General features: G+C 41.6%; 1 protein-coding gene, 1 long non-coding RNA gene and 1 pseudogene across 14 annotated transcripts; all 3 read right to left on the bottom strand.

Annotated features, from left to right (window-relative positions):
• Positions 1-18,853: 18,853 nt before the first annotated feature.
• BTRC (beta-transducin repeat containing E3 ubiquitin protein ligase) lies at positions 18,854-194,579 on the bottom strand. Of its 12 annotated transcripts, none has more exons than XM_061403184.1 (16): positions 194,425-194,579; positions 189,398-189,505; positions 137,564-137,671; positions 100,426-100,503; positions 82,529-82,618; positions 47,153-47,384; positions 41,393-41,579; positions 36,416-36,512; positions 35,631-35,768; positions 35,036-35,154; positions 33,111-33,360; positions 32,506-32,624; positions 31,169-31,279; positions 29,688-29,766; positions 25,365-25,557; positions 18,854-23,473 (listed from the first exon to the last, which is right to left on the bottom strand). In XM_061403184.1, exons 1-15 carry the CDS (start codon positions 194,470-194,472, stop codon positions 25,396-25,398), a joined length of 1,926 nt encoding a protein of 641 aa, XP_061259168.1. In that variant the 5' UTR covers positions 194,473-194,579; the 3' UTR covers positions 18,854-23,473; positions 25,365-25,395. The 12 variants fall into 12 exon arrangements, with proteins under 12 accessions (XP_061259168.1, XP_061259170.1, XP_061259178.1 ...); XM_061403186.1 differs by lacking the exon at positions 194,425-194,579 and adding an exon at positions 194,039-194,173; XM_061403194.1 differs by lacking the exons at positions 189,398-189,505; positions 194,425-194,579 and adding exons at positions 118,657-118,718; positions 194,039-194,171.
• Positions 47,391-82,518, bottom strand: LOC133239313 (large ribosomal subunit protein uL6-like; annotated as a pseudogene).
• Positions 194,580-226,352: 31,773 nt separating the features above from the next.
• On the bottom strand, positions 226,353-242,494 carry LOC133239308 (uncharacterized). 2 transcript variants are annotated; one of them, XR_009733791.1, is made up of 5 exons: positions 242,337-242,494; positions 237,799-237,885; positions 229,278-229,426; positions 227,763-227,923; positions 226,353-227,174 (listed from the first exon to the last, which is right to left on the bottom strand). It is a non-coding gene; the product is annotated as an uncharacterized LOC133239308 (long non-coding RNA). The 2 variants fall into 2 exon arrangements; XR_009733790.1 differs by lacking the exon at positions 226,353-227,174 and having other exon boundaries at positions 227,636-227,923; positions 242,337-242,493.
• Between the last annotated feature and the right edge of the window lie 14,104 nt (positions 242,495-256,598).

Genomic DNA, 256,598 nt, shown 5'->3' with positions numbered 1-256,598 from the left:
CCTTCAAACCATGCAGATTCCTGGTCCTACATCCTGGCAAGGGCAACAGGAAATCATGGGTTAAAAAGAGTACCCACCCCCTCCAGAGAGACCCACCCTCAGGGCAGTGTCCTCTGGGCTTCTCAGGGACACTGGAGCCCGGGAGAATATCTAATGCAGGGACTCTGGTCCTGAGAAAGGCTGCCCAGTTAGGCAGAGGGGGAAGTTCTCTGAGTCCAAACTAAAAAAAGGGTACGACCAGCCACTTGAGAGCCTGAAATGGATTCCTGGGCAGACTTTCAACTCAGTGCCCCATCCTGCTGGAAGGGAGACTGGATTGTGGAGCCCTGGTGGGAACCGAGATACTGTCTTACAACTGAGCACCCCAAAACCACCACCCACTTACCACCTGGTCCTAATGAGGAGGAAGGGCCCCACGGGCCTGCTTCCTGCCTCCAGCTCAGCTCATCATTGCTCTCTCCCTGAGCTTCAGTGGTCTCTGGCCAGACCACAGGTGTGGTTGGCAGGGTAACAGTCTCCCAAACTTATCCACAGTTTATTCTCTGGAACCTGTGAATATATTACCCTACTTGGTAAGAAAGGGATGTTGCAGATTTAATTAAGAATTTTGAAATGAGGAGATCAGCCAATAGGCCCAATCTAATCATGAGTCCTTAAAAGTGGAGAACTTTCCTGGCTAAGATTAGAGAGCTGTGATGAAGGAAGGAAGGTCAGAGAGATGTGATGTTTCTGCCTTTAAAGATAAACGGGGCTACCAGCCATGGAATGTGGGCAGCCTCTAGAAACCGGAAGAGGCAAGGAAACAGATCCTACTCTAGAGCCTCCATAACAGAACGCAGCCCTGCCAACACCTCAGTTTTATCCTGGGGAGACCTGTGTCAGACTGCTAAACAATAGAACTTGGTGGTGTGTTAAGCCATCGGGTGTGTGGAAATTCGTTACTGCAGTGATAGAGGACCAGTACACAGAGTGTGTCTTGTTCTTTCCCTGTACAAAGTGAGTGAAGGGATGGTGGGTATGAGCAGGCCCTGCTGTGAGGTAGAGGAGGTCCCTGGAAGTGCAGTAGGGTGTGGGGAAGGGGAGGGGCCTCCCCCCATGCCTGGAGTAGGGGAAAGGCAGGTGGTAGGCAAAGCTGGGGGCCCAGTCCTCATGGACGGGCTGCCCTGTGCTCAGTCTGAGGCTCCCAGTTTCCCTCTGACACTTTGAGCCCAAGGCACAATCCTCTCTCAGCTGCTTGGCCCCAACCCTGCCAACCTGGGAGCCTCATCTTTTCCTGACTTCCCTTGTAGCTCAGTTGGTAAAGAATCTGCCTGCAGTGCAGGAGACCCAGGTTCGATTCCTCGGTTGGGAAGATCCCCAGGAGAAGGAAATGACAACCCACTCCAGTATTCTTGCCTGGGAAATCCCATGGAAATCCCATGGACAGAGGAGCTTGGGGGGCTACAATCCATGGGATTGCAAGAGTCAGACACAACTTAGCAACTAAACCACAACCATCTTTTCCCAAGGCCTGGGTTGATAACATTGCCACTGAAAGGGGAACAAGACCAGGGCATACTTTCCTCCTGGGTTCTGGCTGTTCCTCATGAAGCAAATGTGGGCACAGGGCCAAGGTTTCCCAGGCCTAGAGTGGACATGGCGAGGAGGGCAGGCCCAGCTATGTCCTGTCCTCCAGGAGTAAAGGAATGGGAAACCCAGGCCCTTGGTCCTGCTTCACCACAGGGGAGTTATGAGTTCATGTCCCTTTGAACAGAATGGGATGCCTCTTGCCCAGACGAGGGACGACAGCTTGGAGAAGACGTTGGCCTTACTCCCTCTCCACTCCCCCAACAGGAGAGCCCCTTTCCAGGCCCTCCCCACACGGCAGCTACAGCTGTTGGGGGACCTGCTGCCCCAGACCTAGGAGGGGCTCAGCCTCCAGACCTTTAGCCCTCTGTTAGCTCTGCCCTTTAGTCCGGACTCCAGCCAGACAGTTTTCCAGAACACCTGAGCAGCCCTGCTTCTGAGCTCTGGGACTGGGGGACCCTCAGGCCTGAAGTCCCCAAACTGGCCTGAGACTCTGGGCCTCGCCCCTATTGTCTGAACCAGGGGTGCCAGCCTTGGTCCCCTAAGTGGGGGTAAGTACAGAAGCTGAGCTCCAGTGAAAAGCCTAGAGGGAACATCCTGAAAGACATCCCAGAGGTAAGGAGAGGACCCAGTGGTGGAGGGACTTTGGGCAGGGCTCTGGCACCAGGCCATGGGGGGTGCTTGAGTGACTGTGGAACCTCTGTCTGACCCTTCACTCTGCTGGACTTGGGGGCCTGGTGCTGATGGAGCGGGCAAATGGCCCCAGACATCGTGTTCCTCCAGCAGCAAGACACCCTGAGCCCTACCGCCCTCACCCACCGGGCTCTGTCTGGTTCCCTCAGCAAGGCTGCCACTGTGCCCTTGTCTAACTGCGGGGCCATTTGCCTGTGTGCCTAAAGTACATCGCTGGGCCCGTGTTTGGGTGCTGCAGGCTCATGACTCTACATTTGCACATGTGTGTGGACAAGCTGGGTGTGTGTCAGTGTATCCACCAATCTCAACCTCGGTGTGCATGCCCCAGGGTCCTTAAAGGCTCTGGGCAGGGCTTGGGGCTGGATTGGGGGTCCCCAGAGTCCCTGTGGTGCTGGGTAGGGACTGCAGAAGGTGGTGGAGGCCCGATGGGCTCTGGACTCTGAGTTCTTGTGTCCTGGAGGCGGCCGCAGGGCGGGCCGCCTGCGTCAGCCTTGAGCGGCCATCAATAGCACGCGGTTAATTAATTTGATGGGAACAGCAGGGACCGCCGTTTGCATTTAGTGAAGTTCCAGGAACTTCCAACCTCATCTTCATAATTGGCCTCATAAATTGTAAGAAAGAGAGAGATCAGCAAAGCGGGAGGGAGGAGGGGCCGCTCGTCTGTCCTTATTTAATTTTATTGCTGAAATTCATCTTTTTAGCCTCCTCCAGAATCGGCTCTCCCTGCCGGATTTGCCTAATCATGATAAATTAATATTCATTTCCCCGCCTCTTACCCAGCTCCTGCGCTTGGATAGAGTTGGGGTGGGTCTCCTTCCAGCCCCTCCACCACGCCTTGGTGGGAGCCTGAGAAAAGAGGGGCTGTGTTACTACAAGGGGTGGAGGGTGTGGGGAATGTGGGATGATTGATTGGGCTCCTAGAGGACACACTCCTGAGACCCCAGACCCATCCCTGGGCAAGAATACTCCAGAGGGTCTGGGATGCTGGGATCAACTACCCCTGCCCAGCAGGGTCTGGGCGGGAGGGGCAGGAAGAGGCCATGAAGGCATTTTGGAGACCCAGAGGCTGAGACTGGGAGCAGTTAGGATGGATCTGGGAGGTGGATTCTGAAGGTCGGCACCAGGTGAGAGGTGGGGGGAAGGGACCTGGTCTTTGCCCCTCTTCTCCATCAACTAGGTGTAGGCTACCTTGCCCTGTGCAGACTCCAGGGGGGACCCACTCTAGTCTGTGGGGCTTCACAGACACCCATAGTCTCTGGCCAACAGAAGTGGCTACTTCCCAACAGCCCAGCCCAGCTAGGTGGCTGGGCCTCTTACACTGGGCACCTTGGCTCTGCTGTGTGTGCGTGTTAGTTGCTCAGCCGTGTCTGACTCTTTGTAACCCCATGGTCTGTCTGTAGCCCACCAGGCTCCTCTGCCCATAGAATTCTCCAGGCAAGAATATTGGACTGTGGTTAGCCATTCCCTTCTCCAGGGGATCTTACCAGCCCAGGGATCGAACCCAGGTCTCCTGTCGTGTGGCTGTACTGCTTTTCCCAGTAAGGCCCTTTCGCAGACCTGCAGGAGTGTTTCTGGAAGGGTTAGGCAAATCCTGAGCAGTGGGGCCCCTGAAGTCCAAAGGGGCAGATGCTCTGTCTTCTTGCCTCATAATCAGTATGTGAGATATGGGAGGGATTTAGATTTTATCCACCACCTTACCCCATTTTACAGATGAGGAAACTGGACCGAAAAGAGGAGGTTACTGACCCAAGGTCTCACAGAAGTTGGGGCAGGGGGCTGTTTCTATCCCATCTTGGAAGATGGGTGTGGTGGGTAGGATTCTCTGAAAAACCCCAGTGACTTTTGCCCTTGTGCAACCGTCTCCCTTTTGAGTGGGAGTAGAGGCTTCAACTCTGAGGAGGTGCTACTCCTGCAGTTTCGCTACCTCATATGGCAAATGGAAGACTATATGGGTGGGTCTGGTCTAATAATGTGAACCCTTTAAAAGGAGTTTTATTAAGCTATTAGCAGAAGGGGTAAAGAGATTCAAAGCATGAAGGCTCAGCATGCCTCTGCTGGCTCTGAAGATAGAAGGGGACTTGTACAAAGAGCAGGGAGCAGCCCTCAGCTGATACATAGCAAGGAAATGGGGACCTCAGTCCTACAACCATAAGAAGCCAAATTCTGTCAACAAAGAGAATGAGTGTGGAAGCTGATCTTTCCCAGAGCTTCCAGATAAGAGCTCAGCCTGGTTAATACCGTGATTTAGGTCTTGCGGAACCCTAATCAGAGAATTCAGCTGAGCCTGCCTGGACTTCTGGTCTACAGGATTCTGAAATAACGGGTCTTGTTTTTAGGGGCTAAGTTTGTGATTTGTCATCACTTTTGTGCAGCAATAGAAACCTAATATGCAGGGCTTAGGGGAAGGGTATCTTACGAGGGCCCTACGATGGGTGAGGGAGATGAAGTTGGGGGAGGTCTGAGGCTCTATCCTAAAGCTACTTCCCTCTGCACCAGCATTCCGACAGGGCAACAATTGACTGAAGCTGCCACCTAGTTCCAAAGTTCTCATAACTCCCTGTTGTTTCACTTGGGACCAAACCCTCATAAGCATTGAAATTTGTGAGTCCTTCCAGGTGGAGTCTGGACCCCTGTGTAATGAGGAGTAGCAAGTTCACCTCACAGGAATGGGTCCTCCTGTGAGGAGAACAGGAAGAGCCTCTATGGAATTGGTTCGGGCAGAGGCTTCTAGGATGTGGGTAGGGGCCAGCTGGTAATTTAATGCACTTTCAAACCAGAGTTCCTCTTCCCCCGAAACCAGTTTTCAAAAAGTATCTATTCATGTGTCCTAGGTGGGTGCTGGCAAAAGATGGTTTTGATTCCCACTGGAAGATCCCAGCATCAGTGGATTTTGAGGAAGACCAATTGACATTTTGAAAGTTATGGAAAGTCTCCAGCGAGGAGCCCTGGGTTAGCTGCACCATATTTCCGGGGTTATTCCAGCAGCATTTATTGATTAACTCTGAGCCTGGCCAGTCCACCCTTAACCCAGCCCTGCTTGTGGACTTCCCAATAGCTTCCCAATAGCCATATTGTACTTGTATTATCTCCATTTGGCAGATGAGGAAAGAGAGGCCCAGAGAGATTCATTCACTTGTGCTAACTCACACAGCATTGAGAACAGCTGGGTTTCATCTCAGATCTCTGTGATCCAGGGAGCCCAGCTGGTTTTCCTGGCTCCCGCTCTGGAAAAAGGTCTAGCCCAGTTCTAACTGGACTGTCTGCTAGCTTCTCTCCCTCCTTCTCCCACATGCCCAAGGAGAGAGTCCTGAGCTTTTCAGAGTCTGTGGAGGTTCCTGATGCTTATATTGAAGGACACAGTCCCTAGCCCTGAGAACTGGAGTTTTTGACTTTTTAAAAGGTATCTATTTATTTGGCTGTGTCAGGTCTTAGCTGTCGCACGCAGAATCTTTAGTTTGTGGGATCTTTTATTAATAATTGCAGCGTGAGGAATCCTTAGTTGCAGCACGTGGAATCTAGTTCTCTGACCAAGAATTGAACCCGGGGCCCCCTGCACTGGGAACATGGAGTCCAAGCCACTTGACCACTAGGAAAGCCCTGAGAACTGGAGTTTTGAATCAGCAAAGGCCCACTTGTCCTGAGATGGGACCCCTCCCCCACAACATCCCACCTCCCTTAGGGAATTAGTAGTATGAAGACACTGACTCTCAAACTCCTGCCCTGCTAGAGGTGAGGGTCCTGGCTCTATAGCTCCCATCTATCCCTACATGCCCGGCCTATCCCCCTCACCCCCCAACACCGGACCCCTCCCTCATAGCTCCACACATTGGTGACTTATTCCCACATGACTCTAGGCAGGGCTTGACAGGGGCCCAGCCTGGCTTGAGAATCTCCTCCTCTCTGCTCCAGGCTTCCTCTGTGGAATTCTCTCTCTTCACTATGACCATGGGCTCTGCTCTCCTGGAGAACTTCGGGGCCACTGTGGCAAGGGCCTCCCTACCTGCCAGGCCAGACACCCCACTGGAAAGTATCACTCCCTGTCCTGCCCCTCTTCCTTGAAACTGCCTAATGGGGAGAAAGCCCAGGATCCTGAGGCTCTGGCTCCACGAGAGAGGGACCCAGAGGTCACGCCCTCTACAGTTCCACTCTGTGCCAGGAAACAGTCCCGGATTCCCACCTCTGGGGCCAAGGACTGCAGGCCCCACCTCAGAGCTTCTGCGAATTAAGGTCCCCCGACTTTGAGGGCCTCCCCCGCGCTCCCCCACCGAAGTACCTTTGGAAGTTGCAGGGCCAAGTGGAGGAGGGCTCCAGAGAAATGCCCTGAAGGAGCCCCATCTGTTGCCCCGTGAGGTATAGACTCGGACTTCAGATGCCCCTCCAGAGCCTGGCTCCACAGCAAGAGAAACGCTCTCTCCGCTCCAAGCTTCAAGTTCTATCTTGCTGGTGGCCCTCACTCCCTTCACTCCTCTGGATCTGACACACAGGCCTCTCTGGGATCTGGAATGGGAGCTGCTGCTCCGAAGCAGAGGATGGCGAGATAGAGGAGTGCTCCATGGCGCCTCCTAGTGGGCGGGGGCGTCACCGCGAACGGGTATCTGGCCGGGGGCGGGGTTTGGACAGGGTGGGGCTGGCGCCGCCGCCAGGTGTGTTGGGCTGAGGATGGAGCGGGTATAGAGGCCGACAGGCGCTCTTCCCGGAAGGCGCCAGCAGAGGGCGCGCGAGGACCGGTCAAGAGGCCCGGCACTTGCGAAGGCCTGGGATGGGGGTGTGGTAGACAAGGCTGCAGGTGCCCTGGAGGAACCGCCCAGGGGCTTCTCTCCGACTCCCCCGGGTGGGAGCTGGGGCTGGAAGTGTCCGGACTGCGCGGCCCTTCGCTCCTCAGGCAGAGGTGGCCGATGGGGATGTGGCCTAGAGTGGGTGGGTAGACCTTCCCTATTACCGGGCAAGGGAGTAGGGTCTGTAGATTCAGGACTGGTGACCTTGATGCTGAATCTGGTAGGACCCCCTTCCTCAGACACCTCAGGTCGAAATTCTGTGCCTCAGTTTCCTCCTGCGCGAGCTCTGTCCTTGTTCCCGGAAGCTCTAAACTGGGGCACCAGGTGGGGTGACCCAATGAAAGGAAATTAGTATGCCCCAGTTCCCGCCCCCCACCTCTTCCCGTTTATTACCCTGACCTCGCCAACCTTGAGCCCAGAGCTTGGGGGAAGTAGAAAAAGATGGGAGAGGAGAAGAGTGAGTGATGGAAGAAGTGACACTGTAAAAGCAAATGGAAGGGGAGGATGGAGGAAGAGGAAGGGGAGGAAGAAGGGAAGGAGGAGGGCGTGGGTCGGTGGGTGGGTACGAAGAGGGGCTTAGCCCTCTTAGCGGAAGCTCTCCCGAGACGGGCTAACTGCGCCTGCTCTCAGCTGTGATGAGGCCTGAGCTCTCCGCTGCATCCCGGAACCATCGCTCTGCCAGTTGCCCGCCTCCAGCCTCCATGATTTATAGCTGGGCCAGGCCGGGCGACCTTGGATGGATAACTAATGAGGGGTCAATAACGCTACAGAAAAAGTGAACTGGTAAGGGAGGAGGAAGGAGGCCCATTAGCCGCCGCATCTCTTTCCTCCCAGCATCTTCTCTCTAAATCCCTGGGCCTCTCATTCAGGCCCCTCACTGGGAGGGTTTCCCTAGGGACTCTTGATGGGGTCTGAGAGGCGATGGTTAACATAGCTGAAATAGGCCAGGTGGACCAGGACATACTGGAGAGACCCAAAGTGCCTCACATGAGGGAGAGGAAGTCTGGAAATGCCCCCTGCCCCCATTCGGTGGCCCAGAGACAGTCACATATTAAGGAGCCAAAGTTAGTGGGTAGGGTTCCTGTGGGGCAGAAGACAGGGCACCCTGGGAAAAAAAACAGAGAGTAACCCCAGCACCCTCCACTCCCCCTCAGCCATCTGCATCTGGCTCTCTCAGTTCATCTGTATCTCAGGAAACACATTCTGCTGCTCTGCATCCAAGTTACCCAGTGTCAGAATGTTTACCTTAGCCGTCAAGGGCACCTCCTGTTTGGCCTCATTTGGCATTGGGCCCTGAAAATTATATAGCCAGTCTTGGAGCTAGGGATCTCTCAGGTTGATAGAGTAAGACAGAGGAGCAGGTGGGGGAAGAAGGCAATGAGTTTGGGGGATCAGGGAGTATATGAGAGTCTGGATGTGGAGTCAGGGGTTGAGAAGATGGGTAGTGTCTCCCTCCCTGGGGTGGGAGTTAGTGCCTTGCATATAGGAAGGTGGGTTGTGGGAGGTAGAGCCTGAGTCTCAGCATCTCCATCATCTGGCTCCTACTGAGAGGAGACCAAAACATCCTTCTTCCAGTCTGCCAATTCCCCTCCCCCTATTCAAGGTCACCTGGGTCATCCTCTGGATCCCCAGTCCATTTTTAGCACCACAGGGAACCGGAGTTGGGGGGAAGGAAGCAGCTCTCTCAGTACCTGGCCTAATTGAATGTATCTCCCTTAATTATCTGTCAGCATCGAGGTGCTGGCCTAAGCGCTTTTTCACCTTATAGTCCCATTTTGTGGATGAAGAGTTAAAGCTCAGAGAGAGGAGCAGTCAGCCAAGGGAGGAGCTGAAACTTGAATTCAGATCCTCTGGCTCCAAATCAGAGCCCTTCCCTGCCCATCATCTCAGGGTCCTAGGCTCACCATTAACTCCTGCCCAGCTCAGTCTGCAAAGAAGACATCCAGTGAGGGACCCCTGGAACAAGGGCACTCTTTCCCCGAAGTAGACATAGGGTGACAGAAAAACCCTGGAGGAAATACAGGGCAGTGGTAACGGGGTAGGGCACTATGTTAGGGCTTGATTGTAACCTCCCCCCATGGTGGGGGACCAGATGCCCAGTGCACATATGTGGACTTGCATGTGCTCATTCACACATGTATTCACTTATTCTTGCAACAAACAGGTATTGAGTGGCAATCATTTTCCGTGCCCTGGGGATATGGAAGCAACACTGGGGATCTTATATTCCAGCTGCTGCTGCCAAGTCGCTTCAGTCGTGTCTGACTCTTAGCGACCCTATGGACTGCAGCCTACCAGGCTCCTCCATCCATGGGATTTTCCGGGCAACAGTACTGGAGTGGGGTGCCATTGCCTTCATCAAGCGGGTATAAAAGTGTGTTTCAGGAGGTACGCCTATGGCATGCGGCAGTGTGTAGACTCACTGCTGAGTAGAAACAAGCATGGGCAGAGGCATATGCAAGGCACTAACTCCCACCCCAGGGAGGGAGACATTACCCATCATCTCAACCCCTGACTCCACATCCAGACTCTCATATACTCCCTGATCCCCCAAACTCACTCACTGCTGTCTTCCCCCAACCTGCTCTTTCTGCCTTACTTGATCAACCCGAGAGATCCCTAGCTCCAAGACTGGCTATATAATTTTCAGGGCCCAAAGCCAAATGAAACTTCAGGCTCCTTATTATAAAAATATAAAGAATTTCAAGACAGAGCATTAAACCAAGCACACAGGGCTCTTCCAAATGCACAGCCCCATGGGCTGGCCCATGTCACACACCTAGGAAGACAGCCTTGCCTGGTACCTCTCATTCTCTTACTTCCCCACTCCTTGACGTCCTGGTCCTCTCCTTTTTTATGTCAGCAATTAGCTCAAGCCTCCTGGGTCTTTCAGGTGGTACTGTCACAGCCTCTTCCCTGCTCCAGCCTCTTTATAACCCCAGCGGTTCTGGGAAGTTTCATTCCTACCACGCTCACTCACTCACTGGGCCCCAAACAATCCCTACACTTTCCGGTTTCCATGCTTTTTCCCCCAAAATTCAATTCCTTTGGAAAATTTATTCTTTTATTCACCTCTTCTGGGAAGACTTTCTGATTTTCCTGGAGGAGATCTCACACTTGGAAATTTCACATCACAAACAATGTTCTTGGGTCAAAACACAAATCATCTTCTGCCTTTGCTCACAGCCGTTTGTCTGCCACGCCTAGTAGACTTAAAATTCTAGAAGCCAAGGATGGTGTCATATTTGTCATTGTAATTCCACAGCACCTTGCTGACGCTAGCGTGGTAGGGGCTCAGTTAACATTTGTTGATGCAGCTGTGGGCATCTTTGGCACGTGGGTATGCTTGGAGTTATTGAATTGTGTGCACAGTGTAAGGGTTTATGTCAATGCATGAGCGTTTCTGCTTCTGTGTATGCATATTTTCATATCTATCCACGTGGAGGCATGTTAGCTGCATACGTGTGCACAGACATAGTGGTTTCTGTCATTGCGTACATGAACTGCTGGTGCACGGGTCTGCATGGCTGTATGTACGTGGATTTGTGTTAGTGGGTGCACTTGGTTCTGGGTGGCAGACGTCTGCCCATGCACAGCATGAAGGCCATGACGTGGAGGCTGTGCCTAGACAGGAGCTGCAGGTGTACAGTGCAAGGACGCAGGCGGCTGGCGCGTGTGCAGACCATGTGTGTGCACAGCTGCGTGTCCTGGCCGCGGGCAGGCCGGACACCCCGTGCACCGCTTGCTTCCGCCGAGTGAGCCGCTTTGTTCTTCCGCCGCAGGCAGCCTCGTGGGCTCCCGGCTCGGGCAGCCTGGGCCTGGGCTTCTCGGCCCGTCGTGATTGGCGGCCCAGCGGGCCGCTCGACTCCCTCCCGGGCGGGCGGAGCCGGATCGGCTCCCGTTACCGGCGAAGGCGGGTAGGGGTGGGGTGGGGGGGGCGCTAGGCCATCCATCTTCTGTTATTACAGCGTAATGGGGCTGCTCCGGCGCCCGCCCATTTGTCATCGGCCTCGTTCGCTGATAACGGGCATTTGTCATCACTTTCCTCTGAGCCAATGTCATCAGCGCCGCTGACAGGCAGGGATGGGCGGGGGGGAGGAGGTGGGTCGCGAACAGGAGCACAGGCGCGCACACGTGCATGTGGGCCTGCTGGACACACACTCCTGCACATACACACAGGCACACCGAACCTGGGGAGACACATGTCCCTGTGTGTGGATTGAGGCTCCCTGGAGACGGACACACAGGCAGACACACGCTCAGAACAGCCTCATCTGTCAAGCAGATACTCCCAGCTGGAGATCCTCTTCCCCACTTGAGGAGGCGAGTGCTGAGGGGAGGGGCTGGTGTTCGTGGTTAATGGCAGCTCGAGTGCAGGTGGCCCTCTGCCAGCTCCCTGCGTGCACACGTGTGAAAGGAGCCACCAACATTTATCGAGCCCCCACAGGCTCTACAGGCTTACATGTGACTGTGCGTCCCAGTGGCAGAGTGTAGAGCGCAGGGAAAGCCAAATGGTCACACTCAGGCCTCCCAGGCCTCTCAGACACGGGACCTTGAGCAAGTCAGCAGGGCTGAGTGGTGGGGTCATGGGGTGGTAAGGGTGGTGAGTAGTGGGGTGATGAGTAGTGATCCCCACCATGCCTGCCTCCCAACCTTCCAGAGACAGTGTAGCCTGGGAATCTCCCTTCCACTCCTGACCCTACTCAGGCTCTGAGCCTAGGATGATCTGAAGCAAGAGGGACTCAGGAAAGACTTCAGAAAGAACTTCCTGCCTGGAAAGAGTATGAAGCAATTTGGGGTAGGGATGGCACTAGTAGCCAAGAGGGGAACTTGGAAGAAAGAGAAGATCCCTTGTTAGTGGAGTGTCCTGAGCCCCTTGGGCTGAGCGAGGTACCAGCCCCCCCGGGGCATGCATGACATGTCTTCCTGATGTTGCTTTCCAGCACATTCACTTCAGATGGCAAAGGGGACTCCGGTAGCCCTTATTATGGAGGAAGATCCCCCCAGCCCCACCCCGCTCAATCTGTTTATGGCTATCTGGCACTTATTAGGTGCTCAATAAATAACTGTTGAATGAATAAATGATTGATGACAGGGTGTGTGGAGGAGGGACAGGGTGGGTCTTTCTAGTCCCTCCCTGAATGGCCATCAGCCACTGATGGCCCAGATCTCTTGTCCTCCCCCAACTCCCTTCCTTCCTCCTTTGTAGTCCCCCAAATTCCTCTTCTCCCCCAGCCTCTCCCTCCTGGGCTGAGGGGGGATGGGTGGGGGAAGGTCCCCTGGCAGAGCAGGGCTCGCTTGTTCCTTGTAAATGAAGACCATAATTAACATTAAATTAAGGTAATACAAATGAAGGCAACATAGAGGCTGACAAGATGAGCGTTTGGGGAGGCAGTGGGGAGAAGTGATTCATATTTTTAATTTACTGTACGGATGGGCCGTGTGGCTGGGGAGCGGGCGGCTTGCATGGAGGGGGTGTCGCCCCGCGATGTTTGCTGGGCTCTGAGCGAGCACACAATGACTATTAAACTCAACTGTCCATATAATGGGACAGATTTGACATGACGCCCACCAGAGCACCAGGAGCTTGGCCGGCCAGGCTGTAAATCCTGTCCACACAGCACCCGCCTGCCCACCTGCCCAGCTAGTCCATTTGGTCTAGGACTAGGGTAGGGTAGGCATAATCCCCAAGGGGTCCATGAAGAGCCTTGGACTTCGGAAATGGGGGGCAACAAGAGGGTCCAGGCTTTTTGCCGCAGCTGAGCTCAGGATTGGGGGCCTTTGGAAGGTCAGGTCTCACACATGTAAGGGTGAGACGGGTCCTGGTCAGTGCAGGACCTCGGTACCAAGATAAGGAACTCTGTGACCCCACGTGTGGTGTGTTCTAGGAGTTGAAGACACTGGTGTCCCATTCCAAAGAGGGGACTGTCATCTTCATCATCATCACAGCTCCCACTTACCAAGGACTTGCTCTACACCAGACCCCACTTGTGACCCATTAAACTGAGTCCTCACAATGAGCCTAGGAGGAAGCTATTATCATCCCCATTTGCAGATGGGGAAACTGAAGCTAAAAGATAGGGAGTAGCTTGGTCACAGAGCTTGTAAGGGTATAGTGATCCACCCCGCTTCCATGCCCCAGGGCCTGGGGTGACCCCTTGATCCTATAAACTCTGTACATGAAATGAAGGGCCAGCACCCCAGGTGGCCTTCACACACTGGACCCTGAAGGCTTAGACACAAAGTTCTCTAGGGAACTTGGTGTATGTGTGTGTGTGCATGTACAGGCATGCGTGTGTACATCCTCGCTCCCTCCCTCCAATCTAAGAAAGGTGCCAACAAATCCGAGGCAGGCAGGGAGGGATCCCTGCTTACTCACTCTGCAATTGGAGCCGAAAGATGCTCATCCCTGGGATGAGAGACGCAAGTGTAATTTAGGTTTTGATATTATGAAAGTCTTGCTGCTCTAAAACAGCAGGGCACTCGGTGCCTCATTAATAAAGGATAAACTTGGAGTCTATTTACAAGGCGCTTTTTGGGGTTATTTACTCTCCAATATACATATGTAATGTTGCGCATACTTACCGCTAGGTACGGCTCATCCTTTCAGCCTGGGCCTTGGAGTCACCCTGGGGAAGGTGGGCCCGGTAGGGTGGAGAGGGTCACTGGGGAAGAGGGAATGCAGAGGAGGTGAGCCCTGGAAGTGGGGAAGCTCTGTGGGAGATGACAGGGCCCCAAGGGGGGATCATAGAATTTTAGAGCCAAAAGGTAGAAGGGATAGAGGCCCCACCCTAGCTGTCTCCCATTTCCACCTTTCTGAAGCGCAGTTCCCTTAAAGATTAGGTACAGGCTAAGCTCCCCTGCTGGGCCTGCAGTCTCAGCCTCTCTGGCTATCAGGCTCTGAAAGGAGGTCAGCCAGTTCCTATCAGTATGCATGTCCTGTGAAACTACCGGGCACCTAATCTTACACCAGCCTCCTCACAGCCCTGCCCACCCCCGCCATTGTGCCCAACAGTGCCTGGAATGGGCAAGGCCTTCCTCAAACCAAGATGGAGGCGACCTCCCAGCTCCCAGTGCCGTTAGCCTGCCACAGTCAAGAGGGGTTCCCCTCAGCTGCTCAGCCCCTACCTTTCCCTGCAGCTGCCACCACCTTATCCCGGGCTCTTCACTTTACATGCAGTGTCTCTGGGAATCCGCAGACATCACACGAGGTAGGTACCACTCTCATATCTGTTCTATAAATGAGGAAACTGAGACTTAAGTGAGGAGACTCACCCCATGTCACACAGTCAGTCAGGAGGTGCCAAGCTGGGATTTGAACCCACATGAGGGTCTTACCCATAAGGCTTCCTAGAGGGTCCTGGGCCTTCACTGTCCATCCTGGCCCCTCTGCTCACCAAGGACTCCCACCAGCCCATGGCCTCCAGTGAGGAGCTCTGAGCCCCACCCTCTCAGAGCACATCTCCCTTCACTGATGGACCTGTTCATTCACTGAACACTGTCATGGAACAGCCACCACATGCGGATTTGGACCTGGGCCTGCAGCCTGAGTGGGTGCAAGTGTATGGGAGTGGAGATCTTGCCAGAGACCCTGGTTAATGCACCGGGAGCTTGGAGTTAGGGCCGCCCACTCAGACGTCCTACACTTAAAGTTGTGAGATTTTCTGTGCTTGTCAGCTCCTTGGATGAGGAGTGTGTGGCTCAGGGCCCAGCTTGGGGTGGTGATGGTGGCATGTGTGTGTATGGGGGCAACATTGGCCTGCCCACCCTCCCCCTCCCCCAGCCACTTTGGGCCAAGGAGACATCTGGTGGTCCCTAGGAGAGGGCAGGTTCTTGTGCATCCTTCTCGGCCCCAGCACTGGGGGAGAGCTGACCTGGAGGGTGCTGGACAGAGGGAGGAAGGCAAGCAGGAGGATCTGATCCATCATTGTTGGTGAACAATGAGCCATCATCACCCTAATTAAAGATGTAATTACAGCAAATACATTCTGGGCTGAGAATGAATGACGGATAACAGGAAGGCACCTTGTAGGCATCAGTGAGATGATGCTCTCTAAAGTTCCCACTCAGAGCTGGGGAACCCAGCATCCGGTCACAGGGCGCCTTGGTGCCTCCCAATAGGATGGTGACAGACAGGCGCTGGGCCTGTGGGGGCAGCAAAGGGCCAGGGCCTGAGGCTTTGCTGGAGGAAAGGGTGGGAAGGAGGCAGGGAGGCCAGAGTAAGAAGGATGGGCTGTTGTGTCTGTGTCAGGTGGGGGAGCAGGGCCAGTAGAGTAGGTATCTCTGTGACTATATCACCAGAGCACAAGGCAAGGTTTCATAATACAACTGCTTTGGGAGTAACCAGGCTCCTGTGAAGGCCAGGACTGACTGACCTTTGGCCATAGAGGGTGAGTATAAGGGCCAGGCTGAGGTAGCTCAGTCTGCAGAGGGTAACCATAGCAGGCGTCTGGTGGAGATACGGACTTTTAGGCCTGGCTCAGGCTCCAGGGATTGGGATTGTCCTGAGCGCTGGTTTGTCTTTACCTGGGGATTAGGGTACATGGCAGGGCACCGACCACGTGAAGGGAAGAGAGACGGACCCTTCCCACCACCCTGGCTTCTGCTGCTCCCGCCTTCAGCAGGAAAGGCTCTCAGCCACCCCCATCCCTGTCCTGGACCCCCTCAAAGGTTGTGGGCGTTGGTTGTTCAGGGAGGCCTGAGCTTGGGACATCTTCCTCTACTTGAGATCTGAGCATCTGGATTCCAAGGACTGTTTGCCAGGGGCCCCCACCTCCACTTACCTTCAGAGACTAGGAAACCCTGAGCACAGCGTCAGGTCACTCTGAGGCCAGCCTGAGCTGTGATAATTCCAGGGCCAAGGCAAGAAGGCGAGCCTGGATGGGGAGCTTGGTGGCCTTAGCCTCTTGGCTTCATCTGCCATGGTGGCCTCTGGTGGTCCCTCAGGGTGTATGGGATGACCCCAGGGGAGAGAGGGCTGGGTGAGGGGCGGTGGGGAGCCCAGGCAGGCAGGCAGAGGGGAGGGAGGGAAGGCTACTGACAGCAGAACAAATGCTTGTAATTTTATAACCAATCTCAGTGTGTCCATGGGGGGCCGTTTGTGCCTCCACTCAGGACCAATCAGCCTGACAGAGCTATGAGTCTGCCTGAGTGAATGTGAGCAGCTCCCCTCCACCCCCAGCACCACTTACTGCAATCTCATTACCCACCCAGCCCAAGACCAGCCAGAGCTGAGGTGCTGCAACGGAAGAAGACTCAGCCCACGCTGAAGACGACCCAGGCCAGAACCAGGGCTGGGCTTGTGGCCAGGAGGGCAGCATGGGCACACCTTAGAGACTCAGGGACTCAGATGGAGGAGGCAAGGAGATGGGCCCAAAAAACGATAAACATTAAGCACCCTGGTTGCTAGGCATGCTGGATACAGGTAGGACACAAACCCCTGCCCTCAAGAGGCTTGTGGTCTGCTAGGGGCCAACAGAAAGGTTGCAGAGGGATGGGCCCTTGGGAAGGCAGAGGAAATAAATGTGATTGGAGGTGAGGAGGGGCAGAGCCCCCGAGCTGAGCTGGAGGGGTGGGAAGGAGAGGGTAAGAAATGCAGGGAGAATGAACCAGAGAAACCTCTGGAGTACATTTAGAGCCTGGGCAGGGAGATACAGGGCATGGGAGAGAAACACCCAACAGGGGAGAGAGGAGGGTGACCAGGGAAGGGCTGGCTGGCCAGTGGTGGATATTAAAGGATGGCCTTGCTGGATATCTGGCTCTGGGGATGGCTATGTGCCCATTAGTCTCTCTAATTGTCAAAAATCTAATTTAGTGTCTGAAGCCCGGGCAGGCCTGGGGTTAAATGGAAGGAGGCAGGCCCAGCCATAAATCTGCCCTCCCAGCTGAGGGTCGTGCTAATTCTGCAGTTAAGTGAGGGGGTGAGGAGGGCAGCAAGATGGGACAGGGAAGGTCCTGGCTAGGGGGTAACTCTGACCCTGCACACCAGCCCCTAGGTGCTAAGTCATAGCCAGGCCCTCCTCCTTTACTGGAGGAAGGAGACTTTCCTGGCACTGAGCAGGGCCAGGCAGGGTTAAGTGTCTCAGACCAGGAGTCTCAGGGTCTGCATGGCTAGGCTGGAAAAATCCTCAGCCCCTCTTCCTGGACCCACTCTGGGTCTAAGTGGGCTCAGCACTTGCAAAGTGATAGGAAGGTCACATTTCCTAGCCACCTGCTGAGACTTTGGTGAGGAAGAGGGCATAGAGAGTCACACCATGTGACCAAGTTAGCAGTAGTCTTGAGTGATGGGGACCCACGGGCCACTCCTCAGTGGGGAGAACAAACACAATCTGTGGGCTTCTCCTTTCTTGGGCCCTGACTCCAAAGCACCAAAGGAGGTACACAGGCACGTGGGGACTGGGACAGCCTCCCCTACCCAAGGCCTATTTGGCCTGAGGCAGGGGAGGGCTCTTCACCTGGGCTTGGTAATGACCTCACTCCCCTCAGAGCCACTAATTGAAAGCAAAGGGTGTGGCGGGCGCAGCGGGAGAGGCTGGGGGAGAGGCTGGGGGACCGAGAGGGTTCCCTGAGAGGCTCTGCTTCCGTCGGGGTGGGGAGGAAAAACGATTTCTCCTGGCTTCTGCTTTCGTCTCACCAGGCACCCACCCGGCCTCTCCTGCTGCTAACAAAGTACCTTTAATTAGCAGCCTAATAAAACGCTCTTAATTGGCAAGAGCCAATCAGGATGAAGAGAGGTCTCCTCTCTAGTCATTGCTGATGGTGGCAGAGCTTTACGTTTTGAAGGGGAGAGGGAGTCCAGACCCAGCACTGCTTTAGGAAACTGTGATTTCAGGGTGTTTTCCAAAGTGTGCCCTTGACCCGTCTTCCTGTGGGGAATGATCTGACACTGGCTTTCAGGGTGAGACCCATAATCCTCGAGGCCCAGCCTCTGCCTAATTCTGGGCTCAGAAGTCCAGCCTACAAGCGACCACTGAGCCAATGCCAGTGGCCCCAGTGGTCTCTGCTGACTCCTCCCCTTCTCTCTTCACCCTCAGGGAGGAGACTCCAGTGTGGTCTCGGCAGTGTGGAGAGCCCCTTTTCTTGTTCCTCACATTCCTCATCTGCACAATGTCAAGGTGCACTGATGCTCTGTTCTAGCTCCTGACGTGCTCCTGTTCTAGCAAGGATAGTTCGGCACCAGGGTCCTGTCATCTAACAGCCGGAGAAGGCTGTAATGACCGCAGCTGTCAATCCAGGGACCACAAGCCAGGGAGCCTGGTCAGGCAGGAAGGATCACAACTAAGAGCCCATAGACAGCAAACAAGGATGGGTTAATTTTGCCAAGGTTCTTGCTTGTGACACCAGAAGGGAGGGGTCTAGTTGCAACCTGGTACCCACTCCCCTAGGTTTGATTCAAGCAGGGAAGAAGGGTGAGTTTCCTCCCTTCATTTTTATAGCTTGTTGGAATCTCTCTGGAAATTAGTCCCAAATGTGAGCTCTCCCATCTCAAAATTGATCAAATGGGATGCAGGGGATACCCAAGTCTTTTCACCTGATAAGGAGGCAGAAGAAAACTTAAGCTCTGGGCTCAGGTTGGTTGGGCAAGGCTATGGTGACCAGTTCCCAAATTAGACATCACCTTGGCTTTAATTCAACATGGAACACTTAATTGTATGCCTGGGTCCCCACATTTACTCATATCATTTGGCCCTGACTCTTCTCAATGTTGTTTTTTCATATCAGATTTTCTTTAAAAGGTCTCTGTTTACTCCCTCAATTTCTATATTGAAAAAGTCATTGTCCTCTTGATGTTGGGGTAAAGAGACAAGACACCCAAAAAATTCACTTTAATCTTATATTTGTAATTAAGTTACCTTTTTTTTCTGAACAGTTAAAAAAAAACACACTATATTATCATGATTCTAGGTTGTGAACATATCGGTACATTGACTACACATCACCATGACATAATCACAAAAGTCAAAGCAGTCGGTACTGAAGAGTCTAGAGAACAAAGGCTGAGCAAAAGCTCTCAGGGAGGCTCCCACTTGTTGCCAGGCCTGCCCCACAGCTGGAGTCAAGTGAACATCCCTCAGAACAGTCTGCATTGGGCTTGAGTGATCACTGATTTGGGAAAGTGTTAGTGTCCTTGGTACCCAGAGATCTAACCTTGTATTTTTTTTTCCCCCATCAACGTTCAAGAAAGGGAAAGGGACAGAGGGGAGGTGATGCTTTATAATGCTGTTTACTGCACTGACCTTTGAACACACAACCACAGAACCAATCGGAAGCTAAGGGTGGGCTGGAGAGATGCTGGCAGATGTCATCCACCTCCAGGAAACTTTAGATCATAGGTACTCAATTTCCAACAGAAGAGGTTTCTGGATATCAATGCATTAAGTTCCACCTGAAATCAGGTAGCCATAATCACACTTTTTTGGTTTCTCTCCTCAATTTCAAGGATTCTGAAGTCACAAATGAACTACAGGTAAAAATAACAAGAAGCAAAACTCAGCTTTATTCTACTAAGAGACGGCTGTCTTTTTGGCACAGATTATGTTGAGTCTATGGATAATGGAAGGGGCTTGTGGTCTGTCAGCGATCAGCTGTGTGGATCAAGTCTGGGGAGATGAACTCAGCCTGCAGGTTCGGGTACATTTGATAGAAGTGAGGGTTACTCTAGAAGGGAAGAGAGGAAGGCAAAGAAAAGCAAGGGCACCCTTTCATGTTCTCCAGATCGTGGGAAGTCTGTTGAACTCAGAGAAATGGAGGAGGAGATCAGAAATGTGGATTAAAGTCATATGGCAAACCTGATCATCAGACAGGTAGTGGGCATCTAAACAGCCCCTTTTACACCTGAAGTACCTTGGATTCCTCCAGAACCAAGTTTGCAGCCTAGCCTCTCTGGCCTGCACTATTCTAGGCAGGAAGGTGTTACCATGTAAGATGCCAAGAAGGCCAGCAGTACCAAAGTGTATAATTCTAGGGAAGAAAACGTTGCCCTAGTTATTAATATTCTATCTCCCCGACCACTCCACCCAAAGCCCTGAATTTCCACATATGACCAAGTGCTAAGTAACCACAGCTGTTCAGACCAGTGGGTACCAGGAAATGGAAGAGTGCATATTTTCTTCTCTTCAACTTTTGGTTTTACAAAATAAAAATAAAAAGGATTTTTCTTACTCAAGCAGAAAACAGAATGATTTAGGGGTCCCAGGATCCTTCCCCAAAACAAGTTATGAGGGCCAGACTTTATTACTTGTCAGTAGAATTCCAGAGAGTCTGTCTCTGAAATTTCTGGTAAAGAGTCGTTGGAAAGAATTTTGCCAAGAGACAAGTGTAAAAGGCCTCCCATTCACAATTCATGTCCACTTTCACACTGCACATAGGGAAGTAAAAGGATGTTCTCAGCAGTGGAAATACACACACGTAGCAAGGCATGCTGGTTTTGTCCAAGAAGCCCCAGTGTGAACAGAGAACTCACAAGTGCCCATAGAGCAACCGGGTACAGGGGCATGCACATGCTCCTCACCTGCTTTTGAACACGATTCCTCTATCTTTATGAAATGTTTCTGGCAGGCCCACAATGGAATTTTATTGAGAAGAGACTAATCTACAATGGGGAAGAGCCCAGAGACACCTTCACTTCCTTTTCTACCATTTCTTTGGAGGTGTTAAGACTTCTTTGTTTCTCTTTTCTTTTTAGAAAGGTCAAACTTTACATTTATTCTAGCCCAGTTGGGGATTAGTGATAATCAATTCCCACTGAAATCATGCAGAGATGGTAAGTGGGATTTACCTTCTCTGGAAATGAACTTCTACTTACCTGATTATTTCTTCTACAATGAACTGGTAAATGACCCCCAGAGCTGAGAAATGTGACTGACTCAAGTTTTTCAGACCACTTAACTCCATTCCCATTTCCAACAGGAGCAGAGGACAACTTGCAGAATATCCTTGATGGAGCTGATGGGCTTCAGACTGCAGGGTCCACTCTTGATCTCATTTATGATGTACTGGACAAGCTCTCAAAATGGTCTTAGAAACAACATAGCTTACACTGAACCTCTAGGGGCGAGCAAAACCCCGGGCACCAATGACTATTCCGCAGTTCCACTTCTGAATAGCAGCATATAAGAGAAGGGCTGGTAAAGTTATGGCTACTGGACAATATTTTGAAACAGTTCAAAATCCATTGCCTCTTTAGTGCCTGACCTGGGTGTTTTTCAGGGTGGTCAACCCTCTGCCTCATCTATAGAAAATCCTTAACCAATCAAAATCCATTAAGTCAAGACAATAGACAAGGAACCCTGATAGTGGCTAAATAGAAGACATTTCTCTAGCATGTGGGTAGTTGGTAAGGGTATTATACTCAGAAAATATTTCCCTGGCAATGACATATCATTACATTGGAAAATATTTTCTCTCTTTAACCTGTTACTAAAAGCTTAAAAGCACTCATAAAGCAGGAAAGGACAAATGCATATGCACAGTCTGCCTCTCACTACACAAAAACATTCAGTCTGAGCACATTTTGGAAAGAGGATTCCTTCTGGCAAAGCAGAGGGAAGAGTGAGGATGGCTTTCTCTCTCCCCACCTCCCTTGCTGAACTAAAGTGGCCTGGCTTTGAGGTCACCTGCTACAGGCTCCCACTGAAATTTTACACCAGCTGGTTAAGAGAGGCTTTTCTTTTACTCAACTGCGTTGATTAGTATGGAAACAATGGGCCTGTCAACTCAGCTTCCAAGGGACCCTTGAGACTGCCCTGGGCCTTGCGGCTACTGATGGGTGTGTCTGTGTCCCATGAGATGGCTGGTGCAGGCCCACTCCTGACCTGGAAAACAAGTGGGGCACACGTGGATAGTACTCCCTGTGCTCCCAGGTTGGGGCACACATGCCCTCACCTGAAGCTCCTACTGGTCAGCCTTGGCCCTTGCTGAAGTTCATTTGTTTATGTTGCTCACCAACCGCCAGAGAAATTTTATTGGCTGGGGAGAGTGGAGAGTAAAATAAGGCCAGGAGGAGGAAGAAAAATAAAGAGAAGGCAGTTTCTGCACCATTAATAAACCCTGTATGCCAAACTTCACCCTGATTCTCTCTCTCTGGCAGCTTTGCCTTTTATATATACCAGGTTTGGAAAAGCAGAAGGAAAGTTCTGCAGTGCAAGGCTGAGATGATTAGCTTGGTTTTTGAGGGACGATATTTACTGGCCTAAGTGAAAAAGACATCACCTTTTAGTCCTGACCACCTGGTAAGCTAGTCTGACCATGGTCTTGGCAAAGAGACAGGTGCTTTGGGTACTCGCAGGCCCTGATGAAGAAATCAGAGACGCGAACCATTATGCAAAGTACCGAGCAACTGGCTCCGGCCATTTCAGTTCTTTCTGTAGGCTGAGCCTTAGCAGTGATTTAAGATGAAGTACAATGCTTTTTATTACACATCTAATTGTTAATGAGAGGAAATGCAATCAGCAACTCCTTTCCACACTCTACATGGAATCCAGGAGACTGCTGAGTCCAGAAAAGATGTGGCCATTGATGGAGCCCAGGAAATTTCTGCCGCCTCCCTTCTGGGGGTAGGGGTGGGCTGTGTAACAAGGGGAAGAGAGAAGAGTTGCAAATATGATGAGTCCCATGTTTGAGAATCCATTGCTGCCACAAAGGGTCACTTGCGGCCAAAGCCTAGGTTTGAAATTTTGACTGAAGAGCATTTTAACTCTTCTAAGTATTGCATTTCCTCATTTGCCTCATGATAACTGAGGATACTTTCTTCATACTTTTTCTTCTCAGGTGGAGCAGAGAAACATGTTGAAGGCGAGTGGGGCAGCAAGGGGCAAGAGGGACAGAAACAGAGAAAGAGATGGAAGGAAAGAGGCCCAGATCTTCCAGGGCATATATTCTTGTTTTCTTTCTTTCTTGCCCCAGAGGCTAAACAGACAGTTGCCTCCTCCTAAGCACAGTGGGGCTGGGGCAGGTCCTGCTGGGTGCTGGGCATGCCTGCAGTTTACAGGGAGACACTGGGTGCTGTCTGGCTTGAAGCTGCGTTTCCTGTCCCCTAGAAGTGGCTCTCTCCCAGTAGGCTACACAGGGAAACTAGTTCTTCTGCTTAACAGCAAAGCAAGAGAGATTCTGGCAAAACACTAAATATATTTATAAGTCATCTTTGTCTGGAACCAAATGAGGAAAAAACAGGTGTGGAGGGGAGAGGAGGAGGGGAGGTGAGGTTTAAAAGTTCCAATCATTCACAAAAGATAAAAGACATCTTCTGATAGCAGCATGGAAGCAGTCAGCTGTGCTGAGTAGACCATCCTGGGTCGACTGCAGACCAACTGTGTCCCAATAGGAGTCTTAAAGCCCCGCTCCTCGGCTAGTCCGGGGAAAGTGGGTGGTGGTTTGATTGTTACTGTTGTTGCTCATCCTGGTATTGGCAGATATGTTAAATACCGCAACTTTAATGAGTCCTGTGTGAAAACAGAGCACAGAGTCATTAGTCCCTTTTCCTGTATTTCTCACTTTCTCTAAGAGAATATTAAAATAGCTGTCAATTGGGAGAAAGGCTCAGAGGTCCTTCCTAATACCTGCTCTCTGTCCATGCCACACAGGAGTTTCTGTCAAAGGCTACATGGCCTGTTTGGGGGCTCAGCAGGGCTCACTGACATGCTTAGGACTCTAAGTGCTCATGCAGAGTGACTCTGATGTCTAGAGATTAACAATGACTATGGTGGGTGTAGCACTGAGCTTTCACCTGATTCTTATAATGGTAGAGCAGGTGAGGACAGCTCTGAGTTTCATACTGCCATGAAAGCAGTATGCCACTGAAAAAAAGTGAGGGAGTAGGGGGAGGCTCTCTGGCTGCTTGGCTGGAGGGCACTGGTAGTGTAGATGAGGGGAGAGCCTGAGTGTTAGATGTGTGCTCCAGAAGAGCCCCTGGTACCGTCAAGGACAGGTGTGTAGGTAGTGATTGGAAATGTGGCCTAGAGATTAAGGCAGAGGTTGGGACTACACATACAAATTGGAGATGAGAGCTGAAGCTTTGGGGAGAGATAAGGAAGCCAAAGAAAGGAACTCAGATAAGGAAGAAAAGCCTGAGACAGACTCTTAGTGGATGTCTAAGTTTCAGGAGTGAGACAAAGAAGAAAATGTAAACAATCAGAGAGCCAAAATGCCATTGAAATCTGAGGAGGACAACATTTTGGCAAAAGGAGGGGATACCTATATGACAATTTCAATATTGATACTAATTAATGGTTACTTTTTTTTTATTGAGGGTCTGTTATGTGCTAGGCGCTGTGCTAAGCACTAAGATTTCTACGCATAACGTTTGATTCTCACAACAGCTCTGCGTCGTAGGTATTACAATTCTCAAGGAAACTAAGGCTCGGGGAAGTTGTTTGCCCAAGGGCACATGGCTAGGATTCTCACCAAGCCTGTCTCTGTGCCTTGGCTGAGGAAGCAGCACATCCTCTGTGAGAGAAGTGAGTGCTGAAGCTTGCCCAACAACACCCTATTCAGAAGAACCACTGCAGAAAGATACGCAGAAGAGTGTACTGAATGTGTGCTCCTGCCACAAGAACAGAGGCAAGTATAGGAAATGAGAAATCACAATAATGGCAATATTTCCCAGTAGCTAGTACAGTTTTTCCAAACTAGTGTTGACCTATATCTGATCTGCTCAGGACCATCAGGTATGATCTGAGTATCCCAGAGATATAGGTTAAGATGAATATTAGGATCTTCTTCTGCCCTAGAGACAGGATGGAGATTTGAGTGGGAGGGTATCGGAGTTCTCACCAACTCGAGCTACTTCCAAGGTCAAAAAACAGTTGGAGGGGGCAGGGAATGCAGATAAGGGGGACAGAGAAAAGCTACCTTTTATAATCAAATGATACTGATAAGAGCTATGAGAAGGCAGCCTTGTGTGCTATTTTGCCAAGAGATTTTTTTCTTTCCAACATCAGATTATCTACTTGGGTTAAAGGGTCTCCATTTTTAGGTACTAGTTTGATCTGGGAATTACAAAGCCACAGGCTTTGGGGTCAATACTCTTAGTTTTGAAACTGATTTAAATCTCATTTCCTTAACAATCCGACTAGGTGACTGAGGCAGGAATATTAGTTCTACTACACAAGGATCATCGAGACCTAGCTCAAGAATTATCTAAGGACTGAGGCTGGTCACCTCAGTCAAGGGCAGCATCCAGGGTGCAGCCCAGCCCTGTCTCGTGGTGTCAGTTTCTGTATCACAGGACTTGGAGTTATAAAGGGCATGAGAAGGCTCCATGAACTCACAATACCTTACCGCCAGTGTTCCATCGCTTACCCTCAGTGCTATGTACACAATTCTTTTTCATACCTGGGTGAGTCTGAGGTCAGTGTATGAGTATTTATCTGGAGATATAGGTGTATGTTCGAGAAGGGGAGCGGGGGGGTTCAGCTTGGGCAGCTGGATCATTTAGGAAGTCCCAGATGAGGATTGTGTCATCATGTGAACTACTGACAATCTGGAATTCATCAAACTGGAGTCGGAAAACTCTTCCAGAATGCTCCTAAAGAAGCAGAAACAGAACTTTTGAACTATTCAAAATCAAAAGAACACAAATTCAGCAACATGTCAAAAGGACTCTATGGAAAGGCTAAAGCTGATAGTCTTCTTGACCATTTCAAGAATACAGATAAAAATCTTAATCTGGATTAAAGGCAGGATATAAAAGCCAAATAATGGGTAGTTGATTTCATATACAGTCAAAGTAATATTCCCCGGAGCTGACACATGTCAAACAGTACACGAGTTTCTCATTGCTAACTCTCCTAGACTTAGCCTCAATGAGAACATTCCTCAGCACCTCTCAGGCTTTATCCTCTTCTATGTATCTTTAGGATTCTATTACAATCATAGGCCAAGGGCTGATGAGCAATAAGCAGTACTGTGCTGGTATATCTTTATCAATTAACTATCCCCAATTTGTAAAAGCATTTCCACATTTTATAGTTTAAAATTTTCTATCCTAGCCAATTTCAAGCTATCCATCTGAGTTCAACCAGCTTGCAGAATTCATGAAAATCTAACAACTGGTTCTAAAAAGCAGGTATAAACCTGTTTCACTTAAATAATGTCAAGTTTCATCTATGTTGTAGTGTGTGACAGCATTTCCTTTCTTTTAAGCCTGGATAATATTCTATTCTATTCTATTCTCTCTCTCTCTCTCTCTCTCTCTCTATATATATATATATATATACATACACACACACACAGGAACTGGGCTTCCCTGGTGGCTCAAATAGTAAAGAATCTGCCTGCAATGCAAGAGACCCAGGTTCGATCCCTGGGTTGGGAAGATCCCCTGCAGAAGGGAATGGCTACCCACTCCAGTATTCCTGCCTGGAGAAGCCCATGGACAGAGGAGCCTGGTGAGCTATATAGTCCATGGGGTCACAAAGAGTCGGACACGACTGAGCCACTAAGCATACATACACATACTGTTTTCCATTGAGGCTGCACTATTTTACATTCTTTACAAGATGTAAATGAGCTCATTAGATACATGATCATCTGTGTTCATAAGACATATTGGTAGACATATCTGTAGTTTTCTTATCTTTGTTTGGTTTCAGGATTAGTGTAATGCCAGCCTCACATAATTAGGTAGGAAATATTCACACCGCTTTTATCTTCTGGAGGAAAGGATAGAGCATTGGTATAATTTCTTCCTTAAACATTTGGTAGAATTCATCAGTGAGCCCATATGGGCTTGGTGCTTCCTGTTTTGGACAGTTATTAATTATTTATTCTATTTCTTTAATAAGGTTAGGTCTATTCAGAATGTTTATTTCTTCCTAAGTTGTGGAATATTGTATCTTTCAAGGGATTGGTCCATTTCATCTGGGTTATCAGTTTGGAAGGCACAGAATTGTTCATAGCATTCCTTTATTATAATCCTTTTAATGTCTATGGGATCTGTACAGTTTAATATTCAAAACTCAATGTATTCAAAAACATAACAATTAACAGAATAAAGGTGAAAACCACACTGACCAACTTGACAGATGCAGGTAAGAGCATTTAACTAAACCCTATCCACTCCTAATAAAAGCTCTCTATTCTAGGAACTGAAAGGAATCTCCTAATCCTAGCTAACATGTATCTATATAAAATGGTAAAAGACCAATAAGGATATCCATTCTTACCAACTGTTTTGAGCACTGTACTGATGGTCAGTACAACAAAATAAAAAAGAAAAATGAAAAGTATGCAGATTGGAAAAGAAGTGTATCTATATATCTTGCAATGAACAATCCAGAAATGAAAAATCTTAAATATAATTTATAATAGCATTAAAAATAAGAAATACTTATGGATAAATATGACAGAAGACATATAAAATCTTTACATTGAAAGCTATAAAACATTGCTGAGAAATTTAAAAAGGCCTAAATAAGTGGTCTTTATTTAGAAGAAGATTCAGTGTTGTTAAGGGAAGGAGGGATTACTATGTAATTGTGGGCATGAGGATATAGTCACTCTTTGGTTGGCATGATGTCGCTGTTTTGTATATATGTCAAAATTTATTAAGTTGCATTTTACTTTAAATATGTCCATGTTATTGTATGTCAATTATATCACAATTAATCTATTAAAAAAACCAGACAATTCAATAAATAAATGAGGATGAGATTTGAAGACACTTCAAAAGAAGATAAGCACAGGAAACGATGTTCTATACCATTAGGTATCACAGAAATTCAAATTAAAACTACATACCTACCCAAGTAGCTGTAATGTTTTTAAAAACAGATAAAACCAAGTCCTGTCAGGGATGTGGAAAAATAGGTCATTCACACATTGTTAGTGGAAATGTGAAATGGGTTTACATTTGCAAACTCCCCAAGTGCTACTTTGGGAAATAGCTTGGTAGTTCCTTTTAAATTTCAATGTATATTCAGAAATCATACTTCTAGGTATTCACCCAAGAGAAATGAAAGAAAAAAATGTACACACAAAAGCCTATATTGGGATGTTTTCAGTATCACAAAGACTGAAAACATTCCAAAAATGTCCTTAAACTGGTAAATGAAGAAAGAAACTGGTTCATCTACACAAGGGAATACCACTCAGCAATAAAAAGGAACAAAGTATTAGCACATGCAACAATGTGAATCAATCTCAAAAGAAGTGAAAAAAAAAAAAGAAAAATGCAAAAAGCTACATAAATATGGGCTTCCCTGGTAGCTCAGCAGGAAAGAATCCACCTGCCAATGTAGGAGACATGGGTTTGATCCCTGGTCTAGGAGATCCTACCTGCGGTGGAGCTACTAAGCCTGTGTGCTGCAACCACTGAGTCTGTGCCCTAGGGCCTGGGATCCGCAACTACTGAGCCTGCGCATGGCGACTACTGAAGCCCACCTGCCTAGAGTCCATGCTCCACACAAGAGAATCCACAGCAATGAGAAGCCTGAGCACCGCAACTGGAGAGCAGCCCCACTCGCTGCAACTAGAGAAAAAGCCCACGCAGCAGTGAAGACCCAGCACAGCCAAGATTAAATATAAATAGAAGTTTTTTCAAAAGCTACATTAATATAATTTTATATGACACTTATAAAACAGCAAAACTACAGGGACAGTAGCTAGGGGTTGAGGAGAGGGGATTAATATGAAGGGGTATCATTTTTAAGGTGATGAAACTGTTCTATATCTTGAGTGTGGGGTTTACAAAACTGCAAATTTCTATGCAAAATATATAGAAGTACATGAAAAAAAGGAACAAATTTTCCTGTATGTAAATTATAGTTCAAAAATCAAATGAGTGAACATATACATTAAAAAAACCGTGTGTGAAACATGCAGGTAAAACAGGTCTAGAGCTAAAAGAATGAGCTTTACATCCAACAAGGAAGACAAAAGTACAGCTCTCTTCTCCAGAGCAGAGGCTGCCTAAAGTGCTGAGAGGCAGGATTCAGGATAGGCTTCAAATCCTTGCTCTCATCTTTTCCTGAGTTGTGCAGAAGATTCTGTCCTCCATGATACCCCACCTACCTTTCTGTCATGGAAGCAGCTTTCAAACCTTTGGGCCATTTTCTGATCTGGGCCTTTGGCTAACACCATGATAAAGAATTTGGTGCTTTCGAGATGACATTCTTCCTTCTAAGTCATGTCTTTCCCCAAATGTCAAGATGTTTGGGCCACGGGGTATAACAGAATAAAAGAGACAGGATTCGAATTGCTGGAGGCAGCATTCCTTAAATAGGAAGTGAACTCAGGGGCGGAGCAGGGGGTTCATGCAGGCTCCCGTGGCACTTTTTGCAGGCACAGGTGTGCAGGTCCTCAGATTCTGGACAGGTTCCAATTTGAGTCATTATGTTCTCTCTCCCCAAGTACCCCCTACTGTTTCTAGTGGATACAGAATTCTTATTCACTTCCTGTACTAAACTGTTGTGTAGAGTTGCTGTGCAGCTGTTGAACAGCTGCCACATTCTTCTCCATATACAGTCTCTAAAGCACTTTTGGATGAAAGGCAGCTATATAAACATATTTTATTGTCAAGTACTGGTTGCCTTTCCACTTAGTAGTAGACTTTGTGAGGTTCTAACTATCAAATCCAGATCTGTATTCCACAGCACATCAATGTTAATTTCTTCCCCTTCCTGCTCCTCAAACCCCTCTAAACAATAAGGCTCTTACCACAAGGGTCCGTAGACAAAGAGTTCCTGCAGGCGCACGAGGGTCCAAGGCAGCTACAAGATCCCACACTTTAATTTTTCTAAAGATCAAAAAGGGGACCAAAATCTTAGTAAAAAGCAAAATTAAGGGGACACAAGAAAAATAGCAAGAAGTCACGGTAATAAATATATATGGTGTAGATAGTTTTATGATAAATGCAGCTCACAAGATATATAAAAACGTTTTTGATTTGGAGACTCAGTTCATGTATTCATCCTTGGGTAGAGGTTATTAGTCTTAAAAGGGGAAAATGTATGTGATTAACCTAAAAACAAGAAATAGGTTAGCTTTAAACAAACTGAAGAGAGTGAACAGTGAAGTCACACCATACGTTGGGGTCAAAAGGGGTTCTTATATATTAGAACTCTTAATGGTAGATGAGATCACTTAGACCTAGAAACCTGTAACTCTGAGGCATTTTTTTTTCTGGTCAATTCTGACAGTGGCGCAGGTCACACATATCAGAGGACTGGGGTCCATGTAAGACTCTGAGTTTATATAAACAATATTTAAATAAGAAAAGTTTAGCCCTTCTATGAATCAACTGTATGTCCTGTCTCCTCAAGGTAGGTAACAGACAAAACCCAAGAAAAGGGTACAGATCAAAACCAGGGCAGTAAGAAAAATACAACCTTGGACTTAGCTGAAACATGTCGTCATACCCCCAACAACTTCCCAAGGGTCTGACAGTGATGGGTGACTCAAAGCAGAGGAAATGGGTCTGTTAACACTTACTGCTGCTTGAGTTGTCTTAATGAATCAAGTACAGCCAGCTCGTAAACTAAGAAAAAGTTGTAAGTTAGTTTCTCATATTTTTAAAAAGTGGCCAATATTTGAACTATGGCCTTCCCGTCCTCCACATCAGGCACCCTGATGAGAAGAAATGGCAGAGAGAATTTCATAAGCGAGTTCACTCTTGTAAGAATATACGATGTGCTTATTAGCGTCACTGGATGTGGGATCCATCCACAACATGAACGGAGTCTGTAACCACTGGAAAGCAGACTGAAGGAAAGTAAGATTATTTAACACACTGTGACTGAAATGCCAACAGTGAAGACAAGACCCTCCCATACTAAGCCCCCTCCAAAGATACTATCCTCCAACATTTCAATTTTATTAACAAGTCACTATTTTATATCCATATCCTGATATACTAGGGTTTATCCAGTTCTCTGCTTTATAGGGAAAAAATAAATATATGAACAAAAATCCAAAATACTAATGAAAATCATGAGCAAACAAGTATAATTAAATGACTGGAAGATTATTTGGAAAAGGGTGAACAAAAGAGATGTGAATATATGGATTAGACACAAGAATACTGTATCAGATTCTTTCTGTGATATCTATAATCTTATGGAGACAAGGAAAAGCTATGTTTAACATTCTAAGGCAGGGGGGATTAAGAGAACTTTTAAAAACCCTGTCAGCACGCTCACCCATCATAGGCTCCACTGACTATCCTCTTGTTATCAAATCGAATACAGCGCACCAATTCCTCATGGCCTTCTAACACTCGTAAGCATGCACCACATTCTATGTCCCATAATCTGAAAGAGAACATTGAGTTGAGTGAATTTCCATGCATTCTTTTCTAAGCTTGGAATGTTATAACATGTATCATATGTCTTTTAAAATATCCAAAATATAAAAACCAATCAACACTCATATACAAATGTATTACTTTCAGTGTAATTTATTTACTTTCTGCCATATAAGCAGAAAAATGTACGATTTAAGTTCAAATATGTTGTGAATATTTTTAAAGCATCAAGCTTCATATAAACCTGTAATCAGGGTCACCAAGGAATATAAAAGATGAATTTAATGTACACAGTTGCCTAAGAAGGAAAGGGCCAAGCCAAGAAACATAATGTTTTCGGAAACCACAATTGAGTAAGAATGAGATGCAGGAACGGTGACATCCTGCTCTCACAAAATATGTGTACCTCTGTCACTGAGGACACCCTCAGCTTTCACCCCACTGTTCCGGACAGTTTTCTCATATAATAGAAATGCAAAGTAAGTTCTCAAACATTTTTATATACTAATTTGAATTATGTATGCCTTCTGACTAATCCACATGATTTCTAGGAATGCTAATCTTAGATATGACAATATCTGTCTGTCGTTATTTCAATGGCTTTTTCATTCCTTTAGTACTTGCTTTGAAGGAGGGGAGAGGGTTGATAAATCTTTCAAATTCTATGCATTTGTGCATCATTCATTTTCATGAAGGGAAAACACAACAAAAAGTACTTCAATTTATGGATTCTTCATAATTTGTTCATAATTTCAAAGACTGGTAGCTCCCTGGCCCATTATGTAATGCTAAAAAACCCAAAATTGTACAACTTTGTACAAAATTGTACTACTAGAGTAGGGGAACAAATCTTTTTTCTTTTTTTTAAAACACTGGCAAAGAGAAAAGCCCTTTAGCTATTTATTAGCACTTATCAACTGCAGACAGGAGAAATTTAGGGAAGAGCCTTCAACCTCCATTTTTATTTCTCTCGCTCACTTCCTCATTCAAGCAGTTCATTTTAAATAGGTCTATCTGGTGATAAAACTATTACAGGAAGGAAACACATCAACAAAAGACTTTGCTGTGCTGTCTCTCTGCTTGGGGCAAACTTTTAACCTGTAAGAAGCCACAGAAAACTAAAAAATGTTTTATTATAAACAGAACACAGTCGACAATTCGTTTGGTCTGTGCACAAACAATAAACGGCAGGATAACAGTGATCCCTTCTGGGCAAGGGCACCTGCTGCTCACCTGATTGTGTTGTCAGATGAGCCACTCACGACCAGCCTGTCTCTGTACTGCAAACAGGCAATTCCACGTTTGTGTCCGTTTAAGGTCCGTACAAATTCACAAGTACTTGTGTTCCACACCTGAAACAGAAATGGCATTGGCTGTTGATTTGGTGCTTTTATTAGTAAAATCTATGGCAACTGCAGTTTTAGGGAAGCAGGAAATGGGACTGAACTAGTAGGGGAAATTCAACGTCTTAAACCAATCCAAATCAAACCCCAAATGACAAGTTTAATTCACAGTAATATAGGGCTAATTTATAGCTGGTTGCTATCATATGAGAAATCCTCAGATTGATGTACTCTTATGGGGTTAGTCTCGCCTTGCAGACAAATCTTGAACCTAAAATTACCCCTGCCTTTTTCATACTCACCATTATTTACAGGAATAAAAACCTAACCCAAATTGTCACATGATCTATCTCATTCATTACATAAACTAGTATCTGATTTAAATAAATATTAAGTATTCTACAGTGAGGGTTAAATATAAAATTGTCCTTGAGAAGATATCCGTATGAACTCCCCTATTCTAAGGTGGGGACTTACTGAAAAATGCCTCATTACCTTTATAGTCCTATCCCCAGATGCAGAAACGATGTACTTATCATCAAAGTCTACAACATTGACTGCAGCTCGGTGTCCGACAAGCACCCTGCGGAGGGTGATGTCAGTTGGGGAGGCCATATCCCATACTGCAATGGAACGGTCTTTGGAGCAGGTCACCATCATGCCATTATTGAAACGCAAGTGCAGAACTGCTTCACAATGGTGAATCAATGTGTTCAGCATTTCACCTGTATTTACATCCCACACCCTGGAACAAAAATATTACGGTTATCTGAGATTGTGGTGAAATTCATGCTACAATCTATTTTAAGTACTGGATTACCTCACTGCCCACCCCTTCCACCCTATTTCTCACAGTTAATGGTATACCTTACTCTCCTTTTGTAGCTCTAAAGTTGAGCTGAGGTAAAGTCTACTGATGGGCCATGGGGAAGTGGTAGTTAGAGGACTGGACTGGGAAAGCGGGAAGAGGAAGGGGATGGGATACTGCCAGTATGCCATCCTTAAGACACAGAACTTGAAATCTGGGCTAGTTGCAGGGTGCTGAAATGAGGGTGCAGCGACCATCACCAGCAAATTGGTCCCAAACTGCAAGATTATCATAAACCTTCTGACATTTAATCTGATACATTTTAAACCGGTGGGAATTTTGCTAATAACTGCAGCGTTGGTGGTCCCACAGATAGCCCTCGGGTCCTAGAACTGATTCAGGCCAAGAATTTTCTGTAATAGACTGACTTAGTACTGTGGATTTGAGCTTGATGATCTTGGGCCTTAGTATTCACCACACAGATCAAGGCGTAAAATTACCTAGACTCTAAACATAAGGCCTGATTTCTGTGCTCTGAATGAGTGTAGGGATCAAGACCAGCCACCCCAATATAAATACGGGCTTCACAGCAGAGTGCAGGACCCTTAGATAGCTTGAGAAATTTTTGTGAAGGTGTCTTTTACTTTCATCACTCATTTTGTATACTTACTTTGTTTTTTTACAACATATTTTATTTTTTTCCAATTTAACCCTCTCTCTTTAAAAATAATTTTTTCCCTTGTCCAATAAACGATATTAGCCTCTACAATCTTTAAGCTTCCTTGAGGCACTCCACAAGCACCAATAAATGTTAAATGCTGATAACTCTATGAACTGAATTTGCTATGTCTTTAAGTCAAAAGACAAGAAAACACGAATAGCCTTTTCTATTCACAGAGGATAATTCGGAATGGTAAACATTTAACTTCAGAGAATCTAACAATGCAGTTAACTGCTTTTTTTCTCCCTATTTTTTTAAAGTTACTTTTGATGCATTATGTTTGCTAAATCCTTTAGCTCAAGGCAAAATTCCTAACAGAGGTTTCCAGCAGTTCTGCTGGTACCCAGAACTCAAGCTACACTGGACTCCAGCAGCATAATGGCTGTGTCATCAAATCACTAACGCCTCTGGAAATTGAAGGCCCCTCCCAGAGTGAAGCTTGCAATTAAAAACTGCAGGGACAGCAGGGGAGGGGCTGGCAAGAGAAAGTATTGCTCACCTGTACACATTTTAAAGGAGATAATGCATGCCTGTACTACAGTTATAACCACCTGAAAGGAAGGCTTCATTCCATTCATGTCATTCCCCTGTGAGGTAGTTTTTGTAAAAAATGCAAAGTTTACCAAGTTTCTATAATACATAATTCCCCCAAACTAAAACAGAATATGTAGTTTCTTAAATGTACAAAAATGTAAACTTACCATAACCATTCCTAAATCAAGTCTTCCAGTTCTAGACTGACACAGTGATGGGGGGAGCTGATTGCTTATTCTTCTTTGGTTATGAAGTTTCATAATTGTGTTCATGCAGATACAAACAAAATCACTATCTAAGGCAGAACAGAGTGAATCTGATATTTCAGAGTTCAAAAGATCATTTGAAAGTTTCTACCTGACCGTGGAATCCGACGACCCAGTTATGATCACTCTCTCGTCATACTGGAGACACAGGACAGAACCTGTGTGGCCTGTGAGAATCCGCTTGCATTCCAGTGTGCTTTTATCCCAGATCTAGGATGGCAAACAAGATCCTTTTGATCACCATGATAATGGGGTGGTGCAGAGACTTGCAGGCCCTATTATGTATTTGATTCCCCCAAAGAATCAAAGCCCAGAGTAGTGTGGAATGCACTCTTTTCTGCAGGTAGAGCTAAACACTTCTACATATGTGGCTTCAGTATAATGCAGACTTGATCCTTTTCATTCAGGAACAGGGTTGGCCTATAATTATGTGAGGGCCCAAAAGAGTAACAGCCCATTCAGTGCACTTCAAGGAGAGAATTTAACCCTAGCACTATCCATATGTATGAGCTTCTGGGGAGAAGCAGGCATTTTTCTCTTAAGGAAATGATTTTGGCTTTCGGACTAGAAACAATCTAAAACTTTCACTTTCTGGAAATATCGTTTAGAGTTTTTGCTTTGGGTTGCTTTACACTGTGGTCATCCTTACCCCTTCAGCTACCTCCCCATAACTGAAGAGACCTCACCTTGATTGTGTTGTCTCGAAGGCCGCTTACTATCTTCTGATCATCATACTGTAAACAGTAAACTCCTTTGCTTGTTTCACTTCGGCAGTGGATTCTCTGTAAGCTATGTCTTCCACATCTCCAATTAGATTCTATTGTCTGAGAAGAAGGAATGGTAAAGAAGTAGTAATTAGGAAAGGACTAGAACTAAACTCTTTTCTGATTTTCATGGCAACCAATGACAAATGCTCAGTGCTTTACTGGATATACAGAACTTAAGGCATTTTTAAAAAAAGCTTCTATTTAATGTTTTAAAACATTTTTTCATTTGCAAAGTAATTAAAGATTTATTTCCTAGAACTCTCCTGTATGTAACTCGTTCGACTAAATAATAAACCTTCTGGAGAGAGACTGTTCACCAACAGAGGAGAAGCTATGAACCACATGAGGTTACCTACTCAGTGCTCATCTTACATCTGAGGTGGCATTTCTACCAGTGAACTTCCACAGAGACTCAATTCAGAAGATATTTGAATAATGGTTTATAAGTGCAACTTTTAAACATTTCCACTTCTGTTATCATATTTTCTCTCTTACCTATTTATCTATCAATAAACAATTTTCAAAAGCTTTAAATTTCTTTGCCTGGTTATTTACTATATTTTACCTACCCTATTCACTTGTAAAGAAATTGATTTTTAACCCACATCAATAAACCCTAATGGATTTGTTCTAACAATGCTGTTACTGAAGAATGTTGATGATTCTCTAGTATTTGGCAAATACCCAAATATACAGATTCTTACCTCAATGTCTTGTATAATTTTAGGATAAAGTGCTCTATAAAAAGAGTTGGGAGGCGCATTTCCATCAGGAGGTTTGTTTTTGAACAAATACTGTCCCCTAAAAAATAACAAATATTTCTCAGTAAAAATCATATCCAACCCCCCCCCAATACATTTACAAGGAACCTCCTATTTCTTCAAAGCATTTTCACAATTACCATTCCATATAATCTCCATAACTAGCCTAGAGAAGTGCGAAGTTAAACCTGATTTCAGGAGCAACTTCCTGAAAGTTGCTCCCATGTTAACGAGCAACTTTCTGGGCTAAACGAATTCTGCCAACACTGATTTGCTTTTGAGTAAAACATGATGATTTCTAGTGTAGGACATCAAAGTGTCAGGCCTTCAGGAATATTATGTCAATAGACAAATGGAATGTGTATAGTCACAATTCTGACTAACTGACTAACAGACCTCTGCAGAGACAGACTTATTGGCCTTACCTTATGAAAATTTTGTTAGTGGTGATAACTACAAACTCTGAACTAGGCACATGCCCCACAGACTTCCCTTCATTGAGTAAAGCTGTGCCAGTGTAGTGGAGCCTAGCATTGTGGGCAGCAGGAATGGCTCTGTCACAGAGTTAACTTTTACCAGTCTCCAGTTATATGTGGAAAGGTGTATTGGCGACTCAGGCACCCAGGCTGCTGGTATGTTTTAAAAGGAGCAATTTCAACAGAAAACAAAGGGATCACAGGAGTGTCCAGCAGCAAGTACGAAAGCAGAAAAAAAAAAATAAAAGAAATGCCTGACAGCACTGTGCTGTCAAATCTAAGGCATAAAATCGACTTTCACAGGTGTGTTCCTGGCTATGTACATACATACATGGATTTTATTGCCTTTCCTTGACTCCAGTGAGCAACATTTGTTAGGATCTCCTTCCTTATGACAGCACATCTCTGGAATACTCATATCCCAAGCTAGATCTTTACTACAAAAAAAAAATCAGTAAATGGCAATCACTTCCTGCTGGGTAAAAAATTTAATTCCTCATCCTGAAGTTAAGAACCCACCAAACACGGTGTGGAAGCTAGTAAACCCCACTATGGGTGTACTAACTGCTGTTCTCACTGGCACTGTGCCTTGCAAAGTGGAGACAGGCAGAAATGCCTCTGAGTGTAATCCTGGCACCAGAGAAATCATGTTTTCTCTGGGCCAGTCATCCACGCCTCCCTCTATAGCTCCATTACAATATAATTAATTGTTCAATGTCTCCAGGAGCACTTCTCCCCTGCCCTCTTCCTATTATACACCTTGAAAATTAGTTGAGAAAATTTCCTATCAGGAAGGTAGCTGGCTCTGACTTCTGTGTTGATACAGAAAGGGAAATCCACAGCAGAGAGGCTAAAATAACTGTCTTTTTAAAGGGACTATAATAGGAGCAAGAAGCATGATACACCAACACAAAGAAAGGGACAAACAAGACACATTTGGAAATAATTCGGGCTTAAAGATACAGTTTTCTAAACAATAATTATTCTATAAATACATTGTAGGCAAACAAATTTTCAATGAAGAGGTCCTAAATCTGGTTATTAGGGAACTCCTTGGTGGTCTAGTGGTTAGGACTCAGTGCTTCCACTGCCAGAGGCCCAGGTTCAATCCCTGGACAGGGAACTAAGATCCCATAAGCCACCATAGCAAGGCCCCCCCGCTCCCCCAAAAGATCTGGTTAATAATTAAATTTAATAGTTTCAATGTTGACATCCTTTAATGAGGTTAGGAATAACTAGATTCATTTGGCAGGTGAAGAAATCAAATGTCAGGGAAGCTAAGCAACTTGTCCAAGGTCACACAGCTAGGGAGAAGACCTAGGGTTTGAATCTAAGTCTGACTTCAGAGGTCACACTCTTAACTACTGTATTGTCTTTCAAAGCTCACCATTCCTCATTCTTATCCTCTTTTTAACCTCTGGCAATTGCACACAGGGACCCCAGGATTTTTTTTTCATATACAATGAAACTATCTCTACATTCTAAGGAAAGAGAAATCATGTAAACCTCTGATCTCATTTTCTATCCCACAGTATTTATCTTGCCATGCTAAAGCATCTGAATTTCTTCAAGTTAAAGGTGCTACAAAAAAGGATGGCTAAGTGTTGAAAACTGGTTTTTCAGTCTGTATCTATTTTATAAGTCAAAACCTTTCACGATGGAAGCTCTCTGACAACAGGGACCACTTCTATGTGAAATGCCTAGTACTTTTAAGAGTGTGAGGACATGATAAATGCTAAATATTAAATTCAGAATGTTATCATAAAATGTGATCTGCTGATTAAGAAAATGGACTTATCCCAAGTGGTCTTTTATTACACTTTAAGAGTTACCATTACTAAGCGGAGAGAGCATCTTCAGTATTATTCAAGAGAGAAAATAAGAGTTCATGTCCTAGGGGCAGACTGTCAAATTCATCTAGATATAAAATACAACTGTAGAGTGGAAATTAAACTCAAAGCTTTTTTAGAAAACTGTATTTATTTATTTTTGGTTGAAGGAAATGGAAGAAGTTCTCAAAGACAGCATTTGGGGAGAGGCAGTATAACAGAAAGGCTTTATTGACAAAGGAGACTTAGTAAGACAACTTGCAAGAGAAAAATGAAAAAGTGATTACAGACTATTCTTTTCTAAAGTGAGGAAGAACTACTAACACAGGAAGAAAGGCAACACGTAAACATAAGCAGCCACATACTGTCAAGGGGATAATAAAGGCAGTCTTCATGGGGTGAACAAATATTTGAAATCTCAGGGATCTGTATCAAGCTAAGGTGATATATATGGCCAAAGACAAAGGAATACAGTCAGAACTCTAAAGGATACTCAAAAGAGCAGGAATGGGTTTCTGTAGTTGAAGAAATAGGAGAGAGAGTGATAATTAGTGCTGATCCTAAATTATTTCTCAGCTATACCTTCACATACCCTTTTAAAAGGCCAAGAAGCCACCTGTTCGATGATCTTTTTTTTTTCTTCTGTGTAACTAATACAAGAGATCTTTAACCCTCTTTAAGGATTTAAACCCTCTTTTAGGGTTTAATTAACCCTAAGCATAATTCTGGAGCCTTTTATCTTTGGTATTTTCATACATATCTGTCAAGATTTGCCCATCTACTTCTTACTCTCCCTGCCTTCAAAAAGAGACTGTAAAGTCCCAACATCTGATAAAGGTTTATTGTCATTTACAGTCCAAATGGGAACAAAGTACATTTTAACAGGGAACAAAACCTTTATAAGCTATGAGAATGCATCTCTACAAGTGAAATTTTGGGTCAGGAGTTATTTGGAGAAGATTTTCTTTTCTTTTCCTCCCCCCCCCGAAGGGTAGAGGAATATTCCTAGCTGCCCTAAAATTTTCCCAAGCAAGCAACTGCCTCCTCTATTTCTAAGGCTAGTCCTAACATGCTTAAGAAAATGATGGACTTTGAATTCCATATATCTATATAATCTTTTACTTTATTATACAATATAGTTTATTTCCAAAGTATGAAATAAGTTATCAAAGATCAGGTTTCCATTCTTCCATACAGTGAAATTAGTGAAAGTAAGGGAAACATACTTGGAAGAAGAAATAATAATATATTTTCATTTATGCAATTTTTTATAGCCAAAAATTCCCTGGTATTTGCTTCCTAATTTAACTGAATTTGGGAGAAATTTTAAAGACCTTCTAATAGCCAGAATAACAGAAATCTCTTGAATTACTTGGTATAATATTTGGAGGTCATTATATTTATTGTACATTAATGAATTTAAAAGATGCAAAAAAAGGGAGCCAACTATGCTTTTATGAAAAATTGTTAAGAAAAGCTGATCCTCCATTCTTAACTGTTCTGTATCTCTTCATGATCCAAGAAAAATGATTCATGAAATTAATTGCTCAGGATATCACTGAGCATACACATGCCTGCTGGTGCATCACTATCAACTAAAATATTTAATATGTCACCACCTTTATTTTATTTATGAAGTATTCACACCCAACTTTTTAAAAATGACATTATAGAGAATCATCCAAGAGAAAATTATATATAGAAGACCTCTTCCAGATGTTCTAAAGAAATGGTACCATTACATTAAAAGAATAAGAACAAAACTGGTGAATTCTGTTGCTCTCAGGCTGGTAACTACATAACGTCTTACAGGATTTAGGATTAAGCAGTAAAAAAATCTTGAGAAAATTTAAGAGTCTTAAAAAGAAACAATGATTTATACTAAATTCCAATTTCTTCTCTTTCTGAAGGCTTGAGTTCTTATTCTAGTTGGGCATAAAAATAATTTTGATTAAAAAGTTGATAGAACACCACAGGCTAAGGCTAAAGACAAAAAAATCTGAAAAAGAAAATAGTCAAAGAGGAGGGCTGGTAGTATTTTTTTTTAATCGTTGTTTGCAAAGCAGCATTAACACATTATTATATCACTTATGCAAGGAGATCCAACCAGTCCATTCTGAAGGAGATCAGCCCTGGGATTTCTTTGGAAGGAATGATGCTAAAGCTGAAACTCCAGTACTTTGGCCACCTCATGCGAAGAGGTGACTCATTGGAAAAGACTCTGATGCTGGGAGGGATTGGGGGCAGGAGGAGAAGGGGACGACAGAGGATGAGATGGCTGGATGGCATCACTGACTCGATGGACGTGACTCTGAGTGAACTCTGGGAGTTGGTGATGGACAGGGAGGCCTGACGTGCTGAGATTCATGGGGTCGCAAAGAGTCGGACACGACTGAGCAACTGAACTGAACTGAACTGGTATCACTTATGAGTGAGTGGTCAGAAGAAAAACTGCCAAGTACATGAACAACTATTTAACACTTTTTGCTATAAAAGAGCAAAATTAGTGTATCAAAAGATAAGTGGTCTTGCTGGTTCCCAATAATACTGCATTCCAGAGAGTGAAAGGCCAGATCCTGCAGCTCTCTAAAGAGTTAGAATGTTAAAAGGCTCACCAGCCTCTTCGTTCTGCCAGGCCTCTCCACAGAGAATCTGTCCTGACCATTCTTTCAATGAGCTTCTTCCATAACATGCCATCAGACGTCACTCGGTACCATTCTTTGCACACAAGTTCAGCAGCACATAGTGATCTGGCATCCAAGTATGACAGGATGTTCTCAGCAATGTGATCTAAACCCCGAGCTTTTGGTGGGGAGAGGAGGCAAAGAAAAAAAAAAAAAGACATGGATGGTGGTGAATGATTTTTTTTTAAACAGAAAGTCCTTTAAACAGGAACAGCATTTATTCCACTATGAAGGCACATCACTGTCCCTAGTGTGGTCCAGTTTCTTTTTCAAACAGACTTGGCTAAAATGAGTGTCAATAATTTTTCTATAAGGTTACAGAAATGAACAGTATTTTCCATCTTCCTTTAGATAAGGAAGTGAAAACTAACAACCAGCAAACCCCCCAAGACATTAAAAATAAAAGGATTCCAGAAAACAATTCACATCTATCTATATGGATTTCAGCACTAGGGGATGTTCTATGGATGGCATCTCAAACTCTGTGATTCAGACCCCCCCATCTCTACCCCAATTCTTTATATTAGGTCCATTTCTCATTCTGTTTCTATTACTGCTGCAGTTCCAAAGCTGTTCGGTAAAAGAAATATCCTTTAAATGTACTGTGGGAGAGGCACTAAGTCAGAATGTTCTGGACTATAGAATTCTGGGCATGCAGAAAGGAGAGAAAAAGAAAATATAGGTTGGTATAGGAACATCCCAAGAGGAATGACTGAGAGGTATATTCAAGTTCGAGTTTAATTTCAGATGTTTAAAAAAGTATATTTGAGAACAGTTGTGGCTATAAAGCCTAAATGACAGTTGGCCAAAAATGAAAAAAAACAAAACAAAACAAACCCCAGACCAATAGACAACTTAGAATTTCAGAGACTATTTTTGTAGGATATACAGAGAAAAACAGGGTAAGTAGATCTTGGATTGTGTAAACTAGGTGGGCTTCCCAATTAAAATTCTCTATCACCCAAATCTGTACTGGGGCCTCAGAGGAACAGATCCCATAAAATAGGATGTTCATATTAACAGACCTTTTGGCTGCTGTTCTAATTCACAGTGAGACAAAAAATATTCAAAGTCATTTCTCTTTACAGGTAACGTATCAGAGATTTGCTAAAGACTTAAATAGTGCAGAAAGATTCCTTGATACTCTGATTACCTTAGGCACAAACTTAACAAGCAAGAGAGATAATATCACATTTCATTTTGTTTCTTTCCCCTGAATCATACAAAGATACATTTGGACGCCATTAGCAACAATCTAAATGTGCTTAAACATTATTTTAATTATAAAAATTATATGGATGTCAGTCACATTCTTCAACAGATTTGGAAAAGAAAGCATTAAATGGATCTTGTTTGGCTGGCATCACATGTTCATATTTAAGCACAAGCAGATGGAGGCATTCATCACCTAATTCTTATTAAAGAAACATGACTATAAGCCAATTAAAGATATAATAATTAGTTTGTCATACAAAGTACAGTAATGGTTCAATTTCTCCATCTTTATACTGAACTTTCTATACTATCAGAAGTTCCCAAAATGCATTCCTGTGTTTTTAGTGGCTAGCATCAAATTGCTCCTGATCTTTCACTATGTCCCTATAATAAGTCTTTGGAAGTAATTTCACCTAACACTCCAAACAAACCCATTACATTAATGGATTACAGGCATTTTTTGAAGTAGTTTGGTTTACTAAATGTAGCCAGATGGTGTAGGTTCATAAGTTAAAGTGGCCATAAAGCATTAGACTGATGATTTAGTATCTTATAAAGTGGTCAGCAGATATACATCAGAGATCAGTATTAGGCAAAGAATACACAAGTCTAATCATCTCCTGTTCAATTCTTAGTGGTATATGCTAGAGATTGTAACATGTCTCAGTGATTGGGGAGAGCACAATAATGAGGTACACACAGATTGCACAAAGAAAACTGCTTGCCTATGGCTAAAATAAAATCCAATGAGTGAAGAATGGGCAGAAATCTATTCTATTTAACAAAAGATGTAAGTACAAATTCAGCTTAAAAATGTTTATTTCAAAGATATAAATAGGCATTTCTTTTGTTTTAAAGGGCAATTTAAATTCCAATTTTGGAAAAACAAATTTTTAAAAAGATATAATTGGCAAAGATTAAAAAAAGTGGTAAAATGCTTTGAGGGAGGGTTTAAGTTGGTATAGTTTTCTTAGAGGACAGTTTAGCACATGTATTAGAAGCCTTAAAAATGTTCGTAATTCTTTAACACAGGAATCCCACTTGTGGTATTTTTTTTCCTAGGATGCCCAAAAGATGAATAACAATGTCCACTGCTGCTGCTGCTAAGTCGCGTCAGTCCTGTCTAACTCTGTGCGACCCCACAGATGGCAGCCCACCAGGCTCCTCTGTCCCTGGGATTCTCCAGGCAAGAATACCACCACAGCATAGTTTATAATGGAAAAAACATTTTAAACTACCTAAATGCTCCAAAATCAGATTGATTATATTCTTTGCAGCCAAAGATGGAGACTGTATAGAGCAGTCTCCATACAGTCAGCAAAAACAAGACCAGGAGCTGACTGTGGCTCAGATCATGAACGCCTTATTGCCAAATTCAGACTGAAAATGAAGAAAGTGGAGAAAACCACTAGACCATTCAGGTATGATCTAAATCAGATCCCTTATGACTATACAGTGGAAGTGAGAAATAGATTTAAGGGACTAGATCTGATAGACAGAGTGCCTGATGAACTATGGACGGAGGTTCGTGACACTGTACAGGAGACAGGAATCAAGACCATTCCCAATAAAAAGAAATGCAAAAAAGCAAAATGGCTGTCTGAGGAGGCCTTACAAATAGCTGTGAAAAGAAGAGAAGCAAAAAGCAAGGGAGAAAAGGAAAGATATACCCATTTGAATGGAGAGTTGCAAAGAATAGCAAGGAGAGATAAGAAAGCCTTCCTCAGTGATCAATGCAAAGAAATAGAGGAAAACAACAGAATGGGAAAGACTAGATATCTCTTCAAGAAAGTTAGAGATGCCAAGGGAACACTGTATGCTCAATAAAGAACAGAAATGGTAGGGACCTAAAAGAAGCAGAAGATATTAAGAAGAGGTGGCAAGAATAAAAAGAACTGTACAAAAAAGATCTTCATGACCCGGATAATCATGATGGTGTGATCACTCACCTAGAGCCAGACATCCTGGAATGTGAAGTCAAGTGGGCCTTAGAAAGCATCACTATGAACAAAGCTAATGGAGGTGATGGAATTCCAGTTGAGCTATTTCAAATCCTGAAAGATGATGCTGTGAAAGTGCTGCACTCAATATGCCAGCAAATTTGGAAAACTCAGCAGTGGCCACAGGACTGGAAAAGGTCAATTTTCATTCCAATCCCAAAGAATGCTCAAACTACCGCACAATTGCACTCATCTCACACGCTAGTAAAGTAACGCTCAAAATTCTCCAAGCCAGGCTTCAGCAATACGTGAACCGTGAAATTCCAGATGTTCAAGCTGGTTTTAGAAAAGGCAGACGAACCAGAGATCAAATTGCCAACATCCGCTGGATCATGGAAAAAGCAAGAGAGTTCCAGAAAAACATCTATTTCTGCTTTATTGACTATGCCAAAGCCTTCGACTGTGTGGATCACTATAAACTGTGGAAAATTCTGAAAGAGATGGGAATACCAGACCACCTGACCTGCCTCTTGAGAAATCTGTATGCAGGTCAGGAAGTAACAGAACTGGACATGGAACAACACACTGGTTCCAAATTGGAAAAGGAGTATTTCAAGGCTGTACATTGTCACCCTGCTTATTTAACTTCTATGCAGAGTACATCATGAGAAACGCTGGGCTGGATGAAGCACAAGATGGAATCAAGATTGCCGGGAGAAATATCAATAACCTCAGATATGCAGATGACACCACTCTTATGGCAGAAAGTGAAGAAGAACTAAAAAGCCTCTTGATGAAAGTGAAATAGGAGAGTGAAAAAGTTGGCTTAAAGCTCAACATTCAGAAAACTAGGATCAGGGCATCCGGTCCCATCATTTCATGGCAAATAGATGGGGAAACAGTGGTAACAGTAGCTGACTTTATTTTTCTGGGCTCCAAAATCACTGCAGATGGTGACTGCAGCCATGAAACTAAAAGATGCTTACTCCTTGGAAGGAAAGTTATGACCAACCTACACAGCATATTAAAAAGTAGAGACATTACTTTGCCAACAAAGGTCCATCTAGTCAAGGCTATGGTTTTTCCCGTGGTCATGTCTGGATGTGAAAGTTGGACTATAAAGAAAGCTGAGTGCAGAAGAATGATGCATTTGAACTGTGGTGTTGGAGAAGACTCTTGAGAGTCCCTTGGACTGCAAGGAGATCCAACCAGTCCATCCTAAAGGAGACCAGTCCTGGGTGTTCATTGGAAGGACTGATGTTGAAGCTGATACGCCAATACTTTGGCCACCTGATGCAAAGAGCTGACTCACTGGAAAAGACCCTGATGCTGGGAAGGATTGAGGGCAGAAGAAGGGGACGACAGAGGATGAGATGGTTGGATGGCATCACCAACTCAACGGACATGGGTTTGGGCGGACTCTGGGAGTTGGTGGCGTGCTGCAGTTCATGGGGTCGCAAAGAGTTGGACACGACTGAGTGACTGAACTGAACTGTTCAATAAAGGGTTTAAATATGTGTTTCAACCATCATAAATAATATACAATACTATAAAAAATTGTTTTTTAAAAGAACCAACACTTAGGAAAACACATTAAGAGGATATAGTAAGAATAAAAATGTTGCAAACACTTATGAGGGAAATATATACACCTAGGAAAAATATTAAGAACACACTAGTAGTTCTCTCTGAATGGCAGGGTTCTGGAAAATGTTTTTACATTTTGAACATTTTTGAATTTTATAAATTTCTGGTAAGTGCTACAATCAGGAAACTACTGAAAAAAAAAAGATAGACTATATTTTAGAAATTCACTCATTTTTGTACTACTTTTTAAAAAAACCAGACTTTTAACATGGGTGAGAATCTTGTATTTTCCTGATACATCATTTTCCCCAAATACTGATGCCTACGGAGTATCCCAAATCACCATTAAGCATTCAGTGAAACAACCACAGCACTCTCAAAAGTGTGTGTGTGTGTGTGTGTGTGTATGCACAAATACATTTTAAAAAACATACAATAAAAATATGCAATAGTTTATAACAGCTATTTAGTTACTGAGCAGTGAGATTGTAAAGCCTGGAATTTACATACTTAATATCACAACAAGGCTCCTGAGATACACTTCTTTCTAAAATATTCAATAAAAAATGCTTCTTATTCATTCATGCAAAGTAAATATTCTATTGATAAATTCCCAAAGAAATTCAAATATGTTAACATACCTTAAAACTAAGACACTATAAAAGACACATCTCAAACCAGATAACACCTCAGAAAAGATGTTATTTAAACCTACATGTGAGTAAAAATAGGGTGAATAGAGACAGGGAGAAGAGAGGGGGAAAAGGAGTCTCTTTACAGACTTGGATTTTTTTGTACTTATATCCCAAGAAGGTATGATTAAAATAGTTCATAAAAATAAAGCCAACAAAGATTTTTTAAAGAGAAACAGAACTGAAGATTCAGTATGATTACTAGTGTAACATATCTTTCAGGCAAATTAACGCCTTACAAACACCTGTACACATACCTGGCAGAGCAGTTATGAAATCCCTCTGCAACATAGGTTTAAGATATGAGTTTATGTGCCCATGTTGGTAATGACACATTTGGGATATAAGATGTTCCACAAATTCCACTTGATCGGATTCTGACCACTGCTCAAAATATTTGACACACAGTTCCTTTTCCTTCTCATAGCTTGCTGAGAGTTTCCGTTGCTTGGGCACAATCATACTGGAAGTGCCATTGGCAAGTTTTGTCTGCAGAAGAGGTGGATTGAAAGAAACATATAACAGTCAGTATTGAAATAAGGGAAATTATATGATTTTCCAGTCTGGCATGCTATGTTATGTATGTCTGTTTGATGGAGCTCACTCTGTTATTTTATTAGTAACTGGATGTTTGCAAACAGCAATTATATGGAAAAAGCCACAGAAATAACCACAGTAAATTGGTAAATCAGGAATACTGTTGGATGACAAGGCATCCATTTCCAAAAGTTCATAGGAAAACATTATTTGGAGATATATAGATGAAAACCAATGAAAGCATGTTATGACTAGCAAGCAAAAAAGCTAATTTGCTTATCTTGTATATACCCGTTACTGTGCATTTATACAATTACTTACTCACAACTTATTTTTTAATAGTTAAGTAAGAAATCCTCCATGCAAAGAAAAGCCAATGAATAATTTGAGACCCAGGTACCTTTAGAGATAAAGCTTAAATAACATCAATACTCAACATACCCTTTTCTTCTCCCCACTCCTCCCAAATCCTGTTGTCATCAAAATTATATGCCATAAAGTCTTTAATATTAACTGGTTCATTCAATAAATATTAGTTGAGCATCTATAATGTTCTAAACATTGTCCCAGGTGCTAGGAATACAACACTTAACAAAAATAACATAGTTTCTACCACCAGTTATTCACAATACAGTAGGTATAGCAAGCTAAAAACATTACCATACAAATAATGAAGAAAAATAACACAGGATAAAGGGATAGAAAAGATAATGCCATTTTGACAGGCAAAGAAATTCTTCTCTGTTATTCAAACCAACATGTAGGTACTGCTGTGATTTAATTAAGGTCCCAAATTAGGACCTTAAGAGGGAGATTACCCCAGTGGGCGTGACCTAATGATATCAGTCCTTTAAAAGCACTTTTTTTTCCCCCCCCAATTGGTTGCAGAAGAGAAGGGGACCACCAGGCTAGGAATTTGATCACCCTTAGGGGCTGAGAGCATCTCCCAGCAGACAGCCAACAAGAAAATGGTGACCTCAATCCTACAAAGGCAAGGAGCTGAATTTGCCAACAACAACCTGAGATTTCTTTCCCTAAATGAGAACTCAGCTCAGACCAACACATTGATTTCCGCCTTGTGATATTCTGAGCAGAGAACCCAGTCTTGCTATATCAGATTTCTGACCTAGAGAACAGTGAGCTAATGAACAGGTATTATTTTAAATTGTTAAGTTTGTGGTAATTTGTTATGTAGCACTTAAAAAAACCACAATGTAACAATTTGGTCACAAAGGACTCCATTCCTCCCTGAACATGAATTCTGTTTCTACCCCCATCAAGAAATAGTTTGTCCCAGCCTTTGAATCTGGGCTTTGACTAAAAGAATGCGGAGAAAGTAACATTCTGGGACTTCTAGGCTTAGGCAACTTCTGCTTACTCTGCCTTAGACCCTTGAGCCACTATGTAAAAACTGAGGCTACTTTCCTGGAGACGATGAGAAGCTATGCAGGAAGAGATCACATGGAGAAGCGCCTAGAAGCCTGAGCATTTTATGATCTGAAACCTTTTAAAAGGATCATTGCTATGTGGAGAACAGGCTGTAGAGGACATGAATTGAAATCAGGAGACTAATTAATTACCTGGCTACGTCACAGTAGTCCACGGAAGAGACAACAATCTTTTGGACTAAGTGGTAGCTATAGATGTGGTGAGAAATAATTGGGATTCAATGTATATTTTGAAGGCAGAGTCAAGTGAATTTGCTGATCAACTGGATATATAGGGTATGAGGTTGGGGTGGGGGGAGAGACAAAGATTATATTCAAGTTTGAAGCTGGGGAACACTAGGAGAAGATTCAGAAATCAACTGAAAATTTTGCTACTCTAAAGAAAGTTGATTTTCTTTAGAAGATAACCACAAAGTGGCAGGTACAGCTAGGTACTTATACTTTTCAAACTAACTTGATGGATCTTTGGCATATTTGTCTGAAGAAGTCCCAATGTGGCAAGAAGACCTGAGTTACTAGGGAGTTCTTGCCATATTGAATATGCCATCAAACTGTACCAAATTTGGAGAATCAACTTCTGCTATTAAAGGCACAGGTTTGGTTTAATTTCTACAGGTTAACTCCTACACGTAGGCCTCTCTACAAATGATTCCCAATACATAGCTGAAAGTATATTTCCTTTTTTGGGGGGTCTAGATTATATTACTGATATATTTTAATAAACCACAAAGAACCACCACAGATTCTAGAAGCTGTCTGTCTGTGCTTAAATAAACATCTCCTGTAGCATCTGTTTTATTTTTAAATTTATTTATTTTTAAAAAAAAACTTTTTTTTTTTAATTGGGATACAGCCAGTTGACAATATTGTGATAGTTCAGTTGAAAGTATATTTTCAAGAATGGCATTAGCAGGATTTCCCCAGTGGTTAAGTGGTTAAGACTCCACATTCCCAATGCAAGGGGCCCAGGTTCAATCCCTGGTCAGGGAACTAGATACGACATGTTGCAACCAAGAGTTCCCATGCCGCAACTAAAGATGCTATACACTGCAACAAAGATTGAAGATCTCTGAGTGCCACAACTAAGGCCCAGCCCAGCCAAATAAATAGAAAAATGTCTTTTTAAAAAAGGAATGGCATGAGCCATTCTATTTATACAGAAGGAACAGACACTATGAACAGCAAGCCCTGGTGTAGACAGAGCTGGATGTTTTCTAGCATAAATACCATTTTTATCTATGATATAAGACCAAAAATGATTAATAACAACCTTGTTGGACACAGGCATTGGGGGACTTCTGGGCTGTTTTGTGTAGGCTATTTGTTTGCATCTCAGAAAAGGAAAACTTGACCAAACACCACTTCTCATTCCAACAACCAAAACTTCTCATCATCTTTTATATATTTGTCTTTTAAAGGAAGAAATAGACTGGAGTTGGATGCCAGAGTATTGTATCCTGGATAAAGATCAGAAATGTCAGTCACAGAGAACAATAATCAAAAAGGTAATGAAAGTGTTCTATTTATACTGTAAACAAATCAGATATTACTAAAATAAGGGGATTCAGGCTTTGATCAGTGGCTATTAGACTATTAACAGATAAAAGTGCTGAAGGATTTCACAAGTTGATTATCCCACTGCAGGAGTTAAAGTTCAGTCAAGACTTTCTCATATTTTCAATGATTCAATCATAAACAGGAGATAAAACACTATTAGAAATGAACCATAAACCAAGAGTTCATGTATTTGCAAACTGTCCACTGGTAATACACTCCAGTCACCGCCCCTCAAAACAGAGTATTTCATTGCAGGCAGGCATATACCTTAGATCCATCATCACTTCAAATGAGTTACCCTTTACCACTACACCATACCACATTGTTTTAAGAGCACTGGCCTTAGAGTAGAAAGACGTGGCTTCAATTTAGCTCCTCAATTACCAGTTATGTGACATAGAGTAAATAACTTGATTTTTTCTCTGAGTCTCTGTTTCACTCATCTGTAAAGTGGGGCTAATTACAGAATCTATTCCATTGGGATTTTGTGAAGTTCAAAATCATCTACGAAAAGTAAGCTTAGTTCACCACATGGCACAGAGTAAAGTGCTCAGTAAATCGACACTCTTCATGAATTTATGACACTGCTGGACTTATGCTTTCTCTTTTTTGAAAATATATCATTCTATTTCACTGGGTAGTATATCTTTTCTATTTTAATTTTCAGTGAAGTATAATATATAATATACATAGAAGTACATAACCTTAAGTGTATAGCTTGATGAATTTCCACAAGGTGAGCATACTGTGTAACTAGTGCCTTGGTCACAAACTCTGCCTTGTGCTCCTTTTTTCAAGTCACTAGCCCCTCTAAGGGTAGCCACTATACTAATTTCATTAACATATATACATATTTTTAAAAACTGCCTATACAATTTATAGTAGCATTAAAAAATGTGTAATTCTCAGGAATAAATCTGACAACATACGTGTTGCTGCTGCTGTTGTTCAGTCGCTCAGTTGTGTCCAATTCTTTGCAACCCCATGAACTGGAGCATGCCAAGCTTCCCTGTCCTTCACTATCTCCTGGAGTTTGCTCAAACTCATGTCGCAAAGAGTCAGACATGACTGAGCGACTGAACTGAACTGAATGTCCATTGAATCCATGATGCCATCCAACCATCTCATCCTCTGTTGTCCCCTTCTCCTCCTGCCTTCAACATATCCCAGCATAAGGGTCTTTTCCAATGAGTCGGCTCTTTGCATCAGCTTCAGCATGGGTCCTTCCAATGAATATTCAGGGTTGATTCCTTTAGGACTGACTGGTTTGATCTCCTTGCTGTCCAAGGGACTCTCAAGAGTCTTCTCCAACACCACAGTTTAAAAGCATCAATTTTTCAGTGCTCTGCCTTCTTTATAGTCCAACTCTCACATCTGTACATGACTACTGGAAAAACCATAACTTTGACGATATGGACCTTTGTCAGCAAAGTAATGTCTCTGTTTTTTAATACACTGTCTACGTTTCTCACAGCTTTTCTTCCAAGGAGCAAGCATCTTCTAATTTCATAGTTGCAATCACTGTCCTCAGTGATTTTGAAGCCCAAGAAAGTAAAAGTCTGTCACTATTTCCATTGTTTTCCCATCTATTTGCCAGAAAGTGATGGGACTGGATGCCAGTTTTCTGAATGTTGAGTTTTAAGCCTGCTTTTTCACTCTCCTTTTTCACCTGCATCAAGAGGCTCTTTAGGTCCTCTTCGCTTTCTGCCATTAGGGTGGTGTCATCTGCATATCTGAAGTTATTGCTATTTCTCCCATCAATCTTGATTCTACCTTGAGCTTCACCCAGGCTGGCATTTCGCATGATGTACTCTGCATATAAGTTAAATAAGTAGGGTGACAATATACAGCCTTGATGTCCTCTTTTCCCAATTTGGAACCAGTCAGTTGTTCCATGTCTGGTTCTAACTCTTTTTTTTTCTTTTTCCAAATCAAGAGTTTTTATTGCCTCTTTAAAATATCACAACTGAGTCCACAGAACCATTTGCCATCTTTGTGGTTTCTGCAGCAGGATCACTGAGATCTTATTCATCAGCCTGCTGAACTGTTCCTTTTTCAGAAACATAGACACCATCCAAAATTTTTCTGATATCCTTGTTTTTAACTGTGGTGGCTTGCTGAATCAAAGCAGCTGAATTTGACACAAATGCAATGTCATTTCCTTCAAGAATCAACTCATCTTTCTGGGCTTGAGATACTGAATAGGCAACCCCTGATCTCATTCAAACCCTGCGTATGTATTTTTCACCCCCAAAATTTTGGATTTCCAAAAGAGAACCATTCTCCTGAACAACAACATCGATGGGGAAGTGGGCATACACTGACCTCATCTTGTAACGGAAGCCCAGTGTAACACCTTGATCATGTTCTGTACGTGACTACAGATTGTGCGAACAGTGGCCAGTTCCTTTCTGTTTCCCCACCATTTGTCAACATGGAGCCTCTTCTTTTTCTTTCCAAGGAGACTGAGTTCTACATTGATGTGATTGAAGTCCCCCTGCAGCGTGCCTCTGGGGCCCTTCACAATAATTGTCCGTCCCTTCAAGGTAATGTCGACATTTTCTGGGATGTCAACAGTCTGCTTGCTGAGAATGGTCTTCATTCTCACAGTTGACGTGGCAAAGACTGGTTCTAACTCTTGCTTCTTGACCTCTATACAGGTTTCTCAGAAGGCAGGTAAGGTGGTCTGGTATCCCCATCTCTTTAAGAATTTTCCACAGTTTGTTGTGATCCATACAGTCAAAGGCTTTAGCGTAGTAAAAGAAGCAGATGTTTTTCTGGAATTCCCTTGCTTTTTCTATTATCCAACAAATGTTGGAAAGTTGATCTCTGGTTCCTCTGCCTTTTCTAAATCCAGCTTGAATCTGGAAGTTTTTGGTTCACATATTGTTGAAGCCTAGCTTGAAGAATTTTCAGCATGACATTGCAAGCATGTGAAATGAGAGCACCTGTGTGATAATGCCACACAATTCTCTGCCAACATTCTTTGGCAATGCCCTTCTTTGGGATTGGAATGAAAATTGACTTTTTCCAGTCCTGTGACCACTCCTGAGTTTTCCAAAGTTGTTGACATATTAAGTACAACACTTCAACAGCATCATCTTTTAGGATCTTAAATAGCTCAACTAGAATTCTGTCACCTCCACTAGCTTTGCTCATAGTAATGCTTCCCACAGCCCACTTGACTTCACAATCCAGGATGTCCAGTTCTAGGTAAGTGACCACACATCTGTGGTTACCTGGGCCATTAAGACCTTTTCTGTATAGTTCTGTGTATTCTTACCACCTCTTCTTCATGTCTTCTGCTTCTGTTAGGTCCTTACCATTTCTATCTTTATCATGCCCATTCTTGCATGAAATGCTCCCTTGATACCTCCAATTTTCTCAAAGCGATCTATAGTCTTTCCTATTCTACTGTTTTCCTCTATTTCTTTGCATTATTCATTTAAGAAGTCCTTCTTATCTCTCCCTGCTACTCTCTGGAACTCTGCATTCAGTTGAGTGTATCTTTCCCTTTCTCCCTTGCCTTTTACTTCTCTACTTTCCTCAGCTATTTGTAAAGCCTCCTGAGACAACCACTTTGCTTTCTTGCACTTCTTTTTGTCTGGGATAGTTTTGGTCACTGCCTCCCGTACAATATTATGAACCTTCGTCCACAGTTCTTCAGGCACTCTACCACATCTAATCCCATGAATCTATTCGTCACCTCCACTGTATAATCATAAAGGATTTAATTTAGCTCATACCTGAAAGGCTTAGTGGTTTTCCCTACTTCCTTCAATTTAAGCCTGAATTCTGCAGTAAGGAGCTCATGATCTGAGTCACAGTCAGCTCCAGGTATTGTTTTTGCTGACTGTATAGAGCTTCTCCATCTTCTGCTGCAAAGAATATAATCATTCTGATTTTGGTACTGACTCTGATTTTGCTACTGACTCTACGGATGTCCACGTGTACAGGCATCCCTTGTGTTGTTGGAAAAGGGTATTTGCCTAACCAGTTTGTTCTCTTAACAAAACTCTGTTGGCCTTTGCCCTGCTTCATTTTGTACTCCAAGGCCTAACTTGCCTGTTACTCTGGGTATCTCTTGACTTCCTACTTTTACATTCCAATCCCCTGGGATCAAAAGGAAATCTTATTGTGTGTGTGTGTGTTAGTTCTAGACAGTGTTCTATGTCTTCATAGAATCAGTCAGCTTCAGTTTCTTTAGCATCAGTGGCTGGGACTGATAGACTTAAGGATTACTATAATGTTGAATGGTTTGTCTTGGAAACAACTCTGAGATCATTCTGTCGCTTTTGTGGCTGCACCCAAGTACTGCATTTCAGACTCTCTTGTTGACTATGAGGGTTAGTTAGTTAGTTAAGTCGCTCAGTCGTGTCCGACTCTTTGCGACCCCATGGACTGTAGCCCACCAGGCTCCTCCGTCCATGGGATTCTCCAGGCAAGAATACTGGAGTGGGTTGCCATTTCCTTCTGCAGGGAATCTTCCCAACCCAGGGATCGAACCCAGGTCTCCCACATGAGAGGCAGACGCTTTAACCTCTGAGCCACCAGGGAAGCCCATGAGGGTTACTCCATTTCTTCTAAAAGATCCTTGCCCACAGTAATAAATATACTGGTCATCTGAATTAAATCTGCCCATTCCCATCCATTATAGTTCAGTTTAATTCAGTTCAGTTGCTCAGTTGTGTCCGACTCTCTGTGACCCCATGGACTACAGCACACCAGGCTTCCCTGTCTGTCACCAGCTCCCAGAGCTTGCTCAAACCCATGTCCATTGAGTCGGTGATGCCATCCAACCATCTCATCCTCTGCTGTCCCCTCCTCCTCCTGCCTTCAATCTTTCCCAGCATCAGGGTCTTTTCTAATGAGTCAGCTCTTTGCATCAGGTGGCCAAAGTATTGAAGCTTCAGCTTCAGCATCAATCCTTTCAATTAATATTCAGGACTGATTTCCTTCAGTATTGACTAGTTTGATGTCCTTGCAGTCCAAGGGACTCTCAAGAGTCTTCTCCAAAACCACAGTTCAAAAGCATCAATTCTTCGGCATTCAGCTTTCATTATAGTTCACTGATTCCTAAAGATGTCAGTGTTCAATCTTGCCATCTCCTGCTTGACCACGGCCAATTTACCTTGATTCATGGACCTAACATTCCAGGTTCCTTTGCAATATTGCTCTTTACAGCATCGGACTTTACTTTTACCACCAGATACATCTACCATCAGATACATCCACAACTGAGCATCATTTCTATTTTCATCCAGCCACTTCATTCTTTTTGGAACTATTAATAATTGCCCTCTGCTCTTCCCCAGTAACATATTGGACACCTTTCCTGGGGGGCTCATCTTTTGGTGTCATATCTTTTTGCCTTTTTGTGCTGCCCATGGGGTTCTCCAGGCAAGAATACTGGAGTGGGGTTGCCATTTCCTCCTCCAGAGGACCATGTTTTGTCAGAACTCTTCACTCTGACCCATCAGTCTCGGGTGTCCCTGCGTGGCGTGGCTCGTAGTTTCACTGAGTTACACAAGCCCCTTCATCAGGACAAGGCTGTGATCCATGAAGGGGACAAAGGAACAGTACTCAATGATAAAAGGAGCAAACTACAGATATACCAAATGACAAGGATGTATCTCAAAAACATGCTGAATGAAAGAAATCAGACACAAAAAGAGTATATACTTTACATTTCTACTTATATGAAACTCTAGGATTAACAAACCTAATTTATAATGATAAAAACAGAACAGTGGTTGCTTGGGACTGGATTTGGGGATGGGATTGACTGGGTAACGGCACCAGTAAAGTTTTGAATGGAATGAAAATGTTCCATAGATTGACTGTTACACAGGTGTATACATTCACCAAAATTCATCAAACTGATTATTTAATATGAAAATAGACTTTTAAAACTTCTAAGTATAGGGTATTCCTAAGGATAAATGCCATTGTAATATTAACTTAATTCATAATGAAGGTATTATATTTGTAGAGAATTCTGGAGATACAGGCCTTTGTTATCAAGCCTCCTCTCTCTCTATCACTCTCCCTTACAGATTTTTCTACTAATGCCTAAAGTAAATGCAGCAAAATTTCAATTTGGGAACCTCAGAAAATCCACAAGGGTACAGTGAAAAAGTTCAATTATTAAAAAATCAAAAGGTTGTATATTAGAGTGGGAGAGAGGGTAATGGTTACTTGTGGCAATAGAATTGATTTGGCTTTCCCAGCAAAAGCCTGATGACTCAACCACTACTGTTCAAATGTCTAAGAAAGCTGACAAACAATCTCAGTTTAATGGTAATACTAACTTTCTGCCAACCCTGCACATCTCCTGTTCTGCTATTCTGTTCACAATGAACAGTTATCTCCAAAAGAAAGAAAGAAAGAAGCTGTCAGGTGACAAGCACACAAAATGAAAGGACTTAAGTATTTATACGACTGTTCTCAGCTTAGTCCTCAAAGGCCAAGGGCTAACATTTTCTTCCCTGAAAATATATTAAAGCATCACTTTCAAAATTACCATGAATTTCTCTGAAGCTTCTGCCTGGGCCAGGAAGGAAAAATACACACTTGCAGATACCAACTAGCCTAACCACTGCCTTGGCAACATTAAGTGTGCTGACTTTGCTAACTGCACTGGGTGTGTGCTGGAAGATACAGCAGACTGGCTGAACTTAATGGTAAGATGACAGATGTTTTTAGTTTGCATGTAAACTAAACTGCTTTAATCACAAGGGAGGGTGTATATTAAGTAGAGAAAAGAAAATGTTTCAGATATAGGACAACATTTGGAATTGTGGGTACAAGGACTAGATAAAGAGAATAACATTGACGACTAGAGAGATGCAAATGATATTTAAGGATTCTGTTTGGTCTTCAGAAGGACTCCAAGGACAGACTCTGGTATTGAAACCCTGGGAACCCTGGGTGGAGGGGTGGGTGGAGTGAGGGAGGGATATAATGATTAAGATGATGAATGAATGAATATAAGTATAAAGTGGGCAACAGTTGTGCTTGGGTTCAGGCTATAGCCTAAGAGGGACAGGACAAGAATTTTGACTAAGGCTGGAACTTCAGAGTTATCAATCAATCAACAACCTTTAAAAAAACAAAAACAAAAACAGAAAATGTTTAAAATTTATTGCTTTACACTTAAAACATAAAGAACAGAATGCCGTAAATAATGGGGAAGAAAAAGATAAAACTACAACACACCAAACACAAAGATTGAGGAAGGAAAGTCAGTTTTGGGTGGGGTAGCCAGTTCGTGGTAGATCAGGAGCCTACAGCGACAGAGATGGTGGTTGAAGAGCCTGTTTTGCCCCCAGGGGTGGTGAATTCTGACCTGGCTCTGGGTCTCCTGCAGGAGCAGCTGGGTTTTCCCTGCCCGAGTGGGAAATCATCGTCTGCCCAGTGGGTCTCCTGCCGGGGCTTCAGGCTCTGCCCCAGTGGGCTCCAGGCCCTCCAGCTGACTCAGGGGAAGGCTGACACAGTGTTCCACGTGGGAGCAGATGTGTTATGCTCTCTGTGAGCCCAGGACAGGACCCTGAGGAGAAGCCTGGGTGGTGTCCCGGCCCAACGCCTTTCCTGTTCACCTCTGGGCCCTGATTCTGGGGAACCCTCAGCGGCCACATTCAACAGGAGCCTGTGCTGGCCCTCGGTGGCAGTATGGTGCATGGGCCCCTCACTTGGGCAGATGGATCGGGTGTCCCCATCAAGCAGCTCCTCACAGATCTCTGGGCTGGGGCTCTGCAATGACAGTGTAGCAGCTGGCCCTGCCCGGAGGCATCAGAGCCCTGCCAGGCCATCATCTTATCACTGCCTCTTCTGTCCACTTGACCTTTTGCTCTCAGGTCAGGTACAGACCTGTGTCTGCTCAGATATGCACCCAGGAGGTAAGATATACATCTGAAGGGCTTGGGATAAACCTTAGGTAGAAGGGCACTGCCTGGGCTCTCTACATCCCACCCAGCCAGCTTGAACTGGGATGTGGACATAATCGGCCCACCAGACTTCTTATCAGTCTGCTCTTACTTGAGGCAGACCCATCCCACATAAACCCCTACCACATATACAGGGAGAGGACACAGATCTACCCTGGTGGGATCATAGTGATGGCTTGGCCTAGGCTGGCCTGCCCTGAGCCACCCTGTGTTATCTAATTTTTACTGGGGTATAGTTGATTTATAATGTTGTATCAGTTTCAAGTGTATACCAAAGTGAATCTGCTATACATACACACACACACACACACTCACTTTTTTTTAGATTTTTTTCCCCACATATTCCCCATATATTACAGAGTACCGACTAGAGTTCCCTGTGCTATATGGTTAGGTCCTTATTAGTAATCTATTTTATATATAGTAGTATGCATGTATCGATCCCAATCTTGCAATTTATCTCTTTCCTCCTTTACCCCCCAATAACCGTAATTTAAACAACCATTTATTGGGTGACTGGTCTGTGCTGGGCACTTTTCTAGGTGCTAGCAAAACCAGTGAACAGGTAGACAAAATTTTTCTTTACTTTCTCTGGCAAGAAGTAGAGGGAGAATATGTAATACATATTTTAATCTTGAAACCAGTTAGTATTGTGAAGAAAACAAAACAAAGTAACAAAAAATACCCTAACTGAGGTGTTTATGCAATGACACTGAAGTAGGTAATGTCTGAACTGTGATTTGAAAGATGAGAGTCAAATCTTACGAAGATATAGGGAAAAAACCTTCCAGACAGAAGGAAGAACAAGTCAATGGTGTGTTCAGATGAAAGAAAGAAAGGCAGCTGGTATGGATGGGACAAACTGAATGAGGGAGAAAGTGGTGGGAAATGAGGTTAGTGAGGTGACCTGGGGCCAGATCATGTAAGGACTTCTGGGTCACAGGTAAGGAGTTTGGACTTCTTGTTAAGTGTAAAGGAGAGCCCCTGGCAGTTTTGAGGTAGTTAAATATGGCATCATCTTTAGAAATACACTTGGAGAAGGCAATGGCAACCCACTCCAGTACTCTTGCCTGGAAAATCCCACGGGCAGAGGAGCCTGGTAGGCTGCAGTTCATGGGGTTGCTAAGAGTTGGACGTGACTGAGCGACTTCACTTTCACTTTTCACTTTAACGCATTGGAGAAGGAAATGGCAACCCACTCCAGTATTCTTGCCTGGAGAATCCCAGAGACGGAGGAGCCTGGTGGGCTGCCGTCTATGGGGTCGCAGAGAGTCGGACACGACTGAAGCGACTTAGCAGCAGCAGGTACCACACAGAGAAGGGGGCGGGGCATCTGGGGCAGTGAGGAGAGACTAAGAAGAGCAAGTTGAAAGCAGAGGAAGGAAGACCAATTAGAGCTGATAACATAATCAAGGCAAGAAGCAGTCATGGCTAAGGTTAGAAAAGGCAGATTAGGAAGTGCTTAGAAGAAAGCTATTTTACCCTTACAAGAGAGGAAGAAGGAGAAAAGCCCTGTTGAGAATTATAAATCTGGGTTATAATACACATTTACTTCAGTATAGTGATTTACTTCTTCAGTAGGGCCAATCCTTCAAATATTTAATCTGGTACATCAACCTGGATAGGAACAAAACCAGGGTTCTTGCTCCTTGTGGGCAGAAGAAACAAGATAAAAATAAAATAAATTCAAGAGTTTTGCAGGGGATGGTGGAGAGCGGGGGAGGATTTTTTTTTTTTTTAAAGGTCTATACTATTCTCTATTGGCTATTGCCAGGCTTTAGTTAATAAGGATATAAAAACATTGGTTTAAAGTTCTTTTTCTTATTGTTTTCCCTTGATTTCTCTGTAAAAACAGCTCTTAAAAAAGTCAACACTGTCTTGGTTAAATTAAGAGGAAATGATATTGTCTACATTTTGATTAGAACTGAAAGAATAAGTAAGTATACCTAAGGATGGAGATGGTGACAACACAGAGATCCAGAACAGTTCTAGAATTTACAAAGAGCTAGGGTAGAAAACAGAAAGGGACCCTTAGAAGGCTCAGTAGAGCTCTCTGGCACTTGAGCATCTTTTAACAAAGAGTTTCAAGTGAAACGGAGAGAATCTGGCCATAAATTGAACATGCAGAGTAAAAGATAATGAATGCTCAAAAGTAGAACCATCACTTTGAACATTTCCACTTAAAAAAAAAAATCTCTATAACTTTCAGTGACCAAAGAAGTAGTCTACTATCTTTTGGGGCAAGGGGTAAGAGTGCAAATGAAAAGAAAATGGTGACTATAGGTACAGAATGGGACAAACATTTCAGCAGGAGTAAACATCACATTTCTCAGTAGGATTATTGCATTAATATTTTAACAGCTTCTACTAAATATGATTACATATTGGGTGAACTCATAACTATGTCAGATCTGATTAGTGAACATGGAAGACAGGAAGGGGCAGATTTGTCAGCAGAAGGAAGTTCACATTATGAATTTGACTGGTTTCTAATAACCAACAAGAAAAGCTTGCAATCACTCCAATTCTTTTAAATAAAACTCACCAGAAAATGAACTCACAAATGCCCCAGTATAAACGATTAAAGACTGGACACTTAGCAGTCTTTTTTTTCCCTATTAATTATAGGAAAAGCCATATAAAAAAATCTACCAAAACCACAACAAAGCCATTTTTATTATTTCTGGATTTCCGAGGAAGTTAAAGGGATAGGATAGTCACTTAACATCTTTAGGTTTCAAACAGGGGCTCTTGTTTCTGCAGTGGGTTCTCTCATGGAACTTCATAGCTTCCAGGGTGATAGGTTCTTTTGTTCTAAACCAAGAAGCTCACAGCAGTTTAATTTACTGCTGCATTATTATAGCTACTAACTACGCACACCTCCAAGGCTGGTAAACCCACTGATGTAGATAGTGCCACCTTAAAAGGATTTTTGGATGGGTCTTAGTGATGAGGGGGAAAAAAGGACATAATGTTTAATTATAAGAAATGATTGAAATAGGCACAGACATACCCCGGGTGCCTCTGCACTGCAGCAAGCTCTAAACTTGTTATCGTTAATGGTTTAAATTTCACTGTGCTAATCATTTCAGGACACAAGCCTTTCTTGATAATCTAATGAATTATTCCAACATCCTTCAGCAAAAAAAAAAAAAAAACCTCCATGACAGCACTAATTACAAGACGTTTTCCCAGTGCTTATGTAAAATATGACAGAGCAGCAGCTTAGGGAATTGCAGAAAACTGCTTCTAATTTCCACTGAGAAACTGACAAACACCTCTCTTTCATCTCTCCCAGCTCTCAAGTAAGATTTAACTTTCTCATTTAGTTAATTACCGAGTGAGGATCATCATTTCCCCGGATCGGAGCGGCACAGAGCCTTTATCGTGTTAACTTGTGAACTTGATCGATGGCTGCTGCTAAAACTTAATAACTTCACCCCCTGGCAAATTGTAAGATAAATATAATAGGAGAAACTCTGACAGTAAAAACCTGCCAGAAATGAGCGCTGTGTTTATGTTTCTTCGCAGGCAGCAAAAAAAAAAAAAAAAAACCCACAACAACCGACAGCTTATTACTGGTTGCGTGTTACTTATATTTAAAAGACTCCAGGCAGTTAACTTTCTACATACTGTTAAAACTTTGCTCACAAGATGGGGAAAAATGAGAAAAAGCCCCAGTGATGCAGACTTGGGGAAATGAGGGAAGAAGAAAAAAATAGGGAGAAGGGCAAAGCAAGGGAATATACTGTGTAAAATCTTTTAAAATGTCATGTTTATCATATAAAATGTTCAACCAGCACAAATAGGCATAAAATTCTTAAAAAATAATAAAACACTATATGAACTATATCTAGGAGCAAAGCGAGAGAATTTCATTCACTCAAATTTTTTCAATGACCATAAGTCCATGCCTGAAGAATCCAATTAACTGTAGAATTCCTAGATCTCTTCTCAAAAACCCCTGCAGCTAGAAAACCATTTACTAAATACACCATTTAACCCTTTCTGAAACAAGTACACTATAGCTAGGAAATGCATAACTCTGTCTAGAGCACTTCATCTAGTCTTATTCACCTTCCATACCTCAGCTAGCCAATTGAGAAGCAAACAGTCTGGATTTTTTTTTCCCCTTTTGGTCCAGTTTGAATTTGAATTTGGAATTTTAACATTTAACTGAGCAAATTGGTACCATGGCCTAGTACAGTATGAATTTTAAGCCTTTTATAACCAACAGTAGCAAGGAAAATAGACAAGGTATAACAATGAGGTATAACAATAATAGAATACCTGCTCATGAATGTCAGTCCCCTCTATCCCTCAAGACTGAAAACAAATCTGTATGTAAATTGCTAAGTCTATTATACTGACCACCCTCACATTACAAAAATATTACCAATAAAACAAAATATGAACTAAATTCTGGGAAAAGTAGAGAAAGGCACAAAAGGTCTTATAGAACTTATGAGTTTAAGCCTAACTTGTGAGATAGTTTTTAAAATCCATTATCTGATACGTTATCGCCAAGAGTTGAAGGCTACATGCTGCAATCAAGGGGCCACCATTTTGAAAGTTGAAAGGAAGACTGACATTAAAACGGCAAATTCACATTCAGCAGAGGATCAAATTTGATTCCTTTTTTTTTTTTTTGGTTTTTACTTTCTTTAAATAAGGATTATTGGGGTCAAGCAAAGAAAGACTGATTTTTTTTTAAAAAACAGCATTTATAACAACTTTAGAAAATATGAAAAATACAGAAGCACAGAGAACATAAAAACTGCCTATAGTTTCCATCATCAACAAATAAACAATATGCACATTTTGGTGGGTATGTATCTTTTCAGTCTAAAAAATTATTAGTGCATTATTTGATTGAGAGAGTGTTTCTATGTCACCTAGAGAACTCTTTGTCTATAACATCAAATCAATCAGAGTAGGCAAAATTTATCTCCTTTGCTGAACACCTCAGAGAAGTCAAGATCTGATCCCATAAGATAAAGAATTGTAGTGACTACAAGTGTGGGAAGCAGGGGAGAGGAGAAAGAGGAGGCGAGAGGAGGGAGGGGTGAGGAGGAGTGAGAAGGATGGGGAAGGGTGAGAAGAAAGGGAAGGGAAGGAGGGAGACGAGCAAGCAAGGAAGAGAGGAAAGGTGAGAAAGGAGAGGAATGAAAGTGACTGGGGATGGGTAGAGAGTGGGTAGGAGAGAGGAAAGAAAAGGAAAGGTTAGGCATGGGTAGGAAGAAATGGCTAAGGGGAAAGAGATGAGGGGCTAGGGAAGATGGAGGGAGAGATGGAAGGTAGGGATGAGATGAAGAGAGATGAGGGGAAAAGGAATGAATATAACTAAATGCAAAAGGGGCCTAGCATTACCAAGTTCACCTGCCCTAAGAAAAACAATATGTCTATCAGGCAAAAAGGTCCTCTCCCACACAATAAAAATCAAGAGGCAGAGGGGATGAAAAACTATTTTTCTAAACCGCTACTTAATGTTTCAGGCAGAGTAATAAAGTTTAACTGTCTGGAATCTTGTTGCTCTTTCTGTAAACTTCCTCAGATAGAGGCTGCTTATCTGGATGTTAAATAATGTTAATAGTACCAAAACAAAATTTCTGTGATGGAGAAAGTTTTAACTAAGAGTCTTCTCCCTGACTTTCCCCTCATATCCTCCCTTTATTTTAGCATCAGAAAGCTAAGTTCTACCAATAAATAACAGGGAATGACAGAGGCACTGGCTGCCAGAGAGAAACACAGAAACACACTTAAAATGCAATTAAAAAGGACACAGGGAAATACAGTTAATTTAAAATAAAGAAGAAAAAACTATCCTCCTCCTCTTTGTGCACTAATCCTTACATTTTTTTTGTCCAATAAAAAGGTCTCAATGACTTGGTAAAACTTGCTCCTGAAGAAAGCCTTTGAGAAGCTACATCTAAAACCTGGATTAAGAAAATACAAGGCTTTTGGGGATAGGATCTCAAGAAGCCAACTCAGCTTTCTAGAAGAAATTCAACTCCTTCCAAATGCTTGTTAATGCATGTTAAATGCAGCAAGAAATAATCCTATGAGGCAGCAGCACAGGCCTCTCTTAGCTGCAGTGAATGAAGTAAATGACTTGTAACTTCTGGAAGTCTTGGTTATCTGCAGGTAAAACTTTAATAACCCTTGGAGCATCAAGGGACAAAAGACATTTCTCTCTGGAATACGTGGGTAATTGTCTTCTTAATTTATCCAGAAAAAGCTTAGTTTGGATGTAGCATCTGCTTTTTTTTTTTTTTTAAGCAGAGGTGATCAAAATAACTTGCTCAAATTCACAGAAGTTATTAGATTTCAGATCAGACTGCAAAATGCAGTTGTTAAGTGTATAGTTTTTCTAAACTGATATTTTGGACCTGCTCTTACCAATAAGAATGCTACTATCACTACACTGATGCTTTGTCTGTAAGTACTCTAACTTTAATCCACTATTTTCTAAGATTAGTTTCAATATTTTTATGTAAAAAAATACATAAAATATAACTGTAAAAATTCAAGAATGAGAGTAAAATTGAACTTACAATGAGTGACATTTAACAATTGGAGAAGACTGGAAAGAGCAAAGGAAAGACTTCGAAATATGTTTCATGATATGAAATAAAAGACATTTGAACATTTGACTTTTTTTTTCATTTTCAATCTTTCAGAGCAATTGCCAAAACATACTCCCACAACACTCAAATCTAGTGAGGGAAAAACAATAAGGAAGTTATTAGCATGGTAACAAGATTCTCAACACAGTACCCTAATTTTGAAAATCCACTTTTCTGATTTTTACAGTAAATACAGGATGATTCCTCCAATCTGTAAAGTATAGAGTACATTTTGCTTCCTTCAGACTTTGTACTTCATTTTAGTTATCAGCAAAGGCAGGGCAGAAACCAGATTGAAATTCCAGCTGTCATCAGCATTCACCCTCCTTTTCTTTCAAAAATTAGCAGAAAAACAATTACTCTGTGATTTTGTCTGAAGGTTATTTATATTTCTCCCACATGGGCACTATTTTTATGGTGTTTCATGGGCCAGAGACTGCAGACTTTTGGTGTTCTGGAGAAAATACTGAATCTTGAGTGTCCCAAAAAATTTTCTTTTTCTAAATGGAACAACCCTCTACCAGGAATTTTGTGTTTGTTTACTAAGAGTGAAGGTGGGATGAGAAAATGAAAATCAGGAAGATAGTTACTTCCATCTGTTTACGAGCTTGTTTAAGAAATAGAACTGTGGTCTTTTCTTCGCAGAACTTGGCTTTTCTTAAAGGATGAAACAGTTTCTGTAAAGACACTTCCTGGTTTACTACCCAGTTTTTCACTTCACCTAGGTGTGGCTTAAGCTCACATGTAGCACCATAAATATGAAAACAACTTTTTACAGTGAAGTTTTCCTATGAGCCAAATACACTCTACTTCCATTTTCTGTTTAAGGAATAAACAGAGGCTTTGGAAATTTCATGCTTTGGAAACAAACCACTACAAAAAGTTCTCTTATAGTTGAGTCACATGTAAACAGCTCTACAGCAAAAGTTAGACAGCACGGTGGCCTAGTCCCATCACTAATTAGCTATGTAATCTTGGCTAAGTCTCTACTATTTTGGATCTCCTCTATAAAATGAGTGGGTGGATGGAATAATCTGAGGCTCAGTCTGGCTTTTATATTTTGAGTTTATGGTTCAGTTCCATGTAAATTAAAATAGAGCTGAGGGAATACATTTACAAAGAGAATCATTCTTCACATTTTCTTACTAGAAAACGAACATATTAGAGTTTAAGAAAACACACCTCAAGCAAAAAGAAGTATTTTTCATAATATTATTCGGTCAAGCAATATATTCCAAAATCCCAAGAGTAAGTCAAATTTTCCTGCAACAATTGAGCTTTTAATGCAAAGAAATGCTATCATTCTGACTGTAACTGTTACACAGGTAACATTACTATTCTTTTACTTTACTTAACCATAGTTAAGAATTTAAAACTTTATGGTATAACTTTTCTCAGGGCTGACACAGATCTGAAGACTTAATGATACCGTGACACTTTGTGTCTCAATGTGCCTCACTTCTTTCATAATTTACTCTCGTATTTCCCCATCCATCTTCCTCTATGCTGCTGCTAAGTCGCTTCAGTTGTGTCCGACTCTGTGCGACCCCACAGACGGCAGCCCTCCAGGCTCCTCTGTCCCTGGGATTCTCCAGGCAAGAACACTGGAGCGGGTTGCCATTTCCTTCTCCACTGCATGCATGCATGCTGAGTTGCTTCAGTTGTGTCCGACTCTGTGCGACCCCATGGACAGCAGCTCACCAGGCTCCTCTGATCCCGGGATTCTCCAGGCAAGAATAGTGGAATGGGTTGCCATTTCCTTCTCCATCTTCCTCTATAGTTCCCGGTATTTACGGTGTTCAAGAAAATTGTAAATAAATAAATGTATCTATTAAAAATTCCTTTATTTCACAAGGAGATAAAATAGTTTATCAATTTAATATATCAATTTGTCTTATTTAGGGCCAAATCAAAATAGTAGGGCTACATGAAGAGTCTGCAAATAGATATGAAAAAATTACTGGGATCCTCTTAATGCTTTCTATCCAGATTATAGTGGTCATGATCTGATGGCTGCTGCTCTCTGCTGGTTTAATTTTCACCCTTATAGCCCACAGCCAGTTCTATCTTAGAGACCTTTTTCTGTTGGATTCCAAAGGCCATCAAGTGTCCTCAAGGACAAAGTGATATATTAGCTACTGTAATAAAGGAGACTATGTATAAAACACTAAGTACAGGGTCTGGTACATAAACGCCTAATAAAGGTAATCATTATCATTTGCTGGTATGTAGAAACCATCTCAGCAATTCAGCCTGTATCAGGACCCGCCCATTAAACTTTCAAAGTAAAATTTTAACTGAAACTCCATACCAAATTCCCCAGGAAAGGGAAATATGAATAAGAATATTTTAAAATATGCTAACTTGTCTGGCCACCATTAGCTGATGTGATTGGGGATAGAACTGTGAAGAAAAAAAAGAAAATTTAAGATGTGATTAGACTGTAAGAACAGCTCAAAGGCTCTGGGTGAGAAAACTACAACTTAGGGAATTTTTGTGTGTACTGAGTTATCTCATTTAAACAAATATATTGAGGACTTCCTATGTGTAAGTGCCTAACGGAACTCTCATTAACTGCTGGAGAGAATATAAATTGGTACCACCAGTCAGGAAATTCTAATTTCCCTACTAGTGACACATGCAACAGAATACATGTATTCATTGCACATACTGACCAAAAGATATACACCAAAAAATTTTGTAGTTATCAAAATCTGAATGGACATATATATTTGGTATATTTACATAATGACATACTACACATCAATGAAAATAAATAAATTACAGCTATATGCAATAATATGATTCTCAAAAACATTATGTTGAGGGAAGTAAGTTAGATAGCAAAGAATATACACTGTATGATTCCATTCACACAAAGCTCAAAGCCAGGCAAAACTAACACATGATGTTAAGCAGTGAGGAGAATGGCTAGCCTTGGGAGGGGAATGACAAAGAAGGCAGGAGTGGGTTTCTGGTATGGGTTTTTTCCTTTCCTCCTCCTTTTTTTAATCTTGCTAGTGGTTACACAGATACATTCACTTTGTGAAAATTAGCTGAGCCAAACTCAGGGTCTCCTGAATACTGTATTGGAAACAGCTTATTGTATTCATAAAAAGAGAAATAAGAGTGGATAAAGTCCTGTTTGGTTACAGATACATAGTCCTAACCCTTATTTTCTGATGTAAAGGAAACAGGGAGTTCTATAAAAAAGATTTAAAATTTTGCCATGGCACAGCTTTAGCCTCTATTTTCACTTACGACCCTTTGGCCACATACAGACAACTGTTCCCATATGCCACTACTCTGAACAAGGTTAGAGCTCCCTCTAGCACTTTTAACTAAGTAAACATCACAGGCCCTTACAGAGCTGACACAGTTTGGTGCTGCCCACGGTTAAATGCAATATGGCGATTTTTATTTTTAATTTGCTTTAATTGTTGCTACAGTATGAATAATTAATAGGCTGCCTAAGCCAGTTTTGTAAAGTTCACAATACAGAAAGCCAGGAGAGAAATATCTACTTAGAAAGGAGGCTTAAAAATGGTTATAACTGCTATAATATTAGAGAATTTGGAGCATTTATTCATAATTTGTGGCAACATTTATGTCTCACCAACAAAGAAGCATGCTACCAAGCACTTCCTACTAAAAAATTCTTCTAATTTTCATCAATTTTTCTCTTCATGGCTTCACAACCATTGTATGTATAGTACCAAATAAGAGCAAAGTAGGTCAGTGTTAGGAGAACCTTGCTCTTCAGTGGAGGAGAAGAGGAAGGTTTGGCTGTAAACACTTAACCTAGTTCCATCCATTCTAAAACAAGTATTTATTAGCATTAAATAACCCCCTGGACAATAGAGGCTATTCAAATTAGCCTGTATTCTTTTCCCATGCTTGTAAATTCCCTTCTCCACTGAGACCTTAACCAATGGAAATTATGTTATCAATGTTTCCACTCAGGAATGTCTGTTTCATGTTTGGATATGCCAGAAAGTATAATTTAGTTATGATGTTGCAATCCTACACATTTCAGGAGGAATTTGAGCAGTCTCTGAAAGTTCAATGATTATAATACACACCATCTGGGAATGTAGCCAGAAATAAAAGGGGCTTCGTTTTTCATTGTTGGATTTTAAATCTTCCCCTCCCTGAAAGAAACACTGCTTATCAACACTCTGGTTAAAATTAATACACATATAAAACCAGTTAATAAGTTCCTTGAATCAAGGACAGAGAATTAAAAAGAAGAGAATATAAAGAATTAGAGTAAACTCATTTTAGCCAAGACTATTATGTGTTATTCATTATTTTGCATACTAAAGTTAAGAAATAACATTTTTGAGCTATAATAAATAAATATTTCCTAGCAACCTTTTTTTAGCATACAGATCCCTCAAAAAGTATGTCTAAAGTCATAGGAAACTTTAGCAATTTCCAAGGGAAATTTTTATCATTTTTTTGGTTAGCATTTTAAATGGAGATTAATACAAGTCAGTACGACTTCCTCTCTCATGCTCTGGTTACACACAAGCACTGCTCTGCCAAAGACAATAGTGCGGCATGGATGTCAGCACTGGATCTTTCCTGCACATACCACCACAAAGCCACGATGCCAAGTTACCACTTACTTTGGTTTTGCATCATGTCTGCTGGTCACATAACACGGCCACATTCACTCCAAGGGCAGCTCAAACTAGAGGTGAAATATTATCTGAAAACAGTGATTCATTAAGCTACTGAGAGCTTCAATCATGAGTTGTGTTTTTCCTAAGATAGGATCCACTACTGCTTCTCTTTTAATTCACCTAGTATCTGCTGGGAGCCATGTATCATGAACTAGAACAAGAATGACAGATCTAAATTAACACAACAGAAAAGCTATTTGATGCTGCCTCCTGGTTTCTGTGCTTCACTCTCTTTCGTGGCATCCAAAGGCTTCAGAACCCTGGCATTAATTAAGCCACAGTTTTATTACACACAATCAAAAGCCTGAAAAGAAAAGCTCAGATAGTAAGAGGAGATTACAAGGTTCACTTAATAGTTTTATTTTTTTTGTGGTTGCTAATTGATGTATTTTAAATTTTTATCTCATATGGAATGCTGAAAAGGAAAGTATCAGTACTGTAAGTGTTAAGAGAACACAAACCTAAAATGTATTACCGTATCATGATTTTACAGAACCAATTTGCATAGTTGTGTTTTCCAAATCATGGCTACTTGTTAATAAATTGCTAATACTTAGTAGGCACCACAGAGAACTTTTTAGAAAATCCCCACGCATTTGCTTCATCTGGCCTAATTTCTATGTACTAAAACGCTAAACACAGTGACTGAAAACACACAGATATGGGGTCAGATAGTCTGGGTTCAAATTCTAGTTTTGCAACATATCTTGGGCAAATTGCTTAATACCGCTCAGTTATAGTTAATCTGTATATAAAATGGGGTTGTGTATGCTTAATGAGATCGTCATCTGGATTTGAGTTAGAGTGTATATAAAACCCTTAACCCTTAGTGTCTGGCACATCGTAAACATTCAATAAACAATGGTGCAAAAGGCTGTCAAATCTGACGACATAATATCTGGATTTTAATACTTTAAATAATATATATCAGACTCAACAAATATAAGTTGAGAATCTACCTTCCGCAAGTTAAAATTAGTTCTACTCAAACTCTACACTGATGGCAATTGATTTTTGCATACAATTTGCCTTTTATAGGTAACTTCTACCATATATTTTCAACCGAGGAGAAGCAGAGTAAAAGCCCTAAAATTCAAACTTCTAAAGTTTCAAGAGAACTAAATAATAGCATTAATTGGAAACCAAGAGTAGCCTAAATAGCTGACTAAAAGATTATTTGCATAAGCAAACAATTATATATAGAATGAATAAACAAGGTCCTTCCATATAGCACAAGGAACTATATTCAGTATCCTGTGATAACCATAATGGAAAAGAATATGAAAAAGAATGTATATTTATGTATAACTGGATCACTTTGCTATCGAGCAGAAATGAACACAAACTTGTAAATAAACTGTACTTCAATAAAACAAATTTAAAATATTAGTTATATAAAGCTCTCACTTGGATCTACTTTTATTGCATGTTCTCATGTTATAATGTTGAGAAAGTGGCTCCTACAGTGTACAAGCTAGATGTATTCAAATTTACATTTCTCAGTACTCAAATCTTTGAAAAACATCCCATATCCTTTTATTATTGCAAATGGAATCTACTATAATCTGTAATATGATGTCTACACCTATTCCTTATCAAAATGTAAAACATAATAAATAGTTGTATTTCTTGGACTTATATTCAGAACCTACCTCTTCTCTAGAATTACCTAGAGGAAAAAGAAAATTCCTTCAACCTATCAAATTTAAAGTAAAAAAAACAAAAACCAAAAACCACTATACTAATCCTACCAAAAAAAAAGCCCCAAACCCACACATATTAAGATTCAAGGAAACTGTTTTTAAGTTCCCTAATCCATCAGGTTTTAAGTATGCCAACTATAAGAATAAGAAAAAATACACAAACTGGAAATGAACCTCACACATAGATGTAAATAAAGCCACTCTTTAGGTTGCCCATTAATCCACAAGTGGCATATTCATCTTATTTACAGTATTATACCCCCTGCCATGATATTCCATTACAGAGTCACGCTACACACTCCATAGTTAACACTGTAGGAACCATCTCTCTTTAAACACGGTTTTCTCTCTATATTTCCCTTTAGGCTTGCTCCCAAGTTTTGTTTCTTCCTTCTTTTAATCTTTACAATTAAATTTCTTATGTTACTAGATATTCCAAGAAAATGTGGATAAAGTTAAAGAAGTGCTGTCCGAGGTATAAAACATAATTAAATTTATGTTCATTCTTCTAAAAGTATTTCAACATTTCTGTTTATCATGGCCCTAGTGCTCCACATGACCAAGTGCTTCTTATATACATTTATATGTCAATCTTAATATCAAAAACTTCTATCCTTTCCATCAGAGAACACCTAGGGAGATTTTATATACACATACACACACAGAATAATAGTCACGTTTGTTTGCTTTTTGCTTCATTTGCTTTTGATGAACCTGTTTCTTAATTACTCACTGTCCCAAGCCTCCTCTTTACTGTCTGAAACATACAAGAGATTCAAAGTCCAACTATTAATTCATATACCCTCATCCTGTCTTTATAATCACCCAACTGTCTAAAAGCATGCATGCTTACAAAAAAAAAAATTTACTGAAGTATAATTACACAAAGCCTGGCTTTGAAGGGACATTTTTTTTCTAAAACTGATTAAACTAATTACCAAGTTTAACCAGGAAAAATAAGTTCTTGGTGTAAAAGGACTGCCAATATATGTTTACACTGTAAATCCTGACGCAGAGATTTGGATGAGATTTGTATTCCAAAACAACTTCTATTGATAAAACAATTACTAAGGTAAGGTTACCACCTTCAACTGATTGTATCGGACTCATACTAAGGTTACCACACCGATACTAAGTCCAATGACATGAGCTCATCTTCAGTCCTTTAAAGACCAGTATTTATAAGGTAGGTGATTATTACTGAGTAATAAGCATTTACATTTGCATAGAGTAGTACAAAAGTAAAAATATCTTCATTCTGAAGATATAAGAAAAAGAAAATGTATCTTTAAAAACTCCTTATGTAGGGATAAATCCCAAACTAATAACTGAGGGTGATGAGGAATTTAGAAAAGCTTATCGTAGCATCAGAGATACAACTGGTTCCATACATAAGAATTTTAAATAAGGGTGTATCAGGTGAGCTCCAAAGGACTAGACTAATGAAATTTTCTCTAAAGCAAACCCTACTGATGAGATTTGGGATTAGTAGAATTTAAGGTGACTTGGCAACTCTCTCTCTGTAAGGAAATTAAAAGAGAGTTTCTTGGTCATTCAGTCAGTTAGAAATTTCTGTTATTACCAGTATAAACAAACAAAACAAGATGCTCTCCAAAAAAAAAATCTATTTTAACACTGATCTTAAATAAATCTTACTGGAAAAGAGCTCTAACAACAAGAACAAATATGGCAAGATCATTAGGTCAGATGGAATTCCACAATTGTAGGAAAATGGAAAAATACAATTTAATTTTTGTAGAAACTTAGTACAGTCATTTAAATTCATAGCTCATTTGCCTTACAAGAAACTGAAGTCATGACACAAGAATAAAATTTTGCATGTATGAATACTGAGCTCATGAGTACTGGAAGGTTCAAAAGGAGAGCTCGAGTTTCACAAGCTTTATAAGTGATCTATTTACACCATATGACTAAGAACATACTTATTCATGGAGAGCTTATGAACCTAAGGCTTCTGGAACTGTCAAACTAGGAGAAAGGAGAATGAAAAGCCACAAAAATCCATAAAAACTATAATAAAAATCTCTCTTCTAGATTAAGGAATGCAGAAAAGTTATCACGCAAAATTCTAACAAGTGGGCTGGACATGAGTCTGGGTGAACTCCGGGAGTTGGTGATGGACAGGGAGGCCTGCCGTGCTGCGATTCATGGGGTCGCAAAGAGTCGGACAGGACTGAGCGACTGAACTGAACTGAACTGAACTGATACAGAGTAGCAAAGATCTCTTAGACAGTGAAGGGGGGAAGTTCTAAAGACTATTTAAATATTAAGCAACTAATCCTAAAATACTGATACATTTAAGTCTTACTGAATATGTTCAGGAATAGCTCATTATTGGTTAAAAAAATAAAACAAAAAATCAAGTTTCTGACAGAATTGCAAGAGCAGTACTGAAGATTTTTAGAGGGGGAAAGAAGGTAGGGAGATGGGTACTAGGAGGAAGTGAAGGGCCTTGTTTCATGAGTTTTGCAAAGAAGTAGAATATCAGGGACTCATTCTGCAAGTACAGTATTATAGGGCTGCGATAATGAATTTCCATTAGTTATATATATATTTTTAAAAGTCCTATTAACTACGTCCTAAAAAAAATTGTTTACACCTAACCTGAATATTTCATACTATAGGCTCTTTTCTGTAAATTCTATACTCAGACGGGTACCTGTTAACTTGTTAACTAGTTTTTACGTATTATTACTTTAAATAAATCCCTAAAACAACTGACTATTACTATCAAGAAAACAAATTTATGTATCTTTGGGAGATATCTGGATTCATCTATATCGACTATATTACTTGCTTTTTACAGTAAACCACTAAACTTAAGATACAAATTCTAAAATACTGCAAATCCTGGTTGCCTTGTTTATTTTCCCAAAGTCAAAGCCTGCCAAAGGCGCCAAGAAAATGGGCGCTGATTTGGTAGAGAAAATCTGGCTCATTAATGTCTTCTGTAGTCTTATACCATATTTCCTAATATTTCAGGGATGATTAGCAAGGTTACTATTTTAGTAAAAGTGAGAATTAAGTGGATGAACTAGCCTTTAGTTTCAGTTACTACCTGGATTTTTTTCTCCCTCTTCCTCTTATAAACACCATTCATTGATATTCAATTCTCAATTATATACATTGAAGTAACACAGTCCCCTACACGAAGATGTCAATGGCATAGTGAAAAAAACCAAATAGTGAATTTCCTAATAAACAGAATCAGGAAAGGAATAAAATTTAAACATTCCATAGCTTACACCTGGATAAGGGTCCTCTCATAAACAATTAAAAATGACAAGTCCTCTAAATCAGAAAACCCATATGCTACTTGCAAAGAAAACTCTATATTGGAGGGGTGGAATGTTGGGAGGCTGACGAGGTAGACCTTTTAAGTTTTAATTTCTCTGGTTACTTGATTTTTTTAAAAAAAAATCAAAGGTTAAAAGCCAGAGTGAAATGCCAGAGAAAGTGTACTGGTAATCAAAGTTCTCAACGACCCCTGATAGAATTACCATCTATAAATCATTAATATAGCAACCATATTTGTGACAATACTTTGGAAAGTAGGCAGCCTTTTCGTTCTTTCTTGGAGTTGAAGTAAAATTGGCATATACTATTATATTAGTTTCACATGTATAGGTAGTATTTCTTTAAGTTTGTAAACCAGCTCTAGAGTAGAAACACAACACCTCTATATACTGCAACAAATGTGTGATGTAAAACCCAAAGTTTTTTTTTCATTTCTTCTTCAGGAATTGTGCCTGGCACTGTGAAGCTGTGGTGTTGCCTTCATCACTCCCTCGGTTTCCAGTCTTGCTAATTAAAAGGTTGATCACAGAACAATGCTCTTCTCATTAATTTCAGTGTTCCGATTGGGCAGGATCCCTGCTTACCCCACCTGATCTTTTCACACTGCTGAAGTTAATGTGACAGGAACCCGAAGATGGATTACCTGCTGCCATATTGCCCATCGCCTCCAATCAGGAGCTATCTGTGTAAACTGATTGTTCTAATTTGCTCTCATTATTTTTACAATATCAGGAGAAAATAACGCACACAGCTCACTGTCAAAGCCATGAAAATCAGCCATTAGTTAAACTCAGACACTGAGTGGCTTTATTAGAGGCACTGCAGTTTATTGATGTAGCTCCATTCAAACACGGCAGCATTTGCTTCACTAGAAGGAAGTGTTTATACTGAAAGTAAATATTTATTGTAATAATACCCACAGCAACATGATATTTTGAAGAATCCTGTACTTATTTCATAAGCTTGGTTTTGACACAAATTAACAACAGTGAAGAGTTGGGCTGGCACAAGAAAGTAGATAACATTTAATACACACACAGTATGAAAATCTATTAACTCGAATATGTGAGCACTCTTCACCCTCCTATACCCTGTATAATAAGAAACTCTATTCTGTGACTACAAATGCTCATCAATCAATAAATAATAGAGCTTCTACTTTGCACAACACAACAACAAATATTTTTCTAAAACAGTAATTTTATCACTTAGGAATCAAAATGATTTCTATAATGATCATCCAGGTATAGGTCTAAACAATAAAAACTATTCTTACACAATGTAAGTGTTCAACAAGAAAGATTACTAATCCTAGTATCACAGAAATTCACAATATATTTCAGAATTAGAAAATAAGAAGCATAATAAAGCCAGCTAAGCAAACAATTATCTGTGTTTTAAACCCTTCATTAAGAGATGTTTCTTAAAGCAGAAGACAGAATTCTGTACAAAGGTTTGATAGTCAGTGAGATAATATCTTTAAAAGATTTGTCCTGGACATAAAGAAAATATATTTTCTGTTGTAAAGAAAATGCTAAACTCTAGAAGAAAATATATTTTAATTTGGCATTTCTAGGCTTGCCTAGCTAAGAACATTTTGTAAAAATGTTATCTAAATGCTGCCTGAAAGGCATTTGGTGGGGGGAGGTGCTAGAGAAGGAGCGTTTAAATAACAGAAACTGATGCCTTTTAAATAAAGGAATTTAATCCACACATTCTACCCCCCTCTCCCCCATTTAGTATTAGAAGGAAACATGGCCTCCTCCTGTTTTCTTTCTATACCAAGATTCCTAGGTAATGTGAAGGCAGGAGTATGCCCTTCTTGCTGCTCCCCTTTTAATGGCCACTTTTCTTTTTCTAAGAAGCGTGTGCCATGCTTTTCTCCTTAAAATTCCTGCACTAAAAGACTGCACCATACTGCACTCCGCAAAACGTGCTGATGGCGCCAATTACAAGCCCCCAGCCGAACGCTCCAGCCCCCACCATTCGGGCAGATTTATGCGGACTCTTGCCGACGTTATTACAAGTCAGAGTTTATTGGGAAATTGTTACATTATGCGGAGTGTCTAACAAATTGCTTATGCTGCTATAATTGGATTACAACAGCCGCTTGCTCCCACCGGTAAGATTAGGCAAGTAGGACTCCTGCCGATCTCTGAGCGTTAGCAGTAATTTTATTTGCCTTGCCTCTCTCTTTCCTAACAACATGCCTCTCTCCCTGCCAGCTGTCTGCTGAAAAGGCACAGGCTTGTTCCTTGGCCCTAACAATGCAATTACAGCCCCGCAGATCGCACTGTTTGTGCATTAAGTACAGAGCCAAAACGAGGCGAATTGATCGTTTGACTTTTGGAGAAGCCATGTGATCTCTCGGTGCGGGTGATCTGACATGCATCAGCAGGCAATACTGCAGTCAGTTCTTGATGAAAAACTTCCTTCCTTCCTCCTGCTCTCTCCCAACCTTTCCTTCTTCACTGAGGGAGACACTGACTGGGCTCATCTCATGCTAATCTAGATCAACCCACAAAGACAAACTCAATCTTATTAGCACCCTGGCTAGATAGAAATGTGAATACGTTCTAGCATCTTGAAGTGCCTCAGTCAGATATATCAGTGGTTCCCAACAGTTGAGCCACTGCTGCTATCTAAAAAATGGTTCATAAACAATTCACTGAAGGGAAAAAGTTTACAGAAACACTCTACTTCAAAAGAACTACAGAAAGCTTAAGTTCTGGCAAACAAAACTGCCTTGGAAAAGCTCTGTTGTAAGTTCTGTCTATTCAAGGAGCCATCAAGAAATCGGCTCTTGAAACCCCTATCCTGCTTTTCTCTGCAGCTCTGCTCTGCTGAAGATGCTGGTGGCCGATGTGCAGAATCAACGCCTCTGAGTTCAGGCTTAAAAACAATCAGGCTGATCCACAGTCAGGGCAAAGTTTAACATATTTTGTTGACAGCTTTCAGTTTCTTTTTCTTGTGTGTGTAACAATGAGTCCAGGTAGCAAGTAGCTACTGTTACTCTAGACCATAATGCATGAAGATTCTCACTGGGGTCTTGACTTTTTTTCTTAATTAACTTTCTTGAAATGGTTGAAAATGACTTAGAATTTTACCAATTTTAATACAGATCAGGATTCCTGTTTACAGTTTCTCCTCCAGTGGCATATGCTACTTAGGATTCCTAAAGCTGATTACACAGCAAATGCGCAGTCAATCTGCTGATCCATTTTGGTGCCCTCTGTTTGTATTCTTAAATATCATGCACATCTAGAAGGTTACATATTCTCATATCTTTAGTCAGACCAAATACACACACTCTTTATCTATAATGAGGGTCCTTGATATCATTATTACTTCAAAGTGAGCTTGGAAAAGTCACTGTACTAGTATTTCTCAGCACTTCTCTGTCACCCCCATTAGCATTCATTAAGTTCATATAAATATTTAAAGACAAAAAAATATTGCTTCTGAACATAATTCCTGCCTCTTTAAAACAGCAATGAGCCTAATGTGTAATGCTTATCCTTTACTTTATAATACTTCACTTATATGTATATCTTATACTTTTTCCAATCACATCAGCCTCAGTGATATGGTTAAATCTTAATATATTCTCCACAAAGCTACTCTTTAGACCCAACAGAGGAGCTTGTGCATAGAACAAACCATCTGACATGCTACTTGTGGAACAGTATATTAAAGAAGCCTGTTAACATGTAGTTTAAAACTCAAAAGAAACTCTGAACAGCTGAAATGCCTTATAAATAGCACAGACCCAGAGGAAGTGCAAACGTCTGCATTGTGAATTGTAGATCTTAATTACCGACAATGGCTGGTACAGCAAGTAGCACAGAAAAAAAGTGAAACAGTTGCACTGTTCATGGTTGGCAATAATTCTTCAGGAAAATATTTACTATCAATCAGTTATGAGAAAAGGGACTCGGTGCTCGTAAAACAGCACGTTGCTTCTCATACCAGGACCATTTTGCTTCAGCATAATCTGAATTTAAACAGCTTGTTTCCTGCGGATATAATTTTGGAAATAAATAAAACAAGTCTTCTATCAAAATCTGGAGTGAGTGGAAAGGAACATCACATTTTTCTGTCTCAGTCAGTTGCAAAAAGATTATTAGTCTGAAGTAAAAACAGTAACAAGAAACAACAACTACTATAATACAGAACACATCTACAAAGGACTGTGAAAGGGTTTATTTTCTAAATACAAAGAGGCAGAACTTCTCTGACCTAGGCAGAAATCTAGGCAGATGGTTCAAAACAATTCAGTTTTAACTGTATGTGTGTGTGGAAGGGTGTATTATGGAAAAGCCTGAAACCAAAAAATTTCAATAATTAAATAAAGTCAATAAAAAGATAAAAATTAATGCTCTTTATTTTTCCAGTCAGCTTTCTTTACCAATTAAAAAACACCACAAAGGCTGACAATTAGGTACAACATGATTATTGATTTTAAAGACTAAGTTGGCAGTCAATAATGACTGTCCATTTAAAGCTACAATAAATACAGAGCTTATCATGTTCCAAACACAAATCTCATGAACTACAGGGCTATAATTAGTAAGAAGGAAGGCTATGGAAGAAATAAAAAACATCTCAATGCCTCCAAATATTACTTGGATTGTTATACTATGAAATGTCTCTTTCCCCATTTTTATCTTAAAATATTTTCTTAAGACTCATTCTTAAGAGATTCAAAGATTATGATTAACCCAAAGTAGCTGTAGTTTGCCTTACAACTTTACTTTCTTGTATTCTAAAGAAGACTAAGGGTCTCTTTTCATAGACCTATTATAAAACATGTATTTTAAGATAGCCCTGGCAAAGAAGAGTCGCATACATAGGTTAGGTTAGGGGTCCAAAACTAACAGTATTGCTATATTTAAAGGGACTAACTGGTATTAATATCTTCTCTAAAACTCATATAAACAGTATTCAATAATATCTTAGACTTCAATTACCATCTCCACCCAAACCAAAGTCACTCCTATCAGAATTAGTTGTTTTGAACTAGAGGACAAAAATGGTTAATATCACTGTGTTATAGCTGCTCTCCATGGAGATGACTGGACATTCAAGGCCACTGTGGAGCACAGTCTGAATCAATAATAGATACCAGTACCAAGTTAAAAACCACAGCCATATGAAGTACAGCAGGTGAAACTATCCAGTTAAGGGCTAAAGGTGAAGAGCATGAAATAGGGACAAGCTTACAGACCTACAAAAATAATGGTAACTCATTATTTTTCAAAGGGCAAGCAATAAATGAGGCCAAGAGCAGCAGCACAGAATCATGAGATACACATAATATATGTAAATAAAAAAGGGAAAACTCTTTTCCTATTTCCATGTTATTGCACCTCACTGGAAACTACTGCAAGAAAGAAATTTTTTCAGCTACATGTTTTTATTTGCCTTGACCAACTGATTATTTGGTTCAAATCTGAAGCAATGAAACAAAAGATGAAGATGTGTGTCAATAAAAGGAACCAGAAAGTTAAGTGGGTTCCATCAGGAAATAAAGAAATCATTATTAAACCAGTATATTTAAGGAGATGATGAAAGGATATAGGTGGCAGAATAATGTTAAGAACAAGCAAGAATGGGATGAGAGGGTCACCATCTGGGAGCAACAAAAACAGACTGATGAGAAGCAATGAGCAAACTTATTTCCTCACCCAAGAGCATAGAAGAAATTATGCCATTGTGCCTATATGCACCACTGAAGTAGAGGATAGGAGTGGTGGGGGGGGGGAAACCATCATACAGACATACACCAACATAACTATGTAGCTTAGAGATCCCGGCTTACAAAGTAGTGAGAAAACAAAAGGAACAGATGCTCACTTGGCCAGCTCTCAATGAAACTCATTAAAATCATCACCCTGTCCTTGGATCATTGCTCATGCTAAGATTTTACCTTGTTTAGCCAGAAGTCACCCAGTTGTGATGAAAACTGAAAACACCATGGCCCAAAGATAAAAAGATTATTTTCAAAGGCCCAAATTATTGGTCCCCCATCTCAATGTACAAATGCTGGATATAAAACAGGGTCAATCAGCACTTGATGGCTGTGACTATATGACCAAAAAAATAAATATGTTAAACCGTAATATTCAGATTTTGAGGTAAATCATTAAGATGTTCTAATTTATGAACTTAACTGATTAATTCTACCTATTTCACCATAATTTTTAATAAATTTTGACATTTCTCTATGGATCATTCTCAAAGGTTATATTTTGTATGATATATTTCCAGTTGATAAAGTAGGTCCTTTACCAACTGAAACTACTTCATGTTTTAAGAAATAAAACAAAATAAAAAATATTGCCATCCTTCAAGTTTTATAGCAAAGAATGCAGACACATGATACAAAGCCTGGCTCTAATAATAACAGTAACAGACAGCCTGAATGCGTAACACAATAGATTAAACTAGTTAAAGTTGGGAGTGTTGTAAAAGTGACAAATTCCTGAATAGTTATAAAAGGCAGTAATTTTGCAGATATACAGAGTAAAAGTCTGGAAACAGGGCCCATATGGGAATTTCACTTAACTTCTGGAATAAGCAAAATGGTTGATACCTAAATTTAGGTCAAAGTTCCTGAGTAATTAGAGATGGAAAACTTGAGGCAAAGTTGTTACAATTATTAGATTGTAAGATCTCTAATACCTAAGATTATTTTTTGTATCTAGTCTATTGATACAGCAAACATTTATACATGAGAAACAAGTGGTTCCATATGCATGATTAAACATACTTGTCCAGTCAGATCAAGACCTCCAAAGCAATATATTTATCAATAGCTACTCAATAAATATTAATAGTCAAATAAAATAACTAGATTTTCTATAGTATATTTCACAATCCTACAAAGGTATACTCTATACTCAATTACATTTTAAAACCACCAATGGACTTATGAAAATAATTGTATTTTTTTAAACACAAATCTTTTTTTTTTTTCTGGCCAAAGGTCCATCTAGTCAAAGCTATGGTTTTTCCAGTATTCATGCATGGATGTGAGAGGTGGACTATAAAGAAAGTTCAGTGCTGAAGAATTGATGCTTTTGAACTGTGGTGTTGGAGAAGACTCTTGAAAGTCCCTTGACTGCAAGGAGATCCAACCAGTCCATCCTAAAGGAGATCAGTCCTAGGTGTTCATTGGAAGGACTGATGCTGAAGCTGAAACTCCAATACTTTGCCCACCCGATGTGAAGAGCTGACTCATTTGAAAAGACCCTGATGATGGAAAAGACTGAAGGCAGGAGAAGGGGACGACAGAGGAGGAGATGGCTGGATGGCATCACTGACTTGATGGACGTGAGTTTGAGTGAGCTGCGGGAGTTGGTGACAGACAGGGAGGCCTGGTGTGCTGCAGTCCATGGGGTCTCAAAGAGTTGGACATGACTGAGTGACTAAACTGAACTGAACTGACACACAGAATGTTTAGTTCCCCAACTAGGGATCGAACCTGTGCCCCTTCAGTTGAAGCTTGGAGTCTTAAACACTGGACTGCTAGGGATATCCCACACAAATCTTATTTGTAATAAACCGTAATTAGTGTCAAGCAACAAATGTGAATTAGACTAAAGTGTGACCAGAGAACACAATCAAAAAATTCTGCTGCGACTGAAGAGATAGAAACTCCAACTTGCAATCTGCTTTGAACATAATGATGCCTGCTGTATTCTTTTTAACAATTCTATAATACTCTTTAGTTACTGAGTAAAGATATCTATAGATAAACCATTGTTATGATGTGACATAACATATATTAATGTGTAATATTACTTACTTTGGCCACACAATTTTCAGTCTTCATAGCAGTGCTTGCTAGACATACTGTCTCTTGATTTAAGCAGAGTCTGGCACAGCTGTTGTATGTCTGCAAAGAGAATTTTTTTGAAATAAGTTTAGGTACTGAAATACTGTCATGCAGTTTTCAAATTCTGCCCCATTTCTAAAAATCAACACACAAATAGATCCTATGTGTAAATTCTACATTTATGGGAGCTGAGGGACAAGGCAGACATGGGGAAGAAAGCGACAGCCCAAAAGTGCCACTGATGTGCCATGAACAAGTGTGTAAGCAGTAGTGACTTCACCGTATATATGAAAGGTAGAGGTGTCAACTATTCAGAATGGGCAAAGGACTTGAACAGAGATTGTGCTGTGCTTAGTCAGACCCCCATGGACTGTAGCCTACCAGGCTCCTCTGTCCATGGGGATTCTCCAGGCTAGAATACTAGAGTGGGTTGCCATGCCCCCTCCAGGGGATCTTCCCAACCCAGAGATCAAACCCGGGTCTCCTGCATTGCAAGCAGATTCTTTACCATGTGAACCACCAGGGAAGCAAAATAGAGATTATCTGAGAAGATATACATATGGTTAAAAAGCACATGAAACGATGCTCAACATGACTGATCATGAGAGGAATGCAAATCAAAACTACAATATGTTACCACCTTATATCCATTAGGATAGTTACTAATAACAAAACAAAACCAGAAAACAAGTGTTAGTGAAAATGTGGAGAAACTGGAACCCCTGTGCACTGTTAGTGGGAATGCAAAATGGTACAGCCAAGGTGGAAAAAAAAAAAACAACAATACAGTAGCGATTCCTCAAAAAATTAAAAACAGAATTACCATATGATCCAGTAATTACAATTCTGGGTATATGAAGAACTGAAAGTGGAGTCTTTATGAGATATTTGTACACCCACATTCATGGCAGCATTATCCACAATAGCTAATATCCACAAATGTCCACTAACAGATAAATGCATAAGCAAAATGTGGTACATACATATAGTGGAACAGTATTCAGTCTTAAAAAGAAATTCTGACATACACTATAACATGGATGAAACCTAAGGACAGTATGCTATGTGAAATAACCCAGTCACAAAAAGACAAATACTGCATGATTCCACTTAGTCAAAATCATAGAGACAGAAAGTAAAATAGTGGTTTCAACTAGCTGGGAGGAGGGAATAAGGAGTTACTGTTTAGTGAGTACAGCATTTCAGTTTTACAAGATGTTAAAAGTTATGAGGATGGGTGGTGCTGGCTATTATACAACAATGTGAATGTATTTAATACCGTGAACTGCATATTTAAAACTAATTAAAGTGGTAAATGTTACATGTAGTTTACCATAATTAAAAAAAAGCAAAAACGTTGGTTAGCAAAGCTTCAATAGTACATGAACCGAAAACTTTCAGATGTTCAAGCTGGACTTAGAAAAGGCAGAGGAACCAGAGATCAAATTGCCAACATCCGTTGGGTCATAGAAAAAAACAAGAGAGTTCCAGAAAGACATCTACTTCTGCTTTATTGACTATGCCAAAGCTTTTGACTATGTGGATCATAACAAACTGTGGAATATTCTTAAAAGAGGTGGGAATACCAGACCATCTTACCTGTCTCCTGAGAAATTTGTATGCAGGTCAAGAAGCAAGTTAGAACTGGACATGGAATGATGGACTGGTTCCAAATAGGGAAAGGAGTATGTCAAGACTGTATATTGTTACCCTGCTTATTTAACTTATATGCAGAATACACCATGTGAAATGCCGGGCTGGATGAAGCACAAGCTGGAATCAAGATTGCCGGGAGAAATATCAATAACCTCAGAAATGCAGATGACACCACCTTTATGGCAGAAACCAAAGAGGAACTGAAGAGCCTCTTGATGAAAATGATAGAGGAAAGTGAAAAAAACTGGCTTAAAATTCAACATTCAAAAAATGAAGATCATGGCATCTGGTCCCATCACATCATGGCAAATAGATGGGGAAACAACGGAAACAGTGAGAGACCTTTTTTCTTGGGCTCCAAAATCACTGCAGATGGTGACTGCAGCCATGAAATTAAAAGACGCTTGCCCCTTGGAAGAAAAGCTATGACCAACCTAGACAGCATATTAAAAAGCAGAGACATTACTTTGCTGACAAAGGTCCGTCTGGTCAAAGCTATGGTTTTTCCAGTAGTCATGTATGGATGTGAGAATTGGACCATAAAGAAGGCTGAGCACCAAAGAACTGATGCTTTTGAACTGTGGTGATGGAAAGGATTTTTGAGAGTCCCCTGGACTGCAGGGAGATCCAACCAGTTCATCCTAAAGGAAATTAGTCCTGAGTATTCATTGGAAGGACTGATGTTGAAGCTGAAACTCCAATACTTTAGCCACCTGATGCAAAGAACTGACTCATTGGAAAAGACCCTGATGCTGGGAAAGATTGAAGGCAGGAAAAGAAGAAGACGACAGAGGATGAGATGGTTGGATGGCATCACTGATTCAATGAACATTAGTTTGAGCAAGCTCCGGGAGTTGGTGATGGACAGGGAGGTCTGGCATGCTGCAGTCCATGGGGTCGAAAAGAGTTGGACAGGACTGAGCAACTGAATTGAACTGATACTTTATTGTAATACAACTGGCCAATATATTGATTAAAATGTTTCCTTCTAGTCTTATGTTTTTACTGAAAGTACAAGTCACAGCTCTCAAACATTAGTGCCCATGGGAATCATCTGGAGGACTTCTTAAAATACAGATTGCCGGGTCCCATCCCCGGAGCTTCTGAGAACTTGCATTTTTAACAAGTCCCCAGCTGATGTTAACGTTACTGGTCTAAGAATACTCTTTGAGAACTCTTGATATACACATATGTGTTGAAATTAAAGAGAAAAGTCTTAAGACACAGGTGATCTCATAACCAATAATAAGAAAATATCAATTTTCTAAAATTCTAGATTTATAGAACAGTTGCAAAATAGATATGAGTTCCTGTACAGCCTTTCCCAGCTTCCCTTTACATTGAAGACTTACACAACCAGAGAATATTTATCAAAATAAACCAATTAACCTTGGTACAATACAAAGTTAAGAACTTACTTGACTTTCACCAGTTTTTCCACTAACATTCTTCTTCCGTTCAGGATCTAATTCAAGATCCCATATTGCATTTAGTTGCCAGGTATCCTTAGTCTCCTCTAATCTGTGACAATTTCCCCGTCTTTGTTTATCTTTCATGATTCTGACACTGCTGAAGAGTACTGATTAATCTATAGAATGTCCCTCAGTTTGGGCTTGTCTCATGTTTCCTCAAGATCAGACTGAGGTTGTACATTATTGGGAAGGATACCATAGAGGTGAGGTACTGTTCTCAATGCACCAAACTGCTGAGTATTCAGAAATACTGATGTTAACCTTGACCATTTGCCTAAGATTGTGTCTAACAAGATTCTCTATCATTAGCTTAACATTTTTCGTCTAGAAATTACTAAATATACTGAGGAAAATATTTTAAGACTATGCAAATATTTTGCTTCAATTTTTGCTGCTTCAATTTTTGCATACTAATATTAGCATATTGTTAGATCTTGCCTATGGTCATTTTTACTGTTGCGTCCTAATGGTGTTCTCTTTCCTTCTACATTAATTAATTGTGATTCTTCTGAAGGGAGAGCTATGAGTTCTTCCGTTTATCTGCTTATTCATTTATGTACTTATTTATATTTGCAATGGACACAGATATTTTAAATAATTCATTTTTGGTCAACTATCATTCTTTGGAAAAGAGCAGATAGATAAGAATAAAATTTAAGAAAATAGAGAAAATGACATTATAAATTTGAGTTTCCATTTAAACAAGTTAAATTTTTAAAAATTTATCCACTTAATTGTTTTATTCTTATATTATTTAAGTTGAAATTATTTCAAACACATATTTTAAAAGAATAAACTGGATCATTTGACATTAGTGTACAGGCACTATTGGCACATGTACATCTGGACTCAGGGTTCAGTACTTTTTCACAATTGCTAATACCACAAACTATTCATGTACAGACAGTACAATTTTTAAACTGTGTTCTTAAGACATTTATGAAGCAATTGGTATATACTAAATAAAATAAAACTTTAAGCCAAAGAGTACTAGTTCCAATAATGGCAGAGATGTTTGTTTGTATTAAATTAACTCTTCTCAGATAACAATTATAAACCATGGAAAAAATATTAAAAAAAAAAAAAAACAAAAAACAAAAGCACTACAGGTTCACCAAAAGTAGGCGGAAATTGGGGGAAGAACAGGACTGAGAAAGAGGAGAATCACACTTAGTAAGATCCATGTTTACGTGCTTTTTCCATGAGGATACTCACTAGGCTATTTGATGCAGGATGGCTAAAACTTCAATTAGAAAGACAGTCTATTGGCTTGGGGAGTTCAGGGCAGCCGCAGTAGCTCGAAATTGAGAAGAAAAATAGAAAACAGAAAGAGCCAGTCCTTCCTCTGGCAGGGAGGAAGCATCAAAACATGCATATAAATTTCTCTCAAATCTACGGCTAACCTTCAAATTACTTACACGAATGAGAGACTCCAAATATTCCAAAATAAAGTAATAGCTAGAAGACTGAAAGATATGAAAAGAGATTCCAGCTGCTGCCCATGAGGAGACACAGGGTTTTGAATTTGAGTTTAGAGGAGCTTCATAAGCATATCAAACTTTCTAATGAAAGCTTAGAAAGACCCTGCATTAAGACTAAAGAGTAAGTCTTGAGGACTAAGGGATAATGCCTCAGGACTAAGGGCAAAACCAAAACACACCTGCCCTAACAAACATAAAACCAGACTCTATGAAGTCACAGTGATCAGCCAGTAAGATAAACAGAGGAAGATAAAAGAAACCAGAGTCTCCACAATGTATTGTTTATAATGTCCGGTAAACAATAAAAACTACTAGACATGAGAAGAAAAGGGAGCCATAGTAAAGAGAAAAAGAAATCAACAGAAAATGACCACGAGATGATCTAGTGATGGGAATCAGTTCATAAAGGTTCTACAGAAGCTATAACAAATATGTTCAACAACTTAAGGAAAAATACAATCACAGTGAGTAAACAGATGGAAATTTTCACCATTAAAATAAAATAAAATAAGCCAAACAAATTCTAGAATGGATGAATATGTTACCTGAAATTAAAAATTTACTGGATGAGCTTAAAAGCAGGTTGGAGATGGCACAAAAAAAGGCCAATGAACTTAAAAAACAGATCAACTGAAATAATGTGAAGCATAGAAAGGGTAAAAGAAAAAAAAGAACAGAGTCTCAGTCACCTGTGGGGCAATTTTCAATGATCTAGTATCATGGAATTGGAGACCCAGAAGAGAGGCAAAAATGGGGCACAGAAAGTTATAAAAATAGTGACCAACTATTTCTCAAATTTTGGTGAAAACCATTGGCTTGCTACTATAAGAACAGTAAACCCCAAAAGATTAAATACAAAAACCCCTAAATATCAGAAAATAAAACCTAGGTCCAAGACAGTCAAAACTGCTGAAAATCAGTAACAAAAACAAAACCTTAAAAGCAGCCAAAGAAAAAGGGGATGCCATATATATGGGAGCAACAATGTAAATAATGGCAGATTTTTCACCCAAAACAGTGAAGTCTAGAAGACAAAGGAATAAATTTTTTTTTTTTTTTTGCAGGGGGTGCTGCACCTCGTGGCAGGGATTGAACTGAACCCTTGGCAGTGAAAGTGCCAAGTGCTAACCACTGGACCACCAGGGAGCTCCCAAGGAACAGGATTTTTTAAAGTGCTAAGAGGAAAAAACTCAAACCGGGTTTCTTATCATTAAAGGAGAATTACAAATATGAAAAGGGAAAAACCTAAAACAAACCCTGTTGACACTGTATTGGAACTGGAGCTATCAATGTGAACTCATGGTTTTCAAAATATATAATACAGATATAAAATAAAAGTTAACATTTAAATCCTGGCTTCTAAATACAATTCTGCACTACAAGGAGCCATAGCTCCCTGGAGAAATGGTTGATTCCTGGAATGGACAGAATAAATACAAAACAAACCTGGAAATACTCAGGAAACGATGGACATATATCATAGGGGCACAGATGCCAGCCTAAATGGGCTCTCATTTGACAAAATGGTTGAGTATTAAAATAAAAGATATTAATAGATTACAATCTGTTGAATAAAATAGGATACATTTCTTGAAAGATACAAATGACCAAAACTGACAGAATAAGAAACAGAAAATCTAGACAGTTCTATAGGGGCTTCCCAGGTGGCTCACTGGTAAAGACTCTGCCTACCAATGCAGGAGACGCAGTTCAATCCCTGGGTCAGGAAGATCCCCTGGGGAAGGAAATGGCAACCTACTCCAGTCACAAACAGAGGAACCTAGTGGGCTATGGGGTTGTAAAAGAGTTGGACATGACTTAGCGACTAAATTAACAACAGACAGCTCTATAACTATTAAGGAAGTTGAAATTATTAGAAACTATTACACATAAATGGCTTCCCTGGTGGCTCAGGCAGTAAAGAATCAGCCTGCAATGTGGGAGTCCTGGGTTTGATTCCTGGCTTGGGAAGATCCCGAGGAGGAGGGCATGGCAACCCATTCCAGCATTCTTACCTGGAGAATCCCCATGGACATAGGAGCCTGACAGACTGTAGTCCATGGTGTTGCAAAGAGCTGGACATGACTGAGCAATTAAGCACAGTACATTACACATAAAATTAAAAAAAAAAATCTTCCCACAAAGAAAACTTCTGGGCCAGACAGTGTTACTGGTGAATTCTATTAAACAGTAAGGAAGAAGAACATCACAACAAAGATATCAGAAAAAAAACCAAAAACAAACTACAAACTAATATCCCTTATGGACAGAGACACAAAACTTCTTAACAAAGTCAACTGATGTCATTCTCCATATTAACAGAATGGGAGGTGCATTTAACAAAATTAAACACCAATTTATAATTAAAAAAAAAATACCTCAGCAAGCTAGAAATAAATGGGAACTTCTTCAATCCCATAAAGGGCATGTAAAAAATTTCAACTAACATCATTCTTAGTGGTGAAAGACTATTTAAAACTCTCTCACGCCTGGGAACAAAGCAAAGATGTCCTTTACCACATCTATTCGACATTATATGGAGGCCTTAGCAATTCAAATAAAGAAAAAAGAAACAAAAGGCAAGTTGGAAAAGAAAAAAATTCTCTTTATTCATAAATGATAGGAAACAAAGACAACTGTTAAAAACCAACTGCATTTATATACTCTAACAACAATCAGAGAATGAGAAAAGTTTATAATAGCACTGAAAAACATTAAATACTTAGGAATAAATCTAACAAACTACATACACAAAATGTACACTGAAAACCGAAAAAAAAAGGCTTAGAAAAATTTTAAAAGACAAATGGAGATACAGGCCATGTCTGCACACTGGAAGACTCTTATTATTGAGCAGTTAATTCTATGCAAATAGATATTTGAGTTTCAAAAAAAATCCAAATCAACACCCCACAGACTTCTTTTTAATAGAAATTCTAACGATTCTAAAATTTATATAGAAGTGTAAAGTAACTATAGCCAAAACCATATTAAAAATAAAAATGTGGAGGACTCACACTACCTGATTCCAACAAAGCTACAATAATCAAGACAGTGCAGAGTTCAGTGCAAGGACAGACACCTCTAAAAAAACAGAAGACCTTGAACTCATCTTCTGTGTCAAGCAGGGACATGAAGTAGGAGTTGGTCAGGGCCTCAGCCACTGATACCCTTTGCTCTGCATACAGCAGCAAGCAGCCTCCTTTCCAGGAGGTTCAGAAATAGACTACATTTGTTCAGCCAACTGATTTCTGACAAAGGCACCCATGTAATTCAATGGAGGAAAGGAAAGTCTTTTCAGCAATGGTTCCAAAACAAGTGAATAAAAAAAGTATGGGGATTGTACAACACAGGGAATATAGCCAAAATTTTATAGTAAGTATAAATGTAGTATAACCTTTAAAAACTGTGAATCACTATACTGTACACCTGTAACTTATTATAGTATGGTATGAAATACATCAACTATATTTTAATAAAAATATAAATAATAATTAAACAAATAAATACTAAAATCACTAGCCAAGCAAACAAATCAGAAAGTAAGTACACTACAATGTTAATAATAAACTGAAGGAAGAAATAAACTATCTTAATAATTTTCAGTCCAAAAAAAGTATGGGAAAATAATGAGCCTCAAACTTTATCTCACAGCACACTTAAGAATTAATTTGAAATGGGCCAGAATTTAAGGTAAAAGCTAAATTTTATAAAGCTTCTGGAGTAAATTCTAGAAGGTACGGGTTAACTGACTGAACTTCATTCAAAAATCAGAAACTTCTCATCAAAAACACACCATGAATAAACAGGCAAGATACAGATTGTGAGAAGATATTCAGAACACATATCTGACAAAGGTCTGTTATCTAGAACTAAGATAGACAAAAAAGATCTTCATGACCCAGATAATCACGATGGTTTGAACCTAGAGCCAGACATCCTGGAATGCGAAGTCAAGTGGGCCTAAGAAGCATCACTACAAACAAAGCTAGTGGAGGTGATGGAATTCCAGTTGAACTATTTCAAATCCTAAAAGATGATGCTGTGAAAATGCAGCACTCAATATGCCAGCAAATTTGGAAAACTCAGCAGTGTCCACAGGACTGGAAAAGGTCAGTTTTCACTCCAATCCCAAAGAAAGGCAATGCCAAAGAATGCTCAACTGCTACTGCTGCTAAGTCGCTTCAGTCGTGTGCAACTCTGTGCGACCCCATAGATGGCAGCCCACCAGACTCCTGTCCCTGGGATTCTCCAGGCAAGAATACTGGAGTGGGTTGCCATTTCCTTCTCCAATGCGTGAAAGTGAAAGCGAAGTCACTCAGTCATGTCCAACTCTTCGCGACCCCGTAGACTGTAACCTAACCAAGCTCCTCCATCCATGGGACTTCCCAGGCAAGAGTACTGGAGTGGGTTGCCATTGCCTTTTCTGAAGAATGCTCAAACTACAGCACAATAGCACTCATCTCACACGCTAGCAAAGTAATGCTCAAAATTCTCCAAGCTAGGCTTCAACAGTACGTGAACCGTGAACTTTCAGGTGTTCAAGCTGGTTTTAGAAAGGGCAGAGGAACCAGAGATCAAATTGCCAACATCCGCTGGATCATCGAAAAAGCAAGAGAATTCCAGAAAAACATCTATTTCTGCTTTATTGACTATGCCAAAGCTTTTGACTGTGTGGATCACCATAAACTGTGGAAAATTCTTAAAGAGATGGGAATATCAGACTACCTGACCTGCCTCTTGAGAAACCTATACGCAGATCAGGAAGCAAATTAGAACTGGACACGGAACAAGAGACTGGCTCCAAATCAGGAAAGGAGTATGTCAAGGCTGTATATTGTCACCCTGCTTATTTAACTTATATGCAGAGTACATCATGAGAAACACTGGGCTGGATGAAGCACAAGCTGGAATCAAGACTGCAGGGAGAAACATCAATAACCTCAGATATGCAGATGACACCACCCTTATGGCAGAAAGCGAAGAACTAAAGAGCCTCTTGATAAAAGTGAAAGAGGAGAGTGAAAAAGCTGGCTTAAAGCTCAATATTCAGAAAACTAAGATCATGGCATCTGGTCCCATCACATCATGGCAAATAGATGGGGAAATGATGCAAACAGTGACAGATTTTACTCTTGGGGGGTCCAAAATCACTGCAGATGGTGACTGCAGCCATGAAATTAAAAGATGCTTACTCCTTGGAAGGAAAGTTATGACCAACCTAGATGGCATATTAAAAAGCAGAGACATTACTTTGCCAACAAAGGTCCATCTAGTTAAGGTTATGGTTTTTCCAGTAGTCACGTATAGATGTGAGAGTTGGACTATAAAGAAAGCTGAGCACTGAAGAACTGATGCTTTTGAACTGTGGTGTTGGATAAGACTCTTGAGAGTCCCTGACTGCAAGAAGATCCAACCAGACCATCCTAAAGGAAATCATTCCTGAATATTCATTGGAAGGATTGATGTTGAAGCTGAAACTCCAATATTTTGGCCACCTGATGCGAAGAACTGACTCATTGGAAAAGACCCTGATTCTGGGAAAGTTTGAAGGCGGAGGAGAAGGGGACGACAGAGGATGAGATGGTTGGATGGCATCACCCACTCAATCAATGGACATGAGTTTGAGCAAGCTCTGGGAGTTGGTGATGGACAGGGAGGCCTGGTGTGCTGCAGTCCGTGGGGTCGCAAAGAGTCAGACACAACTGAGCAACTGAAGACAGACAATGCAATTTGTTTAATGCAAAAAAACCCCCAGATACTTAAGAAAATATATTAATAGCCAATAAATACATGAAAAAGTATTTAACACATGCTCACCAAAAAAACTTAAAGGACATTCATAACAACTTCATTTTAAAAAAATGAAAATAGCTCAAGTGTCTATCAAACGAAGAAAACAAAGTGTAGTATATTTATTCAATGGAATATATTGTACAGTAAAAGAGAATGAACAACTGGATAAACACAGCAGTATAGTGAATCTCATAAACATTATGCTGAGTGAGAGTGAGACCCCAACATGTATGATTCTATTACACACAATTCAAGCAAGGTGAAACTAATCTATGACAGGAAGCTGATCAATGTTTGATTCATTGTGGACAGGGAAACTGGTTGGAAAGGAGAATGAGGGAACTTTCTTGGGTAATGAAAATGTCCTATAGCTTGATTGGGGTGGTGGTTACATAGTTGAAAAGATGTCAAAAATTCAGTGACTTATGCAATTAATATATATGTAATTCTCTGTATGACATCTTTATTTCAATGAAAATATAAAAGTATGCAGTTAACATTTCGGGGATAAAGCACTAGAGGTTTGAACAGTTAATAAAAATGTTATTTTATTTTTCTGAAGAAAAAAAAAAAAAGTCATGGCAGGTAGAAAACGAATTTTTCTCCAAAATTTTTTTACCCTCAGAAATGAGTATAATACAACTCAGGGGAACATTAGTTAGATTCAGGAACTTGTAGGAGTTTCCAGAGTAGGGATGTGCATGCATGCTAAGTCGCTTCAGTCATGTCTTACTCTATGCGACCGTATGGATTGTAGCCTGAGAGATTCCTTTGTCCATGGGATTCTCCAGGCAAGAATACTGGAATCTTCCTACTTCAGGGAATCTTCCCGACCCAGGGATTGAACCCATGTCTCTTAAGTCTCCTTCACTGGCAGGCAGGTTCTTTACCACTAGCGCGACCTGGGAAGCCCAAGGATATATACAGGTTTTTATTTTTTAGACATTTCATCTGTAAAATGGGTATATGATCTTCTTTTTCTCCAAAGGAAGTCACCTAGATTAGTAAACTAAAACTGGTCAGAGTCCTTAGATCAGTATGAAACAAAAAGGCCAAAGAATCAAATATTTTACTTTCAGTATTTTACTATTGTAAGACTCCTTTCAGCTAAAACAAACTAGTGAGTATAACAGCCACAAGCAAGATAGGTTCTATCTCCACACAACATCTGAAAAGGTAGCTTCATTGCTAAACCAGAGGCAGAGAGCTTTGCGTTGGAGTACTTTAATACGTTTTTATATAGCATATAAAGCACATAAGCATAAACCAGTAAGATGCCTTGCTGAAAACTACCTGCTTTGTAAAAGCAGGCTGTAATTCTGAACAAGTTTTCAATTTTCACACTGCTGCTAGGGTAAAACATTTTAAAGAGTTTAATTTTTTACAATGGATTCAATGACATAGGATTATCTAACAAAGTAATGGCTAATCAATAGAAGGTTTAGTTGTCAGGTGAAACATATAACACACTAAAAGGGATTGATTGCCAGACTTCTCCTTATTTACTAGAAGGTATATATTTAAAATGACACAAACTTGTTACCAGGCTGCATTTTTTTTAACCTTGCAAAAAGCTGCTTAAGAAATCTGTTCAGCAGCCCTATAGCAAAACAAGATATACTATAATGAAAATGGCTAGTGACTGGGGGGTGGGAAGGAGTATACAGGGACCTTCAGATATATATATATATAGAAATATATATATATATATAGGACAGAGAAAGCAAACTAAAAGCAACATCTAGGAAAGGTGAAACTGAGCTTTAAAAATGCCACAATGATGCTATCAAATCTCATTCAATAGATGCAAAGCTGTATCTGATCTCATTCCATGTTGCTCTTATGGTAGATTTTTTTTTAAGGACTCATGCAACTGGGTACAATAGCCCCTCCTACCTTTTTAATGGTACATCCAGATTAAGCACTGAACACAAAATAAATTGGGCCCATATGGACTTCAACCAGCATATAAACTGTTTCCTTTATAATTTATTCACAGTATCTTATGTCTCTATATGAAAATATACTTTTTATGGTCATTGCAACCCAGGAGTTCAATAATATTTTTTCTACTAAGTCAGTGATTACACAATTTATCAAAGAATGATTACACTGAAATAAAAATAAAACAAAATGCCAACCCCCTATACGGTCTTCCTTCCTCAAAGTAATTTTAAGACTGCTGATTATTAAATTGCTTCTTTTTGAAAACGGGTTTTTGTAGCAAGACACAAATTGCAAAAGCCATGTTTAAAAAACAAAAAAGTTATTAGACTCTAAAGGATTCAGCCAAAGTGGGAAGTTAAATAAACAAATCACTTCATCAGACTTGGAAAGATGACTTTTGTCTTACTTAAGAGACCTACATTAATTACCTTTAAGGTCTTTTACACGGACTATTTAAAAGAAGTACAATTTATTTATTTATTTCAAATGAGGTGCTTCTTCTGAAGTATTAAATAATGTCTACAAATGCAAAAGCATTTTTATAAATAGGTAATTAAAACAGATGACTAAAATTAAGTCAAGCTGCAAAACATTACCCAGGATGCACTATGTTTTTGTGTTGTTTTTTTTTAATAAACATCTCAGGCAATTTTTTTCCATCCGAAGCCCAAAGCACTTCAGGAGAAAAAAAAGAAGTAGGAATTTCATAGGGGAAAAAACATACATATATAATGAAATAATGCCAAACCCCAAACTAAAGTATTTACAAGATAGTCCCTGAAGCACAGTTTGTCATATTGCAATTACACCTTGCCTACTGCCAAGCCAAAGTGCTTACTATTTCCACTAGGGGGAGAAATATCTTAACACAAAACAAAGGCAGATATGGAATGGGTTTTCTTGAGCAATTATCAGAACAAAGCTCCCTTGGCTGTGTGTACCTTCTAATTACTCAATACAATTAAAATGACTAACCTAAAACAAATAGGAAAAAAAACCTGCCAGACTGATATGGGGGACTTCATTAAACCTTTCCCCCTCATCAATCAAATCAGAAAGAAGGGAATGCCATTACATATTATACAAACACTACAGAGCTATTAAAGGAAGTAAATTCAGTGAGTTTCTCTCTCTTTTTTTTAATAAAGGAAGTGGCTCTCTTGAAAAAGAAATGTCGTGGTATTTACCCATCTGGATGCTGCTTGAAAACAAATTGTCCTCCTAAGAGCAGAAATACAGTATGTTTTCTCTCAGTTCACTGGCTTATGAATGACTTTTTGTTGTTGTTTTGTTCAAACACATGATAATGTCATTTTCTGTGTCAGTGATGTGCTTGTTCCTCCTACTCATCCAACTGTATAAAGGAGCTATGCCAATCAGACCTCCATGCTTACACTGGATTGTTTGAAGTTCTTTACCGCTGGTTTCTGTGCATCTACTCCAAGTTAATGTTTAGAACAGCATAGGAATTTAGGGGAGGGGTGGGGTGGTAGGAAAGGAAAACAGCTACTTATTCCTTCTAAAAGGCTTATGCAGTTCCTTTTATAAGGCCCAGTCATTAACAGAAAATGACAACAGAGTCATTTTTCTTCAGCTGACAATTGCGACATTTTTCCAGCAGCATGCAAGGTGTTGAAAACCTGGCAGCTGTTACCTCCTGGGATGAAGATACTTTTTTATCCTCCCTTGACAGTTTAACTCAGTGGGTCAGCACCTTTAAAGACTGCAAAGTATCCTTGAAGAGGATGGAAGCTTGAATTACTGCTCCCTCCCTAATCAATGTAAACCCTCACTGCAGGTGAAGCCTCCATCTATAGAGGTGCATGGGGGAGGAAAATGTAATGCCCTGAGCCAGATGGTTTTTATCTTGTTTTTAAAGAATAAAGGAACAAGCTAACAAGGGAGACAGCTACTTTGTTAGCTTCTTGGCCTCTCTCATGGCTTTGCATCCCCAGGGTTCCAGCTACACAAGAGAAAGAATACCGAAAAACGTAAACACTTAAAGAAATATAACTAGAGGGCTGGCATCATGCTGCTTTCAAAGAGTTGAGACGGCTCTACTCAATGCTTTATTTATCACTACCCACGTTCTCAGGATGGTAAGTGGACACATACACAAAAGGAATGGGGGATGGGGGAGGGATTAGACCGAGGTCACAATTTACTCAATTACAGAGAAAGGCAGGGTTGACAGATCCTATTAGCACCAATGTGAAGCTAAGAAGGAGTATGCATGTTGTAAGGCTATGTTTTCAAAAAGTAATGAGTACTTTCATGTATCCTCTCAGGCCTTTGCCCTTGTTTGCAGATATGAGTACTATGAACACAGTTGCTATGGTTTTCTGGGCTTCACATTCTAGGAATAAAAGTAAAAAGAAAATTGTAGCTACTCTGTACAACTTTTAAATAAAAGTTTACACTTAAAAATAACAAGAGATCAGAAGATTATTCAGAAATTTAGAAAATTAAAAGAATAATTACATCCCCCCACCCACCCCCCCACCTCCCAACTCTACTGCCTTCTGATGTTGGATATAAAATGGAAAAGCAGGTATACAAAACAACTTGGTGACACAGGGAGTAATGTCTTCTGACTTTCTCTTTCAATATTTTTTCTGCTAATGTCTTTCTCAAGTCTTAGAATTACGGTTATGGTAACCTCATAATACAAGTCAGGGAGTGTTCTTTTCTACTCTGTTTTCTATTTTGGTGTTATTTATTCCTTAAATGTTTGATAGAGTTCACCAGAAAACTATGTGGGCCTTTTGATAATTCAGTTTTTTCAACAGACATAGGGCTCTTCAAATTTTGTTTCACCTTGTTTTGGTATCAGTAAGTTGTGTTTTTCAAGGAATTGGTCCATATCATCAAAGATGCCAAATTTTTGGTATAAAGCTATTTATAATATTCCCTTTTACCTTTTTAATTTAAGAACTGTAGTGATAATACTTCTTTCAGTTCCTCTAACAGTTAAATAACTCTAAATTAACAGGCGTGTTCATATCCTATCAACAATGATTAAACTATACTTTAGAATATATAAGCTCTAAAATTAGTTTAAAACAACACTAAATTTATTAGAACATAACAGTATTTTAAAATCAGTGGTTAAAGAGTGGTAAACCCCATTAGAAATAGTATGCAAAAGAATGTCAAGTTAAGGGACTAGGCCACATGATGCAAATCCTACTTATATAGACCTGAGGTAAAAGGCAGCTCTGACATCTTTTTATCTATATAACTTGACTAAAGGTGGGGTAGGGAGAGCAAATGGCATTTCATTATTGTCCTATGCATGGAGAAAAGAGGGTGTTTAAACAGCTTCTATACTATACCCTACATTACAAAACTCGGTGATGGGGTAATCAAGTTCAGAGTAGTCCTGGACAGCTGCCCTGTGACCCGCTTGTATTGACCCCTGTTATTCATCACTCATCCCTAAGATTGAGAGGGCAAGCTCCTAGGGAGTGACCACCACAATAGACAGACACAAGCCAACAGTAATCTGGTTCCAGCAAAAAACCAGATGGCACTGCAATAAATTTACAAATCTGCATTCATGGGGCTGTTAAAACACCCAGAAGCTAAAAGACTCTGAGGGCCCCAGGAGGATCTCTTACTTCCCCATTTCTAAAGGCCATTTCTCTTTCCAAGAACAGAGTTCATGCTCTTCACAAAGAGAACAGAGATAAAACCCTTTACAAAGAAAGAAGGGGGGAAAGCCTCATGACCTAATTAATCTCCAGAGCTTGGATCTCAACACTGAATGACATATATTAGAAAAATAATTTTGGAGTACTAGGAGGATAAAAACAAACCTAAAAAACGGTTGTTAAATTAAAGCAGATGGGGTAAAGAGAACCTGCTAAAAAAGCAATGAAAAAAAAATTAATTTTTTTTCAAACACTGCACAAAACAGATCTTGCAAGTAGAAAATGATTCAATAATGTATGCATTTATTTTTTAAATGAATCAGATTAGTCCCATGTGTGACCTGCTGGTCCATCTGTATGTGCTGGACTTAATAGGCACGATTCTCTCTCTTGCTTCAGTTTGAAGTATGAGAGAGATAAATTTAGTTTAATTTTCAACAGATCAGCCTATCCATTTTCCAAATGGACCATCTGGATCAGCCTATTAAAATTAATTTATAACTTTGCAGAGTGAAAATTCGTTTGTTAGCTTAAATAAAGTTGCCAAAACTTTTTGTCATGTCATTGTTTTCTGACAGTTGTTTCTGTATAGTGGGCAGAGTGTTTCCACTTCCAAATTTATCTTATTCAGTTTCATCCTATATACTTAGATTTACAGATCAGGTGTTTATCTCCAAGAGTTAACGCTCTAACTAAACAATATCAATGCTTGATGATCATCTGGCTATTTACCAAGGCTTCCTGAACTGATTCAATTCTACTTACAATTATTTTTATAAAAAAATTTTGCATCCAAAATTGTTTTAACATAAATAAAAGAACGATGTGTCACGATTTCAAATACTTTTCCCCTAAATTTACATTGTCTACAGATTAGAGGTAGAGGGCTGAAGTAAAAATGCTTTGGCAACACTGAGATCTTTCAAATCACTGACTTGCTAATTAAACAAGTCATCAAATCTTTCTCGGCCTCCATTTTCTTCATCTATAAACTGGAAATCGTATCTAGCAACTTTACACGGTTCTTGTGAGGGTTAAGTAAAATTAAGTATCAGGTTCACAGTGGGCACGCAACAAATATTCAATCTCTTCTTTTTCTTAGAATAATGCCATAGATGCAAGTAAATTAAAACTATTTTTACTACTGCTGGTGCTCATCTACTCCAATTTTATATTTAAAATAAATATTTGTGCATACCTATTCTTTGGCAACACTATAAGAACTTGTTTTTGCTGCCAGTGGGAGATGGAAGATGTTAGAGGTTGCTACAGGCAGTGAGAAGAACCTATTTTTTGACCAAATGTTTTTTAACATTTTAGTTTTTAAAAACAGAGCACCACAGAATTGAACTTTCAAAGAATGTATTACCTTTGAGGAGTCGGGGCACTGTGGTGAGTAAAAATTATTTTAAAGTTGTCATTAATATTGTCCTTTACTTCCAGAAAAAGCAAACAAATTTGCTCAGACTTTAGGAGCTAACTTAATTACCGGTAGATCCCTTTTGGTTTTTATTATTTTTTAGCGTATGAAGAATCTTAATAAAAAAGTAAGGTTTAAACTATCTACTATCTGCATTTAAGATACATTTCAAGTTATTTTTCCCTGAATAAGAAAACTTTCCTTTGATTTTGTTTTCACTATGTGTAAACAAATGACTGCCCTGTACTTGTACAACTAGGATATTTTTTAAATGACTGGGAAAACAATGTTAACTGATTGAAATTGATGGCTTGAGAGCCAGACCAACTTCAGAGTATTCTTAATTTAAGCTCCAGTACTTAACAAATGGCAAATTGAGGGTTTCCTGTCTTTTGTTTTGTTGTTGGTAGCTTTTTATTTTAAGTAAGACTGAATTTCATACCTGTCTAAGTGAATTCTTCTCTGGTATTATCTTCCTAGGGGGTTCGCCATTATTACAGTCTTCTCTCTCTGAGGAATTCTGTGAAAGAAAGTAAGCTTTAATTCAGTTCTCATTATCTTCAATCTTATTCTGTGGGAGTAAACTGAATTACATTTCTAATTCTGTAAGCTAGAATACCGTGTATATTTATGTATTTGTTCATATGAAGATTTATATACATATAGACATACACTTATGTAAAGGAAAACATATGCCCATGTATATAAATAAATGTATGTAGGGACCTAGGTGGGAAAGTATTTCATCTATATTTAAGCACTGCCCAGCAGATCATATTCATTATAAGTCTAGTTTATCGTTCTTTAGAAATGCAGGTTGGCACTGGACACAAAAAAGCTCCAGAGGGTAAAGCATCTGCCTGCAATCCCGGAGACCTGGGTTTTATCCCTGGGTCAGGAAGACTCCCTGGAAAAGGAAATGGCAACCCACTCTAGTACTCTTGTCTGGAAAATTCCATGGACGGAGAAGCCTGGTAGGCTACAGTCCATGGGGTTGCAAAGAGTCGGACACGACTGGGTGACTTCACTCATACTTAGCTGGTAACAACTTAAGCCAGGATTACTGCCTCCTCTTAATTAGTTTTAAACCATAGTAAAGTTTGATTGATCCAAGTTCTCAAAGTCAGATCCTAGAAAAAATTTAGTTATTTCTCTTCCTCTCTTCTCAGATTTGATTTTATTAAAAATAGTGCTTAGTTAGCTCAAAGCAATAAAATTTAATCAGGGTTTAACAGTTAAAATCCACTCTTGCCACTATAAACTCAAATAGCAGTTAGAAGACCCTAAAATGCCAATGAGATGTTTAATACTTAAAAAGAGGGAAATAGATGCACGATACTGATACTGGATGCTTGGGGCTGGCGCACTGGGATGACCTAGAGGGAGGGTATGGGGAGAGAGGAGGGAGGAGGGTTCAGGATGGGGAACACAGGTATACGTGTGGCAGATTCATTTCGATATTTGGCAAAACTAATACAATATTGTAAAGTTTAAAAATAAAATTAAAAAAAATTTTTTTATTTAGTTCAAAGTATTTAAAAAAAAAAGAGGGAAATACTAATTCAGTTAGAAGCAAGTTCAGAGTTCTAAATATCAACAGAGTAAAAAGGCAACCCATAAAATGGGGGGAAGATTGCAAATTATTTATCTGATAAGGAATTAACATCCAGAATATAGACAGATGTTGTAAAAACTCAACAACAAAAAACAGAACCACCTGATTCAAAAGTGGATGAAGGACTTGAATAGACATTTACCCAAGAATATATACAAATGGTCAACAAGCACATGAAAGGATGTTCAGTATCACTACTCATTTCATAAATGAACAGCAAAACTACAAGGTACCATACATTCATTAGGTAGGCTACTATCAAAAACAAACAAGCAAAAAAACAGGTATTGATGAGGCTGTTGAAAAACTGGAACTTTTGTGCATCTCTGGGGGGAATGTAAAATGGTATATCTGCTATGGGAAACATTATGGTTTCTCAAAGAATTAAAAAAGGAATTACTACATGATCCAACAATTCCATCTCTGAGTACATACTCAAAAGAACTGAAAGGGGAGTTTTAAAGAGATATTTGTACATCTGTGTTTGTGGCAGCATTATCCACAACAGCTAAAACATGGAAGCAATGCAAGTGTATGCTAATGGATGAATGGTTAAGTAAAATGCAGTATATACTTACAATGGAATAATATTCAGCCTTAAAAAGGAAGGAAATTCTGACACATATCACAAAATTGTTGAATCTTTAAGACATTATACTAAGTGAAATAAGCTAGTCATAAAAAGATAAATACAGTATGATTCCACTGACATAACACACTTAAGAGTATTCAAAATCATACATACAGAAGATACAATGTTGGTTACCAGGGCTATGAGAAGGAAGGAATGAGGAATTATTGTTCAATGGGTAGAGTTTCAGTTTAACCAGATGAAAAGAGTTACGGAGATGAATGGGGGTGATGGTTGCACAACATTATGAATGTATTTAATATCACTGAACTCTATACTTTTAAAATGGTTAAGATGATAAATTTTATGTGTATTTTACCACATTAAAAAACAACTGAAAAAAATCTGGTAATCAACACATGTAAATCACTATCTGCAAGGCAAAATACAGAAAACTGAAATACACACTATTTGGGCTCTATTTTCCACAATTACATGTATGAGTGTGTGCTAAGTCACTTCAGTCATGTCTGACTGTTTGTGACCCTGTGGACATAGCCCGCCTGGCTCCTCTGTCCATGGGATTCTCCAGACAAGAATACTGGAGTGGGTTGCCATACTCTCATCCAGTTACGTGTGTAATGTTAGTATTTTAGAAAGTGCAGCTGATTTACTCATTATATTACATATATTCATCATATTCTAACTGAGGAGTTACTTTCAGATCCAAAAATTATATCCAACATGAGTTTATCTGAAAAATTTCATACAAGTATGAAATTGAATACAGGATCATAATGGTGTTTTAAACTTAGATAGTATACATTTTTTGCATTTTGTATCAAGAAGCCCTCTATGGCTAACATCTGTGTGCCTTCTGTGTCACACCTTGATAGGCCAGCACACTAAGGTGTTCCTTCTGGCCAGAAATCTCTCATGAGGTTTAACTTGATATTTTACATTTGTAATGATCACTTTACATTAAAGGTCCCTAAAATCAATACAAAGAAAAAGAAAAAAAATGTTATGTTACAAGCTAGGGATAGAGGCTCAATAACTTCAGAATTCTAACTGCTTTTACTCTCCTATACAAATGAACTGTATTCAATTAAGCCAGTATTCAATTTTAAACTTATAATCTGTTAAGTAATTACTTCCCAGTCCATGAAGTTACACACCCTCCTTTAAATAAAATACCATTTCAGATAACCTAAACCTGTTTAATTCAACGTAAGGTCCTATATTTAAAATTAATTTTTTTTAAATGTCATCATAATAAAGTTGGAAGCTTAATTACTTTCTGGTGAAAGTCTGTTATACTGAAGACATTATAAATCACATTTTTACTCTACAGGTGCTTTGGATGAAACAAAATTGATGGCAAACTCTCTACACTAAATTACATAGCAAAAAAACCTGTGATCTTAACCTAATACGATGAGTCAGTTCAGTTCAGTTGCTCAGTTGTGTCCGACTCTCTGAGACCCCACAGACTGCAGGACGCCAGGCTTCCCTGTCCATCAGTGAAGCCATCCAACCATCTCATCCTTTGTTGTCCCCTTTTCCTCCTGCCTTCAATCTTTCCCAGCACCCGGGTTTTTTCCAAGGAGTCAGTTCTTCCAATCAGGTGGCCAAAGTATTGGAGCTTCAGCTTCAGCATAGTCCTTCCAATGGATATTCAGGACTGATTTCCTTTAGGATTGACTGGTTGGATCTCCTTGCAGGCCAAGGGACTCCCAAGAGTACTGTCCAACACCACAGTTCAAAAGCATCAATTCTTCAGTGCTCAGTGGCTATCTAGCCCAAATCAGCAATTTTCTTCCTCCTGACCCTCTATTTTTTTCTGATTTAGATGGGAAACTATTGAGTGAGCATTATAAGAATGTCTAAGGTATTAAAAGATAAAGGGAGCTAAAGGATGATTACTACCTTAGAGCAGAACACAGAGCTGAAGAGGAGCTCCTTTCCCTTCTCCATTCAATCAGGGCAAAGGATATACATATTATTTATTTTGTTGTCTAAAAAAAAAGGTAACTTTAACATTAACAAGCAAGAAAAGGAGAAAAACACTGTTACAGCTAGTTCTTTTTTACATAGTTTAATAACCCAACATTTTTTGCTCTTTTTCCCGACTTCTTTTAATCATTTTTTACTTTTACTAGACCATCCACCATGAGAAAACAAATCAATTGAATTCAATCAATTCAAAAAATTCAATTATGTTGTTGCTTAAAACAGAGGTAGTGACATTAAATAGTCATGTTATCAGGAGCAAGGAGTAAGGTACCCTCCTCAAAGTGAAGAGGAGAGCCAGAAAGCCAGTGAATAAGAAATTAATAGCTCTACAGTCTTGAGGATGGCCGGGAATGATTAAACAGCCAACATACCTGATAAGTCACTTTGGTGGTTCTCAAAGACTGTGCTCTCCAACACCACCCAGTTCAGTAGCACAGTTATTCCTTGTATCTTTAACTATGATGCATTCCAATAAGCAATATTCACAACTGCCCTTGGTCATATCAAGCTAAATTATGTCCAATTCTAAATTATGTCCAAGTGTAAATTATGTCCAATCAAGCTAAATTAAGTTCTACTTATGGGTAACTAAAAGATGTGGGTAAGACTCATGATACAAATTCAGTTCAGTTCAGTTCAGTCGCTCAGTCGTGTCCGACTCTGTGACCCCATGAATCGCAGCACGCCAGGCCTCCCTGTCCATCACCAACTCCCGGAGTTTACCCAGACTCGATGATGCCATCCAGCCATCTCATCCTCTGTCGTCCCCTTCTCCTCCTGCCCCCAATCCCTCTCAGCATCAGGGTTTTTTCCAATGAGTCAACTCTTTGCATGAGGTGGCCAAAGTATTGGAGTTTCAGCTTCAGCATCAGCCCTTCCAATGAACACCCAGGACTGATCTCCTTTAGGATAGACTGGTTGAATCTCCTTGCAGTCCAAGGGACTCTCAAGAGTCTTCTCCAACACCACAGTTCAAAAGCATAATTCTTCAGTGTTTAGCTTTCTTCACAGTCCAACTCTCACCTTGCCCAAAACATATAACCTCAATCTGCTCATGAGAAACAACAGACTAGCCGGAATTGAGGGAAATCTTAGAAAATTTCTAGTCTGTACCTAACAAAAAAGCGTCAAGGTCATAAAATACAAAGAGAGACTAAGAAACTGTTACAGGTTAAAGAAAACTAAACAGACAAAACTGAATGCAGCCTGTGATCTGAAGTTATTTGGTGGGGGGAGGAGCTGAAACAAAATTGATGGTAAACTCCTCTGCACTGAATTATATAGTGAAAAATAAGTGATCTGAGCCTAACGGGGTAAGGACTATCGAGCCCATATCCACAATTTTCTTCTCCACCCTTTACTTCATCTGTTCTTGATAGGCAATTATTGAGTGGGCATTATGATATAAGGTTTGTATAAAGAACAATATCAGAATTATTGGAAAAATTTGAAACAAGTCTATAGATGAACTAATAACATCATATCAATGTTAATTTCCTGACTGTTTCTCTACTTTTAAAATTAACATGTGGAAAAACAAATTTTTGGGGGGGTATAGTTCTATTGAGTTTTGAGAAAACCATAAAGTTATATAACCACTACCACAATCAAGATGTAAAGCAGTTACATTACCTTCCAAAATTCCCCTTGATAGAGTAAACTCCTTTCCCTAGGGATCACTGATTTATTTTTTGTCTCAATAATTCTGTCTTTTCTAAGGCGTCATACAATGAATCATATAGTATGTAACCGTTTGAGTCTGTCTTCTCATCTAACATAAAAAATACATTCATTTGTGAGATTCATTTGTGTTCTTTCGTATTTCAGCAGTTCTTTCCTTTTTATTGGCAAGTAGTAGCACTGTATGGATGTACCAAAGTCTATTTATACACTCAACTTCCTGACTTCGACAGTCTGTACTGGGGTTTTTTTTTTTTTTTTTAAACTGAAGTATAGTTGATTTACAGTGTTTCAGGTATACAGCAAAGTGATTCAGCTATACATTTATATTTACTCTTTTTCAGATTCTTTTCCATTACAAGTTATTATAAGATATTAACTATAGTTCCTTGTGCTATATAGTAGGTCCTTATGTTTATCTATTGTATATACGGTAGTAGTGTTAATCCCAAATTCCAAATTTACCCCTCCCCCTTTCCCCTTTGGTAACCCTAGGTTAGGTTTGTTTTCTATGTCTGTGAGTTTATTTTTGTCTTGTAAATAAGTTCATTTGTGTCATTTGTACTGTGGTTATTTAAAAGAATGTCCTTGGTCTTAGAAACATACAATGAAAATATTTAGGGGTAAAAGGACATGTGTCTGCAACTAACTTTAAAAGAGCTCAGAAAAAGTAATAAATAAATTGATGTTAATATATAAATGTGCATGCTAAGTTGTTTCAGTCGCGTTTGACTCTTTGGAACCCTATGGACTGTAGCCTGCCAAGTTCCTCTGTCCATGGGATTTAGCAGGCAAGAATACTGGAGTGAGCTGCCATGCCGTCGTCCAGGGGATCTTCCCAACTCAGGGGTTGAACCTGCACCTCCTGCATTGCAGGCAAATTCTTTGCCACTGAGCCATCGGGAAGCCCGTTAATATATATGTGTATGCCTGCAATGGACTGCAAGGAGATCCAACCAGTCCATCCTAAAGGAGATCAGTCCTGGGTGTTCATTGGAAGGACTGATGCTGAAGGTGAAACTCCAATACTTTGGCCACCTGATGCAGAGAGCTGACTCATTTGAAAAGATCCTGATGTTTGGAAAGATTGAAGGCAGGAGGAGAAGGGGATGACAGAAGAGGAGATGGATGGCATCACCAACACAATGGACATGGGTTTGGGTGGACTCCGGGAGTTGGTGATAGACAGGGAGGCCTGGCTTGCTGAGGTTCATGGAGTCACAAAGAGTCAGACACGACTGAGCGACTGAACTGAACTGATTGCCTGAAATGTGGGAGACCTGGGTTCAATCCCTAGGTTGGGAAGATCCACTGGAGAAGGGGTTACCCACTCCAGTATGCCTGGAAAATTTCATGGACTGTATAGACCATGGGGTCGCAAAGAGTCAGACACGACTGAGTGACTTTCACTTTACTTCACTTTATGTATAAACAGAGATCAAGCAAATGTGTTGACATATGGAGAATCTATGTAGAGTATAAGGGGATTTTATTTATTTATTTTTACTATTCTTTTAACTTTCTGTACATCTGAAATTATGTCAAAATAAAAATTAACCAAACAGATGAAATCCAGAAGAAAATATGTTAATAAATGGAAAAACAGAAGTCAGATAAATGAAAAATAAACTGAGGGAAAAAATTCCTTCAATAAAAATAAAAGTTGTATTTTACCACTTAAGCTTGAGCCAACTAGAAAAACCTGACTGCTCAAAACAACTCATTCACAACACTCAGATGGAACATTTCGTTATAGTAAATTATTTGCAGAATGTATGTGTAGTCCTGGAGTAACAATAGTGTATAAATATTAGCATTAAAATATTTCTACTACATAACTTGTTACCTTTTATATTAACTTGAATATTTATGCCTTAACCCAGCATTCACTAGTTTAGAATTTTTAAGGGCAGAATAAAAGCCTCACTGACAACTTTGAATTTAACTTCAAACTGGAAGCATTAGAGTTATAACAGCTGCAGACAAGCAGACTTAGTAACAGAAAGGGTAGGTAAAACAGACTTGGTAGGTAAAAGTCAAATGAAATACTACTAAAGCTCATGTGTTAGATCTCAGGGATGTTATGTATTTTGGATAAAATGTTTCCAGAAGTAACCCGGAGGTGAATAAAAAAGAAAAAAGGAATCACATTAAAAAAAAACTGTCTCAAAATCAACATATCCAAATTTAAAGCACTCTTTACCATCCTCACCCATTTTAGGCTAGCTCTTTCCTTCTCAACTTTCTATCCCAGACTTAAATCCTCAGAGTCAATTTTACTCATCCCTCCCATCCCCACCTTTTCTTTTTTTTTCTTTAAATAGATTGAAGCCAATTTTAGGTCTTCAATTTTTCCTTTGAGTCATGTATTTTAATAGATCTAACCTTAGTTTTGCATTTTACTCTAATCTAGACCACCAATACCTCTTATCAGTGTTACTACTGTTGAGATCGTCTTCTGGCCTCCTTGCCTAAATCTGTATCTGCTCCATTTCATATACTACTGTCGGAATCATTGTTCTAAAAAGACTACTCCTCTGCTAAAAACCTTTTATGACTCTCTGTCATCTACAGGATAAATCCAAACTTCTTAGTACAGATAGCATCCACAATTAGGCCAATTTCCATTAAAGTCTCCTGCACCATTTACATGTTATTTAGCATTCTTCAAAATAAGAAAAGCACTCAAATTAGCACTTTACTTCTATTTGGAAACACTGTTTTATTTCTCTGTTTTATCTCCATATGAACAAGCTTCCACCCCAGCCTTGCAGTGTAGGTTTCTTCGGGGCAGGGCCAGTTGCTTTTCCCCCTTCACTTTCCAGTAGTTGTTGTTCAGCTGCTAAGTCATATCTGACTCTTAGTGACTCCGTGGACTGTGAAGCATGTCAGGTTCCCCTGTCCTTCATTATCTCCCGGAATTTGCTCAGATTCATGTCTGTTGAGTCAGTGATGCTAGTCTAACCATCTCATCCTCTGCCACCCTCTTCTCCTTTGCCTTCAATCTTTCCCACAAAGCTTGAGAGCATAATATGAGTTTTTAAATGTTTATTAGATTGAGTACTATTGCCAGATTAATCTTTCTTAATCACCACTAATTTTTTCTTCAAAAATGTATAGTGGCTCTTTGTTTCCATGAAATCAAATATAAAGTTCTAGGCCTGGTTTTCAAGATCTTCCAGAATTTTCTGCTACATTATATCAAGTTATTTCCCTCAACGTACTTTTTTTTTTCTGCCCTAGTTAAGCAAGTCTCTTCATAGTCTCATAAACATGATTTGGTCTTGAAATTTCCAAGCTAGAAGGATCTTTATTAACGCTAGTCTAGAATTATAAACACAATTACTTAATCAATTCAAGTCCTATCCATTCTTAAAATGAGTTTCAACTTCTTCTCCTCTAAGAAAGTATACAACTATTCCATCTTATCTTACTGGAAATTTCTTAACATTTTTATTTGGTCCACACAGTTTGGCACTTAAATAGATGAATGTTTGTATCTACTCTCAAGTACCCAATAAGACTGAAAGCTTACTGGACAGTCTTTGTGGTTCCCTCTACCTCCCAACACATTACATAATATACAGATAATAAGGTCTTAATAAATAACTGAAACCCTATACCCACACCATCCAGATAGCTTTAAAAATGGTTTCCACAGCAGAGAAACTTCAAAGTGAAAGCCAACTACAGTCTTATCATTCTATCAATTTAATGCCAGTATAATTTACAGGAGGAGACTGTAAGCCCCTGCTCTAAATAAAGTTTTATTGAAACTTGCTGCTGCTGCTGCTGCTGCTAAGTCACTTTAGTCGTGTCTGACTCTGTGCGACCCCACAGACGGCAGCCCACCAGGCTCCCCGTCCCTGGGATTCTCCAGGCAAGAACACTGGAGTGGGTTGCTTTTTCCTTCTCCAATGCATGAAAGTGAAAAGTCAAAGTGAAGTCGTTCAGTCGTGTCTGACTCTTAGCGACCCCATGGACTGCAGCTTACCAGACTCCTCCATCCATGGGATTTTCCAGGCAAGAGTTCTGGGGTGGGGTGCCACTGCCTTCTCTGTTATTGAAACTAAGCCATCCTCATTTATTACCATTTATCTGTGGCTGCTTTTACACTGCAGTGGCAGAGGTGGGTGGTCAGGACAGAGATCCTATGGACTACAAAACCTCAAATGTTTATTATCTGGTCCTTTACAAATAAAGTTTGCCAACCCTTCATTAAGAAGGAAAAGTTCTTTGGTTGGTAAAGTATTCCTAGCTTTTCAGAGGTTTATGGATGGAGCAATATTCTCCACTACCTAGTAAGTGGCTTATTTACTGTTTTCAGTTATCTATTCGAACACACAACTCCTGATGACATGGATAATTAAGAGTTGATTATATAATCAAATAAAAAACTAAACTAATTTACACAGTGATGAAAAGTCAAGCCACTCATAATGACTCATAATAATCTTTGAGTAAGCATCTTGCTCAAGGTTGGATGGTGCAACAGCCTAAGCCTGTTTGAAAAGACATCTGCTATAAATAAAATAACCAGCTCTAAAACTAGAAGTAATGTTTTCCACCTATGCCACAACTCTTCACTGGGAGAATTAAATGGTCTCTGTAGCCAGGAAAAATTGTATCATTTTAGCAAAGCAGGCAAATTGTGGTGAATTAAAACTCTGATTTTGAATCAGTTGTTTATCATTATATAAAATGACAACCCATGTAAAGAGAAAAATCTTGAGGCCAATTTCTATAGCTAGTTGCAAACATCATATTATACATGGGCTTGATCTGTAAATCAGTAATTGGATTCATATTTTTCTCATTACCTTATTATATGATTTGGAGCTAATTATAACCTCCAAAAATATATACGACCTGCAATTTTCAAAAATAGGAACAATTATTATTCTGCAAGTTTAAAAGGTGAGTTAGTTACACGGATAAAAATCTTTCAAACTATTCAATGAAAGGTGACAAAAAAGGTGTGTCTGGGGGTGGGGGGAGTAGTGTGTATACTGTGTGTTAAAACAAATTTTAATTAATTCTTCTAGGATACAATGGAGAAAACTTAGGTCAAGTTCAGAAGTTGAAGAATACTATTCTAGGATCAGTTTTAGGGAGGGCCTCAAGTGTCCTCATAAGATAATATTCTCTGGCATGTTCTCACGCACATTGCTTCTCCAGCATGTTTATCATTTGACATATTCTATTAAACCACAGCCACCTCAAAGCCTCCCTATATTGCTCAACTTCAACAAGATCCACCAGTTAAAGTTTCCCAGAAGTGATATTTTCTAGTAATACACCAATCCAAGCACAGTATTAGGAACTGGATGGAATGGAAAGCACTCTCGGGGGCAACCAAACACAGAACTTCCATTAGTACCACCTTACTCCCTGTGACAAAAGTCCAAAAGACACCAAGTAGGTTTTCCCCTCTGCTACACTGTCCAACACTAATTATAAAACACAGATGCAGCCTTTCTCAAAATGCAAAGGGATTGTGTATATTTGCAAAGAACAACTATTTTTTTATGCTTCCAAATTCTTAATCCTGTTTGGAGCTGTCAGTGGGGGTTAATGGAAGCCTTGGATAGGAGAATTCCAATCTGGTTGGCAGATGGATAGGTTGGTTATAGCTGCATAACTATGTCTTGCCTGCAGGCACAATTCAAAACACTGTTAAAGCAATATAAAGTCTCTGTCAAGCTGAACCATTTGGATCAGTGGCAAGGAGAAATAATAATAAAAAAGAAGTTCATTTCTGGGCCTTGTGCATTTATGCTACTATGCAGAAACTGATTAATTGTCATCGTGTGCTGGTCTTCTATACCTCAGATTTCTACTTCTGGAGTAGATTTTGCATGCTAATATAATCATTCTCCCTCTTGAGACATTAGCAAATAATCAAATGAAAAACAGGATCATAATTTACTGAGATTCGAGCAATTCTCTATGCAAATTTGACTTGTTATTGCTGCTGCCTCGTTAATCTGAATGCCTTTGACAAACTCCTTTGATTTATGAACTCGTGACAACTCCAATGTGTATATATTTTGCTAGATTGACATTATCATTAAGAGTGGGTGGACTGAGCTCACATGAATGGCTGATTTTATTCGCTGGTGTCTGCTGCTCAACAGCTGAGCATCTCCTCCTCACAAAGCCCCTGAGCGTCAGGCTCTTCCCATCTTCCCATCCATTCATCATCTCGATGTTAATTGGCCCAGGCTTTAAGCAAATTTTCAACACGATTTAAAGGCACGATGACACTGATTACTGACCCTCTGCCATACGGTGCCTATTGATTAACCTGACAGAGATGATGAGCTTGAGGGAGACTAGGTGTGCGGGTACCTCAAGGGGAAAAATATATTGTCTATGCAGGCAAACACTTGTCATTACCTCACAAGCTAGAATTTGCACAGCTCACATTCTTAAAACACACTACTGCTTCAACACCTACAGCTAACGCAAAAAGTGCTTTCTGTATTCAGATGTTACAGATATGTCATGTCAAAGCACATGACACATTCAGTATTTAGAAGAACTCCTCAGATAGATGGCTGCCTTTCAACCAATTATGCTTGTGCTGGCTGATATATGTATTTTAGGTAAAATGCAAAGAAAGGGCCGGGTAGCCTGGCAATGCTGTATCATATGAGAAATGAATTAGAACAGGGAAACAAACTAGGTTCTTGAAAACAGATAGATAGAGGAAGGAGAAAAGGAAGGAGTAAACTGTCTGCGGCCATTCCACCACTACTACAATAAGCTGCCATTCTATCGCTGTTACAATGTAAGGTACTCTTAAAAAGGAAGAGAATAACCACCTGATTTTACAAATTTTATTTTCCGTTCTTTAAATACTGCTACCTGATTCCAACCATCAAACAATCTCTGGCACAGAAATTACCAAGAACTGAATATTTTAAAATAAAACTATATAATATTTAAGTCTAATAAACATACCCCTTAAATTCTTGCTTGCCCATTTTCAACAATTGCTGCACAAACTGCTGTACTTAGGGAAAGTGTGCAGGATTATTTCAAGTTAAGCTTCATGAGAAAACTAAATGCTTCATTATTTGAGAAAAATATTAAAGTTCATAATTAATAGTTACTGAGCACACACATTAAAAACCAAAAAAGATCTGTTTAAAGATACACAAATTTACAAAAGCAAAGTCATGCCACACTATCAGGGACCAGACAAAAACCATCTTTAAGATAGGGAAAGTTCTTATTTAAAACAAAGCTAACAAAATATGTTGCCTCTGGCCACACACATCACCTTGTTTACTTACGAGTCCTGGAGGGACAGCCAATATATAATTTTAAACACGGAGATTTTGGAGCAGTTCTAACAGTTATTTCAAAGCTAAAATAATAGAAAACTGAACAACAGCCCGGCTGTAGTCCTATTACAGTGACATGGGCTGTTAATGTAAGAGATCAAATGTTTTTCAAGTCAAACAGCATTGGTGCCTGTTATACTGGAACATGCAGCTTTTACTCCCTAAAAGCCTGCCTCCTGCTCTTTTAAGATAAACAAGCTCAACTAAGCACTGAGATACTCTGATAAGAAGGATGGAAGAGAGAACTGCACCAGGGAGTGACAAGGCAAGGAGATGAAGGAGCAGAGCTGCTTTTGTTAACTTTCAAGTTACAGAATGTATCATAATACAGCATTTTAATATTTCACCATTAAAAGAATAGCTAGTATAGGAGGAGAGGTTTCTATCAATAAATGAGAAACAGGAAAAAAAAAAACCAGAACAGTCCTGTTTTGTGAACAGGAGAGATATTACACAGCTGTCTGAACACATTCAGCTTTGTGACTTCTTAATCAAAGGTTTGAACGTTAACTTAGCAATAACTATGAGTACTATATAAAAGAGTCTGTAATTATGTTAATATGCTCCACATCAGAAGCAATAGTCCATTTAAACTCTAAAGGATTTTTTGACTCTAAAGGCCTGATTTAAAAACAAACAGAAAAACTTCATACCTTGCCTTTTCAAGTGATTTTTTTATACTTTATTCTGCTTAACATGCAGTCATCAAACCACATCTATTTCTAACAATGCGGCTTAATATTTTTAAAATCCCAATAGGCTTGCTAAGGGTGCATTTATATACTACTGCAACCAAGATGACTATCATTTGTTCAGAAAAAAATGAGTTTCATGCATATGTTTTTACTGTTTAAAACACAATGAAAAGGTACAAAGTAGCTAAACAAGTACAGTAAAATGAATAAAAATTCAGCAGGGGTATTTGGCATAGAAAGGCATATAATAATAATAATAATAATAATAAAAAACAACCCCACCTATCATGGTGAACAAAAGTATAAACAGTTTAATTTACTTCTCTTACTTTTAAATCTACATGAATCTGAAAGAATTTTTTTTCCTTTTCAAGATAGAACCTTTATGCTTATATGTTTAGGACAGATACTTTCATGCCACAATTTTCTTTGCTGCCATATTTACACAACATTTCATCCAGAGACCCTATGCATATACTTTTGTGTGAATTAAGAGGCAAACATTTGCTTCTACTAATAAGGACATCTGGTTATTTTTGTAACTCAAGGACATCTGCATTCCGCAGATCTTTCTGATTTCTCAAAATGGGATTGAGAACTATAGAACCCTTACGATGTATGCCAAAATCCCTCTCTCTGCAAAGTTATTTCTGTCATTCCTGTTCCTGAGTTTTTTTCCTGCTAAATGACTTTCATCACCTTGGATGTCTTCCCTGCTTTAGTATATTCTCATTTTATTACAATTCAACAATACTGTAAAACAAATTTAGGGCTCCTTTAAAGTTGATAAACTGTAATATCCCCAAATGTCTATCCATTTTGGAGTGAAAATAAAACCATCCCAAGTAAATAAGTAAATCTGTGGAAACCACAATGGGCTAGGTTAAGATTTATATTTAGGTGTATATTTCTATTGTGCATTGTCCCTTATTTAATCACTCTTTTTTCCCTTATTATTAAGAAATTATTATTATGTGGGTTTGTTATGTTGTGGGCTTTTCCACTAATTATACGAATGAATGTTCAGGTCTTTAAAATTACAAATATCATCTCCACTCATTGACTTATATAGATTTTTGGTTTCCAACGGTGAATAACATGGTTCAGCACAGGTCCTGAAGGGTATGCCTTAAAGAACAGAAACTAACCAATAAGAAATCAAACATCACATTTTGCTTTATAGCCCTTGCTTTCCTTTTAAAATGCCAAGTAGACAAACTATACTCCTTATTCGGATACTTGAGTTTAAGCTCTAACTTTTGTTTTAACTGTAAATTCTGCTTTTCATTTTCTGCTCATCTCCATTACAGGAATATATATATACACACACACATATATTAATATATAATGAGGAAAAATGTTTTTAAACAGGAAAAAACTAATATAATTTACAACAACTACCTTCGTACAGGTCTTTAGCCAGACACCAAGGCAGTATTGGTCTAAAGGATTTAAAATTTAAGTGAGAAGGCTTCTATTTCTGAAGGGTCAAAGGTTATAAACATCAATTCATGTCTCAGTTTTTTATTTGTTAATATTACCAAACAACAAAATAAAAAGCTGATTAACCTGGAGTGAGTACATGATAAATTTGGGAAGATAGCAAATTTTACTACCCCAGGGACAAACACATATATATATTGTTGAATTGTTATTGTTAGTGTTGTTGTTTTAAACAATGCTCTTTGATGTCTAACAAAATTTTAAAGATTTTTCTTTTTCTCCAATAGAAAACTATTCCTATAACAATGCAAATGTTCTCTATTTAAAGGATATGGTTATATGTTATTCCAACAAAATTATTTTCTCTTAAGCCTACGGAATGTTAGAGAATGGGGGAAAAAAAAAAAAAGTCAGAAACATTCATCTAAATGTTCCAGAATTATTCTGTCTTGGATCAGCATCTAAATTTTAAAAATCAGATAATCACTTAAGCATGATTTTTTTTAATTGAAGAGCAGTTGACTTACAATGTTGTTAGTCTCACAGTACAGCAAAGTTCTTCAGATACAGCTATAGATATATAAATACACACATATAAATGTATAGATATATATTCTCAGATTATTTTCCATATAGTTTATTATAAGGTATTAGATATAGTTCCCTGTGCTATATACAGTAGATCCTTGTCATTTATCTATTTTATATATAGTAGTGTGTATCTGTTGATCCTGAACTCCCAATTTATCACCACCACCCTTTCCCTTTTGGTAACCATGAGTTTCTTTCTATATCAGTAAGTCTACTTTTGTTTCACAAATAAGCTCATTTGTATCTTTTTTTTTTTTTTTTAGATTTCACATAGAAGCACGATTATTTAATTGAATAAATAATGATTAACCGATTCAGACCAGGCTAATTTAATCAATGGTCTCTTAAATCTGTTATTAGTATTGTCAATGGTATTTTGTCGAGCTATGGAATGAAAAAATCACCAGAACTTCGGAGTTTTGTAATGAATAATTGATTTGACAAATACTAAACATTAGTTTTAATACTGCAGTACTTGTTCTTGTAGTACAGAACCAGTACTACTCTGTAAACCATCATATTCTGTATACTGAATACCATCATAGCCAACTTTGGTATTAAAGTTTGCTTGCCACAATTGCCCTTTGTGGAAACCAATGTAACTCGTGCTCCTGCAGACAAGGAAGGAACAACAGACTTCAAAACCAGCTGCTGATCACTGACTGCAATACAAAGAATATTCTGGGCAGTGATTGGTAAAGAAAGCACAGCTATTTCTAAATCCCGGTAGCTCCCAGAATCTCTTTTCCTTTTGAGTGGTATAGTCTGCAAGCACTGACTGGTGGGTCATTCGACCCATGGGGGCCTGGAAAGGTTTCAGGAATAACAGAGGTCATGTAATTGCCAAAAGAGCATTAGCTACTCAATCATAATGGATAATTAAATGACCTACATGATTCCTGAAATAGCTGTTCTATATTTGGTCTATTACTTGTGTCCCTTAAGATAAGCTACTCGTCTGGTCTGTCTTGACCTGCAAAAGTCCAAACTGCGCCTGAAAACTAGCTGCATGCTTCTGTTGCTCAGTAAATCCCACCCCCCACCGCCAAGTAGTCATGCCCCAGACTATGCTTTCAAGAGGACACATACACACACAAAAATCAATCTTGTATCCTTCTCCCTATTGTGCTCTCTGGAATACAAATGACTAAAGCAAAGAAAAAAATTAGTAAATTCCTGGCTTAGATCTTCAGGGGATAGAAAGAGGATACATAAGAACTACAAAGAAGGAAAGTCATGATAAAATTTTTTTTAAGTTTTGCTCAATATGCCTCCAAAGAATTTTACATTGATTACAAAGCTAGTCAGGAATTTTTTGTGGGCAGCAAGTCATTAAAACTCCAATTGCCTGAACTGCATTTTTGATGTGTGGACTATCAGAATCCTTCTTGGCCTAGATTTTAGTCCATACAGAAAGCAAACTGCTTCTTAACAGATAAAACATACATGGAACCAACTGTTTTATAATAGCAGTAGCAAAGGGAACAAGAATCTATATGCTTCACATTTTCATCTCTTTAAATAGTTCAACAACCTCGCTATAATATTTGATCAGAAATATAACCAAATAGAACCCAACTGCATGAACGGCAAAAAATGTACTGGAGAATAAGCTTCTTTAGGAGCAAAAGGTCTGCCTGTGGCCCTAGAGGAAGCTGCACATGAGGCAAACACTGAAGAAAGAGGCAAGAGACAAGTGACCAAAGACAACTCCACAATAATGGCAAGGGACAAGGGATGTAAGGGACAAAAGAGTTCACGTTTAGAATACCTTGGAGGCTACTAGGATTTTTCCGTTTCCATGGGAAATTATGTAGCTTGAGGCTACTGACTACCCTGGTCTCCTACTAGTACACGAATGGCTTATTAAACCTAGAACATATCTGTTTTAGTTAACTTCTGGGCAGGGGGGGTTAGAGTAGGAGAAGAGAACAAAATGTACTTAAATGCTGAATTTTTTCTCCAGGCTGAATGCCTTTCATCCAATAAGACATTCAAAGCAGTGACCCAGCAAATGGATTGAAAAAGCAATCTTCCATCCCAGTGCCACATTATCATTTCTATTCAGTATTCTCCATGAGATATCTCAATCAGCTGTGTGTAAGTGACAACGCAGCCCATTGCTGGGTTAATTAAACATTTGACTTTAACACCCTCCCCGTCATTAAGCAAATAAAAACAGATAATTCAAACTGCACTTCATCCTCAGGGTACACAACACACATGTCAAAATTAAGAGAGTCCAAGGCCTCTGGGGAATTCTGTTGGGGCTATAATCAGTTTAAATCTTATCTGGTTTATCAATTATTCTATTGATTAAACCAAAGCGGTTATACACAACTCCTCTGCCGCATGGGATTGATGTCAGCAGAGCAAGAAAATAACTCCAGGAGGTTCCAAACTGATTTAAAAAGAGACCAACAGACAGACCAATAATAGTCGATTATTATATACCAGTGATCCATATACTGAAGAGTTGATTCTTAGTTTCAGGCGGGTGAAGTGAACTGTTTCCAATCACTATATCCTCCTGCTATATACCTCACCACTGGCTTGAGTAAATTTATGTCTTGGAAGATCAACATATTTTCTACTGATTTAAACAGAAGCTAGCATGCTCAGTGATTGAAATATTTTATAGATACAGACCCTAAACTGTAACAGAGTCTCAAACAGGGAAAATCAAATTTTTTTCCTAAAAAAATCTTACCTGTCTGCACATCACTGGGAACATGCAGGGATGAAAGGGGACATACTTGAGAACTGATTCTCCTAAAAATATGTAATCGCACAGTTACTACAATGTATTAAAACACCAAATTCTTGAAAAAGAGAATCTAAGAAATCTGAGATCTTACCATAGATTCAGACTCATGACTCCTTTTATCAATTCTAAGGGCAAACATCTTCAAAACCGTTAATAACAATGAAAATATAGTGCTCCATCTTCAAACAAAATGTTGATATTCAAGCTCTAACATGAAATTCCTATTGAATTTTTTAAAAACAATTCTGATACTCTCCTACTCAATTCATTGTATAGAAGACTTCAAATGTCCAGAACCCTTATCACCTCAAGGCCACGCTCTACCATAATACATATAAGAAAAGCACTAATAAAGCATACTAACAAAAATGGGGGGATGGTGGGTAAAACTACTCCTCACTTTATATTTGTACACACATAGCTGTGCTCTTCAGAAACAGAATTTTTTCACTGCTAATCTTGGCACCACGTGTGCAACCAACCATAATTTAACTTACCTCCTTCAGATTTTTTGTTTTCAGGCAGACTAAGTAAGAAACCTGCAGTAGCATGCTGTATTCTACACTCACCACTAGAAATACTGAGGGTGCTATTTGTAATTGTATTCTTTTTAAGAGGTTTGTTCTCTGCAGCTGTTTTCTGCTTGCAGTGTATTTTGTGTAATCAGCACATCATCATAAATACATTGGCTGTTCCCCTGAGGGTAGCTGTCAGTGTTTAATTTACAGAACAACCTGGCCAATGTGAATTTTAACACTACAGCACTAGGCAAGGAGTTACCACACTCTGTGAAAAACAGGCTTCTATGAATTTTTATATCAAGACCTGGTCCCAGGACAATTTAAGTTCTAGAAATAGACTGTTTAAAGAAGCACTTTATACCTTGTATGCAACAGACTCTTTCCCACTTAAGGGCCTTAGAAGAAGCCCTGAAGTAACCAAACCACAAGTGAGCACTACAAATTCTAGAGACAACAGGATTGAACATCTATGATCTACCAGCAGGAGGCACTGTTATAAATGTTACCCATCTCTTTTTAAAGCTACATGTAAAGCTATCAAAAACATCACTGCTCCCTTGGAAGGTGTGTAAAGGCAGAAGAGAAAATCATTTAAGATGTCTATTTTTGCTGACATGAGCTATATCTGATATGAAAATAGGTATACTGCTTCCTTAGAGCTGCTACTAAGCCAGACCTTATCTAGCTCAATGAATGAGAAAAATACATGAAACAAATGATTATTCATAGCAGTGCATGCCATTAAGTCGCTTCGACTGTGTCTGACTCTTTGCAATCCTATGGACTATAGTCAAGTTCCTCTGTCCATGATTCTCTAGGCAAGAATTCTGGAGTGGGATGCCATGCACTCCTCTACGGGATCTTCCTGACTCAGAGATCAAATCCAGTCTCGTACGTCTCCTGCATTGGGAGATGGGTTCTTTACCACCAGTGCCACCTGGGAAGCAGCAGTAGTCCCCACAAATTATACGCATAGTGCCTGGTACATAAGCTCTCAATGAATGTCTAGTAAATAACTATAAGCTCCTTGAGGACAGGGTCTGAATCTTAATTTATGCCCAGTAATTTGCACAGTACCCAGCACACAGAAGGTATTCAATACATGAATTAAACTGAATTAAAGCTAGTTGTGAGTGGCAATGTTATTTGTAAAGATTTAGATCTACATGATGTCAAAATATATTTTCTAACTCAGTAAAATGCCCTTAAAAGCAGATATAGAGTGTCTATCATGTATTTTAGTCATTTTAATTAATGCTATTTGTATAGCTCAGAAACCTAAGTAGCTCAGTCTTAGAGCTACTCCAATCTTAGCTCAATCTTACAATAAAACCAAACTAGCCTACAAAATATTGGAACAGTAAAACTTACTTTTTGTTTTAATAATGAAGACCATATATAAGAGATTGAAACTTTTATATAGGAAACGTATCCAATAGCACTCTTCCACTGTTGAAGTGGCATTACAGGTACACATACACACTCTACAAATCAAGCGATCAAACATGTATTTCTGTGTGAGGCAAAATTGTATAAGTTAGAATGCCTAACAGAAATCAGTCCTGAATATTCACTGGACACTGAAACTCCAATACTTTGGCCACGTGATGCGAAGAACTGTCTCACTGAAAAAGATTCTGATGCTGAGAAAGATTGAAGGCAGGAGGAGAAGGGAACGACAGAAGATGAGATGGTTGGATGGCATCACCAACTCAATGGACATGAATCTGAGCAAGCTCCAGGAGTTGGTGATGGACAGGGAAGCCTGGCGTGCTGCAGTCCATGGGGTCGCAAAGAGTTGGACACAACTGAGCAACTGAACTGACTGATGCCTCAAGTTACACTGAATCAAAATACAGTTCATTCTTGCAGAGGTCTCCCCCGTGTATTTGCTTTATATAGTTGTGAAGAATTATATTTTCATGATGTTTTACAAAAATTAAATTGTGATTAATGAGTTCTTTGTTTTTAAAAAGGAAGAGAATTGCCTATTTCACTTCTGAGAATTTCAAACTTGCCCAAATTTATAATAAAGTTAAAATTTAAACAACTAACTAAAGCAGCACAAATTTGGAGAACTTACTCTGAAACTACAATTAAAATATTTCCTATAATAATTTTAAAATTTTATGTAAGCATAATTATATATAGTAAAATTTGATAACACCCTTAAATTGACTGACCTCAGTATTCTGACAACTGTAAAGAAGTTTTATTTAAGAACACAAGCCCTATTCATTACTTTCTATAATGCTTTGTGTGTGCTCAGTTTTTCAGTTGTGTCCAACTCTTTGCGACCCCATGGGCTACAGCCCACCAGGCTCCTCTGTCTGTGGAATTTTCCAGGCAAGAATACTAGAGCAGATTGCCATTTTCTTCTCCAGGGATCTTCTTGACCCAGGGATCAAACCTGCATCTCTTGTGTCTCTAGTATTGGCAGGTGGATTCTTTACTACTGTGCACTGTACCACCGGGGAAGCTCCTCTGTTATGCTAAGACATTTTTAAAAGGTAATTCTTTTTTACATTTATGTCACATGAAAGGCAAACTGAGAAAGAACATGACCCACTGACTCAGGACGTTTGGATTTGTTTCACCAATTATATTAGCTTTTAATTCAATTGAATATTTGAGATAATATTTTGTAAAACAAACAAACAAACAAACTTTATGCCTAACAAATATATCTTAATTCTTAATAGGTTAATTAATCACATCCTTTCTTCTTAGATTAAGAACTACAAAAATACATCCTGGGACCTTCTGAACTAAACTGGATGGGGTTAGACTAAGGTCACGCTAGATCATATGACTGCATTCTGTCTTCCCTGGAGACCATGTAGTAGTTCCATGTATTGCCATTAGATAGCAGCACAGTACACACCATCAGTCATATCTCACAGTCTCTTCCGTTAAGGTTGGAATTATCTTGGCTACACACACACACACACACACACACACACACACACACACACGGATTCTAATTCAATTAGTGCAGTCGGCAACTCCAGAAAAAAGTAATTCAATTAGTGCATTGTGGAGCTCTACAATACCTCTAAGCAGATGTTCACCATCTTCAGGAACTGGAGCTAGGTTTAAAATACCTGTATCACTCAGATATGCCACTACATTATGTCATTTGTCAAAGTGCTTACATATGCTTTTCTGACTTCAAAGAAAAGGTGAGGAAACACACTCAGGCTAAGTTCCTAGAGATTTTTCCATTATCTACACCAAAGAAGTATATTCAATTTTAGGCTGCAGTAATTAAATTACATAATCCAAATTATGTTCAAACTGTATACTACACTATTACTTATTTTTGCAGTGCTGTCTCTAGTTATGCATGCCACACTGTTACGAGGACACTGTCATGGTGGAATGCATTCACAAGGAGGGACAATCAGAATGATTAACACCCTCCCCATCAAAATACAGGGTTATGAAAATGGCAGGAATGATTATTAGCATTTTCCAAAGAAATGCTATCAGAACTGGGAATATTCACTCTGAGAACAGCAAACATAAGCAACATGATAGCTATCCTCAAACACAGAAATACATGAAGAAAAAAACACAGAAATACATGAAAAAAAAAACACAGAAATACATGAAAAAGAAAACACAGAAATACATGAAAAAGAAAACAATTACTTTATATTATACAAAAGGTAAAATTAGAATCAGCAGGTGAACAAGAAGTTTGACTCCTTGAGAGAAAATTTTCTAACAGAACCAACAGTGAAGAAGAAAGCAAGATGACTCAAGAAATTCAGCTTGCCAATAATGGCAGTGATCAAGCAGAGATTAGATGACCCTTTGCCAAAAAAACTTCATAAAGGAGTCCTGTATGTGACTGGATGGTTTCCTGACCTCACTTTCAACAGTGAAATTCCATGGTTCTATGAATATACTGATTTTTGCTTATAAGGGAAACCTGGACTTTAAGTAATAAAGATAATCATTAAGGAGGAATGGCTATACAAAAGCCCATGGGCTGTGAGGCATTTTGATAGTGACTGCTGCATAATAATACATGGAAGGAAGAAGAAATTTGTTGTACTTTCTCTCTGCTAAGATTTAGGAGGTGCCATAATGTACATATTTCTAGTCTTATTTCTTAGCTAAGCACTTGCACTTCTCTTGCTCTTTCAAGACTGGAAAGAATGGTTTGTTTTTACTTATCCTCAGGAAATCAGCCAATGAGAAATCAATTTCTAGAAGACTGATTTTTTTAAAAATCCTCCATTGAGTCAAGATATTGGGTTCTCATAGCTTAAATGAAAATCTACATCAATATTTATGCTTTAAAAATACAGAACAATACTTAAAACAACAGTAAGTAATTCTCAATATCCCTCCCTTTTGTCTTGCTCTCTCTGCCCTGTACCTTGTGAAGACATAATTTTGGGTACAAGGGAGCAGGACATTATTTTACAAATATTATCTCCTCTCTTTTAAGCATGACCTCAAAGCAGGGAATTAAGAAATGTCAGGAATGATTGCCACCATTTTGCCAGAGCATTTCACTATGTATTCATGATAGAGAATAGCTCCTGCCTTTCACATCTGCATAGGGAGAGGACTAAGCTAAATGGCTGTGCTTTAAAAGCATCAATGAATTAATTCAAGTACTTTCCACACAAACTCCTACTTTTTCATATTCCACAAGAATTTCAAAAGGTCATTCTCACTTAAAACCTTACCTGTAAGGTCTATGTCCCCAAAACAAATTAAGATAAAATCACATCATGTATCTGTCAAAAGAGCTGCTTTTGTAGAATGAAAAAAAAACTTGTTTCTGTAAAATGTTATTTTAAGATATACTGCAACTTAAATAGCAATAGGAAACTTTCTATTAATAGAAAATATTTTCCAAGAAATCTATGGTTTGGCTTTTTCAACGAAAATTTTCTTTTCATGTGCCACTAACTTATTCTAATACAAATGTAATGGGCTCTTCCATATTATCCATTCATGAATTCTGCACTTAAAAAAAAAGAAAAGTATTTTCTTCTTCCCAAAAGTTTAAGGCTTCCATTAATGAACAAAAACTTTGGATAAACAGAGCAATAAATAACATAGCTGGGTTAATTTTTATTTGACCAGCAGTACTGCCATACAGTGGGCTATCAGCCTAACAAGCTATGTCACTCCATTTCTTATCTTTACACTACTACCTTCCAAACTTCCTGCCTCCACAAAAACAGAACCAGGACCTAAGCTGATTCCTCCTTAGAACTTAGTACATTCCATAAACCTCCAAATTAGTTAACTAACCCAACTCTAGTCTCCTTTGTCCACACCTCACAGCCTGCATTTATGTTCTAGTGTTAAGTTTATTTGTTGGCTCCATCAGCACCACTTCTCTTTAACATTGTCCCTTTTCATGCATTTAAGGCAACTACTTCCAACCCTATCAATGAAAACAGACAAATGGGGGATAAAGGAATGAACTGCAAACACCTCAAACAAGAAAGGTTGCTTAAAAAACCAAGTGTCACATTCTGACAGTTCAATATTTCATAGCCAATACAAGGAATGTGCAACGACACTGCAACTTTAAATCTTTTCCTCCTATGTCAGTCTCTCTTTCTCTCATTGTAATGCCAAAGGGAACAGCAATCAGAGTGGAGATGTTCAACGTGATAGAGGTCAGGACACCATCGGATCAACGTACCAGAAACACGACCTTGTTTATTTTTTTTTCCACAGTATTATTGTTTACAGGGTGCTTTGCTCATGTACCTTGTGGTTCTTAGCTAAAAGATGAAATTACAGCCCAGGATGAAGCGCTCAGGCACACATCCAATTTGTGTTTCCATCTCAGAAAACAAAAAGCTTCTAAGGCCCTCAGGCTGCCATTCAAACTTGGAGGCTGACATTTTTAACAGCATGAACCAGAGACTGGCAGAGAGAATGATCTAATGCATTTCTGACTTGTCAATCAAAGATCTCACCTCTGCTGTCTTGTAAACAGTTGGGGGCCATCTAACTACATTCATAAACCTAGGGAGAGCTTACTGCCAGCTGGGGTGCTGGAGCCACATGCTCTGGCTTCTATTCACCAAAATCATGATTCAGTTTTATAATCTCACTGTAAATAGTCCATAGGCACATTTCCAAGACTCCTGGAATAGAACCAGAATGGGGAATACAAAAGAGATATTGGTCAAATACTGTGTTATTTTCAAGCTGTTGGAATCCTGTACCCATTTTATCCTCATTTTACCAATTCTCCCCAAAGGACTACACTATTCTGCAACTAAAATGCTTAAAAAAATTAATGACCTGACAATGTAAAAGTCTAGAGGAAATATACTAATTTATACCAGAAATTTCCCTTGTGTTTTATTACCAGTAAAGAAACAGGCTCCCTAAACACAGCTCATGCAAAGGACAGAAACTGGAGTAAACAATAGCAACTATATTTTAGTAAAACTAATCATGTGCTTTCTTTCCAATATAAAATTTCTCATGTTCATATGCAAAAGCTTTGTATAAACTAGTTTAAAATACTGAAATGTATATTTGTGTATATGAAACATGAGAAGAGTAGTTATCCCTCTACTCCTTCTGTTTATGATTTCCAACATCCACAAAAATTAGACCAAATCAGGCTAAAACATGAACTTTTTGCTAAAGGATCACATATAAAAATAAATTTACTCTTTTTTATGCCAATTTTACTGCATACAGAATTCCAATTTAATTCATACCAAGCCACACATACTAGATTTGCAAGAAAGGTCTTGAGAATTTGAATGGTACACCTGAGAATGTTCAAAGGCAAGTGACAGATAACCCAGCTGGGGAAGGTACAATGCAAAATCCCATTTCTTGATGATCTACAACATCCTAGGCCCAAATAACTATTTCAGAATATAGACTTGGTTTCCAGAGGACTGGGCCAGAGAATATAGAAAAGCTCACAGCTACTGAACATCATTCTTAGGAAAAACAGAACTCATGGGTGTCACCGCCCATGAAGAAAGCACTGCAATTCTTAGAGGCCTGAGCAGCTAAATAGTCAAGAGATTGGTCTTTTTTTCCCCCAATGAGGCCAACACAAAATGACAAAGAAAAGAGTTTCTTAAATGATGCCTATCTACCAAGATTCCATATCCTGACAGTCTACACAAAATAGCAAACCTAGAAATTAACACAGGGAAGGACAGCAAGACAATAAAACACTACCACATAAAAAAAGCACAATGGTAAAAGAAGGTACAAATGGCTGTGCAGTCACAAAACCACCAACAATGATTCCTAAATAACATATAAAGAACTCCTATGGTACTTTGGCCTCTACTCAGCACAAAGATTGCAGGAACAAGAAAGTAATCTTGGAATATAAAGAAAGTAATATGTACCTCTCCAGAGGATACAGGTGAACCTTAACTGCCCACAGGAAGAATTTCTCTGGTAAGGACAGTACCTCCATAAAGGCTCCCATCACCTGTAGAAGTTTTCATCAATTTGATGACATGATCCTCTACACAGAAAACCCTAAAGACACCACCAGAAAATCAGTAGAGCTAATCAATGAATATAGTAAAGTTGCAGGATATAAAATTAATACACAGAAATCCCTTGCATTCCTATACACTAACAATGAAAAAAACAGAAAGAGAAATTGAACCATTCACCTTTGCAACAAAAAGAATAAAACACTTAGGAGTAAATTTACTTAAAGAAACAAAAGACCTACATATAGAAAACTATAGAACACTGATGAAAGAAATCAAAGATGACACAAACAGATGGAGAAATATACCATGTTTATGGATTGGAAGAATCAATATAGTGAAAACGAGTATACTACCCAAAGCAATCTATAAATTCAACACAATCTCTATCAAGCTACCAACAGTAATTTTCAGAGAACTAGAACAAATAATTTCACAATTTGTATGGAAACACAAAAAACCTCAAATAGCCAAAGCAATCTTGAGAAAGAAGAATGGAACTGGAGGAATCAACCTTTCTGACTTCAGACTATACTACAAAGCAACAGTCATCCAGACAGTATGGTACTGGCACAAACACAGAAATATAGATCAATGGAACAAAATAGAGAGCCCAGAGATAAAATTCATGCACTTACGGACACCTTATCTTTGACAAAGGAGGCAAAAATATACAATGGAGAAAAGACAATCTCTTTAACAAGTGGTGCTAGGAAAATGGTCAACTACCAACTAGAAGAATGAAATGAACACTTTCTAACACCAGACACAAAAATAAACTCAAAATGGATTAAAGAGCTAAATGTAAGACCAAAAACTATAAAACTCTTAGAAGAAAACATAGGCAGAACACTCCCTGACATAAATCACAGCAAGATTCTCTATGACCCACCTCCCAGAGTAATGGAAATAAAAACAAAAATAAACACATGGGACCTAATTAAACTTAAAAGCTTTTTCACAATGAAGGAAACTATAAGCAAGGTGAAAAGGCAGCCTTCAGAACAGGAGAAAATAATCAAATGAAACAACTGACAAAGAATTAATCTCCAACATATACAAGCAGCTCATGCAGCTCAATACCAGAAAAATAAATGACCCAATCAAAAAGTGGGCCAAAGAACTAAATGGACATTTCTCCAAAGAAGACATACCTATGGCTAACAAATACATGAAAAGATGCTCAGCATCACTCATTATCAGAGAAATGCAAATCAAAACCATGATGAGGTACCATCTCACACCAGTCAGAATGGCTGCCATCAAAAAGTCTACAAACAATAAATGCTAGAGAGGGTGTGGAGAAAAGGGAACCCTCTTATACTGTTGGCAGAAATGCAAACTAGTACAGCTACTATGGAGAACAGTATGGAGATTCCTCAAAAAACTGGAAATAGAACTGCCATATGACCTTGCAATCCCACTGCTGGGCACACAGACCAAAGAAACAGAACTGAAAGAGACACATGTACCCCAATGTTCACTGCAGCACTGTTTACAACACCATAAAACAGGAGACTATTATACAGAGTGAATTAAGTCAGAAAGAAAAACACCAATACAGTATATTAACGCATATATATGGAATTTAGAAAGACAGTAACAATGACCCTATATGTAAGACAGCAAAAGAGACACAGATGTAAAGAACAGACTTTTGGACCACGCAGAAAAAGGTAAGGGTGGGATGATTTGAAAGAACAGCATTGAAACATATATATTACCATATATACAACAGATGACCAGTGCAAGTTTGATGCATGAAGCAGGGCACTCAAAGCTGGTACTCTGGGACAACCCAGAGGGATGGGGTGGGGAGGGAAGTCGTACTGGGGTTCAGGATGGGGGGACATGTGTACACCCATGGCTGATTCATGTCAACGTACGGCAAAAACCACCACAATATTGTGAAGTAATTAGACTCCAATTAAAATACATTAATTTTTAAAAATTAAAAATAAAAAGCAAAAAACAAACCTAATATTCAGGTGAACTAGGTCACTAACATGCGAAGAGTTGACTCATTGGAAAAGACTCTGATGTTGGGAGGGACTGCGGGCAGGAGGAGAAGGGGACGACAGAGGATGAGATGGCTGGATGGCACCACTGACTCGATGGACATGAGTCTGGGTGAACTCCGGGAGTTGGTGATGGACAGGGAGACCTGGTGTGCTGCAATTCATGGGGCTGCAAAGAGTCGGACACGACTGAGTGACTGAACTGAGGTCACTAACCTTGATACACCCTAGTTTCCACTTTAGGAAAAGGCAAATGTAAATATCTACCTCAAACACTGTTAGAAGGCTGGAAAGAAAAATATTTCTTAGTAGGGTATTCTACATATATCTTTCACTTTGGTACAGATTTATGTGACATATACTACTTACAATGAGTGAATTAAGGTTCAACTTAAAAAAAAGTTATCACTTTTTTTTTTGGCTAAAGGACAGAGGAGACTGGTAGGCTATAGTTCATGAGGTCGCAAAGAGTCGGACACAACTGAACAACTTCACTTTCAATAGAAATATTTGAAGGTACAGAAAACTCCACAAATCCCATTTGCTTTAAATCCATGTGCCCAGAGACTACATATAAAGCATTTTAATGTTTATCCTTGGACAATTCTTTGTATACTTACATTTGAAAAACAAAACTCTATGAAATTAAAACAAAAAAAAGTTTTCATCAACTTGATTTTTCCAGTCTGTGTTACTTATATTGGGGTGACCCCAGGTCTCCTTGGGTACCTATATTCTCCCTTGTGCCATGGGGTCATGTTGAAGTCAGGGCAATTAGGTAAAATCCAACATTATTCAACATAAAAGCAATAAGCCCTTTTGGTGGAATGAAAAGTTTAATTTTTCAGATGCATCAGGAAAAAAAAATTTTTTTAAGGAAATCTGATCATCTCACAATAAGATGATCTGGATTAGATCCCTGGAGTAGGAAATGGCAACCCACTCCAGTATTCTTGCCTGGATAATTCCACAGACAGAGGAGCCTGACAGGCTACAGTCCATGGGGGTCTCAAAGAGTCGGACACGACTGAGTAACTGAGCATGCACACATGCAAATACTAGACAATGCTGTGCATTAGCCTGTAAATGAACATTACCTGCATCACAAACATGTCAAAATACTTAGCAATGGAAGAATCCATTATTCTTGAAACAGAATATTAAAACAAACTTGAAACAGAATATTAAAAACAATCAAGTAAGCATCTTGAAAGACAAATCAGTCCTAATGGTGTCATTCTTCCCAAGATAGACTTTCTAGCATAAAGTAAAATACACCAAATTCAGGTCATCTATAACTTTTCTGAGTTATATATATATATATATAAGAAGGTGAACAATGAATTTCAAGGTCAGCTAAAATGTTTTAAAATTCATAATTGTACTTTCTTTTAAATAAATGAGCTTCAATAATATATAGTATAATAAATATCCAACAGTTTGCACATACACTTTAATTTGTTCCTAATCAAGACTAAAGGGTCACTTTCAGTATTATCTCTAATGATTTCTATCCTTTCTGTAAACTATTGTTAATCCCTAACTATCATTTTAATTTTCCCTGTGTCTATTCTGGTATAGAATAAGGGTAAAATGCAATAAAATAGCCAAACAATTGTACAAACCCACACTGCTGTGAAGATAAAGATGCTGACATCACTGAAACTGAGCTCAGCTGGCTGGCAGTGCCAGTATTTAATAGCCTGAAATGTGCATTTTTGTCCATCAACAAGAGTCCAAATTCAGTATACAAAATCTAATTCAGAAGGGATCATCATAGTGTGAGTCATGTAAAAGTCAAATGTATAAAATCTGAGGCCTGCCCATAAATCAGATTCAACAAATTTTCCTTTATTCTGTGTAAATATGTAGTCTTTGGAATGACTGTTTAATTATCATAACTTCTTTTTGAATATAGAAAACTCGTGTGTATGTATGTACAGGTACTCTGAGCAATTCAAGGCTTTCTCTTTCCCATCCTATCAATGTTAGTTAATCTTTTACATTTCAAGTGCCAAGCACTTGATACTGTGCTTGACACTGGAAATGTAAAAATAAACAAAACATAGTTGTACTCTCAAGAAACTGAACAATTACAATAGCATATCAGTGTTTATGACAGAGGTATCTATTGCATGTCCTTGGTACATATGCTCTGACTAGGTTAAGGGAGTGGGGAGGGGTAAAAAGATCAGTAAGGGCCTTTATTCTAGAGGTGAAACAACTTAAGCAGAACTGTGGAATTTAGGAATTAGCCAGGTTAGATAAAAGTGGGAGGCAAGGGGAAAGGGATGATAGGTGTTTTCAGTAGTAGCATTCTCCAGGTAGAGAAAGGATATGCCAAGACACAGAGCATGACACAATACTGCTGGAGAACTAAGAATTTGAAATGGCTAAAAATTATATGGGGTAAAGAGGGATAACGGAGAAGGCAATGGTACCCCACTCCAGAACTCTTGCCTGAAAAGTCCCATGGATGGAGGAGCCTGGTGGGCTGCAGTCCATGGGGTCGCTAGGAGTCGGACACGATTGAGCGACTTCACTTTCACTTTTCACTTTCATGCATTGGAGAAGGAAATGGCAGCCCACTCCAGTGTTCTTGCCTGGAGAATCCCAGAGATGGGGGAGCCTGGTGGGCTGCTGTCTATGGGGTCGCACAGAGTCGGACACGACTGAAGCGACTTAGCAGCAGCAGCAGCAGCAAAGAGGGATAAAAATTGATATGACCAGGTGACAAACATAGAATTTAATAAAGCATAGAACAGAGCTGAAAATCAGAAAGTAACAGTATCAGTAAAATAGTAATATCTGAGAGGACATTTAAAATAGATCCTTTCTTTTTCTATTTCTCTATATTTTTTATAATTATTAAATTTTTACTTTTATAATTTATAATAAAGTGGTAATAATAAATATATTTTAAAACAAAATTATATTTGTCTGGGCATGTCTATGTGTGTGTGTGTATGCATGCATGAATGGATAAGTCATTCTAGACTGAAGGAACTAGCATGTTGATTTATGATTATCGCAGGAATATGAGTAATACTTTTTTGTTTACATATTTACCAAATAATTTATATATTCTACTACAAACAATTAGTTTTATTAGCAGACAAAAATGTAGGGTTCCCCCCCCACCAAACAAAAACATTTTTGATTTGTCACTATATGCAAATTCCTTATGTAAAGGGTATAGCTAGGATAAACATAGGTCATATGTCAACATATGCACTGAAAACAAAATCTTATTGTAGTTGATTTAGAATGTTGTATTAATTTCTTCTGTACAGCAAAGTGACTCAGTTATGCATATATATATTATTTTTCATATTCTTTTTCATTATGATTTGTCACAAGATACTGAATATAGTTACTTGTGCTATACAGTAGAACCTTCTTATTTATTCACCCATATCTGTAGTTTGCCTCTGCTAATCTCAAACTCCCATTCCTTCCCTCCCCTACCTACACTTCCTGGCAACCACAAGCCTGTTCTCTATACCTATGAATATGTTTTGCTTCACAGATACGTTGATTTGTATTATATTTTAATTTTACATATAAGTGATATCATATGGTATTTCTCTTTCTCTTTCTGACTTACTTTGCTTAGTATGATAATCTATAGGTCCATTCATGTTGTTGTATATGGCATTATTTCATTCTTTGTGATGGTTGAGTAACCTTCCAGTGTGTGTATAAATACATATATATATATATATATATATATATATATATATTCTTATATACCACATCTTCTTACAATTCATCTGTCAATGGACATTTAGGTTATTTCCACACTTGGCAATTATAAACAGTGCTGCTATGAACAAAGGGGTACGTGTATCTTTTTGAATAATAGTTTTGTCTGGGTATATGCCCAAGGGTGGGATGGCTAGATCACATGACAATTCTATTTTTGGTTTTTTGAGGACCCTCATACTGTTTTCCATAGTGGCTGTACCAATTTACAATCCCACCAACAGTGTAAGAACATTCCCTCTTTGGCATTTGTCATTTGTAAATATTTTAATGGTGGCCATTAAATGTGAGGTGGTACCTCATTTTAGTTTGATTTGCATTTCTCTAATAATTAGCGATATTTTCAGCTTTTCACCATTCACTCAAATACTGGCTGTCGATTTGTCATAAATGGCTTTTATTATGTTGAGACATGTTCTCTCTACACCAATTTTCATTAGAGTTTTTACCTAAATGGATGTGATTTATCAAAGGCAAATTTTTCTGTGTCTATTGAGATGATCATGTGGTTTCTATCCTTTCTTTTGTTGATGTGGTGTACCCACTGATTGATCAGTGTATGCTGAACCATCCTTATGACCCTCGGATGAATCCAACTTGGTTGTGGTTTTATGCATTGTTGGATTTGGCTTCCTAATATTCTGTTGAGAATTTTCGTGTCTATGGTCATCAAAGATACTGGCCTGTAATTTTCTTTTTTGATACTCTGTGTGGTTTTGGTATCAGGGTGATGATACCACAGAATGTCTTTGGGAGTGTTCAAAAGGAACTGAACTTTTTATTAAACAAAAATTGCACACTACTGAGATGATTTGTATATAATGGGGGGCATCAGTTATGATTTGATAAGTGAGCATTTTTGACATGGGGTAATTTTCCTATGGTAGTGTTTTGTAAAAAAAATTTGTGTGCTCATTTACATTCAGTGTGATAATCCATATTCCTCTAAAACCTCAAATGTAAAATAAATCTTCCATATGTATATATACCTATACTCTGAATAATGCTTAACTTCCCTAGCATTCTTCCATGTTAACACTTCACATAATAGATGGTAAGATTTAGTAGACTTCAAGTATTTTTCTTTTTAACTTTACTAAAGAATAATTGATTTACAATGTTGTGTTAATTTCTGCTATACATCAAAGTGACTCAGTTATGCACGCATGCATATATATATATATATTCTTTTCCAATATGGCTTCTCATAGGATATTGAATATAGTTCCCTGACATCATTAAGTACTCTTAAACAGTAAAACACATTACATTATCTCTCTTGAAGTCAACTCTCAACAATTTCAACCTTTGGACACTAGATTTCAAATAATGGACACTAGATTAATATTAAAATATTACATGGTTCAAGTTCAAAAATTCCTTAAAATTACTAGCTATACGTAACACCAAAAACATTCTAAGGTCATATAAATCTACCTAAATTATTATTGTCAGAATTTCTCTTCTTCTTTAATGTCTAAAGAAAATAAAGGATCCGAATTACTCAGCTATTTTTAAACACTTGCTATTGCTCAGTCTCATTTAATAGTACAGATTATAAGACTACCAGGTGCTGAGGACAAACATGATTCCACAAAATACACCCACTGTTAATCAACAGAAATCCTCTTAATTACCTATAGACTTTCCAGGACAAAGCAAAATGATGAAAATGAAAATATGTTCAAACTATAAACAAGTCCTCAAAGAATCTACTGTATTTAAACAATATTTAGAGCATCTTTTCTGTAGTAATTTGAAATGTGTGGATTGGAAAAGTCAATAATCAAACCATATCAATGTTGCCATTTCCATCTGAGTTACTGAGGATAATCCAACAAATTAAGCAACAGCTCTTCCTTTTATATTGTCAAAGAATTTTGATTTTGAAGCTGCTTCAAATTTGCTAAAGGAATGCAATAATTTCAAAGAAAAAAATGTCATGAAGCTATTACTAAGTCACCTCCTCAAAGATGTTTGGCAACATAAGTAGAAATAAGTATTCCTACTGGGCAACCACTTTGAAGAATTACTTGAAATGCATCTCTTAAAGTTAAAAATACTCTAGGACCCAAGCAATTCCACTCTTAGGTATTAAGCCAAGAGAAATAAACACCCATGTCCACAAAAAGATGCACAAACTGTACACCATAGCTTTAGCCATAGTAGACAAAAATGGGAATAATCCAAATGTCTACCAATAGACGAATGGAAAAACTGTGGTATATTAGTACAATGGAATTTATTTAGCAATAAAAAAAGAATAAGTTACAGATAAACATAACAAAATGGATAAATCTCAAAAACATTATGCTGATCAAAACAGAACAGATATAAAAAATGTATACTATATGACTACATTTATATGAGGCTCAAGTACAGGCAAAACTGATCTTTGGTGGCAAATCAGAACAGTAATTGCATATGGGATATGGGTGATAACTGGAAGGGGGTACAAAGGAACTTTCTCAGATTGTGGAAGTGCTCTATATTTTGAAAGTGAGGTTACACAAATGTTTACAGTTATCAAATTCATCTAAGAGTACACAAGATGTGTACATTTTACTGCATGTAATTTTTACATAAACAAAAATCTAAATAAGCAAATAAGGTAAAACCCAAACCAGAAAAATGCAAATGTACTGAGATTGTTATAGTTCTAGTAGTGAAAACAGGAAAGACTAGACTTAAGTCTATATCTGCCAATTAATCAATCAGCAATTTGGAGCACCTGTGTATAATGAACCTGACGGAAAAAAACCATTGAATTAACAGAATGCCAGCAGATAACCCCATTTTTTTCCATTTTTACTACATAAAACTTAATGATTTTTCTGAAGATAAGAAAAGAAAAATAAACATTCATACTTATAGCAATACTGGGGAAAGCAAAGTTTTTCATCAATACCTGAACCCAGAGCAGGCTTTGCTATGATACAGAATTTGGTTAAGGCATGAAAAAAAAGTAAGATTTCATTTCACAGTGTAATGTTATATAGCAAGGTGAAACAGTATTTGCTGAAAGTTTCCAAACCTAGTCCTTCGGGCATGTTTCTGATAATATAGAACCCATTAATCTGCCAGACCCTGTTCAAAGTGAAACAAGAAGGAAAGGGGGGCAGGACACAGCCTTTAAAAGAATGACAGATATTAGGACATGACCAAAACTGATTAGAACTAACTAGATCCAAGATGGTGGAAGATCTGGTTCCCTCCAGATTTTTGTTCTATATGTCCCTTTTTTGGATAATTTTAACCTGTATCTCTTCCTTGTAATAAACCTTGAATATAATAGCTTTCAGTGAGTTCTACTGAGTCCTTTCTAGTGAATTATCAAATCTGAGGAGAGGAGCAGAGGGGGAGGTGTCCTTACAACTGGTATCTGATGTGACAGCAGTCTTATAGGGACTGTTCTCTCAGACTGCACTCTGGTGAAACTCACTGCAACTCCAAAAAGGTTTAAAAAAAGAATATGAGTTTCTTGAGAGCTGAAAGTTCATCAATGATATATAGTAAAAAAGAAAAAATATTTGAAATAGATACTCAGGATATTAATATTTTCTAACATTAACAGCAATAATGTTAATGATGATGAAGATAATAAAAACAGCAACTATTTACTGCATGCCCTAACTATAGTCTCCATTTATAGATGAATTTAGAATGAAATGACTTGCTTAAGATCATACCACTAGTGACAAACAGTATGTGAGTCCTGATTTAACTAATTTTAAAGCCTGTACAGCATCATATTGTATCTCATAAGACAAAGAAGTTTAATATATTTTGCAAAGGACAAACAAATATCCAGTAACATCATCACTAAAATAGTATCATTAAAGGTAAGTAACTGTTTGTTAGCACTGGTCAGGAATGTAGAATACTTAAGTTCTCCAACCTTTAACTAAGACTCAGTCATAAGCATTCTGATACTTACAACTTGTCTTTGAAATTATTAATAGAACATGAGCTACATAAGTTAAAAACAAATTTAAATCACTAGTTTATTACATATTACTAAGTAAATGTTCATTGCTCAACTGTGTCTGACTCATTGCAAGCCCATGGACTGTATCCCACTAGGCTCCTCTGTCCATGGAATTCTTCAGGCAAGAATACTGGGGTGGGTAACCATTCCCTTCTCCAGGGGACCATGTCAACCCGGGAATCGAACCAGGATCTCCTGCACTGCAGGCAGATTCTTTACCATCTGAGCCACCAGGGAAGCCCAAATGCTAGATACAAATTCCAAATACCTAAGGTAGATAAATGACACTTCTACCAAGAAAATCACCATGTATCATACCCTAATCTGTAAAGAATGGGCATCGAGCTCTGTCTTACATATTTCTCTACAAGTTTTCCTCTTTCCTTCTATAGTTTTCTCTCACATCCTGGAACTGCCCTAGTGGCCTCTAAGAAAGGCCAAAGGGAACTAGGATCTGATGGTCCAAGCAAGACCAGCTGGACTGTCTCAAGCTGAACACTATACTCAAAGGTCATGAAGGCCTTTCCACCTTGAAACTAGACCTTTTAATCAGGATATAAATAAACACAGTTCTTATATATGTAAAATACACACATACAGATACATAAACATATACATACACCCACACATAAATAATAGTATAGTAGCAAGGAGACACTCTGAATTGAGCACTTTATGTTTTTAGTAATCATAAGAAAAACATAAGAAAGTGCCCAGGCAACTGGTTGCAATTGATTGATTGATTATATTAATTGGTTTTATGTAGGTCCAGAGCAAACATTACATATTGAATGCTATTTATTGAGATTACTTTAAAACTCATTATCATACTTCTACTAAACATGAAAACCAACAAATCAAGTTGTGCTCTGTCAATTTTGGCAAACCAATCATAACAAAAATGTCTCAAGAGTGGATCAGTCTGGATCTACATTAAAAATTAAAGGAGAACTGAGTGACGTGAAATACAGGCAACACGAAGGAGAAAAGCGAACTTAAGTAAAGGATGGGAAAGAAGGAGAGACACACTAATGAACTAACACACACATACTAATGCCCACAAATAACCCACAGAGACAGAGAAAGTACCTGGAAAGCTGTGAGTGCGCCAGTCCCTGGGTTATACAGGCATCGCAGCGAAGGCATGCTGTCCGCCAGGCTGGAGCAGCCCAGCCACAGAGACCTGGGCATAGAGCACTGCAGAGAGAGGACAACTATGAGATGGGACAGCATGAGACAGGATGACACAGATTACAGGAATTCTCAAAGCTTGGCTAAATACAATATTCCAGTTGCAGCTTGCCTTTATGACAGAAACATCTTCAAGAAAATACTATTTACTAGTTCTAACCCCAGATGGAAACTCAAAAGGAGCACTAGTGCCCAAAAAAGGAAGAAAAAAAAGTTATAGGTCAAAAAGCAAAATATTTAATTTAAAAATTTATTCCTGTTCTTCTGTGTATGAAACTAAAGGAAATCTACTTCTTATTCCAATTAATCAATTCTTTTCCTCTACGCACCTCAACTCATCTCCCATAAACTCACCACAAAAGTGAAATATTGTGCAGACTAAGCAGAAAAAAGAAATCATTCATAGTAGCACTTCAACACTAGAAACGGTAAATTAGAAAACAAAATATCACAGGAAACTTAAAAGGATTTTAAGAAGGTGGGAAGAAGGAAAAGAAAAAGTATTATACCCCTACAGTTTGACAGCAACTAATGCCGCAAAATTTGCATACGTTTTATGTATCTTGTTAGTCTGCTATTCATTAACCAAAATGCATAAGTTACCATAGCAGCTGCCTCTTTATCTTTCCAGATGGATTTAGGGGGATGTGGGGGATGGCAGGAGGAGGCAAGAAACAATCCAAACAGAAGGGAAAACAACAACAAAGCAAGGAGAGACAGGGACAGAAAAAGAGGACCCCAAAAAGCTGCTGGTCCTAAAACCTTGTAAATAAACAAACAAGTAACGTGTAAGTGTAAATATACATACAGTATATTCAAAACAAAACAAAAAGGTAGAACTTATGAGTTTTAGTATTACTAATTAAACAGTATTAGTGGTACTGCTCCTGTACCTTATAAACACTATATCTTTTAGAAGAATTTTTACAATCTTTAGATTTCCCTAAATGTATCCCAGGTTGAATCTTTGTCCATCAACTTGGGTGCTATTACAGTCTAGTAATACTAAAAAACTAAATACCTGATCATAGCACATATAAAAACAGAAAAACATTTTAAAGCACAACAGTCAGTGCACATAATACTAAACTTTGAATTATAAGCTTTGAACTATTTATTATCATCATGGGACTTTTTTCTTCTTAAAACACTTTAGTTGGGGAAATATTAAGGAAACAAAATATGGTATTCACTGTTTACTATCTATAACTGATACAAGGATGGTATACTGGAAAGGCCTTCAAAAATTGGTTTAGACTCCAGCTTTCAGATCATTATTTTCTTATTTTTTAGTTAAGGTGATTGATGCCCAGAAGAAATTAAGCATTTATCCATGATCATAGAATTTAGAAAGTAGAGAAGTAAGAACTAGAATCCTGGCCTACTGCTTTTCAGTTCAGAACTCTTCTTGCCTCTATCCTCCCCTAGGTTATAAAGTGGAAGCATCAGACTTCAAAAACAGGTATCTACTAAAGGCATCACTGGATAACTTAACAACCAAAACAGCTAAACTGCTTTGAACTACTACAACAATCACGTAATTTTTTTGTTTCAACGTTTCTTCTCCTCAAACTACAATCCATTTTACAAACAGCCACTAAACAGAATTGTCTTCACTTTGTGATCGTGTCACTCTCGTCAATAATTCACAAGGCTCCCTAGAAATTCAAGCACTCTATTAATCTGACCTTTCCCCCCTGCCTACATCAATTCACCCTCTCTGTCCTTCCAGTTGGCCCTGGAACTCTAATGAATTACCTTGATATTTTGTTCAAATATACATCTTACCCCCATACTTTTGAACTTGTAATTTCCTTCTTCCTTTCACCCTAACCATACACGTGCATGCTTTCATCTACCATTTACTTATTTGTCTCCTAAGAATTTTGGGGCTTTCCAGGTGGCACTAGTGGTAAAGAATCCACCTGCCAATGCAGGAGATGCAAGAGACTCAGTTTGATCCCTGGGTCAGGAAGATCCCCTTGAGTAGGAAACGGTAACTTGCTCCAGTAATCTTGCCTGGAAATTTTTATAGACAGAAGAGCCTGGCAGGCTACAGTCCATGGGGCTGCAAAGAGCCAGGCATGACTGAGCATGAACTCCTAAGAATTATTTAATTTCAGTCTCATCCAGTGGTTCTCAGTAGCAGATATTCTCATTTTGTGAGAAGGCAGCTGGGAGAAGAGGACAAGGAAGAGCAGGATAAAAAAAAAAAAAGTTTCTTTCCCCTTGAGAACCACTGTTCTATTAATATGACTCTATACTGCTGCTGCTGCTAAGTCACTTCAGTCGTGTCCGACTCTCTGCAAGCCCATAGACGGCAGCCCACCAGGCTCCCCGTCCCTGGGATTTTCCAGGCAAGAACACTAGAGTGGGTTGCCATTTCCTTCTCCAATGCATGAAAGTGAAAAGTCAAAGTGAAGTTGCTCAGTCGTGTCTGACTCTTAGCGACCTCATGGACTGCAGCCTACCAGGCTCCTCTGTCCATGGGATTTTCCAGGCAACAGTACAGGAGTGGGGTGCCACTGGCTTCTCTGGACCCTATACTGGAAGCACCAAATTCTTAGCCAAAATAATTTTTGTTAGGAAGATGACATTAAAAGTTTCTAAATCTAATGTTTTGGCCATTTATCTGACAAGTACTTGTTGAGTATCTTCTTTGTGCTGGGCACTGTCCTAGGCACTAGGGATAGAACAATGAACAAAAGAAACAAAAATACTTTATATTCTGGTGATAAGTCTCTCAGCCATAAATTCTTCTATATTTAAAATCTTTAATGGAAAAGAAATTCACTGGTAGTGACTTTCTCTCATTGTTAATGAGACAACCTATATGATTAATCAAGTGGTTAAAAGTTCTGTGTATCCTGGGTAGAACAATGTTCACGCTGAAGGGACTGAATTTGAGAAAAGAGAGAAATAAAGCGAGAATTTTTAAAAGCCAAAATGAAAACAGGGAAAGAAAATGGAGTAGGCACTGAAAAATAGCCTGTCACTTTTCTGACTTCCCTTCAGAAGAGGTAGATGGCTCATATACTTTTGGCAATAACTAAGTGCATGATCTCCACTTTTTAATTAAAATATACATTTTTATTTATATTTATGACTGCTCCCTGGTAAGCTTTTAAGGCATTCCTCTTTTGAATGTTTTGTCTCCTTCATTTTATATTAGGTTCTGCGTTATTTTTGCAGTATGTACTTGGTTAATCATTATCTAACTGTCCTTTCTGTTACTCATTCTAATGCCCTTCTCCTCATTCATTCATTCCTATCGTCCATCAAAACTCCTAAAAACTAAGAATTTGAAAGGGCTTTATCCCACCTCCCTAAACTAAAATTCCCAAATAAAACTATAATCAATAATAAGCCACATACACCCAGGAAAGTCACTAGATATACTGGTGTGATTTCTAAAATAGCATTAAATTGCAAACACCACACAGAGGATGCATTCCCGATTATTACAAGACAATTGGTGTGGGTATGATAACCACACTTGAATATAGTCTGATCTGCACATTACCATAAGATTTTATATATTATAGCTCAATTTAAAAACCAATTTTCAAATTGGTTTGTATTGTAACAATTAATCTTACCCATACTGGTAAATGCCACTTTAAAACACTGAGGAAAAAAGATATAATTACAAAATTAATGGAATAGGCTATAATTTCTAACTCTACCTCTTTCCCTTCTATCTTCACATTTAGCAGCATTTTCTAAATGAAAAAGGAAATCAAAAGAAATTTAGGCAATAAGCAACAGAGTGGAAAAGGGTGCCACTGCGGTTACTGTTCCTTATGTAGTCTAAACATTTCAGGGTCATCCTGATTGGTCAGTTTTCTGACAAAAATGTATGACTTTCTCTGTCCTTCAACAATGAACAAATAATCCTCCTTAAGATGCCCAAAACCCACGTAAGTTTTCTACTAAAAGTTGAGACAGTAAAAGTTTGTTTCTCCTTGCAAACTAATATGGGAATTCCTAAGACTTTCCTTCTACACTTAAAACAATTTTTTAATAAAAGTAGGTTCCAAACTAAACTGCAATCTAGCAACTATATTCTCACTTTTAAATATTTAACTTCCATTACCTGTTAAAGAACTTGTGAAGGACCTATTCCTTAAGTATTTCTCCTCTGCAATCTCAAAAGCTACAATGAAGTTTGAATCACACATGGGTCTCCCTCTAACAGAAATCTAGCCTTACATAGCACAGGTTTATTTCTTCAGCTCACTTTCTACTTAACCTCACCCCAAATGGCTCTCCACTGCAACTCTCAAAATAAGGTTGAAAACTACAATAATTTATTACAACTGAAGTTTGTTACTCAACTGAATGAGTTTACCAGCTTTTAAAAAACATACACAGCATTTTTTTAAATGCTTAACACATGTTTTCTACTACTTGAAAGAATCAAGAAAAATCAAAGAAAAAGAGATTGAAACGCTGCACAAGGGGCCTGCAGTGCTTTGAGGAGGAAGTGTCTAAGGTCCATCAGGTTCAACAGCACAAACTCATTTTCACAGAGAACACTGAAAATCTTGACTCTTCCCCTTATTTGGCTGCCTGGAAAAAGCCACAGTTTCTCTTCACTGATAGAACGCCCTGCAGGCAAAGGGCTGGCCTTAGCATTTACTATATGAAAGCTGAATGACAAAACCCCTTAAACTCAGGTCCCTGGTTGGTCAACTTCTAGGAGTAATAGAAGCTATAATAATCAACAGTAAAAAGATTGCTGCATTGAGAGTTTATGTATCCTTAAGCCATGAAATAGAAGAATTCCCTTTTCACAACTATATCAACTAAAAAATTCAGGCCAAGAGAACTATAGTATTCCATAGATCATGTATATTCAGTCTCTACCTATACAAATTCATTGACCTGCCTCTTAAGAATCCCAATTTAGTTCACTTACCAAAGTGTCATATATGATAATCATATCTGCCTACCCTTAATGCACAAGGTTTTGGTAAAGTTAAAATAAGGGATCTAAAACTTCAAGTACGAAAGAAAAAATATAAAGTGCATCATTACCAAGAACAGGATTCCATGAATGCCACTTGCATTTCAAAATGTTCTGAGAAGCCATTAAGAAGTGTAGATCATGGAATCAATAAGTTCACAAACAGTAACTACAAGGAAAAATACAATAATGTACTAAATTGTGTCACACAATTGCTGCTATATAAGTTTAAAGTTCTAATTTTTAGAAAAGTTCAGACACAGGCTTTAATTTTTTTGTAGAACTTGTTACTATATGTAAATTTATTACGTTTGCCTCCTCTATCAGACTGTATTTCTTAGATATGAGTCATGTCTTTTTTTTTTTTTAACTCTCCACTGTCTGATCAGAGTAGATGCTCAATAAAAGTGCTTTTAATGTCAAGAGATCAGCAAAAGCTACCTATCATAAAGAGAGAAGTAAGGAAACAGTTTTTGCTTATACAACAGTGAGAATACCGGTAAAATAACACTGGTTACTTTACTGAGATTGATCTTACCAGGCTGGAAGGTATGTGTGTTGGAAAAATCTCTTTCATAATTTATCATCTTACTCACCTGTAAGACAATCTAGTCAGCAAGTAAGATCCAGAGAGGTTAAATAAATTACTGAAAGTGAATGGGTATCACACAAGTGGTAAATATAGGATTCAAAGCTAGATACTCTACTAGGATGATGCCACACAAAAATGGCATTTAAAAAGTCAGACATGAAGTTATCTCATTTATTAAGAAATACAGAGCCAAAGGTGGGTTTCAGGGCACTGAAACTAAAGAAAAGGAGTCCCACCCAAGAGGCCATGGTAAGTAACAATGTGGTGGCCCCAACTTATATAAAGCAGAAGATCAACAGGACTTAACAACTAATGAAAGGAACGAAGAAAGTAAGTCAGAAATAAGCCCCTAGATTTCAAAGGAATGACTCGAAGAAGTATGGTAGCACTGACAGACACACATAAACTAAAAATGCTCTGTGGGTTCTGGGGTATTGGGCTGGGAATGGAGTAGATAAGGTCAGAAATCGTAAATATAACATGAAAATAAACCTCTTATATGTGAGTGAAAATATGGCATGGGCAGAAAGCTGTAAGTGCTACACAAATACAGCATCACTGGCTTCTGCATAAATTATAATCCACTAGGTTGCAAGCATTTGTTGTAAAAACACTAGTGAGACTTTTTTAATTTAAAAAATAAATTGATTCCTCTTACCCCTCAACTCCCTTCCTACCTGAAAAACTCAGTTCGACAGACATTGAGTGAGTACAAGCCAAGTGGGCATCAAACTGATTGGTATAAATTAAATGGCAACAATGGCCCAATACAGGTTTTTGGAGTCCAAGTGCGTGTGAGAGAGGTGTCCCTGAGGGGTAAGAGAGTTTCATAGTCCAAGTAGAATGAGGGAAAAAAACTTTACAAGAGACGGGCCTGTCATGGAGTTCTATAGCTCGAGTTGAGTGAGGAGAGCTTCTACATGGGGGACTGAAGTGGCAGTGAGCAAGATGATGACGTGTCCACATGACGGGGAAGGGCAGGGTAGTAAGAGTTCCCAAAGCAAACAGAAGAAGACATTCACAGAGTAGAGGGATAGTGGCCCAGCAAAGAGTTTCTGACTCAATGGGGAGAAAGGGTAGAAGGGGCAGTCCAGTGCAAATAGATTCCAAAAGGTTGGGGAAAGCATCCATACAGAGTATTGGGTGAGAAATGGAGACAGAGCTATGTCACCAATGGGAGATGAGTTATATGGGAAGATTCACTGAATCAAGTGGGTAGAGCAAATATTAAGGATAATAAGAGCAAATATTAAGGATAATAAAAAACCCAAACTTCTCATCAGAGAAGAGTTACAGATAAAGAAATGAAGAAAGCTAGAGTGAATACTATGCTGCTGAACTAGATATTATGAATCCAAAGCTTTGTATCAGAGACAGAGACAATTCTAGGTTAAGTGATGTATGTATAGGTATATACACATACATACAAACAAACATACCCCCTGGCTCTATCAAATGAGAGGGTGTAGTAACAGTAACACCTTAATAGTAATGAGTACACTGATCACACACACACACATTTAGTGATTCTAAATATCACCCTCCACTAAAAAGAATCAGAGCTCCTTAGAACAATGGCTAATTCCAGAACTTGGGCAGGAAAAGCTTCAGATAAGTGCAGAGTACCTTATTGTGGTACTCAAAGAAAGATGGAGACATGGCAAGATGATACAGGGGCCAGTGCAAAGGCTCTCACAGGCTAATTCCAGGACAAACTGAACATCAGAACAAATAATGATGATAATGGATTATAATACTGGCAGATAATACCAGTATTACAACATGCCCCTCAATGATTCCTAACTCCTGATATTCATGAAACTTGTAAGTAATCCTGTCTCCTTGAGTGTGGAATAGCCTAATACCTTGCGTCTAGGTTATATAAGACTGTAACTTCTATCTTGCTAAGAGACTCCACTGTCTCCTTGGCTTGCATACTTTGATGAAGCAAGTAGTCACACTGGAGAGGTTCACATGGCAAGGAACTGAGGGTGGCCTCCAGTCAACAGCCAGCTAGGAACTGGGTCTCCAGTAACTCCCGAGGAAAGGAATTCTGCCAAAAACCATGTAAACTTGAAGTGGCTCTTTCCCCAATCAAGCCTTCAAACAGGACCTCAGCCCTGGCCAATACCTTCATTATAGTCTTGTAACGGATCAGATCAGGCATGCCCAGACTCCCGAACCAAAGAAATCGTGTGATAATAAATGTGTGCTCTATGCCACTAAATTTGTGGTAATTTAGTATGCCACAAAAACTAATATAATAACACACTGAGTAAAACAGAAATCCAAATTAATAATACACAAAATAAACTGAAGAGTGTGATGGGGAATATGATACTTAAATGGTCTCAAAATATTTTCCCATATAATACTTATTTCAAAAGGGAAAACAGTAATTTTACAGTAGAAAAACCTAACACCTTAATCAAGTGATAATTATTGTTACCAATAATGAAACAAATTAAAATAATGTGTCACCTGATAGACTGCAATAAGAACACAGCATCACCTCTGTGATATTTCTGCCAGTGATATACAGCCTATATCTAATTATAAGAAAACATCAGAAAAACCCAAACTGAAAAATAATCCACAAAATAACTGTCCTGTAATCCTCAAGAATGTCAATGTTAGGGAAGTCAAGGAAAGACTAAAGAATTGTTCCCTTCTGAAGGGAGACTAAAGAAGACATGATAACTAAATCCAACATGTCATTCTGGACTAGATCCTTATGTATAAAAGGTCATTTATTGCAGTTGATAGAAAAACTTGGGAGTCTGTGGATTAGCTGGCAGTCATGTATCAATACTAATTTCCTTATTTTTATGGTTATTATTGGGTTCTACAGGAGGATGTAGATTTAGAAAAGGCAGAGGAACCAGAGATCAAATTGCTAACATCTGTAGGATCATCGAAAAAGCAAGAGAGTTCCAGAAAAACATCTACTTCTGCTTTATTGACTACGCCAAAGCCTTTGACTGTGTGGATCACAACAAACTGTGGAAAACTCTTTAAGAGATGGGAATACCAGACCACCTGATTTGCCTCCTTGATCTGTATGCAGGTCAAGAAGCAACAGTTAGAACTGGACATGGAACAACAGACTGGTTCCAAATTAGGAAAGGAGTACGTCAAGGCTGCATATTGTCACCCTGCTGATTTAACCTATATGCAGAGTACGTCATGTGAAATGCTGGGGTGGATGAAGCACAAGCTGGAATCAAGATTGCCTATCAATAACCTCAGATATGCAGATGACACCACCCTTATGGCAGAAAGCGAAGAGCTAAAGAGCCTCTTGGTGAAAGTGAAAAAGCAAAGTGAAAAAGTTGGCTTAAAACTCAACATTCAGAAAACTAAGATCATGGCATCCGGTCCCATTACTTGAGGCAATTAGATGGGGAAACAATGGAAAAAGTGAGAGATTTTATTCTGCTGCTGCTGCTGCTCAGTCACTTCAGTCGTGTCCAACTCTGTGCGACAGTGGGGTGACTTTATTCTATTGGGCTCCAAAATCACTGCAGATGGTGACTGCAGCCACGAAGTTAAAAGACGCTTGCTCCTTGGAAGAAAAGCTGTGACCAACCTGGACAGCATATTAAAAAGCAGAAACATTAATTACTTTGCCAACAAAGGTCCGTCTAGTCAAAGCTCTGGTTTTTCCAGTAGTGATGTATGGAGGTGAGAGTTGGACCATAAAGAAAGCTGAGCGTGGAAGACTTGATGCTTTTGAACTGTGGTGTTGGAGAAGACTCTTGAGAGTCCCTTGGACTGCAGGGAGATCCAACCAGTCCATCCTAAAGGAAATCAGTCCTGAATATTCATTGGAAGGACTGATGCTGAAGCTGAAACTCCAGTACTTTGGCCACCTGATGTGAAGAGCTGACTCTTTTGAAAAGACCCTGATGCTGGGAAAGATTGAAGGCAAGAGGAGAAGGGAACGACAGAGGATGAGATGGTTGGATGGCATCACTGACTCAATGGACATGAGTTTGAGTAAACTCGGGGAATTGGCAATGTAAAGGGAAGCCTGGCATGCTACAGTCCAAGGGGGTGGCAAAGAGTTGGACACGCTGAGCAACTCAACTGAAATGAACTGACAGGAAGATGTTCTTGTCTATAGGAAACAAATCAAAGAATTTAGGAATGATTAGACATCATGTCAGTATCTCACTCTCAAACGATCTATGGAAAAAATGATATTTGCATTTTACTTGCAACTTTTCCTTAAGCTTTGAGAATGCTTAAAATAATATGAAAAATTAGTTAATGAAAATTATATTGGGATTTTTGCCTTTGACAATGATGTGGTAATTGCCAGACTAAATTCCATGCAGAAAAAGACAACTATAAAAGCTACGTAAATACATTAATAAATAAAATTTTAAAAACCTGAATACAATAGAGAAAATGATTTGACAGCATCAAAAACAGCAAATGCAGCCAAGAGTTTAGGGGCCCAAATTTTGAGCAGGAGAAAAATGTGGTTAACCTGACTCACGATTCCCCTTGAGGCATTTGCTGATTCCTAGGGTTTGCAATGCAAAGAGCCAGATACTGAAAAACCAAGTTGAAAGCACATTTTGGCAATCTCATGGAGCTAAGGAGCCAAAAATTGGAATACAAACCCCTTCAAGGACAAGGTGCCCTGGTTAAACAACAACAAAAAAAATTAGGCTTTCAGTCAATACCAAGAAGGGCAGCAGAAACAGACCTGCTTCAGTTGAATCAAAGGGATATACCCATGAAAAGAATATTAAACCCTCTCTGAAGGAAGATATCATCTAAATTCTGTATGATTCTCATTTTTAAAAATGTCTAGCATTCAATAAAAATAATTAAGAATTCCAGTAAAAAAGATCAAATGTCCCCAAGACAGGAGGGTGGGGGGAAAGACCCAAACAGCCAAAAAACCAGAAATAACTCAAGTGTAGTAATCAAATTCAATCGGGGGTGGAAGTGGGAGGGTGTTGTTTAATGAGCACAGAGTTTCAATTCTGTAAGATGAAAAAGTTCTGGGGACTTCTCTGGTGGTCCAGTAGCTAAGACCCCTGTGCTCCCCCGTGCAGGGGGCCCAGGTTTGATCTCTGGTTGGGGAAGTAGATCCTCCATGCCACAACTAAAGATCTCACATGCCACAACTAAGAACCCGGCGTAGCCAAGTAAATAAATATTTTTTTATAAAAGAATTATTCACATTGGTTTAGAGCAGATTAGACAATGGCACCCCACTCCAGTATTCCTGCCTGGAAAATCCCATGGACGGAGGAGCCTGGAAGGCTGCAGTCCATGGGGTCGCTGAGGGTCAGACACGACTGAGCGACTTCACTTTCACTTTTCACTTTCATGCATTGGAGAAGGAAATGGCAACCCACTCCATTGTTCTTGCCTGGAGAATCCCAGGGACAGGGGAGCCTGGTGGGCTGCCATCTATGGGGTCACACAGAGTTAGACACGACTGAAGTGACTTAGCAGCAGCAGAGCAGATTAGAAACTCCAGTACTGTTGCCTGGAAAATCCATGGACGGACGAGCCTGGTGGGCTGCTGTCCATGGGGTCGCTAAGAGTCGGACACGACTGAGCAACTTCACTTTCACGCATCGGAGAAGGAAATGGCAACCCACTCCAGTGTTCTTGCCTGGAGAATCCCAGGGATGGGGGAGCCTGGTGGGCTGCCGTCTATGGTGTCGCACAGAGTCGGACATGACTGAAGCGACTTAGCAGCAGCAGAGCAGATTAGAAACAAAGCAAGTGAAAATTAGTGAACAGGAAGATAGGTCAGTAGAAAATCACAGAATTAAAGCAGAGATAAAGGACAGAAAAATACCAAAATAAGGTCAGAGATATAAGTGACAGAGTAAACATACATGTGTTTGGACTCCCAGAAGGAAAAAGAAAAAATGAGGCAAAAGCAACCTTAAAGAAATATTAAAATTTTTCAAAAACTGATACAAATCATCAAGCCACAGAATTCAAGAATTTCTACAAACGTACAAAGCAAGCATCTTTTCTATGCCTGTCACTCTAAGTTTGGATCAGTTTTATCCTTTGCACTTTCAATGTTGTGAAATATGTCTGAAAGTTCCTTTAATGTAAACTTCTTTGCCCTTCATGTGAAGTTTTTCTCCTAGGACATCTTCATCTTTTTTGGCACAACTACCTTCCTCATTTATGTTGATAAGTCCACTTTCGCTATGTTCCTCTGGCTGCATATCTAGAGTTTATCAAATGGTGTCAATATCAACATTTCTACGGTCAGCTATTTCTTCTATGACTCCATTTACCTTCAACTCAAATTTCAACTAATGTCCAGGTTTCAGGAAGATGGAAAAAGCACACTCTTTCCTCTTATCTCCCACTGAATTTAACTACTAAAAATGGACAGAATGGATAGTGCAGCTATTTGAGGACTCCTTGAAAAGTAAACAGGAGTAGGCAGACTGGGGAAGATGGCTTCATCAAGCACCGATCTCAACAATGAATTTTCCTTTAAAAATTTTTATTTCTCCAGTATCCATGAGCCTAGATTGCGTTCTGAAAACCAAAAGTAGGTTATTATTAGTGTAGACAAAGAAAGACCCAGGAGAAGCACTCTAGGTCTGGTCCAATAAGTATAGAAGGGCTATCCTAATACTCAGGGAGAGTAGTGGAAATCTTCCATTCTTCTTTCTTTACAGTTCTGTTCTCTCCAAGCAATACGATGATGAAAACCACAGGAGAAGCAGGGCCCCATAGTAGTCTAAAGTTGAGTTAAGAAAACTCTTTTTGATCAGAGGAGTTTTGATCCTAAAAGACTGAGAAAAAAACCTCACTGCTCCCCGACCCTACCACCTCCATCCTCATCAGTTAGGTTCAGATGCAGTAACATACTCAGGTAGAGAAGCTTAAATGAAGCTCCAGCTTTCTGGCAGGAGGACTGAAAAAGGAAATCCCAGAGAACCAGATAGTACCAGGGAGATAATGGAGAGGGGGCAGCTCAGAAAAACAAGCCCATGAAGTGCTTTACGAACTCCTGTGCTCACCTGCAAGCTTCACATACATGGACATGTGACCAAAACAGCAAGCCACAGACTCTAAGAAATGAACTGCAAGACAGACTATCATCCAGATCCCAGACTGGCCACTGAGTGAGTGGCACACGCATGGAACAGATTTTAAGAACAGTGTAAAAGCTTTAAAAATGGAAGAGATATTGAACTCACAACCCTTAATATGGCTATTTGAACTAGTAGGCTGAACTGAACAGGGTTGAGAGTCTGATAAAACAAAAATATCAATATTAGGATTTAAATAAACTCAGAGTCTTATAATATTAAAAATGTCCAAGATACAACCCCAAAATTACTAGGCATACAAAGAAGAGTGTGGAGGATCTCAATGCACATCAACAGATGCCAATAATAAACGACACAGTTGTTGAATTACCTTTAAAGACAAAGACTTTAAATAGTATAAAAATGTTTCAACAACTCACTGCAAACACTAGAAAGAAATGGAAAGACAGAAAGTATCAGCAAAAAAACAATACATATAAAGAAGAACCAAATGGAAATATAAGAACTGAAAATAATAAAAATTTTAACTCATTGTATAGACTCAGTAAAAGAATGGCTATTAGCAGACCAGTATTTTCCAAGAAGGGTTTCCCTGGTGCTAAGCAGCAAAGAATCTGCCTGCCAATGCACAAGACTGGAGTTCCATCCCTGAGTCAGGAAGATTCCCTGGAGAAGGAAAAGGCAACCCACTCCAGTGTTCTTGCCTGGGAAATCCCATGGACAGAGGAGCCTGCAGGGCTACAGTCCATGGGCCGCAAAGTGCTAGACATGACTTAGCAATGAAACAACAAATTTCTCATGAATATATAGGCAAAAATCCTAAACAAAATACTAGCAAATAAAATCCAGCAACATATAAAAAGGACTAACATCATGACCAAGTGAAATTTATCCCAGGAGTACAAAGTGGCTGCCTTGAGCCCTAAAAGTGTTTCAACACTGGCTCCATATCCTTGTTGCACTTTATTCCCGTGAGCTATCTCTGTACCCTTAAAATAGGTCCTCCTTCTTGCTTAAGGACGAAAAGAAACAAGTTGTTACTGGAAACCAAAACTATCCAATGAAGACAAAAATCGATGTCTAAAATGAGTATTATCCCCAGAATAAACACCATGGGAAGCTACAGTTATTTCAACAATGCCATCAGTGCTCAAAAAATAATGTTTTTTTAATTTAAGCCTTCTAAAATGAAACTGGATTAACGTTATGAAAAGTGAATCCCTGCCTTAAAGGAGATTATAATCTAGTAGAAAATTTAGATTTAAGTGCTTAGGCACTTTTAAACATTTATAAACATTGAAAAACACTACATAAATCAGAATTTAAATGTAAAGTATTACTAGTCTGATATCATTATTGCTAGCCCATATAAACTCACAATATTCTCATAGTCTTTGGATACCAAGTCCACTGCCGAGTCCAACAGAAGTGTTCAAGAAATCCCTGGTGAAGTGAACTGTTGAATTATCATAACAACTGAGAACAGGTGTGACACTAATTGAGGAATTAAGACATTAATCCAGAAGAAGGTGCAGATTCATCATCAAATCAATTGTTAAGATCCTGAGCAGTTCACTTAATTTCCATGTGCCTCACTCAGTGTCTCCACTGGTAAAATGGAGTAGATTAAAATATTTCTACCGATACCTTGCAGCAACAAAATTCTAAAAAATTCTATTATTTAAATCCATCTGCAACACATCTAAATATGGATTTTTTAAAAAAGAAATTATTAGTTTCACCACAAAATGTGGCCTAAAGGGATGGAAATTCCTTTAAACAATATGGTGAAGGGGGAAAGAATAAAGTGGCTTTGATGCTTATTTAGAACTATTAGGATTCAAATCTGGCTGCTTTCTAAAATAAATTTTATTCATTATTATTTATTAAGTATGCAATTACTCAAATATAACACTCTGATACACTAGAATTTTGAACAAACAAATGCTTTAAAATTCTAATAACTATGCATAAGCAGTAAATTAGTCTTACTTGAATTTCTACTGCTGTGTAGCGCAGGGTTACTAAGTACGTAATTACATAAGAGAGCCACCCAACTTCCAAAGGAGCCATTCCAGTGAATTGTGTAAATAATATGCTTTAAAAAAACATAACCTCCTCACATATGAATTTAGATTCACCAGATATGGAGTAGCTGTGTACCTGTGAGACTAGAACACAGTCTTTAAAAGGCCTTCCTAATTATGAATTTACCAGAGAGATTAGAATGACCCAAAGCAAATTAATACATACTTTTTTCTTCATAACTTTCTATAAAAACATTTTCACTATTCTGCTTCACTACAGAAAACAAAAGATCTTAAAAGCCACTGATTTGAGATAAGATCTCCAGAGTACAAGACTATGATCAAATTTCTAACGTTGACATTCTGGTTTTCCTAATTACCAAATGCTTATGTTGTGTTTTTCTTTCATTTGTATCAACATAAGTCCTAAATATTTGGTCTATGGCTCACTTAACCATAAGATTATTGAATTTGAATAAGGAAATTTTCTTTTTAAAAAAATCACACAAAATATTCAACATTAGCAGGCAGCATGCTGCTGCTGCTGCTGCTAAGTTGCTTCAGTCGTGTCCAACTCTGTGCGACCCCATAGACGGCAGCATAGCCTCATAATAATACCTAGATACCACATGTTTTCTGTACCAGAAAAGTCATTTTTAATACCCATTACAGAAAATCAACCAACTTAGTAAACAAATTTATGCATACAGCCAGGTGGTATTTTTATTCTCCCCATAACAGTACAAAAAGTAAGGTTGTTTGCCTACATTTTCTTTGCTACATTATTAAAAATCACCTTATGCTAAGTAAGGAGAATTCCTACATTTTTGAAGTGCTCATTTATTCAGTAAGAATAAAACTGCAATTTTCTCAGATCAGGTTTTACAAACTCAATCTCCTATACCTGTACTTAAAGACCTTTTAAATCATGCCACAAAGAAATTATTTGGCTATACTGGAATTTTATTTTATTAAAATCAAGTCAAATCCCACTGCAATAAACTCAAAGGTACTGTCCAAATTCCTGTATTGCACTAGAATTTATTGCATTAAATATTATTTGAAATAACTAGGCCACCAGCTAAGGCCTGGGAATCACACACAACAATTTTTGATGATATGGGGTTGGCCTATACAACGACTTCAGATGAGCAGAGTCCTCATTGGGAGTATTAGATTTTATGTATTTCTGAAAAAGGGAGGGAGGGAGAAAGAGAAAAGAGAGCAAAAAGAAAAAAAAAGCTTGGTTGCAACTAGAGGAGTAAAGAGAAGTTGAAGCAGTCTTCCATTTTGATGAAAGGCATTTGCAACATTTTTTTCAATAGGAATTTATACATGTGTTCATAGCAGTTGCTATGACTCAACAGAGGCCAGTATCATGTCAATAATCCATATATTAGGGCAGACTGGCTACCATTTGACCAGTCCAGTCTAACCTCTCCCTTCCTAGGCAAAAACAGCAAAAGCAGCCACAAAGTAAAATCGTTTGAATGGGAAGTAGGGGGAGAGGAGACAAATCTTCACACTGGACTTCTGGAACGTCCCCTTCTCTACAGATGTGTCTGCTATAGCAATGAGATCAGGAGGGAGTGCTATCTGGAGCTTTCTTCTTAAATGAGAGGGAAACTCTTCATGAAAAGATCCCCTGATATCAAATGGTATTTCAACTACTACAAACCAAGTATCACAGCCCTCCTTGCTGCTACTGCTGCTAAGCCGCTTCAGTCGTGTCCGACTCTGTGTGACCCCATAGACGGCAGCCCACCAGGCTCCCCCGTCCCTGGGATTCTCCAGGTAAGAACACTGGAGTGGGTTGCCATTTCCTCCTCCAATGCATGAAAGTGAAAAGTGAAAGTGAAGTCGCTTAGTCATGTCCAACTTTTAGCGACCCCATGGACTGTAGCCTACCAGGCTCCTCCGTCCATGGGATTCTCCAGGCAAGAGTACTGGAGTGGGTTGCCATTACCTTCTCCAATAAAAACCTCTAGTAAAGAGCAAAAGGGCAATGGCATTCGTGTACTCATGCTCAGATAGTGTTCAACTATTTGCAATTAAATGTGGAAGAAATACGGGAATTTCAACAGCACAGTTTTGAGATCAACCTCTCAGTTTTATGGATATTTTAGCACGTGTCCAATCTTGCAGAACTCCATCTTCCTCTACTTTATTTGTAATATACACTGCTCTTAAACCACTTTAACACATTGTTACTGAGATACTTCTCTTACACAGTACCTACCAAGCAGTAGATCAATATTCTTCACACAGAGAGGCTGATTCCATTGCCACAAAAACCTGTGCAAACAGCCAGATGCTGAACAAAGAGCACAGCTTTCATTCCTAACATGTCTCCACTCCACTGGGAGGAAATATTTTGCTACGGTGGGCAAGTAGAAGTTGAGAAAGAAATAATGGCATTTAAAATAATTAAGAAGCTTTGATTAGAGAGAAAGTTTGAAGGATATAGCTAAAATAAATTTCACCTACAAGATGCTTATCATTCATCAAACCCATCTGTTCACCTGCAGTCACAATGCTGCATTTGATGCTTTACAAACTGCCATGCTGCTGCTGCTGCTAAGTCGCTTCAGTCGTGTCCAACTCTCTGTGACCCCACAGACAGCCTCCTACCAGGCTCCCCTGTCCCTGGGATTCTCCAGGCAAGAACACTGGAGTGGGTTGCCATTTCCTTCTCCAATGCATGAGAGTGAAAAGTGAAAGGGAAGTCGCTCAGTCGTGTCCGACTCAGCAACCTCATGGACTATAGCCCACCAGGCTCCTCTGTCCATGGGATATTCCAGGCAAGAGTACTGGAGTCGGGTGCCATTGCCTTCTCCGACAAACTGCCATAATATTAGGTATTTATGTTGCACTTCAACACTTAAGACTAAAATGATACAGAAACAAAATAAAGAATTGGGTGAAAAATGAGGGAAAGAGGAGAAAACTGAAATATTCTACTGTTCCTTTAAAGCCACTTTCAGTTAACAAAATTTTGTGACTTCAATTTCTTCTTAAATGTACACCAAAAAAACCCTTTATTCACAAGCTTTTCATATGGTTATTTCATTTCTCTCTCCTTCATACTATTGTTATGATCTGAGGCAATAAAACTGAGTTGAAACATAATTAGAAAGGACAGAGATCTGTCTACATGCAGTGAGTGATACTAGCAACTTATGGCACCAGAGGGATTTAACTTTTGTCTAATATCAGTTCTCCCTGTCCTTTCTCACACTACTTACTTCCGATGGATTAGGCTGCAATACATCCTTTCTAGACCAGCTTTAATCATTTTCACAACTATGGCTGCTATGACAACAGGATGCAGCTTATCTGTGCTGTTTTCATTGTCTCCATTTGAGTTGCCATAACAACACAATCATTCTGCCTTTCTCCAGTGTGTAACAACTTTCTCTAAGGATTGTATTCTTTTTTTTTTTTTTTTTACTTTATTTTTAAACTTTACATAATTGTATTAGTTTTGCCAAATATCAAATAAGGATTGTATTCTTAAGGACACTGGATTTCCCTATAAAGAAACTAAGCAACAGAATTTACATAAAAATGCTATTTAAACAATAAAACTCCAATTTTAAAACCTTTTGAGGGAAGAGTTATTTTTGATAGGAACTTTCATCATACAAAAAATAAACTTAACCCCCCCTCAAAAAAAAAAAAACCCCGATACCTGAAACCTGAAATCCAAAAACTATCTACCATTAGCAGTGACTTACTTTTATACAGACTTACCGAAGCAAAAGATAGCAATATCATCATAATTATGAGCTACAGTAAAGTGTCCATTAATACCTGTCCCAAGTAGAACAATCAAGAATGAATACAGTTCTATACTGAATACTTTGCCATAGTAATCCAACATCATTTGTTAGGAATACCAGAGCTGGGAGTAGTGAGCTTTATATTAGGCAAACGCCATTTAAAAATTTAACCTTCAATTCAAGGCTTTCTATGCTAATAGAATCCTGAAGAAGTTCATACAGTTCAAATTCTCTTATAGTATAAATTGTGTATTTATAAAAACTGATATTCATAGAAAAGATCAAAGAAAAGCATTTATTGTTCTAAACAGCAACATAAAAATTTTTTAAAGTATTTTGGCTAGTGGATCACCATATCCATTACTAGGAACATCATGCCAGGACATAAGTGTGTTTTTAAAAAAAAAACTATCAACTGTTACTACTCCTCGTTGTACCAGCATTTGCAATAACAGGACTCTGTATATTCAAAAGGTTATCTTAACTTAATAGATTAAATAACTAAATTCAGATCTTTTAAGTCCTTTGATCAGCTGACTAAGCTACATTAAAATTTTTCACATAGTGGGGATTCCCTGGTGGTTCAGTGGTTCAGACTCTGCACTTCTACTGCAAGGGCACACGTCTGATCCCTGGTTAGGAAACTAAGATTCCCGCAAGCTGTGCAGCAGTGCAACTAAAAAAAAAAACTCGCCCATAATACAAATATCCATGAATACATATACATATTTATTGCTTACAAACAAAATATGGAAATATTACTATTTGAGGGGAAAATATGCAAATGTTAGTAAGTTCCCCCTTAGTTCCCTACAGGCATATAAAAGATTATTTATAATATTGTGGTATTTTTACAGGATTGAACTAATTTTCACATATTAGTGTAACGAGACACACTTTAATTTTAATCACAGTTGAGATAATTCAATAAATTTTGTAGTTTGCAGTGAACTGAAAAAGATGATTTATTTAACCAAACCTGAAGATCATAGCATGATCGTTTTCTTAAAATCCACTCTACCAAATTCTGAAATAACAGCTTAACAATTTAGTTTTTAGTCAGTTTTTTTTTAAGACTAAAGAGGAGAGGGTTGGCAAATATAAAGAGCTAAAATAATGACAGAATCAAGATCTTTTCTTTAGAATCTTTTCCACACAGGAAAATGAGAAACCCAAAACAATGATAATTTTTTTTTAAAGCAGCTAGAGCAAAAGGGTGGTTACACTATTTTTAGAGGAGGGATGAGAGAGGGGGAATGGCAACACAAAGGGTATGGACAGAGAAGAAGAGAATCTAGGACCAAATGGATTCCAATCCTGGGCAACCTGGATAGACACTCAAGTGAAAATGAAACCAACAAATGGGCTAAAATCATACACAAAAGCCCATCTCTAACTCTGCTTTCTTCTTTCCATAGTATTGGTTGCTGTTGTTCAGTCACTAAGCCGTGTCTAACTCTTTGTGACCCCAAGGACTACAGCGCTCCAGGTTTCCCTGTCCTTCACTATCTCCTGCAGTTTGCTCAAATTCATATCCACTGAGTCAGTGATGCTGTCTAACCATCTCATCCTCTGCCTCCCACCTCTTCTTTTGCCTTCAATCTTTCCCAGCATCAGGGTTTTTTACAATGAGGCTTCTGTTTGCATTAGGTGGTCGAAGTATAGAGCTTTAGCATCAGTCTTTCCAATGAATATTCAGGGTTGATTTCCTCTGGACTGACTAGTTTGATCTCCCTGCTGTCCAAAGGAATCTCAAGAGTCTTCTCCAGCACCACAGTTAAAAAGCATCAATTCTTCTGTGCTCAGCCTTCCTTATGGTCCAACTCTCATATCTGTTCATGACTACTGGAAAAACTATAGCTTTGACAGTATGAACCTCTGTTGGCAAAGTGACGTCTCTGCTTTTTAAAATGTTGTCGAGGTTTGTCATAGCTTTCCTTCCAAGGAACAAGCATCTTTTAATTTCATGGCTGAAGTCACCGTCCACAGTGATTTTAGAGTCTAAGAAAATAAAATCTGTCACTGCTTCCACTTTTTCCCCTTCTATTTGCCACAAAATGATGGGACTGGATGCCATGATCTTAGTTTTTTTAATGTTGAGTTTTAAGCCAACTTTTTTCCACTCCCTTCTTTTACCTTCATCAAGAGGCTCTTTTTTCCTCTTCACTTTATGCCATTAGAGAGGTATCAAATCTGCATATCTGAGGTTGTTGATATTTCTCCCAGCAATCTTGATTCCAGTTTGTGATTCATTCAGCCCAGCATTAGGGAACCTCGAGAAAATGCTCCTTTCTAAGGCTTGAAAAGGTGAAAGTGAAGTCACTGAGTCATGTCCGACTCCTTGCGACCCCATGGACTTTCCAGGCAAGAATACTGGAGTGGGTTGCCATTTCCTTCTCCAGGAGATCTTCCCGACCCAGGGATTGAACCTGGGTCTCCTGCATTGTAGACAGACACTTTACCATCTGAGCCACCAGGGAAGATCTTCTAAGGCTTAAACTCCCAAGAAATTGCTACCTTGCAATGACTCCTCAATTAGCTGAAGCCACTAGGTCCTAGGCTGTAAGCAAGATGATATAATTTTATTATAGAGCAAAATGTGAATTTAGGAGCTAATGCTGTTGGAATCATGGAATCTTGAGACTGAATTTTTGTGATGCCCTTTGTTGACAGGACTGGTGAATTACCTGTGCCTGTGTGGCCTAGCATTCTTGTTAACAGCTATGACTCATCCAGAATACCCTTCAAAAGAGAGCCTCTGGCCTCATCATCAGGACAGTCTGTTGTGAGCCGACATGCACTCAGATCTATGCTATTGATGTCACATCTGCTGGAACTCACTGGTGGAACTACTATTCCTGCCCTCATCTGACATGTTTAGCCACACACTCCATTAGGGACTTGCAGGCTACTGGAACAAGCCCCTACCAACTCTTCTCAAGAGTATGTTACATCCTGTCCAAAATGATTGATTTTTAGGGTAAGAGTTTTATATATACACAAGAGAATTAAATGTACTTCTACACTCCAAGGTATAATGTACTAATTTTTAAAGATTGATTATATCAGTCATTGGTAATTAGATATGAAAGTTCCAATTACCAAAACTTTAAAATAATTTTATTGCTATTTGAACCATTCCAAGTTGAAAGAAAACATTATAAAAAAAAAAGTTATCAAAGAATCACTTTCTTTAGTAAGAAATTATAATGTATCTTTAGTCATCAATCTCCACCTCTAGCCCTACAAGAATATTAATTTTCCACAGAGAACTGACATGGAACTATTTGCCAACTAAACAATCCATACTTTATAAAGCCTTTAATTTAGCTACTAAAACCTTGGGATAAAGGAAGACCTAGGTATGGATTCCAGGGCATACATTTAGTTTTAGAAGAATATGATATACAGTATAAGAAGTCTGCACTACACTGGCTATGCTTGTTTTAAAGATTAGTTTTCTTATGTAGATGCCTTTCAATGATGTATGAAATCTGAAGAGAATGTGAAAAAAAGGCAAAGAACTCAATTCTACCAAAGGGCATCTTACTCCTATGTTAGACCAGTTGGTTTCCAAAGTGGGATGTAGGTATTACGCCAGGAGGTAGGTAAGATGATCCTTTGGAATGCCAGGAAAAAAATTAAACTTTTATTAAAATTAATTTCAAAAAGAAATTAATGTTTTCTGATTTTTATAATATAGATAAACACTGGTTCCCTCATTAAAAAACAAGTTCATTTCTATCTTTTTTTTTAGATTCCACATATAAGTGGTATCATATATCTGTCTGTCTCTGACTTACTTAGTATGGTAATTTCCAGGTCTATCCTTGCTGCAAATGGCATTATTTCCTTCTTTTAGTGGCTCATATTCCATTGCATATGTGTACCACATCTTCTGTATCCATGCATCTGTTGATGGACATTTAGGCTGCTTCCATGTCTTGGCTATTGTAAACACTGCTGCAATGGTACATTCCATGTATCCTTTTGGACCATGTTTTTCTCTGGATAAATGCCCAGGAGTGGGATTGCTGGATCATGTGGTAGCTCTATTCTTAGTTTTTTAAGGAACTCCATATTCTTCTCCATAGTGGCTGTACCAGTTCACATTCCCACCAACAATGTAGGAGGGTTCCTTTTTCTCCACACCCTCTACAGCATTTACTTTGGTAGATTTTTAAAATATGTATTTATTTGGCTGTGCCAGGTCTCAGGTGTGGCATGGGGATCTTTAATCTCTAGTTGCAGCATGAGGGATCTTTTAGGCATGCAGGATCTTTTAGCTGTGGCATGCAGGATCTAGTTCCCTAATCAGAGACTGAACCTGGGACCCCTGAATTGGGAGCGCTGAGTCTTAGCCATTAGACCACCAGGGAAGTCCCTTGTTTGTAAGTTTTTTGATGATGACTATTCTGACTGTTGTGAGGTGATATCTCAATGTAGTTGTGATTTGCACTTCTCTAATAATTAGTGATGCTGAGCATCTTTTCATGTGCCTCTTGGCCATCTGCTTTGGAGAAATGTCTATTTAGGTCTTCTGCTCATTTTTTCATTGGGTTGTTTATTTTCTGGATATTGAGCTGCATGAGCTGTTTGTAAATTCTGAAGACTAATCTCCTATCAGTTGCATCATTTGAGACTATCTTCTCCCATTCTGTGGGTTGTCTTTTCATTTTGTTAGTAGTTTCCTTTGCTGTGTAAAAGCTTTTAAGTTTAACTAGGTCTCATTTGTTAATCTTTATTTTTATTTAAACTACTCTGGGAGATGGATCAAAAAAGATATTACTGTGATTTATGTCAAAGAGTGTTCTGCTTATGTTTTCCCCTAAGAGTTTTATAGTATCCAGTCATATGTAGGTCTTTAATCCATTTTGAGTTAATTTTTGTGTATGGTGTTAAAGAATAACTCCCAAGACTGAACCAGGACAAAATAGAAAATATGAACAGACCAATCATAAGTACTGAAATTGAAACTGTGATTTAAAAACCCCCAACAAACAAAAGTCCAGGACCAGATGGCTTCACAGGCGAATTCTATCAAACACTTAGAGAAGAGTCAACACCTATCCTTCTGAAACTACTCCAAAAAAGTACAGAGGAAGGAAAAGTCCTAAACTCATTCTATGAGGATACCATCACTATGATACAAAAGTCAGACAAAGATACCACACAAAAAAGAAAACTACAGGCCAATATCACTGATGAACATGCAAAAATCCTCAACAAAATACTAGCAATCCAAATTCAACAATACATTAAAAGGATCATACAGGTGGGATTTATCCCAGGAATGCAAGAATTTTTCAATATTCACACATCAGTGTGATACACCACATCAACAAACTGAAGAATAAAAACCATATGATCATTTCAAAATTCAACACCCATTTATGATACAAACTCTCCAGCAAGTAGGCATAGAGGGAACATACCTCAACATAACAAAAGCCACATAAGACAAACGTATAGCTAACATCAAACTCAATGGTGAAAAACTGAAAGCATTTTCTTTCTCTAATTCAGGAAAAAGATAAGGATACCCACTCTGGCTACTTTTATTCAACATAGTTTTGGAAGTTATAGCCACAGCAATCAGAGAAGGAAAACATAGAAAAGGAATCCAAATTTGAAAAGAATAAGTAAAACTGATGACATGATATACACAGAAAATCCTAAAGATGGTACCAGAAAACTACTAGAGCTCATCAATGAATCTGCAAGTTGTAGGATACAAAATTAATACACAGGAATCTGTTGCATTCCTATATACTAACAACAGAAACAGAAATTAAAGAAGCAATCCCATTTACCACTGCATCAAAAAGAATAAAATACCAAGGAATAAACCTACCAAATGAGACTAAGAAATTCCCTGGTGACTCAGCGGTAAAGAATATGCCTATCAATACAAGAGACTGAGGTTCGATCCCTGGAGAAAATCCCCTGGAAAAGGAAATGGCAACTCACTCTATTATTCTTGCCTGGGAAATCCCATGGACAGAGGAGCCTGGCGGACTACAGTCCATGGGGTCTCAAGAGTTGGACACGACATGGTGACTCAATAACAACAACAAGGAAACAAGAGACTTGTATTCCGAAAACTGCAAGATGCTAATGAAAGAAATCGAAGATGATATAAACAGATGGGGAAGATATACCATATTCTTGGATTAAAAGAATCTACATGGTTAAAATGACTATACTACCCAAGGCAATCTATAAATTCAACGCAATGTCCTTATCAAATTACCAATGGCACTGTTCACAGAACTAAATCAAAAAATCTTAAAATTTGTATGGAGACACTATAGACCTCAAACTGACTTGATGAAGTAGGATGTGTGATTTATCATTACCCTCATTTTACAAGGTGAGAAATAGGAAGAAAGTGCAGACAAGAAACAGAACTAAAGGCTAAAAAAACTCCAGCATTTGTCTAAGAATCAAATGCTTATTAAATTATCTGGCTCAAGAGAGTGCTCTTTCATTATACACTACTTACTGCCTCTTAACATTAAAAACAAAAAAAAAAACATAAAAAAACAGAAACCAAAATCATTTTCCCTAGCCAAAGGTTTTCAAATTTTAGTATTTAATCCATGGTAGGTGTCTTCTTGGTGGGTCCTAGAAAAACTCTTTAAAGTATCTAATTTAAACTAATCTCCAAGAAATAAGAAAAAGTGGTGGCCTCTGGGGAGGGAAAATAAATGCTAAAAAGACGGATAAAAGAGATTTCTTTATATATACCCTTTTGTATTTTTTTAAACTTTGTACTGTGCTACATGTTTTACATATTCAAAAACAAATACTTTAAAAATAACCCCATGTTTTGATTTCTATCAAGAGTTAAATACTATATATCAAGGCTTATTATAGAGCTATGTGACTAAGGCTGCATGGTACTGATACAGGGATAAACAGAACAATATACAGAATAATGTACCCAAAATCAAACCAACGCACGTAAGGACAGGATTTATGATGGAGGCAGCCCTGCAGATCAGAGAAGAATACATAATCTTTCAGTAGATGATGCTGGGGGACACTGGAAGTCCATACGGAAAAAAATGAAATGAAATTCCATCCTCACAAACACAAAAATCAATCCTAAAGTGAGGGAGACTAACATTCTAAAATGTAAAAGGCAAAACAATCAAGCTTCTAGTGGAAAACATGAGACTATTTTCATAAACTTAGGACAGAAAAGGCTTTCTTAAAAAAAGTCATTGGAATATTGAATATTCATTGGAAGGACTGATACTGCAGCTGAAGCTCCAATACTTTAGCCACCTGATGTGAAGAGCCAACTCACTGGAAAAGACCCTGATGCTGGGAAAGATTGAGGGCAGGAAGAGAAGGGAGCAATAGAGGATGAGATAGTTGGATGGCATCATCGACTAAATGGACATGAGTGTGAGCAAACTCTGGAAGATAGTGAAGGACCCCCTGGTGTCCATGGGGTCACAAAGAGTTGGACACAACTGAGCAACTGAACAACAACAAAGTCATAGATTAAACACACAAACACACTTCAATTTATCTATCAATCACATCAAATGGAAGAAACATAAGCTCAGCCACAAACAAAACAGAGAGTCAAAAGAGTACCAACTGGGGTTTGAATAGGGAAATGTGGGCTCTAGTCAACTGTAACCTTGAACAAGTTACATGACCTCTTTTAGTCTCAGTTTGCTCATTTATAAAAGCAAGAAGTCAGACTACAATCCAAACAAGGTCTTTTGCCCAAAGTGTATGACTACTAAAGTGACTGCAAACCACTGTTTCTTGAATGAGCTAAGTAGGCGGACAGATATCTGGTGTTGATACTTAAAAGGATGAAGAAAAAGGGAAAATGATATTTCCCAGCCCTCTGAGAACTGCAGAGTATAAATAACTAAACATGCTGACAGTGTTTAAGGTCCACCTTGATAGAAAAGAGTGTATTCCAAATCTACATGTAACGTGCACTTTCTAGGGCACACTGACCTTGCTGGGAATTTGCTTGGTCATGATATTTCTTTAAGAAAACTGATAAAAGTAGAAAGAGCCTGGGAACATCAGTAGGATAGCAATTAAAAGATTTAAGTATATCTATCCATATATCCTTGACAGGTAAAATTCCATCATCATAGACAAGGATAAATTGTCACTGCTTGTCTGGGTGGTTGGGGGAATAAGAAAATTAAGAACAGGAAATTCCAGTAGGATTTTTGATAACCACCAGTCAAGTCATTTCTGTACCATTTTTCCTAACACTACCAAACACTATACTCGATATTTCATTAGCTTCTCAAAATGACATTTTATGATGAAGCTCAGACCTGACAGTCACATCCTTATTAAAAGCCACAACTAGTTATGTTTAAATGATAATCAACAACAAATTTTAAATTAAAATACATTATGTAAAAATTAAAATAAGTCTAGATCAGGACACATGGATAGGATTCAAGGATGTCTGAACCTCTTGAAATCATATAGAAAAGGTATATACATGTGTATGTCCAGGGGACTATCTCATGACATACAAAAGATTTTCAGTGAGATCCATGAACAAGAAAAGTTATGAAGCTTTCAGTCATATGACCCCTCCAGACACAAAGCCCACACAAATTTAGTGATATCTCAGCTAAAGCAAATAACTGAGCCACTTATTAAAAAGTAGAACTTTGCCTCCTTCTGACTGATGGCATTTTTTCTTAATCAAAGTTTAATAAAAGTCTCACTTTAAAATAAAAATATTTTAACTTAATGGCCTCAATTAAGCAGTTAAAAATTCAGTTCAATAGTGCCTTCCAATTTTAAAACTCAAATGTTAACTACAATATATTCTATTTCTCAATACAAAAGAGAATTTTTCTTCTTTACTCTTTTACACCAGGAATCACTCTTTCAAGATTCTGGGCACATTTTCACATCAACTGAAAATAAGATCTCACTCTTTCTAACCAGTTTACATAATTAATTAGAATTGTTAGTCCAAATTCATCAACCCTTCAGTTTTCGAAAAAAACTACTAGTCAAATCCTAATCTGGCCAAAGTTTGTTGACTGATTCCTACTCCTTCTTCATAAGCACATACTGAAAACACACACACACACACACACACACACACACACACACACATAAAACATACTAATAAGAACTATAATTTACTACCAACTACTCATAAGAAATTATAGCTCTGCTGACTGGCAAGTAATTTGCAAAAGCAGATCAGTTTAGCTGCACAAAATGAGTATCTACCTGCATGTACTAGCACTAATCAGGGCGTGAAATTAAACTTTTTATTTGGAAGGAAATAACTGCTTCAAGGCTGTGATTTAGTCTGGGAAGCAAATATTAAGGTCATCCTTTTATTAAGCTGACGTTTATAGTATTTCTAATAGGGGAAGAAAGGGAGGAGGACCATCTGGCCAAATTCTGTAGAAGCAACACTATCTCTATGACATACGAATGTGCCACTTGCTTTACTAATTGCACAGACTTAACAGGACCAAGTTGATGAAACGTATGGAGGGATCACTTGAGTCCTGAAAGCCCAAAATGACCATGATGGACATTTCATTCAGTCAGAACTAAGGAATCAGCGTTTCATTAAGTGAAGTGAAGAAAATTCCTACAAACATAAATGCCACAGTAAGTTTTAAAACAGCCTATAGCCATTTTCATTATAACACAATTTTGGATAAGTCAGATTAATGAGATCCTATTCAGTAAGATCACACTAGGACCACAGCCTTGTCTAACTCAATGAAACTAAGCCATGCCTGTGGGGCAACCCAATATGGGCGGGTCATGGTGGAGAGATCTGACTGAATGTGGTCCACTGGAGAAGGGAATGGCAAACCACTTCAGTATTCTTGCCTTGAGAACCCCATGAACAGTATGAAAAGGCAAAACGATAGGATACTGAAAGACAAACTCCCCAGGTCAGTAGGTGCCCAATATGCTACTGGAGATCAGTGGAGAAATAACTCCAGAAAGAATGAAGGGATGGAGCCAAAGCAAAAAGAATAACCAGCTGTGGATGTGACTGGTGATAGAAGCAAGGTCCGATGCTGTAAAGAGCAATATTGAATAGGAACCTGGAATGTCAGGTCCATGAATCAAGGCAAATTGGAAATGGTCAAACAAGAGATGGCAAGAGTGAATGTCGACATTCTAGCAATCAGCGAACTGAAATGGGCTGGAATGGGTGAATTTAACTCAGATGACCATTATATCTACTACAGCGAGCAGGAATCCCTCAGAAGAAATGGAGTGGCCATCATGGTCAACAAAAGAGTCCGAAATACAGTACTTGGATGCAATCTCAAAAATGACAGAATGATCTCTGTTCGTTTTCAAGGCAAACCATTCAATATCACAGTAACCCAAGTCTATGCCCCAACCAGTAACGCTGAAGAAGCAGAAGTTGAACGGTTCTATGAAGACCTACACTAACACCCAAAAAAGATGTCCTTTTCATTATAGGGGACTGGAATGCAAAAGTAGGAAGTCAAGAAACACCTGGAGTAACAGGCAAATTTGGCCTTGGAATACGGAATGAAGCAGGGCAAAGACTAATAGAGTTTGCCAAGAAAATGCACTGGTCATAACAAACACCCTCTTCCAACAACACAAGAGAAGACTCTATACATGGACATCACCAGATGGTTAACACCGAAATCAGACTGATTATATTCTTTGCAGCCAAAGATGGAGAAGCTCTATACAGTCAGCAAAAACAAGACCAGGAGCTGACTGTGGCTCAGACCATGAACTCCTGATTGCCAAATTCAGACTTAAATTGAAGAAAGTAGGAAAAACCACTAGACTATTCAGGTATGACCTAAATCAAATCCCTTATGATTATACAGTGGAAGTGAGAAATAGATTTAAGGGCCTAGATCTGATAGATAGAGTGCCTGATGAACTATGGAATGAGGTTCGTGACACTGTACAGGAGACAGGGATCAAGACCATTCCCATGGAAAAGAAATGCAAAAAAGCAAAATGCCTGCCTGGGGAGGCCTTACAAATAGCTGTGAAAAGAAGAGAAGTGAAAAGCAAAAGAGAAAAGGAAAGACATAAACATCTGAATGCACAGTTCCAAAGAATAGCAAGAAGAGATAAGAAAGCCTTCTTCAGCGATCAATGCAAAGAAATAGAGGAAAACAACAGAATGGGAAAGACTAGGGATCTCTTCAAGAAAATCAGAGATACCAAAGGAACATTTCATGCAAAGATGAGCTCAATAAAAGACAGAAATGGTATGGACCTAACAGAAGCAGAAGATATTAAGAGGAGATGGCAAGAATACACAGAAGACCTGTACAAAAAAGATCTTCACGACCCAGATAATCACGATGGTGTGATCACTGACCTAGAGCCAGACATCCTGGAATGTGAAGTCAAGTGGGCCTTAGAAAGCATCACTACGAACAAAGCTAGTGGAGGTGATGGAATTCCAGTTGAGCTATTCCAAATCCTGAAAGATGATGCTGTGAAAGTGCTGCACTCAATATGCCAGCAAATTTGGAAAACTCAGCAGTGGCCACAGGACTGGAAAAGGTCAGTTTTCATTCCAATCCCAAAGAAAGGCAATGCCAAAGAATGCTCAAACGACTGCACAGTTGCACATGGGGTCGTAAAGTAATGCTCAAAATTCTCCAAGCCAGGCTTCAGCAATATGTGAACCTTGAACTTCCTGATGTTCAAGCTGGTTTGAGAAAAGGCAGAGGAACCAGAGATCAAATTGCCAACATCCGCTGGATCATGGGAAAAGCAAAAGAGTTCCAGAAAAACATCTATTTCTGCTTTATTGACTATGCCAAAGCCTTCGACTGTGTGGATCACAATTAACTGTGGAAAATTCTTCAAGAGATGGGAATACCAGACCACCTGACCTGCCTCTTGAGAAATTTGTACGCAGGTCAGGAAGCAACAGTTAGAACTGGACATGGAACAACAGACTGGTTCCAAATAGGAAAAGGAGTTTGTCAAGGCTGTATATTGTCACCCTGTTTATTTAACTTATATGTAGAGTACATCATGAGAAACACTGGACTGGAAGAAACACAAGCTGGAATCAAGATTGCCGGGAGAAGTATCAATAACCTCAGATATGCAGATGACACCACCCTTATGGCAGAAAGTGAAGAGGAACTAAAAAGCCTCTTGATGAAAGTGAAAGTGGAGAGTGAAAAAGTTGGCTTAAAGCTCAACATTCAGAAAACGAAGATCATGGCATCCAGTCCCATCACTTCATGGGAAATAGATGGGGAAACAGTGGAAACAGTGTCAGACTTTATTTTTCTGGGCTCCAAAATCACTGCAGATGGTGACTGCAGCCATGAAATTAAAAGACATTTACTCCTTGGAAGGAAAGTTATGACCAACCTAGATAGCATATTCAAAAGCAGAGACATTACTTTGCCAACAAAAGTTCGTCTAGTCAAGGCTGTGGTTTTTCCTGTGGTCATGTATGGATGTGAGAGTTGGGCTGTGAAGAAGGCTGAGCGCCGAAGAATTGATGCTTTTGAACTGTGGTGTTGGAGAAGACTCTTGAGAGTCCCTTGGACTGCAAGGAGATCCAACCAGTCCATTCTGAAGGAGATCAGCCCTGGGATTTCTTTGGAAGGAATGATGCTAAAGCTGAAACTCCAGTACTTTGGCCACCTCATGCGAAGAGTTGACTCAATGGAAAAGACTCTGATGCTGGGAGGGATTGGGGGCAAGAGGAGAAGGGGACGACAGAGGATGAGATGGCTGGATGGCATCACTGACTCGATGGACGTGAGTCTGGGTGAACTCTGGGAGTTGGTGATGGACAGGGAGGCCTGGCGTGCTGTGATTCATGGGGTCGCAAAGAGTCTGACATGACTGAGCGACTGATCTGATTCAGTAAGTTAGCCAATTCCCACAATTTTTCCAACATTAACCAAAATCAACTAAAACAAACTTCAAATAACTCCACTATTCTATATCCACACTACTCTCATGTCTACCAGAGAAAGCAAACAAGTGGGGGGAAGCCCAAATAATTACAAGCAAATTGCCGAGAAAGGCCTAAAGAAGCCACACACAGAAGTTGCTCAGTCATGTCCGACTTGTAGCCCACCAGGCTCCTTGGTCCATGGGATTTTCCAGGCATGAATACTGGAGTGGGCTGCCGTTTCCTTTCTCAACCTGTGATTCCAGAACCAGACGCATCATCTGAAACTAGTGAGAAATGCAAATTTTCAGTCTCTACCCCAGACCTATGGAATGGAAAATACAGGCCCTCCAGGAACTTCTGATACAGCTTTTATACCACAAGCCTTTAAAAATTAAACCCAATTATTTAAGCAGCTTTGGCAATGTTTTCCACTAAAGATAAAAATTACAAAGTATATAACCTATAAATTAGAACGTTAAAAGTATGTTTTAATTAGTCTAGGTTCAAAAGCAAAAATAAAATGACAAAGTTTACCCAACATCTTCTCAAAATAGGAAACGGTCACCATTTCAAACTCAAGAAGGAAAAAAAACCACTTAGATCTGCCTAAAAATAAATGGGCAGATTTTAAAACTTCTACAGAACAATCATCATCGGTAGATGCCATAACTATTGGGGGAAACAATATTGGAAAACAAGTTATTTACAAAATTTCCAAGTTTCGCTCCACTGGGCATTTATTAATTTCAAATACACCATTACGATGGAAAAATCTGGTGATTTCATAATAAAATGATCAAACAGCAACACCAATAAAGGAACAAAATGACATTGTTAGGTAGGTAGAATAGGGAAAAGGAGTCCAAAATGGCGGTAACACTTATTTGCCTATGAGTTGTAGCACAGTTTGTCCAAGACCTGAGAGCTGTGACGGGCCGAGGGTTTTAATGTCTGTCACTCCAAATCTTTGTTGTGACAAGACAAAGAAATGAGGAACATATACTCGCGTGACAACATCATGTACTTTCTGATGTAATGCAATGAGAAAGAAACCACATGTATTTCCTGCCAATTTTTTTTAACCTGAATCTAATCATGGATAACAATCAGACAAATCCAAATGAGAAACATTCTGTAAAACTAGCCTGGACTCTCCCAAAATGTCAATTTCAAGAATAAAAAGACAATTATACTCCAATTTAAAAAAAAGTTAAAACTTTTGAAAAAGAATAAAAAGACTAAGGAACTATTGTAAATTAAGAGACTTAAGAGATATAACTATATGTAACGTGATTGGATCATGGATTTTAAAAAAGGAGGCTATAAAAAATGCTACTGAGACAGTGGGGGAAATTTGAACATAATATACTGACGGTAAAAGCAGAAGGGGGCGACAGAGGATGAGATGGTTGGATGGCATCACTGACTCAATGGAAATGAGTTTCAGTAAGCTGCAGAAGAGAGTGAAGGACAGGGAAGTCTGGAGTGCTGGAGGTCATGGGGTTGCAAAGGGTCAGACACGACTTTGTGAAGGAACAACAGCAAATATATTGAATAACAAAATGTTAAACTGTTAAATCACCTCAGTAGGGTGTTGCTAAGGTGCATTGTGGTCATGAAAGATAAATACTGTGTTCCAAGGAAATACAAGCACAGTAGCGACGAAATATCATGATGATGTCTACAAGTATAGCTGTACAGAGAAGCAAAAAATGTGGCAAATGTTAACACCTGGTCAATCCAGGTGAGGGATATATGGAGGATCATTACGCTTTTCTCAATTTTTCTATGGATTTGAAAAAAGATTGATACCACTCATTCTACTCTTCAAAGCCATATTTCTCCAACTGTATGCTATTAGTTCAGTTCAGTCGCTCAGTTGTATCTGACTCTGTGACCCCATGGACTGCAGCACATCAGGCTTCCCTGTCCATCACCAACTCCCCAAATTGAGTAAAACTACTTAGCAGCAGCAGCAGCAGCATGTCCATTGAGTCGCTGATGCCATCCAACCATTTCATCCTCTGTCATCCCTTTCTCTTGCCTTCAATCTTTCCCAGCATCAGGGTCTTTTCAAATGAGTCAGCTCTTCACATCAGGTGGCCAAAGTACTGGAGTTTCAGCTTCAGCATCAGTCCTTCCAATGAATATTCAGGACTGATTTCCTTTAGGATGGACTGGTTGGATCTCCATGCTGTCCAAGGGACTCTCAAGAGTCTTCTCCAACACCACAGTTCAAAAGCATCAATTCTTTGGCACTCAGCTTTCTTTATAGTCCAACTCTCAAATCCATATATCACTACTGGAAAAACCAGAGCTTTGACTACATGGACCTTTGTTGGCAAAGTAATGTCTCTGCTTTTTAATATGCCATCTAGGTTGGTCACAGCTTTTCTTCCAAGGAGCAAGCGTCTTTTAACTTCATGGCTCCAGTCACCATCTGCAGTGATTTTGGAGCCCCCAAAAACATAAAGTCTGTCAGTGTTTGCATCTTTTCCCTATCTATTTGCCATGAAGTGATGGGACCAGATGCCGTGATCTTAGTTTTCTGAATGTTGAGTTTTAAGCCAACTTTTTCACTTTCCTCTTTCACTTTCATCAAGAGCCTTGATTCATGGATCTAACATTCCAGGTTCCTACGCAGTATTGCTTTTTTACAGCATTGGACTTTACTTCCATCACCAGTTACATCCACGGCTGGGCGTTGTTTTTGCTTTGGATCCATCTCTTCATTCCTTCTGGAGTTATTTCTCCACTGATCTCCAGCATAAATTGGGCACCTACTGACCTGGGGAGTTCATCTTTCAGTGTCCTATCTTTTTGCCTTTTCATACTGTTTATGGGGTTCTCAAGGCAAAAATACTGTCAACCAAAAAAAGATGTACAACTTGAGAGTTGTGAGTTAAGTTTTATTTGGGGCAAAATGAGGACTGCAGCCCAGGAGACAGCATCTCAGATAGCTCTGGGAGACTGCTCCAAAGCGGCAGTGGGGGAAAGTCAATATATAAGGTTTCAGTGAAGAGGGAGTTCAATACCATGAAGCACTCATTTTACAAAAGGTTTTTTGTTAGTCATGAGGATCTAATGTCACCATGAAGGGATTTAGTGCTTCTCTAGATATGAGGACATGAAAGGACTGAGATCATAAAATCTGTTTCTAAAAACATCCAACTATCTAAAGACCTGTCCCACCAGATTCCCTGGAGCAGAGTGCCTCACTCTACCCTGAACTCCCTCAGGGATTGTTGAAGGTCAACAGCTATAGCAGCATGGGGTTCAGTCTCCATAGAAAGTGAAAGTGAAAGTTGCTCAGTCCTTGTCTGACTCTTTTCGACCCCATGGACTACACAGTCCATGGAATTCTCCAGGCCAGAATAATGGAGTGGGTTGCCATTTCCTTCTCCAGGGGGTCTTCCCAACTCAGAGATTGAACCCAGGTCTCCTGCACTGCAGGCAGATTCTTTTAACAACTGAGCTATAAGGGACGGGTGCATTTCCATAGAGGCAGACGGAAAATGCCTTTGCTGTTCAGTCACTGGCAATGCTCTTGGTAAGTGCCAATTTGTAGTTGACAATACTTAAGTGGTTTGCCATTCCCTTCTTCAATAGACCACGTTTTATCAGAACTCTCCACCATGACCCATCCATCTTGGGTGGCCCTACACAGCATGGCTCATAGTTTCATTGAGTTAGACAAGGCTGCAGTCCATGTGATCAGTTTGATTAGTTTTCTGTGATTGTGGTTTTCATTCTGACTGCCCTCTGATGGAGAAGCATAAGAGGCTTATGGACGCTTCCTGATGGGCGAGACTGATTGAGCAGGAAACTGGGTCTTGTTCTGATGGGCAGGGCCATGCTCAGTAAATCTTTAATCCAATTTTCTGTTAATGGGCAGGGCTGTGTTCCCTCCCTGTCATTTGACCTGAGGCCAAACTATGGTGGAGATAACGAAGATAATTGTGACCTCCTTCAAAAGGTCCCATGCATGTACTGCTGCACTCAGTGCCCCCAACCTGCAGCAGGCCACCGCCCACCCACACTTCCACCAAAGACTCCTGGACACTCACGGGCAAGTCTGGGTCAGTCTCTTGTGGTGTCATTGCTTTTTCTTGGGTCCTGGTGCACACAAGGTTTTGTTTGTATGCTCTTAACGAAATAATTTAACATCTCTGTGTCTCAGTTTGCAGGTGTATAAATCAGGGATAATAACAATACATACTTAATAAGGTGAGAGGATCAAATGAGTTAATGTATGTTAATGCTGAGTGCCTAGAATTGTACATTGTACATACTGAGCTCTAAGTGTTTTCTACCATTGTTGTTATTTTACTATTACTATTAATAGTACTACCAGAACTGTTAAAGAGATTAAGAAAGGTAGCTTGAATGTTCACAGTCTTATATATAACTTCCAAAATATTTTCACTGTGTGTAATTTCACCTAGTCCTCACAACAGCTTTTTGAAGCAGGAAGAGAATTATTATCACTAATTTCCAGATGAGGAAAATAAGACTCAGAAGTTAAGTAACTTGCCCAAATTTTTTTCTGACTTCTAGAAAGTAGTATAAGTGAGATGAGAACTAGGTCTTGTTTTCACTATTGCACAATATAAAATTTACATCCCCATCTTAACTGATTAGAATGTATTTCAAAGAAAGCACACAAAGAAGACAGGTAGAACTCCTGTATTATCAGTTAGAAACAAAAGAAGTTCTCACTAGTCCATTCAGCAAAACAGATGTCACTTTGCAGAGCTTTCCTTAAATACCCTTGAAAACAAGGATCAAAAAATATGAACTCTTATAAAAAGAGATTTATTGTATTTTTATAGCTTATTACATACCTTGTAACAATCATTTTGTTAAATGTGAATGTCAGTTTTATCTTCTGTCCCTTTTTTCCTGGCTATTTACAAGCTTTGTAAGAATCGTTCCTTAATTAAGTCTAAACATAGTTTTATATAAATGGATTCCTGGAAATAAAACGTTCAGACTTAAGAAATGATTGTTACAGAGACTGTAACAGGCCGTAAAAAAAGAATGCCACTTTAAACAAAGATTTCTCATTTTAATTAAAAAGATAATCATCAGAACATTCCTACACTTAACAAAACCATTTAAAGAAGCTTCTTTGGAAAAAAAAACAGTATGTAGTATCTTATGCAGGCTTCCATATACAATTTGTAATATACTTAAATCAAAGTCTCAGTTGATCCTATTGTATGAATTCTTATTCATACCTACACTTTAAAGATACACTGAAAGAGAATGAGTTCCAAATGAGATAAATATCCGTTTCTACTTCTTTTTAGCATGAATGCTGTCAAAAGATTATGAGTATTTTTCCATAAAATACTGGTAAAACATATTTAAGAATACTTAAGAAACAATTCTTAACATGACCACATACAAACACATCAAGGATCACACAATTTATTGATGCAGCTGGTATGCATCAAGTAGAGGAAGATATCCAGAAGACTACCATATAATCAAAGATGATACATACCTGCATAAAAGGAGTTTCTATTCTCAAACTCTGATAAAAAATGAAACAATCATTCTTATTTTCAAAATGTCACACCTGAACATGATTGGACGGTATGAAAAACCTTTAGAAGCATGATTTGATAAGGCAAGATTCTTTTCATTTAATTCATCTAACTTTTATACTGTCCATTTCTAACCTAAATCATGTAAAATTTGTAAAGTTAAGCAAGATTCCAGGAGACAATGAAGTAGATCTTATAAGCTGTCACTATAATTAACTGCAATTTGAAAAACAGATGTATCAATGTCCCTCTACTTAAGTCATCTTTTCTCAGTTACACTCAACACTAAATCTGAGTCACTACTTGACTATTTTTGCAGCATATATTACTAGAAACTGCTTGCAAGTGGACTATATTTTCCTAGGAAAACAAGTTCTAATCAGGAGGCTATTTCCTAACTGAGGATTTGGTATCAAAGTAAAGTACTGACTCACCTAGTATCAAAACAAAGATTCAATAATTATAAACATATATGGTCATTAAAAAAATAAAGAAATTACATTCCAGCTTCATAAAATGGGAGTGGCATGTCAATGATCAGTAAGTATGTGTTCAAAGTGTAAATAAAGTAACTCTTCCACATTTACTCATTAAACAAATTTGACCTTAAGCTAATAACTAACGAAAACACTAAACATTTTGGGACTTCCCTGGTGGTACAGTGGATAAGAATCTGCCTGCCAATGCAGGGGACATGGATTTGAGCCCTGATCCGGGAAGATTCTGCATGCCATAGAGCAACTCAGCATGGGCTCTAGAGCCTACAATTGCAACTACTAAGCCCACATGTTGCAATTACTGAAGCCCGGATACCTAGAGCCTGTGCTCCACAATAAGAGAGGCCACCACAATGAGAAGCCTGAGCAGCGCAATGAAGGTTAGCTGCAACTAGGGAAAAGCCTAGGCGCAGCAACGAAGACCCAGTGTAACCAAAAATAATACATAAATAAAATTATTAAAATACTAAACGTTTAACTAGCAATCATCTGCTTTGCTTCTTATAATACAAGTTTCTGCTTGCGATGATTTATGAAAAAGGGAGAAAAAAAGTAGAAGGGGGCCAAACAAATACATTACTAAGGAAATGACCTTCTTTCCACTATCTAAATTATTTCCCTGAATAAGCAAGTTTTTCAAAATTATACCAAGAACAAGAGATCAGTAAATCTCTTTACTGATAATGATTGATAATGATCATGATCATCATGACTGTTTATCACTTACTTTGCTTTATTTTTTAAAAGTATATGGGGAGGGAAGTGGGAGGGGGATTCAGGATGGGGAATACGTATACACCCGTGGCAGATGCATGTTGATGTATGGCAAAACCAATACAATACTGTAAAGTAAAAAAAAAATAATAATAATAAATAAATAAGTATAGGGTAGGGATGTCTCTGGTGTTCCTACCCTAGACTCCACACTTTCACTGCAAGGGGCACAAGTTGGTTCCTGGTTGGGAACTAAGATCCTGCATGCCACAACTAAGACCTGACACAGCCAAATAAATAAATATTAAAAAAAAAAAAAAGAACTGAGGCATGCACTAGGGAAATGTAAATTAAAACCACAGTAAGATACTACTATATACCTGTCGGAATGGTTAAAACAAAAAATATTAACAATCCCAAATGCTGGCAAGGATGCAGAGCTAGAATTCTTATATACTGCTTGTGGTATTGCAAAATGGTACAGCCACTCTGGAAAACAGCTTGGCAGTTTCTTACAAAGTTAAACAAACACTAACCATATGACCCAGCAATTCCCCTCCAAATTTACCCCAGACAAATTAAAATTTATGTTCAAAAAATTAACAGCAGCTCTATTTATAATAATCAAAACCTGGAAACAACCCAAATGTCCTTCAACAAAATATGGTACAATCCATTCAATGAACTACTACTAACCAATAAAAAGAAATGAACTATTGATACATATAACAGCCTAGATGAATCATCAAAAAGGCATTATGCTGAGTAAAAGAAGTCAGTACCAGAAGATTATATATTGTATGATTCCAATTAAATGGCATTCTCAGAAAAATAAAACTAAAATGAGGTAGAACAGATTACAGTTTCCAGAAATTAGGGAGATGGGGAGATAATACAGGGAGTTTTGGGGGAAATGATGGAGCTGTTGTATATCCTGAATGGATATACAATTGTTATGGATATACAGTGGTTATATGAATATGTATGAATCTACATGTGTTCAAATTTTGAGACCTGTACACTAAAAAAAAAGTTAATTTTACTAAGTGTTAATTTTTTTAAAGAAAGAACTAAGACCAAAAATGTTCTTTGGTCATACACAGCAGACATGAAAATATACATGTTTAAACAGTAAAATGGAATGGGGTAGAATGTATAGTCAACAAACCTTGGGAGTCTGTGTGAATTATTGTGTTAGAGTTTTGTGGTAAAAGTATCACTACCACCATATCCTTAAGGCCTAGAAAGTCCCTTCACATTTACTCCTTTACTTGTATCCAATTACACATCTTCCTCTATTTTAAAGATGCTGTGGCTGATGGTGCTTATAATCCAAGGGATGAAGATAAAAGGACATTTTTAGACAGAATTCCTCACTATTCAGCAAGCCTGTGGCTCTGTCCTCAGCCTGAGGACCCTGCTCAAAAGAATAACTCTGATCTATGTAACTGTACAAGAGACTAATGTTTCATCATAAATCTCCCTACCATTCAGTTATGTCTATTGCTTTAAGGAACACTTCAGTGATTCCTCAAATTTCTTCCTTCATTCCTTGACATTACCTCAAGATGTTATCTTAAGAACTGTATAAAACAGTTGTTGAAGTAGTCTGTTGTCATTTATCTTCACATGTGACAGGGTCATAGGATATTAACAATGAAAGTAATGTTAGAACGATCTACAACCAGTTTATTGTGATGTGATTTTAACATGCCTAGAACAGCCACGTTTGAGGATGTTGCTATTGTTCTTCTACTAGATATAACTCTTATAAACGGTATTATCTTGCTAATTTTTCTTCCCTTATGGTTCACCAACTACTCCAGCTGCAAACAGTACCCAGAAGTAAATTCTTTTTAGAAGCCAACTTAATACTAATCAATTAGAATTCAAAAAGATTTCAAGCCTCTACCATGAAGTTTGTCTCATTCTGTCTTCACTCTTTTTTTCCAGCTTTATTGAGATTTAATTGACATAACTAGAAAAGGTCAGTTTTCATTCCAATCCCAAAGAAAGGCAATACCAAAGAATGCTCAAACTACTGCACAACTGCACTCATCTCACACACTAGTGAAGTAATGCTCAAAATTCTCCAAGCTAGGCTTCAATAGTACATGAACTGTGAACTTCCAGATGTTCAAGCTGGATTTAGAAAAGGCAGAAGAACCGGAGATCAGGTTGCCAACATCCGCTGGATTATCGAAAAAGCAAGAGAATTCCAGAAAAATATCTATTTCTACTTTATTGACTACATCAAAGCTTTTGACTGTGTGGATCATCACAAACTGTGGAAAATTCTTAAAGAGATGAGAATACCAGACCACCTGACCTGCCTCTTGAGAAATCTGTATGCAGGTCAGGAAGCAACAGTTAGAACTGGACATGGAACAACAGACTGGTTCCAAATCAGGAAAGGAGTATGTCAAGGCTGTATATTGTCATCCTGTTTATTTAACCTATATGCAGGGTACATCATGAGAAATGCTGGATTGGATAAAGCACAAGCTGGAATCAAGATTGCTGGGAGGAATATCAATAACCTCAGATATACAGATGACACTATACTTATGGCAGAAAGCAAAGAAGAACTAAAGACCCTCTTGATGAAAGTGAAAGAGGAGAGTGAAAAAGTTGGCTTAAAACTCAACATTCAGAAAACTAAGATCATGGCATCTGGTCCCATCACTTCATGGCAAATAGATGTGGAAAAGATGCAAACAGTAACAGACTTTATTTTGGGGGGTCCAAAATCACTGCAGATGGTGACTGCAGCCATGAAGTTAAAAGACCCTTGCTCCTTGGAAGGAAAGCTGTGACCAACCTAGACAGCATATTAAAAAGCAGAGACATTACTTTGCCAACAAAGGTCCATCTAGTCAAAGCTCTGGTTTTTCAGTGATGTATGGATGTGAGAGTTTGAACTATAAAGAAAGCTGAGTGCCGAAGAATTGATGCTTTTGAACTGTGGTTTTGGAGAAGACTCTTGAGAATCCCTTGGACAGCAAGGAGTTCCAACCAGTCCATCCTAAAGGAAATCAGTCCTGAATATTCATTGGAAGGACTGATGCTGAAGCTGAAACTCCAATACTTTGGCCACCTGATGCAAAGAACTGACTCATTTGAAAAGACCCTGATTCTGGGAAAGATTGAAGGCAGGAAGAGAAGGGGACAACAGAGGATGAGATGGTTGGATGGTATCACTGACTCAATGAACATGAGTTTGAGCAAGCTCCAGGAGCTGGTGATGGACAAGGAGGCCTGGCATGCTACAGTCCATGGGGTGGCAAAGAGTCAGACACCACTGAGCAACGGAACTGAACTACAGAATAATTACCACCTGCCTCCACACTTGAATTCAGTTAGCTCAGATGCTTCCTGCTACGTTCCCCATGTACAAGGCTTCACCTTTTACGCTGGTTGTAGTCACAACATTTCCCCTACTGCCTCTGTGTTGATACACTGGACAGGACACAGTGGTCTGGACGTTTTGTCAAAACGTGATCAGAGAAATATCTCTATCAGAAACACCGAGATGCGTGTTAAACATGCAGATTCTTGAGGCCTACAAAAGTGGATGGAAGAGGAGCTGAGAATTTGCAATACATATTAACATACTCTCCAAATAATTCTTACACTTAATAAAGTATAGTGCTACTGCAGTGGGCACTAATGAGTAGGCCAACTTCTTCAGTTCCTTGCTGGGTATTCCAGTTCTATTTTTGAGCCCAAGCTTGAAAGGGGGGACTTGCTGCCTCTTTTCAGTACTCACTGATGCTGTCTGCCTATCTGGATCTCCCCAGACTATCTGTACCCAGATTCCTTGTCACTATTCTCTCCCTCTGAAATTATATCCTGCCCTTATAAACTTCCCTGGGTCCCCAGATCTGCTTCAATTGCCCACAGATACCATGTTCCATGTGCCTGGCTAAATTTCCTTTCCTCAGCTCCTAGCTATATCCAAGCACTTGGCCTACCTCAACAAGTAAAGCTTCCGTAGCTTTGTGCCTCCTTATCTGGCTGACTTTGATTTAAAATGTTATTCTCAGTACAACAGGCAATGATTATGAACTTACACGACATTTAGATGAATCCTGATCTTTCTATCATATAGGATTTGAGAGGTGGTCCAGAGAACTTCAGTTCTATTTAGATACATCTTTCTTTTCTAACTTCTTCTTATGGAAAATTTCATATACTCAGAAAAGTATAGAACAGCATCAAGTAAACCCCATCATTCAACTTTCTACCTTCTAAATCCAAGAAATAGTATTATTTTGCCCATTTTTATCTATGTGAATATCTTAAATTTAGTCTCATTATTAAAAAGTGAAGGGCTACTCCAATATTTTTACCCACCAAAATAGCTGTTTTGCCATACCTACTGCTATGACAAGTCAAAGTGTTAGTTGCTCAGTTGTGTCCGCCAGGCTCCTCTGTCCATGGGATTCTCCAGGCAAAGAATATTGGAGTGGGTTGCTATTTCCTTGTCCAGGGGATCTTCTCGACCGAGGTATCAAACCCAGGTTTCCTGCATTGCAGGCAGACTGTTTACTGTCTGAGCCACCAGGGAAACCCAACCTTCCCTTTAACTAATCGCCCTAAATATACCTGAAATGAGGGCTTCCCTGGTGGCTCAGACGGTAAAGAATCCGCCTGCAGTGCAGGAGACCCGGGTTCAATCCCTTGATCGGGAAGATCCCCTGAAGAAAGGAATGGCTACCCACTCCAGTATTCTTGCCTGGAGAATTCCATGGACTGAGGAGCCTAGCAGGATACAGTCCATGAGGTCGCAAAGAGGAGCACAAAACTGAGCAACTAACACTGCCTGAAACAAGTCTTATTTTACTCTTCTCTTTTTATTCTTTTCTCCTATCCTACTCCAGGCAACCTTATTCAGTCTATCTCCAGAATATTCCTTGAATATCTTTCCTTCTTTCCATATTGACTGCCCCGGCTTAAGCCCACATAGCTTCTTGCCTAGACTATTACATAGCCTTTAAGTAGCCTCCTTGCCTGTTTGCTCTGTGTTCCTAGTCTGCTGCTGCTACTGCTGCTAAGTCGCTTCAGTCGTGTCCGACTCTGTGAGACCCCATAGACGGCAGCCCACCAGGCTCCCTCATCCCTGGGATTTTCCAGGCAAGAATACTGTAGTGGGTTGCCATTTCCTTCTCCAATGGAGGAAAGTGAAAAGTGAAAGTGAAGTCGCTCAGTCGTGTCCGACTCTTAGGGACCCCATGAACTGCAGCCTACCAGGCTCCTCCATCCATGGGATTTTCCAGGCAAGAGTACTGGAGTGGGGTGCCATTGCCTCCTCCTAGTCTAATCTACTCTAAGTCAAATAACTAAAGTGGTCTTCTAATTTTCTTTGCTGTATTACCCCCAGTAGGAATCAGATTCAGATGTAAAGTATAGACCTTTCAGAAAAAAGTACTCCCATGTGTTTATATTGAATGGAGGCCATGGACTTCAGATTTAAAAAAATTTTACACTCAGCAAAAACAGAAAATTAAATTTAAAAAATAGCATCTAAAAACACCAAATACCTAGGAATATGTCTAACAAAAGATGTATAAAGACCCCGACAGAGAAATTACAGATCCCCAAAATAGAAAGATATACCATTTTCATGGATTATAAAACTCAATAATGTTAAGATCTCAATTCTCCCCAAACTTATATACAGATTCAGTGAAATTCCAATGAAAGTCACAGGAGGATGTTTTGGATATTATGTTGATTCCAATATAGATGGACATGCAAAAGCTGAGGGACATTCCGTATCCAATATTAAGAACTGATATCAAAACAGAGTAATTAAGGAAGTATGATACTGGCAGAAGGATAATTAGACCATTGGAGCCGAAAAGTCCTGGAAACAGCCCACACACATATATAGACAGGTGATATATGACAAAAGTAACCCTGCAATACAACAGAGGAAAAACAAAATAAAACAGAATTCTATCTTCTACCTCATACCAAACACAAATATTCCAGACAGACTGTAGATCTAAATGTAAAAGGTAAAATAAAGCATTTCAGGGTCTTGAAAAGGTATTTGTAGACCCATGTTCACGGCAGTATTATTCACAGATAGCCAAAGGGTGAAAGTATGCCCAGTATTTGACAAAAGATAAATGGACAAACAAAATGTGATGTATACATACAATGGAATATTATTCAGCCTTAAAAAGGAAGGAAATTCTGACACATGCCTTAACATGTATGAACCTTGAGGATATTATGCTAAAAAAAATAAACCATTCACAAAAAGGCAAATGCTGTATGGTTCCACATAAATGAGGTATCTAGAATAGTGAAATTCACAGAAACAAAGTAGAATGGTGATTGCCATGAACTGGAGGAAAGGGAAATGGAGAGCTGTTTAATGGGTACAGAGTTTCAGTTTTGCAAAATGAAAAATCTGTATTCAGTTTAGTTAGGTTCATAAGATGTGATGGTGGAATCTGTAGTGACCTACAGAAGGATGTCAGAACCCCAGCAAGATAAAGAAAATGTCTACACAGGAATATGGCAGCTTTGGTAGCCCTGCACAGGGTGCTAGAGTCCAAATGGAGTGAGGAGAGCAACTTAGTGCACAGTACCAGAGCCTGAAATGAGAAAGGTGTTCAAACAGGGAGCTAGGGACAGCAGCCTAATATAGAATTTTGGAGCCTGATAAGGTAAGGATGGCATTCACATGATGGGTGTCAGTAACAGCAGCAACAGAAGAGATTGGTCACATACAGGGGAGATTAAGAAAATATGTTGAGGATAATGAGAGCCAACTTACTATTAGAAAAGGGAGTTACAATTATAGAAAGGAAATTATTGAATGAACCCTGTTGTGTTAGACTAAAATTGGAGATATCCACGTGAACTCATGGTTTTAAATATATAAACTTTAAAAAGCAATATAAATGTGTGTGCACATGTGTATGTATGCATGTTTACACATACATATATTCCCTACCTCTGTCCAGTGAGAGGACTTGGAAGCAGTGACATTCCCACAGCAGTGTATATACCTAACACCCAGATACTGACTTCTGTATATCATTCTCTACTAAAAGAAACCAGGGGGAAAGAAGAGAGAAAACACTGATTTCAGGGCTGGGGCAAAAAAAAGTACAAGGTAAGCCTAAAATATCTTATATCAGAAAACAATGACATGCTCAAAGAATGATAGAATTATATCAAAAAGACAAAGAAAATAGTTTGAAAGCACTCTCACTGGCCAAACAGGGAACAATTTGTCAAAAGAAATAATGATAGTATTATAACCCATCAAATAAAACAGGAATTCATAAACCCATTCTGTTAGAAATAAATAGGTTGAAAATCTGATGAATAAGATAGTTACATGGTTTCAAAGTACTTTTCCCATAATATGCTTAATACAAAGAGAAAAACATTATCTTTAAAGAAGAAACTGCCAGAAGCCACTTTAATCAAGTAAAAAAAGTCAGAAGACAAACAAACGTTATGTGTCACCTGCAAGGAGGCCATCAGTAAAACAAAGCAACACTTCTGTGGTATTTCTGACAGAAATACAGGACCCAAATTTAATAATAAGGAAACAGCATCAGATAAACCCAAATTGAGGAATCATTCTACAAAATAGCCTATAATCTTCAAAAGTGCCATAGTCATGGAAGGTAAAGACGACAGGAACTGTTCCAAGACTGAAGGAGACTAAGACATGACAACTAATTTCAGTATGTGACTCTGGATCAGATCCTTTTGTTACAAAGAACATTATCAGAACAACTGGCAAAGTTTGAATGGGTCTAAGGGGTTAGATCTGCAATTAATTCAGAAATATATTAATTTCTGAATTTTGATGGTTGTGTTATAAAGAATGTCCTTGTTTGCAGAAAATATACATTAAGCATTTGGTAATGATGATGTGACAACTTACTCTCAAATGGTTCAGGAAATGTCATTTGTGTTGTACTTTAAACTTTTCGTAATTCTGAGTTGATTCAAAATAAAATATTAGGAGAAAGAGAATGAACTGCACTGGTAGTTAGCAAACACTAAAAATAAAGATAGTTATATTATATATATGTATACATATATACTCTTGCCTGGAAAATCCCATGGACGGAGGGGCCTGGTAGGCTGCCGTCCACGGGGTCGCTGGGAGTCGGACACAACTGAGCGACTTCACTTTCACTTTTCACTTTCACGCATCGGAGAAGGAAATGGCAACCCACTCCAGTGTTCTTGCCTGGAGAATCCCAGGGATGGGGGAGCCTGGTGGGCTGCCGTCTATGGGGTTGCACAGAGTCGGACACGACTGAAGCAACTTAGCAGTAGCAGCATACATATATGGAGTGTGTATACACACACTCCAATTAGGGTAACTATCTAAGATGTATTCGTTTGCCGTGTGTGTATGTTTGTGTGTGTGTTCGCACATGCGCACACTTAGTCGCTCAGTTGTGTCTGACTCTTTGTGACGCCATGAACTGTAGTTCACAGCTCTGTCCATGGGACTTTTTGAGCAAGAATAATGGAGTGTGTTGCCATTTCCTCCTCCTGGGGATCTTCCTGACCCAGGATTGAACCAGTGACTCCTGCACTGCAGGCAGATTCTTTAACCGCTGCACCATCAGGGAAGCTCCATTAGTTCGCCATGGCTGCAGTAAAAAATTACCACACACTGAGTGGCTCACTGATGCTGCTGCTAAGTCACTTCAGTAATGTCCGACTCTGTGCGACCCCACAGACGGCAGCCCACCAGGCTTCCCCGTCCCTGGGATTCTCCAGGCAAGAACACTGGAGTGGGTTGCCATTTCCTTCTCCAATGCATGAAAGTGAAAAGTGAAAGGGAAGTCGCTAGCAACCCCGTGGACTGCAGCCTACCAGGCTCCTCCGTCCATGGGATTTTCTAGGCAAAAGTACTGGAGTGGGGTGCCATTGCCTTCTCCGTGAGTGGCTTAAAGCAACAGTAATTTTTTATTTGACAGTCCTATAGTTTTGAAGTCTGAAATGGGTCTCTGAGCCAAAAATCAAGGCCTCAGCAGGCCTATGTTCTTGTCTGGAGGCTTATCCTTTCCTGCTTCAAGAGGCTGCTCACATTCCTTGGCTCATGGTTCTCTTCCCTCCTCTTCAAAATCAGCAACAATGGATTGTGTTCTCACGTATCATCACTCTGACCTCTTCTTCAGCCTCCCTCTTACATATTTAGGATCCCTTGTCATTACACTGGGTCCAATCTGGATTATCCAGGATAATCTCCCTGTTTTAAAGTCAGCTGAGGGACTTCCCTGGCAGTCCAGTGGTTAAGAGTCTTACTTCCACTGCAGGTGGGGGCACAGGTTGGATCCCTGGTCCAGGAACTGAACTAAGATCCTGCATGCCACATGGTATTGCAAAAAAATTAAATCAGCTGATTAGCAACCAAATTTCATCTGTTAAATCCCCTTTGCCCTGTAATTTAACATATTCACAGGTTCTTGGGATTCAACTGTTGTGAATAGGGGGCTCAGGGGATGGGGCATTATTCTCCCTACCTCAGAGAGTTTCCTTTACTCTGAGATTATGTGTTTTCTATTTCTATGGCATTAAAAAGCTCCTTTTTTCATTTATAAAATGATGGTGCTGACAGTGGTGCAACTTTTTCAAGCACTGGTGGTACAGCGAAAAAAATTGGTAATTCTATAAATCCTGTGTAGATACTTTGTAGCCACAAAATCTTGTGACTACTTTTTCTTTTTTTTTACTGATTCCTTAAATGAAAAAATTTGAAAACAAAACACTTTGTTTTCCCACAAAAGAACCATATATTTGATGAAAGATCCGTACTGTATTTTCCAGAATATAGGGAATAGATCAATAAGAAAAAGGCAATTAAAAAGAAAAAATTAGACCAAGCCCTGAATAGACAGACCCAAAAGAGGATATCTGAACAGCCAATAAACTTAAAAAAGTTAAGAACCTTCTTAAATAATTTTTTAGGTACTTGACTACAGCAGCTATTAAAGAAATGCAAATTAAAAGTCTGACAATATCATTCACCTACTAGTATGGCTAAAGTGGAGAGAGACAACAGCAAGTGAATGTTACAAGAATGTACAGCAACTGCAACTGTCATATGGTGCTGCAGAAAGTATCAAATGGAAAAAATTCACAGAATCTAGTCAAGATAAAAATACCCTATGATCCAGCAATTCCACTTCTAGGTATATACCCAACAGAAATATGTACATATTTTCAAGAAAAGACATGTACAAGATTACTCACAGTAGCCAAAAACTGGAAATAACCCAAACGTCCATCAACAAGAGAATGGCTAAACAACTGAACTGAATTAACACAGCAGAACACTACAGAGCAACAAGAATGAACACACTACACTTAAGGTAACCTGAATGAATCTTCTTATGAGGGACAAAAGATGCCAGACTAGTATATACACTGGAAAGATTCTACTTATATGAAGTTAAATATCAGTAAAGGCAAAAACTAATCTATAGGTATTAGATAATTGTTATGCAGAAGTGACCACTGTGTAAAAATTCAATGGACTGTATTCTTATGATTTCTTTAAAAAGTGTATTTATTTTACTTCAGTAAAACCTTATACAGACATATACCAAGTACACTAGAATATTATTCTTGACTACAAACTGGATTCAATCGAAACTCCCTAGCCTCCCAGTTTATCTTTTCCTTCTTGTCTGCTATGCACCTTATGTTCAAATCACGTGTATCTACTCACTGTGCTGACCATCTCCTGATCTTCTGGCCTTTACCCAAACAACTCCCTGTTCTTGGAACAGCCACTTCAGAAACAAGTCTGCAAAATCTATATATTCCACAAGACCCAATATGAAGCTTTCTTCTTCAAACCTTCCAAAGCTCTTTCCAGTTAAGGCTAATTTCCCCTCCCTTAAATTCTATAGCACTTTGCGCCTCTACTTTGGCACTTACCAAAGTGTGCCTTAAGAGAGATTTATAAATGCTTGTCTTCTCAACCAACTGTGAAGTTCTAGAGAAGACAGACGTTTTACTTAACTTTGTGTCTTCATCTCCTCCTGCCCCCATAACCACCTCCCTCCACACGTAACATAATGTTTTGCACTCAGATTATGTTTATATTTTTATCAAGTCATGGTGCAGGCCAACTACCATGGCCTCATTTCCAGTTGTCAACTTTTTGCCAAGTACTTCTAAACAGGAAAATGCAGTGCTTCAACACAGTTGAGAACCACAGAGTTCTAAACTTCCAGTGAAAACTTTAGATACATACAGTGGTTTAAGTAATATAATTTATCAATTGTGTTAACATATTCATGGAAGTTTACAATTTAAAATGAGCTTGGGGGTATGGAATGGGAGAGAGAAAGATCCTTATTAAGTAGGCAAGTCCAACAGTTAAGACTTTTCAGTTAACAAAATGAGGTGAGTGAGATGTCTATTCAAGCCATCACTGCCAGTCCACTGGCCAGTACACCTGCTACACTGCGCTCCATGACAAAGTGCAGGTCTTCGTTTGGGGTACTTGTTTTATAAACATATACATTTTTTAAAGTTTAAACATAAACATTAAATATATTAAGTTTTAATTTATCTGATTAAAAACAATACATATTCACTGTCAAAATGTAGAAAACATTAAGGAACGCAGGAAAAAGAAAAACAACCAAGTAATGCTTTTTGTGCTGTGTGTTTCCTAATAGATCTTCAGATGACATTAAATATTTTGAAATATTACCCATAATCCACCATTTCACAAGTAACCACATTAACAGTTTAGTGTCATACTTCCTGAGAGGTACAAGGATTTATGCATCCATGCTGCAAAAACATCCACACGCTACAACTCTGTTTCCACAATTTTTCAGAGAAAGCCTGAAAGTCTCCCAGACATCAGAAAATATCCTTGCTCCCCTAAGAGTAGGTGCAGAGAAGGGGTTATTAAGAGCTCTAAACCTAGCACCAAGGGAGTTGCTAAGGCGCTATGTATGACCTTGGTTCAAATTCTGTTACAGTTCAACTTCTGTTACAAATGCTGTTGGAGCCACATCAACCTTATCTTTCCCAAGTACAGAAAAATAGTATTGTGATACTGATGAACTTTTCAGGTTATCACTGTGGATTAAAGTCAAGATTCTGATTATTTTCTTTTTTTTTTTTTTTTCCAGTCTCCGCTTTATTACAAACTCGGGCTGCGTGGTAGACAATACACTGGACACCGGGAAGAGCCTAGGCCGAGGAAGGGACAGGGCTCGAGGGGTGCAGGAGAGCATTCTGGGCCAAAGGCGAGGGGCTCAAGGGGAGGGCCTTGGCCAAAGGTGTGGTTGGGTTGCAAGAGTGAAGTGAAGTTGCTCAGTGGTGTCTGACTCTTAGCTACCCCATGGACTGCAGCCTACTAGGCTCCTCCGTCCATGGGATTTTCCAGGCAAGAGTACTGGAGTGGGGTGCCACTGCCTTCTGATTATTTCTTTTAACACTTTTTTTTTCTACATAACATAATACAGAGAGACACACTACATTAGGTGTCATTCGGCAACCAAAATGAGAAAGTGGTAGTCAGAATAGCACCAGCACAGTAGTTGTAAGAGTAAGCATTTTACCATTCTTCTACAAATCGAGTATATTAGATTATTATAGACTATTATTACCATAGTAGATTATTGTGCAAGTTGCTCTCTCTTCCACTCCTTCTATGGGCAACGTATACTTTCCCACCTCCTCACTTGACCCTGTGACTTACTTTGGTTAATGGAATATCAGCAGGTACCATACAACCAATGACTGAAAGGAATCTGAACCAGTGGTCTTGCTCTCTTGCGCCTCTACTATAGCTATGAGGACAGCTCAGCCTGGGAAGTCACTGTCTCTTCAGTCTCAGTCTCAGAAAAATATGTGAAACAGTCCTGAGTGAGCAGCCAAATCCAGAGAAACCCAACAAAATTCAGCCTATGTCATCCAATGTTCAGCAAACCCACATGTTCTTGAGAATAAATATCTATCATTATACTGCCATGACATATTGTGGGGTTTTATCACTCAGCAATAGCCAATCGATACAATGATACTGTGGCAACATTTCCTAATAATTCAAATCATCAGAAAATCTGTATATAAATCTGGACAGTAATTCTCCACTCTGGCCCATTTGGCCAGGAAAGAAATATGCCATCATATTCCACGGTTTCTCTGAGCCTCAAGGATGAAATACAGTGTAGGTCTCAAGTCAGACTGCCAGGATTTGATCTCAGGCTTCTTGCTAAGCAGAGTGACTTTGCACAAGTTACTTAACCTCTCTGGAATCAGTTTCCTTATCCAAATATGGGAGCAACAATAGTACTGAATCTACCTTACAGAATTATTGGGAGGATTAAATTAAACAACAGTATATGTAAAGAATTTAGAACAGCAACTAGTAAACACTAAATAAATACATATTAGCTATTCATAGCTGATCATATTTTTCAAAAACAAAGAAAAATAAACAAACAAAACCCATGTTTATCCTATAATCGACACAGACAGAATCAGGTCACAAGCCTGGGAATAGGAAGACAAATGTACCTGAAGGGAGAGCCAAATCTCAGAAAAGAGAAAGAAATCAAGAAAAAATTCCAACTCAAAATGTTTACCTTAAGCAGCCAGGAATTCTCTCCCAGTTCTGTGACTTTTGCTCCTCTGCTCCTCATCCCCACCCTGGCCACATACAAAGGCAATCCAGGAACTATGGTGGTATGGTACTGCCCCAGAGAACAAATCACATTCTTAGTTCAACATTACTCTCAGTATCTAGTCCACTGTTGCTATCTCTGAGTCTTCTATAAAATGTTCTAGTTTAGTTTCAATCAGACTTCAGAAAACTAAAGGAAATTATCCAGTGATAATTCCCTCAGCACAAGGTGAATCTAGTAGAATACTAGTTGAAGTGGTAAGATCAGGTGGACCTCTCCCATAGAGATGGTCTCCCTCCTCCACTGCTGATGTTAGGATGATGGATTTGATTTATGAAGAAGGCAGTTTTCTTTATAGTGACCAAGACTGTTAAACACTGGCAAATATTTACTACTTCATCCACAATGAATTCTTATTATAAACATTTAGAAAGCACTTTCATGCTATATTAAAATACTGCTAGAAAGCACATGGTATCTTAAAATATTTTATACCACAAAGATTATTTTTTCTTTATTTCTTCTTTTTGTAAATTGTAATGCCATTTACCACAAATAATTTTATCTATACATGATCAAAATCTTACATCATGTCTCATTTCCCTTTAGAAAGGGAAAAAAATTCTTAACTGCTTCCTTCCTTAAGGATTTAAACAATACATAAATAATATAGAATAATAAGTAGTCTCCTTTGAAAGTTCACTTTCTAATTTAGCAATAAAAAATTTCTGGCATTCATTCAAAGTAGAATTTTTACTCCACATTTAGTAATTCACTTCCAGTAACTTACTATGTACATCTATCATAAACATGAATCAAGAAAATGAGCACAAAGAATTATCATTAATTTGTAATTTCATACTCCAATGCCTATATAAGAGTATTCAGAAAAGAAACTGAAGGCTAATTTAAATTGAGAACAGGTTAAGAATCCACTTGGCAATGCAAGCGACACAGGAGAGGCAAGCTTGATCCCTAGGCCAAGAAGATCCCCTGGAGTAGGAAATGGCAACCCATTCCAGGCTTCTTTCCTGGAAAATTTCATGGACAGAAAATACTGGTGGGCTGAAGTCCATGGGGTCGCAAAGAATTGCTGAGCATACATGCAAGAGAGATTAATATACAGAAACTCTGACAAACTAAGAACTAGCTTCAAATGTTATCCAACCAGCTGGTAATCAATCTGATTTAAAAAAAAGTCCATCACAGTGAAAAATCTGAATACTTATTTTAAAATGCAATTTCTTGTTTTTAGATATATATAGTTCTCAAGCAAATAAAAGTTCCTGAATCATATCAATTCATCCAGTATTATCTCTACAGTAACATTATTAAGACAAGTCATGCAGGAGATCACAATAGTTTTTTAGGAAGTTAATCTCAAAAATGAGATGTCTCCAAAGCATTCCAAGTGTTAATAGCCACAAATGTGGCTGATCCCATCTGTATTTTCACCCTGAGCATCCAACTAGAACAGCATCTATGGTAGCCAGACTCAAAAGGTCCTGGCCCCCAGCAATTTCCTTCTCTCTGTTCCTGCATGCTACTCTTTTTGTCTACAGGGAGAGATTATTTTCCCTCCTTCTGATTCTGGGCCAGCCTTTACTGTCTCTGACCAATAACAACATTCTCAACTTCCAAACCTAGGACTTAAGAGAATTGGCTGGCTTCTATTTCTTATCTCCTGGAATGCTCCCCTTCTTAGAACCCAGACACCATGCTTTAAGGAAATCCAAAAGAAGGCCATGTGGAGAAAGGAAGACAAGAAGGCCTTACTGCTAGCTGAACTTGCAGACAGTGGCCAACGTGAGAAACTGGCCATTTTGGGCCAGCCATGAGAGACTGTGGCCATTTTGAACATTCCAGCCAACACCAAGCGAAACAGAAAATGCACCAATCAATGAAAGATTTATGTTTGTTACACAGCAAGTTAACCTTTACACTGTTTCACTTATCTATCAATAAAAAAAACTATTCTATACATCCTGAAATTATTTCATCCATGTGTCAAATTTCCCTAGTTCTAAGATCCTGAGACCAGTTTATCCTGTCCACTTAAAAATAAATTTCAAATCCATCCTTCAACTTGTCATATAAATAGATAAAATACAGAAGGATAGACAGATATAGATATAGTACAGATAGTCAAAGATAAAGTTTAAGTCTAGACCATGTGTGAATTATGGTCAAATCTGAATCGGTCTCACTGATAAGGTTTTATTATAAAAATTAATCAAATTACTACATCAATACAGTAATGAGCAAAATTCATAAAAGAGAATATCCATTTCATGTTATTTTAAACAAAATTTTATATTTTCTTAAACTGTAGAAATCAGGGCATCCTATACAAAAATTGTCATTCACACCTCAGAATTGACAGAAAGGATAGGACAAAATAAAGCCAAATACTATATAAAAATTTCAATATGATTAAAAGGATAGTCTTTTCCATGTGTACTGTGCATTAATTACCAGGTGCAAGCACAAATAAAATATCTTCCTATCTCAAATGACTAAGTAAACAAACATAACAGGGTAAATGGGACCAAAGGCAGGTTGTGACTTAGATTCATAATAAGACTGTTACTGAGGTGAAAAGCGCTTCCCTGGTGGCTCAGACAGTAAAGGATCCGCCTGCAATGCGGGAGACCTGGGTTCAATCCCTGAGTTGAGAAGATCCCCTGGAGAAGGAAATGGCAACCCACTTCAGAATTCTTGCCTGGAGAATCCCCATGGACAGAGGAGCCTGGGGGACTATAATCCATGGAGTCTTAAAGAATCGGATACAACTGAGCAACTAAGCACAGCACTGAGCTGAAAAAGAACACCAAATCTTTAACTCTCCATTCTGTTTCAGTTATTAAGGTGTCATTCTTGGTGACCCTTTTCCAGTTGGCCTTCTCGCAAACAGCAGCCATTAACAGCAGGCAAGGTCAAAAATGAAAGTAACTAAAATTGAAGAAAAATTGGTTTCTCCTTATGGAAACTGACTCAACATTTAATAATGTGTGGTGTCCCAAAAGCTTCAAACTACTCATGGCCATCTCTAGCTCTAACTTTAACTCAATCAGGAGACCATTATCAAAACAACTCACTGGTACAAAGCAGAGATCAATTGGTTGAAAATGTTCCTAGGCTGAGGTCTATCAGGGAGTAAAGAAGATGATCTCATAAGGTCCCTTTATGATCTGTTAAAACCACATTATTCCATAAATCTGACATGTGTCAAGATTAGGATTGAGTCAACCTCTAAGCAGAAAAACAAAAATAAGCAGCTGTCACTTTTCTTACTTAAATCTAGAAGCTGGCTGTACATACAAAGCAACTTCGTCTCACTTCTGAAGTCCAAAACAATTTCGAAGCCTCTTAATATTTTAGAATTTCAACACTGGGCAGAAACTCAAGATCTTTCTTCAGGTCTAATAGTATTTTGTTAAAGATACACTTGAACGTTAGTTAGGCATTTTAGAAAGCACTAATACAAAATAAATAAAGTTATAGTAAATTTGACCAGACTCTTAAATTATATTCTTGTAAATGCAGCAGTTTAAACCCTAAATTCAATTAGGTTAGTGTTCATGGTTTGTTTACATTTGTTTTCTATCTAAGGCAAGGACACAAAACAACTATCTAACAACAGAAATAAAGATTTGGAGTGACAGGTTACAATTACTTCTGAAAAAGCAAATAGACTGCAAATAATATCAATGGTCCCTATGGACACCAGTTAAGACAGAAAGAAGTCTATGCATCCCATCATTCTTTAGCTGTAACCACAAAGTCTGGTTTTACATCTGGGATATACAAATGAAGCATCAGATTAAATGCATCAAATAGCTATACAAATGTGCTAAACATACACATATCAAAAAAAGAAAAGCATGATACAAAGTTAAAGAACTAGACTCCCAAGGATTAAAACTTCAACCTAAAACTCCTAAGTAACTACTAACCCTGACATCTATTATTCTCCACTATCTGCATTCCCCCTTTTATCTCCTGAATTGCTCCAGTGATCTTATTACTTCTTATGGGTCTTTGGATGCTAATCTGCATAGCCTTTCCATTCCCAGAAAGTGATACTGCACCTGGTCTCCACATTTTACTGTCTCTACGATATTGCATTAAGCTTTGGTTTACACTATTAGATATTAATTTCGCCCCTAATCTCCTGTACCTGGATTTCCCTAACCAGTGAACCTCTTCTGTCTTCTTTCAAACTAGAGGATGTATACCCTTTCCTGATACCTGTAATTCTGGCATCTATTCAACCTTTTCCCTTTCCCAAAGACTGTCATCACAGCCCTAGATCCCCGTCCCCAGTCCTTTCCTTCCTAAGTAAGGCCTAGTTCTTCCCAGAGTTTGTCAACATTAGTTTGGCCAAGCTGGGATTGTACCCTGAAGTCAAAGGCTCTCTTTCCCATCTCACTCTACAAGACTGCAAGTCTCCCACCAGTCCTCTCTCTGCTCTACCTTAGATTCATCCGCATGCAGCCTTGCCCGTTTTTCCCACCCACCTCCCACTCCCAGTATCTTTCCTCCCACTGTCCAGCGTTCCCCTTCCCCACTACTGAATGAACCTCTTCTCCAGGGCCTCACCCGTAACCCTCACACCGGCAAGGCCCTGCCAGCGGCCTCACGGCGTCTCTCCTCCTGGCCTCCTCAGCTCTTCAGTAACTGTCCCTACGCCCCTTACTCTCCAGGGCCCCGCGCGCCCCAGAGACCCCTCCCCGATTAGGCTCCCGCTGTCACTTGGCCTCTCATCCACAAGATGGCGGAGCTGCTGCCCCCACCCCCGGGTCCTCTCCGCAACCCCTCCTACCTCCCAGAAGCTCCCGTCCCGTCCCTCTAGCCGCCCCCGCCGCCGGCCTCGGCCCAGGGTCTCGCTGCGCCCTCCTCCAACGGGCAGGCAGCCCAGGCCCGAGCCTCAGGGACGCCGCCAACGCACCGCCTCCACAGTTCCCCGGCCTGCACCTTCTCCTCACCATAAACTTGAGCGCTTTTTCCTGCAGCACCGCCTCGGCCGGGTCCATAATCGCCAGGGGCCACTGGGTCTGCACTCCGCCGGGGCCGCCCCCTTGGTGCCAGGCCGCAGCCAACGCAGCGCCCGGATCCCGCCTCCTCTTCCTTTCCTCCGCCCTCTTACCTCTCAGGAACTGGCAGGGGGGGCCAGGGAAGACAAGGTGTCCTTTGCGCATGCGTGTTACCCGCTGGCTCACGGGATTTGTGGTTCTGGAGCTTCCTGAAGCAAAACGTGACGCCACACCGCGAACTGCAACTCCCGCGGTTCACTGCGGTAGGGTCGCGGTGTCTCCCAAGCCAAATCTAGACAACTGACCGTCAAGTAGAGACGATCTGCGTATGGGAATCGTAGTTTGCAGCCTCTAGAGCTGAGAAACGGGAGGGGCATCGGTGTCTCCGTGGTTACCGAGAGACGCCAGTGGCGACTTGCCTGGCAATTGATATCAAGATGGCGACCAGTGCCTCACCTGTAGCCCAAATACTGGAAAAAGCTGTGAGAGAGAGGACAGAGACGTTAGGGCCTCCCTAACTGTTGTTCTAGAGAACTGGACGCCCCCCAAATTCCTATGTCTGGCGTCTGAGGGACGGATTTCGACTGAGACGCTGGGCCTATGGGCACCTAGCAGTAGCTTCATGCTGAATTGCAGAGTTTCAAGGTCCTCCTAAGTCATCGCGCCACACTTCCACCTTATTCTAACCCACTATAGGTCAGGGTCTAATAGAACTCGACTCAGAAAATTCTCGGGTGTTTAGCACTCAGAAACCATCGCCGGCTACTGCTAACCCTGAGATGTTAAATGGGTACTTCCAAAAGGTCTTTAATAGTGGGATATAATGGCCATCCAGCAAATAAAGCATGTAATATTTAGTTTGGCCTTAAAGGGGACTGTACGAATTTATTTTGGAAATCAGCTTACCGTAAAATGCGAAAACACTAGGGTTGTGCTAAAGATGACAGGCTTGTACAAAATATCTGAGTTCATAAAACAGGGAAATAGCTTTTCGTTTATAGGGAAATCTTCCACTGTAAATCTTATTCATTTGTTCCTTCAACAAACAGCACATATAACCGTGTGCAGATAATTGTGCCCAAGAGATGGGGATTCAGTCGTGAACACAATAGACCTGGTCTCACAGAACTTACATTTCTAGTATGTTGATACTTTGTCCTACTCATTCCTATGTCCTCAGAACTCAGCACATTACCTAATATATAATAAAGTTAATTAAAAGTTTAACTCTGGAATTTTTTTTTTTTAAGGGACTTCCCTGGTGGTCCAGTGGCTAAGACTCCCCACTCCCAGTGCACTGAGCCCAGTTACCATCCCTGGTCAGGGAACTAGATCCTAAATGCCCCAACTAAGAGTTCACATGCTGTAACGAAGATCAAAGATTCCAGGTGCCACAACTAAGACCCAGTGCAGCCAAATAAATAAATTTAAAAAAAAAATTTAAGTTCTACTACTACTATTGCAAAATGAAGACTCAAAATTTATTCATGTGAAAACTACCTGCAACTTTTCATAGGCAGTATGTGATATGGTTGCCGTAAAAGCTAAAGTTTGAAAGTTAGGCAGCTTGAAGAGAGTAGTGTCTGGGGAATACAGTTTTATGATTTTACTCTGTTTTGAAGCCCTAAGACCACACCTGGAGCACTTTGTTCAGTTATGGGCACCGTGTTCTGTAAACATCTTATGCAGGAGCGCAGCCAAGGACAAGATAACCAAATAAATGACTACTCTGAAAAAAGAGCACTTAGGAATAACATGGCAAATAAATTCAAGTATTTTAAAGTATTGAAGTGCTAAGTGCTAAGTCGCTTCAGTCGTGTCCGACTCTGAGCGACCCCAAAGACGGCAGCCCATCAGGCTCCCCTGTCCCTGGGATTCTCCAGGCAAGAACACTGGAGTGGGTTGCCATTTCCTTCTCCAATGCATGAAAGTGAAAAGTGAAAGTGAAGTCGTTCAGTCATATCCGACTCTTAGCGACCCCATGGACTGCAGCCTACCAGGCTCCTCCATCCATGGGATTTTCCAGGCAAGAGTACTGGAGTGGGGTGCCACTGCCTTCTCCGTTAAAGTATTGAAAGGCATATGTATATAGCTCTATAGGGTAAAGTAGGCCCACTGGATGGGATAATAATAGTGATGGTGGTGATGATGATAACAGCTGTCACTTTATTAGCTCTTTGTGACTAGGTATCTTATATTCATAATTTCTAATATAGGGTAACTTTGTAAAGCAGGTATTATTATCCCTAATTTACAGATGAAGTAAGTGAGACTAAGAGGAGATAAGTAACTTGATCAAGTCACCCAGCAAATTACATCAGGATTCTAACCCCATCTGCTTGACTGCAAGGCCTGTGCTATTTTCACTGAACTACACTGTAATGACACAGGACTCAGATTCATGCTTTCTAGTAATCAGAGCTGTCTTGACAGAGGAAACAGAGGCAGGATGACCATGTTGTCTGAAAATATAGAGGCAGGATTGTCTAGGAGAGTTCAGTTTGGGTGGGAGGTTAACATCCTTTACTGTAAAATTCTGTTGAGAAGTCATTTGTTTTATTTTACTTTAGGTATTAGTTACTCAGTTGTGTCTGACTCTTTTATGACCCCATGGACTGTAGCCTGCCAGGCTCCTCTGTCCATGGAATTCTCCAGCAAGAATACTGGAGTGGGCAGCCATTCCCTTCTTCAGGTGATCTTTCCAAGTCAGGGATTGAACCCCCGGTGTCTTGCATTGCAGGCAGATTCTTTACTATCTGAGCCACCAGGGAAGCCCTTGTTATCCATAGAGGAGTGTGAAAATATTGCCCAATGAGATTGACATTCTTTTGGTTTGTACAGTTTTTGCAAAATAGATATTGTTTTGCATGTTAAATTTTAAATTCACAAATGTAATATTGTTATGTGTCTCATTGTGTTTCATACTTTCTTCACCCAGTACCTGTGGTTTTACAATCCATTTACATTGCTATGTACATCAAACATGATGCTTCTGACTGAATAGTCTAATGGTGTGTATTCCCCACATTCTACCCATTTACTCTTCCAGAAAAGACTCCAGTTCCCAGGACTTCCTTGGTGGTCCATTGGATAAAGCTCCATGCTCCTAATGCAGTGGGTCTGGGTTTGATCCCTGGTCAAGGAACTGGATCCCATATGCCACAACTAAAGAATTTACATGCTTCAGCTAAGACCCAGTGCAGCTAAATAAACAAATAAAAAGACTCCGTTCCCAATAACACTGCAGTGATCAACTTCCTACATTCTTCCATGAATGATAATGTATTTGGGAATACGCACCTAAGACCGTATTTGCTGGTTCATAGGCTATTAAGGACACTTAACTGGGCTGCTGCTACTGCTGCTAAGTCACATGAGTCGTGTCCGACTCTGTGCGACCCCATAGACAGCAGCCCACCAGGCTCCCATCCCTGGGATTCTCCACAAAAGAATACTGGAGTGGGTTGCCATTTCCTTCTCTAATGCATGAAAGTGAAAAGTGAAAGTGAAGTCACTCAGTCGTATCTGACTCTTTGCAACCCCATGGACTGTAGCCTACCAGGCTCCTCCATCCATGGGATTTCCCAGGCAAGAGTACTGGAGTGGGTTGCCATTGCCTTCTCCATTAATTGGGCTATGTAGAGCCAAACTGCAGTACCGAAACACCAGGACAGTGTACACCTCATCACACTACCACACTCAGGGTTACCAAACTACCAGCCCCCCTTTTATTTTGCCAGTCTGTATATTTTACTTTGGGCAACCTCCAACCCATAAGGATCATGCCCTTAGTTAAACTACTCAGCCCTTCTAACCCTCTGCAGTCTGTACTTATAACACATAGCAGGACAGAGCTAGAAATATTCTACACATGTCTGTGCTTTCTGTTCATCCCATTGCCATTGCGCTCTCAACCCTAATTGCAAATAAGAGTCATTTGAGGAACTTTATAAAAAAATAATGGTGGCCAAGCTTTACTCTTAATTTAATAAGTCTGTGGATGTGGAGAGCTGACTCATTTGAAAAGACCCTGATGCTGGGAAAGATTGAGGGCGGGAGGAGAAGGGGATGACAGAAGATGAGATGGCTGGATGGCATCACCAACACAATGGACATGGGTTTGGGTGGACTCTGGGAGTTGGTGATGGACAGGGAAGCCTGGTGTGCTGCAGTTCATGGGGTCCCAAAGAGTCGGACACGACTGAGCAACTGAACTGAACTGAACTGAAGCCCTTGGCAATGGTAATTTTAGAAGGTCCCCAGGTGGTTCTAATCTGCAGCCAGATTTGAGACGGCTGCCTTGGAGTCTGGATGCTTGCTCAGTGCCTTCTTGCTGACCTCTGCTATCCAGATTCCCCTCTAAGCCTACCTTGCCTTCCAAAATCTAGAATTACTCAACAATTCCCCCCCATCACCACCACAATCCTCTGTTTTCCAAGGTTCCTCTGTCCATGGGATTCTTCAGGCAAGAATACTAGAGTGGGTTGCCATTTCCTTCTCCAGGGGATCTTTCCCAACCAGGAATCAAACCGAGGTCTCCTGCATTGCAGGCAGATTCTTTACCAACTGAGCTACAAGGGAATCCCTAAGAACAGCCAATCAAAGCTCAAAGCTGAATGGAAGCAAAGTGATCAACTGACTAAATATCCATCAACTACTTGAATATCTGATAGGCTTAATCCTAGGTCAAGAGGTCCTGTGGAGGTGGGAAGGTTATTTGTATTTCAGTTGGCAGGAAAGATACTGTTTTAGCTTGGAGCTAAATAAAGAATGTCCCCTTCCTGTCTCCACCATCATCTTACTTCCTTGTCCTCATAAAAGATCAACAGTCAGTTCTCTATTTAGGAAAGTTTGCTAACCCCACTGAGGCTATATGCTTTTGTGCCTAAATAGAAGGAATCATTAAGAGTGTGGGTTCCCTCAACAGACATGCCCACTGCCACAGGCCAAAGCCATTCTTTTCTGGATAGAGCAGTCAATCCCTTTCAGGGCAGCTCTGTGGAGTGGGGATGGGGTGGGGTGATGGTAAAGCTGCTAAAAAGAGCATTTCAGGCAAAGTTGCATTTTTTAAAATTTTTATTTATTATTTATTTTTGGCCATTCTGGGTCTTCCTTGCTGCACACAGGCTTTCTCTAGTTGCAGCAAGTAGGGGCTACTCTTTGTTGTGATGCTCCGGCTTCTGATTGCAGTGACTTTTCTTGTTATGGAGCAGGGGCTCTAGCTTCAGTAGTTGTGGCACATGAGCTCCGTAGTTTCGGCTCCCCATCTACAACACAGGCACAATAGTTGCGATACGTGGGCTTAGTTGCTCCAAACCATGTGGGATCTTCCCGGACCAGGGATCAAACCCATGTCTCCTGCACTGGCAGGCAGATTCTTTATCATTGAGCCACCAGGGAAGCCCTGGCAGGTGGATTTTTAACCACTGGACCATCAGGGAAGTCTCAAGTTGCATTTGATGATGCAGTCTGAGAACCAAAACAAGATTAGGGTGGCTTAGAAGAAGAGCGCCACCAGACGAGAGTGCAGAAGACAATAGCACGGGGCTCCGTAGGCGAGCCGTTCAGCCAACAGACTCTGCCAGGTGAACCGGCTGAGATCCTTTCTAACTGGGGTCAGTGCCTGTGCCTTAGCAACTATAAAATATCTTGACTTTCACTCCAGGTTAGATGCCAGATTAAGGAATTTGGACTTTATTGTGAGGGCTGCAAGAAACTACTGAACATTTTTTTAAGCAGGGCTGCAGCATGGCCCGATTTGTAATTTTAGAAAATCTCTTGTAGCTGGAGACTGGAAAAAGAATCATGAGGTTGCTGAAATCTTCCTGGGAGGAATGATGGAGGTCTGATGATGGAGGTGATGAAAAAAGAAAGCAGATAGATTCCAGGGATGTTGAAGAGATAGAATCTGTAGGACATAATGGAGATATGTCGTGGATGATGTTAAAAGGATGTGTCAAAGATGACTTCTAGGTATCTGGTTCAGGAAACAGGATGAATGAGGAGTGCTATTTTTTGAGACAGGGAACAGAAAAGAAGGAACAACAGTTAGTGGAAAGATAATCAGTTTTTATGGTTTTTTTTCTTTTTTTAGACAGATTGCTTCAAGATACCTGTGAGACTTCTACATGGATTCAAACATCAAATAGCCAGTTGGATATTCAGAACTGACACTGGAAAGAAAGTCCTGGACTATAGATAGGGATCTTCAACATATAGGTGGCAATTGAAGGAAAGGATGAAGTCATGCAGGAAAACTGCAAGCAGTGTGAAGAATAGTAGGTCCAGGATGAAATTCTGAAGAACGTTAAGATTTACAGGATGAGCAGAAGAAGAGCCAGCAATAGGAGCCCAAGAAGTGACCAGAGAGACAGGAGGAAAACCTGGCAAGTGTGGATCATGGGGGGAGGCAGATGCCATACTGCAGTGAGCTGAAGAGGAAAGGTGAGGAAATGGAGACTGCTGAGTCTCTTCTTGCAAGATATATGGCTATCCAGGGAAGAAGAGGAGAGATAGCACTGTGGTTAGAGGTAGAAATAGGAGGGTCTAAGAAGATATAGTGAAATCCAGATGCAAGGATTAGCCTTCAGTGACAGAAATGGAGGGAGAGAGTATGGGTACAAAGGCAGGTGGGGTACAGAGCTGGAGGAGAAAGGTTGAAGAAATGTCTTTATAATGGATGTTGGAATAGGCAACCAGCAATCTCTGCCACACAGAGAAAAGAGACTTCTTTATGCCCTTCTGGATTACGTTTATCCCCTTTCTTTCATTCATTAGCACAATCAAGAAGCAGCTTTACTTAGATTCAATTACTGTTTTTCTAGACCAGTGGTTCTCAGCTGGGGGCAATTTGTCCCCAGAGGATATCTAGCAGTACAGTATCTGTGTTCCAGGCCTACATCAGGGAAATGCTGTGAAGGACACAGGATACCTCCTCCTTTTTAAGGATATGTTCTAGAAGTCCAGTAACCATGTGACCTTGGGCAATTACTTAACCTCTTTATGCCTTACCAGCAAAATGGGGACCATAATAGTTCCTATCTCATTGGGCTGGCCTGAGGATTCATGGAAAATCCTTAGAACATCACCTGGCATGTAGTAAGTACTCAATAAATGTTAACAATTAATAGCTCTAAATTTCATATAATTTGCATATACAATCAAGATGGGCTCAGTTTGGACCTTCTTCCTGAACAATTTAGTCTTAAAACTATTACACAGGACAGAACAAAGTTGGTGTCTATGCTGAGAGATGATCTGGCATGGGGTGTTGGAGCCCAACTGATATGGTAAGGGCTTCCATGTGGAGGAAGAAGCTAGTAGCAGTGAAGGGAGACATTGTATACACACATTCCCTAGCTCTGCCCACTGTGAGGGTCTTGGAGCAACAATGCTGCTGTGTTGTGCTTAGTTGCTCAGTCATGTCCTACTCTTTGAGACCCCATGGTCGGTAGCCCAGCAGGCTGCTCTGGTCATGGGGATTCTCCAGGCAAGAATACTGGAGTGGGTTACCATGCCCTCCTCCAGGAGATCTTCCCAACTCAGGAATCAAACCAGGGTCTCCCGCATTGGAGGTGGATTCTTTACCAACTGAGCCACCAGGGAAGCCCAAGAATACTGGAGTGTGTTGCCATGCCCTCCTCCAGGGGATTTTCCCAACCCAGGAATCGAACCAGGGTCTCCTGCATTGCAGGCAGATTCATTACTATTTGAGCTACCAGGGAAGCCCTGGAGCAGCAATACCCAATAATAGTAACTAGACTTAGCATCCAGATCTTAGCTTCTAAATACCATTCTCCACTAAAAGGAATTAGTGTTCCTTGGGGAAATAGCTAATTCCAGGGCCAGGACAAGGTAAAAACAACATGAAGCTAGAAAATTTTGTGCCAGAACACAAGGAAGTACTCAAAGAATAATGGAGATATGACTCCCGATATACTTAATGATTCGAAAAAGAAAAGAGTAACTTCACAGTGGGGAAGTCAGGCAGACATAACTTAAAGCAAGCGATCAAGGTGAACATCAAGAATTCTCTGGCCATCCAGTGGTTGAGACTCCACACTTCCAATGCAGGGGGCACAGGTTTGACCCCTGATGGGCGAACTAAGATCCTGCACAAGACATAGTATCCCCCCCCCAAAAAATAAACCCAGTGAGCATCATCAGGAATGGGGCAAATTGTAATTGTGAGCCCCTGATAGTGATAGGGATAAAATAGGATAGATATTCAGATAGCTGTAGAAGGCTCAGTAGGAGTCTATAAATAGAGAGAGAAACCTGGGAAACTTTGGGAGACCATTGTAAATTAATCACTCAAGAAAGTTATTGGAACCTCGTGGAATGAAGCAAGCTTGTCTAACTATAGAGGGGCTTCCGTGGTGGCTCAGATGGTAAAGAATCTGCCCGCAATGCAGGAGACCTGGAAGCAATCCCTGGGTCAGGAAGGTCCTCTGGAGAAGGAAATGGCAACCCACTCCAGTATTCTTGCCTTGGAAATCCCATGGACAGAGGAGCCTACCAGGCTACAGTCCATGGGGTCACAAAAGAGTCAGACATGACTTAGCAACTAAACAACAACAGCAGCAATATGACAGTCCTCATTTGACCTCATAGAGTCAGACGTTCTCCTGCCTGATACAGAGGAAGAGCTAGTGATGTAAGCCTGATATCTACTCGAAAAAGGCAGTCTTTTCCCCTCTCCCTTTCCTTTGACTATTAAACTGTAGCCCACTTAATCCTCAAGGTAGAGCTTCCTCACCTGCCTGCTTGCATTTCTTGTAAGAATGCTATATTAATACATCTATTTCTTGCTTCTCACTTTGCCTCTAACTGAATTCCTTCTGTGCTGAGACACATAGAATCTGAGCCTCAGTAAGTCCAGACATCAGGTAAGTGATTCTAATTAAAAGACTGTGGGCTAGAGTCTCCAGTAAGGTTTTGGCTGGGTTTGAGTCCTGACACCCATGGGTTCAAGTCCCAGTCTGAAGTGAATGGTTTAAATAGAACGCTGTGAGAACAAAGGTATGGTGGTGACTACCTCCAAGATGACCCCCAATAATTCTTGCCTCCTGGTATTCACACCCCTCTTATAATGAATAGGACTGATTTATGTAACCAATGAGATATTGCAGAAATGATGGAGGGTGACTCCCAAGGCTAGGTTATACAAAATACTGTGGGTCTGCCTTACTCACTTGGAGTACTTGCTCTGGGATAAATAAGGCATTTAATTATAAGGAACCCCAGGCAGCCCTATGGAGAGGTCCATAGAGCAAGAAACTGAAGCCTTCTGCCAACAGTCAGCACCAAATAGCCAATAACATTTGCAAGCCGTCTTAGAGCAGATCCAACAGTCACAGTTAAGCTTTCACGTTATTGCAAACCTAGCCGACATCTTGAACACAACCTCATGAGATGCTGGGTAGAGCACTCAGATAAACTGTTCAAATTCCTGACCCCTATGAGATAATAAATAATTACTGTCACTTTAAGCTGTTAAATTGGAGAGTTATTTGTTATGTGGCAATAGATAACTAATACAGATTCTCCTGCAGGTAGTCTAACCCACAGTCTAAATGCATTTATTAACAGTTCAGTTCAGTCACTCAGTCATATCCAACTCTTTGCGACCCCATGGACTGCAGCACACCAGGCTTCCCTGTCCATCACCAACTCCCGGAGTTTACCCAAACTCATGTCCATTGAGTCGGTGGTGCCACCCAACCATCTCATCCTCTGTCTTCCCCTTCTCCTCCTGCCTTCAATCTTTCCCAGCATCAGGGTTTTTCCAATGACTCAGTTCTTTGAATCAGGTAGCCAAAGCATTGGAGTTTCAGCTTCAACATCAGTCCTTCCAGTGAACATTCAGGACTTATCTCCTTGCAGTCTAAGGGACTCTCAGGAATCTTCTCCAACACTACAGTTCACAGTTCAGAAGCATCAATTCTTCAGTCCTCAGCTTTCTTTATAATTCAACTCTCACATCCATACATGACTACTGGAAAAACCAGAGCTTTGACTAGATGGACTTTTGTTGGCAAAGTAATGTCTCTGCTTTTGAATATGCTGTCTAGGTTGGTCATATCTTTCCTTCCAAGGAGTAAGCGTCTTTTAATTTCATGGCTGCAGTCACCATCTGCAGTGATTTTGGAGCCCCCCAAAATAAAATCTGCCACTGTTTCCCCATCTATTTGCCATGAAGTGATGGGACCAGATGCCATGATCTTAGTTTTCTGAATGTTAAGTTTTTAAGCCAACTTTTTCACTCTTCTCTTTCACTTTCATCAAGAGGCTCTTTAGTTCTTCTTCGCTTTCTGCCATAAGTGTAGTGTCATCTGCATATCTGAGGTTATCGATATTTCTCCTGGAAATCTTGATTCCAGCTTGTGCTTCATCCAGCCCAACATTTCTCATGATGTACTCTGCATATAAGTTAAATAAGCAGGGTGACAATATACAGCCTCGACGTACTCCTTTTCCTATTTGGAACCAGTCTGTTGTTCCATGTCCAGTTCTAACTGTTGCTTGCTTCCTGACCTGCATACAGATTTCTCAAGGGGCAGGTCAGGTGGCCTGGTATTTACTAACAATAGTATCCAAATCAGGAACCTTTGTCCAGAACAGACAAAAAGAGTATTCATTTGGTTATAAGAAGATAGTGTATGTGTTTATTGAATATTTTTCCCTGCTTCAGATATTAATCAGATTTTCATGCTGTAATTCCTTTATTTCTTTGCTTAAATTTGTTAGACACTATTTGACCCTCCCTCGTTTTATAGATTTTAAGGTTTGTATGGGTTGTTTTCTCTTCAACTGGCCTTTGTCCAGATCCCATCACTACCATTCCTTCGAGCAGATGATGTCTTTATCTGGCTGCTGTCATTTCCCAGAGGTGGGAATTCCACTATCCCAAGCTAATATCTTCCTCGTAGTTGTTAAGTGGACACATGACCAAATGCTACTACTCTCCAGTGTCTGTCAGAAAACTGTCCCAATCATGTCCCAAGCGTCAGAGGGCAGGGCATCTAAACTTTATCCCCCAGTTCCCTGGTTCTCCCTGCTGGTGCCAGTGCTAGTCTGAGGGTCTGCCTCATTCATAGCCCTGGAGGTTGACCCTGAGAATCACTGTCACGGTCAGGCTTAGCAGTCCAGGTTTAGTGGGACGAGGAGGAAAAGATGCACATAAAGTAGTTTGCCCAGGCCCTAGCTTATGATAGGAACTCGGTCAGTGTTAGATGGTGGTGATAATGATGATAAAAACTGGACAGGATTTTGTCAAGGACTGGAACACAAAGAGGACATAAAAAATGTGTATACCAAGATTTGGCTTTGAGGCCTTAACTTGGATCTCTGTATGGAAGAACAGTTTTTTGTTTGTTTTTAATTTAACTCACCTTCTCCAGGACATTGAAGTTAACAGAAGGAGGTGCTCTATCACACAATACTGGAGAAGCGAAAAGGTCTGTAAAGCTGGGCTTTTGAAAGATCTAATTACTTTGTTATGAGGGCTCACCTCCCAACATTCTCCCCACTTCAGTCACCTGTCAGCGAGTCTGACTGAGGGAGTCCTTCAAAGATGAGTCTCCCAGTGATAACTGAGAGATCATGGCAGGCAGGATTGTAAGAGGATCTGAGGATAGGCTGGGGGGTGGAGGTGGAAAAGGAGAGAAGAGACTAGAAGAAGGACTTGCTCTGCCTCCCTCTAGGGTCAGAGGGTGCAGAGGCCTCACACTGACATGGGCAGGAAGAAAGCAGACGACAGAGCCAGAGGGCTGCTCTGGAATCCTCAGGTTTCTTTGTGCTTGTAACACTCTCATTCAAGTCATCGTTGTTAGAAGGGCTCGCAACCAAATCGTTTGGGGCACAGTCTGTACTGCCCCCTGCCTTTAATGCCAGGGCTATCGTTGATGGCAGCGTTAGCTCAGAAACAAAACAGTGTAGCTGCCAAAACCACTGATGAGACTTCTTGATTCTAAACCTCTGAGTTCCTGAACAGAACTCCTCTGTGAGTCTCCCAGAGATAACTGTGAGAAACCAGAGAAAGGAGGCAACTCAGAGGCTTCCTGTAGACTTAGTTCAGGGACAACAGGATGACTGCGAGTTGATTCCAAAGAGTAGGTGGATAAATCCTGTTCAAACATTTCTGGAACCAGAAAAAGAAAAAAAAAATTGAAGTTCAAGTTCACATTCTTCCCCCCTTCTCTACGTCACTAAACAGTCAGGGTTTGGGTTGATGAACACTTATTATGCTATAAGAGAGAAAATGGTAGATTGTTCCTATAAAAAGAGGCAGACAAGGTAGAAAGCTTCTGGTGGAAAAGAAGAGATTTGTAAAGATGGGAGGAGAGAGCTGGAGAGGTCACCAAGAGAAAGGAAAGAATTCCTGCCCTGATCCAAGGTGTGTCCCACCTCAGGGCCTTTGCCCTTGCCTTCACATTCTGCCCTTTTCATTCATAGTTTGTTCAGAAACTCCTCTTTCCTCCTCCCCTGCCTCACCTCCTCACCCTCCAGGCACCAGAGCACCCAGTTAATCCCTCCAGAGCAATTGTCGCAATTTATAATGTTTTAAATTAATGTACATTTTCTTTCTTATTTTCGGCCGCGCAGGGTCTCTGCAGCTGCACACAGGCCTTCTCTAGTTGAGTGAGTAGGGGCTCCTCTGGTTGTGGTGCGTGGGTTTCTCCTTGCAGTGGCTTCTCGTGTTGCAGAGTTCAGGCTCCAGGGCAAGCGGGCTTCAGTAGTTGCAGCCCACGGGCTTAGTTGCCCCATGGTATGTGGCATCTTCCCAGACCGGGGATCAAACCGGTGTCCTCTGCATTGGCAGGCAGATTCTTAACCACTTCCCTGGACCGCCAGGGAAGTCCACAATTTATTGTTTCCTTTCTGTGTCTCATTTGTCTCCCTTGTGAGACTTTTAGTGCCATGAAAGCAGGACCCAGGGATATCTTGTTCATCATTATGGACCCAGCACATAATATGGTAGGTGCCGAATAAATACTTGTGAAAGGAAGGGAAGAAGGCAGAGAGATTTTGGTGGTGAGAAGCTTCTACAATCAGGTTTTAAGGAATGATATATGGTGGAATTTCCCTTTCCTGCTGTCCCTTTAAGAGACTAAAGACTTAAATTACCCTTCAGTGCTATTTAGAGTCAAATTTGTGTTTAAAAAGAGAGAGAAAGACTTCATGCTGGCTACACGGGTATATACACTTTGGAAAAATTCATTGAGCTGTAACCTTATTATCCTGAGCACTTTTCTGTATGTATAATACACTTAAATAAAAATTACATTTAAAAGAGAGAAAGGAAGAAGCCAAAGCAGGCCAGGGGCAGGTGTAAAACCCAAACACAGGTGAGGAGAGGAGGGGAGAGCACAGATGAGGTCAGGGACCAGGGTGAATTAGAATAAAGACAGGAGGAAGAAATGCAGTTGGCAGGTATTAAAGACTGAAGGTAGAGGGAGAGTGAAGGAGCTGAGGGCTGCTTACAGTCAGATTAGTGGCCTGGATGCCAGGGCACAGGGCTTGGCATGTATTTGAGGGCAATGTTCATAGTTCATGTCAATGGTTTTCCTTGCTTGGATGCATAATAATCGTCTGGAGACCTTGTTAAATAGCAGCCTCACAAGCCCCCTATTCAGAGATTCTGATCAAGAAGATAGGGTGGGGCCCATGAATCTGCATTTTTAACAAGTTTCTCAAATGATTTCCTGGAGAAGGAAATGGCAACCCACTCCAGTACTCTTGCCTAGAAAATCCCATGGACGGAGGAGCCTGGTATCCATGGGGTCGCAAAGAGTCCGGCACGACTGAGCGACTTCACTTTCACATGATTTAGTTTAAGATTATCCTCTGTTTCTCATAATTGAAGAAATAGAACACTCTCACTGTCCCATTTGTCCCAGGAGACTGGGTTCTTGTCAGATGTTTGTTTTTTATTATCTCTTTATTTAGCTGTTCCTGGTCTTAGTTGCAGCATGCAGGATCTAGTTCCCTGACCAGGGAGCAAACCCAAGCTCCCTGCATTGGGAACATGGAGCCTTAGCCACTGGACCACCAGAGAGGTCCCATATATTTGTTGATTTTGATGAAGATCAAACATTGTATCAAAGGGAGTATGACTTTGAGGTTAGATGTTCTGTTTCTAATTTAGATCAGAATTTAGATTCTGCTGGGCCTTCCTCAGTGGTCCAGGGGTTGGGACTCTGAGCTTGTCCAGGTTCAACCCCTGGTTACGGAACTAATATCCCACAAGCTTCGAGACCTGGCCAAAAATAATAATAATAATAATTTAGATTCTGCTACAGAAATATATTTTCTGTATTTGTAATTGTTCAGCAGTTTTCACTGGTTTTGTGGCAAAAAGCATAGACAAGCTCTGGAACCAAATCAGATCAGATCAGATCAGATCAGTTGCTCAGTCGTGTCCGACTCTTTGCAACCCCATGAATCGCAGCACGCCAGGCCTCCCTGTAAACCTGGGTTCAATTCCTGAACTGCTATTTAACTTCTCCAGGCCTCGATTTCTTCAGCTGTAAAATGGGGGTCTACTTCATAGGATTATTATGAAGATTATATAAATTACTGAGTGAAAGCACTGACCACAGTGATTGGCTCATGGTAAACTCTCATTAAATGGTAACAATGACCTTTATTCCCTTTGTAGACCTCCTCTCCTAGCCCTTTCTCCTGCTGTCTTCTTCTCCAAACTTGAGTAATAGAAATATCCAGAGAAGTAATTGGGCCTTAGCTTTGTAGACAGGAGCCAAAGCATCTTGCAGCCTGCTATTGTTTCCAATGCCCAGGCAACCTGGCGTGCTGAAGTCTAGCCTCCATAGACCTCAAGCAGCATCTGTGTGGGAGAGGGTTTTCATTGAGACTTGGGCCTATCCCCAGATTTTATTAGTGCTGGGTCTAGTTTATATTAGGCCCTGGATTTGTGACTCTGACTTAGTTAATGAGTTAATGTAGTTGTGCCTCACGAGAATATAGGTCTCCTTACCTTGGATTTTCTTTAGCAGGATGTTGATAGATCAGTGGAAACAAGGAAAATTCTTCGAAAGTGTAAGGAGGGCCAGAGTCAGGATTATTATCTTTTTAAAAAACAAAACCAACAAGCTTCACTCATTGCCCCCTCATCCGTGAGCTAGAGTGCCAGGGCCCTAGCGTGTTGGAAATCACAGGCTGGACCTGACAAGCAGGCAATGGCTAGACGATTACTTAGCGGCAGAACAACTCTTGCTTGCCATGGCAGGGCTTCAGCTAGCAGATCTGGCACTTTATTTGTCAATATTATTTGTTGTTAGCTTAATTGTAGGAAAATTGAAAAGTGTAATGCATAGCCGTGAAACCCTTAAGGCTGGTTAATCTCTTTGGATTGTAACCAAAGTAATTTTTATTAGCTGATCTCATCTTGATTGTAATATGCAGAGCCCTGGAAAAGTTGCTGAAGGCTCCAAGTCATGGTGTGCACAGGAAACCAACAGTCTCCATCATCTGCATTTTCTGCCAAGGAGCAAAAAGGGCAGAGGGGGCTGGATGAAAAGAGTTGGGTTTGAACTCAACAACAGATAAAGCAAACAACACAGTCGAAAAGTGGGCAGAAAACCTAAAGAGACCAGAGAAGAAGTACAGATGACTGAGAGGCACATGAAAAGATGCTTAACATTGCTAATAATTAGAGAAATCCAAATCAAAACTACAATGAGGTATCACCTCATGCTGATCAGAATGGCCATCATTAAAAAGTCTACAAATAAATGCTGGCGAGGGTGTGGAGAAAAGGGAACCCTCCTACACTGTTGGTGGGAATGTAAGTTGGTACAGCCACTGTGGAAAACAGTATGGAGCCACCTCAGAAAACTAAAAATAGAATTACCATATGATCCAACAATCCCACTCCTGGGCATATACACAGACAGAACTATAATTCAAAAAGATACATGCACCCCTGTGTTCATAGCAGCACTGTTCACAGTAGCCAAGACATGGAAGCAACCTAAATGTCCATCAACACATGAATGGATAAAGAAGATGTATACAATAGAATACTACTCAGCCATAAAAAAAGAAAACAATGCCATTTTCAGCAACATGGATGTAACTAGAGATTATCATATGAAGTCAGAAAGAGAAAGACAAATACCCTATGATGTCACTTATATGTGGCATCTAAAACACGACACAAATGAACCTATCTATGAAACAGAAGCCGAAATACAGACATAGAGAAGAGACTGGTGGTTGCTAGGGTGGTGGGGGAAGGGGAGCAGAGAGGAATGAATTAGGACTTTGGATTAGCAGATGCAAGCTGGTGTAAGTAGAATGGGCTTCCCTGGTGGCTCAGAGGTAAAGAATTCACCTGCCAATGCAGAAGACACGAGTTCAATCCCTGGGTCAGGAAGATCCCCTGGAGAAGGAAAGCAACCCACTCCAGTATTCTTGCCTGGGAAATTCCATGGACAGTGAAACCTAGCAGGCTTCAGTCCATAGGGTCGCAAAGGAGCTGGACACAACTTAGTGACTAAAGAACAGCATATATAGAAAGGTTAAACAACAAGGTCCTACTGTATAGCACGGGGAACTATATTCAATAGCCCATGATAAATCATAATGAAAAGAATATGAAAAAGAATGTGTGTATATATATATACACATATAACTGAATCACTTTGCTGTACAGCAGCAATCAACACAACATTATAAATCAACTGTACTTCAATTAAAAAAAAGACTTGGGTTTGAGATACAAGTGGGGAGAGGAGAGCAGCCTCCAGGATGGACATGGAAATGATCTTGGCAACCCCTAAGGCCAAGCTGCGTTAGGTCCTGTGCCTTGTATGCTGGAGGTGTCAGGCCCAGGAGTGCACTGCAAAAAACATTTGAATAAGGACTGTGGTTCAGAATTAGGATCCAATAGAGAAAATAGAGACAAATCCAAGAAGCCAAAGAGAACACCTGTTCTTTCCATCAGCATTGGTTTATTTGTGATTATTTGGAGAAACTCTATTCTTCAGTTTTACAGTTCAGATATGGTGGTGCCAAGAATTGGAATTATATCTGCAGTTTAAAATTTGTGAGGTATGATTCTAAACAGTCTCTGATCCTTCTCTAGACTTTCATTTTTCTGCACCAGAGACAGAGGAACACGTTCTCATCTGCTCTACTTTCTCACTGATACGTGAGGAGTCCTCCGTGTCTGCTTTGACATATCCAGGGAAGGAAGGGGCTTTGCTTTCTCTTGGGTATCTCTGAATACCCAATCCAGCAATGAGGCTTTTCAAAGGGTGAAGTTGGGGCCAGAAACACTAGAATTCTACTGACACTTGACTGATGCCTTTGACCCCCAACCATACACCCCAGCAAATGAGCCAGCAGCTTATTTTAGACAAATGGGGAGCCTAGAGGCAGCATGTGGGCTTTTTTCCCCCATAGCCCTTTTATGAATATAAATATTTAGTGCATGGTGTTTTGCAGAATTAAATCCTGAGCCTAGATTAGCCTGGTAATATCATTATGTAGATGCCAGGGATGAGCTACCTGTGACTGCTGTGTGTCTTCTCATTCAACGATGCCTGTGATGACTTGATGTACTTTCATTTGCCAGGGCAATCATTAATTGCATATGAAACAGTTGGTGTTTGGCTTTAAGGGAAGCTGATTGGGTCAGTCACCGAGAGTTTGGCTCAATGATCTACAGCTGGCTCTTCGCTCCTGCAAGCCTGCTTTCTTCTCAAAGCATTCTTACTCAGTGTTTCAGGGACCCCCTGAGGAAAAGGCTGTGAAACATAGGGGGTTTTAATCTGTGTTTTCCTTTGGGCATTATAGCTTTAATTTTAATATTTTGGATAATAAAGAATGATTTTAAATTAAATTTGCGAGCCGGCCATCTGTGATTGTTTGGACTTTTTCCTCCTCTCTGGCAGGTTTCTTACTTAATTCTTTCTGAACATTAGTAAGAGTGGGTTGAGAGCTGGAGAAGCAAAGGGGAGCAGAGTGCATAAGCCCATGGAACTTGGAGAAAAAGAAAAGGCTTTGATGTCTGACCTTTTACCATGGGGGTGGGTGGAAAAAACTTGATGACCTGAGTCAAAATCATAAAAGTTAATTTGGATGCAATTGTAATGTCCTGTCATTTCCTCTTGATTTGACTTGAGAAAGTGATTTGCCAAGGTTAGGCCTCAGTTTGCCCATCTGTTAAACAGAGAGGTGATTTTCCCCACGGGGGTGCTACTATAGTTTGGGGACAGTTCTTCATCAGAGGACAGCTAATGGAACACAAGGCATCATCATCCACCGAAGGCTGAAAGGGTCTGAGAGCTTATGTTTGTTTCCAAATCTAAATCCAAGAAACCTACCTAGAAATACGTCCTTCATCTAGTCAGTGAAATCCAGGATGAAGAATTTTCAACCTTCCCAGGGAAGTGAGGACACACCATCACCACCACTGCGGACCACAGCATAATGAGTCAGACAGACAGCGCCACTGAACACACAGACAAATGCTGAGCGAATGCCAGAATAAAATGAAAAAGTACCTGCCAGCAGACGAGTTGGTGTGATGAGTAGTTTAGCTAGGGAAGGCGGCAGGGGGAGGTTACACGGCCAGGCACTCCCTCTCCTCTAGAGAGTGGAAGGAGGCTTCTTGAAGGGGTCAAAATTTGCATTTCAGGAAATAGGGGCAGTTTGAGGAGCTGTGCAGGGAGAGTATTCCTGGCAGAGCGCGTGGGCCCTCTGAGCTGACTGCAGCAATCGGGGCCTGGAGGGGCTAAGAGGGTGAGTGGAGGGAGGTAGACCAGGGGATGGAGATACAGCAGGCAGGGGCAGGAAAGCCACCTTAAATGCTCTCTGGAACCAGAATGGGTTGGAAACAAAAACCCCAGGAAATTGCTGAAGGCCTGAAGCTGCGTGTGGGTCACAGGCTTTGTTAGCATCAAAATGGTTCCCTTTATATCTGCTCATTCCCCATGTCTCTGGTCTCTCACCCCGCATTCTGCTTTGATCAAATCAGGGTGGGGATCCGAGGCACCTCCCTATACAGGAAGGGTCAGAGTCATTGCTGCATAAGTCAGAGGGCAAAGGTTATGAAATGACCTTGAAAGTATGCGAGGCAATATTCATGGCTCTGAGCAGGATAGAAGCTCAGGTGAACAAGTATTTATCATGTTTTTAAGACTTCACATGAGCACCCTTTGTCCCACATCACTCCTAGACTAAGAGATAAGCTTAGAATCTCCATCAATCTTTCTCTCTCTCTCTCTCTCTCACACACACACACACATACACAGATTCCCTCTCCTTCCCCTCTTCTATCCTCTTTAAAATCTCTGGTTCACCTAAATACAACCTTGGGTATCCCCCCAGTAGTAGAAAACAACCCCAACAAGTGCCTATGAAGAAAGCCTTTAAGACTCATGAATATTTAGCTCGTCCTCATGTAAAATATATGACTTTGTGTAAGGATCAGGCGAACGAGGTGCATGATTTTTTTCTGATTTATGGGCCTGGAGACGGATTATTCATAGCAGAGCAGCTGTGTGGAAAGATTCATCCGCTGCAAAATGTGATTGTACATCAGGCAGTGTGTGGGAACGGAGCTATGACTAATGGCTGCTTTACATATAAATGAGAAGGTTTGTGCTAGGAACTGTAAAAAAATACAATCACTCAGCTGACGGGCAGGCTCCTTATCGCGGGTGCAGGAAAGGGACCACAGGAAAAGACAGGCACGTGAATGCCTTGCCCCCAAAAGCTGAGCCCGTTGGGGGTGCGAGTCAGGGAGCAGCCGGGTGAGAGTTTGGAGGGAATTTAGAGAAACGGCAGCTCTCCTGACTCAGGCCATCATCAGTTCCTGTATTTGTAACTTTCAGGCTTCACTATGACCAGAGAGCCCGTCAGGGACAGAAAGGTGGCCCAGAGGAAGTGGTTGCATTCCCAACCCACTCAGGGATGATGGTCAGTTCCTGAACCCTCCAGAGCTTGGTGTTAGCTTCTGAAGAGTCAGATCCATTTCAGAAGCCAGCACGGCAGTCATTTGGGCAAACCTCTGCAGAGAAAAATTATGTGATTCTGAGATTTCCCTCTGCCACTCCTCATGTCTCCCTCACTTTCCCTCGTTCGTCTCTTCCCGTCTCTCCCCTCTCTTGTAGCTGAGACAGGCTGTCTAGACATTGCAGATGTGGACAGATGTTGGGTCTGTAATTTATAACAATGGCCTCCAGAAGGCAATTCCAATTTGTTTCGGTAAGGCTTTGAGTTACAGGCAGAAAAAATACCCTGTAAATACCGTTGACTTACATGGTAACTACACCAAGGGTTTACTTAGTGAACAATCACTAACTACAGCATAATTACACATCCCCGAAGATTACCAGAGAATTTAATGGCACTGAGCAGGGAATGACCACCAAATAAAGTTTCTGGTATTGGGAGGGCCTGGAGAGCAAAAGAGTTGAGCCATACTTAATAGAATTTATGTCTATTTCTTCATCAATTAGTCTCCTTTTTGAGGGCCTTTGAGTTTTATCTACATACTAGACATCCCCTTGCTGTCATACTGAACTCCAAGCAGGTTGAATGCGGTGGTTACTTTGGGCTGACATAGCTTTTTGGTTTTGGGGACATGCCACGTGGCCTGTGGGGTCTTAGGTCTCTGATCAGGGATTGAACCTAGACTCTCATGGGTGAATGCCCAGATTCCTAATCACTGGCTGCTGCTGCTGCTGCTGCTAAGTCACTTTAGTCGTGTCCGACTCTGTGCGACCCCATAGACAGCAGCCCACTAGGCTGACAGTTTTGAACCATATGGTATCTGGAGGAACACACAAAGCCCTCAGACAAGCCAGGAAGCTGGACAATTATCTTCGCTGTTATCACAATGTCACAATGGGTTTTGCACCCAGCAATAGGGCTGAGCTGCACCCACCCACTTGCACTCTCTCCCGCTGGCTGGTGACTAAACAGCTGTCCAGGCCAACAGAGAAGAGGACTGGCCCACCCAAGATCCTGCTAATCCTCATGGGGACTACATTCTGATCTGGTAATTATAAGGGGAAACACAAAGGTGAATTTCTAGAATCGTTTTTCAAGAAATTCAGGGTGCTTCTTGCTATCACCTGAGGTGGGGTGTGTGGAGAGGGGAGGAGGAGGCTAAGGCCAGTACCTAGAGAAGCTAAGTGATCTGTCATGATCAGAGTCTGTTGGTAGCAAAAGCCAAATTTGCACTTAGGGTCTGCCATCCCTGAGAACTTGACCAGCTGGCCTCTCTGGGTTTAGAGGATCAGAGCCGGCCAGCAGCTGGGATGCTCAGGCTTCCCTGGATATATAAGGTTGCAGTTGAAATAGCCATCAGGGTTTCATTTATGTCAGTCTGGGGGAAGGGGAAGAAGAGTGGGAATAAAAGGGGGGAGGAAAATGTGGAAATCAAATAAACACATTGACAGGGTTGGATTCCAATTTTTAATCCATCACCAACCTCCTCTAGTTTATGTGTTCCATAGAATCTTCCTTTCCCCTCTTGCTTGTACAAAAACAATCAAATAAGCCTTAATTCACTTCTGGTACAGACCCCTGGGTTTCATGGACCCTGAAAAGAATGTCTGATGCCAATTTAAGGGCAGATGATGTCCGGCAAATCCTGATTCTTTAGGATAGTTGAGTTCTCTTTCATCCCCACCCTTTCCAGCCTCTGCTACTGAATGCTCTGTATCCATCCAACTTGAATGATATCTTGCTTCACCTGAAGAAGTGAGTCTGGTTTAGAATGTCAACCCCTGGCAGAGCCACAAAAGAGATCACTAGCTGGAAGGATAGGCCACTTGGGCCAAAGGAAAGGAGTTCAGGTTATCAAGTGTTATGATTACAACTGCTCCTCTCTGGTGGGCACTGGCCAGTGGGTCTGGCTTCAGGTCCAGTTTAGGAGGAAAGATGTCAACTGCAGGAAGATGGATGCAGGAAACAATTTGAGTCTTAGAAATTTAAGGTTTTGAGTTTTCCTGGCGGTCTAGTGGTTAAGACTCCGTGTTGCCATTGCAGGAGGTACAGGTTCCATCTCTTGTGGGAGAACAAAGATCCCACATACCAGGCAGTGCAGCAAAAGACTTAAAAAAAAAAAAAAAAAGTTTAAGGTTTTGGGTGCGATGTCTAAAGATACTCTTGAAACTTATTTTATAGAAACTTAAAAATATGATTGAGTCCTGCCTGCCAGGGGTGTGTGAGATTTTTGTCCTACTGAGAGATATAGATGACAGTGGCCTGGAGCCCTCTCACCCCATGAGGTCTTTGTAAGTGCACCAAGCCTCACACAGCTCCCTGGAAGGAGTGGATATGGTTACTTGTACTTCCAGCCCTAGGAGGGCTGCGGGGAGAAGGAGGGACGCCCTCTGGTCAGGGAGGACAAATGGGCTATAATAATGTTAATAGCTAACATGAATCGAGAGATTACTGTGTGCCAGGCATATATTATCTCTTTGATGATACATCCATGCATTAGCTCTTTGATAAGAGATATTTACCCACTGCCAAGGAGCAGAACTTTCCTCAAAATAAGAGGAAACAAATGTCACACAATCCCACTCTGTGGCCTGCCATCAGCAGCTGGAAGGTCATGTACAATTTTCAGGAGTGGCAGCTAGAAGCAAGAGGGAAAGACAGCTTCAGGGACCCATATTCCCAGATGTCTTTTGCGGAGGGAACTTCAAGTTACAGACTCAGGTGTCTTCAAACAGAACAGATATCACTGGGATATGAGAGAGCTAATGAAAGAATGAGTTTACTGATGCATGTGTATACATACATGAACACAGGTCCACACGCAACATCCCACATAGATATATATCATCTGGTGGGTAAATATCTCGGAATCAATGGAAAAGACAACACAGCTTAGGCACAAGAGAGAGAGAATAAGATGCGGTTGATATGTACACACAAGAATGACGTTTTAGCTTCCACAAAGATCCCTTCCTAGACTTTGTTTTGATCATACTGTTTCAAGGCTTTTTTTTGGCCCCACCAGGTGGCTTGCAGGATCTCAGTTCCCCAACCAGGGCTTGAACCTGGGGCGCCCGGAATCCCAACCAGGAGGCCACAAGGGAACTCCCTCTTCCCAGACTTCTTGATAAGCTAACCTAAGCCTGTTGGAGGAAGACAGGGCAGGATTGGGAAAGGTTCGCCTTTTGAGCATTTCCCTAGAGTCAGTAAGGTCTGGTCTTCTCTAAACCTAATCTTCCTGCCATGGCCGAGCCTGGTATCTGGTGTCATGTGTATCTGTAGGAAGGCCATGGATGTTTGGACTAGGGTCTGGGTCAGAAGGAAGCATAGATTCAGAGTCCAACCTCAGATTATTTCTCTAACACTGACCAGAGACTGATAGCCCCCAAATTCTGTTGCCTGAAATAAATAATAAAAAGCCCACGGGTTTCGGAGCCAGAAAGCCTAGGTTTAACACCTGTCCTTTCTACCTATTAACTTCTCATTCATTCGTACACTCAATAAATATTTGTTAAGCATTAACTGTGTGCCAGGTGTGTGACCTTCTACGGCAAGTTACTTATATCAATTGGCTTCAGTTTCCTCATCTGTGAATCAGGGATAATAATCCGTAGGAGTCACAGTCATTGTGAGGACTACATAAGATGACGTGCTTGGCACATAATTAATAAATGCTTCTTGTTGTTATTAGCACTGGTAAGAGAAATCCAGTTATGCCTCTTTAATAAATTTGTTTTCTTTTGAGGTTTTTTTCCCCATAGATGTCTGAGCTGTGTCTAGGGGAAGTTTGGGAGAATTTTGTATAGCCCAGGAAGATCAACCCCTCCTCATGGGGGCTCTGATGTGGGCCCAGGACATGGTTGTCTCTGGAGTAAAGCAGCACAGGACATGTTTAGCACCCTGGTTGCTTTCTGTTCTTGCCTGTCCCCCTCCCTGGACTGTGAGCTCCTCAGAGGCAGAGATTGTCTCTTCACTGGTTTAGCCTAGTGACCACAGTGCCTGTGACAGTGCCTGGCACTCAGGAGACATTCAGTACATATTTGCTGAATGAATGGAAGAAGGAAGGAGCAGCGATTCTAGCCTGTAATGGTTGTGCAGGCCCCATATGCCTTCATTCTACAATACTTATCAAGTGGCTACAGTGTCCCTGGATGCTGTACCAGGTGATGGAAGCATAAGGGTCTCTGCCCTCATGGAGCTCAGAGTCCAGGCTGTAATCAGATGGTCACACAAGGAATCTTCTCTTTACGGTACACAGTCTGTATTGTACAGGAAGGAAATGATGCTAGGAAAGCCAAGCTGACCAAGTGTGGGTAGTCACGGGAGGCTTCCTCCAGGTCCCAACATTTCGACTGACATCTGAAGTGAGAGTGGGAGTTAAAGTCATGCAGGGGTGGTGCTGCAGCCACTGATGGGCATCTTCCAAGGAGAGGAAGCCTGTGCACGGCCCCAGTGGCTGGTTAGAATGCGGCACATTCAGACTATAGGAAAAGACAAATGTGGCTGGAGCACAGCGTGAAACTGACAGTGTAGGGCAAAGTCAGAGACGTGGGTTCTAGTCTTTGTCCTAAGAGCAAGGGGACACCATAGTGGGGTTTCAAGTTGAGGGACAATAGTAGTGAGATGACCACTACCTGGCTGAGTTGAGGGGGCAAGAGGGCACGGGGGGAGAGCAGTAAGTGGGGTGTTGAGTTAGATAGGCAACAGATGGCAGTGGCTTTGGACTGGGGTGGTGGGGACAGAGAGAAAAGGATGAATGGGTGAAACACTTTAGAGTGGAGGTAAGAGCACTGGCTGCTGGTCTTGTCCTGCAGTGCACATAAGAAGCCCAAGGGGCCATGAATGACTCCTAAGTTTGCAAACTTGCCTCTGCTGTCTGTCTGCTACTTGCTTACCTCTATTAAAGGTCTCCTTTCTCACAAACCAAGAGTCTGATTCTGACAGCCTTCAGAAGTGGATGGATTTCCACCTCGAGAGAATGAGAGACTACTAGGGGCCCTGCAGTATCTGGGAGGCACCGGAGGGCCATTTTCCCAATGAACCATGTCTCTTCGCAAAGTCACCCAAACACACACATACTCGCTCAGATTCTCTGGCTCCCCAGACTCACACAGACTTCCAAACACTCCCCACAGACCACTCCATCCTACCCTTATTTAGCCCTGTCTCCCCCAAAGCCCTCCATTGGCCCCCTTTCCCACTCTCCTCCCTAGCCTACCTCTGCCCCACCTCCCTCTGCCTTCACTTCACCCTATTAAGAAACAGCCACCCCTAGAACCCCTGCCCCTGGCTGCTGCTCCCTGAGCCCCGCCCGCCCTCCCTCCTCCTGCTCCTCTCCCTGACAGATGCCTCAGAGCCCCGGGCCGCAGTTAAGGTGACGAGATGCAGCAATTCTTTATGAACATTTCATTCCTGCTCGCTACACGACGTAAATTAGATGGTGTGTTACATTCGGGCAATAAGAGAGATATGTCACCACGACGCTGGCCCATTGGATGGAGAGGGTAATCCTGCCGTGAATTTCATTACTGCTTTTATATAGACAGAATTAGCTCGGTGACAGCGAGCCTGATTGTCTTTCACTAGGGGTTTGGCGAAGAGCTGAAAGGATTTCACCCTGATGTGCACACTACTGAGTGACCCGCTCACCAGCGGCTCCGCTGATTGCTTTGCACCTTGCAGACCTGCGATTGGCTCAGCCTCTCTGCTGGCTCGCCTCCCTCCCTGGTCCCCAGCCCTCCCTGCCTGGCTTTTTCTTGAAGCAAGAAGAAAGGAGACCTAATGGAGGAGTCACAAGGTCATGAAGGGAAATGTGTGGGGGAAGGGCGAGGTGACAGAGTTTTTTAAGAAAAAAAATCAAGTCCCTTTCCGAACAGTCTCCTGGACAGAACTGTGACTGCTCACTCTTGCCTCCCAGAAAAGCAAGAATGACCAGGTCCTGGGGGCACATGCCCATGGCCCTCAGGGCAAAGAGCAACTGGGGACAGGCTGGCAGATCTTCGTGAGCGTCCCTGGCAGAAACTCCCAAGCTGCCATCAGCTTCCCGTCCCTTTGCCTCTTGCATCTCTGGGTCTTTCCAGTGATGGCTCAGGGCTCTTTCCCACCTCCTAGCCAGGGACACTTGTGAGAAACCATTGTCACTCACAGCCCGAAGACCCCTCAGTTCAAGTGTGCAGGTAAAGGAGGGGTGTGGGCTCCCTTCACTCTACTTCCTACACTCACCTGATCCTGTCACGGCCCCACCCCAACCACACGTATTCATAACACTCTTCAGAGACTTCCAGAATCCTCAGTGGGATCTAGATGGCCCAGCCCAGGGACTGCATTCCTTCACCTTGGTTCTGTCAGGATGGCTGGTTCTGAAAGTCAGTCCCCTCTGTTCTCTCCGCCTCGGTATCTCTCACCTTCTGTCACCTTGCCCACTCGTTTCCTCACCACTGTCAATCCCTCAGCAAACAAATGTCTTCTGCCAGGCTTTCCTGATACAGCTGGTTGGTCCTGGGGCTGAGGTTGACCATGACTCGACCCCTACTGACTGTTCTGTCCCCTTCTAGAAGCCCCCAGGGAGACCCTCAGAGATTCCATTCCTTGAGGGCCCAGAGACCAGGCATCAAGCAGACAGAATAATATTCTCAAAGCCCCATTTGTTTCTAGCAGCTCAACACAACTATCAGGAAGTTTCTCTCACAGCCCAAATCAGCCAGGTCTGTGACTTCTGTGCTAAGAAGCACAGCCTCCCCTTTCCAGGGTCTTCCCATGTGGCAGAGTGGGAAAGAATCCATCTGCCAATGCAGGAGATGCAAGAGACATGGATTCAACCCCTGGGTCAGGAAGATCCCCTGGAGAAGGAAATGGCAACCCACTCCAGTATTCTTGCCTGGAAAATCCCATGGACAGAGAAGCCTAGTGGGCTACCAGTCCAATGGGGTTGCAAAGAGTTGGACGTGAATGAGCACACTCAAGAGAGAGCTGCCCTTTCCAGAGAGGGAGGAAGCTACCCAGACCCCGGCAGAGCTGAGACCTGGCTCAGGATCTGTCTGCATCCTGACTCTGTCTGCCCAAGGACATTGCGGAGAGCTTTCCCTTTAGCCTCCCACTTCAGGAACCCTTAGCTCCAGTGGCCTGTCCTCCACGGTGCTCAGCGAGAGATTCCCTTAATGATTTGCTCCTGCAGTCATACAGAGGAGTTTTACACTGACATTTCTTCTCCATAAAGCCAAGACTAAGTCTACGAGGCTGAAACTAAACTCCAACCCTACCTGTACAACAGCAGTATTAGGCAGGTCATAACATCTCTCTGAACTTCCCTTTCCTCATTTTCAAAAGGAAAAGTGGTCATTGCTGTGGTGGAGGCCATGCTGCAACACCACACTTTCCTCAGTCCTCAAGGACTGTCTCCAGGTGCCTCCCTGGCCTGTCAGCTTTCCTCGGAGTTGTCTCTGCCAAAGAAAGCTGTCTCGCTTAAGGTTACGCCCTTCCCTGGGCAGCCTGCGTCCAGTGCCTGGTCACCCCAGCCATATGAAGGGCCAGCCCCCTCTCTCTACTCCAGACAGTTCTGAAGGGCCTTGCAGCCTCAGAGCCCTCCATGTGGTCGACTAAGGCCTTTTCTGAGTATCACGACCCAACTTCTCCAGTTCAGTCCTGCTTCTTTCCAGTTCCTTCCCTGCACCGCTGATAATCCCAAGGGCTCCCCAGTGAAGCTCCTGCACAGCCATCTCCACCCCAGAGTCCACTTTCAGACCCAACCTACAGACAATTCAACTTCTGCCTACCTGCCAACTGGCCTACCACAAGGAGGAAAATGTCAAGTGCCCTGAGAAACACAGCTGCTGCTGTTTGCCATCATCATCATCGTCGTCGTCCTCTTCATCATCTCCACAGCAGGGCCTGCCCAGCTGGTGTGATGAGGTTCACTTACTTCGGCCAGAAAGTCCAGTAAATGAACACCCAGCCTTCTTTTTTCTCCTAAGGACAAGGTCCTTTGCATTCTTTCTTTATATCTTCTGATTTGAATGAACTTCCCAAACAGACCAGACTCCCTCAGAAAGCTAGTCATGGTCCTAAGGATCTAAGGGGCTTAAATTGCTGTAGCTCTGTTACGTCTCATTCTCTGCACCAAGACTCAGAGAGCTAAGTGCCCACTGAATTCTTTCTCTGACACTCTCTAGGTGCCTTCATAGCTGGGCTCCTTCCTCTTTTATTTTAAAAAAAAAATGGTTTTTTGGCTGCATTGTGTGGTTTGTGGGATCTTAGTTCCCCGACCAGGAACTAGTGCCTCTGCAGTGGAAGCTTGGAGTCTTAACCACAGGACCACCAGGGAAGTCCCTACTCTTATTACAAGTATGTACTTTCCTCCTGTAGACCAAAGCATCCATCCCTAGGGTATGATGACAGGTCTACTACAACCGAGACTTCCTTCCCTCTACGTCATGTTTACTTGTTTACAGCCCCCTTATAAAGAGAGCCTGGATCCCTCTCTCCCAAGAGACAGGCAATGGTCCCAGATCATTGTTAGCCTTCCAAGTATGCCCACACTGTCTCACTACTGGGCCCCCAGCCTTGCCAGCATTTTGGAGTGGAATGGCAGGTAGGGACACTGCCAGGTGAGTCAGATCTCCAAATCAGTCCCTATTTCTGGGCCCTACCTGACCCAGAATCTGTGCTCCTCAGGAGTGTGGTGTACTTCATCTCTTCTGGAGCTTTCCCTGCAAGGCTGCAAGACTCTGAGCAGGGAGCCAGGGACATGCGGGATGGAGGTTTCTCACCCCATCCCCCATTCTGACATCACAGCCCTCATTTTCTGACACTAACTGGTTGCCATGGAAACAAGTTCCTTAAAGTGCACGATGACTTGAGTTGGGAGGGAGGGCCATAGGAGCCAGTCGTACCATGAGGAATCCGCAGAGCCCCTCAGAATCAAGTGGCCCGGAGTCCCTATCCTCTGCTGGTACATTCTCCTCACATATAGGAGAAAAGTCTATCTTGCCTTTGAGTAGGGAGATCTTGCTGCAAAATCAGAGATAGTGTAGACCAAAAAAAGCCAGCCACTTACCCTGGAACAAATGGATATTAGATGTGATGTGGGCCCCTCTCTTTCAGTCCTAGAGCAGAAGTCATCTATTTTAAGAAACTGTCCTTAACTATTCAATCTCCCAGCCCCATTCCCAATTCCATCACACACACACACACACACACACTCCCCTTACTACTTACTCACACTAGTGTTTACACCTTCTTTCAGTCATTCATTCATCAGGTACTGATGAGCCTCTGGTGTGTGGTAAACCCAGTGCCAGGCCCTAGGGATACAGCCAGGAACTGACAGGGCCCTGTCTTATGGGGCTTCCTGTCAACATCTTATACCACATCTTGTCCTTCTCACATGCTCATTCCTTTAATAAGCACCTCTGGGTTTTCTTTTTTCATTCCAGTTCCCCAAATGTGGTGTGCTCTCTGGTTGTTGGTAGGGTGGAGTACAACTTGCTCGTTATCCTGTTGTACTCACGGGCTTTCCAAGAGTGGAGACCTTAAACCTGTGAATGTATTGATACATCCTTGCCTAACACTAAACTCAAATTTGGGGCCCCTCAGTCTCTCATGTTACCCCACTGTTCCCAGTACCAGCCTTCCAAGGAGCTTGGATTCTTCAATTATCTTTCAAAGCAAAGGAGCTTTGAATGAATAGGACTTGATAGGAGCAGAAAGCTGTGTTTGCCGTGTGCCCACTGGAGCATATACAAAGGCCCCAGATACACGACTGGGCTTTCATGCACCTGTGTCCTGCCATCACACACGTGTGCTTATGTTGGCCCATATCTGTGACTTCTCCTAAATTGGCCAGTGCAGGGTATGAGCATGTGTGTGATTCCACTTATGAGCGTGAGTGAGCATGTGTTCAGGGGAAGGGGAATTTAGGGATATGTCTCTATGTGTTTTTTCCAAATGCTTGGCTTTTTTCAAAATGGCTTAGAGCACTACTGTCATTTATGGGGTTTAAAATGTCAGAACAGGGCCCTCGAGGAGGCAGGGGAGATTAAACTGCAAACAGTGAAGGTTATAGATGACGTTTCTGATAGGCTGACAGGCAGACTCAAATGATGCCACACTTTAGCAATCATTTAAACACATACATTTGTGCGTGTGTGCACATGCACACACACACACACACCCAGATCAATGCTCCATATTTTAATGGCATATTCTGAAGGCTAAAAACATAAAAGGCCAAGTCTAGAGAACCACAGTTCTGCTTTCAGAGCCCAACCAACTGCTGTCTGTCGTATGCGCGCGTGTGTGTATGTGTTCTCACTCAAGTGCCCCTAGTGTGCTAAGTGAACACCTGCATCTATTTGTGTCTATATAGGTTAATTCCACCTCACTTTTATATAATGCCCTATATAATTAACAAAATATACTACATTCAACAGTCTACCTGAGCAACATAACAATTTGTATAATATAGGCAGGGTCAAGTTACTACTCCCATTTTATAGATGGGAAACTAAGGCTCAAAGAGGTCTGATGGACTATCCAAGATCACCAGCTACGAAATGATAAAGTGAGAGTTAGAAGCACTATCTTGTTATACTTATCCAGAGCTCTTTTCTTGACGTTGTGGTTCTCAATTCTGGCTACACTGAAATCCCCTGGGGACCTTTTTAAATCTATCAGCGCCTGGGTCCTATCCCTGGAGATTCCAGTTGTTCAGAAGGTGGTCCTTGCAGTATGTTTTGATATTTTAACATGCAGGCTGGTTGAGAACCACTGCCTCCAGGCCTGGGGGAATCAGGCAGGAGCTGTGCAGAGGGGTGTCCCAGGTGTCTGACGAGGCTGATATTCCCTCCATGTGAACGTGGATTCCAGTCTCTTTTCCTCCTTAGTACCTATCACAGTATCAACTCCCCAGAAAGACTTACTTCCCAGGACTGTCAGAGCCTTTATTTCTTCTGTATCACCCCAACTCCCCACCCTCTTCCAGACTGTGAAGACCTCAAAAGGATGCTCAGCTCAGCATGATGAATGAAGAGGCTACCGGCCATGTGCTCACGGTTGTAGCCACCCAGTTAGGGGCAGACAGTGTGGTCTCATCAACAAAGAGGAGAACCAGCTCTACCTGGCCTGTCAGCCAGGGCAAGGCCAGAGAGACGAAGGGAAGCTGCCTTAGTGATGTAGGGAGGGATGAAAAAGGGAAAGAGAGAAAGACAGAAAGAGGGGAAGAGAGAAGAGAACAGTGGGCCCCTTGGAAGGCTATATGGACCAGCTAAGGGCTAGAACCCGGCAGTGCTCACCTCACTTCACCCTTGGCGGGAAAGGTGGGCTAGCGGTTAGGAGCACAGACTCAGTAGTCAGCTACCGGGACTTGAATCCTGGTTTCTGGTTACTAGTAGTGTGACTCTGGGCAAGTACTTAACATCCCTGTGCCTTGGTTTCCTTATCTCTAAAACGGCGATGAAAATATTAGCACCTGCCTCATCAAGCCTCTGGGAGTATTCAGTGAGTTCATGTCAAGGCCCTGACAGAGCATGAGTGCCAGGTAGGGTTCACCTGCTGTTATTCTGCATCATCTGATGCTTTGGAACTCTCCCTCCTCAAAATCCTTTCTGAATATTCCTTCTCAGTCTTTGCCAGCCATGTTCCTCTGCCCTCCCAGTCACTGGTTCGCTCCATTTTAGAATCACCTGAGGGACTCTTGGGCTTCCCAGGTGGCACTGGTGATGAAGAATCTGCCTGCCAATGCATGAGACCAGAAGACCCAGGTTTGATCCCTAGATTGGGAAGATCCCCTGGAGGAGGGCATGGCCACCCACTCCAGTATCCTTGCCTGGAGAATCTCATGGACAGAGGAGCTTGGTGGGCTACAGTCCATAGGGTCACAAAGAGTCCGATAGGACTGAAGCAACTTAGCACGCATGCATGACGAATTTTACAGGTCATCCCCAGAGTTTCAGATCTAGTTAGTTGTTCTGGGGTGGGGCCCAGACACTGGTGCTTTTCAAATTCCCTGGCTCATCAAAATGTGCTGCCAAGGTTGAAAACCACACACTCCTCTAAGTGTTGATACTCCCCAAGACTATTCTTGGCCCTCTTCTCTTCTCATGTCTTTCCCAAGTAGCTGACCTCCTTCCCATGGTTGTAATACACATCCATATACTGGTGACTCTCAAATCCATATATCCTGACAAGGCTTCTCTCTTGAATTCCACACACCCATTTCCAACTCCGTACCAGACATCTTCATTTCCAAATGTATGGACATAAAATTATTCTTAATAGCCTTATAACTTCCAGGGTATCTTTGCTGAGATGTACTCTGGATCCCCCAAGTGGGTACATGTCCCAGTCAGAACTCAGCATTTTTTTTTTATTTTATTATTTTTTATTTATTTATTTTTTAGAACTTAGTACTTTGCCTTCGCCCCAAACCCCTTCCACTCCTTCTGTTCCCCACCTCCATCACTCCCAATCATTCACCCAAGGGTGTCATCCAGGAATCCTCTCCCCCATCACATCCCACCTCCAACCACTGGACAAAATCCTGTCCATGCCCTTGTAAGGCTCTCCCCAGTCTCAGGACCCCCAACCCCACTGCCACAGCTCGGGTCCTCTTTGTCTCTCGCCTGCACAGTTGTAGGAGCCTCCTTACTGACCTCCCAGCCTCCAGTGTTTCTGGCTACATTCCCATCTTCGTTCTCTTCATCTTCTTCAGAGCTAGTTATCTGAAATGCAAGTCATTCCCCTACTAATGCCCTCCCCTATAAAAGCACAACTGCCCACGGCCCTTTACTATCTGTCCCCTGCCCCCGGCCTCCCCCAGAGTGACCTCTCCACCCCACCCTCTGTACAGCAGGTCTCCAAATGAGCCATGCTGTTCGATGCCCCAAGGCTTTTGTATATGCCATTCCCCTTGCCTTATGGGCCCTTCCTTCCCTTCCCCCTTATATTCTGCCCACATTTACAAATTAGCTGAAGCACCAGCTCCTCTAGGAAGTGTTAGGTTGAACTGACCCCTGTTCTGTTTTTTGTCCTCACTGCAGCCTGTCGTTGTCTCTCACTCCTGCTTTACTTTCTTATTTTCATGCCCCCACTGGATTGTGACCATATGGATGGTATGGACTATGTCTTTTTTGTCTTTGAGAAGTGGGGTGAGGAGGGAGGAGACCAGACTCTTAAGCTCAAGTTCCCTTGGCTGAAACACTTGTTTAAGACTGCTTTGGCTTATGGCTCTGGATCTTGAAGGGTAGCTTCCTTCCTCCGGGAGCCAAGCAAAGAGGCTAGGTTTGAGCAAAGAGATCCAAATAACCCACTGGCCAGACATTGTGGTCCTAGGTTCCTCCTCTGGCTCTGCATCTCCAGGCCCCAGAGCTGGGAGCTCTGATTGTCTCGCCTTCAGGGCCCAACGGAGGTGAGCAGAGTCTTCGTTCCCTTCTTGCATTTGAGATCAGGCTGGGAATGCCTCCATAGAAATCTTCAGGGAGAAACCAAAAATAAATAAATAAATGAAACAAAGATATGAATCCATAAACAGAAACACAGAAATGGACAGAATGCAGATGTCCGATTCTAATTTGTCACCCCTTCCTTAAGGAGCGCGTCCCAGAGTTGCCTTCTGGACACTGTCACCCTTGCCTAAGACAGAGCATTCAAAAGCCCCTTCTCTCACCACTCTTACCTAGCAAAGGGGCTAAGCAGGAATTCTAGTTCCACTCCTCTGCTAGGTGGGCAGCCGAAAAGGTGCAAAATTTAACAGCCAGGGAAATTAAAGCAAACCCTCAACCTCCACAGAAGTGAAAGATCAAGACCATCAATGGTCTTGAGCAATAGAAAAGGTCAGGGCCCAGAGAATAAGCCACAGAACAACCACAGTGTTTGCCTCATTCATGGCTGGATGTGCCATGTCTGACCCTTAATCACTAATCCTTCTAGAGCCTGTGGATTATGTCAGCACTGTGCCAAGCACTAGATTAGCCCGAGTAACCCTTACAACAACACTATGAAGAAGGGACTATTATTACTGCTGTTACAGATGAGGAAACTGAGTCTCAGAGAGGCTAAGCGACTTTTCTAAGGTCACAGAGCTGGTAAGTGCCTAAGCTAGAACCCAAATTCAGTCTGACTCTAAAAACCCAGGCTCATAATTTCTATGATGTACTGCTTTATATATGTGGCATTATCCAGTAGTTTCTAATAGTAATAATAATAGCTAACATTTATTGAACAATGTGCCAAATACTGTGTTAAGCACTTTATACACATTACTTTGTTCACTAGATAGGTACTATAATTAGTCTTACTTTATAGATGAGGACACTGAAGCTTAGAGAAGTTAAGAGCATTGTTCATGGCCTCAAAGCTAGTAGGTGAAAGAACTGGAATACAAACCCAGGGGGATGGATAAAGGAACCACCAGCACAGACAACCCCCTAACTAGCACTACCACCATCCTAGAGAATGTCCACAAAGGCAAGAGAAGGCCTTTCCAGGAGCTCTGACAGGGTGGCTGACACCTTGATAAAAACTGTCTGTGGACTTTTTTTTTTTTTACTTTTTGGCCACACCCTGTGGCAAGTGGGATCTTAGTTCCCCCGACCAAGGATTGAACCCACATCCCCTGTATTAGAAGGCAGAAGACTCTTAACCACTGGACCACTGGGGAAGTCCCCTGTCTGAGGACTTTTAACACACGTCCTGCAAAGGCAGCACTAGCCTGAATAGCCAAGTGCATGGCACAGGGTACTCAGAAGTAGCCCTAGAAGGTTGGGCAGGTTCTTCTTTTCCCCAGGGCTCTCTAGAGTATCCTCTCACCAGCTGGATGTACTTACAATAGTCTGGCACTTGGAACCTGATTGGGTTTGGGGCCCCCAGTATCCAGAAGACCGCCAGGACTCTTTCCTAAGAAGGCAGTTTTCAGCTCTCCTTGCTGGATGCTTCAGTTCCTGATGGGAATTCTCACAGACAGCCTTCCTGTTACCTAAGGAAAGAGAAAGAGAGAGAAGGGAGACAGCCAAGTCCTGGCCTCCCCTCCCCGTCTCATCACCTTCCCAAAGCCTTGTAGGCCACCCCCACCACCTCCGATCCCACAGACTTTCTCACCTTCAGGCAAAGGCAGATGATGGCAGAGCTGGGGAACAGAACTTTACCGAGTCCCAGGAGGACTGCACATCCCTGTCTTTGGTATTTAGGGAAGGTGAGTCCCAGAGGAGAAGGAAGGAGAGACTGGGAGAGGAAGGCCGAGATGCTCAGAGATGCAGAGATACAGATGGAGACTGACACCAGGAGGGGTTTCAGAGAGAGACAGAAGAGGCGGGCGCCAGGGAGGGAAAGAGACTGAGGAGGGTGGGAGAGAGGCAGAGAAAGGGGGGAGGGAGGAGAGAGACAGAAAGAGCCAGTTGCTTTATTCATGGCTGGTGATATTATAGACTGAGTGAAAATCACATTATCGTAATGGGAAAGTTAGAGTTGCTGAGATGATGCCCTGAAGCCTCAGCGCTGATTGGGGTGTGATTGCTATCTGTATTTATATGTAGAAAGCAAAGTTCACTGCCAGTTCAAGATGGTGGCGGCTGCTTTATGCAACATAATTCTTCAGTAGGGAGACGCCCCGAGCAAGCGGAACCAGCCGTGCCGGGAGTGGGAGCCCGAGCCTGAACCGGAGCTGACGCCTGAGCGAGCGCTGGAGCAGGCGGTGGAGCCTGGGGTGGAGCCGCGCGGAGCTCAGCCTGCGGAGGAGGGCGGACCCCAACCGGAGTGGAAGCCCGGGCAGGACCAGCGTGTGGTCCAAGAATGGGGTCTGATGGAAGGTGGGAGGAGAGCGGGGCGCGAGAGCCTGGGATGCGGGCCAGGAGTCGATCCCACATCCTTCATCCGCCAGGCCAGCCCAGAGCTAGGCCCGCCCTGGAGGGAGGGCTGGGCTAGACCTTCAGAGGCTGGAAACCTTGGACGGGCTCTCCAGTGGACCCCACCCCGCCCCCCATTGTATAATTCAGTGCGAAACCGGACGATAAATGTGAGGAGTTTTAATTTTTCCCGTGATGACTGCTTAAGCGCCTTTTTGCCGTCTCACATTTCTTGACATTTTTAATTTTAAATTTCTTTCATGGTTCCCGGCTGTGCAGACCTGTGGTCTGCCGCTTCCTACTGAGCAACCCATCAATTGATGAACGGGTGTGACCTCTGACACCCCCAGTGCAGAGCGGGTTGGGAGGGGGGCGGGGCAGAAGGTGAGCCCAGACTCCAAGCCCTGCCCTGCTCTGTGAGGCATCAGCGACAATCAGCAAGAAAGAAAGGGGCTGTCTTTGCAGCCTAAGCAGTCTATTAAGCTTAGACCACCATTTGCTGCTGTTGTTTAGTTGCTAAGTCGAGTCTGAATCCTTTGCAGACCCCTTGGACTAGAGCCTCCAGGCTCCTCTGTCCACGGCATTTCCTTCTACTTCAGGCCTGTTTCCCTCAGGGCTTCCTGGGGGACTGTTGCAGGTCCTAGAATTGCCAGAGAAAATGCTGGGTGCTCCATCAAATTTGAATTCAAATACACAACAAATTTAGCAAAAGTGTACCCATGCTTTCTTGGGTATTTATGCTTAAAACAAAAACAAAAACTACTGTTTATTTGAAATTCAAATTTAATCAGATTCACCACATAATAGCTGTGTGGCTTTTAACTTCCTAGACCTTCAGTTTCTTTTATCTGAGTACTAAGATAAAGTAAGTAATACATTCCTCAGAGGATGATTGAGATATAGTATGTAAAATACTCAACCCAATATCTGGCACAAAATAAATGCTCAATAAATAACTACAAAATACTTACTCCCTTACATAACCTCTAAGGCACCCTTTAGTCCCTCCCCATTTCTATCCTAGGCTTCTTGGAAGTCAAATGAAAGGCTTGTATCAGGATTCCTACTCTGGAAGCTGCTAGTTGAATGGGGGATCCCAAGGGTAGATCTGATGCTACTTTGGTCCCCCCAGGGGCCTTACCCTAAAGGATCCACTGAGAGTTCTGGAAGGCTGATTACCAAGGTGGAGCAGGAACAAAGAGCAAGTCCTAACCCCAGACCCAAATCAAGCCTCACACATTCCCAGCTACCTCTTCTAAGCTTCGAGAACAAAAAAGAGTCTACCCTTCTTTAGGTCCCCAAGTTTGCCTTTCTCCCAGAAAGATGGAGGATGGAGCAGGGTGGTGATATGATACTGGACAGGAAGGGGGCCCTGCCTTCCTGTGAGACCACAGATTGGGCTGTTTGAGCAATCAGTCTCCCCAACAACCATCCCATCAGGGTGTCATCCCAAACCCCCTCCATCCTCTGGCAGAGGCCCATGTCCAGGGCACACCAGCTTGAAATGAGTCCCTCAGGGTCTCTGTGTTTTTTTCTCCCTTGGCCTCTCTCATATCTCAGCTCTACCTCAGCTCAGAACTGACTTGGAAAAGGGAAGAGGCAGTGTGCAAAGAGTCCCACTGATGCAGCCTGGGTTCCAATCCCACCTATATAATTTTGAACCTCTCTCTCGTAGAAAGATGAGACTTGTTTCCTTCCCTCAATAAAGGTGTTCCTGACTCTGAAAAGAAAAAAAAAAAAGTGGTTCCCGGTAACCCTCATTTCCAGGAAATCTGGTGGTAGTTGGATTCCAACCTTTGTCTCTGAAGGAGACTAATTATTCAGGAGACAATTCATGGACCAATAGTAGCATATCTCCTTCCTTTCAAGTGGTCACAGACTCAAGACTGCAGTACCAGGCAGATTATATTAATGTGAAGCAACCAGTGGAAAGCAATAGGGAGTGGTGGGATCTATGGCTCAAAGGCACTGCCTCTCCTAAAGGCATTCAATTTCATGTTTCAAATACTGTGCTCAGGAAATCCAAGGAAGTCTGATTTTGATCTATTGCATAACTCCCTAGTTTCTTGATCTTTCTGGTGACACACTTATCCCTAGCCATAGGGTCACAAAGTATTGACACAAGAGTAGAGAGACAACACATACAGAGACACACTAAGCTACAAAGATACATGGAGCCTTCTGTGTAAACACCACCATCAGGCCCAAAGGAGCAGAGCATAGGACACTCACAGAGGAGCTGCTCATCCTCAGCTTGCTTTCCTGCCCACCTCTTGCCAATCTCCCACTCTCTGCCTTCTCCTCGTTTTGCCCACTGGGACCCAAGTCTGTTGCTCACCCCGTTGCGCCCACTTCCCTCTCTCCCTGATGGTGCTGCTGCTGCTGCTGCTAAGTCGCTTCAGTCGTGTCAGACTCTGTGCGACCCCATAGACGGCAACCCACCAGGCTCCCCGTCCCTGGGATTCTCCAGGCAAGAACACTGGAGTGGGTTGCCATTTCCTTCTCCAATGCATGAAAGTGAAAAGTGAAAGTTAAGTCGCTCAGTTGTGTCCGACTCTTAGTGACCCCATGGACTTCAGCCTACCCGGCTCCTCTGCTCATGGGATTTTCCAGGCGAGAGTCTGGAGTGGGGTGCCATTGGATACACTGTAAAGCCCAAAGGGTGTAAATGGAAATGGTGGGGGAGCACACCACACAGTTGACCCCTATGGTAGAGCCAACACACATGCATCCAGGGCCCCTGGAACATCCCTCTTGCTTTTGACACTCACAGCAGGCCTATATCGGGGCTGAGGATTGACAAGCAGTGTCCACATACTCCTTGGCCTTGATATCAGGATGATGAATTACAATCCCAGTGGTTTAGGTCCCTGCTTGTTATGAACTCAATCAGTATACATGGTGGCTCTCTCCCAAAGACCACTCAGCAGCTCTAAGCCTTCCTAGATCCCTCCGCTGGGGACTCAGCCATAAACCAGAGGCCCCCGGCACTCAGGCCATTAACCCTGGAAGGGTTCTGAGAGGAGATGCCAAGTCTGGGACTTTTCCACACTCCTCTGGTCCATTACATCTTTGGCCATCGGTGCCAGAACCTAGGCAACCTCTTCCTGGGCTCAGTTATTTCAGCAAAACAGACTATCGATCCATTGTAATAAAGAAAATAAATTAAAATCAAGTGCTCCTTCAAAGATTCTTGAGAACTGATTTTCAGATGATTCACTGGAGGGAATTGTCTGTGCTCCTGTCTCCTTCCCTTTCAGGATTATAAATAACATTGATCATCACCAGCATCTTATCAAAGCTGGGATGTCCACATCTTTGGGAACAATTACCCAAATCACAGAAGAGGCAGGAGAGGACTCACTGAATAAGCTTTTGTCATCTTAGAGGTACAGGGGCAGTGGGGAGGGGGGAGTCCAAAGAGATGACCTCTGTCCTGTCTTAGAGGATGAAAGTGAGATATCTCCCAGGGCAGGAAGCTTGGCTGGCAGTTCATTTATTCAGCTTCCTCTGAGGTTCCTATTTTACATCCCTCTGGGCTTGTGTCTAAGGAGCTATGTTGAAATTTGCACATATGTCCCTGATCCCTAGAATGACCCAGCAAGAGGAACTGAGGTTTGGCAGAGGACATTCTGCTTGTGGTAGAGGGAAGAGAAATGAGGCACCTGCCCCAGAAACCATGCGCCCTCCCCCCTTATCAAGGAATAAAGCAGAAAATCAAGCAGTACCCCTGGGACAGTGAAAGGGGCTAATCTGCTCAGAAGCTGGAAGCCAGATAAAATGACCCTTGCCTGAAATGGATGTCAGAGGAATGTCTCTAAGGAAATGTCATTCTACTCTCCTTGGAGGGCACTAGATGTAGCTGGTAATCCACCCCACTCCCCCCACTCCTGACCCCTCTACACACACACACACACACACACACACACACACATAAATCTTAATTGTGTCCGGGACTTTTTACAGCTCTAATTAATCATATTTAGGGCTGTTTCCAGCTGTTGCTGAGGGAAAGAAGGTCCCACACGCCTGTGACTTAGGGTAAATCCAATCAGATGGAGGAATTCTTTGATTCCGAAGAAGCTGAGCATGGGAAAGACCCCTCTAATCCCAGAGCCTCTCAGACCCTGCCTGCCACCTCCTCTCCCCCACATCTGTCCTTGGAAGCTGATCTGGGCTGGGGAAGGGGAGGGGCTGGGGGCTGGAGGGGAGGGACCAAGGAGATGGGTGAGGGAGGCACCCCCCTTGAGATGGGTTGACTGGAATCAGGACCTAGGCCCAGTGCCTCGCTGACTTGGAGCTTCTGCCCTGTACTTAGGCCATTTAGTGGGCTCAGGGGACCCACGAGTTACTACAGGAGACCGGGCCTGGACTAGTCAGACTAGTGGGTGGGCAGCACTGACCTAATTACAGCTCTGTGTAGCCAGCGTGGCCTGAAAAAGGGCCTCACCCAGGCCTTCTGCTTTCCTGTGCCTTCTCCCCAAGCCCCAGAGGCATCTCTGTCAGCTCCCTTAGGCTCTCATACATCTTTCCTTTTCTGGGTGTGTTTCTCTCTCTTCTTAGGGCTGCATGCCATGATTTCAATGTCTTTCCCTGATGCCTGTTTCTTTTTTTGGCTGTGATCTCTGAACTCCTAGGCCACACTACCTCAGATCTTCACAGAGATGCACTGAAAGATAGACATCTTAAGGGGAGAGGGTCAGAGCCTGGCTGCTGCTAATACCTCTTCTTTGGTTTACGCTGGTAGTCCATTAGGTACACAGGTGGAGCCAATATGGATGGAATGAGAGATAGGGAAGGTGGGATGGAGGGAGAAAACCTGCTGCTGAGTAGTGGGTGGACAGCAAGGGGCTACCCCACCCCTTAGAGACCCAGATGGGAGAGGAAGCCTTCCCCGGGGTGGAAAGTGAGGGTGCAAGGCTATAAGAAGGCCAGACAGAGACGAAGTCTTGGTGACCCTATTCTCCCTGCTATGATGACCCCACCTCTGCCTACCCCCTTGTTGAGGCTTTCTGGGTCCTGGCCTAACTGGGCCTAAATAATTGAGAAGCCCGTTACAGCCTTGCTGTTTCCTCACTGTCAAGTGTAAACGCTGCACTGGTCGGTGGGGAAATGGGGCTAATTTGAATTGATAATAGGAAACGCAGGGAAAAGTCATCTATAGTGAGTGAGGAGCGAGCGATCCCCGAGCAGATGCTAAATCTTGTATAATGAAAGAATCTGCCGATGTCAATTATGTACGAGCGTCTTTGCAGTGGTTGGAGGCGGTGGGCGGGCGAGGGAACGGAGGGCTGGGTGCATCCCATAAACCCAAACACCCATCAAAGGCTCATACATATGGAGCGGCGGAGATTACGGCATAAATTTGAATGTTATGAATGTGCATGAGGGACAGGCAGGAAGCCTACCTCATAAGAGGGAAGGAAAGGGACTGTTTTTCAGTGCGTGTGTACAAGGGAGCTTTTGTCCTTTGGGTCCCTCAGCTGGGTCTCCTCTATCTTAGCTGTGTCCCCTCTAAACCCAGTTATGTCCCAGGATGAGAAAAAATGTCAGAGTCTAAGGGTGCTGGGGCAGGGTAAGGTCTGCTATTCTTTGGAGGCTTTGGGTCTAGCTGCCCTTGACCCAGAGTGTTGCCAGGATGGGATCTAGAGACTGATGCAGCCAGAGACCCAGAAGGCTATTTTGAAATATCTGTGATGTGAACATAGCTTCCGCTCCTGCCTAATGGAAGATACAGGAGAGATAGCGATGCTCACCATGGAATGGGTGGGGTGATCCTGGAAGACAGCCTGGAGGAAGAGGTCACAAGCTGTGCTATAAAGGGGGCCAACAGCTTAGAATGACAACACCAAGGACACATCTTCCTGTTCCTGGGTACAAATCCACAGCACAGATAGAAGTGTGTGCTTGTGAGTGCACACACATGTGTGTGCATATACACACACGCATGCACACACACACACACACACATACAGGTGGTAACAGGGCCCAGACCCCTCCATCAGTTCCCAACCTGCAGTTGCTCCCTGAGCAGACTCTGTGATTTGTGGTACAGGCCACCCAGGGACTTTAATCTTCACCGTGACAAATGCAATAAAAGGAACAATTTGGAGATCAGAGCTAAGGAAGACACATTTACAAACCCTTCCCCAAAGGTTGGATGGGGCTGTCACCATGTGATTTGTGCTGGAGATGAAGCAGGGAGGGGTAGAGGGGGAGGCAGAGAGCTGGAGAAGGCAGACTGGGGAAGAGGAAGCCTCACCACCTCCTCCTTACCCTCTCTGCTGGATCCCAGTGGGGTGGGCTAAGGCGGCCTGTGCATGGTGGGAGGAGGCCTGGACCGCAGGCAGCCACTCCACCCCACCCCCATCACGACCAGGGACCACAACTCAATTACCAGGAACACAGGCCAGAACCACGAGCTTCAGAGATTCATCTCAGCAGTTCAGGGGCTCTATCTAGGGGAGAGATTGGTGGGGTAGTGGGCGGGGGGAGAGAAGGTAGGAGAAGAGAGAAAGGAGGAGAGGCAGAGGCAGAGTGGGCAAGACATTTTAACATGTCAAGCTGCAGAGGGAGCCCCAAAGAAGCCCCAGTCTGGAAGAGGAATGAGAAGGGAGATTTCCCAACCAGGGCTCCTTGCTCAGCCAGACATGGAAGGATCTGGCTTCCTAAACCTAAAGCAGCAGTGGGGTGGGTGGGGCAGGGGGCACCCACCCACCCATTTGATCTGGGAACAAATCTATGGGAAGGTAGATCAGCCTGGGGTTCCACCGGATAAGTTTATCTGGGGTCTAAGAACAAAGCTGGTAGATGGCCAAGCAGGACTGAAGACACTGGTACGGTCTGGGAACTAGGGCCTCCCTTTCCTCTCTGAGCTTCTCCTTCCCTGTCTGAACAACAGGTCTAGGCTAGGAGATCTGTAAGGTGCCAGCTGCCTTATATCATGAGCGCTCTGAGCCCCAGGTTTCCTAGAACCAACAACAGGAGACTGGGTGAGAGAGAAAAGTGCCATTCTGCCACTCCCCCACTTTGCCTCTCTGTTGCTGGACTGGTTTACAAACACATGCGCTCCTGTTGGATCCCAGCTCCACTTCCCAGAGTTCAGGTCTTCAATTCTCTCAGGCACCCATACCCCAGAATAAGGGTTCAAAAGTAACTCTTTGGCCCTCTTTCTTCTTGAAAAACCTGGTCAGTCTTACCTTCCTTTTGGATAAGACCATCCTCAAACCAAGGCCATTTTGTCTCTAGCTCCTTCTACCCCATGCCCAAGTGGCCCCTTAGGAGATGTTTTCTCTGCCCCAGGGTGTAACTTTGAGGCCTCTGGGTTCCTTCTAGTTCCCTAACTTTAAGCTCAGCAACTGAGATGTTAGTTTCCTTGATCAGTGCCCTCCCCACCCATCTGTGCTCTGTCCCCTGCCCCCAGCTTCCAACCAGGCTGAGAGATGCCATGCTGGCAGGAGGTTCTAGCCTGGGAGGCTTTGGTTTTTCATCTCACTCAAGGTCACACCTGAGATTTCCTCCACTTAGCTGCTGCCCTTGTGCATCTCCAGGTTGACTTGGTTCTCATATACAGGTAAGTGGGCCTGGTGAGTACCTAAATGTGGGTAGGAGAAAAGAGACTTTAGGAGTGTGTGGGCCAGACCCTCATTCAAAACTCCCTAGGGAAGACTGACACTCAGACTGGAACATCTGGTCATGGCCCAGCAGGCTCAGAGAAGTTCCCTCAGCTAGACTGGGCCTCTTCAGGGTGGTGACTTAGGGCTGGATCTTGGTCTCCAAGGGCGGTAGGGAATTGGGGAGGTTGAGGAGGTGGAGGAATGAACAAAGGTATATTTTCTAAGCTCTAGACAAGGAGGAGAGGATTCCCTGCTTAGGAATGAATAGAGGGGCTTGTGGGCGCCAAATCAAAAACAGGCTGACATCCCCAAATCTCTCTCCAGCAGAAGGGCATAGACTGGAATTGTACAAACTCCATCTGAATGAGTCCCTTGGAATAGGGTCCATGATGGACAGGAGACACAAAGGGAACTGAACTGCTGACTGCTGGTTGGGGTAATTCCCATGGTCCTCTGCTGCCTCCCTCTGGGAGAGGGCAAGAGGACCAGCCCTGTCCTCCTCCCAGCTCCTCCTCCTAGCTCCTCTCCACTGAACCCCATATCCCCACCCAGGTCCCTGATTTCTCCCCGGGTCCTTGGACACTGTCCTCACCCCCGACCTCCATCTCCCAGACTCCCCCACCCTCACCCCACAGAAGGCATGAGAGAAAAAGGGGACTAATAGGTGAGCAAAAAGGGACTCTCTGGAATCTCTTCCATTCCCTGACTCCCCTCTTCAGAGGAAGAAAGGACATGACTTGGTTCCCTCATTCACATCCCCCGTGGGCTGCAATGGGAAAGGAGGACAGAGGAACAGGTCTGAGAATTGGCCCATACTCCAGGACATCTTCTTTTTCCTGGAGTCTTACTTTACCCAGAGACCAATCCTTCTCTGAGGCCAAAACCAAGGCCAGGCCCAGGCGGGAGTGAGTCCACATTAACTGATGGTTCATTATTTTTCAATGCCCCTCCCACTGCTGGTGGGTTGATCCCAGCTGGGCAACCCCTGACCCCCAGCTCTGCTTACCTCCCACCAGGTTTAGTCCAGTCCTGAGGCAGCTGAGCCCCGAAAGGGTGGTGGGGAGGGGAAGGCCAAAGCAGGATCAGAAATGGCCACAGGGTCACATGGGCTCTAAGGAGGCACTTCCCCTCTGAAAGCCCTCAGATTTATCCAGCAGACCAGAGATTGATGAGGAAATAACAAAACAGTTGAGGAGAAGGTCATTTTGGGTCTCTCTTCTCCTTCATGTTCATACCCATTTGGCCTATGATTTGCGACTGTCCACTTACCCAGGACATCCTTATACTCACACACACACGCACACACATGCACACACACAGAGCTGAGCTATGTCCAGCCTCCATACTTCTGTGATAAATCATGGGGTGAAGACTAGTGCAAAGGGCTTGAGGGGGAGGGCACATCAGGAGGCTGGGATAGCAGAGGGAGCAGGGTTGGCAAGCACAGTGTGGGGTACTTTTAGGGGAAGCAGTGGGGGGAGAACACATGGTGGGGCTGGGTATCAGGCAATGGAGAGAGACAAGAAGTAGACAGTCAGCCAGAGGCTAAGTAGTGGTTGCCTCTAAAGGGAAGGCTTCAGGCCATTCTGCTTGAGCAGAATCTCATGGTGATCAGAGGCCCAGGTGCTGGTAGACCAGCATATCCTGTCCTCAGTGAGAGGTGGGCTGGCTCAGGCCTTCCAAGGCCTTCCCAGAAGGAAGCCAGTGGCCAGGAATAACTCTGAAAGTGTTAGTCACTCAGCTGTGTCTGACTCTTTGGGACCCCATGGGCTGTAGCCCGCCAGCCTCCTCTGTCCATGGAATTCTCCAGGCAAGAATACTGGAGTGGGTTGCCATGTCCTTCTCCAGGGGATCTTCCCAACCCAGGGATCGAACTCACATTTCAGGCAAATTCTTTACTGTCTGAGCCATCAGGATTTTTCTTCTCTTCTGATGTTAAGAGGATGGGCAGGTGAGAGTTGGGTGGCAGAGCTCCTTTCTCCCCTCCCTCCCAGAAGGCTAGATTCAGCCACTCTCTCCAAAATCAGTCAGCCCCTGATGAGATCCACCCTCCTATCCAGAGCTTCCCAACGACCTCCCAAAGGGAAAACCAAACCAAACAGGTCCTCTCTAACTTGCTTGCAATCCTAAACTGAACCAGCTCAGGGTAGGAAGAGGCAAAGAGGTGACTGTGTCTTTCCACGCATGGCTTCTTTGCCTGAGCCTAGTCTTATGACCTCTTGCTCTTTAGTGGAGTGTAAGGTCAACAGGGTTGGGAGGGTGGCCATTTTGACCTTGAGAGGCCTGCCCCTGTCTTTATCCATGCCCTGCCAGCATCCAGTGCCCTTTGGAGGTTTATAGTCACATAAATTGCAGAGTCCCATGCCGGGCTTGGAGCCTGCAACTATAAATAGGCACGAGGTAAACAAGGTGGCAGATGCAGGGGCTTGGGACTAGACAGAAAATCTGCCCCCCTTTGCCTGGGCTGGGGCCAAGGCACATCCGTGGAAAGGGATATCTTTCCTCCCCTCTTCTCTCTCCTCCCCTGCCTGCTGGCTCCTAGCTTCCTGTGCTCTGGGCTTCTAGTCTTTTCCCCCTGGGGATTATCTTCTAAAGCGCCTTTCTGCTGCAAAGCTTCCGAGGTCACCTGTCCTGTTTCTTCCGAGTCAATACGGGAGGGGGCTGGTGGTGTATCCGTTACTTATAGTGCCCCCCCACCGCCTCTTTCCAGTTGCTTCACTTTGCCTGCAGCCTCTGCACCGTCTTGAAGCGGTACTGCTGCTGCCAATCACCAAGCTCTGCCACTAGGGGCGCCCTGATCCCTTCTCTATCCTAAGCTCGTGCGTGCCTGCGTGCTAAGTCCCTTCAGTCGTGTCCGAGTCCTTGCGCTGTAGCCCGCCACGCTTCTCCGTCCATGGGATTCTCCAGGCAAGAATACTGGAGTGGGTTGCCATTCCCTTCTCCAGGGGATCTTTCCGATTCCGGGATCGAACCCGCGTCTCCTGTGTATCATCCGTTGGCCGGCGGGTTCTTTACCGTGACGCTCTAACAACATTTTTCAACTAGGAAACTTCATAGTCTCAGAGAAACTATGTAACTCCAGAGAAACAAACTAACCCTTTACCCTCTAAAGTACAAAACATAAAAGAGTGCACAGATTCCTGTCATTTGAATTAATAGCTTCCAGGTTACTTGGATCTCTGGGCTGTACCAGCTGATTTCTAAGCAGAGAATTGGCTTGAGACAAATTTAGGGGGCATTGCTTTCTGGATCTATCCCTGCCTCCCCTCTGCCCAAACCTGGTCCACTTTCCTGCTCTGTACTTGTCTTGGCTCCAACAGGTTCTCAACCCCCCAAAGAGTTTTCTGAGCAATTTCAGACCACTGGCTCCACAATTATCTTTCATTATCCCTTTTGTAAGTCTCAGTCTTTAACTGTGAACTTCCTTCTTTCATCCCAAGTTGGGCTTTCCAAACATATTCATTCACCACTTTAGAATCAGAAGTTATAGCTGAAATGGACACCCCCATTTTTTTTTTTAACCAATGGGAGATCTGAATTCCAGAGGGTTTAGGTGATTCTCATCACAGTCGCATAGCTAACACTGGCTTTGTTGCTAAGGCTGGAAACGCACTTTTGTGAAGCCTGGCTTCTCCAACCAGACCTCCTCCTTCCAGCTCCTAATGGCTTCCTTTGCCCCCTGGAAACAGGCTTTCTCTTTTTCGAAGGTCCATTCTCCTTTGAGCCCTGTCTCCAGCTGCCTTCTCACATAGGGAGAAGGAATGGACAGGCTCTGAATCACAATGAGTGGCTGAGTCTTACATGGCTATTTCCAGTACCTTCTTCCCTCCCTCCACCCCATGTCACTGGGTCCTCTCTGATGGCTTACTGAGTAAATGATCATGGAAGAATGACTTCCCAGAATCTCATTTGAATAAGGCATGCAGGACTGAGAGGCATCCTTCCTGCTGTGGGAGGTTACTTCCCTGGTTGCTCCTTCATTTTCCTTATGCATGTCAGTTCCCTAATTTGGAAGGCAGGGTGGTACCAAGTCCTGCTCCATGAATAATGTCCCCTGTGCCCTGGGCATGCAATGACCAAGTGAGCACAGGTACATGCACACACACACACCCTCATATTCTCATCACCAACCTATTCAAGGGTTTCTAGACTAGGAGTAAGACCAGAATCTCAGGACACAGAATCTTTTGTCAAATGAGTCACAAGCAAGGGAAGACAAAACCAGGATCAGATCTGCGGGGTGGAGACATGTATTCGTGTGGTTCTCTGAGACCAGAGGTGAGGAGGAGGTATAAGTAATGCTGGTAAGTGGGAGCAGCCTGGCTTCCTGATAGCTGGGAAGGGTGTCTGACTCAAGGCTGTCAGAGTGAATGTAATCCACAGGAGAGAGGAAAGAGGCTAATAGAAGTCAGACAGGAAGTGCAGTTACCCCAGAGTACTCCCATCCTAGAGTTGGACTGGAGCTCCCAGATGCCATGTGGAAGTGTCTAGGATGTGTGTGGGGCAGCTGGAGGGATGGCCATGATCTATCCAGCACCTGTCCTGCCCCTGCAGGCTGATGATGTAACAGTAGAACAATGTGGCTGCGGAGAAGAAGGGGGGCTTTGGAATCTGGGGGAGGACTGGTCCAGTTCTCAGCGGTGTGGCTGGGATAAGGCAGCTGTCGTCTCTGCTCTGAGCCCTGAAGGATCCCTTGGCCCGTTGGTGATCATTTAGCCTGGTTATACTCACCTTAATACCAGTTCTTCAATGATGGGTTGGCTCATGAGCTCTTCTTTCAAGAAATGAAAACGATTTGGGCTACAGCTGTCAACCACATAGACTCTAATCAGAGATCAGACCAGGCACAGAAAAGACCCTGCCCATGACTGAAAACAGGGGCCTTCCTATGGGGACTGGGGCATTCAAACACTGGAGGATTCCTTATTCAAGGCCTCCAAGCATCTACTCCCTCCTTCCCACACCCACATCTCACCTCCCTTGTTGTCTGATGCCCACCCCCCCACCACCACTGGCTTATGTACCTTCAATTTAGGTCTCCCACAAAGGGTTTCTCACTCAGGCCCTCTTCATGCCTTGCAGCTGGTCTCTCTGGAAGGCCTCACCTTGCTCCTTGATGATCTATCACCCTAGCCCTCTGAAGGATTTCATCAGATTTCCTGCAAACATTTTGGATGTGAACTTGCCTATAGATTTGGTGACTACAGTTGTCTAAAATGTTCCCAGAAACTCTGCTGACCAGCCCAGGACAGACAGACTGGAGAGCTGGTAGGACTCTCCATCCCCCAGCTTGACCCGCTTCCCTTCTGCTTCTTCATCCAGGCTTCTCAGGTGATTGGATGATCAGAGAAGTGATCTCAGTACCCACTTCCACACCTTTCCCCTTCCTTGTCCCTAACCTGAAACCCCAGGTTGTCATTCTCCAAACTGTCCTTGAAATCAGCAGCCATGTCTAACATACTCATGTGCCCCAAACACAATTTCACAACTTAAGGGTTCAATAAATATTTACTGAATCAGTCCTCAAACTTCTTGAGTATATTTCCTTCTTTTCTCAGTACATGGTGCTGTCAACAATTACACACTTTTAAAATTCCCAAGGCAGTTTTTGAGGAGCTGTTCAGAGGCATTAACCTCTTTTAGTCTCAGATGCTGAGGAGGAAATGCGCGGATGTCCAGGTCTGGGACCCAGAGCTGAGCACATGGCCTGTCTGCCTCCCCTGAGCCTCCAGGCCCCAGGCGGGATTGTCTCGCCTCACTCATCCTTGCCGCCAAGGCCTCCTCGGCTGTATTTATATACACTAAAGCCTCTGCCCGAATAAAACATCCATGTAAAATCCAATTTCCTCAGAATCTCTTTTGGAGCCTGGGCCTGAGATGGAGTAGGTAACCCCGGCCGTAACTGCCTGAACCACTCCTGCTGGCTGCAAAGGTGAGGCCCATTTTTCAATTATCTATCTGCTCTGACAGCAGCGGTCCAACCACCCAGCCAGGGAAGGGGGAGGGGGAGGCAGAGCTGGGGAGAAGGGAGAAAGAGGGCAAGGGCACGGTTGGGAAGAAAGAGAGAAACCTAGAGACAGGCGCGCGGGAGAGACCCTGCACGTGGCACCCAGTAGGTGCGCAAGAATTATTTGGAAAATGAGCGTCTGGAAGAGTGAATTGGGAGGGTGGGGGAGAGGCGAGGAGAGAGACAGTGGGTGGAGAGAGGGAGAGAAGGCGAGGGAGGGGGAGGAGGAGGGGGAGGGGAGGCGAGCGTGGATGGAGCCAACAAGAGGCTCCTGTGTCAATCCGTGGAAACGGGAGGCAGAGTGATGCGGTCACAGCTCCTGCCATCAATATCCTCTAATATAAATGTCAGTGATGCTATTTTCCGCGCAGTCATTTCGCACACTGCTGATTACATTAACGTATAATGGAGGGGCGCCGGCTCCACTGCTTTCTCCCCTAACCCTCCCCCCGGTGATGTGTCAATAGCCGCCTCCATGAACAAGTCAATTTTCTGCAGGCTTGGCAGCGGAATAAATCTGCCCGGCTATGGGGAGAGCTGGAGATATTTATATACCCGGCTCTTGCCTCCCGTGTGCGCGCGTGCGTGTGCGCGGCGGGCGCGGGCGCGGGTTTGCGGCGGGCTATGGGGTGGGGAGGATGGGGGCGCGCCGCCGAACTGAATGATTTCCAGCCCGGACTCAATAAGAGGAGAATTTAGAGCGGTCCCTGAGCTGGGCTCCCAGAAACAGCCTTACACGTTTATTTTCCTTAGCTGAACAGGAAAGGCGAGAATTATATGTGGATTTATAGGGCAGGCGCAGCTCAACCCAAATGCTCCCGCTCCGGGGGGCGGGGAGCGTGGGGGCGGGAGGGAGACGGCGGGCAGGGGGCGGACCGCTGGGACCCCGGCTCGAGCCTGTGCGGGTAGGGGCTCACCCCCCTCGCTAGTCGCGTTAATTACATTTGTTCTTGTCCTTCGTGAGGGCGAGACTTCGGCGCAGCCCGCGTGGGGGTTTGAGTGGAGGGGAAGGCACAGGCCAGGACCGCCTGGAGTTGGAGGGGGGGGCGGACACGAATGGGGACGAGGAGAGAACGGGAAGGGGGTGGGGGGCTGTCAGCTTCAGCTCAGAAGCGGATCAATAGTACGAGATCTAATGGGCTAACTGCCAAGCGGGCGCACCCAGGCGCTGCCCCGCGGGGGCGGGAAGGGGCGGGCGAAGGACGAGAGAAAGGAAGGGGGGTGGGTAGGAGAGGGGGTGAGGACGGGAGGGGGAAGGGCAGGAAGAGTGGGCGAGATGGGGGGAGAAGGAACAGAGATAAAATCGAGAAAGGGACAGAGGCAGAGCGGAAGTGAGGGAGGACAGGACAGTCTTCGTGGGGGCGTCTTTTCAACATCCTTCCCCCGCTCGTCTCTGGAAACAAGGAACCTGTCCCGGAGCGGCCAGACCCCTGCTGCCGCCCGCCCCCAGCCTCAACTCTGCCACTGAGCCGCCAGGGGGCGGCGCGACCCTGTGCTGTCCCCGCAGATCTCCGCGCCACCTCGCAGGGGCTCAAGTGACCCGCCGCCTCCGACGCACGGTCCCCGCGCGTTGCCCTCTGTCCTTTCCCGGAGGCCTCCCTGCGAGGCCGGGTTGGGAGTAGGGCAGCTCCGGCCCTTCCCGGGGCCCCGAACAGAAGCAACTTTCTGATTTTTACAGTGCCCACCATGGCACGGGGAAGTGCCTCGGGGGCTGATCACCGGACCAGGGGCTAACTAGGGTTCCCCAAAGATACCCAAGGCTGCAGCTGACACGGCTTCGGAGGCGGTGTGGGATTTTTGGGTCTTCGCAACCCAACGGCGCAGCGCAGGCGAGTCTCTGGGACAGTCCCCGCGCGAAGGGTCCTTCTGTGTGTGCTGTGCGGGCGCTAACGAGGCCAGCCAAGGTCGCCGGGATCAATGCCCAGTTTTAACTCTTTCAGTTCCTGGCCACTGTTTGGCCCCTAATCTTCCGGCTATAGGCGAATTCTTTTCTCAGCTCCTGCCTGTCCCTTCCCAAACTGAGAAAATAAAATACAGCCCCACACCCCTACTGGCAAATTCTGCCACCCAGTAGAGGGGAGCCTGGTTCAATGGTTCTAAACCTGGGGGCATATCAGAATTACTTGAGGGAGCTTTTCATCGTAAACGTGTGGATCCACATGTACTCATATTGTAAGGGGTGTGTACGGGCCTGCACCGGTTCCTGGAAACAAGCACTTTGTTAAAGCTCTCCAGGTAATTCTGATATATTCCCATAGGGGCATTGCCCGAAGAAAGGAATGACTATTGAACATTTTTTTCCTGTTTGGTGTGGTAACTCAGCCTGGGCTCTTTGCCCTCATCAAAATGTCTCTATGTGTCTCACTGTGTGTGTTTGTCATCGGTGCCTGTGTCATCGGTAAGCATTGTTTTCATGTATCTCTTTGTGCGTCCTCTATGTGTAGATGTCACGTGTTGTCCTGTGTGTCATTGATGGTATCCTCAGCGTTGAGAGCCCCTGTTGTGTGTGTGTTGTCGTACATGCCTGTCCTGATGAGAGCAAGCGTGGGTCTCGTGATTTGTGTTGAGCACATCTCTGTGGGCTCCATTGTGGGGCACAGCCATTGTCTCCACGTCATTGACAGTGTGGGCTGGCAAGAGCTCCTGACACAAATGGAACGAAGCTGATCTGCCCCAGAAGCAAAGGCAGCAATGACCTTCTTTTTCCAATTATATCCTGGTCAGAGGTGAGCGACCTCTCCCCACTGAGGCCGCTTCTTGTCATGCAAACTGAGCAGAAGGATGGAGATTAGAGGAATGTGACCAAGTCACGTGTGAAAACAATCAGCTATCAATGAACCCCAATCAATGCCCCAGATTACAGATGAGCCCAGGGCCAGCAGCCACTTCAGAGTTTTTCCCAAGGAGAAGAGAAAGTGTAGTACACAATAGCCATTCCCAGAACACTGTCACACACAAGTCCCACACCCAGAGAGACACCCAGGCATTTATACGGTCTGAGTACAGGTAGGAAGTGCCTTGGGGAAAGCTGAGCAAATGAATGGCCATAGGTGCTGAATTGGTGGGCAACTATTGTTAGTAATAGGCGGTTATTGTTTTTGCTAAGGACATAGCCTTTATTCAGCTGGTAGCGGGAAGTGTAAAAGCTTGTGTTGAGTGTTTTCTATTTTAAGTCTGGAGAGTTAGGATTCTAAGTGGGTCACGGGAGGCAGTGTGGGGATTTGGAGGAAATGCTCACGTCAGGAACAGAGCAATAGAGGGCTGTGTTGAGGGGGTGGCAAAGGAAAGTCTTTGGTCAGCTGTGGGCAGGGGGCAGGTGTGCGGCGGATGGGCTCCTGTGACCAGGGCATCTGTCCTTAGGACAGCTTGAAACCAGGCTGCGGTGTGAAGGAGCTAAGCTTCCCAAAGGCAGGGCCAACCCTCACCACAAATATGCTCCAGGACAAAAGGCAGAATGGAGAGAACTGGGCAAAGGGAGCCAAAACTTCTGAAGGTCAGGGCCATGAAGGGTCCTCATGACTAGTCTTTGGAGGGAGGTAGAGGCAGGAATTTGGGGGACTGTGCGGACTTAGAAGCCAAGACTAGGTCAGTATCTAGAGAGTCAAGGGAGACCAGTGAGGCAACGGGAAGGGTTATGGAAAGGCCTGAAGACCTCGTCAGACCTGGCTCTCCTATTGGCTCAGCCTACCTCTGACTGGGAAGGCAGCGTGGCTGATCTAGCACCCAGGACAGCCAAGGTTGAGAGCATCAGGCCATCTCCCTGTGAGGTGTGACAGGCAGTCCTCATGGCCTTTAATTTTCTTAGAATTCCTTGGGTGCACTTTTGTGGAGGTCCCAGTATGTTTAGGGTTTCCTGGGTGACCCTAGTGGTAAAGAATCCTCCTGCCAATCCAGGAGACATAAGAGACACAGGTTTGAAGATCCCCTGGAATAGGAAATGGCACCCCACTCCAGTATTCTTGCCTGGAAAATTCCATGGACAGAGGAGCCTGACAGGCTACAGTCCATGGGGTTGCAAACAGTTGGACATGACTGAGCATACATGCACGTGTACCCTATGTTTTACCCTATTATAAGAATGTAAAGATGGGCAAGAATGCCCTTAGGGAACTTACAGTCCAATGTAGAATAAAGCATTTGAAGATTTTCTTTTTTGGGGGGAAAAAGTAGTGTTACAAAAGGGCAAACTGCCTAGATTCAAATCCCAGCTATGTCATTTCCCAGCTTCAGTTTATGAGTTACCAGGCCCTCCTTCCCTCCCTCTGTAGAACAGGGGTACCTATCTCTAAGGATTGTTGTGCAAGTTTTAGGCAAAGTCCATAGAACAGTGCCTAGACATAATAGTTAGTTTTTCTCATCTTTCTTTCAGTTTTCTGGTATAGTGCCTTTGAAAAAGTTCTGTTCTTATGTCAGTAGAATTAAAGTGAAAAATGACAAGGTAAGTGGACAGTCAGAAGACTCTGAGAGGGATTTCCTTGGTAGTCCAGTGGCTGAGACTCCAAGTTCCCAATGCAGGGGGTCCAAGTTCAATCCTTGGTCAGGAAACGAGATCCCATATGCCAAGCAACTGAGTTCACGTGCTGCAATGAAGCCTGAAGATCCCACTTGGTGTGACTAAGACCCAGTGCAGCCAAATAAATAAATAAATATTTTTAAAAAAGAAGAAGATGCTGAGAGGCTGGAGTGTGTTGGGGTGGGGCAGTGGGGCCTGCTAGGGGATATGGGTATCCTGCTGTAGGGTGGATGGAGTAGCTGAGATTCTCTTTCTAGAATACTCATAGGGCAGAAAGACAAGGAGGGGAGGTCCTCTGTGTAGAGCTCCACAGTTAGGACAGTTCAGCAGGGCTAACTCTGCCCCTCCCCCTCCCCTGGGAAGGGCACCCTGCGCTGAGGCAGCTGGCCCATAGACATTGCAGGGGGCAGGGGGCACGGGGAGCCCTGTGGAACACTTTTTTGCTTTCCTGGGATAGGCACTTCCAGCTTCCCTCTCCCGCACTTGACCTCAACTACAGCAGCCCCCTCTGCTGGCCTCAGCAGGCCTAGACCTGGGTCCTGCCTTTGCTGATCTCCATTCCTTCCAGTAAGATTGAAGCCAGAAGATTCCTGAACTGAGCCTACTTGTCTACCCAGACTCCAGTAGCACTGGGAAAAGGTCCAGGCAGAAAGCTCAGCCAGATGGTTAAGTTGTAGGCTCTGAAAAAAGAGTCTGGAGTAGAAGTTTGAAGCTTGATTCTGCCACTTACTAGCTGAGATGAACTTGGGCAAGTCATTTCATTTTAGTCTCAGTTTCTTCATCTGAAAAATAGGAGCAAAAATGCCTACAGGTGTGGTTGTTGCGAGGATCAAATAAAGTAGTGCACTTTATAAAGCGTTTGACACACATCGCTAAGTAAGTGATCAACCAATTCTCCAGCAATTTGCCCAAGAAGTACTTCTTGTTCATGGTAACACTGGCTTCTAGGGGTCTTAGTCCTTCTAAACTGTGGGCTTCTGGGGACCTCACTGTCTCAGATTTGTTTATTCAAACCCCAAAGCACTAAATGGCTGAACAGTTGCCAGGAGCTGCTGCTTCTTTATAGGATGGGGTCTGGGAATTCTGGTTCAGTGCAGGGGATAAAGGGTTAAGGCGGGTGGGGGGCTGCTGGCGTGGGAGTGGGTCACCCCTCCCCTTCCATTGATTATTCTCCTCTCCAGGTGTTTTTGTGGCTTTTTTCCCTCCCTTGGGTGGGAGTGGGGGCTGCTGGGTCCACTTCGGGCTTAGTTATTGTTTTAATTTTGGTGCTGGCTCCCTGGTGCCCAGAGCGGATAATGAAAGAGGAAAAGAGAGGTCAGGGTGGTGCCCAGGCAGCAGATTTCTGCCCGTCAGACTGGGCCTGGTCGGGTGGGGAAGTGGGGGATGTGTTAAGTTAGTATCAATAAAGCAACTGGAGTCTCAGAAGTGAGGAGCTGCAGAGCCAAGCACAATATCTTTGTGCTCTGGGAGCCTAAAGGGGCGCTTTGCCTGTACACAGCGGCTCCTCAGAATGAGGCTGGCCATGGGGGTGAGGGGACAGTGAGCACGCAGGGTGGACAGGTACAGCAGGGAGTGACAGTGGAAAGAGTGAGGACCTGGGCAGAGAATGAGAGTCTCAACTCTGGCTTTTCCTTCCCCATTGTCCTGTGCATGTGTGCGTGCTAAGTCACTTCAGTCGTCTCCAACTCTGCAACCCTATGGACTGCAGCATGCCAGACTCCTCTGTCGGTGGGATTCTCCCGGCAGGAATACTCAAGTGGGCTGCTATGCCCTCCTCCAGGGGATCTTCCTGACCCAGGGACTGAACCTGTGTCTTTACCACTAGCGCCACTGGGAAGCCATTGTCCTACTATATGTCTGATCTTGGGAGTGAGCTTGGGTGGGGGAGGGAGTTGTATGTGCTGTGGGTGCTACTGGAGATGGAGACAAATACAGAAGAGAAAGGAGGCAGCAATGTGTAGAGGCCAAGAGGATAAGCTTTGCTGTCAGACAGACCTGAATTCCTGGCCAAGTTCTGCTTGCTGCCTGTGAACTTCAGTAACTTGCTGGCAAGTTACTGAACCTCTCTGAGCCTCAGTTTCCTCCTCCGTAAAATGGCACCAGTAGTGTTGCTAACCTCAGAGGGTCACTGACATGATATGTAGAAAACTCCAACCAGGGTCTGGAGGACAGTGAGTACTCAGTACATGCTAGCTGTCCTAAGCAAGCCTGTTTTCCTCAGCTGTAAAATGGGGATATCAGCTGTAACTTCCCTATAGAGGCCTTCTGGGGAACAAATTAGATAAAGCCTGTAAAGTGCTTAGCACAATGTCTGGTACATAAATAAGCCTTCAATACATGTTAGCTGTTGTTATTGTATTATTTTTATCTTTATTATCCCCTGCTGCCTTGGCACTGGTGATTTAGTTGAGGAGACTGAGGCCAGGCCACTCCCTTAGCCACCTGAGGTATTTGGCTCCTTTCACAAGGGCTTTTTGAAGCCCAGCCCTCTTGGAGAACCCTTCTGGTTTGTCTTTTATAATTCAGGTAGACAGACAGAAGGTTGCCAGGAGCTGAGATGATTGCCGGACTTGCAAGAGAACAAGACCGCCTTGACCATGTCTACCCCCAGGGGAAGCCTGTCAGCAACTGTGGCCGTTTGTGGGAGGGCTGACTGCAGCCTTACTCCTGTCCCCCTGAAGCTCAAGAGGCGTGTGGGCTGGAGGAGGGTGCTCACCTGTTTCCATCTGGGAGACTCTGGGGGAGAACACAGGTCTCAGAACACCCCTATCCCTCTCCCATCCATGCTCCTCCAATTCCTCTCCATCTCTGGAGGTGGGGGTGAGGGGTAAGCAGATCAAAAAAAGAGGGTAGTTAATGTTTCCCACTTGACCTTTCTTTCCCCAACCCCCCTACCCCTGCCCCCAGCGGGCGGGCAGGCTGAGGGGATGAATGGAGTAGAGGGCACGATTTTCACATTAATGGCAGCATATGTTGTGTTTATTGACACCGCAGGGTCCGTGCTTGTGGTTGTGTTGGGGGGGTGCTCCTAGGAGGCCAGTGGCAGGAGGGGCTAGGGGGAAGAGGAGATGGAGGGGAAGGCTGCCTGCGGGTGGGGAGGGGGAGAGAGAGGGGAGCCTGGGGCCTGGAGGGAGGGAGGCAGGAACAATATTGTTGCAGGAGCACACCAGGTGCTCGCTGTCAGCCCGAACAAAAAGGAAGAGTCAGCAACTCTGGGGGTGGGGCGGGGGGGAGGCGGGAGCCACCGCCTGCTCCAGTCTTGCAGCCTCTCCCTGTTAACCCCTACTCTGCCACGCTGCTGAAGAGGGGAGGGGCTTCCGGGGTCTCCCCTCAGCTCAGGTCTATTCAGAGATACCACATTCCTGTTGGTTCTCTGGGAGACATGGTTCCCTCTGCGGTTGGTAGTGGCAGGTCCTTCCTTTCCCTTCCTCAAAGCCTGAAGGGAAAAAAATCCCCCTGTCTGTTCCACTCTTTCCATAATGGGGGCGAGGAGGGGAGGGTGCATGATATACTCCTTGGGAAGTCAGTAAACTGAAGTGGCAGGAGTCAATGACCTTGGGCTTCTGAAAGCGGCTGCAGGTGGGGGCTGTGTGAAAAAGGGATTTAAAAAGGGGATGATGGACCCTCCGATGGAGAAAGCAAGGCCCCCCACAGTTCCCCTCTCCCTGCCATGGTGGCAGATTCCTTGCCTCCTGGAAGTCTTCCCAGGGTTGTCTGGCCTTGGGCTGGGGGAGCAGGAGGAGAAGGGGACTTGGCCTGTTCTGTGAAAATGGCCCGTTCTGTGAAGATGGCTCTCAGTTAGCTAGGAAGACTGGGCTTGCTCACTCCTTAGTCTGAAAAGCACTGGGGCTCATCCTGGAAATCCCTGGATGGTAAATAGCAAAACGGACTCACCACCCTGGACCCCGTTCTGGAGGTGTGGGAAGGGCTCCCAGGTCCCCAGCCGGGGATTAGAGGTACAAGTGCTTCACTGCTCCCTTGCCTCTGTTCCCCTTCCTGCAAAGCCCAAGGGAAGCAAGGTGCTTAGTTAGGGATGCTGGGGCTCCGCTTTCAACATGCTCATTGCTTGGGGCCCTCCCCTAGGGTTGGCAGCGGAGGGGAGGTTGCCAGTCATCTCCTGAATTCTGGCTGGTGTCCTCCAGTCTGTGACCTAACATTCTGGAACCTTCCTTCTAGATGGTAATTCTCGTCCTGGCTGTTCTCTTCCAGAGACCGCGTCTTGGTCACTTTGGATGAGTCCTAGATCCCCAGGCACTGGAGCAGGGGGATGGGAGGCACTAGAGGAGAAGGGTGTCCTTTCATGTTCCCACCTTCTGGCCCCACCGCTGTCCGTCACCAGGGGTCTCAGAATATAGGTGCATAGGCCTCTGGGGATGTTCCCCCACCCCCACCCCCGCCGCCTCCCCGGGGATGTCCCCCACCCCCACTCCCCGTCCCAGGGCTGCACTTGAGGCGGACACTCCGGCCTGGTACCCTCCTCGCCACCTGCCCCTTGCAGACAAGCAGCTCCAGTCCTCGCAGCTCGCGCTCCACGACACCCTCTCCCGCGCGGCCGGCACCAAGGCCAGCGCAGAGGTAGCCGCGCGCAACACTCGCCCTCTCGCACCCCTGCTTCTCCCGGGGGCTCCAGGCCCGGTCCGCGCCCCCCTCCCCGGCCCTCTCGCCGGGCTCCAGCTGCGCGTGGAGCGGTCCCGGCTCGGCTCCAGCTCCTCAACCGCCCCGCTCCCCCATTACCCTGATGTCGGCCCCTCTCCCCCTCGGCTTTATCGGCTCTCAGCCGGCTCCGCCAGGGTAATGAGGGCCCTCCTAATTACCACTGCACAAACTCCACTTACATTAACAGCTCCATCCGAGGAGCGGCAACATCTGCTGTGCGCAGGCAGGCGCCCCTCCCCCGCCCCGCGCTCCCCTTCCCTCGCCGCTCCCCTCTTTCCGGGTCCTCTCCCCCTGACCCTGTTCTCCACCCTCGCTGGCCTCCTTGCCCATACCCAGCTCTTCTAATCTCTTCTCTCTGCATGTTCTCCCCACCACTCTGCCAGCCAGGCCCTTTTCAACTTCGGCATCCCAGGAGCAGAGAGAGATCCAGGCAGCGGCAGGGCCCCAGAGGTTCTGAGCGATGGAGACACTCACAGAGGCGGGGCCGGGCTCCAAGAGACCCATAAACACAGGGTCCCAGAAACACAACCAGGAAGCCCAGGAACAAGTAGAAAGTGGAAGTAACAGAGATTGTGAAAGAGATGGGGTGTGGTGTGGGCCAGACTATCTATGTGGAGCGCCGGCGGGGGCTGTCTTGTCCGGGGGCAAAGGTATGTGCACATTATGCACACATGTGGACACGTGTCATGCACTGTGCATGCTCATTTTATTCAGCATCATGCCTGAGTATATGTGCACATGTCAGTGTATGTGTGTGCATCTGTATGCATTCATGAGTATGTCTATTAACCTATTATGCATCAAGTATGTAATTATACTTGCCTAGATGTATCTCGGTGTTTGTTTTTGCGACTGTGTATGTGCATATATTTGTCTATCATATATGTGATGTTGCATGCACACATGTTTGTATGGCTTGTATACATGTAGGATCCATGTTCAAAGTCAGGTGTGGATTCGGGTGAGATGCCTGTGTGCCGCTGGGTGTGTTTGCATCTCTGCATGCATGCCTATGCATGTGTGTATCATCTGTGTAATTATTTGATGAGAGTGGGAGCATGTGTGTGTTCCTGCTCCATGGGGGATGACAGGCAGTTGGGAAGACGCTGAGCCCATTTTATCTGAGGTTAACAGGGGTCACATTTCACTCCTGGAAGTCCCCCACCCTCCCCCCACCCCATACAATTAAGCCTCAGTGTGGTGGAAAGACTGCCAGCAGACATTAAGAAAGGTCAACAATATTATCAGCTCCTAATCCAATTAGTTACTGTTTATTTGGGAATCCAGCTCCAGGTCAGCTTCTGGGGAGGAGGCCTGGGAGAGAGGAGGGCATGGGATGGGTACAGGCTGAAAGAGACTATTGAAGGTGGCCAGGGCTGTATCCTTGTGGTTGGATGCTGGAGTGGGGGACAGGATCCCCCAAACACTGCCAAATAATGTACCTTCCACTGGCTACTTGGAAGCTGGTGGTTCTGGGGAAGGACCTGCACTGCACAGGAGGGGCTGAGACTCCAATCTCATTTACAGAGATTGGGGTGTAAGAGAAGAGAGGTTGTCTCTGTCATCTGAGAGGCTGTCTGCCTCTTTCCAGCCTTGGGATCCCTAAAAGGTGCACTGGGAGCCAGACAGCCTGCCTCAGAGCTGTGGCCAGTTTCCTCCTGGATGGGAGTCAGAGGAGGAGATGTTGGTAAATGCACTATTAGCTCTTGAAGCCACTTCATTAATCCTGCCCTCTGTTTTATTTCCTCTTTTCTCTCCCACATCCTTCTCTGAGCCTAAGCAGGACCTCCTCTCCCTCCCACCCCAGGATAAGCAGGGCCAGTAGCTTGGGCCCATGGGGTCCCCAGGGTCCCTCTCCTGAGTATAAATAGTGGAAGAAACCCAAAATGTGGACTGCTTGCCTTGGACAGGGAGCAGGTCAATGGGACTGAGGGCCCTAGGCAGGAGCAGAGTAGGAGAGGTGGTTTTCGCCTTGCTCTGACCCTCTCTTACCGCTCAAGTATGGACAATATCCTGGGTGCACAGGATATGCAGAGGACTAACAGGAAGAAGGATGGCTGCTGGATTCCAGGCTAGATTCCAGGCCTCCCCAGCTCGGCGGTCAGGGGCAGGCAGGGCTGATACTGTGGCCAAACAGGGTGATACTCAGACCCCAGCTGTGGCCAAATTAGGGTGACAGGAACAGCCAAGCCCCAGGCTTGGCTCCTTTTTGCTTGTTTCTTAAGGATAGAAGTCCATGGGCCTGAGCACCCCTGAACTTGACTGATTCTTCCTCCTGTCCCTAGTGCCCTCCTCTCAATATAGAAACCCTGCATGATTGGTTTTCTCCTTACTGCCCTTTCCAGGCATATAGTCTTAAAAACACATGCACACCCTAATATACACCCTCACAAACCTGCCTTTAAGACTCCAGACTAGAGATGGCCAGGGTATAAAGACACTGACAGTGTTCCTCATCTAAGGACTTAAAATGGATCACTGTGCTTTACAGAAGACTCTTCTGAAAGGAGTCTCCCCATTTCCACCCTCCAAAAGAGAATAATAATAATAATAATGCATATGTTTACCCTGACAATTTTTATCCTTAGCCAAGCCCTGGAGTCACCCAGAGAAGCTCTTAAAAAAATGTATATGCCCAGCCTCCACCCTGGATCAAGCCAATTTGTATCTCCACAGTTGAATCCTAAGTATCCATGTATTTTATAAAGCCCCATAGATGACGGCTATGATTTAAAATTTCTATCAATTTTTAACATTGCAGTTTACAAATACAATACCCTACCTCTTGTTCTCTCACTAGCCAGAGCAGTATTATTATCTCCACTCTATAGATGAGGAAACTGTGGCCCAAGTTGATTAAAGGTAGTGATTTTTCCTTCCTTCTTCCCTCTTTCCTTTGCTTCTTTCCTTCCTTCCATTTTCCCTCTCTCTCTCTTCCTTCCTCTCTCCCTCCCCTCTTCGCTCCTTCTTTCTCTGTCTCTCTCTTTTATCAGGGAACTAGGTTTCCTGACTCCAAGGGCAGCCTGTCAGATTACAACAGAATCCGATCAGTCACTGGAGTTTAGAACACCTAGATGGCTCTTCCCTAATGCAAGAGCTCCACCTCTTCCTGCACATCAGTTCCTTTAATTTAACAATCCCTTATTAAGCTCTTACTTGGGCACTACAGAGCACATCTCTTTGTAGTCTTGCTCTCTATTATGTGGCAGAAGAGAAGCAACATGATGTATCTGGACCACGGGGACTTTGGTGTCAAGTAGTTCTGCATTTGTATTCTGTTTCTCCTGTGGATCATCCCTGTCATTTTGTTCAACTCCTAAGCCACTCAGAGCCTCATCTGTAAAATGGTGATAATAATACCAGCTTTCTAGAGTTGTTCTATCTAATCAATAGATGGTAAATATGATTACTGTTATTTGAAATATAAAAATATAAGTATAATACCTGCCTGAATAGCTATAATTAAAAATGTTGACAATCCTAGAGCAACTAGAACTCACATAGATTTTTGGGAG

The sequence above is a fragment of the Bos javanicus genome, chromosome 26 (assembly GCF_032452875.1).
Source record: "Bos javanicus breed banteng chromosome 26, ARS-OSU_banteng_1.0, whole genome shotgun sequence".
NCBI classification, from domain to species: Eukaryota; Metazoa; Chordata; class Mammalia; order Artiodactyla; family Bovidae; genus Bos; species Bos javanicus.
The sequence above is the reverse complement of the archived record's forward strand: the minus strand, read 5'-3'. Positions and strand labels throughout refer to the sequence as shown.

Bases quoted from the DNA above. Each gene is read 5' to 3' on its own strand.
- BTRC (XM_061403184.1), bottom strand. From the start codon at position 194,472: ATGGACCCGGCCGAGGCGGTGCTGCAGGAAAAAGCGCTCAAGTTTATG. The intron at 82,619-100,425 runs GTATGAAATTCA...TTCTCTTTGCAG, and splicing joins AGAAGAATTCACTTAGACAG to ACATACAACAGCTGTGCCAG. The intron at 31,280-32,505 runs GTGAGCAGCAGG...GTTCTCTTTCAG, and splicing joins TCATCTGACAACACAATCAG to ATTATGGGACATAGAATGTG.